The 284,763-nt window shown below is 46.9% G+C and overlaps 4 protein-coding genes and 1 long non-coding RNA gene across 14 annotated transcripts; 3 read left to right on the top strand and 2 right to left on the bottom strand.

The window, feature by feature from the left end:
• The first annotated feature begins 9,589 nt into the window (after positions 1–9,589).
• On the top strand, positions 9,590–35,286 carry ST8SIA2 (ST8 alpha-N-acetyl-neuraminide alpha-2,8-sialyltransferase 2). Its single transcript, XM_072345403.1, has 6 exons — positions 9,590–9,802; positions 20,762–20,824; positions 22,639–22,767; positions 23,426–23,683; positions 25,339–25,632; positions 32,914–35,286. The coding sequence occupies exons 1-6, from the start codon at positions 9,705–9,707 to the stop codon at positions 33,197–33,199; spliced, it is 1,128 nt and encodes a 375-aa protein (XP_072201504.1). The 5' UTR covers positions 9,590–9,704; the 3' UTR covers positions 33,200–35,286.
• Positions 35,287–50,266: 14,980 nt separating this feature from the next.
• Positions 50,267–68,950, bottom strand: FAM174B (family with sequence similarity 174 member B). Its single transcript, XM_072345797.1, has 3 exons — positions 68,598–68,950; positions 60,151–60,282; positions 50,267–54,050 (listed from the first exon to the last, which is right to left on the bottom strand). The coding sequence occupies exons 1-3, from the start codon at positions 68,873–68,875 to the stop codon at positions 54,047–54,049; spliced, it is 414 nt and encodes a 137-aa protein (XP_072201898.1). The 5' UTR covers positions 68,876–68,950; the 3' UTR covers positions 50,267–54,046.
• Positions 68,951–69,017: 67 nt separating this feature from the next.
• On the top strand, positions 69,018–173,759 carry CHD2 (chromodomain helicase DNA binding protein 2). 10 transcript variants are annotated; one of them, XM_072345823.1, is made up of 49 exons: positions 69,018–69,054; positions 69,516–69,644; positions 89,442–89,529; positions 90,908–91,338; positions 92,320–94,491; positions 96,252–96,434; positions 106,156–106,255; positions 111,015–111,086; positions 111,763–111,839; positions 115,675–115,731; positions 121,194–124,365; positions 124,705–124,838; positions 136,832–137,051; positions 139,776–139,862; positions 144,697–144,758; positions 145,814–145,936; positions 146,225–146,374; positions 146,536–146,669; positions 147,339–147,564; positions 148,376–148,476; positions 148,975–149,019; positions 149,167–149,342; positions 150,025–150,149; positions 150,344–150,560; positions 150,995–151,084; positions 151,208–151,398; positions 151,599–151,787; positions 152,224–152,386; positions 152,522–152,674; positions 153,773–153,844; positions 154,790–154,939; positions 155,542–155,690; positions 156,180–156,276; positions 156,996–157,088; positions 157,551–157,724; positions 158,602–158,777; positions 160,218–160,259; positions 162,221–162,360; positions 162,801–162,942; positions 163,084–163,234; positions 164,531–164,653; positions 165,119–165,247; positions 165,985–166,125; positions 167,303–167,437; positions 168,962–169,140; positions 169,547–169,646; positions 169,855–170,080; positions 170,450–170,699; positions 170,906–173,759. In XM_072345823.1, the coding sequence occupies exons 12-49, from the start codon at positions 124,777–124,779 to the stop codon at positions 171,237–171,239; spliced, it is 5,517 nt and encodes a 1,838-aa protein (XP_072201924.1). In that variant the 5' UTR covers positions 69,018–69,054; positions 69,516–69,644; positions 89,442–89,529; positions 90,908–91,338; positions 92,320–94,491; positions 96,252–96,434; positions 106,156–106,255; positions 111,015–111,086; positions 111,763–111,839; positions 115,675–115,731; positions 121,194–124,365; positions 124,705–124,776; the 3' UTR covers positions 171,240–173,759. The 10 variants fall into 10 exon arrangements, with proteins under 10 accessions (XP_072201924.1, XP_072201922.1, XP_072201923.1 ...); XM_072345821.1 differs by having other exon boundaries at positions 92,320–94,701; XM_072345822.1 differs by lacking the exons at positions 69,018–69,054; positions 69,516–69,644; positions 89,442–89,529; positions 90,908–91,338; positions 92,320–94,491 and having other exon boundaries at positions 94,895–96,434.
• A 2,295-nt stretch (positions 173,760–176,054) lies between these two features.
• RGMA (repulsive guidance molecule BMP co-receptor a) lies at positions 176,055–197,142 on the bottom strand. Its single transcript, XM_072345683.1, has 4 exons — positions 196,825–197,142; positions 190,900–191,015; positions 180,167–180,678; positions 176,055–178,362 (listed from the first exon to the last, which is right to left on the bottom strand). Exons 1-4 carry the CDS (start codon positions 196,836–196,838, stop codon positions 177,652–177,654), a joined length of 1,353 nt encoding a protein of 450 aa, XP_072201784.1. The 5' UTR covers positions 196,839–197,142; the 3' UTR covers positions 176,055–177,651.
• Positions 197,143–213,481: 16,339 nt separating this feature from the next.
• On the top strand, positions 213,482–257,120 carry LOC140256853 (uncharacterized). The gene is made up of 6 exons (XR_011904866.1): positions 213,482–214,084; positions 233,428–233,560; positions 234,812–234,889; positions 241,348–241,471; positions 255,398–255,503; positions 255,617–257,120. It is a non-coding gene; the product is annotated as an uncharacterized lncRNA (long non-coding RNA).
• The last annotated feature ends 27,643 nt before the right edge of the window (positions 257,121–284,763 follow it).

Here is a 284,763-nt window from a genome sequence, read left to right as displayed (position 1 = left end):
TTGACTGCGCCTGCCCCCTGCCATCTCTGTGATCAAATCACATTTGCCTAGTTTATGTTTCTCCCCTTTCTCTGCATGAAAGTGTCAAGCAAACAAAGGAGAGACAAGTAATGGAAGGAGGAAAGGGGGGGAAAAAATGCGGAGCCACGTGAGTACAAAGTGCTTCCAGAGACACAAAATAAGCAGTTGGAAAAAACTGGGAACAATATTGCCTTTAATCTCGAAGATAACCAGGTGCAGTCATCCTAGATGTTACTACTAACATCTGTGGCTTAAAAGAAATAGAAAGTCAACCTGTAGCTGAGTCATTAAGTTCAGAGTGTCACTGCGGTGATGGCTTGAAAAACAAACAGAAATACACAACATCTTTGAAAGTAAGGATTCGAGAGGAGCTTCTTAAAGTGAGTGATGCTTATTTTGTCACCATTGCAGCGAGGGACAAAGTCAGTGCGGGGATTGATGATTGATTTCTGTTTTATCTGCTCACTTTAGTGGTTGTGTGAGCTTAAGGAACATGTGAAGAGGCAAGAAGGCATAGTTGGTGCCCAGCTATACTAGGTTTTGATCCAAGCCACTTCCCCACATTGTGAAGCAGGAGAAAAATGAAGTCCAAGTGTGCGGCTACCATTTCCAAGATAACTCAGTGTAACACCATGAAAGCCACCTGGAGTGAGTAAAAACAGCAGAAAGCAGAGTAAGGATGGACCAGTATCGTTGTCTCTGTGTGAATCCCCCAGCCCATGTGCTAGAGCTGGTTCAAGCATTGATTTGTCTGCTGTGAGAGCAAATCATGCTCTGTCAGAGGGAGGTATAAGAAAAAGCCCTAGGAGAAGGAAAATAATACCAGGACAGGAAGGCAGTGCAAGCTGCTTGTGTGTCCTTCATGGTAGACCAGAGTAGTGACTGTGAAGATGGACCCTTCACTTAAATCACAGGGAAGAAGAGTGTTGACAAAGCACCCGTCTCACACTGCTCTTCCAATAAGAGTTTTACTACAACAAAAGAGACTGGAGAGGCTGTTCTCATCCAAATTTGCAAAGGTGAAACTCGTCTGGAGACCTTTTGTGTTCTAAGTTTGTTGAATCCAAACAACTACATGCACCTTCCATAACCACTGTCATTTCAATTGACTGTGCTCCTCAAGTGGAAAGGGTGGGTGTGATGTAGTGTTACAGAGGTTAATAGGACATGCCAGAAGCCTCAAGAACTCTTCAGCATTTCTATCTGGGATGTGCTAAGATGGCAGTTCTTGCATGGTGAATATATTTTTACTGTGCCTTTTTATGATGTTTTCATTATGTGCTTTTATTATGTGGTTATAAGCTGCTAGAATGGAAACAGGAGCGATAAAGCTTGATTGATCATTATATTCCCATCTATAAATGGGATTTTTTTTTTTTCTGCCACCATGAACAACAGACAAGTTTGATCGGGATGCAAGTCCAAGCATTAAGCTCATTAAATCCACCTCCTCGGGTCAGATCGGTGCTAATGTACTCAAGCCTTCTTTAAATCATCAGGCCCTCAGTTTTGAACAGCTGGAAAGGCAGCTGGGAGACTTGGTGCCCTGTGTCACCCACAGGCCATGTGGGTTCTGCCACTTCTGAAATCCCAAAAGCTGGAGCTAAATGTGGAAACGAAACGGGTTGTCCCAGGCTATTGCTTAGCATCTTGTTTCCGATGTGGTCCAACTACGTGGATCTAAAATGAGGGTTCTGTGCTCATTCAGTGCTTAATGATTCGCGATGTGAGCAGCCTGACAAGTACCTCCAAACACCCCGTGTCCCTCTCACTGCCCCCATGGCATAGTGCAGTCTCCTGTGCGCTGTTGGCAGGTCCCACTGCTGACTGCACCATCATGGGCTGGAGGAAATGTGAGCCACCTGGGGGACATTGGCCTGTGGTGGTTTCTGCCATTGCCAAGTGTTGGGCTCTATTAGGAACTGTAGATAGGCAGCACCTCACAAAGTCAGGCTTTTAGGGGAGTTTAGTTCATCTCTGTGCAGTTTCCTTACGTGCAATGCCGTTCTTTATAAATGCTCCCATCTGCCAATGCAGGGATTCATCAGGCTGATAAACACTGCTGCTGTTTCAGCTGACACAGATTCTGCATCTTTCTGAGCTGTACCAGAGGTCTGTTCTCTGCAACATTTCTTTCATTGTTCACCTACTATGGAGACAGCAGCTAGCAGGAAAATTTATCTCTCAGAGATCTCAATGTGAGAAGAGGCTTTTCTCACACAGCCCTCCCAAACTTCCCTGCTAAGCCCTGCAAACAACCCGGTTGGACAGACGGACAGTGTGGGGAGGTGGGTGCTGGCAGAGGGAGACACTCTGGTTTTCAGTGAAGCAAGAAAGGCAAATCTTGGCAGAAGCATTAATTTATTTATTGAAAGAAACAAGGGAAATCCTTCTTGCTCCTCTAAATGAAACTCTCATTCCCTGACTCCAGTCATTCACAAGAAACGGAAGCGTTTTCCCATCCTCTGTGGATTTAGTGCCTTGTGTTGCTTGCTAAATATACGCCAGCGTGCCACTTACTGCAGCGTGCAGGCTTGTGATCTTTGCATGGCTTCCTCCCCTCTAGGAATGCCATAAATAAATCACTAGGTCAGGAAGTCTGCTACATGCCTCTGGTCTCTCTCCCTCATTCTCTCTTTCTACATTTGTACAGAGCGCTTAAACCTGCCAGGAGCATTATGTGCAGTCTCCCTTCTGATGGTGTCTCGCTGCTCTAGGTGGAATCCAGCAGTGGATCAATCCCTCATATTCCTCACCATGGAAGGACACTAATGGTCTAAGATGAAAGCAAAAATCACATTTAGGCACAAGCTGAACTGAAGTTTTCCCTTCTCGAGGAGCGTGTGTTGGGTTTGGAAAGAGGTGGATTTCCATGTGCATGGTGCTGTACAGCCAAGGTCACGGTCTGATATCTTGGATGTCAGAACTGTCACATTGGATTCAGAATGGGAGTGTGACTGCAATGCCTAAAGAGCTTTTTGGATCAAATGTAGGTGATTTTTATCTGGCTGTGGTCAAGTTCTTTCATGAGTCCTGGGTGGGTGGAGAACTTCAGTTTCTGCTGCCACAGGTGGGGCTGACCCACGACTGCGCTCGCTTCATCTTCTAGCTGGAGATCTCTGGAGAAACCCCTCTGTCCAGCTTTACTCTCTGAGCAATGTCTTGATTCTGAAGCCTGGACGATTCACTCAGCAGCTCCACGCATTACAAAGGACATGAAGGATGAGAAATATTAGTATAAAAGAGGAGATAAAGGCATTCATTATTGATGGGGGGAGAGAAATGACAATCTCTATAGACAGAAATCAAGTACCTTTCTGGAGCTGAAATGAGGTTTCACATTAAAGGCCTTTTGCGCAGCAATTTTTACTTGGTAAAGAGAAGCAAAGAGAAGAAAAGGTTACGTTCTTATCATACCCCTAAAGATTTTGTCATTTTGCTAAGTGGAACATATTGCTGAATCTCATGTGTTCCTTGCAGAAAAGTTCTCATTTGCAAAGGGCCATGTGTGCACGCAGGATGATTTTTTTTTCCTTTTTCTGCATGTTTTAATTGCTGTAGAAACCTTTATGTTTCACAATGACTCGGGATCAGAATTTTCCCAAAGGCTGCAAGAAGGTCGGGGGAGAGCAGGAAAGCTGTGTGTAGTTATCATAGAATCACAGGTTTGGAAAGGACCTACAAGATCATCGAGTCCAGCCGTCCTCCTGTCATCACCAGTACTACCACTAAGCTACTAAACCAGTTCTTCCCAGGTATGCTCTTCACTGCAGCGATGCACTTCTGAGAGCTCAGCAGTGCTGCCTTTATTTGGATGGCCCCAAAAGAAGTCAATATATCCACTTCCTTTTTCACCTATTTTTTGAGTCACCTTCTCCAGCCTTTGTCTTCACTTGGGCATCTCGCAGGTGAGAACAGAGCCTGTTATCCCTAATTAATCCTATATGATCACCTTGGAAAGTTGCTCTGTGCCCACGTGCAGTTTATTTCTTCATCTCCCGTGCAGAATTGTTTATCCAAACCAGGTAGGTTTACCTGAGTGTCGCTGTTGTGGAGAGTAATTGGGCTTCTGTCAAGTATGGGACAAAATTAATCAAACTTGCCAAATCAAAGCAGACCACAACAAGATTCAGATTTGACCTGTGCTTTAAGGGCCAGAGAATTCAGAGAGCAGCACGCTGATGAAGGTGTTGTGCAGAAAGAAAAGCCACATTTTAGCAGCTTTGAACTGAGATAAAAGACAAGACTCAAAAACAGATGGGGTCTGAATTTGGCATCTGAAACTTCTATCTGTTTATCAGACACTTTACATCTATCATTGTAAGTGAGAAATACTTACCAATTTGGAATTATCTCGGAGGAACATGTCGTTAAATTCAAGTAATTGCTAGTTGTATGCAAGAAATGAGAATGCTTCACATTGAACTGAGCACATGTCGAGTATCCTGAGTCACTGAAAATATGGCCTTGCAGAGATCATTTTTTCCTCTGTGGGGTGGGAAGAGCATGGGTGAAGTGTGGGCTACGGCACCGAACCTTCCCAGGAGTACATCCTCCTCCCAGACTGGTACACGGGTCATAAGAGAGGAGGAGCGTGCCAGCTCCTTCCATTTGCAGATCTCACTGCCTTTAGCATTGGGTTCAGATAACGGGCAGTTTGCAGTTGTCACACGTTTTCTACCTTTCCCATTCTTTGTGTGTGTGTGCGAGTGGTTAATTGCGAGGGGGAGGACGGCAGACCTTATCTGCAGCGACTAGTGGTGGTAAAACTGAAAAATTGTTTTCATTACCAGGTGGAAGGCTTTTCACATGCAAATTATCAATATCATTGTGAGGTGGCATTTTTATTAATCCAAACCAGCTTATCTGACCAAAAAGAAAGAAAGATCGTTCTTGTTTTATATCAAACATTTTGCTCTGACAATGGGAAGTCATATTCGATGAAATATTGCACGGATCACACCATTTTAGCATTTACTGCAGGAGAGAATGAAATAGAACAGACTAATGGATGGGGTTGGGTTTCTTTGTTGGTGGTGTTCGGTTTGAGAAGGTTGGGGTTTTTTTTTTGCTTTTCCTTTCTTTTTACTTGTGGATACGTCTCGTGTCAGTCAAAAACAACAGCTCACAAAAGCATTTTAACTTCTCTCCTTCTATGCTGAAGACACCTATCTGATTTTATAGATATGCGTATTTTTGCCTCTCTATTGTGTGCGCTTCTCCTTCAGACAGTGGGAAAATAAGGTCATGTTCCCTATTGAGTCCATCCTTTTCTATTGATTTTACTTTCTTAAAATCCTAATAGAGCTTGAAATTAATACAGTTTAATTTTCCTTGCCCTTTCTTGCAAACCACCAAAGCTTTCTTGTTGCTGCTGCACCACTTTGGGCATAAAGACTATGACAGGCTTGGATTCCTTCTTCCAACAGCAAAAATCCCTGGGAAGAGAAAATTGCTGAGGGTTTTGGGTGTCCACCCAAGGACTATCAGGGCTCCAGCTTCCATCATACAGGATGAGAAGTGGGGATGCTTCTTAAGGCGGTTCAGCAGGGAGTAACAATGCAAGTCTTTAATAAGTTGCCCAGATGATGGGTGCCCCATCCCTGGAGACACTCAAGGTCAGGTTAGAGGTGCTCTGAGCACCTGATCAGCTGTAGGTGTCCCCATTCAGTGCAGGGGAGTTGGACCAGATGGCCTTTAAAGGTCCCTTCCAACTCAAATGATTCTATGATTTTGTGGTAAGTCCTGGATCTTTCTGACCATCACCATCAGGCCACCTCTCAGCTACGGCTGTCTCAGTGCTGTGCTTTAAAAAGGAACTATGTTCATACTTCCATGCCTATGAATGTGTCTGGCATTTGGGAGCCCTTTGAGAAGACTGCTTTTCCTTCCAGGAGGGAGGTGAATGTGCTTATTGTTAGAGCTAGCCACTTCAGGATCTGGCTGGAAAAGATGTATCCAAGGGCAAACAGAGCCTGGAAGCTGTGTTTTTTCCATGACAATGAAAAGAGACTGTATGCTCTTTATGCTAGAATGCTAACACCCACTACATCACCAGGGTGCTCTACTAGAAGGGGAAGGTGGACAACGTTGAGCCTACAGCATCAGCTCCTCCCTTCCTGCTAATAGCCCTACTGGGGAGGAGAAGACATGCCGTGCTCCATGGAAGCTGCCTGCCTTTAGGTACAGAGGTTTCACTGGGGAGCACACCCAGAGGCCAGCTTGTTGCCTATAATGAGGCAATGAAATGTTGCGACCCTGCTTAGTACCGGCTCCCATCCATCATGACTGTTTATCACACCCAAGCGCTGTTTAGCTGCATAAAATGGGCTGTAAACTTTGTTCACTTTGTCTGACAGCTATGATGAAGGTTGTGTGTGTTTTACAGCCTCGCGGATCGGAAGGAGAAAGGTCCCTTGAGACACCTCTTCCTGCTCCAGGTCCCACCATTCATCACAGCACGGGACCAACCCAATGGGTCACCTTTGTGTCCCTCCTCTGCTCGCTCCATCTGCCTTTCTCAATGACGCTTCTCGCATGGATTAAAAACATTTTAAATATGTATCATTTTTTGCTCTCTCTGCATATCTGTGCCTTTCATATCCGCATCTTAAATTCATCCCCTCTCTGTCAGTTGTTTGTAAATGTCCCTAGGTGTTTAACTCTTATTCCCTCAATCCTCCCAGCTATTGTTGGCGAATGTTGGCTGTTACATATTCCTGCTATTTCTGAAAGGTCAAAAGAAAATGTAAAAGTGCCTTTTCTTTTCTTTTCTCCCTTCAAAGCAGCAAAATGCAATACCGTGCCTGCACAGTTAACTTTGCTGTTATGCAAAGACTCTTTTTTCAGTACACCTTTTATTGTATTTACTGCAAGTGTTCAGGATGCAAAATTATTTCCTCAAATTATTAGAAACGAGAAGCTGTAATAGCCTTTTACTCTGTTTCAGAACATACTGCTCTACCACAACAGTCTATTTTCTACACTTTGCTCTCATCTTCCTGCAACCCATCTTACAAATGAGACGTAAAATTGTGGCTCCGGATGCTTATGGGACCCAACCCTGCAGCATTTACGCACCTGTTTAAGTTGAATCATGTGAGTTTTCATAGTGGAATGGTGAATACTTGAAGAACTGTGGCAATTACTCCAAAGCAGTTTGCAGTTCTTGAAGAGCAAAGCATTAAACTGGGATGTGCTGTCTGCTCGTTGGACTGTTCTGGACAGAATACTCTAAAGGATGGACTTGGAACAAATGCAGAGTAAAATGTGCTCCTGTGGTCAGTGCCTTTATTCTCATTCCTTGCTATTGCACGAGTCCTGATTGTGCAGTATTTAACCCTCAGCAATGCAACAGAATCCCCAGGTTTTCACTACAGAGCTGCACTTGGGCATGTTACAAAGCCTCATTAATTGATTACAAAACAGTTCAGCATGCTGCACTGTTCCTGCATCACCTACAGAGCTGGCAGCCTCCTTGCTCAAAGCCCAGCTGTGTGCTCAGGGTCCAGTCCCTGCCTTTAAAACCCAACCAGCTGAAGGATGACCTTTCTCTCCGACCTACATCTTTCATAGGAATAAAGCAACAGAAGACTCCAAGCAGCAGCTTCACAGCTCTTTATGCAAGCCCCTAGCAATGGAGCTCCCCAGTGAAAGGCATCGAGCTTAGCTCCCAGCTCTACCTGCAAGGAGTTTTTTCATTGCTGCTGATAGCAGCGCTGCCATTGCCTTATGGGGGAGCAGAGTCAAATGCCGGTGTGTCTTTTAACACAAGTTACTTCTCAGCATCCCTGCAAACCACGCATCCCTTCCCCTAAGAGAGCTTCCATCCCATCACACCGTGAACAATCCCCACTTTTTGCTCAGCATCCTTCAAGCTTTCTGCTCTTGCACATCGCCACCGTGATTGGCAACCGAAACAGAAAGATCAGACAAAAGAGGCTGAGCCACCACCTGGGATGGAGCTGAAAGAGATGCAGGAGCAGATATCTCCTTCCATCTGCATTCTTGAGGATTTGTGAGCAGCAGGAGCCAGCTGCAGTGCTCCCTCAGATGTGGGGATCCTGCATCTCAGGAGGCCCCAATGGCACCTGCAAGGTCACTCCTTCTCAGGATGCTGTGAGGCTCCAAATCTGGTGAGCAAAAGGAGCCCAGAAAGAATAAAGCAGAAGGAAAATGAGTGCTTCGTCAGAAGGTAAATGATGGGGCTACTTGCATTGTCTAAAATCACTTTCTCTCCAGGGGTCTGAATATGTTCTATTACAAAAGCTGTATACTAGACTGTAAATTTGCCATATAAACTACAGTGTAATTGTACCACACTCACCTGGGTTGTATTTTTTAACCTATAACCATAACAGCAATTTGGTCATCTCCTCTTCCTACAACAGGAGTTGCAGAAATCCCCAGGACGGGACATTGGCTCTAACGGGCTCCATCCACCAGTTAATCCAGTAAAGGGAGAAGTGCTCTATGGAGTGGGTGCACAGACCCCCATCAGACACCACTGTGACTGCAGATGCTCAGAACACCTCAGCATCCCTGCTAGGAACCCCAGGATGCAACCAGCAGCCCGTCCTGCCCTCGGCAGCGTACTTTTGTGTTGATGCAAAAAGCCGTGCACAACACGGAGGATGGCAGCTTTCCAAGTGGCCCCAGTTAATAGCTCTGCTTTGCTTAATGGAGCCTCCCATTCAGCCGAAAGATGCTGTTTTAAATATGTAAGCAATTAGTAGCTCTCTCTCTTTCTCTCTCTCGCACCACATCTGTGCTTCTCCTATCTGCTGCATTACAAAACCACCGCGCCCCTCTCCAGCTCGGCGTTGCGTGGACCTCCAGAACTCCTTCCTGGTCCTCAGCAACTTTCTGATCCGAAGCATCGCGCCGGGCTCTGGGGATGCTGTGCCAGGCTGCCCTTACCTGACCCTTTGCTCCCTACGGATGGTGCGGCACTAACAGCCATCAGGGCTGCAGGGGAAGGACCTTGTGGTGCAGTTTTGGCCGTTCTTTGGCCCAGCCCAGACCTGTTCTTCATCCTCCCAATGGCCACTTCCATACGTGTTCTATTCAGAAGGGGAGAGGCACCACTGCCTTTTCTCTCGGTGCCAAGCCGTGTTAGGATGCTCGCGGGGGCTGCCAGGGACGCACCCTGGTGCCTCACAGCGGTTTCTGCTCGGTGATTTCTGTCTGCCCAAAGTCTCCTGAGATTTCTAGAGTAAAGGCAAGGCCGGCGCTCTAAATACTGATGGAGCGCGAGGAGCCGTTGTTACCAAACCGTGCATCAATAGCAACAGAGACAGGTGTGATTAGTTCTTAACCACCTTTATTTACAACGCGGTTCTCATCCCACAAGCCGCCCGTTATCGGCAGAAAAACGCAAAGGCGCCGACCCCGCATTGTTCCCCTCCAACCCCGCAGGGAGGGGCGGCGAAACCCCACCGCGGGGCTGGGGGCGGCCCATCGGCGGGCTCCCCCCGGTGCGGGGCGGCCGCAAACTTTGTCCGTTGGGGGAAAGCGGCTCAGCCCCGTGCCGTCCCCTCCCCTCCCCACGCCGGGCGGGGCGGGACGGGAGCTCGGCGGGCGCCGAGGGGCGGAGCGGCCCCGCCGGGCGGTGGCGGCGGTGGGGCCGAACCGGGACGCGGAGCCGTGCTCCGCACCCCGCGGAGCGGCCCAGCCCGGGAGCCATGCCGCTGCCGTGCCGGGGCTGGACGTTGGCTTTGCTCACGCTGCTCGTCGGCTTCCTCATCTTCGCCGATATCTCGGAGATCGAGGAGGAGAACGGGTAAATTGGCGGAGGGAAGGGGTGCCGGAGGAGGAGGCGGCGGAGGAGGAGCGGTGAAAGGGGGGGGTGCGCCCGGACAGTTTCTTTGTCTCCGGCTCTCCCGGTTTCTCGCTCGTAGAAGTGGAAAGGAGCGAGGAGACAGCGGGCGGGGAGCGGGGATGGCTCGGGCGGCGTGGAGCAACGCGGTCCGGCTGGGGAGCGGGACCCGGCGGTCCCGTTAGGGACAACGGGGTGGCAGCCGGGCTGGAGCCGCGCCGCTCCTCTTAGGGGCGTTGAATAGCGGTCCGGGTAGGGTTGTCGTGCAGGTAGCAGCTTGCTCGGAGATGTTGGAGCGGATAGCGGCTCGGAGAAAGGGCTTTGGGCGCGGGCAGCGCTCAGGTGTGGACGGGCTGATGGAGGGGCCAGCGGCAGCCCGGGGGCTCGGGAGGATGGGCGTGGTGGAGCGGGCACCGGCCCCTGGGCGAACGGTGTGAAGGACCGCCGTGCTGGAGCCGGGACCCTCCCGGGGAGCGGCGATATATGGAGCGGAGACACGATGTGGGATGGGGATGATCGCCCTTCCCGGTGCCCTACGGGTGGGTGCTCTGTATGGCAGAGATTAAATGAACCCCAAAATCTAGGGAGAGGAGCAGTGCCCTGCCCACCCCCGTACCACCTCTGGAGGCTGGTTAGGAAATTAGGTAGTGAGAGGAACAGGAACAGAGAGGAGGATTTGCATTAACCTGAGGAACTCATTGCAGCAGTGTGAGAAAGCAAGTCAAATAATCGTGGCAGCATGGGGGGGCACTTGTAATGGCACAAGGTTCCTCTTTGTGCATAGGGGCGGGTGGCATTTCCACTGTTCTATATCAAAACAAATACCTGGCACTTGGCTGAAATGAGGAAGGAAAGGCAGGGATGTTTGTCATTGTTTCATTGTTGCGTTTTGCTGAGTGCCACAGGCAAGAAGTGCCCAGAAGCATCCATCCTGTAGGTTACCAGGCGGGAGGGATTATTGCTCTGTAATCAGCTGGCACCATCTATATAATAATAAAGGAAATGAAATGCTTATGAAGCATTCTCCCCATCGGACAGGCTGCTCTGATCCCATTGCTTTCCTCCCATCACCTTTCCTGGCTTTGGCTCTTTCTTCAGATAGGCTCTTTCGCCTATCTGCTAGATCTGTCCGCTAGAACTTGCTGTGCCCTTATTGAAAATCCATTCTGTTTTGTTAGTTGCTCATCCTGCTTTTCCCTCTGGTTCATTAGGGATTCCCAGTGAGTGGTTTTATTTATATATTTATTTATTTTCCTCCTCTCTTTTCTGTACATTGTATGGAAATTGGATGTTTGCTGGCTGCTTATCTCCCAGCCCTGGCATCTGAGTTTGTTGCTATACTTCTCTGAGGAAGTGCTGCCAAACAGTTCAGCGGCAGCGACAGCAACAGGGTCAGAAGAGTCGCAGAGGAAGAGGGAGCAGCCCGTTCAGTTACCACCCTTCTGCCAGTGCAGGAGGCAATGTGCAGAGTCCCGTGCCCCTCGCTCAGCCCTGTGCTGCCCCACATGAGCTGCCCTCAGATACGTGGGTGTCAGTCCCACACTGATTTTTGTAGACAAGCTACAGCATGGGCTGGGACACAGCATTGGTGAGACCCAGCTGTAATAAGAAATAATCATAAAGCAAAACAAACCAGCACCTTCTCCTTACTTCTCTTTGCCCACCCATTTCATTATCCCCATTGCACGTCAAAAATCCCAGATGTGCTCCATGTCTGAGCTCCTTCACTCCATTCACAGCAAGGGGCTGCCCACTGATGGTTGTACACCCCAAAGCTCTAAGCAGGGGAGCGTGGTGCAAGCTGCAGCTCGTCCTTGTGTGCAGTGGTGGTCAGCATGGTGCTGGGGAGATCTAAAGGTCTCTCATTCATTCCTGGGGCTTGAGCAGTGCTTTTTTGGAACAGGCTGGGCAGGGAAGTGGTGGAGTCACAGTTTGTAGAGCTGAAGAACCATGGAGATGTGGCACCGAGGGATGTGGGCATGGTGGGGGTGGGCTGGCGATTGATCTGGGTGATCTTAGAGGCCTTTTCCAACTTGCTGTGATTCTAGATGTAGGAAAGCCAGCTTTGGGGCTCATGTGATAGCAGCATTGCATGCAAGCAGGCGTTGTAGGCAAAGGGGAGTGTGTGACAGCAAGTGTGTGTGACAAAATTTGCATGATGGTATAGAGGAGCCTCAAAGTTTTCTAGGAGCTCTCAGTGTGCAGGTTTGGAAGCTACTGGCTTTTTGCTCAGCCCTTCCCCAGGTGGAGTTTTGTTGGGTGATTGCTCATTGTCTTGCTCTGCGCTCCCCATTGCAGGCAGCTGGCCCTGGCACGTGGGGCTGGGGGCTGCAGGCAGGTGTGACTCTTTTCTTCCTTTTCCTTGGCATCGAAGCACTCCCTAATTATTGTGCGGAGCGAACAGCTTGCCCACTTTTACACGTGCCCTGCCCCCTGCCTGCGAGTTGGATTGTCTTTGGAAGGATATGCCTTGCACGGGTAGGAGCAGGGGGGATGTATTTCTCTCACCTACAAATACCGAGAAATCTCAGAAAGAAAGAACAAAATGTTCATTAGGTTCAAAGTAAGAGTGTAGTATTACTGGCAAAAGGACCTATACATATATATATATATATATATGCATGTATATTTCGTGCTGTTTGCCCAGACAAGTTCCCGGCATCGGGAAGGGGGCTTGGAGCCGAGGCTTTGCTTGGCAGAGCTGTTTGAGGAGCGTGGTCAGAGTCCGCTTTGCTCCTCCAGCCATGCACGGCCCCTCCTGCAGGCGGAGATGCTGAAACAACGAGGTGGGGGCAAGTGTGGCCACTCAGCAGCGTGGCGGTGCTGGGGACGTGCTGCTCTCCAGCTCCGCGTGTCCCATCCGGACATCCACATCCCAACTCTCCGGGGATGCTGGCAGGGATGCGGCGAAGCCGGGACGTTGCCTGCAGCGTTGGTGCTTCGGTCCCCAAAAGCCTCCCGGTTCGGCTGCTGAACTTTCCCTGCAGCCCGCTGATGCGTTTCCTTGCGCTTCTCCGCCTCTTTGTTTCTCCCGAAGGAAACAAAAGAGATGCTTTGGGGAACGCGAAGCGATCGCTGCCGGTTCTCCCACCGGCCGGGATGAAGGAGAGGGCCAGACGGAGACAAAGGACTCGGCATCCAGGGGGATAATTATCGCCAAATTCTGCTCCTCGATGGCAGTTTAGAGGCGCTCTTTGTTATGCGTGTGCCGTCGCGGTCCTGCAGGGGTCCGGCTGTGTCCTGATTGTCTGTAGAGGGAGCTGGTGACCCGCTGCCACCAGGTGACTTCTCAAATTAGCGGCGAGCCATCTTAGGGAGCACTTGACACTTGGTAATGGGTTGGACTTAATGAGCCAGCCTTTTCTTTGGCAGCCCAAACCGCGTGCCTTCCCATCCTGATTACAGAAGGAGCTCTGTTCCGTTCTTTGAAGCGAGGAGCCGGAGAATCGCGTATTGCTGCCCTGCCCCAAAGCTTGTCACCAAAGAGCTGCTTTTTCATCATGTGCTCTGTCCCAACGCCTGCCTGTCCGGCAGTGCTATGAGGAGGCTTTGCTCCCTCGGTGGTGCGTTTGCTCCGGGTGTCTGTAGCACGCTGCAGTCATACAGCACTTATTGGCAGTGGAACCATCCTGCTTAGGTCCTAGTAACAAGTCATGGGATCACTGAGGTTGGAAAAGAGCACTAAGATCGTGTGGTCTGACCGTCGCTCTGAGACTTGCTCTACACCAGAAAGTTTTGGTGCCTTTGCCCCATCCTAACAGAGCTTCCAAGTTGTGCTCAGGGATCACAGTAATGAAGAGAGAACACAATCCAACAAGTGCTGCAAGCTTCCCTCTTGCCCAGGTGGACTTTATGTTTCCTTTCACTACACCTGCAAATGCTGCAAGGAAATGGACACTGATAAAAGGCTGGTTTCTTTTTTTTCTTGTATTCTTTGTTCACATGCCTGCAGTAGCTGTGGTTATTCTGCTCGGACATCTGTTCATCTTTGCCTACCTGCATGCCAAATGTGCTTTTGATCTTCCGGAGGAGCATATCACAGAAGCTCCCGCTCCTTTCCCTGGGCTTGCTGGTTACAAGTGTTTTGGTTTCTCATCCCTGAGACCAGAGCTACTTAAACACATCTGCAGGCTATAAAAAAAACAGTTGTTTCAAAGACATGCTTCCTCTAATTGCCTCCATCACTTGCTTTCCGTGGGCCTGGGTCACCCTCAGCAGCAAGAAATAAGCCCAAACCACAGTACCAGGCAGCAATTGTTTTGCTTTCTCACTGGCTTCTTTTTGCAAGGGTGGAGTTCCCTAAGCCAGCAAATTCACCGTGGGAGCAGAATTTAAGGTGTCCTTCAGCAAACACCGTGGCGAAGCAGGCTGGTGTCAACAGCTCTGCTCCTTGTATTTTAATAATGGGGGGGGAAGAAGAGAAAGCAGAACATCCTTATAATGCCTTTTTTCTTTGTGTCCCACTGTAAATCTTAACAACCTTGGTGGCAGTGGCCTTGAGAGAAGCATGCTCAGCAGTGCTGATGGCACTGTGGGCACAGTAACTTTGCTGGTCCTGCTACAGACTGCTCACAGGTTTCCTGTTTGCATGGCATTCTATTCGTTGAGCTGGCTGCTGGTTCAGTGGATCTTTCCAAAATGAAGCACCAAAATCTTTCTTCTCGCTGCTGTTGCAGAGTCCGTGTTCTTGAATATAGAAATCCACTGGGAGGATCACAAACAACACACAAAAAAAAGCTCCAAGCAAATGTCTGACCATCTGCATGCTGAGCGCACCGTCCTGCCCATCCAGCACAGGCTGGGCTGCTTTTAACAGCACAGTATCGTCACTGTCACAATGTGGTTTTGGAGTGCTCTCTCAATGAGCATTGCAGCACATCCCAGTATCCTGAGTTGAGTTGCATTTCTGGTACCCAGCAGCGCACTGAGGATGCTCAAACAGAAGAGAAGCACCAAGAGGATGTTGCTGCCCAGGAAAGGTCCTCAGCACCAATGCTGACAGTGGAAGAAACCACATGTGAGCCTGAATATTCCAACGAGTCTTGGGACCACAGCCCCTCTGACGTGCTCTTTTCATACTGCGCCATTCTCTTTTACTTGGTCCTGAAGGTGCCACAAGAACCACTCTGGGATTTCTGCCTTTTAGGGCATGAATGCTCAGGGTGACAGGATCTGCTGCAAGACTGATGCTCTACTGCTTGTGGCTTCCAGCAGCTCTGCTGGTTTAAAAAATGATCTCAGGAAGAATGCACAGTGTAGACATGGGTATTTAAGCAGTGACACTTTTGTCTTTCTCAGCTCTTTTTAAGGACTCTTGGTATTTTTCTTCTCCTCTCCAGGAGGGGAAAATCGAAATCCACAGACAATGCTCTCATCTCAAGGCCTCTTTGGATCCTTTCTGTCTGTTTCTGCGGCTTTTGCTGTGCTGGATATTTCATTAATGTGGCCAGAGAAACTGTTCAAGAAAAGGGTATATGTGGCACCGAGGGTCATGGTTAACGGGCACGATGGGCTGGGTTGATGGTTGGTCTTGAGGATCTTAGTGGGCTTTTCCAACCTTAATGATTCTGTGACTCTATGAAGGAGTAAGGTCTGCCAGAATGCAGGATGGGGAGAGGTAGAGTATGTGACATGTCACCCTTGTGTGAGCATGTAAGTGGTAACAAAACAAGAGCATTGTGTGATGATGGACATGTGCAGACATGAGAGCTGGTGCTGGCTGGTCTGTGTCTGGCTGGGAATAGAGCTTGTGAGACCAGGGTTTAGTGCTGATGCTCTGGTTACCCCAAAGGGATCCCCTTCCTCTGTCTTGTGTCCTTTCACCTTTGGAGCTGTGCCTTTCCTGCTGCCTCTTTACTGGTTTTGTCACGTAAGCGTTTCAGCCTAATTGGCTTATTCCCTAATAAGCAATAGGTGTCTCTGTTTTGCAAACTCATGCATCTCAATTCCTGTGCCCTCGGCGTATGCTGGCAGTGATTGCACACAGTGATTTGCAGCCAGGCAGAGAGCTGAGAGCCAAACTCTGCTCTGATTTATGCAGGAGTTGGTGTGGAGCCGGCAGGCGGGGCTGATTCTGTGCTCCTCCAACCCCTGGTCCCTTCTGGCCCTGGGATGGGCAGGTGATGTGGGCTGGGTTGGGGTGCGGGAGGGAGCAGCCAGATTAGTGAGGCTGGTTCACATGAGGCTGATATCAACACGGGTGGATAGTGGTAGGAAAAATGGCTTTAAAAGAGGGGAGATTTAGACTAGATGTTAGAAGGAAATTTTCACTGGTAGGATGGTGAGGCCCTGGCACTGCTGCCCAGAGAGCTGTGGGTGCCCCATTCCTGGAGGTGCTCCAAGGCCCTGGGCAGCCTAAGCTGGTGGGGGCAATCAGCCCACAGCAGGGGGTTGGAGCTCAGTGATCTCAGAGGTCCCTTCCAGCCCAAGTCATTCTTTGGTTCTGTGATTTTCCTGAATCCTGTGACATGGGCACGCTCTCTGAAATGCCTTCTTATGAGTCGATTGAAAGAGTGGAACTTGGAGCTGCAAAAATAGCGCCTGATATTTAGGAAGTTTTTTGACACTCTCTCTGCCAAGCTGTGACAATATGAACAAGTGAGATTTTAAACACATCCAAGTGAGATTTTAAATGTCTCATCAAGATGTATTGCGAGATCTTTCATCCTAGCAGACAAATGCTTTAGAAACGTTCTCCAAATTAATCCCTAAGGAGGAACCTTGCTCACCGGGAGAGCACATGTTGGCAGGCCCCAGTCCCCATCACACACTGGCTTGAAAGCTTCAACAGCAACTGCTGAAATGTCACCAGGAATGATCTGCAAATACCAAACATCCTGGTGTTAGGATGTGTGATGCAGGGAGGTGGGTGAGAAGCGAACCTGTGAACCATGTTTCTGGAGTGAGGGGAATGTGGGGGTGGGCAGGTGGTGTTGCCTGCAAGCAGCTGATCTCCGAGGTGAGAGACGTGCAGGTGCCAGCCAGTTCTTGTGCTGCAGGCTCTGTCTTTTGTGCATGCATATGGGGTGACCCATGTGGTTTTGGCCAAGCCACTTCCGCAGCACCGTCCCAGGAGCATAACATGCACCTAACAAGCAAGGGCTGTGAAAACCCAGTGAGTGGGTATTGCTCAGTTGCACTCCTCAGATAAAGCAGACACTCTGAGATCTCTTCCTGAGGAATTTGGATTTAGTTTGGATTGATATTTAGTTTGACAGTCTCGCAGTGGGTCATGTAGCTCCTACTAGCTCTGTTTTCCATGAGGGCGGTGGTAACCTGTCTTGCCCAAGGCTGGGAAGGCGATCCAACATGGTAGAGTAGAACATTTGCTCTACAAGAAGTGCAGATGCAGCTGATGATGTGCTTGGAATTTGCAGCTCATGTCCTTGGTCCATTCATGCATGTTGTGCCCGCTTCCCGTGCGTATTTTGTTCTGGAAAGAAGGGAGGAACCAGAGGTGGACTTTTATAAAATATCCATGGAAAACACATTTTAAAATGTGTATGCCTGCACATGGGGATGTGTGTCTGCTGTTGGAAACCCTCTCACCCAAAGAGGCTGTGTGACCTACTTGTTCAGTCAGAGGAGCTCTAGTTTCATGTACCAAAATGGCTCAAAGCAGGACCAAACTGCGCTGAGCAGCACTTAAGAGAAGTATTTAAGAAGACAGTGATGAGAAGGGAAACAAAAACCCTACACAACCCATTGGTTGACAGGAAATAGAAAAGTCTTTGCAAACCTGGTATATCAAGAATTCTCCATCCAAAAAAATCTGGACCTGAATCATAAGATAATTTTTCTTTCTTATCCTCTGATATACGAATTGGTGTCACTTTGCAACTGAGCACAGAAATTTTTGACCTATATAATACCTAAGATAGTCAAAATTCAGCTTGAAGAATCTCAAGGCAAAAATGAGAATGGATGGCATAAGCCAGTAATATGGCATTAGCACATATAGACGTGACTTATCACTGGAAAACATCCAAGCAGAAATCAAAAGAAGAGTGCTTTGTAAATAATAGGATTAGAGAGCAGGTTGGTATTGTGTGGGACTGGCTATACAGTCAAACTGATAACAACTAGATTAATAAAGTAATTCAATCTAAACACGGTGTAGCCCTAGAAAGCTTTTCAAAATCAATGCCTATCTGTGCAATTTTAATCAAGGTTGGTCTTCGCCTTTTGATGCCAAGAGATTTGAAACTCCAGGTCACTGAGATGTAATAAAATGGGCTTTGTTTGTTTGTTTGTTGGTTTAACATGTGCCTCTTTAATTACTGCCTTCCATTTCTTAATGTTTGCCTCTTCCCACATGGGATGGTGAAGTGCTACAAGTGGTTTGCCTTTGTTGGAGGCTATGGTAGACCTTGGAAAATGTTGTCTCTGGCTGAATCACAGGCATTTTGAGCCACTGGAAGGCTGAGCTGGATGACTGGATGAGTCAATCATGGCTCACTGCAAAGGGAGATCGTAGGGGAGGCATCCCAAAGTTGCAGTGTTGGGCAGGAAGGAACAAAAGGCAGAAAAGCAGCTGGTTTTGGATGGGAGTCTTGATATTGATTGGACAAGTGGAAATTTTCAGCCAAGTACCATATCCCAACCTTAGGCAGTCTCTGTGGCTTAGAAAGATGAGCCAAACCTGGTGCAGGGAGCAGCACTGCTGCCAGCTTTTGGGTTCCTGCCAATAGCAACTCCACTGCTGTTGGGCCAGGCATTGGCTAGCAGAGCTCTACTTACCTTGGCACCAATGAGTCATCCCCTCCATGTTTATATAGGACAGCAGTTTTCTGCCATAATAGAATCCTATAAATACCCAGGGAGTAAGGCAGGATTTCCCTGCCCTTTTGGGTATCAGGACACCCACAGCAGTGCCTCATCCAATGGCTCCCAGCTCATCTGTCTGCATCCAGCAGCCCCAGAGCCTGATGGAATTTGGGGAGGAAACAGACATGGGACAGTCGCTGAGGGCACATGAAGCTTAGATTGGATAAATTAATTTGAATAGTATGTTGTGATGCTTCAGATCTTGATGATGAACAGAGCATGTATGGGATGGGGCTAAGAAGTCTTCCCCACTTCCTGATTTCTGTGATTCCCCCACTCCCCCCTTCACAGAAATGGTGAACCAGAACTTATCAGGGAGCAGCATTTCTTTTTCAAAGCCCTTAATCCAGTCCCTATCTCTCTTGCAGCAAGTGTGAAGGAGTGTGAATCCCATTTGGAAGGCTCCTTCAGAGGAGATGTCTCTGAAAGGCTGCGTGGTTTGCACGCTAATCCTGCCTGCTCCCACACCCTGCGGTGAACCCCATTAAAGCGGAGGCTTGTTAAATGCCAGTAGGCTCTAGGAATAAGCTAGTCCTGCTGTTCCCTTGATACACCAAAAAAAAATGAAACAGCTCACTGGCTCTCAGGTTCGTCAAAGGGAAAAGGAGAGTGTCAGAGGGAGAATCTCAATGGCTTTGGCCACAGATTGTCTCTGCAGGAGGGAGAGAAGGGACAACCTTTGTGGCATTTCCAAAGGTTTCGCATTATGCAGTGCTGAGGGCTGCACTCAGCTTAACTAAAGGGTTTACATCGCATCCCACAAGCCTGAAAATCTTTTTAATGCCACCGAATGGTCGTGCTCACTATTTCATTTGTGTCTAATGCATTTGGGATCTTTTCAGTTCTACTAGAAATAACATACTCCTGAGATACATTTTCATTAAGATATATATTTCCGGGTAATAATATTTCTGCTGGAAAACAATTTGGTTCTCTTTATGAGCATGTTCATGTGGATATCGGTACAATGGAAACAATAAAACAGAACAGTGAGTACGTGGCGGATGAAATGTGTCTGCTGCTGAGCATCACCTGAAAGAAGGCTGAGAGTTCTTTGTGACCTGTTAGAAAATAGTGAGCTGAAGCAGGAAGGGGCTCTGCGGCCAGCTAAATGCAGAATGAGGTTGTATTCATGGAACTCTGAGGGCTGGTGGGTTGGATGAGTGACATGGGTTTCTGAAGAGGCTTGGTGCCACCCATCCTTTATTAAAGCATCAGTCCAATGCCTGGTGTTGGACATTTGGGCTCTCCACTGGCACCGTTTTGCTCAGGGAGGTTTGGTGCCCTCCTCGTGCCATTCTGTGGCAATGGCACTCAAGGTCTCAGGCTCAGCTTGTGAGTGAGCTGGCCTCATAGATCCAGCCTGCTTACATCAAATGTGGAACTGGGGGCTTCAGGACACTGGTGGGATCAGAGGAAGCTGACACAGGGCCCTGGGTCTGCCTGGGGATACTGGAAGCCAGGAGAAGGTACACAGTGAGGACAGGGTCTCTGCAAGTCTCCCAGGAGGCTGGTGGCTCATTTTGGTTACACTGGAGATGTTGGGTGGTCTCCCATGAAGGAGAATGGCTTCCATTCTCCAGGAGGAAGATCTGGAATCCCATCCAGGCTGGTCAGTTGGTCATCACTGGAGGACAGGGACATCCTGACTCGATGATCTCTAAGGTCCCTTCCAACTCGCACGATACTATGATACTATGATATGATCCCTTGACAACCCAGATGTGGAGGAGAATTCTGGGCACTACTCCCACCCGATCTGTAAAAACAAAAACAAGAAGAAACGTATATAATGCAACCTATAGGCTGCATGCTGCTTTGACGGCAGAGAACAGATGCCTTTGAAGTCTGGCTAGAGAGCGCAGGCATTATTCATTGGGTTGGGTAGGAGCTCTTTTGCTGTAACAGTTCTACAGCTGCAGCAGGGCAGTGGTGACAGTGGGTGTTGAAAAGCCCTGTGTAGGCATCAGGACATCTCCGTTCTGACAGGGCCCTGCCTCAGCTCAGAGCCCTTTGGAGCAGGTTCTCTTGACTGTTGAACAATGCTTGGCAAAGAGGAGCCGGGTTTATAAATAATGCATTTCCTTTGTCTTGCAGGAGTTCTGGAGGCAGAGGTACAATCAGATCAGCTGTGAACAGCTTACATAGCAAATCTAATAGGTTTGTAAATTAGATTTTGTGTTCATTTGTTTTTGCTGTAAGGCAGCTATTAATCTGCTTCTCCTCTTTGCTGGATAGTGCTGGTCTTATTTAGCAAATGTATCTGTTTCTTTTCACTTCTGCTTTGCATTTTCTTAATCGTTTCTCCCCCCTCCTCCCCCAGCTCAGTGCAATAATCATTTGCAAATAACCAAGGATCTGCAAGTTGTGGTGATTGAGAGAATGAGAGAGTTACTTATTGTGAAAATAAGTCAGTGATAGAGTTGCCATTTGCATAGTTTTACTATGTGCTATTAGGGGAGAGAGAGCGTGCTTTGACATCAGAACTCCATTTGGTTTATCGTGAGGCAGTTGGGTAACGTTGCTCCATTGCAGAGTCATTCTGTGGCATCACAGCTTCATTCCGTGTCTGTGTTATTGTTATGGTGATGTTGTGTCATCCCAGCGTTCCCTGAGTGATGCGGTTGCAAAGCTCCACAACAGCACTCAAGAAAGACAGGGCAGTGCTGTTCCATGATGACATCACAAGACGTGATCACAACACAGAAAACAGACCCCAAAAATGAACTGTTACTCCCAAGATTTCTGTACTCGTTTCCTTTAAGATTTTTGACACCTTTTGCAAGGCATGAGATGAAGAGGCAAAATGCAAGAGTGGGAAACAACCTCTGGAAAAGGTCTTGTAGTGTTGGTATGTACGAGCACACTCTGACACTCTGGCAGCCAGCCTTTATAAACAGCCTTTATGAACACATTTCCTTTCCTTTCTGCAATGTTATGTACTTGGAGCCGCAGTGTCCCCCAGGAGCACCTTCTGAGGGCTGGAGATATGCTCCCAGGAGCTGTGCATTGCCATGAGCCCAGGCCACCAGCTCTGCCCCATGTCCCCCTCTTTTCTCTCCCTGGGCTTCATCTGACTTTTATCAGTGTATTTATTTAGAGACCATTCCCAAGCTGGAAGAAACCCTTTGCACTACAGAGGGAGATTCCCTTCAGCTGGTAGCAAGCACTTTTGGCTGCGTGTTTTTCAGAGTGCTCTGAAGTGTGAAGGCTTTTTCGGGGCTGCGGACACATGCACAGCTTCTTGATGAGATGCTCGGGAATTCTCTTTGGAGGGCTGGCTGGAATCAAATATGCAGAGGCTCCCTTAATTTATGCCATTTGATGTAAATTGCACTGAAGTGCTGGGGCTCGTTTGCCTCTTAGAGCAGGGATTAAAAGCTGGGGTCTCCCAGTGATCTCCCAGTCTTGAAGCCACAGCATGAGTGTATCTCGCTGTTCCTCATCCCCATGTTCATTTCTGGGCATGGTGCAGGCAGTACGGATGTTGAAATCTTTTTATTCTCCCCCTGTTTGGGATCCACATACCCAATCTCACAAGCAGCACCCAGCAGCTCAGTTAAACTCATTTCTCCCTCGGGTGAGCTGCAGATTGCACTTCTCTCATGAGGTTTTTAACCTGGAGCTGAGCAGGCTGTGCTTTGGGGTGCAACCAATCTCTCGGTGAAGTCTGGGGTTCTGCATCTTAGTCTGCCTGCAGAGCTCCTGCTTCCATGTGCATGCGTTTCTCCAGCCCGACATCTGTGATTTTGTTTTATGTAAACCTGTAGGTCTGTGTTCGTGTGAGCGAGCAGGAATTTAAGGATTGGTGTCTGCTTGAGTGTAGCAGAATACAAACAGGCTTTCAGTTCTTGTTTGGGTAATAACTACAATTTTGCTTTTCTGATGAAGTTTGAATTCCAGCAGCCACAGCCTAAGACAGTGATTAGAAATGCCATTGGGATGCTAACGGATCCTGTCTTTCTTTTCTCTAGAGCTGAAGTAGTAATAAATGACTCTTCGTCTCCAGCTGTTGTTGACAGAAGTAATGAAAGCATTAAGCACAACATTAAACCAGCCTCATCCAAATGGAGACACAACCAGACACTCTCTTTGAAGATCAGGTACTGGTAATTACCTATAGGACAAGAGACAGATCTGGTCCTCTCCAGTGCAAGCTGGCAAATTGCCTCTGTATATCATCTAAAGAAGTCAAGGAAGAAATAAAAAGCTTATCTCCTGCTGAGCTAGACTTCATATCTGTAAGCGATCGCTTGGAAATGAGTTTCTGGCTAAACCAGCTGGCCTTGCAGCCATGAAACATGGAGCTGAAGCCCCAGTTCCCATCCAGCTTCTACTGGGGTGCTACTGGTGTGCCCATGGTGGATGCAGAGACCCCAGCAATGGGGGAACACCCACTGGAGGGGCTGGGTGGGGCAGAAGAGAGCATCCAATTGGAGCTAGCTGTTTGCATGCTGTTCCCAGAGGGCAGGTGGGAAGCCTCCCATCTTTTGTATTACCCAAATGATCAAGTTGGATGTTAGGAAAAACTTCTCAGAAGGAATGGCGATGCAGTGGCACACGCTGCCCAGGGAGGTGGTGGAGTCACTGACTCTGGAGGTGTTCAAGATCAGTTGGTACGTGGTACTGAGGGATGTGGAATGGCCTTGGTGGGGGTGAGTTGATGGTTGGACTGGATGATCCTGGTTGTCTTTTCCCATCTTGGTGATTCCACAATCTCTGTACATCACCTGATGGGGCCATTTTTTTCCCTGTCCTCAGAAAACAGATCTTGAAGTTCCTAGATGCGGAGAAGGACATTTCCGTGCTGAAGGGGACACTGAAGCCTGGGGACATCATCCACTACGTCTTTGATCGGGACAGCACCATGAATGTCTCACAGAACCTGTATGAGCTGCTGCCCCGCACCTCGCCCCTCAAGGGCAAGCAGTTCCCCTCCTGTGCCATTGTGGGCAACTCGGGGGTGCTGCTGGGCAGCGGCTGTGGCCCCGAGATCGACACACACAGCTTTGTCATCAGGTAGGGCACGTCATGCTGCATGTTGAGTGGGGGGGTTGGGGTTTAGGGGAGGTGCGAGCGTAAAGTTTACCACTGCCAACAGCATGTTTCAGTGCCTCTGCTCCTGGTGCTGGTTTCCCTGCAGACACAGCACTCCATGGACCTGTGGTAGTGGGTCCCCACCCAGTCTCATCCAGAAGATGCTCAAAGCAGAGAGGAGGAGCATGCTTGCTCTCCCATTCCCAGCACCCATGCACATCCCTCAGCTGTGGGAGCCCACAGATGATTTATGGGCGTGCAGACTTTTGCTTTCTGGCAAGTCTATTATGAGGACAGCCCAATCCATCAGCAGCTCACAGAGGCAGTCCCCATGTGATGTAAGGGTGAGGATAATGTCCCCTCTGCCCCCGCTCACAGCCAGCTGCTGCCATCTGCCCACAGGGGATGGGGCTGTGTCAGTTGCACCCTTAAATATTACCTAGGCAAGGGAGTAAATCACTTACTGCAGCTCTGGCGAAGCGCAGGGAAGGGGATTCATGTCTTGCAACAGAACTGCATGAGAAGTTGTACTTGGTATTGGGGTAGGATTGGGATGTTGAGTGATGTCTGACCCCCCTCCATATAACCTGGTGGGCAGTGCCCACAGTGGGTTCTGTCCAGCACAGAGCTCTGTTTATTTTCAGACATTTGACTCCTGCAGTGAGTGGGTCGGATGGGCTCTGAGCCCAGCGTGCCACTTGCTTGGTTTTCTTTCTGCTCTTTCCCCAAGTGTAAAGTGGGGAAAAGAGCACTAATGGCTGATTGTGAAGACAGATGGTTAAGATGCATTTCCTGCTTGTTAACTACTGTAACTTCACTGTAAAACACCACTGGGGAGCACAGCATGCTGCCCCAAATCCCCACATAATGGAGGAGGGGTTGCTGGTGGTTTATCCCACCGCTCTTCCATCCTTATTCTTTATGGCTCCCCCAAGCCTGTAGAGCCTCCCAAAGGGGCTCTACATTACAACGACAGAATATGATTGGGTTTTGAAGGTCACAACGTCCATCAGCCCACATCCTGGCACCATCACCCGCCAGTCTCATTGTCACTGCTGGTGCCACCGAGGCTGCTCTGAGCAGAGACTCGCTGGCAGCAGGGAAGAAGGGTCTTGGGATAATGTTACCCTAGCAAGGCTCAGGCTAAGGGCTGTGGGTGTCACATTGCCATTCCTGGAGAGAAGGGAGGCTGCAGGCACTGTCATCTCTCTGTGTTGTTTGTCCCACCTGGCCCCAAGCTGCTGTCACCTGGGAAGAGCCACTTCATCTCAAACTTGCTGTGGCAGCAAACCAGGAAGGTTTGTTGCTGTGATTTATTTTCAGATGGCACCGGGAGAGATACAGAGCCATGTAAACCCACCCACCAGTTATGTGCATTATTAGCGCTGCCTGGAGGCACATGCACACACATGCTGGTGCATTGAGGAATGATAACCTTGTAGGATGGCTTAGTGTTACCATATGAGAGCCTCTCTAATTCATTACAAGACCTCATTCTCTCTCTGCTACCTTTGAAAAGCAAAAGCAAACAGACATATCTGTCGCTGCTCTGGCTTTTAGCATCGACCCATCACAATGCTTGTCAGTGCCTTCTGTCACACCCATCACTAAGGGCTATTGGGTGTTTCCCCTCACAGGTGCAACCTGGCTCCTGTTCAGGAGTACTCACAGGACGTGGGCACAAAGACAGACCTGGTGACCATGAACCCCTCAGTCATCCAGCGAGCCTTCGAGGACCTGGTGAATGAGACGTGGCGGGAGAAGCTGCTGCAGCGCCTGCACAGCCTCAATGGCAGCATCCTCTGGATCCCTGCCTTCATGGCCAAGGGGGGCAAGGAGCGCGTGGAGTGGGTTAATGAGCTCATCCTGAAACACCGCATCAACGTCAGGACTGCCTACCCCTCGCTGCGCCTGCTGCATGCCGTCCGAGGGTGAGAACGTGGTCGATGCGCTCAGAGCTTCCCTAGCAGGAGAGAAGTAGCTGCATTTGTATTCCCTAAGTGGCATCTGGTCCCTCAGTGTGGGCTGGAGGCTGCCTTGCAAGCAGGACCCCTCGCTGTGCTCTATGAGTATAAGGTCTTCTAGCCATGTAACGGAGTGAGCCTAAATATTCAGGTTGGATATTATGAAAAAATTTCTTCTCATAGAGTGGTTGGGCAGTGGCACAGCTGCCCAGGGAGGTGGTGGAGTCACCATCCCTGGAGGTGTTCAAGAACCATGGGGATGTGGCACTGAGGGACGCGGTTAGCTGCCATGGTGGGAGTGGGTTGACAGTTGGACTAGATGAATGTAGAGGTCTTTTCCAACCTCTATCATTCTGTGATTCTAAATCTGCCTGTGCTTTGCTGGCTGTAAGCCTGGGTATCATCACAGTAACTTCCCCAACCCACAGCTAGGGCTCTGCTGGGTGTCTGTGGTGGCCAGCTGAGCTGGTGACAAGGTTTGTCACAGTGTGCTTGAGGCACGTGTGGAAATCTCACTCAGCAACTTGTACTGGGGAGCTCATAGGAAGGCAGAGACCGAGGAATCAAATAGAAGCTTATGAGAAGTTCATGAGTAGCCCATGGGTAACCTGTGATAGTGCTTATTGCCCTGTTCATCTTAAATGAACTTCCAGGGCATCCTGATGTAATAGATGGCAACCCTGGCCACAGCAGAGGCTTTGGAACTAGATTATCTTCAAGGTCTCTTCCAGCCCAAGCTGTTCTATGAACTTGCAAGGCACTGAGGATGCTTTTAGCGTTGTCCCCAGCACAAGCCAGCCAGAGGGCTCTGGTCAATCCCAGACAGCAGCAAAGGGTGAGAAAAGTTGGGTCTGCCCTTGGGTGCTTCTCTTTGAGATTTCTCAGGGCCTCAGAGGCTTTGTACAGAAGATTCTGACTTTGAGGTAAAGAGAGAGAAGGAGAAAAACACTGTACTCACAGAAAATGGGGGGAAACAACCCAAATTCAGTGCTGTTTCTATCTGTAATTGACTTACTTTCATCTGTCAAAACAGAATTAAGCCCTTGTAATAAGCCCTTTAAATCAACAGGCTGCTAATCCTGTGCTGGCAACCCCTCCTGGTGCCAGGAACATCCCACAGGAAACTCTGCAGGGCTGGCAGGTGCTGGGCACTGCTTTCCCATGGAGGCAGAGGAACCCCCAAAGCTGCTCATCCTCTGGCACTGTCCTGGTGTGCTCCTGGCTGGCACCACGTTGTCCCCATGTAGTGCCCACAGGGCAGCTGGACCTCTGCTGGTGGCTGGATGGAGGGTGGTAAGTCCTGGGGTTGTGTAGAAGGAAGGCATCTCTTGGTTGGGGTCCTGAAATCCCCTGATTGCAGTAGGGCAATGGGGATCATTTGGCTCATGGGGATCAATGGCTCATGCTGCACTGGGGGAAGCAGCCAAGGGCAGTGTGTGCAGCTGGTGCTGGACAATGCTAATTCAATCAGAGGCACAGAAGCCAGTGGTAATCCTCATCAGACCCTCCAAGCCAAGGAAGCTGCTGCCTGCCCTGCCTGCCCTGCCCTCCTGCCTCTCAGCCCAGCAGCAGGGAAGCAAGGATGCTACTGGTTAATGATAACTATAATTGTAGCCACCTCACTAGCCAGAACTGCTGGGAGCACTTCAGAGCTTACTCTGTGTGCTGTAGCCTGGCTAAGGGGCCATGCAGAAGATCCCCTCCAGTGCTGGGGTGCAAAGGGCTCTGTCAAGTGTAGTATCAGTACGGCTGCTACCCTTGGTGCAGTGTCCTTAGGTTTGGGCTCTGGGATGGATTTAAGTGATTCAGGCAGTAATGAGTGAGGTGGTCACAGCTGAGCGTGGGTGCTGATACTCATGGGGAGTTCCTCAGGTACTCAGAGGAGGGTTGTCTTGGCTATTTGGCATCATTCCTATGATGTAGTTTGGGCTGAGGAAGGAGTCAGGCCAGCATCACTGGGAGTTCACTTATTGCCTTTTGTGGTACTGCCCAGTTCTTAAACTGCTCCTCCTGCACTGCTGTGCCAGCACTGTCCCTTTTCCTTTGCTGGATAAAGCTGCCCTTGATTTATAATCTGCCCTAAGTTGATTTGGAAATCACAAAGAAATGGGGAAAGTCTTTCGGCTAAGACGCTCTTTTGGATGCTTTATTATTTCTTGTAGAAATAGCACTTTGTACAAAGACTAACGTTATCGCAGCCAACTTCAATTCAGCCACAAAAGCTTTGCCTTTACTCTTCTTCCTTCACTTCCAGTGAAATACATTTGTGAGTTCTTGACTCCTCCTTGACCCTCAGCATTTATTGTCCTGCTCTGCTTTCCCCCAAACCAGAATGTGTTCCAGTGACAGTCAAACACTTCTTCCTATAATTTGCAATGCGTTTGGGGCACTTGTGGAGAGTGCATTGATGAGATAAATAAGAAGCATTTGTTTTCTGTTTTCTTCAACAGCACCATTTGAGACAGCACCTTCCTAGCTGTGCTGGTGCCTTAAATGTTAGCTGATAGCTTTTGTGCTGATGGTTCTGGATAACTGTGCTGTAGGAGCGAGGCTCTTTTCACACTGTTAAACTCAACAAGCTCTGCTCCCTGCCTGCCGGCAATGGGGAAAGCCATCAGCATTTTGGTGGAGGAGCTCGGAAGCAAACCATGAAAGCAATGAAGCGGAGTCACTAGCGAAGGAGCCTGTTTCCAGTGTCATTGCTGTGCATGTTGGGGTGTGTGACTCAATTCTAAGCGGTTCTCTTAAGTGTCTCCTGAGCAACGCACCCAGCAAGTGCAGCGCTCGTCTTTTGGCAGGGATGCAGGTGAGCCCCTTAGGAGTCATCTGCTAGTGTCTCCAAAAAGCCTTGTAATCCCTATTGACAGGCAGCTTTTGTTAGAGAAATAACATGAAGTGCAGGAGACAGAGGGAAGAATTGTATCTGGAGGTCTGACTATTGCATCTTGTGGAGAATTTGAGGACGCGTTTCTGTTTGCTTTGTATTATCTAGTCTAGCATTTCTCACCGTGTCCATCACAGGGGTCTCTTGGCAGTAACCAGTTCTAATCCCATAAGATTTTATTAAGAGCTTCTTGAAAGAAGAAAATCAATGTCTTCCAGCTATCCCATTAGGTTTGCCATCCAAATAGTCCTGACAGCTTGTGTGTGTGCTCCGTGACAGCAACTGCCTTGCTTGGAGTCCACAGCCCCCATGGCACAGCCCTGCCACCTGTCCTCAGAAACCCAGCTTGGTGGGATGTCAGGTGTAGTTATCTTTGCTTCAGATGTCTTCTCGGGTCCCACACCCAAACAACATCTAAGCCTTTTGGTTTTTAGCATGGTGCTGCTCTGAGGTTGCCTTTCCCATCCATTGGCCTTGGTGGAAGCTGTCCCCTGGTCCCTCCTTGCCTGCATCCTAACAGTGCCAATCTGGTAGCCTGGCTGAGGGCAGAGGTGCTCAAGTGAGGGACAGTAACAGCCAAAGGGTGTGTGGGGAGGGGAAATAACAAGTGTGTGAGTGGAACAGGATGGAGGACTACAACCACTTGTGTGAGCAATTCTTGCTTCTGCACAAGGAAATACGGCGTGTTGTATCCAAGCTGTGGTGTGTTTGCTCATAGTCCCCATGACATTTGATTTGTTCCAGTTGATCAAGAAAAAGATTTAGGCTTTTCTTTGTAAAAAGAAGTGGAAAAGCACAGGAGGGAAGGGGGAAAGAAACAGAATGATCCTTTTTCGTCTGCATTCCTCATGTTCAGTCTGCGTGGAAATGGGTTAACATGGATGTTGGGTACCCTGTGCGCTAAAACTGGCATCACAAATACCAGGACCTGGAGATGAAGCCCACCACTGCTCCATGTCCAGCATTTGGACTCCTGGTGAAGACCTGAGGTGGGTCAGCTGCTGTTGTACCCATCCAGCACTGTCCCGTATGCAGCTCTTGGTTATTCTGGTAGAATTAATGGTGGAAACTAGACATGCATTTATCCTGATAGGAGGATATTGGTCTCTCTCCAGGCTCTGCGCATCATTTCCATTCTGTGCTGTTCCCTGCTGGTACCAATGGGTTCTAGCACACAGCAATGGGAGCACAGGGTGCCCTCAGGGTGCTGACTCCAGTTGCCTTCAGACGGCTTTTCATGAGCATTAATGGGAGCAGGATGTGTGTGGCAGACTGATAACGTGCTTCAGACAGGCAAGGGCTAGCACCTCCACAACAGCTTGTGTTTGTATCACACTTCTACGAATAAGCTGTTTTAAAAAGGTCTGAAATTGCATTATTTCAGCTATTCTGATTTGTATCAAGAAATAATGCAGCTGAGGCTGCTGAAACTTGATTTCTTCATTGACCTGGGTTTCTTTTACTCATTTTATCAGTGTGATGGATTTTCAGTTCTTTTATCCTGCTGTTTAACCCTTGCCTGTAGAGAGCACATTACCCAAGGGTTTTCTTGGATGCACTGGGATGCACCCACCCACTAGCACAGTTCTGCTCACTCTGAAGCCTCTGTCCTTAGCTGCCATCAAGTATCAGTTCAGGTGCTCGGGCCCATGTCTGGCCTGTTTCCTTAAAAAAGATGGCCTCGATGATTGTGGTGGCATTTCCCATCTGTCATTATCATGATCCTCCAAACAAGAGCTGTCTGAGGCAATTTCTGCTTGGCAGCACTGCACTTCCTGCTCATGGCTGCATCCCACTCAGGTGCCCAACCACCTCCAGAGCTGCTTGCACCCCTGGGGTTTATTTACACTGGTTCTGAAGGAGGTCAGTACATGGCCAACAGCTCTGAGAAAGGAGGTATTGAGTTTTAGGGCTGCTCTTTGGTCTTCCCTTTTAATTGCAGTCTCTTTCCATAAAATGTAGCAATTAATAGTTATGGTGATTGGTGTAGCCAATTTGAAAAATAATTACTGCCTGCTTCAAGATTATCTTTCCTCCTAATTAAAATCCTGGACCTCACATATTAAAGGTGCGCTGTTGATACAGCATCCCATGTGCGCCAGACAACCTCATTTGGATTTGCAAAATTAATTAGGTTTTATTTCCATCCCCAGCTGTTCTCCCCTATACTGGGAATGTGGCCACTATCTCCATTGGCCGGTGGTGGGGAGATGAGATCTTCTTGCATAACTCCTACATCCCATTGCAATGCTGTGATGTGGTCTGTGGTATCATTTGGCCATTGTGTGTTATGTATGGCATCCATTCTTCTCATTCTAAGCATTTGAGTTGGTCCCTACCCTGATGTTATTGGAAGGTTTGGGGTGTTCAGCTGCCACATTTGCTTTGAGTTCTTGTGTCAAAACTGCTTTTGATGCTAGTTGTGCACACTTGTTAGCAGGACTCTTCTGAGGTTGCCCCCAGTCATTTTTGTCATCATTAATATGCTTCAGGTGGTGTTGGTAAAGCGAGATGTTCCATGAGCATCATACGTAGGTTTGTGTCTTCCCACTAAAGCAGGCCCACTGATGGAACAGCTTTTCCCAGGTGGCTTCCCTGCTGCCTGGTGTACCCTAATTCATTGCTTAGTGGCTGTGATATCCTCCCTTTCTCTGCACACATGAGGGGTCTGGTGTGATCACCCTTAAAGCAATCAAGGAATCTGTCTCACATCCATCTATGGGTTAAGTCGATCTCAGCACCGCTGCAGCCTTGGCTACCCCACAGCTCAATCCTTGGCAATGGGGATTGTGCTTGTTCCCTCCAGTATTTTTCTCCTCTTTCATGCTGGGTGCTGAGGAGAGAGATCAGGTGAGGAGGACCTCCACCTTAAAACACCATACCTATTATTGGCCAGCCCTGGGGTGTTTGTTAGACCCCCATGAACTCTGCTGTCCCCTGCCCTTGCATGCCTCTGGAATTTGATTCACCAGAAAAGTCAATTTTCCTCTTATCTAGCTGAGAACAAGCGAGTACATTTTGTGCCTTGGTTGCTAAATTTTAATGGCTTTTGTGAAAAGCTAATTTGCAGGATTATGGCTCTGCTCTCCCGTGGGTTCCCGCTGTCTGAGCCCCAAACCCTGGGGAGCCCAGCAGGAAGCGCGAATGAGGAGCAAGATGCATTCCATGCTCAATCTCATGCACCCGGTCCCTTTGAAATACCCATCATAAGTAATCTGCTGGAAGACCCCGTGGTGAAGGCTCAGACAGGCAGTGGCGGCATCAAACATATTCTGGGAGGAAGGAACATGCCTGGGGACCTCTTCCACCACCCCAAAGTTTCTCCTTTCTGTTTTTCCTCATCTGACAGTGCTTTCTTGCTGAGCAAACTAGACAAATCATCCATGCAATAAAGCACTGGCACTGGAAACTTTGTAGTATGGGGGTGCTAGCACTGCAACAAAACTTTTTATCAGCATCCCAAAATATAATTACTGATGTTGTTTCTGCTCATGCATCGCTACGGGATGCCTCCTTCCCCCTTTCTTTTGGCTATCACTCATAAAAACTAGCACAGTTTGCAAGTGAGTTCATCTGATCTCTATGGCATGTGGTATATTGTGGTAGGTGTGGTATATTGTGGTAGGTGTGGTATATTGTGGTAGGTGTGGTATATTGTGGTAGGTGTGGTATATTGTGGTAGGTGTGGTATATTGTGGTAGGTATGGTATATCATGGTAGGTGTGGTATATTACAGTAGCCATATTGCGGTATGCCCTATTGCATATTTCATGGTCTGACTTTGTGCAGCATGGTGATGTATTTTGACACCGGATCGCAGAGCAGTGGCTGGGTATAACAGGAGCACGGTGGTGTGCTTGAGCTCTCTCAGCCAGCTGACCCTTTATTCAAAGGCTAACGTTTTTGCAGCCCTGTTGTGTTTACTGTCAGTAAATCTTAATTCATCAATGAAAACTGTCAGCTGTGTGTGTGTGTGTGTCTGCTTCAAGGAAGGGTCTGCTGGAGTCTACTTGATGTGAGGATGGTTTGCTCTGTGGTATTGATCTCCTGGGTTGATTGGAAGATAATTGTAGGCTGAAGTACTGAAGGCCAGTGTTGCAAGCAATTTGTTTTTCATAAAGGATTGCCAAGACGTGAGATGCTTCAGTGCCATAGCAACACGCGTGATGTAACCGCCAGACAGAGAGCAGGAGATGCTTATTCATGAAGCAACCCCTAGAGAGGCTTTCTTGGCATGGAGAACTCTTCTGCTAGTCAGAAACCTCTCACTTTGAATCACCAATATATCTCAGTCACAGAAAAAAAGCGAGAGTCACAAGCTTTGGCTGCAGGGGGATGACAGGCTCTCTGCTCTTCCCTTGCAGGTACTGGCTGACCAACAAGGTGCACATCAAGCGACCCACCACTGGCCTCCTCATGTACACCTTGGCCACTCGCTTCTGCAACCGCATCCATCTCTACGGCTTCTGGCCTTTTCCCCTGGACCAGAACCAGCAGCCGGTCAAGTACCACTACTACGACAGCCTGAAGTATGGCTACACCTCGCAGGCCAGCCCACACACCATGCCCTTGGAGTTCAAAGCCTTAAAGACTCTGCACCAGCAGGGAGCCTTGAAGCTGACTGTAGGGGAATGTGATGGGGACACGTAGGGTGGCCCCTGGCTGCGATCCTGCAGGCTGCACAACCGGGGCAGGACGGGGAGGGGGCAGAAAGGAGCCCAGTGGGGTTGGGTGTCTTTGTTAACGCGCAGAGCAGCGGCACAAATATATATACGTGGTACCTATATATATTGACCTGAGTATTATAACTGTTCGGTGTTTCACCAAGGAACGGGTAGGAGAGATGCATGAGCATCTGGAGGGACCAGCCTGGGTGAAACCTTGGGTTTGCTGGGCTGGGCCAGGCGTTCGATCTACGTCCATGACATGTGATGGTGACCTTGGTTTTTGAGGGTATGTTAGGTGATGGGTAGACGTTCAGCCGTTTGTTGTGACTGGTCCGAGGTTGGTAGTTAGTTTGTTCGGCCAAGAGCGCCACTGCCGGCACGTTCTTGGCTCCGTGCTCGGGGAGGGAAGGGGCAGGGAGCGGGGTGGGCAGGGAAGGTTTGTTGGCGGCTCTCACAGCTCAGAAGCACCGAGCAGGACCCATCTCCTGCCCTGTAGGACCCAGTGCCCAGCAGAGCAGCACGCAGACCTATTCCAAGTGGTGTGGGCATGCGAATGGCCCTGGGGGATGCAGCTTTTGCTTGATGAGCTGGGTGGATAGTTAGGAGGATGCTGAGGGTGAGTTTTGAGGATGGATTTTCCTTTCCTAAAGAACAATATAGAAAGGAGCAGAGATGCTGGAACATGGCAGGAAGGAGGCTTGATGCTGCAAACCAACACCATCAGTATGAAGTGTCTTACTGTGCTCTAGTCTAAGACACTCAACATCTGCCAGGGCTCGTGAAAACCATAAGTACGACGAGCTCTAAATTCCCAAAAGCTACCTGCTAAGCAGCCTGCCTTCTCTCCCCCTCCAAAAATAACTGCTGATATATCAGCGATGGGCCTGAGACCCAGCCAAGCAGAAAGACCGCAGGACTTCAAGGGACTTTGTCAAGTCTAAATAATTTATTTTCACTTCCCTGCAAGGAGCTAGCACACTGTGCCATGTTCCTGAAGTCCTGCTCTTGCCTTTCTTTCAAGCTCCAATTAGTTGTTGCTGCGAACAGTTAAATAGGATGTCAGATGGATCTCAATGGGATGCTTGCACAGTAATGAACGTCAAAGAAGTAATTAATCTTTTCCCGTGCTTTTCTGAGAGTCCCTAAATATGAAAAAGTTCTTACAATCACACATTGGCTTTTCTGTAAATTTAGGGTTCTTTTTTTGTGGGAAGCAACTACATTGATCTGATTAGCCCATTTAATTTTCTGCTTCTATAGCCTCCTTGATTCATCTCCTAATTAGCAACGGGTGCCAGAGTACAGGTGGGCCCAGGGTTCAGTGAGTGCAATTTGGGTATAATTTGTGTGTGAGCAAATAACATTGCACAGCCAAGCCCTGGGCGTGCGTTGCAATGCTTTCCTGGCAAGTTTTCTGCACCTTTGTGCCTCCTAATTCCACTGTGGTTTTGAAGTTTAAGGAGTGTACCTCCTGGGTCTGCTATACTTGATATTGCTTCTTTAAAAGCAAAGTGCTTCAAGTGGTAAAAGGAAGAGCTCTCTTTCATGTTTTGGGATGTAGACAGTAAGATGCCCATAGGAACCTCCAGCCTGCTAATTAGTGTCAGATGAAGATGCCGAAGATTAAGGTGTAAGCAACTTTACAGTGGATAAATGTGGGCTAATCTGCCACTGGGGAACGTTTCTTTCCAACTCCAGAAAATGATTGATTTTATGTATGCTTTTTAAACCTGTTTAGGTTCTTGGGTTGGTTTTGTTGTTGTTTTTTTTTTTAACTTTCTTTTCATTGAGTTTAGTGCCGGGATAAACCTAAATTTGGCTGTGAACCTCTGCTTAAGCTGCTAAGGTTTCCTAAGATAGAAGGAGGCAAAGAGTGAAATTGCAAGGTGGAAGCCATCTGCAGTGTGGAAGAGCATCCCATGATTCAGGAGTGGTTGTAAGTCCCTGGTTTGGTACGGAGGAGGGAGGGATGGAGATGAAGGCCCAGGACTGCTTTTGTATGGAGGGGCCTGGGCCATGGTACTGATCGCTGTTAGCAAACCTTCTTTTTGAATAAAAATACGAGAAATGAAAGAGATGTGCAGTTGTGATGTATTGATGGGGTAAGAGCATAAAATACCGTGCCAGTTAAATAGGGAGAAAAGGAAAGAAAAGGGACCCATGGCAGGTACAAGGCTGTTTGTGTGCTGCACTTGTGGCCAACCCAAATCCCTGCTGGGACTGTGCTTTGCCTTCTGTCTCCAGCAGATAGCTGGGACCCAGCTTTACCGACCTTGGCCTCTGTCACTGGACCACTTTGGAGCCTGTTTTGTGGGAGGAGAGTTTGGGGAACGGACTGCTGCTTGCTGGATAACTTAATGCCCCATTAAGGCTCTTCCAAAGCTCAAGGAATGAGCCTGTCATTACAGACCCCGAAGCAGGGCTTGGCCAGGCTAAATAAGGACTCTCCTGAAGGTTTAGCTTGGTTCATCATGCTGTGATGCAATGGCGCAGTGCTTTATTCCTGCTACAAAGGTATGTATTCATATATAACGATGCGAACGTGGCTCTCTCGGGGGATGTCTTGTTCATTACCTTGCACTGTTATGGGGTATTGCTCTGGTGGTCTTTTGCACCATCTATACAGATCTTAGTAGAGAGATGCTGTCATTTCGAGCATTACTTCTTCTTCTTCAAAAAATAAAATAAAATTAAAGAACCCAATTTCATGCTGGGGAAGCTTGAAAGTATGGAAATTAAAGCTTAAAGCATTGAGAGCCCCATCGGGGATGGCAGGCGTGTGGTTTGCTCCAGAGTGCCCTTCGATATCAAGAGGTAAAACCAAGTGTGTGATCTCTGGTGTGGTGCTTTGTTAACCACACATTGTTCTACACATTCAGTGTTCCTATTCTTTGCCTTGTTGAATTACTCACGTGGCTTGTGAACACAGTATTTTCCCAGCTGCAGGACCAGTGAGAGGAGCAGATACCATGAGCAGGCAAATCTTGTGCATGACATCCTGGGATGGCTCCAATCCCAGCTCCACATCAGGTCATCTCACTGCTGATATAATGGCACTCCCAGCTTCAGCTCCAGACCCACCACAACCAGGTAATGGACTCCATGCATTATTTTTCACTGCCCAGATGATTACTCATCACCTATTTTTGTAAAGAAATGTCTGAGAAAGGCTCTGAACGGAGGTCTGAATGATAACCAAAAAATCATCCTCTCAAGAGGATGAACTTCTCCCCCAGTATTAGCAACATCAAGGCATTGGGAAATAAGCTCCTTTTCCAGCTGGGAATCACTCCTGTTCAGCTCCGTTCGATGCACGAGCAAAGCTGTCACATGCCAATTGCACTCATAATCCAGCTGATGGCAAAGGCATTTAGTTGCTTAACAGCATTTCCAAGCAAATCTAAGAGCAGTTCTGTGGGAATCACAGCCAGCTCCCACTAAACCCTTCCCACTGTGATGTTGTCACAACTCAGTGCATGAGTTGAGCACCATGCATGGAAATATCTCCCACTCAACACAGGCATTCCTAGCACTCAACTCTTTAAACAGCTCTTTAAAATGGAGCACAAAGCAGAAGAGAAGGGTAGTCCTATAAATAAATTTAATAATCCTGTTAATAAAATGAATAATAAATAAATACAAATGTACCTGTTGTATAGCTTGGGATGGGAGCCCAGCTCTCTTCTAAGACTCTGCAGGTGCTGAGTTTGCTGCTCCAAGCAGGACTGAGCTGTATCTGTTGCATCAATGACAGAAAAAAAAAAGTGCAGAGTTTGAGCAAGGATTAAGCACTGGGAAAAACAGAACTGCCAAACACCTAAAGCCATCCAGATCTTCTCCAAAGCTCCTGGCCAGAAGAAGCAATCTAGTGCTGCCGGAGGAGCGCAGCCAGCAGCACAAGCTAAGCCCTGCTGTGCTGAAATGGTGGCAGGCCATCTGACACCAACCCTGTGCCTCTTGTGAGCCAGCCCCTCCAGGCGTTGTGACACAGCCCCGGCTGTCTGCTGCTTTGGTTGCCTGGAGAGATCCCTCCAGCGAGTGCCAATGAAGCACTCCATATTCTTGCACGACCCGTGCAGCAAAGGTTAAAGCACGTTGTAGGACTGCAATGGGCTTTGTAATGAGCGCTTGGGAAAGCCTAACCAACAGCTTTCTAGAAAATGGTGCCATTTAGGTTTCAGCAGGAACCACAGAGCAAAGGAAATATTATGCTTGGACCATCAGTCTTGTGGTGTCTTCTGTACAGGTTCCAGATGAGCTTGCTTAGCTGTGCTCGTGTCTGCAAATGACTTTGGATGGGAGGTTGCTTGAGAAGAGGAGCAGTGGCACTCTCTGCTCCTGGACTGCGCGTCAGTGCTCCATATGGGTGCAGAGCCAAAGCATATGGACCTGCATCTGTTAGGCAGGCCTGGCCTGGCCCCACGAATGGTTTGTAATGCGCGTAGATTCATCCAGATTTGGGCTTCCTCCAAAGCAAGAGGCGAGCCAATGATTCAAATATTGTGTAAAGCCATTGAAACTAATGGCACTAAACAACAGCCATTTGTCTCCAGTTTCGTTTTACTTGCTGTAAAATAACAAGTTAGTTACGGGGGTGGGTGAATGTTGTGTTGTGGATGAAAGCTTTGAAGGAAGCGTGCTTAAAAGAAAACAAAACAAAACAAAAAAATCATCAAATTACTGCAATATCTCATTCCCCAGAAGGGAAGCTGTGTCCTTCAACTTCACAACGTGGTATTTACACTCCATCTGTGATCAGATTTAGAGATTTGCATGCCCAATTTAGGAAACTTTCAACAGCAAACTTAAGGAAGCTGAAGATTTTTGAAGTTCTTCCATAACTAAGACAATTGTTGGCAAAATTACCCTGTCCATACTAACTGCAAGCTCTGGACATGGACTTTTTCTATTGTAAATGGATTGCGTGCCCCCAGAGATGCCAGGTGCTGGCATCCCATGCTGTTCATTGCATTGGAAAGGCAGCGTGTGCTGGGACACAACCTGAAGCCCAGAGCCTGGCAATGCTGCTTGACCCACTGCCTCCAAGGTCACATCCCTTTGCCCAAGGCTGGACCTTGGCAGCTTCACTGCAGGCACTGTGCTGGAGGACTTCTACATGAGCCATGGAATGCTGTGGGATGCACGATGAAAGCCGTGGGCAGGCAGTCTGACCGCCAAGGAGACGTGCTATTGTGTCAGCCCCTGGGAGAGTTCATAGCAGCTAGAAAAACCTCTCTCCACTAAAGGAATTAATTACCATGCATGTTAGCTCTGTGGTTTGGGGAAATTACTGTGGCCTGATTTCCTTCAGCGCTTTTATTCCTGGCTGGAGACCAGGGGAGTTGTTGAGGTTGCTGACTTAAGACACCATCATAAATGCCTTGAAATGAAGGGGTAGGCATTATGATGTGTGACCTGTGGGGCTCACCTGCCTCGAGTACAGGCTTCAGGGCATTTTTTCTGGTGCTTTTATGAGAAGGGCAGGTTTATGGGTTTGCCAGCCGGCTTTCAGAGTGTCCAGGAGAGAGCAGAAGGGCAGCAGTTCCTTGGCTGGAGAAACCAGGAGGCTATGAACATCCCGTGGTTTATTTTTGGAAGAAGTCATTCTGGTAACTATACGTGTGAAATGGAATGCAATTAGGGATGGAGAGGTGTTGTGTGTGTGGTGGAACAGCGGCCACTTCCCAGCCAAAGGGATGGAAACGGAGAGCGATGGGGCAGAGCTGTAGCAGTGCTCTGTTCTTTGTGTTCGGTGTGGAACAGAGGATGGAAACACATCTGTGATGGGGCTTTTATGGTCCTCTCAAGGTTTTAATTAAAACAGCAATAAAAGCACAGCTATAGGAAACCGGGATGTTTTTATAATCATCTGCTATAAATTTTGTGGGTTTTTTTGTAGGAGGGGGGGGGGGAAGAAAAATCAAAGAACAGTGGTTTGTGTGGAGGTGTCAGAGCACTGAGTTCAGGTGGAAAAACAAACCATTTCATGAAGGTTTTCCAGTTGGGAAGCAGCAATAAGTGTAGGGAGCTCTGAGCTGAGAGCTGCTCAGCACTGAGCACGTCTAACACAGGGATGTCAAAGATGGGAGCACAGGGTGTGGGGCGTTGGGTTTGGGCTGGGATGGTCCCAGCACGGCTCATAGGAGTTCAGCAGGAATATCTGTGGTGACGCAGCACGGCGTGTTTGGTGACAGATGGCTCAAAATGCTTTCTGCAGCACCTGTTGCAAAGGCAGTGTGACCGCGGGTGGGAAATGAATGCTGCTGAGTGATGGATGGGAAGTAATGAGGCCCAGAGCGGATGCTGCGGGGCATGCAGGGGCATTATCTCTGATTGCTTTGTATGAATTTGGGGCAGGACGTGTCTGTGGAAAGGTTTGTTACCTATTGCACATCCAACTCCTGGCTCCACAGAGGAGCACCCAGAAATCAGACCATATGATACCAAGGTCCATCTAGAGACAAACATTTGAACAGCCCTTCTTCATGCCATTGTGTATGCACAGAGAAGGGAGGCAGTGGAGCACCCCTCCACTCTGCTGCCTTCTGACCTGACCTGACCTGACACTCAGCCATCCTTTTGCAGTACGTGGACCAATAATACCCCCAAATACTCTTTGTTGTCAGGGCAGACATGTTCTGGGTGGGTGTTCCCTCTGCCCTCCAGGTGCACTCAATGAAAGCCCACTACAAGTAGCCCCCGAGGACCCACGTGTACTGAGCTTAAAATGGAGATTAGCTTCTAAAACTTAACAGGAATCTCTGTGAAAACAGAGGCCCAAGGATAAAACAACAATTGTCTGAAAAAAAGAAAAAGAAAGAAGAAAAAAAAAGAAGCCTGTTGAATACTCATCCAATTAGGGCTTCCAACCGATCCTCATTAAACATCCGCTCCTGACATTTGACAGTGGAGTTTAGATGAGAGCCGTGAAAAATCCCCTTGAAAAAGGCTGATTGACGTTTCGCAGAGAAGTGTTTTCATAGGAACACTAATAGTTTACAAACCCAAAGCTTTCAGCCAACCACAACAAAAACCCTTCTGGGCACGGCAGTGGGGTAAGGTGACCAACTCCTCGTGGTGATGAGTGCAGGCAGCCCCCGGCCGTGGCTCCCCACACATAGGGTCTTTGAAATGGAGCATTTAATAAGATACAGAAGCCGGATTTTTTGGCTGAGCTGAATATGGAATCGCCATGGCAACCTTTCTTCAGAGGTGATCCCAGTCAGGTAGCAACAGCAATGATGAGCGAAAGGTCAGCCCCGCAGAGGGAGATGGGCACTGATGAAGTGCTTTAACAAGTCCCGGAGGAGGTGGCATCTGAGAGCCACCCAAAGGGCTCAGATGCATCCTGAAAGGTGGAGAATTCAAAGCACAGCACTCATGCGGGATGCTCCCAGCCAAGAAGGAGGTAGGGCCCAGCAGTGTCACTCCTGCAAGGGCATAGGGAGCAGTGAGACCATGGGGATCCACTACTGGGCACCCTGCATTGCTGGTTTGGAGCTGGGAAATCCTTCTGTATCCAACAGAAAGCAATAGGAGTGGGAAGAAAACTATTTGAGGTATCATCTAAGGACAATTGCAAACTGATCTGGGATTTGCACTTCCAGATGCCCTGAGGTTCTCCAAGGAATATCCTCATATGAAGGGCTTGGTGTGATTTATGACAGTGCCCCACTGCTGTTGTCCTCACACCACAGACAAAGGAAAGAGGTGGAGATGTTTTGTCATCATTTCCACAGCTAAAGCCAAGCACGTGAAGACACAGCTTGGTGCTTAACAATGTGGTCAACCACTCAAACGCTGCCTTTGGGGCATCGTGGGGGCAGAATGGGTTCATGTAAGTGGCTCTAGGAAGACCAGGGAACAACTTAGTAGCAGGTCCAGAGACAAAACAGGGCTGAAGCTTTCACTGCAATAAGGTTTAGCAGCAGTGGTGAGCACAGAGTAGGTGACGTGGGAAACATCCCCAGCATCAGACTGCTAAGCAAGACTGTAGCATCTTGTCATGGTAATTAATGCAGGCAGATGGACCTGCTGCCTCTCCCAGCTGTGGCACGTTCCTGCCATGGGCTCTGGGCATAACCCAGGGCCCCACAGGGGCAGCTCAGGCCATGAGGACAGGGCTGGTGGGGATGCATCTCTTTGCTGGTAAGGAAGAGCAGGCTATGAGCTGGTAGCCCTGCAGCTCAGCCTTCCCCCCAAATCACAAAGTTTTTTCAGAGCAATACCTGTGGGAATCCTCCTGTACGCCATGTATTTTTAATTCTGTTATTTTTCACTGCTTCTCTGGGTCTTTTTATTTTTCCCAAGCCTTTTGCCTGTAACCACGAGGGCCAGAAGCTTGCAGCCTTTGTTGTATGCATGAAAGCGGAGCATCTTAAATAATCTTGAGTTCAAGAGCTGTGGCTTCAAAACCCCAACATGTCATATGACCGAGGATAAAATATGGTGTGAGCTTCCAGAGCAGCTTTCCCCATCCCTGCAGCTCCCAGCCCACTCCCAGCCAGAACTTACTATCATCTGCACTGTGGCTGCAGCTCTGGGTCAGGAACTTCACGCTCAGGAATGAAGGGGAAAAACCTCATTAGGGTCAGCCTGAATGACAGAAAGCAGAGGGTTGGGAGGTTTGAGGAGTACGGTTTTGCTGTTTTTTTGCTGGGAGGAGAGAGTGGAGCCGATGGTGAGCAGAGGGCCCACAGGTCAGCACGAAATGCCTGCAGAGCCCTTCCTATCCAGCACTGTGTGATCATTTTGTGCCTCTTCTTTCAGAAAAGGGGACAAAATGAGCCGTGCTGGGTCAGCCTGCAGTCACCATTCCATTTGTCACTGTGGCTGGTGTAATCTGAACTAATGCCGCTGCTGCTGATGGCAGGGCACTGCCTGCCTCCTGGCTGCGAGCACGCAATTGGCAACAGAAAAACAGCCCTTCCTCAGCGTGGTGGGATAATATTTCATAGTGTTGCCAAAATGGACTTTGGCCGTTTATTTTGACAGCTGTAGCTTTAATTATTAACGCGTCGATTTTACAGTGTGCTGGTAAATGGACTGCAAGGCGTTTCATAAAAAAGGAATGAAGCCTCGCCGTGGGCTCGCTGTAAGAAAGCAGGAGGGAGGAATGGGGAAAGGCAGTACCAAGGGACCCCTACCAGCAAGGAGATGGTGAGGAGAAGCTCTTCCTTTGGGAAACCTTGAGAGACGTCATAATGCTGATCAAAACTTGGAGGTGGGACACAGATTTGCTCTTTTCCAAGGGAACAGACGGAGAACCAACCATCAACCCAACCAGTCCAACCATCAACCCGTCACCACTGTGCTCACTCACCACGTCCCCCAGTGCCACATCACTGAGTGGTTCACAGCAGCATGGAGAGGAGCTGTGAGCAGGACAAGCAATGCTGTTCCACACCTCCACAGTTCCAATCCCATCCCACTCACCAGACAGGGAAAGAACATCTCTCAGCCCTTCACAGAACGACGATGTCTCAGTCTTTGCTTTCCTTGGGGATGGAGATGAAAGCCACAGTTTTCACAGAGGAGAAACTGCACACACACACACACACACACACACACACACCTCGTTACAGCTCTTGGAGAGAAACTGATGGAGAACTTTAACTAAAACCTCACTGCTACAGCAGGAAGCATTCGGAGTCTCACCATTCCCTGCAAGGCTGGGTTTGCTCTGTAACTGAGGCGTGATTAATCAGTGCCCATCACGGAGGCTGTCCCAGGGATGCTGCAATCATTCCTTCAGTATTAGTCCGAGGGGACCCATCACTTCAGAGGTGGTTTTAAAGAGGAATGTGAAATGAGCTGAGACTTAACACTTGCACGTCGGGTGCGGGTTGGTTTACAAACTGAACTGTTGTTTCGGGCAGCAGGGCAGGCTGATCCCTGCAGGGTCTATTTGCACGGGTGGGTAAAAACACAGAAAGTGGGCAGGGATTGTGCACATGTTAGAAACAAATGTATGACATGCTGAGATATCCCTGTTCTGGGGATCGCATCCTGCCTTTGACATCTCCCTTTGCACGGGATCTCCCATTGCCTCCTCCCAACGTGGCTGAGTGGAGCTAAAGTCCCTCCAGGTGGTCCCCATGTGTGATGGGGACACATGACTGCAGAGGGGACTGGGCCCAGCCCTTTGCAAAGAGGATTAGGAGCAGTGGGGGATTATTGCTATCATTAATGGCAGGAAAAAAGCAAACAGAGAACTCAGCATTCAGTATTTTGACAAAAGCCACGGGGTCTCTATTTGCACTCATGTTCTACAAAACTCTCTGCAGCGAGGCTTGAAACAACAAGGTAAAACATTTGTGGCACTAATAACTTCTTTAGTTAATGTCGAGGCAGGTGAAGAGGGTTTCTCATGCTTGATCCCTTGTTAAAGTTTCGGCAGTGCTAAATGCTGGGAAGGAGCAGGTTGCACAGCAGGAAGGTTGCGCATTTTGTGTTTCTGAATGGAGATGGCTGCTAATTGCACAAAGCTGGCACCAGACTGCTGCTGCTCCGGCTCACAACCTGCACACAGCCCAAATCCAGTGTCAAACTTCTGGATCTCACCACTCATAGAATCGTTAAGGTTGGAAAAGCCCATTAAAACCACCCAGTCCAACTATTGACCCACACCCCCTATGCCCACTGACCATGTGGGCCACATCCCCACGGTTCTTGAGCACATCCATGGATGGTGACTCCAACACCCTGAGCTGCTGTGCCACTGCAGCACCGCTCTCTCTGAGAAGAAATTGTTCCAACTATCCAACCTGAATAATACCTTAATATCCAGTTGTGCAGTTTTAAGCCTAGGAAATGTAGGCCACTGATCTTCAGTCTGATCTAGCCGAAGTCACGTCTCAGTGTGAAGGTATCTATGGACACAGCTCTGTCTATTTTTGCCTTACAGGAAGATAACAAAAGGAATTTTATCATTCCTGCTATCTTTCTAGTATGTAGAACAGGGTCAGCAAAAATAGACCCAAACCCTGTCAGCTTATTTTTGGGAATAAAGGAATATGTGGGGTGTTTCATACGCCTTATCCATCTTTTTTAACCAAAGTGCCAATTCCACTGATCCCTTCAGACTTCATCTTCGCTGCATCCATCAAGTCACTGCAATACTCAGAGTATCTTCAGCAGTGAGAAATATGAACAATAGCAGCTGGATTTTGTCCATAGGGAAAAAGGAAAAGCCCTCACAAGCCTGCAAGATAAGGAGGATGTTTAAAACACCACAAGTCAAATGAGAGGACAGGCATTAGGGGCACAGCATGGCTGTACTGAGCACCCTTCTGGGGTCCCATATATGAATGCAGGACATTGCATAGACCATATGTCACTGCTGTGAAATCTCAGCTGGTGTGCAGTGGGTTTTCTCACCTCTTGTGGCCCCAGGCTGCTGCTGTTGCTTTGAGTTCTTCCCTTGCAATGAGTGCTCCCAGCAGTGCTGGGGAAACTCACAGCGGCAGCAGCTGCAGCCCGCACTGTGGCTGTGGGTGTAGTATGTGCACATTTATACTGGTGGTGATGCAATCCTTGTAGTGCTGCAGGGAGGGCAAAAAGAAAAGAAGCAAAATAAAGTGTCCACATGGTGAGAATATGACAAGAGCTCAACAGTGCTAAGTCTACTTCCCCCTATCTTTTAGCAGCACCTCAGCTAAAGCAGCTGGATTTGGGGCAGAAACCCTTCAGTACTGCTCAGCACACTGAAGCCTAATGCAGGCTGCACTATATCAGGCTGGAACGCCTCTGGGCACTCCACAGTCCCATGCCGCATTTACTAGCACTGACTGATGAGGGCTGGCAGCAGAACATGCCAAAGAGTTGTGTGGATCCATAGGGTGAGATGATGTAAAGCACTGCCCATGGCAAGGGGCTGGGTCCGTGCTGACCTTCATGCTGGCAAAGGCTGCTGAAATCATAGAAAAACTCAAGCTGGAAAGGACCCATAAGGATCGTGGAGTCAAACTCCTGGTTGAATAAATTTGCCCTCTGCGTTTTCCTATCTCCATCCCATCGGGGCTTCCAACAAGATCTGCTTTGCTCTGCTCTGAACAGGAGCAGCCACACATAAGGGCTCTCTGATCACACACACTATGCATTCTTTGGGGGTGGTCAAAGAAGTTGAGTGAAAAACTCAGTGCTGCAAAGGCCCCATGGCTGACACCTTGTTATCTGCATTCTGCGTGCAAGTGTTCTCTGTTTGCACACATTTACATTGAAGTTTAATAAGCTTCATTGAAGTATTTTCAGGTTCTGCAGAAAAACAAAATGCCAAAGGCAACCTCAGACTGTGGGTTCCTAATGTCCTTGCTCAGATTTCAGCTTTTGAGATGGTACATCAAAAAGGAACATAATGAAGCCGCTATTATTACTAATGTCTTCCCCATTATCCGAGTCGCAGGGAACAATTAAATGGCATCAATGAGGCGCTGCTACGCTTGGATACACCACCAGGCTGCAGCGTGATTCACCTCCTCTTCTGCTCCTGCTCTTCCCCACCTGCTCCCCGTCAGCAGGCCGAGCAGTGCAGCTCTGCTTCCAGTGAAACTCAAAGAAAACTTCAAATGGTTGGAACTCCTTTCAGAAATATGAAATAAAACGCGTGCTGAAAGCATCACCTCCCGGGGGAATTTGCCCCCTAGCAGCAGCAGCCCTTTGGTACCTTCAGCGTGGGGCAAATTGCACAACAGTTCCCCACCGTGGTGAGAGCTCGGTGTCAGCCTTGAAGTTAAGATTCAATCGGTGTGCAAAACTCAGAACCTTGCAACCCACGCCTACACAGCTGCAAGCTCTGTTTTCAGTTTGCAACCTTCCTCCTCCACCTGGGTCTGAATGGTGAGGAGTAGGGTGGGAGGAGCTCCTGAGGAAGGAGGGCAGCTGGAAGGTGTTGGGTTGTTGATTTGGGTGCTGCTCAGGACCCAAAAGTTATAAAGGGCACAAGTGGAGGGCTCGGTGCAGGTGGTGTAGGGTGAGTTAGCAGAGAGTGGATGGGACTTGCTCATGGATCTCCAGGGGTTTCCCAGACACAGGTAAGAAAAGACTTTTTTAGGGGTTTTTTTGCTGTTTATCTGGGGGATGAGATGCCTCGAAATTGAGCTTTGATGTGGGCAGTGGTTGAGCTGTTTGTGATTTCCTGTATCAGCAGCGTGGGATGTGAGGGTGGGCAGGAGATCAGTACTTGGTCTAGGGTTTGTGTCTGCTGCTAAAGGCATCTAAATGCCCAGAGGTTGCGAGCCTGGGTGTGGCAATGGCAATTCGGAGTACAGGGTGTGTTAGAGCAGTGCTTTTGTATGGCTATAGGCTCGTTCTATATGCTACTGCAGGCTTTATAGCAGGCAGAATGGGGAATTGATACATCTCAAGAGCTGCATTCTGTATTTGACATCTAACGCGGTGTTGTGAGCCGTCTTGTGTGCATGTGGGTATTCGCTCTCACAAAAGGCTCCTGCCTGTTTGCTTTCTTGCTAATGAGATATCCTCGCTCATTTCTTTGTTACGCCAGCTCTCGTTTTGAGCTCTTTGACACGAGCAACCATTTCTTCTGTGAGAGGCTGAGATCATACGGCAGGATTATAAATTTACTCCTGAAATGTCCCATTAATAAATGATAAAGTGTTTATAAATATGCAAAATAGATTATTAGTCAATTCTACAAAATCTTGGCTACGGGAGCATAAAAGTGTGCCCTGCAGCTTGTATATCTATTATAAAAAAGAGGAAGGAACTATAAAGAAATCCAGGCTCCCTTTCTAACTTCCGAGCAGCAAGTGCTGAATAATTTACTTCTGATAGTGATTATGTTTAAAAGCAAATCATTTGTTTCCTTGAACAGCTGCAAACAATGTGCTGTAAATATGTGATTTTAAAAACTTTGTGCGTAAGCGGAGGGACAAAGGGAGTTGTTCATTTGAACAGCTCGTTAAATAGCAGCTTTTCAGCATGGGGCTCCCCCAGTCCATGGGCACCATGAGAGGTACCATTGCTTTCTTTAAGCTTAGCAGGCTTTGGGAATGTTAATCCTGCTTAAATAGACCTGACTTCAACAACGGGAGCTCAGACTGGAGGCTTGAGTGAAGTCCTGTTTAATTTGGCTGTTGCTAAGGCGAAGGATGAGCTATGTCTGCTGTTCCATGCAGGCCCATCCTTGGCAGCTGGTGGTTGCAGTGTTGGTTTGACCATTGCTCCAGAAGTACCCTCTGTATCTCTCCTTTGCTGTGACTCAGTCTATGAGGGCATTGCTAGACCACAACCACTGGGGGTGGCAGGGAGGAATTCAAGGCTTTTGTGGTCAAGTGTTGGTGGCAAGCAAGGCAGAAGGGCAGGGACCCCTTCATTCTTTTCCTGGCCCAGACAGCATTTGCTCACCATCAACACCTCGAACTGGTCTGACCTCCTTAGAAAACAAGAAAAATTACTTTGAAAGCCTCTTTTTTTCTGTTTACCTGAGAAATATTGTAACAGTGCTGGGCTTTGTGCCTGTAGGAGTCCTTAAGCAAGGAAGTGGGATGGAGCCAGGTGATGGCAGATGCTGCCCAGAAGGCACTGCTGAGACAACACTGCTGACAGCCAGGCAGAAATGAAGTGGGGAAATGTCAAATGTTCTTGACCCGAGCTAAACCGTCATGAATTGAGGGCAGGAGACGAGAGAAATGTCTGTAAAGAAGAGCTGCTTTCCAGCTAAATATATTTGTACCAGGGCAGTGGCAGTCTGGAAACTGATGGCAGCAGGGGGGAACAGCTTGGGGGTGAGGGCTTTACAAGTGATGTCTTGAGGAGCTGAAGATGATTTGAAGCAGTTTATTCATCTTCGCTTATCAGCAGCGCTGTGCTTATTCTGGGCTGGCATCAGGGTTGATGAGGAACAGCCACATCAGCCCAGACGGCTTCGTATCTCCTCTAACAGACACAGGGCAGCACGAACACACGCATTACCTGGCAAGAAATACAGCCATGTTCAGTCTTTTTGTACTGCAGCCATTCGATTTCAGTGCTTCCCCCCCAGGGCTGGAAGGAGGAATCCTAAATCAAAGTCCATGGGCACCTGCGTGCCACCACCTTCCCATCAGGTTATTGGCTTAGGAGAAAGTTCTGAGGCTTTTCCATCTTTTCCCATTGCTAACATGGTGCCTGTTAGGATGTGGAGAGCTGCATCCGAAATGGTAAAGCCATTTGCTTTTTAGCTTTAACAGCAATGGTCACTCGTTCCGTACTGTTGTTTTTTCATCAGATGGAAGTGCTGCTTTGAATTAAACTCAGCTCATTGAACATGCCCTGAGCAAACGGTCATTAGAAAAGCAAACCAAGTGGGAACCTGGTTGGTTGAGCTCAGAGGAGCAAATGTCTGCTGGAAATGAAGGCTAGGAGAGTTTCTGGTCTCTTAGAAATTGGTAATTGCGGGCTGATAGGGAGATGAACTGTCTTCAATGATGTTTCTGTGCAGCCTAGTTACAGACTACTTGGTCTTAAGCAATTAGAGCCATTCCTGCTTCATACTCTAATAGAGCTCGTTGTCAGGCGTAATTCAAATGATCTCAGTGCTAAGCTAATGTCTCTTTGATAGCACTTGCCAAACATCGCTGACAATTTTGTACTTGTAAGTATCAAGGCATCCAAAGATCACTGACAGACACAGGAGGGGCACCCCCTCCCTTCTCCAGCATTATAAATATGTATTTGATGGCTCTGTTGAGTTAACCTCATAACTGAGTACAGACAGTGGCTGCCAGTGAGAGCAGTACCTTGTATGAAGGTGGCAATCCTACATCCAGCAAAGGGCAGGTTGTGCAATACCTTGATCTGTGCAGGACTCTACCAGAAATCAAGATAACCTGTTAAGAGGACCCAGTTAAAATATATACATATATGAGGACATGTCTTGTAGCTTCAAGTTTCTCCCATGTCAAAATTCAGAGAGGCTGAAATGAGCATCCCCTTTCTGCCCAGAACCCCAGCTGCAATCATCTTTATCCAGCTTTTCAGCCCTTAGCTAAGAAATTACACCAGATTTTTGAGTTCTCATCAGAAAAGCAAGCGTGTGCAGATTGCAGCTGCTGCTTTTCATTTGATCTTCCCTTCTGCAGTGTGCACCGAATAAGGAAGCTAGTCCCGTTTGAGCACGGCTGGGTTAGGCTGGTGCTCCTCTTGCTGGGTCAAACTTCCTACGAACACCAGCTTTGCTGCACAACAGCTGGCTCATGGCTGAGGCCTGATTACATTTTGATAAGCACGTTGAATTGGATTTAACTTCACTTTGGCAGGACGTCATTCAAAAAGCACTGGCTGGTTGGCAGCTGCCCTTTGTCTACAGCACTGAATTAGTCTGACTATTAAAAGAAGGCATGAAGACATCAAGACAGGAACAGCTCTGGAATGTGGGAAAGAGGCAGAACTGACTCGTGCAAGGGGCGCTGGATCAGTCTGTCCCATAACTAGCAGCCCCTCCTTGCTTTATTTAAACATGGTGCAAGAGGAGAAGTCTTCAGAGGACTTGTTCATAATCCTAAAATGAGCATTAAATCCCCATGTGCCTCACTGCCCTGATGCTCGTCTCTAGCTCTTCAGCATCTCACGTGCCCCGAAAGCCACAAGGCAAAACTGCTTCAGACTGGGAACTGAGACACATGACCCAGCTGGAAGGCTGGAGCCCACTGCTGATGTGCAGTCTGGCCACCCTGGGGAGGGGACACGGCTCGGTTCACTCCGCTTGGCTCATAGCCTGGGACAGCAGGGCTGCAGACTGCGGGCGTGATGCCACTTAACAAGGTTGGAACCAGCAGTACTGCTATCTTCACTATTGCAGAGGTGTTTGCTTTTTGAATCCAGATGTCAATCTAAGGGTATTGATAGGGACTCTGTGTGACTCAATGTATTTCTCTTCTGTGCTGTCACCACCGGTTTCTCTCCTTGTCACGCTCTGTCTCAGGCTCACTGTACAAAGGGATGTGCAGCTCCCTGTGCTAAGGCAGTGTGCAAGGCTCTCTGAAGATCAGTGCACTTCGCCAAACGACAAACCCTTTCCCATCCCCCCCCAAACACAGCAGCACAAGGAGAGGTTTCAAGAACATGTTTAATGATGGCGGTTTCTACTGAAACGTGAGATGTCCATTCAAACTCGTCTTATCGATTTTTCTTATATAAAAAAAAAAGAAGAAGAAAAACAACCAACTTTTGGTCACAACAACAAATTCTCTTAAAACACCTTTAAACAAAGTTCAAGCAATTGCACAGAACAAAACGCATGGTCCTGGTAACTCCTCACACACAAAGACTGCAGCAGCAGAAACGCATCTAACAAAAGAAACCCCGTAATGAAAACCACGGCGTGCCACCCTGCAGAGATTATGCCACGTACAGAGCTTTAGAGGGAGCAGTAATGAACAAAATGTTCAAATGCATTAGCAATTAAGTGTTCATTAGACCTCTACAAGTCGTTTGGAGCTTAGGATAAGCATTGACCTGTGTACAAGTTAGCGTGCTGAACAAGTGTTTGCAGTCATCTCCGTATCTTCCAGAGAAGGGGAAAAATACTACCTGTGCATTTCTGCCTTGATCCTGCAGGCAAACAAGGCATGCTGACTTCTGCGGTTGGAGTAACGAAGCTGTGATTCTGTGCAGGGTTTTCCTCCGCAGCACAGCATGCACAAAGAGGAAAGCCTCTAATTTGCTTGCCCTGTTTGACTCTGCTCCTAGTCAGTGGATTTTGTAAGCGGTGAGCAAGCTGCAGGCAGACATCTATTATAGTGTTTCTTTTCGTTTTCTGTAACAGAAAAATGCCTTTAAAATGCTCTTGAACAAAGCGAGCTCGACTACGCAACACAAAACAGCAGCAAATACTAAGACACAATCACAATCAGATTAAACCTGCACTGTAAGATGCACAGAATGTTAAGGTAAAACATTCATGTAGTGGTTAATGGTTATTCCTTTCTGATGAACTAGAAATACCTGAACTAAACAGTCCAAATTATTAAAACTATGTTTCAAACTAAGTCCTTCCTACAATTAAAAAAATATTCTTATATATACTATTAGATGAGTCACATCAAGTGCTCTTAAAATCTTAACTAAATATAGCTATAGAATATTTACCTGGACAATTTAAATCACATACAGCAACTTTAATAGAGGTAAACATTGCCTCACATTTCCAACAGCAACTGAGCAACATCAAACAAAGAATTCGGGTTCTTTTCATGACCATGAGCAGTGGGTGAGGCCGGCCTTTTATTTCCACCAAGTAGCTGCTCCCCCCCTCCAAGCACTCCTTAGCTTGTGGCACATGGGGCCTCTCTGAGGAGTCAGCTGAGCACCTCTGTCTTCAACATCTGAAATGCTCGGTCCCCATCCACCACTGAGATTTGTCCATGTTATAAAACAGTGGGGTTTTTTAGCCACAAGCAAGTGGAGCAGATGGCTTCTGCCAACTCTGCGAGTAACCTGAAGTTGGTGGAAATAATTCATTTCAAGAACTGACTCGTCCTTGGAAAGAAGTACCCTTTGTGCTCCTCTCCTCTTTCTCCTTTGTCACTCGGTCTTGCCCCTCTTTTGTGCAAAGAGGCTTTATTCCCTCTATCCCCACCACTTCCAGAATGCCTGATGCTCAGCTTAATGAATTTGGCAAGTGTGGACATGAACATGTTGCCATGGTGTCTGCTCAGACAGCACAGCTACTGCCCTTCATCACCTCCTCCAGCAAATGCAAAAGGAGCTTTTAACCTAGCTTTCCTCTCAGCATCGCCGCTTCTTTGACTTCAGAAGGATTCTACCTATCTAAATTTAGTTCCTGCTTTTCAAAGCACTTTAGTCCTGAAGAGACACGCTACTTCCTTCAGAATCATCCAGCCTGAATCCCAAGTCTGTTTTACCAAAGTGGGGAAAGATTCTCCAGCTTTCATTTCAACCTGCAGCACTGCTCAACCCACCGGTACTTACATGCTATACCATCCAGGAGACAACCTGCTTGGCCCTACCATCGGCTCCTCTACTCTCACTTAGAGCTGACATGAAATATTGCTTAGTAACAGTTCTGTGGAATGACTCAAATTCATTCCATGAATGAAAACAGCAGAGCATTTTTAGATTGCCTTGATGACTAATGGTAACACGACAGTCTCCCATGAGATTTTTTCCATGCCAGATGAGTGGGATGTTTGCGAAGCCTTTGCTAAGTCACAGTTACGGAAAGCAACCTACGTTATGGGAGCTACTCTGATGAAAGCACAAGGCTGCTGGGGAGAAGAAATTCCCCTTCTCCTCTTACAGACTGCAGGGCCCAAGGGAACAGTGAAGAACTAGCATAGGTTATAGTATCATGCCAAAGCAGTTTAGTGTTCTCAGCAATCCTCAATGCCACCAAAACAAAAAGGCAACTCGCTGCAAGGATGGTTCTTGGGCAGATATTCTGCAGTCTCCTTGAAGGGTTGTAACTGTAGGAATAAGCCAAGCAAACACTGGGACAATCCTAAGACAAAGAGAAAATGCGTGGTTCCCAAGAAAAGCGGGGTTCTCCAGGCAGCTTCAAAACCCAAAGTACAAAGGTATTCAAGGGTGCAGCAAATGAGGCGTAAATGCATCGAAGAGAAATCTGAGCTGCATCTGTGGTTACTCTAAAGGAAAACCACAATGTGAAGAAACAAAACCAGTTAGCTTTGCCTTTTCTAATGACTGCCTGGAAAGGGTACACGCTTGTGGTTTCCTTAGCTTGATCCATCCAGACGCAGCTATCTCATTTTATTAGTGTCCTCCCACAGCTCTGACCTCTGCAGCACGAAGCGTAGCAGGGAGTAATGGTTCAAAACGCATCCTTGAGTTTAATGGGATTTGCCAAGCAGGTGGTAAGGGAAAACTTCCAGTTTTTTACAGCTTAAGATCCCTTACATAAAGCTTCCACGAAATCTAAGTGGTGATCTTTCTGCAATCGAATCATTCCATGTGAGGAACTTACTTGGCTTAGAAAAAAGGTAATACAGATGGTTGGTAGACAAGTTACAGTAAGCGCAGGACAGACAACAGTACAAAATACTTTAACTCCCATGGAAGGGCAGAAAATTACAAAAATATATCTTTTTTTTAATCTAAGATTGTTGTAGTTTAGGGCATGTCTGATTCCTCCTATTTCCCTGTGGTCTCATTTATTGTTGGTCTGGTCAGAGCTCCTTGGGACACTGAAAATGTCATTAGGAAAGCTTAGTGCAACTGTTATGTTTAAAAAGAATCAGTAGCAAGTCAAGAAAACTTTCTGCATGAATCAGCCTCTCACCTTTTTCCCCTTGAAGTCCTATACTAAACATAAGTACGGCATTTCAACATGGCTTACAGTTTTACCACCTAAAGTCACAAGTCATTTTTGTAAGGCCAGAAAGAAAATACCCTTCTTAATATTTAAATGCATGAACTGTTCTACAGTGAGCAAAGTTTAACAGTGACTGAATTGGGAAAATAAGTCCTTCAGGCAGCTTGATTGAATCTTCCTCTTCTTCCTTCTTCTGCACAACTTGTTTAGACCATAATGAGCTGCAAGTTAGTACACAGGGCTGAATCTCGTCGTGCTTTAGTGACACAGCAGTCCTCTTAAAGCAAGAGAGAGCTGAGTTGGCAAGGAGGAACTCCAGTCATTCCAACATAGTGGTTTGGAAACCAGGGAACGAATGGTGACGTTTTGGTCGGAAGATTTGTAGCCTGCCATACAAACAGCACCTCGAGGAGATGAGGCTTGGTTTGGTTGTAATGCTGCAGAGATGAAAGCCTCCCCTTTCACAGTTATGGCTTCAGCAGGTCCCTCAACAGCAGAATGCCACCTGGCAGGGCACCAGTGCTCCACAGAACTGCTCTACCTGGAAAGAAGCAGGGGAAATTAGTGCTTTTGTAGGTTTGCAGTTAAATAGCTCACAGACAGAGATGAAAACTGATGTGCAGCCCGTTGCTAACCGGCACGTGCGGATGATCCACCTTGAAATGGATTCACCTGCTGACACCCTATTGCTTTAACTGCTTCAGGAATTAATGAAGAAATACAAAAAAGAGAAACAAGTCTTAATAGAAGCTTGTTATACTGACACGCATGAGGCGAATGCTTTCCCATAGGACTGCCCTGACTGCATATAGTCAGCTGTACTGGCCAGCAGAACGTGGTGTGCTCTGTAACAAGTGTGAGCGAAGTGAAACTGTCCTTCAAAACCCAAACAGAAAGTGCTTTCTAACTATGTATTTCCTCCCGCTGCTGCAGATGCACAGGAAATCATAAACAGCGGCATGGAAGCTTTGGCAACTTGCTGTATTTATGGCAAGCAGCTGACTGAGACGGTGATTTGCACCCCCTTCAGATGAGGGTAAATGATACACCTCCATTTATACACAACCTGTCACTGCTGTGAGGAAAAAAAAATTTAAGCTGCTACAAACCCCAGTGCAATTCACCCAGCATCATCCATAAAGGCCCGAGGCTTTCACTTGCCAAAAATCCATTACAGCTGCTCCCTTGAGAGCAAACACGCTGCTTTAACAAGCAGACAATGCCCTGCTCCGTTCAGGGCTGCACACGCAGTTAGGATCTGGAAAAGATGTATTCAAAGAGAAGACACCAATATTGCAATCGTATATTTTACAGAGAGGCTCCCATAAGACTCGAGCACATCAAAGCTGAGCCCAGCAATGGTGATGAAGATGTACTCACACAGTTCAGTGCTATCAGCACCCGAAAAGGGGTGAATCCAGAATAATGTGCTCCACCAGCCCTTTGATACAGCGCATCTTTCCTCTAAAAGATCCCCAAAGCCCTCCAAAGCCCTTTAGTCCAATGATGAGTGCATAAATGTTACTGACCTCTTCTCTCTGCCACCACTCCTTGCACATAAATCTTTTCGCTTTCAAGAGCACTTTGGAAGATGCATTCCTAAAATGCTTCTGTGCTTTGCTGGTACTGCTGCTGTTAGAGGGAGAGGTGGCAATCCACGAGGAAAACAAACTGAGAGATTTCACTTAGCTGACAGGAGGGAGAGGGGCTTCAATCTGTCCCAAGGAAAAACTTGTGGCTTTCTTTCAGTTCTTATTTAGGAGTCTGACATCTGGGTTGGGCAAATTCCAGCCCTGGTGTTTAAATTCTGAGCTCTTCCTTGATTGCGGGCTCTCACGTGGCACATCTCAGCCTGGACTCCAAAGGCTCTGCAGGAACAGTTGTGAAATTCACCCAGCTGGGCTCAGCGAGCACAGCAGGAGCAGAATGCACTGCCTCAAGCAGCTGCATTTCAGCAGGGAGAGGAGATGCTGATCTCCCAGATTACTGAAGTGCTTTCAAAGCGTTCATGTACAAGGCACGGCAGAATTTATTCAGTGCTTGTTTTCCTTTTTCTATTGAAGCTGACAAGAAATCCCCCAATGAATGACGCTAGAGCTAATAAGCTTAATAACCTAACAATTTTAATTACCTTTTCAGAAACTGGTTCTTTTTGCAACTGTTCTAATCTCTTTTTCTCTTATTACTTAAAGCATTCTGCCCGCATTGTGATGAGGGATGAATGAACTTCATTGGGGGTGTCTGCCTGTCACCTATTCCCTTACTTTACTCTTCTTGAGTATCATGCAGTGCTATCGTGTAGGAGATCAGAAAATCCATATAACTTTCTTTCAGGAAGGTGTAGGAAAGTGTGAATATAGTGAACAGGAGAACGTTTTAAAATCAAGGCCTACTGATGGGATGAGAAAGCACAGCAAAGGATGGGATTTGGCTTCCCATCTAACTCATTTTCCAAGACGCGCTGTAAATGTAATCCCATCATAAAACACGAGAAAAATACCTGACAGGTGGAAAATGATGACCAGTGCTGTTCATAATGTCCCAAATCAATTGGACATGGATAACTTTCAGCCTTCTGCAGCACAGATTGAATCGGTGATCGAGAAATAAGCATTCTCTATGTTCAGTTTGCTTTCTTTGTGTAGCTCTGTAATAATTTCAGAATAATTCTCCTACTTTTTCTCCCAATGTCTCGTTCAAAACCAGAGCAAATACTCCAAAAGCTATCCTCCGTATTAAAGAAACGTTCCCATGAAGCTTTTCAAAGAGGTGCTAATATCCAAGTGATTAGGCATCTTTGCTCTGTGACGATCTCTGATTTACACTTTCAGCCTCTTGTCACACAGAAATTGTGCTCTCAGGATTAGAGAAACCACTGACAGAATCATTTCCTCTGACTGCAATAAGATTGCAAAAGGGGCATCTAATCCAGCACCCCCCGAGTTTCTGAGACAGGCAGTGGGTGGCTTTTGCCTCCATGGCAATGGCTGCATTTAGTTGAAATATGAAGTGTCTCTTAAGCTTGTTTCACAGAAGGAGGCAGCTGTTCCTTGGCCCTGTGGAAGCAGAGATTGGGGGATCTATAGGGAGCCCCAAATCTTAAAGCCTCCTCAAAAAATTGTAACAACCTTCATTCAGCAGCTCAATTTACACTGCCTGCTGTTCTTTGATGCCATAGGTAAGGCTGCAAACAAATACTTGCAAGGACAAAGCATGAAAGGAAAGAGAATTAGCTGCATGAGAACAATTGGAGAGGTATATGTGGCTTCTCTCCTGTTGCTGCTAGATGCTAACTGCCTTTTAATTACGGCTCTTTGTATTGCATGAGGGAGGTGGCTCAGAATCTTAATTGTGTACCTCTCAACAATCTGGTGGGGACCCCAAACAAACCAGCCCAGAGTCTACCCACATCATTCTCAGCAAAGACTTAGGCTACAAACTCAAAATGAGACTCTCTATAAGCTGTTCATCAGCTTGAGAAATATGTCAGTGCTGCATTTTGGAAACCTCATTCCATTTCTGCTATGTTTTAAATATATTTGTGGTGCTTTCCCTGCTGGAAAGCATTGGGCAAAAGCCGTAGCAAGTCACAACTTTCTGGAGAATGGACTCTTCCTCGTACTTTTACAGCCTTTAAATCACCAATGAACAGCTCCAAAGAATACAGCTAATTTTGTATGACTTTCTGGAGCCAGGAAGACTTCAAAAATTCTAGGTTTCAGTGACAGAAAGTTGGTTTCTGTAGCGGATGCGGTAGCACATATGTTACAATATTGAGTGATGTGCTCAGCCAATAGCCTTATCTTTCCCTACCAGCATGTCATGAGGAAATAAAGAATTAAAAAAAATAAATCAGAATGACACCTTTTGGTCAGCTGTAGCACTGCACCAGCAGATCCTCCCAGAGCACTGGGCTGAATGAGGTTCAGCTTCTTTGAAAGCAATCTGTGGGATGGTACAGTCACAGAAGTGCTTTATGTGAAGCAGCACCTTGCCAAAATCCCCATGCCAGGAACTGGTAGCATAGACAGGGGCCAGAAGTCTGTTGTACTACAGGCCAAGTGAGTGCCACTGCTAGGAGATTGATTGAATAAATCCAAACAACCGATAGTGACTGCTGGCAAGGAGGCACCTTCATCTGAATATAAAAACAAACACATAAAAGAGAGAGCATCCTAGCCTCTGGGTACTTGTCAGGAGGCACCTGTTGCTCCTCTGTCCCCTTCACAACTGCTTCCAAGTTGCTGTGGTTTGTTACACTCTGCTGTAGTTTAGCTAATAAGCTGAGACATGTCCTTCCTTATGCACCAGCCCCAGTGACGACTGTGCTGGTTCACCTGATGTGTTTGCGCTTTCTTGATATAAAGGAGAGGGAAAGCAGCTTTCCTGCTGCAATAATTAACAAAGGTTCCTTTAAATCTGCAGGCACTTGCTGAACACCTAAATCAATCCTATCGCTCCAGTTATGTGGGTACCCACATAGCTTTACAACTCCTTTTAACTGCAGACAGGCATTGATACCTCTCTTTACATGATTTTGCTGGAATCTGCCTCCAGTTTCAAAACAAAACAAAAGCCTTAGGTGGCAAAAGTTAACTATTATTCTTTGATGGGGTGGAGAATTCCAGCTTCTGCCAGGTCTTCTGTTAATTCACCAAGCACTGAAGGCACTTCTGAGATGCTTGCTTCTCATCTCGATACAAGTGCTATGAAGGAGTTCTTGATTACTTTAGGGGGGATTCTGGTGGATGGACTTGGCATCACAGGGTAGCAAAGAGCCTGTACTGGTTAACAGGAGACAGGAACTATTTGAGATGTGGTCTCTGGGAGGCACAAAGGTATCAGGAAGCAAATGTATCTTCAAAGGAGCTTTATGATGCTCAGTCCTGCTAAGGAGATGTCTGTAAGATGATATTCCTCTCTAGACTGAGGTAGCACTGTTTGAGCTCAAACTGTATGCCTCAAACAGCAAAGACTTCAGGAAATATGGAATTTAATAGCTGTCGCATTGTGGCAGAAAGGAGGAATTCCCACAGATGAAGAGAGGACAGGCTGGCTAAGAATCAAAACCCCCTATTGTCTCTGATTGAATAAATCAGAGAACAGAGCATCGTACAAGGAGAGAGAGCCATTTTGTACTGCAAAGGAACCCACAAACACTAAATAGCCTTTGGGTAAGCATCAGTACAGCATGCGCTCCACATTACATGACTCTCATGAGTCAGAGACTTTCCAGCATGCTCTCCTCTTTGTTTATCTAACATTTTACTATTAGACATCTTATCCTGAAGCATTGCCACGATGGAGAATCTTCTGCTCTCTGTCTTTGGATAATCCCTCTGATGTTGCTACCATCAGGTTGCAGAGAAAGTACTCAGTTATTTCTACTTAGTGAAGAGGAAGCAGGGCAGAAGAAGGAGGGCTGTTGAAGGAGGCCGTGGTGAGACAGATTTCTTCAAGTTTAACAAAGCCTGGGTCAAACAAATTGCTTGAGGGACAACACAACCCGAAATTATTACTGTAAACACAGAACAGCTACAGGGAATGGCAGCAGGCTGTCAAGGACTTCAAGGAGCCTTCTAATTCAGGCACTAATTACTTATGTTTAGCAGCGCAACTCATACCCTTCATTGTTTTGTAACTTCCAACTATAGCCTGACTTGTACAGAGAAATAATGCAGTTCTTTTGATAATGACCAGCAGAACGTGTGGTTCTGTGTGTTTTAGATGCTGGCACACAAGTGCTTAGAACAAATATGTCGTTCCCCTTTCTAAAGTTAAGAAATGGGCAACTTGAATAAGGTCTGATAATTTTCCAGTTAGGAATTGTCATGATCTGCATTTTTATAATTAGAAAAGCTTATTTCAGCCAAAGAGAGGCAGATTTCAGAGTAGGCCATATTTGGTTAAGAATGCAACTCAAGTGCTGCATGTTGCTTGATGCAAAGGTGAAGCAAGAGGTGCAGATACCCTCATGCCATAAATCAATGTGCAACATCATTGCATGCTGAGAGTCTGCCAATAAATCTCAGGTCCAGAATAGGCACCAAAAGCTTTGGGTTGTCACATTGCTTCTACCTCAGAAGAGACAAACACATTTAGGGAAAGTTTATTGCTCAAGGATAACTGCTGCAACATTAGGGAGTCCTTTCTCCGTCACAGAACAACATGCAGTACATATGAATCCAGAGGTCAGTGCAGATTTGCTACTGTTTTCTTCCCTGCCATACTGTAATGACAGTGCCTGGAAAAGCAGCCCTTGATAGAGAGTCCTCTATCTAGAATGTGTGTAGGCACAGAGTGTGCAGGAATGGCTGCTGTCAACTGCTGGAGAGGGGAAGTTCAGTCTGTTAAACCTTGTTAGCTATGTGGGCTGTGTGTATCCTACTGAGCTGCTCTGCAAAGGAAAGAGGAGGGCAGAGGGAGCCTCGGGGCAGCAAAGTGGTTATTATAAGAGGAGAGTACGGAGCAGATGTGTGCTGAGAAACTAGGCACAGGAGCTGTAAAGGAGAGTTATAAGGCTCAGACAAAGTGAAAGGGAGACAGTGATTGCCTCATCTCTGTCAAGGAGGCCCAGCAGAGAGGAAAGAACAACCTTTCCTAATAAGAGCTCAGTAGCAATTCTGACTGGATGGGCATACCTGTATTTCACATCAAACACTGTTGAGTCTTCGTCCTCATCATCTTCTTCATTCAGAGGAGCCATTTCTACCCGCTCAGCTGGAGTGGTGATTATGTCATACTTCCTGGTCTTCTTAATCCTCTTTCCTGACCTGAAACAACAGAGGTGCGAAGGTTAAGGTTCATGTCTATACAACATTCCTTAGAGGATAAAGCTGTTTCCTGTAGACACAAGCCCACCAACATTGAATCACCAGTCTAAGACCTCCCCAGACACAAAGGCCATGGAGCCAGTCTGCATCCTGTCTTCCTACTGCCTTTCCAGGGCTCCCATTTGTGCCTGTCAGTGTAAAGAACCATTTCTTGTCAACAGCAATCCAGATCAATGTCAGTTTTCTTTCGCTGCTGACAATCCAGAGATCATTTGGCATCCAGGGCTAGCACCGAGCAGCAGTCCACTGCGTCCTCCTGCTGCCATGCTCAGTAAGCCAGGCACAGGCTTAATCAGCAGAAGCAACCAGTGGTTTAGAGAATGTGTTTAAATGGGAAAGCTTGGGTTTACTCTACTGAGATGAGGGAATTCTGGGTAGGATTCTAACTAAGGAGCAAAGAGGTTGGTGATATTTGGGTATAAACAACCTGCTCTCTTCTCTTCTTGCTGATAGCCTGGATCAAGGCTCCTCCAGCAAAACCCCTTAGTCTTGTCTGAGAAGTTCTGTGCTCAGTGCTGTGCAAGTGCTATGAAAAATAATCAGCTGTGATTTGCAGCTAACTGTACCAGTCACCTCCCCTCCCACAACAGCCTCCTGTTCCTTTTGAAATGGAGATACTCAAGTGCCTGCGCATCCCAGGATTCTGTAAGATCTATTTTCAAATACTTACTTTCAATTAACAAACAATTGGCACGTGCCTTTTCAGCTCATTCCCTGCCTCTAGTCTGAATTGGGTGGGTCCTTTTTACTTCACCTGCTTCTCCAGTGTATGTTAGGAAGGTCTTACTGCCTATGCGTGAATCCAGTTTCATGATCATACAATGAAGGTGTTGATGCGTACAGCTTGCCTTCAGGGAGGAAAGACAACATCTTTGCAGAATTTTCCTTTTAATAAAACAGAACTGGAAACTGCAAAGCATGAGCTGGTGCAGGCACAAGCAAGCAACCCTTAATTTCTGGTAATCACAGCTACTGCTCAGAGCAGGTCAGGAGTGTGCTTTCACTGTCGAGAAGCCTTGCCGTGGCATGTTGTGCAAAGTGTGTTGGATTCCACACTGCCATTTTTGCATCCAGGACAAATGTCTTGTAAAGAGTTACACAGCAGGGAGATCCAAGTTGTAGCCATTACCAACAGACTGGGACTTGGAGCTGTGCTTGCATCTGGTCAGGGCTCCATCAGAGCTGACTGCAGTGGTCCCTTCTAGCCTTAAAGTAAAGGAAATATAAAGCTCCAGTCTCAGTGCTTCTGCCTAGTATAGCTTTTGGCTGTTAGTCTGAGGCTGAAGAAAGAGGTCCCATCCCTTGGGATGGTGGTGTTTGCATTTCTTCCCCATCTGGCTGCAACAGAAGCACAAAGAAAGACTTTTTCTGTCACTTAATCCTTACAGCAATCTGTGCTGCTGTATCTCACAGAGCACAGGGTGGGCTGTGCCATTACTGCTGTTGATGAAACAAGCCATTTAATATCCAATACAGTAGGACTCTTAACCTAAACACTTGAAATTCTTTTTCTGAAAGCACTTGTCTGTATTATTCTGCTTCTCAGCCAAGACCCAACAGCTAAGTGATGCAGGGAGGTCTCAACTTACAAGTAATGCATTGCTTTTACAGGAATCATTTACTCATGCTGTGAAGCATAAACACACACAAAAGCTAACCTGTGTCTACCTGTCAGAACCAACGAAGCGCAGTCTTAGCACTTTGCCTTGTGTCTTGCAATAGCTTTCCATGGGTTCCCAATTTAAGAGCCTACCTGCATATCAGGTCCACGTTAACGAGAGGTAGCCTTCCTCATTCCCTTCTTGTTCTGCAGAGTTCATCTTAGAACAGTAACACTGGAGCGTCTGAAGCAATTACTGTAGAATAGCTATCTTTAGAAATGGCAAGCTAGAACCCTTTAGCCTCCAGCAATTAATTAGTCTATTTGGGCTCCATTTTAAAGGGGACCTGGAGCAGAACTCGCTGCACAGTTATCTCTTAATCCTCTGTAACCCTCACTTAACCGTAGCATTCACTTAGAAAAAGGAAGAAGTTGGTTTTGCTGGCTTTTGGTGCAGCCGCTACAATCATTTGCCCAAAAGGCAAATGATTTTCTCCATGAATTTGATACCATTTTACTTAGCTAATTTATCACAACTCTGTGTTTTGCGGCGGTCGCTTTTCTCACACTGGCTCATCTGAACAACTCCCCAAGGTTTCATCAACACCAGAATCATTACCCAGGCTTACTTTGAAGGAAAGCATTAGGACTCTCCCTGTACACGTGCAAAACAGGCCTGTTGGGAAACTGCTGCACATGAGAAGTGCTCAGCCTGGGTAGGATCCCTTTAATCATCAGTGTTGGCAACAAAAGGAAAAGCACTTGATCCAGAGGGTGGGACCAGACAGTATCTTTTGTCTGCAGGCAGACAGCAGTGTCAGCAGAGTAGCGCAGGGAGGAACTACACAATACAAATGTTTCATGAACTTTTGAGCCCTCTCAGGTGGGATGAGGATAGGTCAGGCCTCGTGGGTCTATTTTCTATGCACTTTTTTTTTTTTTTTTGTGGTGTTTTTTGTTGTTGTTGTTGTTTTATACATATTTTAAGCAAACAAGAAAGTGCTGAAAGCTGTGGTCAGAGTATGTCTTTGGCTTAGTGACAAGGTGAAACGCTCCGAGTGATTCTGTTTGGGTAGGAGTGGTAGTGCACGTTTCAATGCTGAAAGCTGTCTTCCAACTCAAAGGCATGTTGTTTCTGCTATCCAGCTCCAGCCACCTCCTGTAACTAGGAGTAAGGGGGCAGAGGCAACAGGGCAGGTTGGTGCTTGGGATCATCAGAACCTGGAATGGAGGGAGGTACTGCGGAATGTCTGCACTGTGCAAGTCCCAGCAGCTGATGCTGATGGCTCCCGATGGCTTTTCCCCCTGCTCTGGAGCCGACATACAAGCAGCATGGGGTAGGAAAAAGAAGCTGGCTTTAGCCAAACATATTAGCCTTCCACTTGAGACCCAGTATTGCTCCCACCCCAACCAGCTACCTTTAACAGAAGGCAGATTTAGTAAGTGCAAAGCTTAAGTGAGACAGAATGAAGACGAACTGATTGGACCTGACATGGAGGCCTGCTTCCAAGCGCTCCTGAGCTATTCAGCCTCAGTCATTCTTGCTTATTTGCATTCCCCTTGGGCTGGAATGCCTCAGGCTCTGCACACCATGCTGGTGTCTGGCCTGTAAGAAATCAGTTGTATTCCCTTCACCACACAGCAAGGGGAGGGAGGACACGCAAAGATGGGCTGGAGCAGAATGCTGACTTTGTGTCTCCGTATTTTGACCCGGGGCTATTTAGATCAAGCACCAGTCACATGCAGAACTTCATCCTTGGTTCTGAGGCATCATGTGGTGGAGCAAACGCCCAGGTCAACTCACTGGTTCATTACATTATTTACGCTTCTCATCTATTTTAGTCGACAACCCTGATATTCAAAGATAATGCTTTTCTTGACCCATAGAGAGAGGTCTCTGTATTTCTAATCTACCATTTACACTTCCTGCCAACAGCTGCAGAGGTAGAAGGCGATGCCCTGGGGAAGAAAGGAAAAAGCCACAGCTATCCCTTCAGAGCAGAATGTTTATTGAAGTCTGAGTAAGCCAGCTACAACCCTCCCCCTACAAATGCAGCAGTGCTGTACTGGGAGCAGAATTGAGGCCAGTTTATTTCCAGTATGTCAATTTCCTTAGCAGTTAAAAAGTATGGTAATACTAAGCTGGGGAAACTCCAGGCTTATTAGTGGCTGATGAATTAGATCAGTGGTATTTCATTACTGTTGATCAGTCTGGGTATCTCTGCTCTCTGGGTGGTGCTGTACATACTGAAGTTAAACCATGAAGTTAAGTCCTTGTGCTCTGAGGATATGTGTTCTCTGTTGCAAACCAAAGATGTTTCTTATAGCAAAGTCCTTGAGATGGAATATATGCGGTCACAAAAGCAAAGTGCCAGCTTGCTTAACAGCATGGCTAATAAGAGGGTCTGATAACTATTGGGAATAACTTTGGGAACATCTAAATGAGACATTGCTGTGGTTCCATCGAACCCACAAGCAATTAAAATACATCAGTTGTGGTGTTACTGTGTACTTTCAAACATTACAGCACAGTCTGACTGGATGTGCTCAGGAACTATCCTTCTTTTATAGGACAAAGCTATAGAAGTGTTTATGATCTATCCAAATGCTTTAAGCCAGTGAATCCCAAAACAAGAAACAATCTACGCTCTATTGTGACTGCTCAGAGAGCTGCCAAGAGCCCAAGAGAGCACTACATGGAACTCATCTCCCTTCCTTCTGCCAATTTACTGTAGCGCTCAGATCAAGTCTTACTAGGTACACGGCCTCTGAGACCCAGGACAAGTGTCCCATTTGTCATTCTTCTTTCTGTGGCCCTCACTAAACTACACACATCTTAAATGAAGCTTTCCATCTCAAGTCCCAAGTCTCTGCTTAGCGTATCCTTTTTTTCTGCCATTTGAAGTCCTTCTAACAGCGAGGATTTCTTTCCTGTTCCTGACAGAGGTCTTTTCTTTGCTGGAGTACCATAACTGGTTATAATATGATTAGTTTTAAAGCAGTGTAACTCTCTGGGGTTAAGGCTCAGAAGGCCCAGAGCCACTGCCAGCTTTTAGAACAATGGGTCTTGTATCCTGTGATCATATGCCTGAACCTTTCTCCTCAACCGAAGTAATTTATACTGGTTTTGCAATTACTGGAAAACCAAGATGGTATTTGAGGAAGGAATCGTAATGAAACATGTAACATAGCAAAGCAACAAAGTAACAAAACGTGCCAGTAGCTTTCCTCTAAAAATATAGGCGAGCAGCTGCTGTTTCTAACCTGGGCTTTGTTCATTCAAGGGCACGTCAAGACACATAGCAAACGCTATTACAGATGGTGCTCTGCACCAACAGCTTTGGGTTGCTTTCAGCTGGCACATTTGAGCAGATGTAACTTCTCCAGTTTTCCCAGAAGGCACATGGCTGTATGTGCTGGTAGACCATATCTGAAACATTCTGTTTCCTGGGATCTGACCCCAAGGATTGTATTACAATGAAATGAACTGAGCTGCACCAGGAACAGAAAGAAATATTAGAATACAAAGGTAGAAAAGCAAAATCCAAAGCATGGATCAAGCAGTCCAGTTGAACTGCAGAGATCATTCATAACCTGTTTCAATAGACTGTGCTTTTAAGGAATACAACTTAATTATTTGATTGGGAATAACATGAAATTTGTTCTGCTAGGGAAAGGACTTTGGTTTTGAGAGCATGCAGTGCCCGGGGATATGTAAGAAGAAAGTTAAGAACTGGACTTGCAAAAAAAGTAGTAATAATAATATGCAATTACTGTAGCCAATTAGGCCTTGCCTCACACAGACATCAGCAATGCTTTAGCCAGCCTTGCTGGTCCCTAACAGCCACAGACAGAGAATTCAGATCACTCTGGGTAATTCACATTCTGAATCACACGACCATCAAATGGATTCAGAGCATAACACTCCTAACAGGAATGAACAGGAATCCCTGAAATGCAGTCTTAACAATAGAGCTGGAAAGCTAGAAATCCATCCATCCGTGCTCTAGTTAAACAACTACCACGGAGTAAATAATATAGAGAGAAATACATTAAAATGAAATCGTAGAACAAAATAAAATCCAATGCTGGTGACAAAAATATCTGGCTGCTTGATAGTTCATTTCATCTCTACAATTCATATCTGAAAGGATAATTTTCTTCCAGCAATCCAGAGCAATTTCACAGTGAAGCTTTAATCAAAGATTGGATTCCAGCAAAATCTCTTTAATAGGAATCCATGACACTTAAAAAAGAAAAAATAATAATAAAAAAAGCAATGTTTTCGACTAAGCAGGAGCAAAGCTCTTATTCTGGTGGAGGAAAGCTTTACGTTTATTGAGGGTAAATCCCTTATCTCTTTTGCAACAGCATCTCCTCCAATCTGTTTTGTCAGCTACAAGTGTGACATGGTACAAACATACCTGTTGGTATTTTTGTCTCATTTCCCAGCTGGGTTAATTGTTTATAAACAAGTGCTCTGCCTGATTAACTGTTTTTGAAGCCATAAAGCTTCACTTCTCATTTTTCTTGCAGGGCCGATTAAAAACACAGGACAGATCTCAGAGGGATTCTTCTTTCTTAACACATCTTTAATGCAACGTTAACTCCGACAAGTTGCATAGCAATGACTTTGGCATGGGATAATTCATCTACCATTCCAACGTGACTTTAATGTGCACCTATTTCTGCTGATTATGGTACAGGGAAAGGTCTTTATAGGCTATCAGTTTGCATACTTTGGCTTGAAATATCCAGACTTATGCCAGATCTCCTTGGTACAAGGTTTTGCTTTATATCCAGAAGAAACTGAGGCAGAGGGCATAAGCCCTCCAAGGGCAGAAAGAATGAGGGCTATAATCTCTTCTGCAGTTACTTACAGACTTGCTAATTCTAATGTTTATCCACTGGAACTGCATGAGGCTGAGAAGCGGTTGACGTTATTAAAATCATTATTTTTGATATTTTACTTGCTTCTCCTGACCCACTTCACTTTATTGAGCAGATTTCCTCGCGTTGGCTTTGCCAGCTACTGCAGTACATACTGGAATTTAGTTAAATGTCAGTTTCTTTAGAGAAACGGCAGTTCTGATCCTCTCAGTCTCTAAGTCCACATTTAATAACACTGCAGTTGTGAACGCTGCTGTTCCTAACACAGAATTAATTCAGAAACAGGAGAAGGGGAGAATTCAGCTGCAGCCACCATGTAAATACAAAGGAGCTGCTTCGAAACAGAACAAGGAAGAACCTGCAAACTCTGCTTGCTCAGTTGCTTCTGTCACCTCCGATGCAGCGCACACCTCCTTCCTGCTCTGCTTCCTGGACAGCGAGCTGCTCCACTTTCCAGGTGCCTTCCTGCAGCCTGCACCTACAGGTCAGATCACTGCTAACTACTGAGAGTTTGTAATCTTCTCTGGCAAAGTTAGGAGTGAACAGGCAATAATTTCATCACCTGCAAAACAGGAACAGCTTTTAGCACTGCATGGGGACTCTCACCACTACTCTGAGATAAACAGTAACGCTAACGGTGCCAAAAGGAGATTAATATTCATTTTTATTTCTGCTTCAGCAACAAGCCAACTGGAGGACTGGCTTTTTAAGGCAATCAAGTTTAATTTGTTCTTGTTCCTTCACGTAGGAGATGTTAGATAAGGTTCAAGGACTGCTGGCCTACCTCAAGCACGTGCCAGCACCAACCTGCTTCAGCAGCGTGACTGAGTGGGCCTCCTCTGGCCGCACCACACTGTGTGGACCAGAGATGATCACCAAGCAGATGCAAACCTCCACCAAGCTTCCTGCTTCCACCGACCCTTCTTGCAGCTCTGCGAGCCATCAGGAGCTTTTTCCCCTTTTGCAGTGAGTGTGGGAACTTGCATCCATCAGCATCTACTCAGCAGAACACCACGGGGCATCATTCCAACCGATGTATTGCCATCGACTTCAGGCTGGACCTCCTGAAACCAAGCCTACCTGCTTAAGCTTAACTTAAAAAAGAAGTGTTCTATACCTGGTAAGACTTCTACACCAGGGACATCTGCATGGCCCCAGCTGCAGGCACAGCACCCAACTCTGAAGCTGGAAGGCACCTCTCCAGGTCACCCTGTCCCATAGAGGTTCACAGCATCCACTCGGGCTGTGAGTGTCTTCATGGCCAGAACCTCGTGGGGTTGCCTCCTTCACCATAACACAGCAAAGTGTTTTCTTACAGTTGAATGGCACTTGCTGAGCACATCTTGCCCAGTCTGCGGGCACCGCTAAGAGCCTGGATCCATCTCCTTCACACCAGGTAACCTGTAATGATGCCCCAGTGTCTCACCCACCACGGTGATGTGAAACAGACCGCGGATCTATCCGCACCACCCCTCCAAAAAGTGCCTTGAACCCTCCCCCCCCCCTTTCTTTTTTCTCCTTCCAAATCAAAGTAGAGCGCACTGCAGGAAAACCGAATTCCGAGGACCGCGGGGCCTCCCAGAAAGAAGTGCCACAAGCCGCTTTAAACCTTTCCCTTTTACCTGAGGTCAGGCTCGAGAAAGCAGACGAACAGCTGAGCGGCGCATCCCACCGCCCCTTCCCACACAGCGCCGTCCCCGGCAGCCCGAGGCCCTTCCCCGGGGAAGCGGGAGCCGAGGGCCGGGCGGCACCTGCCGCTCCCTACCTGAAGACGCGGAGCAGCAGGCAAGCGATGAGCGCGGCCGTGAGGGCGCAGGCCCCGATGACGGCGGCCTTCAGCGCGGAGAGGTCTCGGAGCAGCGCGGGCACGGGGCTCAGCTGGGCCCGGCTGTGGTTGCCGGCCGCTCCGTGCGGCTCGGCGGGCAGGCGGCTGCCGTTCACCGGGCTGACCGCCACCGCCGGCGGCTCCCGGCTACCGCGGGCTCCCGGCAGTGAGAGCAGCAGGCAGGCCGCGATCAGCAGCAGCGAGCCTGGAGAGCGCATCCTGCCCGGCTACGGCCGCCACCGCGCCGAGCCCCGGAAGGCAGCGGCGGCCCTGCCTGGCCTGGCCTGGCCCGCCTCCTGAGCGGCGCCGCCCCCCGAGCGGTAGAGGCCCGGCCCCGCTCGCCTCCCCCCCGCGCTCTGGCGGAGCTGCATGCGGCTGAGGTGCGCGTTGTGTCCCGGTGAGGGCTGGTCCTCCGAGCCGCGGTTGTGCCCGCTGCAGGAGTCCGGAGCGCACCGCGGGTGGGAACCCCGCTGCCGGGGCTTGGGCGCTAGTGATACGGCAGCAACTGAGGGAAATGGGATGGTTCGGTCTGGGATGGAGGAGGCTCAGGGGGAAAGCTCTTACTCAGGTAACAGCGATAGGATGAGAGGGAACGGCCTCAGGTTGTGCCAGGGGAGGTTCAGGTTGGGCATTAGGAAAAACTCTTCTCCAAAAGTGGTGATGCTTTGGCATTGGATGCCCAGGGAGGTGATGGAGTCACCGGCCCTGGAGGTGTTCAAGAACGGTGTAGATGTGTCACCGAGGGATCTGGACAGTGGGCAATATTGGTGGTAGGTGGATGGTTGGACTGGATGATCTCAGTGGTCTTTTCCAACCGGACTGATTCAGTGACTCATATAGGCCGTTCTCTCTTACCAGTGGGAAGCAAGGAGGAAGGACGCTTAGAAGAAAGGCTGACGGCCTGTTCCCACCAGCAATGGAGTAGAGGGTGAAGCAGGACTGGGAAGGATAAAGCTATCACTGCCAGCTGGGAGCCAAGCAGACAGGGTGAGTTTCATGAGCAGCACTGCACTGACTGACAGATGTCATGCCCAGGCTGGCCTGTTTTATGTAAGTCAACCATTCCTGTGTTTAAAGGGTGCCAGAGGCACTTGCCAGCTGTTAAGGGTCTATGCAGTTAAAGGGTGTGTTAATCCATAGTGACTGCTCTATAAATACAGACTTGGATCTTATTACTTGTCTGGTGAGCTCATACTGCACGTGTTTCCTTAGCAATTGCTGCCGTTGTTGGCTTAAGCAAACAGATACGGTATTAAATGTTCACCAACCCTTGGTGCCCACTGAGGTGTTTCAAGAGTCCATGCCTGGCTTCTCCCTGAGACTCAAACCTGTGATGCTGGCTCTGCACAATTCCCTTTCTGCATGGGACTGCGGTCAAGGAAGGCTGTAAGTGGGACTTGTCCCTGTGACTGATTTTACTCTTTCAAATGTGCAGTAATTCACACCACTTGCGAAGCCTTCTCAAAAATGAGGGTAAAATTGAAAAACAGTTTGCTTGAAAATTTGCCTGCTTTCTATACACGCCACTGGACTCTTGGGGAAAGGGTTCAATGATCTTGTTTCACTCTTGTGTTCCTCTAGAGGCATCTATCTAAGAAACAGATTGGGCTAATTTTATTTTTGTATGCCTATTGAGTCAATGAAGTAACACCAGGGATGAATGTGGCCCAATGGGTTCCTTAAGAACTCATCTGCTCCTTATTCCAATAACATTTCCTTGCCAATAACAACTGTTTTTAATTACAACATGCAACATCTGTCCAAATATAAAATGAAGTGATCACAGAGTTCAAGCTGCGATGCATTTGCATGGGCATTCTCATGGAATAAACCTCGCTGTGTTGCTGATTCAGCATCTTGTATCTGTTAAACTGAAAGGATTACTAAAACAGATTTACTTCTTTTGCCTTCAGCAACAATATACGCTGATTGCCTTGACTTTGGGTCTAGTTTAATTTATGTGCTAATACTTGACATCTATCAAATGACAGCAGTCCTTTTCTTAAGATCTGTGGAAATCACACTTGTGGCTGTGAAATGAATCCAGGTGTGCTGAGTATTTGAGCAGTGCCATTAAGCCAGACAGCAAGAATAAAGAAGGAAGCCAATGCTAGGGTACTTCTAGGACATATATAACTTAGTTTTGCTTGCCATGCGTTGTATCAGATTAGCACAAGTTTCACTTCTGCAGAATAGTTGCTTGTGTCTGGGGAAAAGGGCACGTTGCCACAGAAATGAAGTGAAGGAAAGGAGAAGAGAAGAAGGAGCTGATTTCCTTCCTCTTAAACTCCGCCTATACTTGGAGTTTATCATGGCAGGGTATAATCTATGTGTGTGTGTCAGTCAACTTTGAAAATGAGTACAAAGAAGTAGTTCTGCTAGCAATGTGCAGTCGGAAAGACAGCAGTAAAGAATGTATGGTTCATAGGCTTTCCCAGCCAATTGGAATGCTGTATCAAACGCCACCCACTCTATAATAAAGGCATCCTGTGTTTTCTGCAGGAAGTTCTTTGGTATGAGGAAATTTTGACATGTCCAATGTGCAGAAGGGCATCTAAACTGTCTGAATTGCTCATTGTTCCAGCTTTATTTCATTGCTTGTTTTTGTTTAGTTTCCCTGTTTCCGACACGGGGCCCCAATTTATTTCTGTTCAGCAAAAGCAAAGAATCCAGCTGGGGAGGAGGTCAGACTGGTGATGCAGACTCTTTCCCAAACATTGGTGTGAGCACTGCTCACTTGATTTGTTATTTGTAAACACTGACCCTGATGTTGGCCCTGCCTGTTGTGAGATGTTTGCCAGCTGCTGCTTTGCCTCTGTCAGATCTCACTGTGTCGTAAGCTTCCATTCCTCTTGTAGCTCGGTGCTTTGCCGTACAATGAAGCAGAAGGTGTAGGGCCTTCCAAAGTGAGAACTGATTCTAGCTTGTCACAAGGCTTTGGGTCCAAAAATGCTTCTGTCATTTGCTATTGCTCTTATAAGTGCTATTAGAGATTTGCAGTGACATGTACTGGATATGAATCTAGACAAAGACACTCTCTATCCTCAAAAACTAATGTCCACAACTGCTGCCTTCAGTGCCCAACGGTTATGCAAAGATCAGGAGTAAAAAGCAGCTGCTGTCCCATGTTGACCCACAAGTCTTTTTTTGTTCCTTGTGCAAGGACGGATGAGCCACAAAGATGAACCACCTTCTAAGCTTGCTCAGAACTGAGTGCTGCCATCTTTGCAATGGGGTGATGCAGGATGGTGGGCAGCACAAAATCCTTTTTGAGCGTAAAAAACTTAACATTTCTGGATCTGTGATTTTCCTGTGATCATCTTTAATCTTCTCATAGCAGTGCTGCTCTAGTGCAGGACTGGCTAAGGGGCACTGCAAGCTTTGGAACCTTGTCCGTTTGTTTCATATCCATTTCTTAATAGAATCAGACTTATTCCCAAAATATTCTGCAAGTTTGCAACAGAATTTGCTGTATTGTGTGAGTGCATCAATCTAATTCTCTCTAAAATGCTTAGCCTGAAACATGTTACTTGACTAGCATAAAGCAGGCAGTGGTGGATGCTAGGTCTAGCATTTTTGGTAGACTTTTATTGCTACTTCTGCTTTTTTTTTTTTAGTGTTCCTGCAGCAGATATTTCAGTCTACTTAGATTTATGCTGAAAGCCAGCACGGAGAATTAATATTTACTGACAGTACAGAGTTCCTCTATTTGACAAGGTACAATTGGACCAGTATGTGCTGTGTCAAAGATATTCCAAACAGTTTAGAAATGATAAAGCTCAGGATTTTTCTGGCTTGTTTGGATCCCCCAAAGAAGCAGGCTTGTGCTGTTGGATTTTTTTGGGTGCTCAGATAAGAAGCAGCACAGCAGAAGTAAAAAAGAAAGGCATTATCCACATACAGAGTGCAATTACTTCCAGTTGTACCTTTGCTCTGTCCCCTGCCTTCTAAGGTTCTTCTTTATAGCTGTTTCTATCCTCAATAATCTGGTTCTGGACATAATTGGGTTTAACCAGCCACTCAGTGACGGTGATTAATGATTCGGGTATTTTTTATTGCACTCCTTGCATCCAGGTAATTTCTGCTCAGCAATGTCTAGACATATGTGGGGATAGAGGCATGACTGCGTTTAGAAATGGAACCTCCTGAGTGGGAGTCCCATGGTAAGTTACCTCTGCGTACATCCTGCATGAATTTTGCCTGTCTTTTCCTCTGGAAGAGGTTGAGGAGTGTCAGAGAGATTCAGCTGTGACCAAAGGCAGGACATTTCATAAGCTGGTGCTGAGATTATACTTCAGCAGTGTTTGAGCCTCATCTGAAGTTCTCTGAATGAGACCTATTGACTTAGATGAGCCCTGGATTTATTCCCTGGAATCTTCATTCTGCAAAGCAATAGAACATTATATTCCAGCACGTTGTGTGTGATGCTGAGGTTCTGTTCAATTACAATTTAATTTCATTTTGTTCTTTAATTAGGACAGATTGGGATTTGTTCCCATCTGTTCAATGGAAATCCCAAGTGGCTGACTCTTAGGCAAGTAATATCTCAGCTCTGATCTATTTTTTTTATGAACTGTACAAGGTATTTAGTGTAGTCACTTCTTTTTCAGATGTTAAAAGGCTGAACCAATGGAAAATGGCTTGACTCCCTTGAGAACAAAGCATAAAGCCCCAGGAAGAAGTACATCTTCTGAGGGCTTCCCTTAGACAACATAAACTGATCCAGCTGTCATTGTTGTCTTAACATCTCAGGTGATTTATTTCTCTTTGGATCCAGAAGAGGGAAAGATTACCTTAAAACTGGTAATACTAAACCAGTGTTTTGGAAAGGAATGACCAAACTGTAATGCAGAGGGTAAAGGACCCTCATGTTAACAGAGGTAATGTAGTGGGACCTTCGAGTTTTTTAACTTTGCAATATATTGCAGCCATAAAAAAGACTCAACCTTTATAACAGCAGTATACTTGTTCTTCAGATTATCCTTGGAACAAATAGGGTGTTAGAGCAGAGGGAGCTTGGAATCTTCTTTATAGTCTCATCCCTAAAGATGCCAGTAAAATGAGAAGCTAGACCTCCAAAATCTCCTCCAAACAGCAATGTCCAAAGGAAATATTTGCAGGTTGTTACTACATAAATAATCTGTAAATATCCCTCCTGAATTTTAATTTAATTTTGCAATCCTAGCTCCATATTCTGAAGATATGGAGAACTTCTTTGGTAAATGTATTTGAAGTAAAGCATCATTAATGTGTCAGCTTTGTGAAACATGATTTGTTTCACATGGCTTCAGGGTCTGTTGTTTTCTGTTTCAGCCTTTTTTCTTTCTTTTTTTTCCCCCTCATGGATGCTTTACTGATATTTTTTTATGTCATTTGCCTAAACTGGGAATCATTCCTGGTTCCTAGGCTGGAATGTGACATTGCACAACTCTGTTCGTGAATGACATCATGCGGCTTGTTCTGAACAGAGCAGTAATAAATACAAGCAAGGGGAGTTTGCCAGCCCTTCTGCAATAAGCATTCTATTGGAACTGTCATCTGTCTGAGACTTGAGCTAATTCATGGGGTTTAGATGTTGTGTAGTATACTACGTTTCCCATGTAATTAGGACAGAGGGTCCCACCTGGATAACAAGGAACCTCTATCTTTCTTTCATCTCCCCCCTTAGCAGTGGTTGTATGGGAGATTGGTAATCACAGCCTGAACCTCTGATTAATCAGCTGAGGCAAGTATGGGGTCAGCTGTGGGAGCACAGGTGAGAGTGATGGAGCTGTGCTCCCGGAAGGGGTGGAGCTCAACTCCATCCCCTCTGAGACCTCATTTAAGGGCTGACTCCCACTGAGGCACCATCTCTTGGAGATTGCTCACCAGTGAGGACTGCCCCAGCTTCTTCAGCCGAGGCACCACCACTGGTGAGTTTCCCTTTACTTATTCCTTCTGTATGTTTGCTACCATCTGTATATTAACAACCAATACAGTGGTTAATGCAAAGGCATGCGCTCCCAAGAGCTTTGGTAGAAGAACAAGATTTTGAGGGGAAGAAATTCAGTCAGTGGAAAATGCAGGAGGTGTTTGGTTTCCTTTCTGGTGAGAGCTTGCTTTTCTATCCTGTTAAAACATGAACCTCGAGGAGAAGACTTTACAGCAGGGGAGGGAGTTGTTTTAGCTTTTCCCCCTGCTGAGCTGTTCTTCCAGTTTACACCTGCTCAGTGTCATTATAGACTTGAACTCTCACTAGCAATAACACTTTTGGCAGAAGAGCCTGGTTCTGGCTAGATAGAACTAGGAAGTGTTTCTCTCTGCAACTGCTTCTTGGAATGGCAGATCTCTGTATTTATGGATGCCTGCTACAAGAACAACCTCATTTGTGTGAATGCTCCTTATGCGTTGCTTAGAAATGCATGTGAAACTCAGGTTGCCCATTGCTTTGGGCTTTCTGATGACTTCCACGCAGCACCCAGATGTATTTACTATAAGGCACTCAGAATAAGGGAGAAACTGCAAGAAATGGTTCAGAGAACAAATAAGCAAAGGAGCTGAATCTGGCTAAATCGCTGGATTTAGGCGAGTTGGGATTTGTGGGAATGAATACACTTTCTGTGTGAGAAATGAAATGTAGACACATTGTAGCAAACTACCTTCCCAAGGAGTTTCTGCAGACATAACGCGTCTTCTGAACAAAGAGCAGGTGGGAAATGAAGTGTGATGTATAAAGGAGTAGTGCTGTATGAGCACACCCCTTCCCATGCCTCAAAACTAAAAACTCAGGTCACTAGCAGAGATATAAACACAAGGAGTGACCAGGTCAGGTATCATCAGAGGAGCCTTAGAGCTTGGATGTCAGAAAAGGGGGCACGTGCCACCAGAGTTTATGTAACTTTAAAGGTTAAATCCTTTTTCTGGTGACTGTCGACAGATAAACTGCACCAGCAGTGCAGTAAAACCACAGTGCCTCATCTATCATGAGTGATCTGAGTGCTGCTGCGAGGTCCTACTGCTAATTAAAGACCAGTGATCTAGAGCAAGCAGTATCTTTACATATGCTCGGACAAGTCTGACTCCTTTGGATCCTCCTAGTTAGCACATTATATTAGGCTGTTATTTCTGTAACCTTGTAAAGCTTTTATGGCTTTTTACAGACACTTAAAAGCCGGTGTTACTGCTGTAAAAGGCTTGCAATTTAAGTCTAGGATAAGCAACAGATTTCTTTTAAATAAAGGCTGGTGCGATCATTAAACTGGTGTGCAGAGATTATCGCTTAAACAGGTTTCTACAATAACCGTAATATACACAATGTCAGAGTGTAGCAGTTAATCTGGGGGGGTGGGGGGGGAAGGAAAGGAAGAACACCAGCAAACCACAAATCTTTGTTTAGTTTGAATAACGGTAATCAAAGAACACAAAAGCCGATGATGGCTTTGCCTCCCACTGCTTGGCTGGCTATTCATGCAGCGAGTCCCGGATGGCTTGCTGAAGTGCAACCTGAAGGAAACCCACACATAATTCAAGTCGGGTGTTTGGGTTTGTTTTTTTTTAAAGATAATTTGCAAAGTGCATTCTTAGAGTGTTCTGCTTTATCTCAGCTGCATTAAATAAACTCATCGCGGTGGTAGCTAATAATCTTGTAGCCTCAGATAGCTTTGGAGGTTTATTGATGGTGTTACAGGGACTGCCAAGTAGCAGGACTCCATACAGAGCTACAAGTGACCAGGATGTGAAACAAACAGGACAAAACACCCCTGCTCTTCCTATCTCTGGGTCCGTCTGAACTGCTGCCACCATCACACATGGCGCTTGTTTTGTCATTGCAGGAGATAAGTCAGATGAGGTCAAAATGGCATTTCTATGAGTGGATATATGTATGCTGTAATAGAATTTCTCATGCCTCAGGACCTACTTGTATGTGTCTTAAAAGACCGGCACAGGTATAAAAGCAGAGGGTCCATCCGACAGAGGGGAAATGACTAAGCTCTTGCTTCTGCCCTAAAAAGGCCTCCGTGCTGTGGCTTGTTGGTGCTGTTTTTGTTTGGTACTGCTGTGGTTTACAGGAACGGTTTACTCTGTTTTTACTTTAGAAGTTGAAAGCCTTATCTTTGTTTGGCTGGAGGGTCTCTAAGGATGAGTGGAGATAGTAGGATGGTGACCTTGCTAGATCAAAAGATAAAAGATAAGCCATCAGGAAAGGAAAGATTATTTCATAAACTGCTGGAAACTCACTGCTGCTTCTTATCATCTGTTTAATTAAAATACTGGAAGGATAGGTGGGGTCAGAATCTAGATGTTTGAAAGATTCATGTATCTCTCCACTTGAAAGAAAACAACCCTAATACCTACTTTTCCCTCTGTTTAAAATGCGAAGTGCAAAGAAGAAAGGGAGGAGGCCTGGATAATCCTCAAATAACAAACACATTTTTTCAGCTAATTTTTAAGCCTTCTTTATACCTGAAGAGTAGGTGTAAAATGTTTCCTTTACAAAGCAGCTTTAGATCAACTAAATAAATGCAGCTTTTCACCACAGAAATTGTCACTTAAGCCCAGCTTTTGTGAGCAGTAATTTCTACCCATCTCTTGTTTTTGCTGTCTGAAACACCATTTAAAATATTTTCCGCATCAGCCCAAATACAGCTGACAGTTTTTGGGAGTAAGCACTTCAATTAAGGTTGTTCCTAAGGAATTTGCCTGGTGCTGAACATCTGCTGTCAGTGCTGTTATCAGCTCAGTGCCACAAACCTTTCCTCACCTGTGCGATGCTAATAGGTTTATTGCGGTCGAGATGAAAGATGTCTGGTCCATAAGCCTTCCCTGCTTCTCCCAGTTTTCTTCCACCAGTTCAAACACCTGAGAAAGGGACTTGGTGTTTATGAAGTAGAAGTCTGAGCACTGTTTGGAGCCAAGCATAACCTACAGTCCTTCCCAGGGGAGCTAATTCACCCTGGTCCTAGCTACGAGGACTGGCTAATCTAACCTATGCTCTGCCTCCTGCCCCATGCTAAATCTTCTGTGCCTCTAAACACTGAGCACCAAGATTCCTATGTGCACACAACCTGAGCCAGATGTTGGATCTGTCCATGAACGCTGGATTTCATCTCACATCAGCCCCTTGAAATTTCAGTCTCTTCAACTTTGCACGTTGCTCTACCCTGTGAATCTGTAGTGGTAGGGTGAATATCATTAGAGCATTAAGCCCTCATACAGTCCTGGGAGTGGTATGCCCATTCTCTAGAAGATCTGATAAAAAATCAGCTCATCTAAATTCAGCTTGGAAAATTTTCCACTTTATGTGTAGTGCTTCCTGCCAGCAGAATGCAAAGCCTTTTACTGGAGTAAACCTCCAAACCCCTGGGCAGTGGGTAATAATGTCTGCTTCTATAGCATACTTGAAAGCGTTTCTTCAAAGCTTCTACTACCTGAATAACAGCATAATGGCCTTTATTTTATAGGGAGATAAAGCCATGCTAGGGAGCAGCAGAGGCCGACAGAGTAAGGCACAGCAGCACAGTGTGCTCTGCATGCAGGTCCGTATGGATTGCTTTGGTTGAGCGACGTGAGTGGTAAATTGGAAAGCATTTCTGGGTCACAGAGAAGTCAAGTCATGCAGACAGTTGCTCCCTGCTTCTGGGACAAACAGACTAGAGGGCATCAGCTAATGCCAGACAGGGTGGGGGCAGACCTACAGGAAAAGATCATTCCTCCCACATTTGCAAATTCTGTTCCAGGGCCACATAGAGCTATATGGCACCGTGTTGACTTGTCTCTGCTCTGTGGCTGCAATCCTATGTCCTACTGTTCCTTCAGAATACCCTTCCCTTGTTACTGGCATAGACCCTCAAAGGAAGGGGAGCCACAGCCTGGCAGGGAAGCCAGGAGAGTTGCTCTAGGCTGGCTAAATATTCCCTGTATCCCTGATACATGATCCATTTGCTGTTGACAATGCCCCTAGGAGTCTCCTGCTCTTAGTCCACTACTTTTCCAGCTCAGAGGTACTGGGTGCTGGGTCTGGTGCAAACTGCCTCTAGGCCACAGCACATTCTGAGTGCTGAAGCCTATCATGATGAGAAGGTGATGTCTAGAATCCATCTTTCAGTAGAGGTTGTACGTTTAAATCCAGCCCCAAATACTTAAAGGGAAGACAGCAGACATTTTCATTTGTGAATTGTCATCCGCCTGCAGAGGAGCGAGTGTAGATTTCAGAGAAATAAGAGACATTTAGTTATGCTTCTGTGAATAATCTACTCATGTCAACAGAGGTTGCTAATAGAGGCTCTGCCTGGGCATTTGGATGGAAATTAATGCACTGAGGAGACAAAGCCTTGTGCAGTTTGCAGACATGACACCAGCTCAGTGAACGGAAATGATACATCGAGTTTTATTATAGAAGATTCTTGGTAGACATGTTTATTAAATGCCTTACCTGCCAAAGGCACTAAAGGACTTCTCTGTTATTTTCTTCCTGGCTTGCTGTAACACGTATCTCTAGGGCTTCAGCTGGAGCGTGTCCCCACACACTGCATCTTTTCATACTTTTTCATCATGGCACAGTCTTAATGAACATCACCTTTAAAGCCTTTTGGCATCAAGAGATCCAGGACTTCCAACCTGTCTGGCTCTGAAATTCACTGCACTGAGATGTTTTTACTCCGAGTTTCCAGTCTATCCAGATTCCTTTGCATTATCTTTCTGGTTTCCCCAGCATTTGTGATCCCTTTCAACTTCATGTCACTTCTGTGAATGCCTGTCATCCTTTTGTTCAGTCCTTTTTTAGAGTCATCAATAAAAATGTCAAAAAAGACTGAGGACCTGATCTCTCTGATGCCCTAATAAACATAATTCTACAACACAATAACTCCCTGTTTAGCATCCTTCTTTGTCTGCAGCCACTCAGCTGTGATTCAATCTATGGACTATTGCATTCAGATCATCCAAAGAGCTCAATTTTATGATGTGGGATCAGATGCTTTACCAAATCCAAACGTGCTCATAGATAAATTCTAGGATAGGAAGAACAAACAGGAGAGCATCAAATCTGCTCTTTTCAACCCTTGATTGAGCATGCTAATGTGTATCACTAAAGCTTCTCTTCTTGAGTGACTTGAGTGGAAGACCTCATGAGACAGGAAATCAAATACTTTGCTTCATTAATCACGCATATTGCTTTTTTGTTTTAAAAACTTACTGTTCAATTTAATCAGGCTTTACCTCCCAGCCATTGTTTTGTGTCTTTTTTTTCTCCAGATTAAAGATTGTGTAGTATCCAACCGTTCCAAGCTACGTTTATCAATGTTTCATGCAGTGATCTTTTAGCTTTGTCTTTTCTTTTCCTCGCTAACATTGCTCTTGATTCTGCAAACTCTTCTTTTCATGCGCACCTGGAGAAATCAATCAGTCTCTGTGAAGAGGAGGATCTGCTTTCATAAGGCAATTTGCAGGGTTTGAACTAGAGTTTATAATTCTACCCATAAACAGATACATCAGCTCTGGCAATACTCCTTTTCCTACAAATCTTACTATTGCTTGTGGGTTCCCTGCTGTTTTTTAATATTCTTCTCTACGTACATAACCCATTTTTGATCATTTAAAAGCTTAGGTAAGGTTCAGTACAATGATACGTGTAAACAACGGTCCTGGATTTTCTACTCACTCAAATATGGACAGATGCAGAATAATGACTTTGAAGTCAGTGATGGAAAACAGGTATAAACGTCAGGGGAAACAGACACAATCTCTTTCAATATCTCTGGAGCAGGCCATGCAGAAATAGCATCCCAAACAACATCTATAATCAGCTGTTCAGTCCTTCCCTCCAGTCATTCTCCACATACCTCAGATCCCATCTCCCAGCTGACAAGAAACCCAAGTAATCCAAAAAATGGAATTACCTGATTTTCTTCCCTATTATCTGAGGCTCGTAATAGAAATATGGAACGACTTGGGCTATTTCCACAGTGAAACCAAAGCAGCTAGTTGACTCTCAGGGCTCAATTCTCACTACATCATATTTCCATTTGCAAAGGTCAGGGTCAAACCTGGTGGGTTTTCTGCTCCCTAGATATTAAATGAAATTCTTTCAGAGTTAAAGAGGGAGGGGGGAAAGAAAGAGCTGCAAGATTTATTTAATGGAAAAGCCTGCTTTGCAGGTGGTATAATTCAGCATTGGTCAGGGTAGCTGAGCACCGTGCAGGACAGACAGGCAGCTCTCTCTTTACTCTTGTGCCTGTGATGGATGGTAATCTCATAGGTAGGAATCGAGAGGAGGTGGAGATGGAACAGCACTTTCTTTCCTCGCTCAACATACCTCTAAGCCCAAATGTATGGGTTTCCTGGTCTGGGCTTAAGTCTGAGAGCTATAAATAAGGTCTGTAAGCTATCTTAAGCTTGTAAATCTCCTGATGTGGTAGCTCAGTCCTATGAGGACACACTTCGTTATGCTGATTACTCAGGGTCAAAACTGAACTTCACATCCCACAGTGCTGGGCCCTCTGCAGGCAGACACAGAGCAGGGAAGATGCTGCACCCACAGGGCCCACAGCGCTGTGCTGCTGCTGTGTCAGTGGAGCTGAGATAGCTCCTCTCCTGGACTGTAGCAGCCACACGTGCCCCGCAGCTGCCTGCAATGCCATGTGTTCAGTTTCCCAGCATCCAGGTTGCTAAGGAAGCCAAGTGAAGAGGCTCTCCTCCACCACCATCTCTGTTGTTTTGCAGTGCATGGAGCACACCAGGGAGGTTTTTCCCCTGGGCTTTGATCTCGACACTCGATGGCGTATTTGACTTGTGTGGTAGTGAAATGCCAGAAAGTTAAACAAATTACTCCAAAAGCAGAAAAGGTTAAAAGCTCTTTGCTGTGAGCTCAGTGCCTAGAAATGATTTTGTGCTTGGTTTTGTGCTTGACAGTGTCAGAAAGGCTCATGGTTTATTTCTGAGCACCCAAGCTAGGCCCTGTATCCTTGTCCACATGCCTATGTGAGGGTCAGGCTATGGGTTCAGGCCACGGTGTGTTTGCCAGGGCTCATGTAGCTCTGCAATAGCTTTTCATAAGACTTCCCTGATTGCATGACTTCCCATGCATGATGCTGCTTTATTGGCATTTGGGTGCTGGAGGGCACCAGGCCTGCCTGAAGGGTAGCGAGAAGAGCATTAAAGATGTCCTTTCTTCCCCAGACACCCTTTCCCTCTGGAGGCTGCAGTGGGACTGTGGAAGTGCAGGCTTCTCCGGGGGAAACGAAGCCAGACTGATGAAAGGAAGCAGCTTCTGTGAAGTGAAGAAGGTCAGTGAGTCAGGCAGGAGCACTGATCCATGTGGCGCATCGTGAAGATGCTATATAGCACATCAAGGGTGTTTTGGAAAGAGAGACCGAGCCCTGGCTGGCAAAGGTACATTCCTATAGCTGCAGTGATGAATGGGAAATGATTCCTCCAGCAAATGTGCTACTGTGAATGGAAATCACTTTGCCAGAGAGCTGATGATGCTCGGCATGGGTCAGTTGATTTCTTTTGCCTCCCTGCACTTCATCCCCAGGTCCTGCAGGGCACAGATATCACAGCTCATCCTTCACCTGCCCCTGGCATAGTCCAGGCTGTGGGAGTGACTGCAGGCTGTGGCTGTGCTGGAAGGACAAGCAGTGGTGCAGATCCCTTTGCAGGCAGCTGGGAGTTGTCACAGCCTGGCTAAAAATGTGGTTGGAGTCCCACTGGAAAGCTGCTCTGGCTGGAGGGAGATTGCAGTGACTTCATGCAATCTGAGCTAGGTAAGCTAAGTCCTAGGGAGCAAAGGGATGTATAGATGGGGGTGTTTCCTGGTTCAAGCTGTGAATAATCCCTCCAGTTGCAAAGGGATGAGTCCTTGGTAGGTAATAGCGGGAAGAATGAAAGCTGAGAGGATTTTCAGTGCTGTCATTTAAAAGGTATTTGGGATTCCAGGGCAAGGTAGTCCTTTAACATTCCTTTTCTCCTCTCCTTTTCACCACTGCTGAGTAAAAAATACAGGAACAGTGATAGGACCTGGGGACGGCACTCCAGTTCTCAGTAAAAAAGAAACTAAATCCTGCTGATTTGATACCTTTCTTTTCCTATACATAGAAAGAGGGACTCCACGTTTAGGAACATTTTGCAGAACCTTTGGGGGTAACAAAATGAAGTTTTCTCGCTGGTTGAAAGCATTGTTGCAGTGCAGTGCAGGTGGGCTGAAAAGAACTGTAAAGCTGCAAGAACAATGCCAGTCTGCCGCGGAGATCCGTGCTGCTGCAACTTTCCTTCCTGCTATATTTCAAGAGGTTTTTACTAACTCTCGGGTCCTCTTAAAACAGATTGTCTGATTCTTGGCAGTATATTTTGAGCGCCCAATTTGTTTCATGGCACAGAAGCATTTGTGGACCATGATGTTTCTATGTCAACACGTGCTTGAGAAGGCAGTTTATTCAGCTGAAGTGGCAGGTGTTAGAATCCAGATCAGAGCTCTCTCCGCATCATTATTTTTAGTAAAGGACTTCTTTTTTAATAAGGCGTGTTGATATGTTTTTCTCTATGTGGGATTAAAAGCACTTTAGGCTCATGCATGGAATTTCACTTTATAAATCTCTGTGAGTGCAGATTTCTTCCACTCTTGTCCACTCTGGTTATATTGCCTTTGTGAAATGGGAATAATAAACCTTGTCTGCTTCCTGAAGGGGCAGGGAATTAACTCTCTGAAGTTTGTAAGACCATATAAATGCCTCGCTATTATTAAAGTTACTACTACTCGGGGCTATTACATAGCTGCCACATTTCACTTCAGAGGAGGTTGCCTTGAACTGGTAGGTGAAGTGAACACAGTATATCAGGGTGTTACACTGGAAAAAAAAGCTTTGGAATCCGTAGGCTGAAAGGTGCTATTATAAACATGAGTTATTTGCAAAAATGGATTTTATAACCCTATCACTCTCCTCTGGTGTACCTCTTAATCTAAGGGCTTCAGTATTCTTTATGAACATTTAACAAGATCTATATTAAGCTTCAAACCTCTTCAGTGCACATATTTTACATTTACATCACTTTACAGCCTGAGTCGGTGCAATGGGAACAGATTTGGTTTCCTGCCCAGCTCACACAGTAGGTCAGCAATGGACATGACTTGCCTGCTTTGATAATTAGTAATTCATAGTGACCTGCTGTCTGAAAATGGTGAGAGACCTGCTGTAGCGTCAGGAAGAGGGGCCCTTTCAGAGCTGTAATACTCTTGGAACACACATGCTTCTTCCTGTCCTTGCAGCTTTTCTAGGAATAACTGATGGTCTCGTTGAGAAAATTTAGGCTCTGGGTAAGTGGGTTTGGATTACAAGCACAAGGGCCTGCCTCTCAGGCTGGTTTATCTGCGTTTGATCCACATTCACTGTTCCCATTCCTTTCATAAATATTGGGACAAGAATAAAAGATGAAAGCCTGTGAGTATCTCCATTAAAGCAGTTATGGTGACGTGATGAGTAAGCTATACAGACTGGGCACTGGAGGCAATCAGCTGGCATTTCTCACAGTTCTGTATTCAGGCTGCCAAACTCTTCATTGCTAGAAGATGGAGGCTTTAAGCCCAGGTAAGCATTTCTTGAAGGAAGACGATAAGAATTTCATTGCTCTTGGTCCTTACATTTCTAACCCGGTGACCTTTTGAATCTGCTTTGGGTCTTTATTAGCGGAGCAAAAAAACATTGTTCCTAACCTTTGCTTTGTTATTTCTGCTTGGGAAGATGTGAGACAGGAACCAAATTTTGATCTGTGATACTTCACCAGCGTGGAACGGCATTCCTGAAAAGCAGCTGCTTCAGACTGACTCTGGTACCTTGTTTAGAGCTTCCAGAGCTGCAGAGCAACAGCAGGGCACTGCTGCTCTCTTGCTTCTGCTCAGGCAAAGGCTCCCCAAGACAGTGCTGTGTACTGCGATAGGTAGTGTGGGTATCCAGGTCTCTCTTTGCTCCCACGTCCCTTCATTAGTATCTTTGCCAAGTATCTATTGATTTCAGGAACACTAAACACAGTCCCTAAAACACATTTGTTGCTTGATGTCTTCGGAGTACTCAACAAGCATTAGCAAATTAATCTTTCTAATGTGGCCTGTAAAATAGATAAATATTATTCTTGCTCTGTAGCCAGAGAAATGAAAACAAGGAGATAGAGCAGCTCCATCAAGAGAACCTGGGAAGCTGTGTTAAGGCCAGAAGTAGTGAAGAATTCTGACTTTTGAAGGCAGTCTGTGCTGCCACAGGCAGATGTACGTGTGGCATCCTTTTCTAGAGGAATTAACAGCAGAGACCTCATTTGTCATCGTGCTGCTATGCCGAGATGGAGCATGAATTCTAATTTCTAGCTTTGCAATCCACATGGACTTCACCAAGTCTGGAGCTGCCAGAAGGGACTAAGCAGAGTGTGATCCCTATTCTCGGCATCACTTTATTGTAGATGCTCAGCTGCATTTACAGGTGCCACAAGATTTAGAAAATGAAATACTGTGAGACAGCCTCTTCTTTTACAGCCACTTCATTTACAGCTGCCAAGTAAATTGGATTTTGAAGAGGCATCTGAATTTAGGATGCTTCTTTCCATCAAACCCCCAAACCTCCCAGAACCGGTGAGCCTAATAAGCAGCCTTCCTAGTGATACTCTGGGCAGTTTTGCTTGTTCTCATCTGAAATCTGGTTGGAGGGAAGATGAACTATGGGGGCAGGAGAGTACCCTGGATTTGAAAACCAAAGAAGCTTCCTATTAGTGTTCTCAGTTTGAGCTAAAATTTCTCTATAGAGTTTGTAGCTGCCAGCACTGTGGGTGGAAATTATTTGCCTTACTTCTGCATGCTTGTGTTTTGAATAACATAAGTTTTAATAAGAAAAAATAAAAATACAGCCCAAGAGCTTGACATCGTTTTGCCCAGTTCGATGCTCAAAAGTTCTTTTGTTCTTTGTGCTGCTCCTGTTGTTTCACACGGAGAAGTGGGGCTGCACAGGCAGCTGCAGAGAAGAGGATTAAACTCAGGAGCAAGCACCAGTGATACCTGGAGGTGATGTGTTCTGTACTGACGTTCCATTAGCTCCCACAACGCTGTCTAGCTGACACCTGTTCATCCCAAACCAATTGCCCACGTAGCTTTATCCCAGCGGTGCCATATACAGAGCAGGAATATTGTGGAATTCAAGCTAGCCCCTCAGTAGGAGATATGATTAGGGAAGTTGGTCCATGTATGGGAGATTGGTAATCACAGCCTGAACCTCTGATTAATCAGCTGAGGCAAGTATGGGGTCAGCTGTGGGAGCACAGGTGAGAGTGATGTAGCTGTGCTCCCGGAAGGGGTAGAGCTCAACTCCATCCCCTCTGAGACCTCATTTAAGGGCTGACTCCCACTGAGGCACCATCTCTTGGAGATCGCTCACCAGTGAGGACTGCCCCAGCTTCTTCAGCCAAGACACCACCACTGGTGAGTTTCCTTTTACTTATTCCTTCTGTACATTTGCTGCCATCTGTATATTAACAACCAATACAGTCCATCAGTATTTCACTGCATCTCTGCCCCGCGACAGAAGTGGCTGTGGGATGTTTCTCTCTAGCTCTTGTGCTTCTCCAACTTATCTCCTTGACAACTTTAAGCAAAGGTTATTTTGGAACAGGAGCTGTCAAGAAATGACTCCAAGGAAGTTTTCTTGTTAAAACATGTTGGCTCGGCAGCACCATCTTCTGTTCTGCCCTTTGAACAGCCTTGGACGTCACACACAAAGTGAGTGCTGTCTTGGGTAGCTCAGGGCAAAAGGAGAGTTTGAAAAGGATGGAGTTAATGCTTTCTATGCTGGGAGCCTGAACCATAGTGCTGACACGGGAGGTGTGGGTGCAGGTCTGCAGAGGAGGAGGATGGCGGGGCTGTGGCACACAGTGGAGCACCTCCAAGCTGCTGTGGGCACAGTGCTGGCAGCACAGCAGAGAAAGAAAGTGAAAGAGACCACATGCAGACCCAGACTCTGAGTCTGAGGCCTGCAGGGAAGTTGGTAGGTCTCATCTATGTGTTCCCAGCACTTACAAGCTCTGTTGCCTTTATCTTTGCAGTATCAAGTTTGATATCTCACCATATTAATATATATGTACACAAGTGCCTACATGTGTTACTATAGCATATAAATTTATATATACATATCAGAGAGAATATCCATATTTTACTTCTGCTTTAGAGTGCTGCAGCAGGCCATAAGTAATTAATACGTGAGCGACTCAGATTCTTGCGTGGCAATCCCCACACAAGAGAAAAGTGTTCCTATAAAAAATACAACAAAAGCCTTAAATCTAAACCACAGCAGCTTCCTTGTCAGAGACACTCAGTGGCAGGAGCCTGCAACACAGCCATCAAGCCCCTTTTTACTATCCAGAACAGAACAACGTGGGAAATACTTGGACAGCAGCCACAGCTCTCATAAGCAGCTGCTGCTACATTTTTTTGTCAGGATTAAGTTCGTTTCAATTATAGAAAGCCTTGTGATCACCTGCTAGGAGGTTTTCAGCAGTTCGGGTGGCCGAGGGAGTGTATACAGCTATATTTAACTCTAACCCTGTTGTGTTGCCAGCACCATCCCATTTGCAGAGAGCTCTGCAGACATTCCCTAAGTAAGTGCTTAAATAGAGGTTCCTTCTTCCTTTACGGCTTGATACGAGTGGAATTTTTAAAGATCCCTATAAATCCTCATTTACTTTGGAGAGAATTTAAAGGAACTGAGGAGACAGAATAAAACAGACGTCGCGTCATGCATCCCTTTGTTGCTGCTGCATTGCTCAGGCTGTGCCAGAAGGGGGCTGAGCACTGCAGCTTTTGGTGTTGTCCCACCCTTCGCTTCCCACAACGAAGCAGGCATCAAAAAGCCACGGCATAGAAGGCAGCGTGGAAACCCAGAGCCCTCCATGCAACTTGTGTGGAAAACTCTGGGGGAGAAAAAGAGGAAGAAGGAGATGCCCCATCCCTGGAGGTGCTCAAGGCCAGGATGGATGGCACTCTGGGCAGCCTGAGCTGGCATCCAGCCCATGGCGGTGGGTTGGAGCACAATGATCCTTAAGGTCTCTTCCAACCCAAGCCTTTTTCTGATTCTGATATGACAAGATCCTGTTTTGAGAAGTGGTTAAGGCCAGAGGATGCACAGTTTCACGTGGCTCCCAGTGATCTTATGTAAATGAACCCAAGCAGCCTGAACACACAGGTGGTCATTAATGCTCACCATTCCTTGCTGGTTGTCACCAGAGTCCTCCGTCATCAGGAAGGTGACAAGTTGGCAGTGAGATGTGGCCTCCAGAGTGTCTGCACTCACAATTCCCCGTGCCTGGCAGCTTTCACTTGTGTGTCTCCTTCCTTTCCATCCATGTTTGAATGAGACACAGAGGGATTGCTGACATTTGGATGCCACAGACCAACTGATGCTGTTCTGCACATTTGCTTGTCACGTCCCATCAGCGCCATGGCACCATCACACAGGATGTGCTGCAGCAAAAGAGGGACAGAGAGCGAAGGGGCCAGAAGACAACATCAGCAAAAGGGAAGCCTTTGGTGATAGCAGCGAGTGAAGGGAAGTGGCTTCTAAGGAGGAGGTCTGGCACATCATCCTTCTGGTAGTGTGTCTGGCAGGAGAGACACAGCGATCGTTTGGATGGGGGGGGTGCTGTGATTTGGTTGTCTTTTTAAAAATAGATTGGAAAGTGGTTAATGCCAATTTTTAAGCATCTGAATAACTGAAGTTTCGTAGCACTTTCCAAAGGGCTGCCAGAAGGCTGTTCTCAAAGGAATTCATTTTGCCTAATTAAATATCTCTGTAGAGCTCTCCAAGTATCAAACCAAAACATCAACATGCAGCACTTTGCAGATTGATAGGAGTCACAATGGAGCCTGGCATTGTGAGCTGACGGGCAGACAGATGGAGCTGATGGTTGCGGTGGAGAAGTGAGAGGACAAACCTCCCTTTCTACCTCTGCCCCAGATAACCCATTTCTTCCCCCATCTCAGTTTACCCAACTGTAAAAATGTCTAGGAAATACTTGTTATGGCATGGATTTACCCAAAGGGAAGCTGGTTGTGGTCACAGAACGTGAGGCAAAGGCTCTGTGTGAGCTGAGAGCTTTGTGCTTTTTGGATGGGGTTCTGATGAGCAGGGGCAGTAGCCCCTGAAGATTGCATCTCTCTCTGCACTGCAGCAAGGCAACACTCAGTGCTTGCAAACCTCAACCATCCAGGCCTGTCAGTGTGCGCCCAAGGCTGGCTCTCAATCTCTGGGTTTTGTTGCATGTTGCACAGCAGAGCTCTGAGCTCCAGCCTGGAGCCAGAGGGCATCCACAGAGTCCTGCCCTGGCGCATCCTCCTCACTCAAAACACCAGGAATTTCTGCTTTCAGCCTTCTGCAGCTACCATGTCCTTTTGAATTCAAGTGCCTACAGAGTGCATACCTCGCCTTACAGCCCCCATTTGCTGCTGTCAGCTCCTTTGTATTGAAGCACAGTGTTCACATACATTGCTCCATTTTTGCAAGCCTGAGAGATTTTTCATGCTCAGATAGCAGAGGTTTTAAAACTATTTCTTACCATAACCTTCCATTTTATAAAGCCCCTACCAGTCCTTACAGATGAGGTTAAACAAAAAGAAGTGGGAAATAGCAAAGGCCTCAGAAGGTATAAATAGCAGTTAAAATGTCGGGTGCAGCCAATTGCTGCTCGGTGTGTGTTATGTCTGTTAAGTACCATCTCAATTACTTCTCAGACCATCCTGAATTTGCTGGCTTTACCTATAATAAGCATTTTCTCTATTTATAGGAGACTCTTCTACATTGTGCAAATGCTGGGTGAGATTCCACAAGGTGAAAGCTGTCAGAGCGCTGCTTACCTTGCAGCAGACAATAAGGTAATCTGGGGCTTCTGGGCGGGGGGCACTTATCAAAGCAACAGATGCTGATGAACGTTTTCATGTTGGATGCTTTCCATTGACGGGAATAAGATTTTTGTTTGGTTAAGCAACTGAAAATGATAAGGGATGTGTAAAAATCACTCTGTTCTCTGTTTCTATATCCACTGACGATTTAAGATGTCTGGTAGCTGACGTTACCACCGGCCCCATTCCTGTCAGTGCTGGAAGTCTCCCAGGGGCGGATTGGGGCTCAGGGTGATTTTTGACAGGAGGGGGAGCTCTCTCTGCACCAACTGCTGGGGAAACACCGCTTGCTTCAGGCGGAAGGGCAGGGGAAAAGCCACGCTCACCATTTTGCTCCTTTGTGTGTTTTCTCATCTGTCTGCAGGCCGTTCTAACTGCAGTGATTTAGGTTGGTACGTTCATAGCGATGCTATATATAAACCTAGCAGTAATACAAGCTTCTGTGCATGGTGTAGTTCAAGAAGAAACACACCTGCTTCAATCCAACGGCTTGGTTCTTTCAGAGAACACCTTTGTTTCTCACTTGCAGCAGTACTGCTGCTTACTTTTCAGTTTGAATCACTCCCTTTGGTCCGACGACAAAACACCATACATCCAAACACACACACACACACACTCACCCCAAAGCCCCAGCGATCCAGAAGCTAAAGGCATCGTTTACTCCTCAGCGAGTTTTTATTGCATTCCTATCTTCTGTTTGTTCATTTAATGGTTTATTTCCCCGGCTATTCCTTGTTTTGCAGCAGATCAAAGGGCCCGGGGTTGGTTGTGCAGCCGGCAGGTGGCAGCCGCTCGTTTCCAGCGGGGCCGGAGCGGTTCCCGGTGCGGAGCGCACGCACTGGGATGGGTGGGTGAAGCTGGAGGAGCTGAGTTCTGTTTGCTCGCCGATTTTGTGCTTCATTTCATTCTGTCCATTTGAATATCAGATGTAGTTTAATTCTCCTGGCTGTTAACACGCTGAGCGAGTAGGGTGGATTAGCAGCTCTTGCACTTGAATTCCCAATTACCTTTTTTTTTGTCTTAACTCATAAGGCGGAATTACTTTCCAGTTTACTGCAGCGGACAAAATGCGTGGCAAAGACATGTTTCCTTTTTGCACACTGTCTTGGCTTTGGCTGGATTACAGCTGCGACCTCAATCTCTGTATACATAGGTATGTAATAGAGGATTTGCACAAGTTGTGATAGGTGACAGGAGAAAAGCACAGCCAAAAACAGACAGACAAGCAGAAGTTCCTCTCTTCTCTTCTGCTCTTTGTCTCAGAACAGGAAGGATTTAAGTCTGCTGGTATCCATCTGGTGAAGCATCCAGAACGTTCTTCATTTTCATGATTTGTTTCTTCTCTGTTGAGATATTTGCAGGCATTAAGAAATTTGTGTGATCCCAATGACTGTTTTAACACATCATGGAAACAATTCATTCTTGCAACAGCCTACAGAGTCACGGTACGACTGCCAGCTGAAATAGTTTTACTCATTGACGATTGAACGTTTCTGTGTTTAAACAAGACATCCTGTCACTAAAAAGCCAAGATGGAGCTTTGACTACAAGTTCCTAGCAGATAAATGGCATTTCAGGGCCAGTTTCATCTCTGTGTATGTCACACTTACTTCCATGAGGACGCGGAGGACCTCATGCTGACAGCAGGATGGAGATGAGGACCCACCTGTGTGCACCTCCCAGGGCTGGCATGGAGCAGAGCAGCCCCACGCTCACCATGGAGAAGGAAATGGGACCAGTGATGCACATTGGGCAGTTTTTGGCAGCCCCATCTCAGGAGAGGTCAGTACCAACCCTGCAGTCCCAGTTTGCAGATGTGGGTGTGAAAAATCTGTTTTCACATAGAGTGGTGGGATGGCAAAGTGTTGCAGGGAGGCTCTGGCAGATGGTGCAGCATGGCGTTTCCATGGGGAAGTAAGACAGCAGGACGGAGCCAAGCTGAGCTGGTTACTCTCATGTGATTTTGCTAAATGTCCACTTTCTGCATCTCCTAAGCATCCTCCCCAGGTCTGCAGCTGCAATTACCAGCACAACAAACAGGCTCCTATTGGCTGCAGGCTGTAGCTGTTTCTGCATTTGGCTGTTTTCAGGCTAACACAGAAACACAGAAAATGTATAAATACAGAAACCAGAAATGCAGTTGGGTGCGTGAAAGAGCTGGCAGTGTCTCTCCTGAAGTTCCTCTTCATGTATTTCCTCTATGTCTTCCTGCCCCCCTAGGCTGTCAAACCTTATCCCAGCATGAAGGAAATGCAGAGCACGCTGTGGTGGCCATGCTTTCTTCCCCCACTGCTGCTTTTGCAGGCTCAGCAGAGTGGCACCAGGGGGCCCCTTGTTATGAAGGGCCTGAATCTGCAGCTTGACAAACATCTGACACACTGGGGGCTGGCACCTGGCCTGGCCGAACACCCTGTTTCACTGTCACCCAGAGCTGCTCCCCAGCCCAGCAACCTGCAAGGCCACGCAAGCACTGCTGCCAGCTCTCTCTCATGGGTCTGTACCCAATTAAAATGACTATTAACTATGGCTCTCATTAGTAAGATTGACAACAACAACTTTTAATCATGCTCTTGGCTTGCGGAAGAGGTGGGAGGAGGGAACGGCTCACTTTTCCATTTACCACAGATATGCTCTTAAAAAAGCAACTACAAAAATTCCCTGCAAGTAATTTGAGTGCAGTGCAGCTGGGTTTTAAAATTCAAGATTTAGGCCCGAGAAGGACAAAACGTGTTTTAAATCCCCCTTTTTTCTCTCCCTTGCCAGATGAATTTGAGCGAGGATCAGGTTCAGTCAAGATGATTTTCCACAATGACTTTTGTATTTCTGCCAGGACTGAATTGTTGCATCCCTTTTATAGTGGTGGGGGTAGAGGTGCTAACGTGGCTTTACCCCCCCAGCGCCGCTGCTAAAGACACACGTGGAGCTGGCCTTGGCTGCTTACCCAGGGCTGTTGGGAAATAACTGGCAGCTCTAAAAATAAGCCAGAGGAGAGCAAGCTGCTTGCACAGAGTAGGTGCAGCATTGCTGCTTGCTACACTACAGTCCCAGGCCACTGCCCAGGGCTTCTCCAACATCAGTGACACAGGATGGGGTTAATAGCTCAAGGCGTACTGGGAATTGCTGGCCTGACTTATGAATGCCTTTATCTGATATACCAGGTGCATGACAGGGAGAGGAAAAACCAGCTGAGCTAGAATGGCCCTGTGTAGCCAAGGGTGGGGTTGATCAGAGTGCAAAGACCAAACACAGCCACTCTGGGCCGTGTCCCTCTATCCCTGTATCAGTCCCTGGGAGCTGTGCTCCTCGAGGACACTGTCCTTCTCCTGCCTCCTGCTGAGATGCTTGTTGCTCCACAAACCACACAGTGAGCCCTCCCCGCAGGAAGCCCAGTGCAGGCTGTGACAGTTCTGCTCTGTGCCTGGATGCAGCAGGGCTGGCACTGCAGGAAGCAGCCTCGCACTGAACAACTCCTAGTGCCTTCAGCTGGGGGCAACAACGTTATCTTGATTTTGAAAGAAACCCAGGCTAAACCTTTGAGCAAAGCTGAACCTGGCTGTTTGCAGTGGAGGGATCTGCAGAAATCAGGAAGCACTGAGGCTTGCTCAAGCAAAAATGCTTTCTCAAACCGCAACAACTGAAGGGGAATTTAAGAGAGCCAGGGGCTTTTTATAAGAATTTGCTCTTTTCACACAATGTGAGTTTCTCCAAGCAAGCAGGACAGCATGAGAGGAAACGTGAGGGCTGCTCAGGGGTCTCTGTGGGCAAGACGGAGCCAAAAAGCAGAGCACTGTGGGCTTCACAGGAGCTGGAAAATGAACTCAAAATGAATATTCCAGTGGATTCCTACACTGTGTGGAAGAGTGAGCATGAGATTCTTTGAACTCAGAACGTGTTAAGGTGGAAGTCCACAGGTAGCCATGCCAGCTCATCCAGCCCCTTTGGCACATCCACCACGGCAGTGCCCACCCTGGCTGCAGGAAACGTGGTTACTCAGTTATTGGCTGCATTTGGTCTTCCCCTTGTGACAACATCTGCTATGTGGAAACCCAGATTGCATTAGCTAAGTTAGAAAAAAAGCCATGACACATCTGTGTCCAGCTCCCTCGTGCACGGTTACTGAACTTGAACCCTTTTGCTGTCTGGCAGAGCATGGCCTCAGCAGTGCAGCAGAAAACACCAGCAGCTCCACAGGGACAGAAGCACAGGACTACAGCTTACTCCAGCTTCAGATGCCGACACGTAGATCTCTTCCGAGCCCGAGATGAGCTTTCACCCACAAAACACATTTGTGGTTCTTTCAGAGGTCCTTGTAGCAACATTATGCAGTGCTGGAAGGTTTCGTTTCATTTCTCTGTACAGCTGTAAAAGGCTTCTCGGAAACCAGAGATCGTTGCATTTGACTTGAGTTTGCTTATCTGCCAGAGGCTGTTTCAAGTTACTCTTTGCAGCCATATTAAATGAATCCCGAGGTGAGAAGGAGGCAGCAACAACAAGCGCTCTTTATCCTTGTTTAGAAGTCACTGCTTCTAATTATGTTCCCTCCTTATAATCATTAATATCAAGAACTACAAAATGAGGTCAACCTCTATTAAATGTAATGACTTTGCCTGTGGAGTTGACAGTGAAAGCAGCTTCACAGTAAAGGTTTCCATTTAGGGGGAAGCTTCTGTTTCAACCTAGTACAGTGGCTTCATTTTTCACATGCTGGTTATAACAAAACACAGAGTCTAGGGTTGAGATTTTAATCAGCAAAAACCCAAGAAAAACAAAAGAGGAAAATCTGAACGTGCAAATTGAGAACACAAGAAGACAGATTGCTGCAGGTCTGGCAAGAGAAACCTTAATCTGCAGAGATGATTGAGCTGCATCCTTGAACCAACCCAGGGTCATCATGAGCGACAGCTGCATGCAGCAAGAGGATAGCAAGAGCAGCAGGTTTGCCTCATTTACCTGTAGATAACTGGGAATTCCCTGCACCTGGTTCCCTATAGGTGCCCCCAACAAGCAGATAGCATGTGCTGTTTTTTGTGGTGGTGAAATGAAACTTGGCATGGATACAGGAGCTCATTTTGAGACGTGAAAGACCACTGGCTGCATCACAGCACTGCTGCCTTCCTGGTAGGGGAGTGCAGTCCTGTCCCAGTGGTAAGTTTGCAATCTCTAATGTATGATTTTCACCCAGCAGTAGTATGCAGTTTAAGTGGGGTGCATAGTGTTATCGCAGCTATTTGCATGGCTCTTTAGTTTGGCTTTAAGGTAGGCAGGCACGGGGCTGCCTTAAGAAATTGGCCTCTTTTTCACTTGAAACTGGAAGTAAAGATGGCTGTGATTTTTCAGAGCAGAGAGCCTTATGATTGGGGAAGCAAGCTTGTTCTTTCCTTAAGGGCTCCCTACAGCTGCTGAGGCAGGGTATCATTGTGGCATCAGCTCCTGGATGCTGCTAACTGCACCACGCGTGGGTTCCTATCTCTTAGGCTGTGCTGAAACAGCTCTATCACGTCTCGTCTCCTTGTTGCTGCTCGGCTCTCTGCTTTCCATTTCTACCACTGCAGTCTGCTGAAATACCATGCAAACGCTCCCTGCCTTATTAATGCCCCAGCGTGCTGCTGACGCACTGCAGACCAACCTTCCCTGTGAAAGGGGATTCTCGCCCTTTAAGAAAAAGCCCGCAGTAATTTTCCATTGCCCTGCTCGCTCTTGCCTACGTGGCAAGAATTGTTTGCGGAGGCCGGAGAGCAGCGAGAGCTGATCCTGCTGCGTTGCCTGGGCGCCCGCCTCCCTGCTTGGGATTGGGATTCTGTCCTCGTGCTGCGGGTGGGTGACGAATACTGCCCTTCCAAAGCAGCCTCTGGGGTTGGAAACACCAAGAGCCTACCCAAGTTGTGATAACAATAGATTGGGATTATCGCCTGTGATGATTTCTCTGCCTTTGCGCAAAGAATTGCCTTGTTAAAATGAGGTTCTGTGGTCTGTTTGCCATTGCAATAGTTGCTTCTGCAAAGCAGCGTGTCACATCACAGAAATCATACCGGCAAAATCTCTGAAATCCCCCTGCTTCTGTTGTTCTCATTTAATACATGAGATGGATGTTAGCCGCTCTGCAGCCTGCTAAACAGATTTGCTGGGCAGCCCCTGGGGTTCCACTGGGCGAGTCCCTGCCGCAGTCTGTAGGTGGCTGTGAGAAATGCCTGAAATATTTGCAACGCTACTGGCAGGCTGTGTAGCAGTGGGGAGGTCTGCCTCTATGTGCTTTATCTGCCTGCTGATGCCAGGAGAGCGCAACAGTCATCACCGTGGTGGCTCAGGGATCATTTATTTGTGTGAGGCTGGGTCTTTCCATGGGCAGCACAGCTCTGTGTGCTTCTGTTAGCTGCCCACACTGTCAAGGATTCTCCCCACATCGGTGAGGTTTGCCTCCTGTGTTGGGAATGACCGAACACCCAGATGCTCTGGACTGAGCTTCCACATCCTGAGGTCACATTTGCCCTTATGAGTAACTTTGCTGTTAGAAACAGTAGCTCACCCACCTGTGCTGCCCGGCTCCCTCTGCTCAGTTAGCTTTCTGACTTGTCTCATGTGTCCTCGGGTTGTGAAAAACTTCAGCTGCTTCCTCTGAGCAGCCTTAGCCAGCCTTGGTATGAGTTTGGCCTTTGAAAAGTAATCATTAGTAGTGGCTGTTTTCCTTTTTGCTGTAGGTCTGGGCTCAGGAATTTTCCAGCTAACCCAGCAGCCTGCAAAGGGGGCCCCTCGCTAACACTGGTTTGGCCCCGTTCTGCATCAGCTCCGACATGCTGCCGCTGCTGGACTTTGCTTGGCACAGTGCAACGCAGAGGATCAGGTCTGCCAGGAGCCTCTTGTTGGAGCAGTCAGGAATGTGGGTGAGTCACTGCCTTGACTGAGGAATGAAACCTTAGATGCTGGTTTCTTAAAACTTTGTTTGCTTTCAGAACTGTAGTGACTTTGAAGGCAGCACACATTCCTGGGGCTCCTCTGCCTCTCAGTCGTAACATCAGCTTTCATACTTTTCATTTCTCTATCTTTTAGAAACACGCAGGAGGGAATGCTCATTTTTGCATACTCTCACAAGTCTGTAGGATCCCATAGACTATCTAGGTCAGAGCATGCAAAACCACCTGGTATTGCCCATCCTTCTCTGAAGCACAGCCTTGATACCATAGTCCTGCCAACTTCTATCCCCAGCAGTCAGGGCTCGTGTTCTGTACAAGCACTGCAGCAGGAACTGCTCAGGGTTCTTCCACAGCGGTGTGACTAATTAAAGCTGTATCATTTTCCACGTGACAATGGAATGGCCTTTGAGGGCGATTTGTTTAAGGAAGATGAGAAAAGCAGAGGAGAGAATGCGCAGGAGAAACAACAGAACACAGCAGGGTCTTCCAACTTTTGTAGCTTTCAACTGTTTAATTAAGCTTAGGGACCTGTGGCCATTTTGTGAATAGTTTATCTGATTTCAAAGGGTTTGGATACCTCAGGAGACACTGCTACCTTTGAAAATAAGGCTTTTCATGTGGATGCTGCAGTCTGAGCTTAGGTTCTTCCTGTTATGTTTGCAAAATGGAACAAGATGACATTAAAATATTCCTCAAACGTAACTGGTACCATATTCCTTCACGAGTTTTTGATATCTAAACCTGACCATATTTTATTTATCTAATAGATACTTTCATTATCTATTTATTGCTGTTTTGCTTTTTACAATTTATGATCCAATTCTACCAGTTATTCCCAAGGACTCTCTATTTATGTATTCAGTAGCAAGCATGGACTGCTGTGACCACATAATTATATCAAAATGAATTTGGGTTTCTTTTGTTGCAAAACATTCTAGGGCTGCAGATAGAGACTGAATGTATGATAAGCTCCGAGCATTGAGATTACAAGAAAAACTATCTATGAAATCCTACAGATTAAGGTCATGCATGAGTTACTAATTCTCCCTCCTGTGAGGTTTGATTGCAAGATATAGTCAGCTCCCACTGACTTCTTAAAATGAGATGGCTTGAAAAATTGACCAGATTCTGTCCAATTTTCTTTGCTGCTGGAAGAGCTGGAGGTGTCGAAGAAATAAGAAGCTGTGAGGAAAGAAAGAAGCGTAGACCAAGAGAGGGTCAGAATCCCTGCTGGCTAGCAGCTTGAGAGCAAAGGAAATCACTAAGACTCCTCCTTTTTTTTTCTGTTTCCCCCTATCAGAACTTGACCTGCTGCAGAATCACAGCGCTCACAGCAGTGTTTTTGGGGCTGGGACTCAGAATCCATTGTGCTGGAATCTGCATTCTTCCAAGGGGTGTGAGAGCAGAGCAGATATGGAGGACAGAATAGGGGTGATAAGGGAAAAGCCTTGATACTACAGATAATTCAGTCACAGTCTTCTCCCATGGAGGCAGAGATGTATCAGTGCACAACTTCATGGGGAACAGCAACAGCAGAATGTGCTTTCCTACCTCAATTTGCTGTTATCTACGTTTGGTCAACATGTTTCCCTGTGATCCATGTAGCACAGGGTAGCACTGGGCTCGTTGACTTAGAGAAAGTGTTTTTATTTGTTACATCTAAGTATCTTTGAAAGGTGCCAAACTGGATATCCTTCTAGCTTGTAGGTTTTTTTTTGCTTGGTGTTCATTTGTAGTGCACCATGTGGCTTTGTGCTTGCTTACCTCCTGTTACACCTTGAAGCAACATGCCACAAAGCCCTGGTTTGCTAGAAGTTAAAATGGGGTTATTCTCCACAGACCAGCCCTATGGGAACGACTTAGATGAACTCATTTTGCCAAATGAGTGAGGTGTATCTTTACAGGGAGCAAAGCCCTGTGTCTTTAATGGTTAAACATCAGTCAGCTGCACACATATCCCTCTTGAAATAACCTGTGGCCGTAACAGTCTCATTCTGCTGGAGCCATTATTAGTCTCTCCCTTTCTTCGTTATGCCTGTAACTAGGGCACGCTGCTGCCTGGCTGCACATCCCGAGGGAGCCTGGTGGTGTTTGTGCAAATGTGATTGGGCTACAGAAGGGGTGGAGAAATGCAGTTCTCTGTGCAAGATATATTTAGTGAATGCAGCTGTGGGAGGCAACAGGAACAAGAGAGCTCTTGTACTGCCAGGGCTCAGAGCTTGCAAGCCTAAATCTGCTATTTGCTTTGCAATACGTTTCTTCCCATATACAGTGTTTATTTGAATGTAGATTTGCACTGCAGTGTAGCCCAAGCTCTTCCTGGAGCTTAGAAATGAGATGTCACAGTGCCAACCCTGTTAGTTGCTTCTGCAGGCTCTGTACTTTTTACTGGGCAGGAAGGGAGAGTTGACCTCATTTTCTGTTGGAGAGGCTAGTGTTGTAGAAATAGGTGTGTCGTATATGCTGTGGCTCTTGCTTGGAGCGGGAGCAGCTCTGCAGCACAAGGACGGCCTCTCCCCAGCAGCAGGTGGGGAGCTTAGGGCATTTCAAGGCACCATATAAACACTCCTGGTCTTCCTGGCTTCTCTGACAGTCTGATCCGATATTCTCTTGTACGTCATGGAATACTTAGCACAAAAATAGGTCTGCTGACCTGCCAGGTCAAGAAGGAGCCTGCTGCCCTTAGGTGCCCAGGCATGTTGCTGGAGGGAAGGGCTGGGAATTGAACTGTTGTTCTTTGCTTTGTTCTAATGCAGTGGGGGTTAAAAAAAAAAGGTAATCAGGATGAGTGCATGGAGGACTGTGTCTGTGCACGGGGGATTATGAAGACATATGTTTAGAGGGAGACAGGTTGCATCATTGCTGTCCCATTTACTGCATACACACAGGAGGGGTTGTGTAGGAAATGCAGTGCATCCCCCATAGGATGGCACGGATCTGGAAATGCATCCAGCCTTATAAGAACTGGTGTGTTTTAGTGCAATGGTCGGTTACACCTCGGAAGCATTCAGCCAAGCACTGTCGATGGCGGCTACGAACGAAGTGGGGCAGCGCTTTCAGCCCCTCATCTCCACGAGCCCCTGTCTGAAGCTCGAGTTTCCCCGCAGCGAAGCGGTTAACTCCTTGACTAATTGGCTCCGAGAGCTCCAGCCCTTCGCAGCAGATGACTGCGGGCGGGGGAGCTGCTCCCTTCCCCCATCACAGCAACAACCGCTGCGCCGAGAAACCCAACACCGCCCGGCCCCGGCCCGCAGTGCCTCGCGGCGGGGCGCCGTCCCGCAGCACTCGGGGGTGGAGCTGCTGCGTGGGTCAGGCTGGGGCCGTGCAGAAGGTTCTGTCCGCACCACCCCTCTACAGCTGAGTGCACGGAGAGGAAAATAATAGCGAACACAAAAGAAAGTGATGTTCGCGGCCTCCTGCGGGACGCCGTGCGCCTTTCCAGGCGAAGGTGGGCTGAGCCGCCGCCATTTTGTGGAGAGGCGGCGGGAGGAGCCATGTTGTGCTGCCGGAGCTGCTCGGCGGCTTCGTGTGGTACCAGACGACCGCCCTTCTGTCGCCCTCCTTTAGTGCAAAGGGTTCTAGATTCAGATTCAGACTTAATATTAAAATAAATAAATAAAAGAAAAAAGGGGAAAGTAAGGACAATAGTTGTTTGTTTTTCTCAGGGAATAAGTGAGCAGAATGAAACAAAAGTCTTCTCAGGAGGCTGCAAAGATGGTGGAGGTGTAACGTGGCTCTCGCCGTGTGCCCAGTGGCAGCCGGAGATGCGGTGTCTGTGTGCAGTGCGGGGCCAGGCTGAGGTGTGCAGGGAGATGAGGTGTTTCAGCCAGAGGAGAGGAGTGTTTTTATGCAGGTTTTGGCTCTGGTAGGAGGAGGTGGCTGTACACAAAACAGCGGTGCTTTTTGATGTGGCTCCCAGGTGTTGAGATAGATAGTTTTGATCTGAAAATCTCAGGCTGGCTGCAGCTGTCAGAACTGTGTGTTTGATCAGGAGAATGTGGAGTTTTTGTCAGGAACGTGGCCAGACTGACTCCCCTCCAGCAGACAATCCTTAGAGCTAAAAACAGTGTTTCTATCATGGGCCTTCAGCGTCTTGACTTTACTTTCTCTACTCCCAGATCTTTCCCTTTCAAAGTGCATTATACAGCTGGTTTGTTTAACGAGGCTCTGGTAGAGGGAGCGTTAATGCTGGCATTTGGGAATACAAGAGAGATTGCTGCATCTGATTTTTAGTCTTGTGTCATTGTTTTCTGGTTTCAGACTCAGGAAAAGCTGCTCATTTATTTTTCATGCCGCTGTATTTTTATCCTGGCTTCCTAACGAGGCAGAACTTGTGAAACCGTGCTGTTGGAGGCCTTCAGCTTTTGAACCGATGTTCTGTTTCCAGCAAATTCAAGTGAAGTTTGTGGGTAGCTGTGGGTTACAGAGAAATCAGTGCTTCCACTGAAGAACTACAGAACATGTGCAAGGGCTCATTTATCTGCTGTCCTTGCTTCCCAGGCCATCAGCATCTGGTCAGTGATGTGTGGCACAGAAATACTCCAGCCCATGCCCAGGACAGGGAGTGATGAGCTGAGATTGTTGGGGAGAGGAAAAGATGTGTATGTAGTGCTGGGATTTCAGAGAGCTTTAGTCATAAAGAAAGCCAAGGGTCAGATTCTTCCGAATTAACTGCAGTTCAGTTTTGCAAGGTGCCTGACTCTCCGTGCCACTAACGGAGTGTTTCCTTTCATATCTGTCTCCAACTATGAACTGCCTGAGGCAGTGATTCCTTCATCACAGAAAAAGAATGGAAAGGAGCCTTTTTGCAGCCTCAAGATCATTCTTTTCTTGATTGCCCATCTGTATTCTGCTTGGGTTACCTAAAATCCACAGGTCAAACTGTAGCCTGAGAGCAGTGTGCATCGCTGGCCGGCAGCCTGTGCGGCATGGAGCTCTGGTACAAAGCTGATGTATGTTTCTGGTTTGTTTTTTTTTAAGGCTGCATTATTAGGATAAAGAATATAGTAATTTTGATTTATTAAAAATTGCTTTTCCAGCATATTCTAATACACTTTCCTGAACCTCTCAGTTAGGTTCTGTTTTCTCCTAAGCGTAATTCCATTTTAGCATCACTTGAGTAGACTTTCTGCATTTAAATAATTGATCTTCAACTTCATTTTTTTTGTTCCAGTTTTCATCGCTTTCGAGTGCGTGTATGTATATAAAGACAGTCCTTTATTAATATTTTAAACGTGAGTTTTTGTTCAAGCAGTAAAAGTTCTGTCTCCAAATATTCATTATCAGGACTTGATTTCCTAGCCAGCAGCACAGTATTTTAATAATTGGAGTTAAAAAAAAGCACACACACAGAAGTCAGTTATTAAAATCCTAGTGTTTCAATTTTGCTCGTTATGATTCTGAATTATTCAAGCATTTCACTTAATTTCCTGCACATACGCACTTGTATTCCCCATACGTTTCCCTCCTCAAAGTGCTCTGGAATCTTGTTTGTCTCCTTGTTTGCTCTTACTCAAAATTCTCCCAGTTCATTCCAGATCCTTAGGACAACGTTCTGTTTACACACCCAAGAAAAAGCTGAGCGATTCCACTGACCTGAATGTAGTTACTCGGAGCTGAATTAAAGGCACAGATGTGCAAGTTAAGGCCTGTACATCTGGAGTAGCAAGAAGAGATCAAAAGCATTGCAGCTTTTGTTAACACGTTTATGTGTTTCTGAACTTTAAAAGGAGACAGTTTGTAGAGTAAGTTAATAACCTTTAGTTGTACCCAGTATTCAGCCTTGAAGAAAATAAGGGATCTTTTTGGGCACACAGAATTTGAAGTTCAACTGGGCAGAACTGCAGTGAAGTCTGCAGTCCGACAGTGATCAGATTCTGACCTGAGCTGTCTTGGCTTCTGCCCTAATTCTGCACTAAGCTGCTGGCCTTCTGTTGTGGCAGTGCTGTTCTGACAGGCTGAGCGTGTTCTTTTACCTGTTCCCTTTTAATATTAATCTTTGACTAAATATAAAAAAATTCATTGTGAACAAGAGACAAGATTGTCACCATTGATGGCTTGGTTGGAGAGAGAGCGCATTTGTTTCAGCATGCAGATTTCTTGCTTTCAGGTATTAAACCTGTATAGTCTCAATAGTGCTTGAGTTCCGGGCTGGGTAAGGCCCTGCCAGCAGCCAGTGTGTAGCAAATGGACTGTAGGAAGAAAATACAAAACCTCGTGGGTAACATCAGTCTGACACAGAAGCTATTTCTGGAAAGGTGACATTCCAATCCAAGCATGTCCCTGATACAGAATTGCTACATCAAAAATGGATTTTACTCCTCACCCAAATAGTGTTGACAAATACAGGGGAGTTTGTTTTGAGCTACGAATGCAAGAAGTTTTCCCTTCTGTATATACAATGCGCTGTCATGCTGCTTGTCTATGAAATTTAAAGGGTATGCTTGTCCAACTTCAGAGAAAAGCACAATTCCTTTTACTGCATGTGGCAATTTGCTGAACGATGCATCATTTTGTCAACTATTATATTGTAATCAATAAAATGCCCTGTGGTGCTACCTGTGCGGAAGAGAAAGGAATGGAGATTGTGATGGAAACAGGCTGTTACTAAGTTGTTCGACTTGCTTGAGACAAGAATCTTGGTTCTGTATTATATTTTTAGAGGCTTGGGCTGTTTTTTATTCTAGAGTAGCTGTAACTTATCTTGTTCTGAGTGAAATTCATTGCGTTTGTAAGGGTAGCATGGAGCCATTGTGGCTATGAAACCCCAATGAGACTGATCAAGAAAAAACACCTTTTGTTATGTTTGTCATCTAAACCTTCATAAGTTTCCCTTAAATAGAATAAAACTTGAGATTTAGTAAAAAATAAGGATTAAATCTTACAGGGTTTTTTTCCCCCCTTTTAATTTATAAACACAAATCTGTACTGCTTTCCCTGTTCTTGTACTGTTTAAGCGCTGAAACAATCAAGGGTTACTGATAGGCGTTAGAAGAAAACAAATTGGAGGGGTGAATAGATAAACGATTTGCAGGCTATATTTCCAACCAGAATGGTAAGGTAAAGAAAACTGATTGCAGTTCTGCATTTTAAACCCTACCAATCTGTCTAACCTTTGCATAACTCCCCCTTCTCAAGTCTTTTAAGTTTCCAAAGCAGTGAACAGCGTCAGCACAGAGAAGTTAAAGCGTGTAATTCGAGTGATACAACCTGACTGCGCATCCTGTAGCTATTGGTGTTAAAGTTCCTGGGAATGGCCACACTAGTTCCTGGTTTGCTTTCAAAGGTGATGTCAGTAATAAGCAAAGTTGCATCATTCTCTTTCACGTCTGGATACCTGTCAGCACCTGTACAAATTCAGGTACAGGGGTATGGAAGGAGTTGATTAGTAGGTTTTTTTCTACCATGTCCCACTCCTTTTATAAAAGTTTGCCAAGCCAAGAGGAATAGTTTGCTACCTAAGAACCAAAACTTGACAGACCAGACCATTCCATACGAGTAGCTGCTGTAGTGAGTTCCAGCAGCTCCATGTATAAAAACATCAAACCTCAAATTTCAAAGCTCCTTGAAGAAAGGAGCTCTAGATTTCTCCAGGAGAATAGGTGTGTATATAGGTGTGTATATAGGTGTGTATTCCTTAGTCGACTCAATGCAAAGCGTGGTGACCACCTGGCAGTAGTTACCTTTTTTCTGTTTGCCTTACTGCGTATGGAATTCATGTGAGATGAAATGAGCTGGGCGGGTTCTTCTGGTGGTCTTAGATCTAAAATCTGGGCTCAGGCCACAAGATCGTGTGTACAGAAACAATATCAACTCTTTGCATTGTGACCAGGAAATACCACAAACGGTACTGGTTCCATTTCTCACCATATTCTTTTTGTATCGATAACTTATTTCTCTTTGCAAACACGTGAAGAGCTGAATTGTGGTTAAAACAGCTTCATTTTGAATAAGCTGCAGAAAGTACTGGGGTGAGGCACAGCAGAATGAAAGATTTATTTCCTTTACCATATGCTTGCGACAGTGAGGATAATTGGTTTCAAATTATTCTTGGTAATAAACCTTTCTCTTGCTGCTCAAAAGGTCCATCATTTTAAATAAGAGCACCATAAAAATGCTAACAAAACTGCCATATTAACAGAATCATGGTTTTCAGTGTTAAGTCACAGCAACAAAAAGGGTGTGTGCAAGAGTGCTCTGTGTAGATGTGTTTGCAGTTACTTGTTACGTGGTGGAACGAAAGTCTGAGCTTCAATTTCAGTTCCAGACCCAGAGCAGAATGAATAGCGTGAGCTGACTGCTAGAGCTGTGGGTGCTGTCACTGCTCGCTGTGTGAAAGTAGCAAAAAGCTTTCGCTAGGATCAATATGCCGTAATAATCTTTACAGTCACAGAGGGAAGTTGGTTCCGTGCTTAGAAGGACTTTGTCTCTATTTACCTTTCTGTTTATTGACATTATTCTATGTCAAAGTTTAGTCAGATCGATATCAGTCACTGTGAAAAGTCCTCAGATGAGAGCAGTGCAGATGCAGCTGTGTTCACTCAGCCAGTGCACGCTGCTCCACTGCTGTGGTTTTAATGGTGACTTACTAAGAAGGAAACGCAAGAGAAAACATTGTTTTAGTAACGTGTTATATACAAATATGGAATGTAGGAATAGATTTAATTTGGGACAGAGTGACAGTTTCTTGTACACACTAGGAGAATTTAAATGCTTACTGCAGAATAACTTGCGTATCTGAAGGACCTTTGTTATCCTGTTTGCTAACGACCTTCATGGAAGCTGGGGGGAAGGTTAAAAGCTCATACAATAAAATTGGGTGAGTATGGGAAGGTGAAGTTGAGTGCCTAAATTGGGAGCTGTAGCCACAGATGCAGTCTCGGAAAACATTTCCCAAATTAGTAATGGAAACACTAAGTTGCCTCCTTAATATCTGACAAGCGGTTCATAAAACATGGCTGAAGTATTTGGTTTAATGATACACAAAGCCAGGAAAAGAAATTGCTGTCTAAAATAGAATACAGCATATAGAGGGAATTGCAGTTGCACAGAAGTGACAAATTTAGAAGGGATAAGTGGTGTAACCACAGAGGTGGTAGGAACAGGAATTTAGCGTTTATACAGAGCTGACCATGGGAGATGGAAGTGTGAGAAGGGAAAGCAGTGCTGTCCTGTTTCTGTAGGAAAACAATGCAAATGGTCTGCGCTTTGAACGTGAAGTTTGTCCGATGGGTGCAGTGACTGCTGAGAGTGGCTGTACTTACATTCCTCTACATACAGCTCACTACAAGCCAAGAAACAGGAGAATAAATGCATCCTTGTGCAAGTCTTTTTGGAGCTGCTTTTGGCCTTGGTGGCCAGGAAGCAAAAGAGCAGCACTGACTATAATTAATGAGGATATTAGATTTCCAGTAACTTTTTTGTTTATGCTTAAAAGCAGTACAGTAATTGACTGTTAAAAACACATCTATCTGTAAAAGGTACAGGAATAAATTTATCTTTATGATATTAGATAGGCTGGGATGTGGGAGAAAATCAGATAAGCAGGTCAGGTCTTGTTCAGTTCTGACTTAAAACCACTCTGGCTAGAACCACACTATTCTTACAAAGAGCAGTTATGTCTTGAATGCTTGATCTCTTTTTCCATTTCACGTGGCTGTCACAAGTGATGGTGTTTTATATGCTTTTCTAGAAATGTCTTCTGGGAAGAAACAACAGAAAGGCTGGGAGCTGAATATTGAACTTCGTGTCTTTGTGAAGACAGACCTTCCACTGTGAGTGAAAATGCCTGTGTAAGTAGCAGTGCTGTTGCTTGACTGAGTTTGTACCTCATCGTGGTTGCCTTTCCCTTCTCCCCACTGCTGGTATTTTTCCAAGGAGCACAGGCAGCACCTGGGTTCTGTGCATGCCAGCACCTTTGCATGCAGTTACGCATGCACAGTTCCACTGGGAGCAAGAAGATTAGCTTTTGCTTTGCTAGAATCTGAATGGAAATGAAGTTGCAGAACAGGCTCCCTGCACCCCTTATTTTCAGCAAACCAAAACTCCAATTCTTCTTGTGGAGAAACATCAAAAGGCCTTTTGTGCTCTTCCAGTGAGGATCCAATATCTGCATGTTTGCCCCACCAACACATCCTTGGCTGGAGGCTCACTTTGTGGGGGGCCACCAGCACTGCTTTATATGGGCCACCAGCACTGCTTTTTGGAGGCTGCCAATGCCGTATCACCACAGTCTGTAAGGCAGGAGATTTGTGCAGTCCTGCCATACAAACTGTCTCCACCGATCCTATCCATAGAGGTCTGTTTCTTTGCATTTTGCAAAGAAATACATCCCTCAGCTCTAAATCCTTGGGGATATTCGTGGATGATTCTTTCCAGTTGACCAGATACTGGTTTTTCCAGAGCTGCAATTCAGGAGGCTGCTGCTGCAGTCCAATTGCATGATTTCCAGTGCCAGACTAGCTCCTTACAGGCCTTCCCCATGTTTCAGGTATTGCTGACTTAGTTGCTGCCATACCTGCTCACATTACTGTGTCTAAAAAAAAATATAAGGGAAGAATGGTCTGTCTTTCTGCTTTTAACAGAGTAGGCTGTCAAACAGAAGGAGAAAGGCATGCTAATCACTCACAGTGATTGCTGAAGCGTGTCAGTATTAATTATGTCATTGTCACGTTAGCTGGGTGTGCATCGTGCAGAGCAATATCCTCACTGCCCAGCTGCAGGCTGACATCTCAGGCACTGGCCGATGCACGGGGATGCTCCCATGCTCTTGGTATCTGGTTTCCATGGCAGTAGTCAAAATAGGAGACAGCGTCCTGGTGAGGTTGGCATAGAAGCCAGTTTCTATGGTGTTGGCTAAAAAAAGCAGGGTGCTGTGTTCTGTTTGGGTGCTTGCGGTGTTTTATAGAGGAGCTAATGCAGACACAGCGATGCTGCAGGCAGGTGAGATGGTTCCTGCAGCTGTCTGCATGATGGGTGTCTGGAGCAGGCGGAGGGCCTGAGAGCAGGCATTCGGGTTAAGGGAGAAACGTCTTCGTGGCATGTGGTGAGGTCGGTCCCTGTGCGGAGATGGCTACTGGAAGGGCCCGAGCAGGCCGTCCTGCGTCAAGGACGAATGGAGCTGCGCTTTGAGAGCGCCTGAGAGGATCGTTGAAGCCCGGTCTGGGAGGGAGGCGGCGCTCAGCTCGAGCGGGGCCGAGGCTGGGTGGAGCCGGGGATGCCCCGGCCAGGTGGGGCTGGGGCTGCCGCCGGGGTGTGCGCTCCCGGCCGGCTCTCGCCGCCTCCCTTCCTTGTCAGGGGAGGCCGGGGCGGGCAGGGCGCGAGCCCGAGGAGGGCGGGAGCCAATGGGCGGCGGCCGGCGGCCTCTGAGGCGGGGAGCGCCGGTGCGCGCGGCCAATGGGAGGCGGCGGCTGGGGCGCGCGCGGGCCCGGAGTGGGGAGGTCGGAGGAGGGCGCGGCGCGGCCAATGGAGAGTGGCGCTCGGCGCACGCGCAGTCGTCGTCGGCCGGGGTGGGAGGGGGGGCCGCCGCGCGCCGTAGGTAGGGGGGCAGGGGCGGCCCCGCCCCTTCCTCGCCGCAGTGAGTAGCGAGCGGGCGGCCATGTTGTGCGGGGGGGAGGGGAGGAAGGAGTTGAGAGGAGACGGGAGAGACTCCCTCACACACACGGCACAAGATGGCCGGGGAAGCAGCCGCCGCCGCCGCCCGGCTCCCGAGCGCTCTCCCAGCCCCTCGGAACGGGGGGGTCCGACGGGCGCTCCGGGCGCCGGGCTCGGCGGCTACGTCGGGCCCGGCGCTACGGGGGCTCTGGGGGCGACGGAGCGCGGTCGGGAGAGCCGCCGAAGGGCTGCGACGGGCGAAGGGCAATGGCGCCGGGCTGCCGAGCCCTGCCCGAGCCTCGCCCTCGGCGGGCGGGCGCGGAGCCGTCCTCCGGGCGCCGGCGGGGCGAGGAGGGCAGCGGCGCCCCGTCCTCGGGGCCCTCGTCGGCTGGCAGCGGGCTGCGATCGCCGGTAAGTGGCCGAGCCGCCCCTCTCCTCATTGTCCTTTGTCCTTGGGAGGAAAAACAAAATGTCCTTGGAGCCGGGAGGGGGAGGGGGCCGCCGGCGCTCCCGCCGTCGTTCCCCCTTCCCCCCCGCCCCTCTCCCCGAGGGCAGCCCGGGGGACCCCGGCTCTTCTCCCCGAGCCCCTCCGGGCCGAGAGGAGACCGCGGGGCCGGGGTACCGCAGAAGGGAGTCCCGCTCCGCGCCCTCCCCGCCATCTCTCGGGCTGCAGAGCGCTCCCCGCCCCCCGCGTGCGGGGCGGCCCCGGGGCCGGGGAGCCGTGGATGGGGACGACGGCGGGCGGCAGCCCCGGTGCGGCAGCGAACGGGGGGCTGCGGGGCCGTACCGCTCCGTGCGGCGCCGAGCCGCCCTCCGACTCTGCTGCAGCAACGAGAACCCGGGGGGTGCAGACCGTGGCACGGCAGCAGTTACGTGTTTAGCCCCGAAGCTCCCGTCTGTTTAAAGAGCGTTTGTTGCCCGTCGCTGCTCGGGTGGGGGATGTTTTCGTAGTTGATAAGAACAAAGACGCCATGTCCTTTTCTCTTAAAAATAAAACTTAGTGGGGTTTTTTTGTGGGGTGTTGGCTTTTAACTCTTTCTAAACCAGCAAGCAAAAGACAGGCTGCGGATGAGACAGCTCGGTACTTTATTGAGACAATGGATGGGAATATACCGCACTTGGAAAGCAGTTGTTCAGGTGTTGAACTTTAAAGAAAACTCCAACAATTACGGATGAGCCGATTTTGCGATTTAAATGGCATTATGAAAACTTCCAAACACGAGGAAAACAAAGCTCGGCAGTGCCAAGTCTGTAGTTTAAAGTTGGCAAAACACTGCTGTTGTGATTTAGGCGATGGTAGGAGAAGGAAAGGTCTTTATTGAAATAGGAATTATGCGATATGGAGCCGAATGGGTTCCTGTGTGACAGTAGAAGCTTTTAAAAAGCATTTATTGGGTGACAGTTTTGTTCCTAGTGTTCAGTCCGTGCATTTTACAGGCAGCAGCTTGCAGGCATTTCTGTTGATGTAGCATTTCTATCGTTGTTTTGCTTGTTAATAATTTAGAAGTTGCCCGACACCTATTGCAGGACTTTTGAAAAATGCAAGTTTAAATGGAACGCCCGGGGTTTGTTTTGCGCTGACTTGTGTTCAGCAATGACCAATTTAGGGATAAAACTGTGATTCCAAATGTATAAGAAGTCACTGCAGCAAAAAAAGAAGGTAAATGTCGGTTTTAATTGAATATCGTGAATAGCCATATTTACTGCATTCATCTGTTGTACGGGATTATACAAACTCCGTGCAGGGTTTCAATGCTGCAGTTAGAGGTAAACCCACCTTCTCATTTTTTCCTCTGCAAACGTGAATCCGTCGTTGCAACAATGAAAGCTGCCTTTCTATAGAGATGGAGATAGAAGTTTGAGCAGCCATTGGACTTGTATCACCTTTACGCAGGGTGCTTCGTATCTTTATTTTAGCTTTGGATTATGGCTTTGTAATTCCAGCAAGTTCTGCAGTGTGGAATAGGTTCTGCCATGCAGACTTTGCTGTAAAGAAAGTTCCAGCTTTAGGCGGGGGGGCTGCATTTATTTTTGTGCTCTTTTTTGTTATATGAGGGGACGTATTTTTCAGATAGCTTTGGTTTGTTTCTTTCAGCTGCTGAAGCCAAAATAGCAACTCGCTCTCACAAGAAATAGCAATTTTTAACCTATTTTGTTTAATAATTGTGCATTTTTACGTACATAGGATGTTGGTATTTTAATGAAGGTCCTTAACGTAACTTGAAAACGATTTTTATATTACCCACATACGAATGGAATTATTTCCAACTTCTTCCAGAGTGGAAAGTAGTGCTGGTAAATGTAACCGCTGCAGAGTTAAATGTTGGGGCTTTACACAAAAAGCGAGGGAAGTTGGCTGGAGGTGATGCAGACGTGGTGTTGGTTGTGTTGAGGAGCATAATTTGGGATCTGATTAAAGGTCAGAGAGCTGAAGGCTTTAAAAGTGTATTTGAAAGGGCGGAAAAGGAACCTTATTTGGGGAAATCAGGTACCTCAGCATTCAGGGAGGCGAATGACAGAAACCATTTCAGAACTTGCAGCCGATATCAAGTAATTTTAAAGAACGTTGCATAGCCTACTTGGGGAGACTTTAATGTGGGGAGAGTGCAGGGACTGAGAGTCGTTCTCCAATACAGAAGTTACTCGTAAGGAAAAACTCAACTGCTTAAGCATTTGATCTTGTAGTCAAAGGAATGGGAGACGGGAGCAGATTACAGCTCTTGGTGCAGCAATATAGATGGTGCGTGTTGTGTGTCAGTCACTTTTCATCTGGGTTTTTCTTCAGCCAAGTACATGCAGTCACCCGTACTTTTATTTTTAGAGTTGAGTTAGAAAGATACGGTTACTGCTATTGTAAGTTTTTCCTAACTTAATAATTATCTAAAGGCCAATAAATTTCAAGCATCTTGTCCTAATTTTCTAAAGCAAAATGCTGAATGTTTGCTTATTTTTTTTCAGGTAGAATTCCATGAACAATACCTTATTTCCTGAATGGCTTCCAGAAGAATCGTTGGTACCTTATTTTCTTAGGTAAGAGTGGTTATAACTTGTGTTCGTACATTCTGCTTTTTTACTGCTGTGGGGAAAGAAGGGGAAAAAATCCATTGAAGTTGGGAGGGACGCGTTTTATAAATGGTCTGGACTTGCTGGGTGCGTTCTTTCTGCAGACATGGGTAGACTTGGAGAAATACATGACATACATGCCACCTCTCCTGTGTCACTTCAGCTTTTTTTATGGTTATTTATGAAAGTGGTTTGTGTATGTGTAAATAGACTCTTGTGTTGCATTTGAGGGAAATGGCAGTATATTGGTATAAAGCCAGGTGCTGCGTGTGTCCCATTTCACCTGTGAAAACATGCATTCAGCTTCGAAAATTGTGTATTTTTTGTACTCGCAGTGTTTGTAGCATTAATGCTGGGGCACATGGTAACATCTGTATGTGACAGCAGCAACTTGAGGCTTCAGCTATTTCTGCAGAAAACCGTTCTACAGGGTCTTTTTCATTTTTGGAGACCTGAGTGTTAATGCTTGGCAAATACAGATATTACCTTTTTGTATCCTAGGTACGAGTTGTACGAATTGTGAGACACCTGACGTGTTTTCAAGAAGTTAATATTGGTCAAGAGCATTAAGACCATAAATAAAACCTGCGTGTGCCTTTCTTCTCTGACAGACTTGTTTCTTTTGCTGTGTTTTTCTTTAAAGGCTCTTAATGGATACGGAGGATTCAGATGGCTGGTCAAGTAAAAACCTTGATCAGAATTCAGTGCTGTGTGTGCCAGGTATGTTTTACCATTGGCTTTTTGTTTTTAATTCTAGATGTGTGGGGTTTTTTTAATGTGAAAAAGACACGGCGTGTTTGAACTCAGACCTTGTTGAATTTTCTTTTGAATCTCAGCGCATTTGAGAACTGCTGTTACGTGCTAAAGAATTTTCATGTCTCTTCACTAATTTTCTAAGGTTTTGATGTCATTCATAAGACTTTTTAAGAGTCCGTAATGAGCATAACTGAAATAAGGCTGTGCTTATGGGAGTTGCCACTCTTGTTAATGGCAACTAGTTAAATCAAACTTTAGAAATACTTAAATTGAAGGTATTCATTTGTTACCAGGTGATGTTTGTGAGTTTTTATGTACTATTTTTACAGAACACAGAAATTCTCTTTTCAACATAATTTTACTCTTAAAAGCCTGAATAAAAAAATCTGTCCTTGCAATATTAGTTAATCAGTGTTTTAATGTCTAATAATTACTATTACATTTTGAGGTTCTATGTTTAGAGACAGAGTAACGTGTTACTTTTGTGCCACGCTTTCACCACTGTGTAATTAAAAGTTGGGAATCTTGTTTGTCTGTCTTAACTGGTTCCTTTTCACAGCTTACGATGCTGATGTCCTCCAATGTAAAATCGGGACCTCAGAGCTTAAAGGCATCTACTTGGAGATATGTAGCACAATTCTCAAAAATACTCCAGACAATTTGCTTTTAAATCAATACATAATATACCTTGATCAGTTAAGAAGACCAGCCTTACAGAATTATTTGTGCATCTGTTCTCCTTGGCTTGGGTGAAGCTTCAACCTACTTGTATAGGACGAGTTATATACCTATTTTCATTAAGCATTTTAAAACTGTTTGTATTGTGATAAACTTTTAGCAGTAACTTGCTGCAGATGATAGGCAAGGTGGAAATGAGTTCATGTTTTCAGGTGATAGACATACACTGTGCGCCGTGGCTGTGCTGCAACAAAACACAGCTAATTGGAAACAAAAGGGCTTGTGCAGTGTATTGTGGACCTTCGTTGTGCATCTGCCTGAGGAGCAGTTTGAGAAGTAGGAAGATGCAGTAGGAATGATCTGATGCCTTGAGAAGAACAGCAGAACATACTTGAAATCCCGTGTGAATCTTCACTTATGAGGGGCCAGAATTACCAGGCGTATTGCAGTCTCTTATGTAGACTAAGCTGTGATTCACATAAAAGCATATTCAGACCCTGGTGGTAATAATGGAACTAGTTAAACTCGAGATTTGTGTCCTGATATTATATATCCTTAAGCTACTGAAATCACTTTTAATTGACTTGCTTTTAAAAAGTGCTTGTGAGCTGAGTCATCTTGACTGACCTGAGCATTTGAGAATGCATACAAAATTGAGCTCTTCAGTCTTAATTGTTTTATATACTTTGTATGCCATCACAACGCTGTTTGTGCTAAATAGGTACTTACAATACAAACAGTTTTAAATGTCCCTTGTTGATTTTGTGACCTCTTTGGAGCCTATTTTATTTTATTTTACTGGTTGGAACAGTGTGTTTTCATCTACTAAGTGGCAGCTTGCTCTTTAGTTAGGTAGACCTTATTAGGCTAGGTATGTGTTACTGGGGACTCAAGGAAAGGTTTAAGTTAATGACCACACTGCAGCATATTAGGGAGGCGTAACATTTGTAGGATTGACAGCTTATGTGGCAGACCAGTAGTATGGCTGTAGGTTGTGTCGTCTTCACAAAAATACTTTCTTAGTTGCTCCTGATAAAGAATGTAATGTTAAGTCAGTGGTTTAAGAGCAGCTGTTCTATCCTCACCTTATGAAAGGAGATGTGCTTTCCTGCTTCATGGACACAATAGTGCTCATCTCTTGGTGAAGGAGTAGGATCTGTGATGCAAAGTGTGTTCTCTGTGGGGGACTTAGGTCATCTCTTTGTAATATGGGAACGTAAGACACAACTGTAAGACTACCAAAGGAGTCCACATTTGTTTTAAAGTCTGATCACATGACATCTACAGCAATTAGTGTGATTAGCTTGATTAAAAGGTGTTCAATTTGCCATGTATGAAAGAACGCTAAATGGGAAAGAGACGGGTTAATCATCTTAAGCTTGTCTTGGCATAAGCCTTCAGCTTTTGTGGTGCATTTAATAGTTAGGGAGTGAATACCTCATGGGTATTACCAATTGTAAACTGAATTGCTACGATGTGTTTGAAAATAGTGAAAAAATGATCACTTGTTTATGTACATTAACATACATCTTAGTGCTGTTTGAGAAAACTCACTGCTTGATTCATCTGTTGACTGTAGAGAAGTTAGACTACTTGTGAGCAATGCCACCATGACAAATGCTGGATCTGTTTTCCAACATTTCTCTGAGCTGGGAAGAGTGCTTACTGGTCAGCTCTGAACTTCAGTGTTCGGGTAGAAGCAGCTTTTACTCTATGCTGTTACAGAGCTGTATCTTAGATTCTCATTAAAGTTTTAGAGAAATTGCCTTAAACGAATGCTAACTCTGGACTTAAATAAAACAAAATAGCTTGAAGGTAGATGATGTATTTCTTTCCGTTGTTAGAAATGACGGATTGCTCTAAGTTGAAAACCTGTCAGTGGTTAGCTTTACCTGGTTTTCACATATTGAATCATACGTTCCAAGTGCTTTATTGAGTGTAGTGTTAGATATAGGAGAGGAGTTTTGAAGGCCTCTTTATCTAGTTCACATCTTAAGCTTTTTATGTGTGTTCCGAGTAAATGACTGATAGGTGCCTCTAGAGTGATCAAAAGCCGGCAACCATGTTGTGTTCTGCAGAGCACTCATCCACCATTTTAGAAGTGCCTTCGTTTTATGCTCTCATTTAGTAACAGCTGTTGGATGACATTTTTAAATACATGTTTTAAACATGTAAATTCCATGTTCATCTTGATTTTCTTCATATTGATGCCTCTTGAGGACTCAAGGTCGTCATTATTTCTCCTTCCTAAGGGGATTTTTTCCCTTATTAATTGTTTCAAGTAAATTGTAACAGCAAATTAACTCTGTTCATCTGTTTTTCTTTCTACTCCTCTGAGTAGCCATCAGTTTGAAGATGACGATTTGTAATACTGTAGGAGATTAACCATGCTCTGCTATTACCATACAGATTCGTTTTTACTTTGTTGGAGGCTGTGTTCTAGTATCAATAGATCTGAGAGATCATGAGAGAAGCACTTCTACATGTTAGAAGGCAGCTTGTGTGTCTCATGATTGTAGATTGATTGGTATGGATGAAATTGAGTCAAAAACAAAGGAGAGGGATTGGTGAGTTCTCTACATTTCAGGTTTTATTTTAATCTTTCTGCCTCTGCATAACATGATTCTTAATAGATGCTTATTGATGGGGATTGCCAATAAGCATTCTCCAAATGGAGTTTTCATATATAGGTCTTTACCATAATGGGCAACTTTGTAAGATACAGATCAGATAACTTGTTCCATGCAAGTCTGTTAAACTATCCTACTGCATCTAACTGATACCACCTATTTGTGAAATGAGTATTTTAATTACTTTCATGTGGAAGGCAGATGAGTTTCAGCGTGTTTCCACTTAGTGCCTGTTTATTTTCTCTTTAGGGGATTTATGGATAGTTTTTTTGTGGAGGAGTTGGACATATTCTTTGGTAACGTGTTGCCCAGTCATCACTCAGGTTCTTCATAGAAATGCCTTCCATGCTTCATGCTTGGGTTTGGTTTTATTAAAGGGGAGAACTTCTGCCATAAGCTTAGGCTCCTGTTCTGGTCTTACGCATCTTTGTCTTTTCTGTTTTTATTTTTTGTTATTAATTTAAGCATTTAACATGCTGTTTTCCCTACAGATGTGATGAGGAAATGATTTACTGTAAGCAAAGTAACTGCTCTTGGTTGAAGCACTGGTAAGTTATTATTCCTAATAATGTTTACATTTTAGCTGTAAAAACAACTGAAAAAGAAAAGAACCAACATGTGGATGTAATGTTGAACTTGCTGAAGTTGTTGGCTGAATCCATTCTGAAGTTCTTGGGAATGTGTTGCTGTGCATGTGTGTGTTTCTACAAGGCTCACATGGGGCCACAGCAGCATTCTTGCTGAGCTGTAAGAAATGAAAGCTGTCTTTCTGGAGAAGAGCTTTCACATGTAATTGTTGTATTCTGGTCCGCTGCTTCTGTCACTGAACTCCATATTTATGAGCACTATTGAATTATAAATTTGCTAGTTTAGGAAGATTTGATACACAAATGCCTGTCACAACAAGGGAATACTCTGCACTTAAAATTTAGGTAACAAATGGTGTGGAAAGTGTCGCAGCAGGATAAATTTGCCTTTCCAGCATTTCATGTTGTATTTTCATTCTTTTGTCAGCCTCAAGTGAAGGGCTTTGAGCAGATAGTAATTGTCTCTTTAGACTTTTTTATTCCATGATTATTCTGTCTCTGTTCACCTTTCAGAGTGTTTCTGCTTTGCAGGAAGTTGTCTGTAATGTTGTTACAGCTTGCTGCATTAAACTAACAGCTGATAAATTTTCATTTAAGAATCATTCCCTATATAATCAAAATGTAAAAATGACAAGCTTGAGTAGAAGAGTTTATTCAGTTCTGCACTGAATGAACGTGAGGATGGGATAGTCTCCATCTTCCTTTACTGGAAGTGGTTTGGTCTCAATGGCCGTTTGCTGTCTCTGGCACGTTTTGTGACTCTTAGGAGCTGTCTCTGGAAACACTCAAGTCCTTTTGTTTTCCCATCTGCTCAAAGTTCCAGCTCCCTGGTTCTACATTTTCAGTTAGAACATCCATTGGATTTGTGTAACTCAAGTGACTTTTTAGTAGGAGGCTCTGTATTCCTGTGGAACTGTGCTTCAGAATGTATGTTTCTTTAAAAGAGACAATTTCTTGGAGACAGTTCTTGCAGTTTGATGTATCTGATTGAGCAGTGCCTGCCTTAGGCTGCAGGTAGCTTGAAAAGAAATGCAGATTTTCTCTTATTTCACTGATACGTGATAGCTGTTAACTTTTAACTGGCTGTGTGAGCAGCGACCTCCAGCAACCATACTTAAATAGAATGAAATGCCATCAAAGCTGCCTCACGTGCTAGAAAAGCAACTGCTCCCAAGTCACTTGCTTCATTCTGTTCTACTCCTGTGATGTGGGGACTAAGGTAGAGCTCTTTTGAAAGGAGAAAGGAGTCTGGGGGAGGAGTCCTTATTCACTCCATGGTGTGAACAAAACCTGTTGTGGCCTTCTGCTACTTTTTTGTTACGCTTCATTATGGAGCATTTTATCACTGAGTGTGTGGGGTCATTAAGCAAAAGAGTAGAAAAGACTAACCTTAAGGAATTCAGTTTAGTGTGCAGGCTGGTTTTAGTCATCTTTGCTTAGTGTTTCACCACTTCTACTGTTCTCTGCATTTGATTATGTTCTTTTACAAGTATTAAGCTATCTTTCATTGTGCAAGCATATGTAAATCAGCTTATTTCTTCAGATGCTATAAGCAGATATTGTTCTTTTAGCTGTTCCTTGAAACTCTTTGCTGAGCTGCTGTCCACTGTTACCTTTCTTCCCTGATCATCTGCTATAATCTATAAGCATGATTTATTAATATGGTGTGCTTCAACATGAAATATTTACCTCTTTCTTTCATTTTTCTGTACATTTTCCCATTTTCTGTCGTTGAACTGTAAATAGGTTGTGTCACATTTGGTTTGTTGAGGAGGAATTAGGCTTAAAGTTACACACTGGGTAACTTTTCCATCCTCGTTTTGTAATCTTTACCTCAAGGAGGGGATAAATGTGGGACTCACAGTTGGAGATATTTGTCTTCAAGGCGTGTTAATACAGATTGAATTTGTGAAAGAACATAGCCATGTTTGAGCCTTGAAAGGATATTTTAGTGCCGTATCTGGTTACCAACATAGATCATGCTTTTAAAATGTTTCAAAATACTTAAATAGTTCTAATTTGAGATTCCTTTTTTAATTAGAAGGGAGAGGAAAACAGTAGGAGCTTTAATGAAGTTAACGTACTTTGCTATGTGCACTAAAATCTGTGTGGTTTATGTTCATTTATGTTCATTCAGGTACTTGTTATTTAAATGTGACTTATGGTTGATTTTGAAAATAATACTCCTGAAAAGTGCACCAATGTGTGGAAGCCCTTGGTCACAAATTAATCTTTAAAGCTGAGAAACCTGCAGTACTGCTTTTCGCAGCTAAAAATCCCTGATCCCACATGAGTTGTGCTTTCACTGCTGTGCTTACCGAACATGCAGTGATGTGAAAGGGGACTTAGGACTGCCCAAAAAACGTAGTTAGTTACTCAGTGGCTCTTGATGTCAACAGAGGGCACATCCGCTTTTCCTTCTAGTGTAGAAGTTACCAGAAGTATCTTCAAAATCTTTAATGAGTCTTGAAAGACACATTTTTAATCACCTTTGAAGAACGGAACTTGAGGTTTTGTCTGCCAGAACCTCGTTCTGCCCATTCAGTTCCCTCTGTTGGAGTCCATTTCTTCACCTGGCAATCTCTGATCTTGTATACAAGCCTTTGGAGTATGAAAGACTTCAGTCTGAGGAATTTGTAACCGTGTTGGTGTCTTACACACTTGGACCGATAATGGTTACTTTATATCTTGTCATTTGTCTTCAATCTCAAGACTTGAGAAATAAAGGCTTTCAGTTGACAAAAAAAAACGAGACCGCAGTTTTGGCAGTAAGGAATGTCTGTGCTGCTTTGGTCTTTGAATAGACACAGTATCACACAAGTAATTATCTGAAACAAAAGCTGTGTAAACACAAAGGTTACAAACATGTTACAAGTTTGCCAGGCTTGTCAATATGTTACCAATTGTTACCAGTTAGGGGAAACAGTGTTACATTGACTGCCCAGGTCCTTTATCTTGGCTGTAACACTGACTATGGAAACAAATATATCAAATAGTAGGTAATAGAAATTGGAAAAACAGGGTTATTGCCTGACTGATGTTACGGAAGGAATGAAGTTTTCCTGTGATCTGGCAGAAATTGGCTATTCCATGGTTACAGTAAATGCAAGATCACTGCATATGGCTTAGTGGAGAAGTACATTTTAGCAGTGCTACTGAAATTTCTTAGCAGTCTTTTTCATAAAGATAACTTGTAAGTAAATTAGTACTGTGGAATCATTTAATGAAGAAGTATCACATGAAGTTTATTGATGGCTCTTAAGACTTTAGCCATTCCTGTGGCATCTCCTTGATGTATGAACAACTTCCAGACCAGTAACTGTTGAAGCATTTTCTTAATTATGCTAACAGTTCTGTTTACTGCTAATTACTTTGTAAGGTCAAAAGAAGAGTGTGAAGTGAACGTGGCAGGGTTACTTGAAACGTTTTTTGTACAACCAAATGTAGCGAACCTAGTGAAGAAATTTGCCCTTAAATTTTTCTTGGCAGATCTCATTAGTGTCTAAGACAGAAGCTAACTCAACTGAAAAGGGCCTTTCAAGGTTGAGTGATATATAACTAAATCACATTTTTGAGAGGTGGGGGAAGCTATTATCAGTAATTAAATCCACTTATTTCTTGAAATAAATAAAGTAAAGATATTATTTGTAGGTTTCCCAATGCGTTCCTGTTAGTACTCCTGAATATTAGATTGTAGCAGTAGCATACAACTTTGTGTTGGTGATGGTCCTCACATTTTGGATCATGTTTGAACATTATTGTTAAACATACCCAAAGTATTACTTCATTTTCAAATGGCTGAATGAGTTTGAAATTAGGCTAATGTATAAAATAAGAGTTCAGACCAATCAACCAACCCACAAACTGTTTCTTTAGTTTAGCAATGGATAGAAATCCATCCAGATATTTAATTTGTCCCAACTGAGGATGAATCGAATGCTTGAAACAAAGAACTTAGGCAAATATGTACAATCAAAGATCTCATGACTAAATACTGTTAGTAGCACAAGTGATGCACAGTGTTTATTAAGCAGAGTGAATGACCAGATGCTGCATTCCACTCTTATGTGTTGTACTGCTTTTCCATTATGTTTAAAACAAGGAATAAACTTGTCAATGGAAGAGTGGAACGTAAGGCCCAAAGGTGATTGTGGGAGTCAGATGGAGGCTTGCTGCAATGGTTCCATCTCTATTTATTTTGCTTTTACTGGTAATTTTGAGAGGAGAATGGAGAAATGTGGGTAATGGGGGGCCACTAGATGGCTCCACCAATTCTTGCTGTACTGTGGGTAATTTCTGTATCCCTCATGGAATATGCCCAGGACTCCCAGGAGCAGCATAGGGGTGGAGTTGGCTTTCAGACTAAAATGAGGTTAAAGCTGTACACATTCAAATGAAGAAAAAAACCAGAGCACACACATAGTTAGAGTGCAGGTACTCAAAATCATGAAGCCATTATAAAATCTTTATTGTGTTTCAATCTCATCCCCTGTGGTCAATGTTAGTTTTGAAATGATAGTTTTACCGTAGAGTAACTTCTTGTACTTGATTTTTGAGTGCTTGGAGCATGAGCAGCTTCCTTGAAGTACCCAGCCTTATTTTTCTTGGAAGAAAACATAAAGATGAAAACATTTTGTTTATCCACATAGATTTCATTTCAGAAGTTTGTTTTTTTCTTCATTCACCTGTGGGCTGGATTGTTGTTGTATGAAAACTGAAGCTGGAATATGGCTCAGGAGTATTATGGTGGCTCTGCTAAAGCAACTAATGTAACTTGTGACCATATTCATCTGCTTTCTGACATGTTTCTTCTCGGTAGTAGCCAGATCAGCCATCTTGTTTGTTCATAAGTGTTTTTTGTTGGACTGTATGTCTTCCATAAGCTAGAAAACTGGATGATGATGGTGTAGTTTTAAGAATGTCTTGTTTCCAGTCACTGTCTTTATATAGGAATCCAGTTTTCATACTTGTGTGTTGGTTTTGATGGTGTTTGAAGAAAGGAGAGTGGACAGCGGTTAAAAATTTTGGGGTTAATTATAATTAAACTGGCTTTTCTAAGCTTTGTCAACTTTAACTGCTGGGTCAGACCATCAAAGATGGTTCCCAGGGCAAATATCTCATGTTTCCCACTATTGATTTATTTAGTGTTTTAACACTATGGGGGAAAAAAAAGTTAAATGGAGCTTATGGAGCCTGAAAAGGCTCTTGAAGTTGAAATCATTCCTGCTCTGCTTCTTTACAGCTTGGATTAAAGTTCATCTTTCTGATTTTTGAACTGATGACCTTTTTAGTTTGTGATACAAGTATTTTTGGGTGCATGATATGGAATGAAGCGTATTCTGAGTTACGGTTGTTGAATGTCGTAGTTTAAAGATAAGATGATCTGTATTCCAACAGCGTTTTTCTTTTAATTTTCCATAAAGAATCCAGTAAGATGAAGAATGTCAAAAGGAGTCTACGAATGAGACCAAGATGGCAGTTCCACTCTTGATTGAGAGTTTGAGGAAGTGGACTAATGCATGAGTGCTGTGATAAATCTGTCCAAGAAAAGGACTTTAAAACATGGACTCCTGTCTTTTTTAAACCAGAGAAGATCTGGGTTGTGATCATCCAATCAAAATGGACTTTGCACTTGAATTAATCAGGGGACTGTCAGTGGTTGTCCAGAGCTGGATCTGTTTGAGGATTGGGTGGTAAAATTTTATTCTCAGATTATATGTGCTTAAGAGGGAAATGGATTCGGTAAGAAATCTGTTACTATCCCATTGGACTAAATGTATTTATTATTATTTTTTTTTAAGTGACTTAATAAAAGGTTTTGGTTTCCTTCATGCTTTGTGTTTGTCCTTTCTGGCTGAATCTTTTCTTGGTCGTGTTGATATTTAAGTGTGTTATATTCTTGGTTGCTATGAAAGTGAGAAATACTTTAGCTGCCAAGCACTAAAGGCAAGGTAAATTTTTTTATGTTCTTGATGTTTAAAATGTGGTTTTCATTTACAAATTATCTTCACTTTGCTATGACTCCTAATGAATATTTATTCTGGTTTGTTCATTCAGGTGCTTAACGTTGGGCATTTCCCCAACCTTGCTGTGTTGTCAGGGTGCTTCTGCTAAACTTTCTCGAGTTATTTTAAGGTGGATTCGGTATCATCTTGAAGGCTGGGCACATGTGTTATAATAAAGGAGTACTTCAATGTTTTCTGTTGGGTTTGTTAGATGTGCTTATTCACGGGTGTGTGTGTACAGAAACTGTTACCAGACTTCCTGGACAACATACTTCCTAAACAGTCTATTTTCCTAAAATTGTTCTGTCCGTGTACCTGATCTGTTTCATTGCTATTTAATGTGGGCATGGCTTCCTGATTCTGTACCACGTATTTGATGAGGAAAACTGTGTTAATTTTCTGACTGCTGCAGATGATGGTTGCTTTTTCTAATGAATTTGAAGGTGGTTCTTACGTTAAAAAAAACAACTTCTTTCAAGATTTTTTGTGAATGAAATAATGGAACTGTATTTTGACTGTGTTTCACTTGAAATTCATGGTTGTCCGTGTCAGATTGGTCTTCATGTGTAGGACAGATCTCATTATGAGGACTTAAGCAATGGAATTTTGTTTTAGAAAACAAAATAAACGGGGTGTTCAGTGATTTTGCTTCTTTAGGCCTCTTTGGAAATATCCACTCTTACCATAATGAGTTGTTGATGCTTGTTTGATCCAGCTATTTCGATGATGCGCGCCTGCCTGTTGAAGTTTGCTTTTGCTGTGCATTATGTGGTGGTGTTGGATGTTGGGACCAACTTAGAGATCCACATTCAGATGAGTGGATTTAACCCAAGGCATTTGCAGTTGTGTTGTCGTACTCCTTGGTTCTAGTTTAGGTGTTAGTGGTTCTTCCCTAAGTCGTTGGTAAACTGATGTTCAGTGAAGTGGATGCTGACAGCAAAGCGAACCGTATTGTACCTCTTGGTATGGAGATCTGATGGGTTGTTGGCAGAAATGGACAGCAAGTGTGTAGAGTTCAAAGGAAGTATCTTGGTTATCTTGGTTCGGCTGGTGGAAGCCAGTGTTTCTGAGCTGTTGGGATGCTGTGCTGTGGACAGTCCTTGTAGACACTGGAACTTGCCCATTGCCTTCTTCCCCTCCATCAGTTACCCAATGGCTGATTTCCATCTCTGGTTGTGATGGCTACAAATATGGAAGAAGTCCTTGTGATTTCCGTTGTCTGTTGCTTGTGGGGAAACAAATGGTGGTCGGGATGCAAGAGGCTGGGAATGGTTGGTTCTCCTCCATCTCTGTGATATGTCTTCTCAGCACCCCAGGATGTTGGACTGTAGATGCGGCTTGATTTCTGATTGTGCATCTTGGCTATTTCGCGGCTTTGAATTCTTTTGTTTAAAATCTCTTGGCAAATATTAATGAGTTAAGAGTGGAAATGGAAAATAATTCATCTCATGGTGTGAGACTTGTTCTACAGCAGTGCCTTCACATCACTGATGAAAATGCCGTAGCTGTTGGATTAGTGTTGCTGGTGCAGACCACTAGGGAGGCGCTGTTGAGCTGGAAGGGGTCGGTAGCACTGTGGGGCTTTTCCAGCAGCTCGTGGCACTTCTGTCCCAAGCACCACGTGCAAATACTGGATGACAAAAGGAAGAGCTTTTGTCTGGGGGTACTATGACTTAGCTTAAAAATAAGCCCCCCTCGGGTGGGGTGACCCCCAAGGTGGGCTGTTGCTGGCAACATGGCTGTGAGCTCCACTGCCATTCTTTCAAAATGGCTTGTAGCAGCACCACTTCCTGTCCAGGGAGGAAGTAATTTTAGCCCATGCACTGAAATATTTAGCAAATCTTTAAAACAAAAGGAACAAATTACGTTTCTTTCTGGTTTTAAAAGAGTGGCTGAGCCACAGGGGGTTAAGGTGCCCCTTCTGCTGGGGTAGTTGGAAGGAGCCAGGGCTGTGGGGGGTAGCAGGCACCCTTTAGGTGGAGGCTATCTCTTTTTTTGGTAGAAATGAAGGGGTGGGTCTATGGTACATCACCTGAGTTGTGGGGTAAATGTAGAGAGTGTCAATCAAAGGCAGAGCTCAGAGCTGGGAAGGAGCTCTAGATGGCGGCTGTGCCTTAGAGAGAGCGCGCTCAGCTCCGTGCCTTCCCCAACACTTTACGCAACTTTCCCTAACTTTCGGGCAGCCTCAGGGGGCCCCCACAGCCCCTTGCCTCTCCTAGGCACTAATAGGGGGCCGAGCGGACCTTTTTCGGGCAGAAAAGCAGCTTTTGAGGGCTCCTTTTTCGTGCCTTGCTGGAAAGAAGAAGCCGTGGAGAGAGCCCAGGTCGTTGTTTTTCCAGCTTAGAAGCCATGGCGTACCTCCATTTTTGTGCGCTCTCCTAATGAGCTTTTTCCCCCGGACATTTTTGTACTAATTATCGTTTCTTTTGCTTTACCGACAGCATATTTTTGAGGATTAGAATATATATATATTTTTTTCTTTTTCTGAATTTGGTATTTTATCATTCGAACTCTAAATATTTTGGATCTAATGTTTTTCCACGAACCGAAACTAACATCGACTTGGTCCTGGCGGCGGTGCATGGATCAGGTAGGTGAGCAATTAATAATCATAATTTTTAGATTTCTGCCGTTTGGAATACTTTGATTTTCGACCGATTTGGGCTGTATTCGGATGACGCAATAAGATAGAGATTATTTGCATCCAGTGTTACTTTGGGAAAGTTTGCAGGATGCTCCCCTCCGATGTTTATTCCCATGTATTTTTTTTCCCCTTAAAAATGATTATTTGTTTTAAATCTCCGTTCTGCTGTGTCGATGGGTTTTGTGTATTGTTATAACAATATCATTGCAGCGTCAGGACTTTGTTCCTGATAATGAAAGCTAGTGAAACGAGCTGGGACCTTACCTTTCTTTCAACTTTTGACAGTAAATACCTGGGCACAGGACTTCAAAGCAAGCAGACATCCCTGACCCCCTCTTATTATTTAAGAATAAAAAGATGATGAGAAATAAGGACAAAAGCCAAGGAGAGGAGGGTTCAGTCCACAGCAATGCATCGAGGTACGATCTATCAACTTTCTTTTCTCTCTTTTTTTTTTTTTTTTCCTCTCTAAAACCTGTGAATGCCCTGTTTGCTTTGACAGCCCCGGGTTACTGTCAGTGCTCCCTATAGAACATTTTCCTGATTTTTGTTGCCTTTTTAAGGAATGACCTTGAGATTGTTAGCATGCCACACCCTAATTTATTTTTTATTTTTTTATTTTTTTGGTAGCAATTTCTGAAAGTTGTGTTGTGACTTAAGGGCCCATGGCACAGTCAAAAGGTACCGTACCTTTATTCAGGGGAGCCCTTTTCTCTCTAGGGTGTTTTTCCAGCTTTTCGGTTTTTAGGTTTTTTTGTGCTGTGAAAAATGACCTTGTCGGTTTAGCCATTGCTGCATTGCACCATTTTACATACAAGGCGGATTTTTTTTTTTTCTTCGAAGAATCTCAGAAGTCTAAACTTTAACTGAGGGCCATACAGCAGCCTGGTGTAGTAGTAAATTATAGTAAATAGACCCAAGAAAAAGTTACATGAATGAAAAATAGCTCATTTTAAAATATAAACTGGGAAGTGCCTTTCTGTCCGACAGCCCTTACTTCATTTTTTATTTGAGCTTGTGGAACTTTGATGCTGTTTTGATATTTTTAGGGTATTTTCATACAATTTAGACTGAACTTTTCTCCGGTGGTCGTGGCATTTTTGTATTATAAAATAGAACCTGGGGCTGCTAACACGAGGCTGCAAATGCATTGTCTGTTTATTTAATGTATTATTGCTCGGAGTATTTTTGTTTATTTTGTGCAGTAATGAGATTCTTTACAGATTTTAATCAATTGATCCTTGATGTAGGGAAAGTATGGAATACTGAAAATGCTGGTTTGTTAAGAATGCACGATTGTAATCACCATTTGCTCCTTTTTTATGTTAAATGGGTCGACTTAAAGAGAGGAAAGCCAAAAAAAAAGAGGAAATGAATTTTACATGCATTTATTTTGTCTTCTGGTTTGTAAACACGCCGAGTTTTGCATTTTGTTAATTTGGATGGAATTCTGGCCTGTTTCTTCTTTTCCCTTTGGTGTGAAGTAATTTTGAAGGCACGCTAATAAAGCAAATTCTGAACAGTTTGTTGTATCACATGTACTCTTATGTGACGTTTGCAGGTGTTTGACTGGTATTTTTGATGCCCATTATTTAACCTTACTTAAACGCGCACTTGAAATACTGTGGGAATGTGTCTGTTATCAAAGTACTGTGACACATGAAAATATATATATATACATGTGTGTGTATTTATGGTATTGGGGATGTGTTGAGACTACAGTCGAATTTTAAATCCTAAAATGGATATGGGTAAGTTTAAAATGATTATTAATAACACAAGCTTCGGGGATGTTGAAGCACGACATATAGCACCTATACAGCTGTGTTAGAATAATGCGATCTGAAGGCGGATTTTCAAACAGTAATGTTGGTGTTGTTAGAAATACTGCTTTATAAGCCTTATTTTTTCACAAAAAGAGGAGCATTCACTTTGTTTTTCTGGTCGCTTTGAGTGCGGATTGCCAGCTAAAGCAATAGTAGGTGTGATTTACTCAGGATATCTAAATTAAGGTAGTGCATCTGCTAGAAATGCTGTGCTGAATATGAGGTGCAAACGGAGACATCTAGCAGTAGCTGCACAGAAAGAAGAGCTTTGTGTTTTTTGTCCTCGGGGTGATTATATTTGCATAGTCTCACATGTGTGATTTTGCTGATTTCTTTGAAAGGCTGTTTATCTCGATGGCTTTAAACCAACACCTGTTGTGAGGTTACGCTGCCTCTTCCACTCTTCTTCCCCAAATAAACTTGCTGTGGGTTAACATCCCCTCACCTGAGGTGTGGGAACAATCCAACACGGGGCTGTTTGTGAGTGAGCCCTGTCGAGCTGTGAGTCAGCTGAATGTCGTAAAATGGGCTTTACTTCCTGAGGTTGACTTGAAGTTGCAGGGGAAATGATTTCTAGGAAGTAAAGCCACCACTTTGCTTTACTGCAGCCCAGAGCTGCACTCATGTCTGTACCTCAAATGCTGGCCTGTTGGGTTTGGTTTTGGTTTGTTTTTTTCTGAGTTGTGAGAATATGTGCATCTGTAGTCCTGGATCGGAGGTGTGGATGGTGGCAGTGGGTGGACAAGGTGGATACAACCAGTACCACTTGAACTGGAGATGCCAAAATGCAGGACTAGAAAAATCTGATGCCTCTGTGCTCCTTTAGTGCGCAGCCTGGGGAGTATTTGGAATTGACACGTGCATTGCCAGTCCTAAGGAAGTGAAAAGCTGTGTGAACAAACCAGAATCCCTCTGAGGATTGTCCTGGAGCAGGTGATCATTGCTGGGGGCAAAATGATGCCGACCCCCACTCTGCCAGCTGACTGCTGCTCTGGTGGTGCCTCTGGGGGAGCAGCCACACCTGCCCTGGTGTCCCCTCGGTGCTGGGCCTGCCCTGCTGCCCAGTGACTGATGCTGGGCCACCTCCACATGGGTATAGTGGGATGCTGGAGCTTCTAATAACCACCACCTTTGTGTTTGGGGCATGAATTGCCTGCAGCCAAACACAGTCCTGATGCTTCCCAGCATTCTTTATGTTGCCTTTATTTGAAAGATGGGTGCTCAAGTTCAGTGCAACCCTGATGGGAAATGCAGGTGGGGGTCCTGTGGCCCCCGGAGTGGTGCAGGGATGGCACACAGCACGCAGCCACCATGTTGGTTTCCCTTGACTCTCTCCCTGCCTTTGTTGCAGCCTCTCTTAACTTCCCTGCATGCAAGGAATTAGTTACAAAAGGCTGCAGGGCTGAACAGCCCATTGCGTTTATGTCTGTGCTTCTCACCGTTTGGGAAGAAAAAAGAGGAAAAAAAAAAGAGCAGGGTGGGCCTGAGGGCTGCGTCGGTCGGAGCTGCGGCTGTGCCTCGGCTGTGGGGCAGGGCGCTGCAGGCTGCACTGCGGGCTCGGCCCAGCACGGCTCGCTGCTCCGTGGCAGCCATTTTATGAAGATGTAGTTGCAGACAGAGAGAGGACTCGGTGCGGGGGGGGAGGGCTGGGGGACGAGGCTGCCGAGCATTAATGGCTGCGCTCCTGTGCCGAGGGGAGCGCGGGGCAGCTCTTCGTCCTCGGCAGCGTGAGGAAGGCCGCCATACCCCGCCAAGGGCGAGGGGAAAGGCGCACCGCCTGGCATTTCGGTGCGGGTCCGGTCGAGTCACAAAATGGCTGTTCCTTTGTGCCGCATAGCTGACAGACATACTGCATTGCACTGTGTGTACTCTAAAAACAGCAGGAAGTTGCTGGTGGGGAGTTCAAAGGCCATCTTGTGCTCGGCGGGGCCGGGGATTGGCTGCGCGCTCGCCTGGTAACAGCTGGCTGGACGGCGGCGCTGCGGGGAGGCCGGGCCTTGCCTGGGGCTGCGTGCGCAGCCTGGCGGCGCAATGCCTGCTGGGAGCGGCTGCGTGCGCCGCGCTGGGCGCTGTGGGAGCGCTGGGTGCGCTCGGTGGGCGCCCGCCGCTTTGCCTCCCCTCCTCACGTCCGATGGGCGGCTGGGTTTCCTTTGTGCTTGTACAGGACGGACCGCAGGGTGTTTTCGGAAGGGTGACATGGAAACGAGCGAGGCTATTTTTGGTGTGGCTCTTTTTGTGTGCTTTGGAAGCAATTGCAGAATATAGTATCCCTGAAGCATCTGGATATCTTTAGCATTTCAGCTTTCAGCATCCCTAAGTCACTGAATATTAAAGCTCCTTTTACTCCCTGCACATACTGTACAACCGGCTTTATCCAAGCTGAGTGCAGGCGGTAACCACGTTAACTAAACCCGAGTTGCAGCTCTCCATCCACGCTGGCAAGTTACCGTGGAGCTGCTCAGCCATCCTGCATGCACAGGCTCTTTCGCTTTCACTTGCACTGCTGCATTCTTAAATGGGATTTCTCTTCTTCCTATTTGATCTCGAACCTTTTATGAAGCTGTGGGGAGGCTTTTTTTTCTTTGGGAAAGGGAAAAATACTTTCTCAGAGCAGGAATCCAAAGGAGTAATGTGTGAGGAATTTGTACAGATAGTGATGTAAGCTGCGAGGGGCACAAAGGAGGTGGTTGTTCTTTCGTGACTTCTGTTTCACATTATCCTCTCAAAGGAAATGTCTCATCAAATTACAAACACGCAATTCCGAGACCTAAAACTTCTCTGTTTCCTGTTTTATGACTGCTGCCAGGAATGGAAACTGCACACAAAGGCTCACCGACTGCAAGGAGCTGCATTTAGCTGGATTCCATCTCTTCCGGACTGTGTCCTCTGGTTAAACTTCCTAAGCTAGCTAATGACATTTTATAGTTTCTTTAAATGCATGACTTCTGCTGAATGAAAACAGAAAACCAGAGCTCACCTGGGTAGCTCGGTAACCCTTTGCAAACACTCCTGTAGCACATGGCACGTGTTTCTGCCAGAGCTCTGCTGAGCTGGGGCACACGTGCACCGCCACAAACATCTCCTGCCTGCATTTCTCAGTGCTGCTGCCACGAGAAGCTGCTGTGCTGAGATCTGCTTCCTTGGGTTGATGTTTTACCCGCAGCACTGCGAGGGCAACAGTTATCCCTACTGTGAACCTTCCCCCACTTCCAAGGAGAGCTGACATAGATCGCTCCCACGGCTGGGGGAGAAACAGTCTGAGGAGTGCAGCTGTTTCTTTTAGAGTTGAAGTGAGCTTCAAGTTGGGTTGAACTGGCTTCTCCTGATGAAGTGTGGAGGTTTATATGAGCACTTGTGCTGCAGACACCAGTCCCAGTAGGAATTGTACTTTAAATTTAGCTTGAGTTCTGAGGATGAGAAACGCTTCTGCATCTGCTGTTGTCTGCCCCTCTCCTTCAAGGAACACGAATAGGAACAGAACAACACTGAGGGAGGGGAAAGCCTGGATTATCGTCATTAGTTAAGCGGCCTTCTAGCAAAGGATGTACTGCCCTACTGGCATAGTGTCTTACATAAACTTTGCTGGTGAAAAGCCACCAAACGAGCTCCTTCCAAGAGGTACTGGTAAAAACTGCCTGTGTCCTGCAAAGGATCCTTGGTATGAAAGCAACACCATTGAGAAGGAACAAATAGTGTCTGGTGCCTTGTGATGAAGCTTTACTCAGTCTGTCTAAGGCCGCTCATGCCTCCTTTTTTTTGGATCTGGGAGTGTCTTTTGGTTATAATAAGCAAAACGTTGATGAGTCTTTCCAAGCATGCAGTAGCATTTATGACACCACTGCTTGTGCAGCACTGCTACAAAGCTATCGCTTTTCAATATGTGGTTTAATTAACGTTAGCATTTTGAGATCATCTCTCTAGAAGTAGCCTAGCTGGGACCCCTAGCTGGGATCCTTTCCTGGTACGGTGCTGGTAACTGCTCACACAGCCTCACATTTTGGCTGGACTCCTGGGAAGCCTTTGCCAAGCACCGAGCCTCACAGCTTGCTCTGCTGCTCAACGGTTCGCTGCTCACAAACCCCAGCTCCAAACAATTGTGTTGCAATGTGAAGAATTCCCTGTCTCCAGAACACTCAGAACCTTAGGGGGGAAAAAATAAGTTGTAACTGTTTGTTTCTTGCCAGTTTTCTTGCTGGGTGCAGAAGACGTGGTGTAATTGTTCACATATTAACTCGAGGAGTCATTTACGTCTCTTTCATGGGGAGGAGCCTCTGCTCTGAACACAGCCTGGCTGTCGATTGGAGAGCTCTGCGTGCCATGTGCTGCCTGTACAATGGAGGCTTAATGCGGGCCTTAAATCTGTTGGTTAAAAAGAGCTTTTAACAGACGCTTGGAATGAAATTCTCAGGCTGGGTCAAGTTACGTTCTTCTGCACTGCGGGTCATCTGGCACCAGGAAGGAATCTGTGCCTCTGACTTTCTGTTGCTGATTCTGAGTCATAAATTCTCATACTATTCTGTTTCTTTACTGTATTACTTCTCAAAGGAAGCTTGCAAATGTTAAATGGAGAAAAAGCCAGAAGCTTTTTTTGCTGCAGTAATTTAGGCCTGACTTGTGTTGTGTGTCACGCAGCTTAGTGTTCTTTACATCTGGCAATGTGTGCTATTCCCATTGTGCTACCCGAAACAGGAGCTGGAGTGGCAGTGGGCTACAGTGAGTTCCCCCACCCCTTGTTTCAGCCGCCTGGAGAAGTATAGGCACCCGTTGGCTGTATTGCATGGAGGTGCTCAGTGCAGCCCGTGGTTTGGAGCCGCTCAGCAATGGATGTTGAGCGTTGCGATGCTTTGCATCTCGCAGGGGTGGAGAGAGCTGTCCTTTTCAAATCCCCGAGGGCTGCAATTGTGCTTTCCTTTTGGCGCAGGGAAGGATGCTATGCTGCCTTTGGACGTTCTCAATGGCACTCCTTAATCAAGCGGACAGGTTGTAACTCCTTTTATCACTGTTCTTTCTTCTTTTTTTCTCCCCGCTAAACATCCCAGGCATTTTCAGCCTCTGGCTCAAAGATCAGAGAGCAGAAGAGCCCCCTCTCCCACTCATGAATGAGCTGCTAGTTTTGCTTCATTATGCAAACATAATGGGGTGCCTTTGTAGTGGGGGGGGGGAAAGATCTTCTGGAAAATACTTGTCATTCAAGATAGCCCCACGTGCTTTGAGCTGCAGCAGAGCAGTGAGGGATATATTTAGCTTGCTCTGTGCTCAGGGTTGCTTTGCCTTTGGCATTTGGGAGTCCTGTGCTGGAGCAAGTAAATGGTGTCTGTGAAGATTTCCCTTTGCCTCCTCCCCTTCCTGTCCTTTCAGCCAGGCTGGCAAGTGGCACAAGCCAATTCAGATGGTTATTCAGATAGGATGCCTGCTGGGTGCATAATCCCCTGGTTTATGCAGTAGCACGGTGGCCCTGTTGTGCCTGCTGCTGTGAAAATGTAATTAACACCCACTTTCTGCAAGCCGGGTTTGCAGTCACGTGGGGAAAAAAGAGTCACTATGGAGAATATACAAGTGCTTATTTAGGAAGAAAAGTTGCCTGTCAATAAGTGAGATTGGGGAAGTATCTTTCTGACTTGAAATCCCTCAATTTCATCTGGTTGTCTGGCAGGGATATAATCCATGGGCTATTGTGCTCTATGACAACCTACCCAGATTTGCCCAGCATATACTGTGAGTATTTTAAGGTGCTTGAGGCTTGCTTCTGAACTGCTTGAAGAGCCTCTCTGCCTTCAGTGTACTGTAGTTTGGAACTGAAGACACACGCAGTGCATGAGTACTGATAGCAGAGTAATGGCACTATTTTTCTTCCTCTCCGTTCCCTCCCCCATTTGCATTTTTGCCTGCAGGAGATAAGTTCACTGACTAACCCAAGCTGGGAAACTTTGTTGACTAAACTGTCTCAACTGTTATCACTAGAAAAAGCCATTGCCTCAGGAGACGGGTGGGTGCCTGTCACTTTTCGTGATAGATTTTGAGAATCAAGCCCCAAAAGTTAGGAATTGATTTATTTTCAGTGTCACAGGTTGGGTGTTGTTCACTCAGCTCTCCTACAAGCTCTGTGTACTGTCTTACAGCTATTGTGTGCCTTGGGCCGTGCATCAATATTAACTGATAATGCTTGTTGTTATTCTCAGTGTATGTTGGTATATAATAATAGAGAACATCCCGTTTATATTCAGGGAAATGTTAAAAAGAAAACAGCAATGTGGGATCTGGCTGGATCAGTGCATGTGATGTGGTTTGCCACGTTCCCTTTGTGCGTAGAACCACCTGTGCATAGGTCACGTTAGGAAAGCACGTCTGTTTAAATAGTTGTGAGTTGGTGGCTTGCACTCTTTACCTCTGTGTGCTTTGGAATAAATCCAGGGTTACCTCCATGCCTGGTGCTGCTGATGGGCAGGTGATGCTGGCAGCCCTCACCGAAGAACTACACGGAGTGAGAATCCCCTTCTGGTGGTAAAGCTGGACCTGAAAAATGCACCTGGGCTGGGGGTGATGCGCAGCTGCTCAGCCTCGTGTGCCCACTGGGTGTATGGGATGGAATGTGTCCCACCCCCTCTGCTGTGTTCCCAGCTGGGTTGCCATGGGGCTGGAATGCAATTGACCCTTGTGGCAGAATCAGTTGGTTCTGCCAGAGGAGGAGGATGTGGATTCAGATGTAGGCAAACCGAGTGCTGGCTTCATCCTACCCCAGAACTGGAGTCATGGTGCTGGCCCCTTTCTCCACTGTACAGCTAAGCATGGCGGCCTTGCGCTGTTCTGGTGACCTAGTTTGTGCTGGCTCAAGTGAAAGGTGAGTGTTAGGGACATGGGCTGCCAAGTAAAGGTGGGTGGGAGCAGGTGCCCTGTGTCCCCAGTTCACAGGCAATGAGCTGAGATGAAGGTGGAGACCTCGGCCTCCATCATCTACACATCACGTGAAGCTTTGCTCAGCCTCACACAGGGGTTAAGCATATGTTTGCCTGTGGGGAGCACTGAGCTTGGTTTCTGATATTATCCAGCTCCTGGAGTCTGTGCCGTAGACTGTTTTGAGCCTGCACTAGACTTAATTGTCTAGCACCAGGGTTACTTGGCCAGCACTAAGTGCCAGTTAAGCATGCAAAGCCTAGCAGAACGTTGCTGTTGGGATTCAAACTTGTTTAGATTCAAAACAGTGATGTGTCAAGTGCTTACAAATCTTATTTTGGGAAGGGACTTGGCTTATGGGAGGATCTTGGGCCATTCATCCTCACTTCTCCCACTTCTCCCAACTGTCTATTGAAAACTGAATTTTGAAGTGTGGGCAGAATGGTGCTGGTAAGGGCCCTTTCCATGGCAGCTCTTGACTCCAGCAACATGTTGGATCAGTGCTGAGAGTTGTCAGCTCGCCTTGCATCTTCTGAGAGCATCCACTGCTTGTTGGGAGCATTGGAAACGTTTTGTTGCTGTTAGCAAAGATGACCTATAAAAAGAAGCCATGTTGCTCAGATGTGAAATACTAAATGCTCACTCAGGAGGCTTCAGGCATGCTGTAATTGCTGTAAACTCAGATGCCTGATTGTGAAAGGTCTTATCGTTGCCGTTCAGCCACTCATTTCTTGGAAGGAACGTGGCCTTCTTGGTAAGGGATGATTTAGTTGTGGTTTTTTTTGTATTTTTTCCTTCCATCCAGCAGATTCTTAATTAAACCAGCATTATCGCCTTAAGGAGTTCTTAGAAAACAAAGGAACGTGATCTGCTGAGCATTAGCAGATTGCAATTTCTATTAAAATCTCTCACTTCAGCACAGCTACCAAAGATCCGGCGGTGGTTTTGATGTTCATGGGTGATTATCTCTACTGATTTGGAGGTGTGTGGGGCTGGTTGGATGGTTAGAGCTTACCCTCAATTATACTTGAATAGAAAGGAGGCCTTTTTGGATGTTAACTTGTGTATCTTAAAGTGGAATGTATTCCCAAACCAGCCTCAGGAAAGAGCCCTTCAATGTTTGGTTATGTACAATGGTGGGACCTGATTTGATGCGTCTCATTGCTGATCCCTTGTATTCAGTTTGCAGGTGGAAGCACTCCCTGATTGTCCCAGTGGTATTTAGGGGAGATCATTTTATGGAATTGCCTTTTAATTATTCTGATTTAGCATTTCAATATGGAAGCAACAACAAGCACATATCCTTTGGTCTTAACTGGATTTCTATGTTGTTTGCAGCAGCCTAGAGAAGGCCGTAACCATTTCTCATCTGCAGGACCTGAGGGAGTTTAAATAGAAGAGATATCAGAGTAATACAGCTCTGGAACTTGTTGTGTTTAGTTGTTTAAATTATTACCAGGGGCATTTCCTTAGTGGGTCAGGCTTATGCAGTGCTGTACATACAGGTGTGTGCAGCATTTGTGCCTGTCACCAGAGAAATGCCCTTTGAGAAAACACTGTTCACTTCAAGATAGAAAACAATAGAGTCTGCATAATGTAGGTAATGTAGGTGAGTGATGGCTGTTTGTGTCCCTCTGTCCTTGTAATAAAGCTTAGGGCCTTGAGAAACAATGAGCTTTGGCGTGGGAGGAGGCCAGCAATTGCTGTTCAGTCTTTGCACAATACTGCAATGCCGTCTGGCCCCAGCATTGCTCTAATTTCTCCCAGCTCTTGCTAATAAATCCAATTGAGGAAAAGTAGGGTTTTTTTGGTGCCCCCATGGGATACTGCCAACTTAATGCAGTGCCAGCCTGATGTTGCCACTGGTGCGGTGACAGCAGGGGTTTGGATGCCTCCAAATGCCTTCTGAGGTCGGGGCCCCAAGGGTGGCTCCACAGGACGTGTCCTGCTGTGCCAGGAGCAGCTGGTGAATCGTTTTCTTGGATGTTTTGGCAATGGTTGAGCAATGGTCAGTGGATTTGTGGCTGAATTCAGTAAGGACCTCAGGGAGGATGGGGGTGCCTGATGGGCCAGCAGGGCAGGGCCAGGTGTGGGAGCTGGGAGTGCTGCCGCTGGTGAGCAGTGGGCAGGAGCTGTGCTGGTGTACATGAGCAGGACACGGCAGTGGCTCAGCTGGATTTTCCTGTCCTGGGTGGGGAGCACTGCAATACCCTCATCGCAGTCCAAACCAACTGGGATGATGAAACCGGCAGTCATCGGTGACGATGCATCCTCTCCCCTTTGCTGGAAAAGCCTGCATGTCTCTTACCTCTGACGTTTCAGCTCACAGCTGTTTTTTATTCCTATTCCCCCACCACCACCCACAAATGCTAAGCTCTTCCATTCCAGGCCTTGCAAACAAACCCAGAGCGCCAACCACCCCAGCAATGAACTCCTAAGATGGTGGAGGAGGGGGTGACTGTGAAATGGCGGCCGGGAGCTTGGCTGCACGCCCTGCGCTGGAGGGATTTGGGATGAGGCTCCCGCTGCGCTCAGCTGCTGCCCTCTGTCCGCTCCATGGGAGAAGGCAGCTGCAGCTTGGCTGCAGGGAAGCCCCGCAGGACTTAGAGCAGTTCTGAGCATCGGGGGCTGAGAGTGGAGATCTGACTTCCCTGCTGTGACTGGTCCCATCTGCACGAGGATGTACATGCCAGCAGTAGCCGCCTGCAGCAAGTGGATGCCTCTGAAGCGTGCACTGATTTCTGCATGTCTTTATGTAATTACGTACGTGCTTTGATTTTTCTTTGGTGTGTATTTTTAACCATGAAGTCTGAGGAGAGCTTTCAATGGATCTTGTGTAAAAGGAAGAAAAATTAAACCTGCTTTCCCTCTGCAAAGTTTTTTCTGTCTCTTTATTCAAGATGCTGTATTTGCAATGTACTCTTAAATGTAATGGAAGCATTTAGCTGCAGATAAGAGCTGGCTTGGAAGGAGATGCTCCCTGTTCAAAGAATTTGTAGTCTCACTGTTCCAGCACTGCTTTTTGGCTTGTGACACTGGGGTTTCTAATGCTGCCTTACTGGCAAATGCGTTATAACGAGTATTCCATTTTCTTTAATTGGATTTGAAAAGAGAAAGTGCTCGTGTGTTGTGGGAGAGATTGGACAGAAAGGTATTTTGAGTATTCTGGCCTCTCACTGCTTTGTTTTGTTGAGGAGCCTGTGTTTAATTGAATGTTTGGTGTATTAACATGTTGATGTAAAGCAGAAGGGAACAAGCACCTCTGTGATCTTCTGCTCTCCTCTTACTGGGCCAAGCTCCTTTCTGCTGCTGAGTTTATCCTCTTGAATGGAATGTGATGTTTACCATGACGTGATATAATGTTGCACAGTGCTTGGCGCTTTCGGAAATTGGGTTGCACTGGGATGTAGTGGAGAGCAGAGCAGGAGGACCGGTGCTGGTGGTATTGCTCATGCTGCTCCTCATTGCTCTGGTCAGGAGCTTGTGCTGTCCTCCCTGCATTCAGCAGAGGTGAATGCAGAGTCCCCTGGGAGGGAACTGTGTCCACTTCAGTGCAACAAAGCAGAGCATTATGTCAAGAGCCATGTGCCTCACACTTGCATTTAGGCTATTCCAAGCTTTGCAGCTTGGATGTGGCTCAGTTTTACTTGTTGACAGTACAGTTAAAATGTAATCTCTTCTCTCTCTACCATTAGTCACTCGGCATCCGAAGAAGCCTCTGGCTCTGACTCTGCAAGCCAGTCTGAGAGTGAGCAGGGCAGCGAGCAGGGCAGCGAGTCTAACAGCAGCTCCGAGTCCTCTGAAAGTCAGTCTGAATCCGAAAGTGAATCAACGGGTTCGAAATCCCAGCAGACCCCTCCTGAAACCAAAGAAAAACCAGCCTCTAAGAAGGAAAGGATAGCAGATGTTAAAAAGGTATTGCCCCCTGCTGCTCTGCAGAGCCGTGTTACCTTGTACCCACCATGAACGGGCAGAACTCAGGACATGAACCAAGCTGTCTTTCACTTCCCGGCTACTTGGCCAGCCTGAACTGCATATCAACCAAACAAGCTCCCTCCTCTGGTGTCCCCAAGCCCCTTGCTGGCCGTTTGGTTTGTATACGTGTGGCCCTGTGTCCTTGGTGTGAGCAGGACTTGTGCATTCAATGTGACAGCTCTTTGGGCACTAGACAGGTAGTGAAGGAGGAGCTGGAGTCTGTCATCAGTCATTGACACTGTCTTCTTGTCCTCTCCCTCCATTCTTCCACTCCTCTCTCATGTCTCACCTCTCCATCTAGAGACAGTAAAGCATCCCCATGGGTCACAACTGGGGAAAGTGCTTATGTTCATTTTGGGCCCCTTAGGTTTGTTTCCATCACTACCTGCCTCTTTGGAAAAAAAAAGAGAAAAAAAAAAGGATGAAAAAATTGATTTAAGCTTTTTGTTATCTTCAGAACAGTTGTGTGGTGTTTTGGTCTGTTTTGGTTTGTTTTCCACAGCTCCCTTAGCAATCCCTGTCCTACCTACACAGGCAGGCTTGCCCTCTCCTTATTGCTGTGCAGGTAGAGGAGGGCTTGCAGGAGGTGCACCTCTGGTTTGGTGCTGCACCTCCAAAGTGCAGCAGTCGTGCCTTAGCTCCCTGCTTGACCCAAGCAGTGGAGAGGCACCTGAGTAACACATGGGGTGTGAGAAGAGGGGATAAAAGCCCGAGTACCCATTTGGAGGTAAGAACTTAGTGCAGTGAGTATTTTAGAGGGAGGAAGGTCAGGTTAGGTCAGTGATTTTCTGCCTTGTGGTGTGTGACTCGCCTCTTCTCTGTAACTGTGGCTTGTACTTTGCACAGCTCGTTCACGAGGTGGAGTTTTGTGGAGCAATTGCTATGTATGTGACACAGGAGAAGAGCAGTGCTTGCAGCCAGTATTCCCCAAGTACCTGCAGGGGAGAAGTGCAGCATTAGGTACAGCATCCATATTTCTTCCTCTCACCAGTCTCTGGGCAGTGAATCTCCCATATTTAGGCTGCCAGGGAAGGATGCATTTGTGAGGCAGTTGTGGTAACAGCCTTCAGATTTCTGTTTTATTGTTGATAAGTGGAGACTGAAGGAAGTTGTCTCTTCTGTGGCCTTCTAGAAGCATGTTAGCCCGGCAATAAACATTAATATTACGCCATGAGGGAATGCATCCATATCCACGCTAATTATCCTCTTGTATAAAACTTCTAAAGGTCAAGACACCCTCTAATAAGGAAGCTTCTCCCTCCCTTAATTCTGCTGTTAATGGGCGTTTTCCTTAGCTAGGTCTAACCTAGACGTGCCGATACCTGTTCCCCTTGAATAACCAAGTCAATTAATTGCATTATTGTTTATGTTTTATCTGTCTAGACACACCCATGAAGGTGAGGTTCATTTGTGTGTGGTTCTATTCTGATGTGTAATGGGAGGCAATCCTTCCTCCAAAAGCTCTGCCACTTAAAAGATGAAAAGACAGATTCTTCAAATAGTTGGGAGAGCATGTTGAATTGTTCTTACATATGGGATAATAAACAACCACTGAATCTCTCTCTGCCTTTATTCCTGACAGATGGACACTTCAGCAGTTAGGCCGCTGTCATGTTAGCCTATTGCTCTTCCAACAGCAGCAAAAAATACCTGCCAGGCTGCAGCCTTGTATTCATCATGCCTGCAGTCTCAGGTCACCGCAGTGACTGGCAGTGCGTTTTGGTTTCTTTTTCCTTCCAGCTGCTTGCTGAGGTACTTGAGAACTGGAGGGAGGAGAGGCAGATAAATTCTGAGTAGGTTTAGAAAGCTGTACAGTGATAAACTGCTGAGGGCCAAGGCAGAGGGATTGTTTTAGGTATTGGAGAGGCAAGTCAGGGGTTTGCATCTGCCCTATAACGCTTCTGCTGTTCTGTGTCACCAACACAGGTGCGTTCCTGTTCATCAGGGCATCAGTTCTTGAATCCCTCTTCTCCTCCTGTCCATCCAGAGAGAACAAATGCTTGCTTTTGTACGCAGTATGAAGTTGCTGTGAGGCCTGGTTACAGCACATAGAGCACAAGCATTTCCAGTAGGCAGCTCTGCACTTCCACAAGTCCTGCACTGCCAAACCACATTCTGTCAATGCATTCAGGAGAAGAATAAGGTGGTCTGGCACACTTGCCATCCAGAATGGGTTGCAGGCTTTGCATGTGAAATTGCTGCTAGTGACCTCTTGCCACTGGGTTGGACAGGCAGTTAATAGGGTTTTCTCTATGGAAAACAGTAGTGAGGGCTGTATGCAAGACTGAATCATCCCTTTGTGTTGGTAGGTTCATTCATTCCACCTGCACAGTGCTGCCTCTTGTTGCTGCTGAGGCTGGCTGCCTCGGTGCTCTGTCCTTCAATTTAAATAATGTGGAAAGTGCTTTATGCCATATGGGAGAGATGACCAGTATAAATATAATGCTAAGTTAAGTTGTGTGCTTGGAAGCATTACCAAATAGCCCCACATAATCCTGAACTGTTTCGGTTTTTTAAGCATCTGCCTACTAGTTGTTGCTATCAAAATCTCCCTGATGGTAATATGGTGGTTCTTTTATTTCTTTAACATTCACTGTCAAACCTCTCTAGAAATCAGAAACAATGGAGCGAAGCAGGCCTGCTGATGGTCTGTTTATTTTGCAGATGTGGGAAGAATATCCTGATGTTTATGGGGTTAGGAGGTCAAACCGAAGCAGACAAGAACCGTCGCGATTTAATATAAAAGATGAGGTAAGGAAAAAAAAAAGGATGAGGGATTACTGAACATATAAAAACAACTAAAAACAAAGAACAAAGGCAGGTCTCATCTGCATCGCCTTGTAAACACCGAGTCCTAACCTGGTTTGTGGATGGTGGAGTTCAGAACTGAGGTCCTGGTGCTGCACTTGAGTCCACGTGGCCCAAAAGCTCTGATCTCAGTGGGATGCTGCATGGGCTGAGGTCTTTGCACGCTCATCTGGATCGGGGCGTAGCACGGGCCGTGCCCTGCTGTAAAAACCTGCTGGAAGAAAACACAAAACCACAATGCAAATCCAACCAGGAATTAAAGAAAGTGCCCAGAAACACCTCACAATGATCAAACAGCCGCTGTTGCCCATCCTGGAATGGATCGTGCTCATAAATGTGTTTGTGTGCGTGTGTTCAGCTTTATGAGCCATCACTTTGGTTGAATGTCTGAGGTATTTTATGCCACAATTGAAGGTGGTAGGCAAAGCTTGCTGTTGTTCCTATCTCAGGACTTGCTTTTTCCTTGAAGATGCAGGAATTAGCTGCTGCCTCCATTTCTATCTATCAGACGTCTGCAGATCTTCAGCAAGGCCGAGTAGCTAGAGAGGAGAAAAGAACAGGCTTAGACTGAAATTGCAGGGGGGGTACTTGGATACAAAAGCAATTGGGAATCTGCAGAGAAGTAGCCAGGTTTGGGGCAGGGCAGGAGCCAGGTGATGCTCTCAGCAGGTCAGGCTGTTTGTGCTTTGGTGCCAAAATACACCCGTGGATACCTGAGCGGTGCAAGCATAACGCAGGTCTCTGCCGCCTCCTGCGCTGGATGTCCCCGCAGCAGCAGTTAGGAAGGCCTTGTGGCACATCATTGACTCAGGTTTTGTTTTCCTTTTCAAGTTCGGCAAAGCCCAGGCTCGCCAGCTGCCTCTCTGTGATGCCCCAGCGTGCACTTTGTGCTGTGCTGGCACTGTCACACCCACCACAGACCTCGCCTGCGGCCCCAATGCCCTGTAGGGTTTCAGGTAAGTCCCATTACTTTTTGTTTTACAATATTACGTGGTTTTGCAAATGTTGTTTTCTTTTTCAATATCTTTATTTCTTACTACTTAAGGTACGATAAAGTTTAAAAAAAAAAAACAAAACAAAACAAACCAATCTGAGATGCACAAACTTTGCTATACCACAAAATATTGTAAAAAACAAAAAATAAAAGCAATCCCCTGAATGAGCCCTTCATGAAACAGAAAACCAAAGTGAATGAAATCGGGCCAATCCTTTCTCCCCTCTCCTCCCGTAGCAGCACTGGCTGCTTCCTGTAGAGCAACTCCAGTGGCGGGTGTGACGTGTCAGGCACAGAGCTGGGGCTTCACAGAGAGTGGGACACGGCGGAACAGGTCTTGCTGTTGGAAGACCCAAAGCAGCAAGGGAGGGCACAGCAGAGCTGATCCTGATCTTGTTATTTGCTGCTTGGGACTTCCAGCACCATTCCAGCTTTGAACTGCTTTCTTCCCTAACGCCTCTGTGCAGTATTAGCAAGCAAGGTCAGACTCGGTGCCAGGCTGCAGCAGATCCAGCCTCCTATCTGCCTCTGATCAGGGTAATGGAGTTGGTTCAGGTTTGGGGCTCTGCAGTTTCTGCCAACACCACCAGTTTGGGCAGAGCTCCTTCCTTATAAATGACTGAAAGGCTTCTGGGAAGTGCCCTGAGGGCTTTGGGCACCTCATGGACATCTCTGAAATGGAAGCAGAGAGGCTGGCAACTTCTGATTGAGACAGAGGTGTGGGCTGTGAAGGGGGCAGGAAGCAGAAGTGCTGTTTTGCATTGGGTGAAGGAGCTGCCCGGAGCACTGAAGCTGACTCCGGGAATGAGAGCACATGTGAGCTTTCAGTACGAACAGTCCTTGCCTGTGTGGTTTGAGTGCAGCTAATAAATCAGCTTCAGGTTTCAGCAAGGGGAACTGAAACATGCAGAGCAGGGCAGTCCGGAAACAATGTGCCCAAAACGGGCACAATCCATTGGCTATAAAGAGGATGGTTTGTAATTAGCAATAAAGGTCATGGTGCATCTGTTCTGTGAAAGAGGCCACAGGTTGTGCACCACAGCTGTTCCCAAAGTACGCTTGGTTTTACCATTGTGAAAAATACATAATTCTGCTCATTTGCATTTTGGTTAATGCTCTTTCTCATATCTTTGCTGAAAGTTCAGATTTTTGACATCAGAGACACAAGATGAAGCTGGCAAGCTGACAGTCTCCAGCTTCTCTTGGCCTCTCCTAAGCCTGAAATGAGCAAATCCCTGAGCTTGGTCTGAGATTTTGGGCCTTCCCATCTCTTAACAGGCAGCACGGGCTCCAGGGCACGGCCTGGGCCATGCTAAGGGGCTGAAGCTTCCTCTGTGGGCTGGTGATTGGGGACACCCTCGGGCAGTCCCTAGTCCAGCTGGGAGAGTGGCATGGGAGTTGGTTGGGCATGTTTGCAGCATTCAGTAGAAGGGGATTAAGGAAGGCAATTTGGGTAGCACTGGTCAGAGAGAGAAGCACACGCCTGGCATCCCTTGCTGGACTGATAAAGTCCTGGTGGGGACTGAAGGCAGAATTTAGCACCTTTGCCCACACCACTTGGGGAGATGACGTATCAAAACAGGTTTAATGCAGTTTTCCCTTCCTGCTGAAGGTGGCTGGTGGGCATCCTTGGGCCAATTGGAGTAAATCAGTGCTAAGTTCTGCAGCTGGGTCCTGAAATTTAAGAGATCACTATAGTATGGCCTTTGAAAAATTGTTTTAATTATTTTGTAATTGTTACATGTAGAACAGGATTAAGCAGCTTTCAGCCATGGCAGGAGCTGGGCAGCTCAGGGCCGGAAAGCCAGGCAGAGTGGGCAAGAAGTGATGCTGGGGTGGACGAGGGCACTGGGGAGCAGAGGCTGAGTCACCAGGTGCGTGGGGTGGCTGTAGCAGCAACAGGCAATGGTGACTCAGGCTGGGACTGGCTGTGTCAGAGCAGAAAGAGCTGGGCTTGCTGCCCGAAAGAGACAAGGGCGCTTTGAGCAATGCAGCTGAGCTGGAGTCACAAGTTAGATTTTTTTCAAGGCGGAAAGAAAAGAGGAAAAGATGAGTTGTTGAGAAGTGCAACAGCGATGTAGAAACAGCAGCAGAGCAGGAGAAGAGCAGAGGCACTGGGGAGCAGACAGACGGATCTTGAAAAGTAGGATTTTGGCAAGTAAGTGGAATTAGGTTCAAAAAACAACCAAGGGTGTGTTTGGTGTTCTGCAAACTTCACCAAGCTGGGCTTGGCAGCTCTAGGTTAATGGCTGGACTTTTGGAGATCTTTTCCAAACTAAATGATTCTGTGATTCAAATGTTGTCTTCTCTGATGCAGAGCAGAAGACTCACCCCTCCCTGCTCATGGTTTGCCTAAAGACAGCGAAAAAGTAAACGCTCATTGAGAGATGGCTATTGAAAAATATCCCACCCACACAGCTGGAGTCAGCTGTGCTGCAGGCTGTGCTGTCAGCCAGTCCCTTGTTTCCCGGATGCTTGGTGTGTGAGACAGGGATGTCAGGCAGTGGAACAGGCAGTGAGAGCATTCACACTGAGCTGCAGTGCAGGGGGTGTCACTGTGCCACGCGTCAATCTGGCACGAAACACCCGAGAGATTCATCAGCGCCCTCAGTCTGACATGGCATCCAATGCTCCGCCTTGAGCAAAAAGGAAGTTTCTGCTGGGGAAAAGGGAGGTGGAGATAAAGGCAGCAGAAAGGCAGCAGGAGTGTGGGGCATGACTTTGTACCTCGCCTCGACTTCTGACGTTGCAGCTTCTGCCATTTCATGCCATGCTGTGAACAGCTCTTGGCGTGAGCCTTGCTGAATGTGGTTGGTGTACAGGAGGCACAGACAAAGACAGGCTTCATCTGCAGGGCCTCTCTGACACAGCTTGGATATTGCAGCAAAAAAGCAGCATTGAAAAGAGGGTTTCAGATGAGCAAGATGCATACAGCAAGCAGTCCCGAGGCTTTTCGGAGCATTTAAATACTCTTAAAAAAATCTTCTGCTGTCTTCTGCAGTTTTCTCCCTGCTGATTTGTGTTTTCTGTAGCAAGTGTCTGAGGCAAAGCCATCTGTTTGTTTGGGGGTGCTGTATGTGCAGGGATCTGTTTCTGTGGTTGACTGGCTTTTACAGAAATAGCGTTGTGCACAACAAAGGTTTTCTAGCTTGGTGGGAGCCAGTGGGAGTTGATGACACCCACGTTTAAAATAGTTCAGCAAGGACATAGCATCTCTCTCAGTATATTTAGCTAGAGAGTCTGCTGGTGGAGGCTGGTACGGTCGCAGGAAGGAAGGCAGCAGGGCAGGGTCTGACCCAGCTGCTTCCTCAGCTGCTTTGGCTGTGGGAGAAAAATCCAGGAAAGCAAGGAACACCCTTGTGATAAGAACGTTGTCCTTGTAGAAGAATTTCCTTCTGTACAGGAAGCTTCTGTAATGAAAGCAGAGCTTGTCATGCATTTGTGTGATTGTGAAAGGTAGGTCTGCAATCACAGAAACACAGCCTGATCCATCCCCAAACGTTACTGGGTTCATACTGACGTGGCAAGTATGGATGCTCTGCATTCTGCCACTGCACTTTCAGTTAGAGCCTCGTCAAAGAGCTGAGCTGCTGCAGAAGGAGCAGTGAGGGGCAGCAGGCAGCTCTCCTGCAACCCCAATGGCTCCAGAGCATCCTTCTGGCTGCAGGGAGAGCGGTGCAGCTGTGTCTGAGCTCAGCCCACCTGCATGTGTGCAGCTGTGTCCTTGGGGAGACGATCCGGGGTGAAGCCTACAACCTCATTTTTCTTTCTTTTCAATTAAAGGCAAGTAGCGAATCTGAAAATGAGAGCCCAAAAAGAAGAGGCCAGAAGCAAGCGAAAAGAAAGTAAGTTTCTAGGAGAAGAGTTCTGGATAGTGGAATTCTTATTTCTTCTTCATGATGTTATTTATTCTTCAGTGACCCTGAAAATAGTTTAATCCTCACTCCCTTCCCGTTCTTAGGAAATGGGCCGAATCATTGGTATTTTTTATCTTCTATAACTCTCTGATAAGTTAAAGCAGAACTTTCCACTAAGGATATTTTGGGGATCTCAGCACAGTGGCCAAATTTGCTGAGGTTTTTACCTCTGCGCACACTGAAGTGCTGTGATGTGGCCCTACTGAGCTGCCTGCTGGAGAAAACTTGAGCGCAGCAGGATGCCACGTGGTTCAGCTCCCTCTCTCCTCTTTCTTGTTTATTTAATTCTCATTCTGTTGTATACAGCAGTGCTGTACAACAGGGCCTCCCCTATTAATAGAAGTCAGGGAGGGCTGCGGTAACATGGACTTCTTTTTGGGCAAGGGCTCCTGGTGTACCCCTTGGAGAGAGGGGGCTGAAGTCTCGCTGTGAACTACCCATGGAGAACCTGCTTCCTTCCACTAACACACAGTGGGGTTTGGCTTCAACCCTGGAAACCTTAATTGCCTACAGTTAGATGGCATGCTACTCAGTGCTCTGGGTCGTGAGCAGCGAGGAGAAAGTGTATCAGTGAGTGTCGTAAACCATAAGCCAAAGTGAGCACTTCTCAGAAAGGTCTGTTTATTCAAAATCACCCCGAAGATTTTTTTCCACCTCATTTCAGAAATGCGTAAGTGGAAAGGAAAGCTGAATAACTTAGAGCATGTCTGGCTGTGCGGGGTGCAGCCCTGCCACCGGCACTGCTGCAGCACCCGGTAGGAGCCACCCGTGCCACTCTGCTAACTAAAATCCAGGCAACTGAGAGCTGTTCCTAGGAGCAGAATGGCAGCATAAAATAGCCAACACATCACAGCCAGCAACTCAGCGTTGATTTGTCATGAGCATGGCCTGCTAGGATCAACCCACTTGGGTTGTATGGCTACTTAGTCAGGTATCTGTGTTGAAATATGATGCCTCTTGATCAGCTACATTTCTGACCATAGAAAAAAGTGGAAAAGAGAGATTTCTGGTGAAGAAGAGGATGAAGATGGAGGGGATCAAGGGACCAGTGCTGAGAGTGAGCCCGAACCGAAGAGAATTAAAGCAAAAAGACCCGTCCAAAGGAGGTATGGAGTGGTTGGTTCCGTCTGTACTCTTCATCTTTCCTACCTTTATAAGAGTGGAGAGGCAATCTCCATTTGCTCTTAAAGCGTGTTTGTTTTCTTCAGTATTACCTTTGATTACAAGTCTGTGGACCTGGTTGCTCTGTCCAGTGAGTGGAGCAGTGGTTTCTGTGGTAGTTACAGCAGACTGAATCTTTGGGAATTTAATATCTGAGATGTGTATGTTCTTAAAGACTTAAGATAAAAAAAAGGATGTTAAAGTGAAACACTTTCTCCTAATACTTATTTTAGAGCAATGGCCAAAACCAGTGTTAAAAAGCCTCCCAAACTCCAGCGTGGGAAGAAGAGAAAGAGACAGGTGTCATCTGAAGATGACGATGATGATGAAGATGGTGAAACTCCCAAGAGACAAACTCGACGAAGAGCAGCCAAAAATGTCAGGTATCAATGAGTGTGGGGTGGTTTCCTTAAGCAGTGTGTGTGCTGAACAGGCACTGAGCCCTGGGATAAATACTGGTCTTAATCCATTCTACATAATATGCCACTCTTGTGTTTCTGGGCAGTCAGGGGCTTTTTATCAGTTTGGTTTTGTTCTTGTTCAGTTACAAGGAAGACGACGATTTTGAGACGGATTCAGATGACCTGATAGAGATGACTGGGGAAGGGGCTGACGAACACGAAGACAACAGTGAAACTATTGAAAAAGTCTTGGACATCAGGCTTGGAAAAAAAGGAGGTGTGTAGGCTATTTTTGATTTCAGTCATGCACTCTCTCTGTTTCTCCTCAACTGCTCCAACATGTTTGCAATTTTGAAGCCTTCCAGTGGGGCCCAGGGTTATTTCAGTGCTCTTCACCCTTTCCTGCCTGCCTCTTATTTCTTTCTTCTAGAAGGTTCTTTTTTAATTTGTTTTTGTTTTTAAACAATCTGTTATTGAAAAACCCACCATGTCAGGTTTATGTGCTGTCTTTTAGTGCGTGCACATTTTAAAGATGCGATCATTGTTCTGCAAGTTCTTGCTTTTCTCCCCTTTAAAAGATAAAACAGCTCTTCCAGTGGAGTCAGTTTTTGTAGCTCCATTGACAGAGCCATAATGGGAAATGAAGCTGATGCTTTGTTCTCGTAGCCATACAAAAGTGTTTTTGTAGAACTGAATGGTCTTGAATATTTTCAAGAGACCTTTGAATTATATTAAAGAAAAAAAGAAAAGCAGTTGTGATAGAGATTTAAAAAGATCCCACTGTGTGAAGAACTTTTGTGTGCCTGTCTCAAGGGTTCAAGAATCTGTATGATATTCTTTGTGCTGTCACTGAGGATGTGTTAGAAAAACAACTTCCTGCTTTAATGCAGTTCGTGGCCAGTGGGTTTTAACAAAGGAACCAACTGCAGCCTGATTTCTTTTGCAGCCACTGGTGCTTCCACCACAGTGTATGCAACTGAAGCCAATGGCAACCCCAGTGCTGACTTTGACCCTGAAAAGGATGAGGGAGAGGTTCATTACCTGATCAAATGGAAAGGCTGGTCGTACATCCACAGCACGTGGGAGAGTGAGGAGTCCCTGCAACAGCAGAAAGTCAAGGGCCTGAAAAAACTAGAAAACTTCAAGAAAAAGGAGGAGGAGATCAAGCAATGGTATGCTCTGTTTCAACCGGTGATATATGGCCTTGGGTGATTCTTCTTTAGCCGTAGGTATGCAGTCAGGACTGAAGACATTCAATTTTTTTTCTTGCAGAGCATATTTCATCCAAAGCAAAGGTTTTCAGTTCAAAACACTCTTCTCCCTCTCTGCCTGCTGATGAACCATCCCTCTTATAGAAATGATATCTGCAGTACTAAAAGGGAGAGAAGAGGCAGAGCTTCCCAACGCTGCCAGTTCTCAGGCTCAGGAGCTGGGAGAACAAATAAATGGTGCAAATAAAGGCTCCTAGTTAGCAGTGAAACCTGGCATGCTAAACTAAGCAGCTGCGCTGGGAAATAGGGCTCATCTCAGGACACGCTGCTGATTTTTGCTTTGCAGGCTTTGTCAAGGCAGCCTTGTTAACCCTTGTTAATGATGAGCCTGTCTGTACGTGAGTTTTTGTCTGACCTCCCCAAGGGCTGTAAAGAGAGCTACTGTGTGTTTCTAAAGTGATAAAGCTGGAGCAGCAGCTTCCATCCCTGACTGTTTGATTTTCATTTTTGTGACTAATTCTTGCAGCAGAATAAGGAGTCGTTCATCAGGGAAACAACGAGTATCTATGACATTTGCTTCCCAGTAAAGCTTTGTAATAGGAGATGCTTTATTGTCAAAAGCATTAAGAAACCTGTCATATAAGCAGTAGTTTGCTACAGTGACTTAACTACATAACCATAAAATAAAGTAGAATTTCTATACGTGGCCTTGGTGAGCACTGACACTTCAGAAGCATTATAATGCCTGATTCATCTTTCTTTTTGTATCAAGGCTGGCCAAGGTATCGCCTGAAGACGTGGAATATTTCAACTGCCAACAGGAGCTGGCTTCAGAGCTGAACAAACAGTATCAAATTGTGGAGAGAGTAATTGGTAAGTGAGTCCAATGCTTTTGTAAAGGGATGAAGTAGGACAGAATGAGCTTCCTCTTCCTCCTTGCCCTCCGATATCTCTATAGAATGGCACTGAATGTATTTCACTCTGCAGGGGTTGGTGAAGTTGCTGCTGCTGGTAAAGTTCTTTGACCTCAGTTCTTTGCAGTCAAGGTGCTTGCAGATGCATGGGCCTGACTGCTTCCAGGACTGCTTTCTGTGACACTGTGGTGAAGGATGTGGTTAGGCTTCAGGGTGGCTCCTGGGTTGGATTTTCATGACTTGTTAAAAATAAAGAGTGGGACTTTGCACCTCACTAATATTACAGCAACATCACTCAGAGAGGCTGGCATCCAGTTGCTCTGGAAATTGGCCTGGAGAGCTGTACAGCCTATTTCCATGCAATGCTTATCAAAGCACGTGATGTTCTGTTTGTGCTGCTCCCCCTGCTGGCTCTCAGCACACAAAACCCTTGTTTCCTTTGTGTCTCCTATTACAGCTGTGAAGACCAGCAAGTCTGCGGCGGGGCATGCTGACTTCCCAGGTAAAGGAGCATTTTGGGCCTCTCTAAACTTTTCCTGCTAGCCAAGACTTGTACTGTGGTTGTAGAGATGGGTCAGACTTCCCTTGTGAACCATACTTGTGGTTCAGCCGCAGAACTGAGGTTTGGGCTTCTTTGCATATTTTGCAGCAAACAGTCGCAAAACATCCTCGAATGACCCTGAATACCTGTGCAAGTGGATGGGACTGCCCTATGCAGAGTGCAGCTGGGAAGATGAAGCTCTGATAAGCAAGAAATTTCAGCACTGCATTGACAGCTTCAACAACCGTAACAACTCCAAGACGATTCCTACCCGGGACTGCAAGGTTTGCTTGCTTCTCTTCTCTCCTGTTGCTTTGTTTCTCCAGGCAGGGTAATGAAGCAAACTGTGTGAATATGGAGTTTTGTCAGAATAAACGTCAGAGAGTGTTTTCCCATCTTTCCACCAGCATTTGAATGGCTGTTTGCTGTTCTTGTACTTTAGTCAGAGATGTGAACGCCTTTTGGTTTCATTTACTTGAGGCATGGTGAGCAAGAGGGGTTGGGAAGTTTAATTAATCTTTGCAAAGTGCTTCTTCCTGAAGAGGTGCTGCTACAGCAATGCAGATTTGTAGTATCACTTGAATGGATAAACAGCACACCAGGGAGACGAGGAAGTCTGCAAGATGCTGATGCAGTGTGGGAGAGATGGAGAGTTAATGGGAGAAAAAACAGAAGGGGCCAAAACAGAAAATGGCGTTTGTTCCATCTAATAGGCATCATATACAGCTTATTGCGCTCTTGGGGGGACTCAGCCCTGATCATCAGGACTGGAGATCAGCAGGCAAAACATAATGATGCTGAGTGGCATCAGAGCTGCATTTACCAGAAACAGATAAGAGAATGTGGATGGACAATAACTGACAAACCAATCGACACTCGTTGCTGAATCTGCAGATTTCATTGCTGAGTTTTCCACCTTACTTTGTCTTTTTCTTCAGAGGGCTTATGGCATATTTTTTTCCTCAGGTATTGAAGCAGAGACCAAGATTTGTTGCCTTGAAGAAGCAGCCTTCTTATATTGGCAGTGAGAACCTGGAGCTGCGAGATTACCAGCTGGAGGGCCTCAACTGGCTGGCTCACTCGTGGTGCAAGTAAGTACATACACTAAGTGATGCTCTGGTCAGCATTGCAAATGAGCTATATTCATTTTGCATCTCCTAAGCTTTGTCCCAGTGGGATCTGACCCTCTTGTTCTCAAGTGAGATTTTTGTCCAGCTTGTTTTTGCAGCTTGAAAGGATACAAACGCATTAAATCAGGACTTAGGTTTGTTCTTTTCCTTCTCAGGAACAACAGTGTGATCCTGGCTGATGAAATGGGCCTGGGGAAGACGATTCAGACAATCTCATTCCTGTCGTACCTCTTCCACCAGCACCAGCTGTACGGTCCTTTCCTGGTGGTGGTTCCTCTGTCGACTCTCACCTCGTGGCAGAGAGAGTTTGAAGTGTGGGCACCTGAGATCAACGTGGTGGTTTACATCGGTGACCTCATGAGCAGGAACATGGTGTGTCATCTGACAGCAAAGCCTGTGGGGTTGGATGGAAGCACTGGGCGCGATGCAGCACTTCTGTGCAGCATGTAATGTGTGTGACATGCTATCAGCTGGAGCAGCTGATGGAGACTGCTGAAAGTCCTCTGAGTTATTTAGACAAGGCAACGAAAACGTGTTGTGAGCGTAGTGGTGTCAGTAGTGAGATGATGGGGTAATGTCACAGCAGCAAGTTGTCCAACTTCATTTTGCTACTTGTCTAAACTTGTGTAAAAACCATGTGTGCACTAAAACAAGCTGCTCCTTGGATGCCCTTTGCTCATTGAATGGCACACTGAACTCTAGAGCTCGGACTTGATTGGAGATCCTAGCTGTAGCTACAGTAAAATAATGATTGTTAACTCAGTTCAGTAATGTTGCTTGATGGTAACATCTGTTGTTTCTCGCAGATACGTGAGTATGAGTGGATCCACTCTCAGTCTAAAAGGTTGAAATTCAATGCGCTTATCACCACATATGAGATCCTCCTCAAAGACAAGGTGGGTGAAGGTCCAAGGGTGTTTTATTTAGATCCTCTCTTGCAAATGGGGAAGCCAGCCTCTGACTAGTGGGTTTCACCTCTCTTTCTTCTGTGGTGATGGAGAACACTTCTTTTCCTCCAGGCTGTTTTGGGAAGTATTAGCTGGGCCTTTCTAGGCGTGGATGAAGCCCATCGTTTGAAAAATGATGACTCTTTGCTGTACAAAACACTGATTGACTTCAAGTCCAACCACAGGCTGCTGATCACTGGCACTCCGCTTCAAAATTCACTCAAAGAGCTCTGGTCCCTGCTGCATTTCATCATGCCTGAGAAGTAAGTCTCCTTTTGGTGCTTCATAAAACACCTCTGTATGTATAAAACACCTTACGCTTGAGGATGAGCAGAATGGCAGAAATCCCTGAATTAAGCAAAGTGGAGTTAGACCATCAACTTGATGGTCTCCTGTCTCATTGTGATGCTGTTCATGGGACAAGGTATTCCAACTCCTTTCTATTACTCATCTCTGTTGCTAGGTTTGAGTTCTGGGAAGATTTTGAAGAAGATCATGGGAAAGGTAGAGAGAATGGCTACCAGAGCCTTCACAAAGTCCTGGAGCCGTTTCTCCTACGCAGAGTGAAGAAGGATGTGGAGAAATCTTTGCCAGCCAAAGTGGAGCAGATCCTCCGTGTGGAAATGTCTGCTTTGCAGAAGCAGTATTACAAGTGAGTCCTTTATTAAGTTATTGGGAGTACCAGCAGAAATGGGCGCATCTTTCTTTGTGACTTGGGAACGTGCACAGTATATGTAGGGCAGAGTATGCTGTGTTCTTCAGAAGGTATCAGTGTGGCAGCCAACACCTGTAGCAGGAAGAGCTTCCCAGTAGGAATGCAAGGTAGGGTTGGGTGGTATCTCTCCCTCATGTTTACCCAGCTCTAAACCACTGGATATGCTTTTCTAGCATCATAGTAATTCAGCTGGCCAGCTTTGTAGGACAGGGACTGTATCTTGGTGGAGTAAAGCTCAGCACAGAATTGTAGTGCTAGGGAAGAGTGTAAAAACTGACTCCTGAATTAAGGTGTTCCTGAAGGTTTTGCATCTCAGACTCCAGCAGGCCTGCTTTGCACTGTGAAATGATCTGGTCTATTTTCCTGTCTGCAGGTGGATTTTGACAAGAAACTACAAGGCTCTTTCAAAGGGAACAAGAGGAAGCACGTCTGGTTTCCTAAACATTGTGATGGAGTTGAAAAAGTGCTGCAACCACTGCTACCTTATCAAGCCTCCCGAGGAAAATGAGAGAGAGAATGGCATTGAGACCCTGCAGGTGAGCAGAGACATTGCTTGTCTTTATTTTTCCTTAGTTTTCTACTTCCTGCCATTCTCCCTCCGAGAACAGTTCTCTAGTGTACACAGGGGTATGGTTGGAAAGCAGCAGCTGGAATGACGGTTACTTTTTCAGTCTCTGATCAGGAGCAGTGGGAAGCTAATTCTCTTGGACAAGCTGCTGACCAGGCTGCGGGACAGAGGCAACAGAGTCCTGATCTTCTCCCAGATGGTGAGGATGCTGGACATCTTGGCAGAGTACCTGACTATCAAACACTATCCTTTCCAGGTGAGAAAACAAGGAGGGAGCCTGGGCAGTGAGGGGCACTCTGGTTCTCAGGGCACAGTGGCTGGGTTACAGGTTGTTCTTCTGAAATGCATTGGATGGAACTGGAAAGTCCCTTCGTTTCAGCTTGACACTCAAGGAAGGGAACATATGGAGAAGCAGAAGCCAGCTGAGAGCATGAGATGCCTCGCTCTGTGTCTGGTGCTGCCTCTTGGGCATGGCACATCTCTCTTTGTAGATCTCTTGCTGTTTGTAATTGAGGATAGTGGCATGTCCTTTGAGAGCTGTAGATGAAGACTGCTCTTACAGCAGCTCAGTAATGATGTATAAAGTGAGAGTCAAAATGATGGGCATAAACCTGCACAGTGGATTCAAACATTTATTGGTGGGTGTTAATCACTAAACCATCTTGTGGTTTGGACCTTGCCTAACAAAAACACTCATACTCCATGATCCAGCTGAGGTTAACTGATGTGCTTATGCTAAAAGCCCTCGAATGCAGATCTCCTTGCATCTACCAGCACGCTGTTTTGTGCAGAGGGCTCAACACTGAAGCTTGCTTCCCTTGCTGGCTCTCTGAAGCTACTTAGAGATGCTGATATCTGCATTTCTTGTACCTGAGGTGGCTATTCCATCCTGTGCACCTTGTTTCCATCCAGTTGATGCTGGCTTGCCATCTTTCTTGCTGTTTTTCTGAACTTATGTCACCGCTTTAAGGTTGCTGCATGAATCGTATTTCCAGCATACAAGATCTCAGTAATTAAAGCCCCATCTCTGCAAAACACCTCCTCTGCTGGGCTCCTGCTCTGGCCTTCATCCTGTGATAAACCCTGAGGAGAGGATAGCCAATGCAGAGCTCCTGGCTGGGAGCCTGTAAGAGGAGCTGGAGCGTCAGTGCTGTGTGACTGCTGCCTGAGCATACCACCTCATGCCCTTGCAACACAGTGTAGCTATTTTTAATTGGTGGCTATTTTTAATGATTAAACACTACAGGCAGGGGAGGGGGCTATCAGGCTCCCAGAACTTGGTTGCAACAGTTCTACGGGGCTCTTTTCCTTCTTTATTTTAAATTGTTATTGCTGATTTTCCTTTTTCCCCCAGCGCTTGGACGGCTCAATCAAAGGGGAGATCCGAAAGCAGGCACTGGATCACTTCAACGCCGACGGCTCTGAGGTATGGCAAATGGGTCTTCAGTGCCTCCAGTGGGATCTGGTGGGTGGCAGGAGGGAATTAGCTCAGTTCATTCCTTCTTACAGGACACCTGGCCCCTTTTAATACAGACACAACACGTTTTGCAGTCATCCATATCGCTTGTTTCAAATCTCCCACATCTAAAGGATGGGGCTGTGAGGCATGTTTCCAGATAGTGCCAAAGAGGCTGGGAAGAGCCAGAATTTACCAATTCTCTCCAAGCTTGTGGATATGAAATGGCAGAGGCAAAAGGGAGATTTTAAGCATAGGTAGGTAGTGAAGGAAGTCTGGTATCGGAGGTGAAAGTCTCCAGTGTAATAGGAGAGGACACACAGCTTCTTATCTGGACTTGCTGACTCACAAGCCATCCCCCAGCTATGGGAAATGTCAGTCCTCACTCCAGGAGCCTGCACTGGTGGCAGCTCTCAATTGGCACAGGAGGTGAAGAAGGTGCTTCGTGATGGTGGGGAATGTAATAAATAAATGTGAGAAGGCAGAAGTGTGGGTGGGGGAGAAGGGAGGAGGACTGTCCATGGAAGCTGCTCTTTCCCCTCTCCTGGGGGATCTCAGATAATTCGGATCCTGTCCTGGCACGTTGCACCTTTGGGCAGCGACTCAAACATTCCGTGTTTGGAACTGATCTCACTCCCAGCAGACTGCAGACAACAAAAGCACGTGTCTGTCTGCTGCCTTCATGGGGATCTGATGAGCAGCGTGATCTGACCTTCAGAAGTGACTCCAAGGTGCCCTTCCCTGACCTTCCTCCTTTGTGCCTTGGTTTTCAGGCTTTTCCTCCTCTTCGAATGAAGTATGAATGCACCAGAGTCTCCCTTGGTTTCCTCGTGTGACTCTGTAGTCACCATTACTATTTTATATCCATGGTGATAGGCTGACTAATTTTGTTGTTGTTGTTGTTTTTCTCCCCAGGACTTCTGTTTCTTACTGTCAACACGAGCTGGAGGGCTGGGAATTAATTTGGCTTCTGCTGATACTGTTGTTATCTTTGATTCGGACTGGAACCCCCAGAATGATCTTCAGGCTCAGGCTCGGGCTCATCGCATCGGACAAAAGAAGCAGGTCAGAAGAGTTACCTGGAGTCATTTCCTCTATGGCTTCAGTGTTTGCTTTTGAGTGAGCACCCACATCACCAGAACTTGTGAAAACTCTTTGCCCCCAGTCCTGACTGTAAAGAGTAATGGGGAAACTCATTTAAAGGTCAGGAAACAAAAAGACAGCCCAACTTTGCTAGATGTTGCTGTTGATGTTTAGTCCTGGCATGGCTCAGAATGAAGAACCCCATCAGTGGTGTCACATTTCTTAGCCTCGCGTACTCCTGCTTTTCTTGCCCTATAAAAAATGCTAGATAGGATATCCATCTTTTCCTACAGTTTTATTACAGATGTGGAAAATTTGATGCTCGTTTGGATTTAGAGCTATTTTTTTCAGTAGATTTGGACTCTGCCTTTTGAACACTACAAGATCTGTGTTAAATGTCCTGATTTTCAGAGGTCCCCCTGAGATAAACAAATGTGCTTGTCTTTATTCTAGAAAGGCAGATCTGTGCATGAAAATCTCATGTCAGCAGATGAGTCTCCTCTGAAACAACTCGGGGATGCACTGCTGTGTCAGCACAGTGTTCAGGTCCTGGAAAATAACTGTGTTCTTCTCTTGGCTTTCAGGTGAATATTTACCGCCTGGTCACAAAGGGTACAGTTGAGGAGGAGATCATTGAGAGGGCCAAGAAGAAAATGGTGCTGGATCATTTGGTGATCCAGCGTATGGACACCACTGGACGGACTGTTCTGGACAACAACTCCGGGCGATCCAAGTAGGTGGTTGTGTCAGGAGGCAGATACATCTGATAGAGCATGTGGCATAACCAGCTTCACCTTCTGATATCTACTGATTTGATCGGGTATGGGGCAGAAAAGAGCTTTCACTAATAAATAATGGGAGCTTCCATTAATTCACACAATCGTTAATTTGGACACAGTGGATAAAGATGGTCAGAATTGGAAATGCATTGCCTGTTTTACTTTACCTCTTCCCATCAGAGATTGTCTTGATCTGAGGGAAGCTGGTGGAGGCAACATGGAACAGCATTTTGTCAGTGATCTCTGACTCTCCCCTTTTCCTCTCAGTAGATGGGGGTTGTACCCCTTAAAGTAGCTGTGCAAGCCAGAGCAGGAAAGAGATGATTGCTGAGGAGAAGGCTTGCTCCTCATTTTAAATGGGAAAAACTTCAGAATGGTTTTGTGCTGTGACAAAACTGACTTAACAGCTCTAAACCCTTCCTCGTTCTCCTTTCTGTTTGCAGTTCAAATCCTTTCAACAAAGAAGAGCTGACAGCTATTCTGAAGTTTGGAGCTGAAGATCTCTTTAAGGAGCTCGAAGGGGAAGAGTCAGAGCCTCAGGTAGTTTGACACTGATATAACATCACTGTTGGTAGTCCCCTGCAGGTCTGCATTGGGGATGTATTTATGTCTGCTCACTCTTTGTATTTGCTGTGTGCACAAGAGTGAGTTGTCTCTCACGGGAGTCTCAGGAAGATGAAGGAAGAGAGCTCTGGTGCTGGGATCAGGGGCTGCTGTTGGGGTTTAAGTAACAATGGTCACCAGAAGAGTCCCCAGGCTCCCTAGAATTCATGAGTTTGTTGTAGCACAGCTTGAGGAAAGCTCTGCTCCCTGCCTCCTCTGAGCATCTCCAACTTCCTTCTTTTTGGGTTGTTCTTGTGGAGACACTGGAGCCAGCACAGTGAACTCAAATAGGTCACTCCCTCCTTTCTCATCACAGCAGTGCTAGGCAGTTTATTATTGAGTGCTGTGACCAGTTCTCTTAATGGCTCAAGTAGCAGAGCTACCCCTGGGGGAAAGAGTTGATACATCTCACTGTTGGAAAAATTTCCCTGCTGCTCAGCCTTGATGTTCTTTTTCTTCTGTCACTGCATTTATACTCTTTTGTACCACTAGAGATAGTTCATCCCTGTCCCTCACCGGTGACACCCTGCAGATGTTAGAACTTTATTTAGGACGTATCAGCACAATCAGTATTTAGCTATTGTACCCCACAAGTCTGTTCTCAAAACCTTCTGTTCCTTCCTTCTCTTTGACACACTTTCCTTTCTAACTGTTAGGAGATGGACATTGATGAGATTCTGCGTTTGGCTGAAACACGAGAGAACGAAGTGTCCACCAGTGCCACTGATGAGCTGCTTTCACAGTTCAAGGTACAGACCCTTGTAGTGGGGTGCAGGAACGTGGTTCCCCATGTCTTGTCATAACAGTGAGGTCGGGAACAGACAGGACAAATCAGGCCCAGGGAGAGGTGCTCTGTACAAAGCAGCTTTCTGAGGGGCTGCCTGGACTTAATAGCAGGGCAGATGTGTAGGTATTCATTTCCTTTTAAGTGGTCTCGAAGGCTGTGAATAAAATGCTGAATTTACCAAATTTGGAAGCAAAAACGATAACTTGGGCTCAGCAGTACTTTTTAAACTGCACGTACTTTCTCAAGAGTTGTTAGCCCAAAGACGTGGCAAAGGACCAGGAATGTAGTGACATAAGGATCAGTTATACAATAATTATGGAAACGCTGGCAGAACTCCTATGGAGAAGTTGAAGCTTAGCAGACAGCTCTGGGATATTCCTGCCAGGGGAGGGAATTTCTGAAAGTGTTTCTTTGCTTATAAAAGGTGGCTAACTTTGCAACCATGGAGGAAGAAGAGACAGAGTTGGACGAGCGGCCCCAGAAGGACTGGGACGATATCATTCCAGAGGAGCAGAGGAAAAAAGTGGAGGAGGAAGAAAGGCAGAAAGAACTGGAGGAAATCTACATGCTGCCTCGCATCCGGAGCTCAACGAAAAAGGTACAGCACATCTCCAAGAGCTGAGGGGCTGGAGGCCAGAGCTGGCAAAGGAGGTGCTTATAAGGAAGCTTTCCTGTGCTTCTGCCCCTTCTCCAAAGCTGGTTAGGGGTAACCCTCAGAGGGTGGCACATCGGCCTCTTGTTGACACCAAGGATTAGACCCATGGTTTGTCATGCAGTGTAGGAGCTCACACTGGATTTGGTGCAACTCATGTTAATTAGACAAAGAAAACCTGTAGTGAGCACAGGGCAAAACAACTGCAGATGTTATTGAAGTTTGGCATTTTCAGGCTCCTTCTTTCCCTTGGGCTCTACAGCTATTCTTGCCTAAATGTTCTCTTGAGGGCAAAAGAGATACCATCTTCCTAAGGTTGTTTTCAAGTGATGTGATCTACTCAAATCCAACAGGAAGCAGTCTGTGAAACTGCTGAGATATGGGACTTTTTGAGGGATTGTGAACTGTTCTACGGGATAAGTGGAATCTAGAGAAGAATCATTTGTATTGGATGATGGCAGTTGTTGCAATTGCACCTCACTTCTCAGGTGTCCTGGTTTTCAAAATACTCCAGATACCAAAGAGCCTTGGATACTATGGCACAAAACCATGGAAAATTGGCGTGTTTTAAGGTCTTATACCTTAATAAATCAACATGTGGTTGGGAAGCTAAAGGCTGTAAAGGGAGGATGGCCATGGGAGTCTTAGCTAGCCAGAAATGGCAAGTATGTGCAACCATAGTGGTTTGATTACATGATCTTCTGCATCTTCAGGAAATGGTGCTGAGTTGATTCAACATAAAATAGTGCCAATGCATGGGAGGGATGGAAAAGACTGGCAGATTATCAGTTAAACAGCCCTGCTATCCTTCTGCTGCATACAGGCTCAAACGAATGACAGTGAATCAGATGCAGAGACAAAGAGAAGGCTTCAAAGATCATCAGGGTCAGAAAGTGAGACTGATGATACCGATGATGAGAAGAGACCAAAGCGCCGTGGACGCCCTCGGAGCGTTAGAAAAGATACTGTGGAAGGATTTACTGATGCTGAAATCCGGAGGTCAGTGCTCAGCAATAGGGATGGTTCAGTAAACAAGTATAGAAACCCCACACAGGTGTTGGAAATACCTAGATAATCCAAGAGATGTTCAGCTGTAAGCATATCAGTGGTTTATATGAAGCTTGTTCTTTGGAACAGCTTCTGCACCGTTGTACAGTTCTGTTTGCTACCGACTGATGACCTTAATATTCAAATCTAAGCAAAATGGGCTGGATTGTCTTCAGTTAGACTGCAGTCCAACTGATACCTTCATAGAACCAGTCCTTGAGGCAACCATCCAACCTGAGCCGTGTGGATTCTGTATTACATATGAGACTTAAAGTGCCATGAGATAGTGCTGGAGAAGCCAAGGTCTCTGGCTTTCCTTACATTTTTCTGTCAGCAGTCCTGATGAGTTAAGCCTAAGTTAAAGGCAGGCTCTGTCTGGCAAAATAAACCCCACGGGAAGCAGTGGTCCAGTCAATCAGAGCAATAGTGTATCCTCTCCTGCACCGTGGAGTCAGCTGGGGGCTGAATTCCAAAGTATTATTTTCTTCTCATGTTTTCTTCTCCTTCTCAAGCCTTTCCCTCGGGCCTTTGTCCTATGGCTCTGCCCAGAGGTTCAGCCAAAAACAGAACAGGGTTTGAGAGTCTTCGTTGCTTCTGTCTCTAATAAATGTATTTTAAAATGGGAGATGTTAAACCTTTTTGCGTTGTGGTAGATGCCCTATATACAGCCCTGAAACCAGCAAGGAAAGAGGTGTTGCAATGTGACCTATAACAGCTGTTTTGGTTAAAGCGCTGTGTCTGAAAGAGGAAAAGATGGGGGAAAAAAAAGAAAAGAAAAAGTAGCTCATTTAAAAATAATCTGTTAGTTTGAGCACAAAGCCCTGTTCAGTCACAGCAACAGTGTCTGACTCTTGCCTTGAAGGTGCCATTAGCAATGGCAGTGATTCTCACAACAAAAAGTAAGAAGTAAACATAAATAGCAATTCTTGTCTGCGAGGCTGTGTGATGGATTGCACCGCATCTGGCTGTTCTGCAAGAGGTTGTTACACTTACAGCCCGAGCTTTAAAATTACTAATGACATTGATTTAATGCCTCTTTAATCCTTGGGAATTGAAGTTATTAATTACCCATAGGGTGAGAGCTGATGCTTTCTTCTATTTATTTATTTTTCACACTACAGTTGTGTCTCCTCTTTTTTGTCATCTGTCAAACATCTGACATTCATACTGACGTTCTGTTCTTCTCCAGCTGAGGTTGCAGAACTCTTTGGGGGGGGGTTAATGGATCAAGCTCCCCAGTCCTGAGCGATGCTTAGCTAACAAGTGTGGAACGTGAGGTTGATAATATGACAGGCTGTAATTAATATATCCAAACGTATTTGTGAGATTGGACACGTGTTTTATGGCAGTTGCTTTAGTTCCTTGATTTATTTTGTTTTGTTGTTTCTTTAGGTTTATCAAGGCTTACAAGAAGTTTGGACTGCCTCTTGAGCGGTAAGTCTCAACCTGGCCTTTCTCCAGAGGGTTCTTGTGGGGAAATGTTGTGTTTCTGAGCACTGCCATACACACATTGCTGTAGCTGTTTGTCAGCCTCACCTGACAGCACAGAGCCCAACAAGTTTGCTGTCATGTGCTCCAGTAACTCAATACTACCATATGGTCTCTCATGTCTCAGTTGGTGGGCACTGATGAATGCTGCCCAAAGAGCAGCTGGATCACTAGTGCTGCTGGCACAATCTGGCCCTCAGGGCATTTTCATCCTGCCTTTAAAGAAGCAGGAGCAGCTGCCTGAACAGCAAACGTGAACCAAAACACTGGTCAAGTTTCTCCATACATGCTACAAGGGCTGCTGCAAAAGCAATGCTCCTGTTTTATGATGTTGGCCACTGCTGTCAGAGGCAGGTCTTGGCAGCAGGGCAGTAGAGGTCGAGCCTTCCCATGAATTGGGAGACTATGATGAGGGAACTCTGTACAGAGCTGATCACTGGCTTCATTACATTGGAAATGATGGTGGCAATGTTGGAATATCACAGAGTTTGTGCAAGGTGGGTACTGTGAATGCTCACACAGAACCGACACTGTGTGCAAGTTTGCCAGGACCTACAGAATCAATGTGAGGCTGAAGGTGACAGTTTACTGGATCACATTGTAACTAGTGACAAGATGTGGTGTCACTGCTATGATCTGGGGTTAAAACAGCAGGCCATGGTGTGTTGACATGCAAATTCTCTGTAGAAGAAAAATTTCAAGACAAGGCCTCAGTGGATAAAGGGATGTATAGTAAAGGGGTGATCCTTCTGGGTTTCCTGGAACCCAGACAAGCCATCAACTCTGACCACTACTTTGCAGTGCTGACTAAGCTGAAGGCTCAAAATTCCTGAGTCAGGTCAGAGAAGACAGTGATGCCAGTTTGATGATATTAGAGTACATTGCCGGTCTTGGCTAGACTGTCCTACAACACCCACTGTATAGTTTGGATTTGGCACCTTCTGACTTCCATCTGTTTGTGCTGATGAAAGATGGAGTGCATGGGCAGCATTCTCCTAGCAATTACAGCTGTGAAACTGTTGGGTCCCTTCCACTGGTGCAGATTTTTACAAGCATGTCATGCAAGCTCTTGCTCATTGCTGGCAGAAATGCACAGCTAATGGTAGTGACAATGCTGAAGGGCAGTGTTTTGTAGCTGAGAATTTGCGATATCAAATGGTGTTGCTGTGCTCTTCGTATCTGTTGTTGTATCAAGTGGAAATAAATAGGAGGCATTACTTTCAGAGCAACCTATGCAACCTCAAGACTGAATGCGCAGCATCTTTCTCTTATCTTTCTCCCTCTCGAAGGGATGTGGGGAAAAACATTGCCCTCAACTCTGGGGTCTACACAGCCCCAGTGCTGTGTCCCAGCATGGATAAGGAGACGGTGCATGTGGTGGGTCTGCTAAGCTGGCACCCTTAGTGAGGTCTTGGAGCCAGGGCAGGAATCCCTGCATGTGTTGTCTGAGAAACGTCTGTTTTTTCAGCTGGTTGTACTCTTTGGTTGTGAAATGCAAGGTTTGTACAGGCCTTGATGTTATGAAATTCAGCCAGACAAGAGAGACAGCAGATGGCAGCTTTGGACCACCACATGGAGCTAAGGCAGCGCTGAGAAGGAGGGCATAAAGCAGGCTGGGCAGTCAGTGTGCTGGTTGTGCCAGCGATAGACAGCTCTCACCTTTGCCTTAAAGCTAAAAAAGCCGAAGGACCGGGTCTGTTACGCTACATCTGCGCTGTGCTGCAGTTGTCAGAACTGGAAAAAGGACTAAAACCTGTGCCAGCTTCACTCATGAAGGTTTCATGCCTTCACAGGCACGCAGCGTTCATTGGCAATCAAAAGCTGTGACACGGTTGCTCAGGGAGCAACTGGGATAAGAAATGCTACATCAAATATAAAACTTGCCATTTGTTTTTCCCCTTTCCCAGGCTGGAGTGCATTGCCAGGGATGCTGAGCTGGTGGACAAGTCTGTGGCTGATCTGAAGCGTTTAGGAGAACTCATCCACAACAGCTGTGTGTCAGCGATGCAGGAATATGAGGAGCAGCTGAAAGAGAACCCAGGTGAAAGTAAGTGAGAGAGCTGCTGCAGTTAGAGTGTTTTTGGTGAGCGATAAACTGATGAGAAGCCGGTCCTTGCTGCTGGAACAGGGTGGCCATTCCACACTGCAGCTTCTTAAACCATCCCATCTCCACCAGGCAGCTGCTGCCAACAGAGACACAGGGATCTGGAGATGCAGGGCTGCATTTCCCACAAGGTTTCTGCTGCTTCTGATGTATAAAACTTCTGAAGCAACACTCTAGCATGCTTACATGTATTTTTAAGGTGTGGGGATGCTTTAGATGCAGATCTAAGTGGATTGGTAACGATAACTTATACAGGGAACCTACGTTAGCAGTTTTTCTTTAAGGAAATTGTGAGTAAGGTGTTGATCTCTGTGTGTCTGTCCAGGCATTGGTTTTTTCCACACTCAAACACCCGTTCCTAGTTGCTGTGTTTTGTTACTAAGCAGGAAAAGGACCTAGGAAAAGAAGAGGGCCTACCATCAAGATCTCTGGTGTCCAAGTGAATGTGAAATCCATCATCCAGCACGAAGAGGAGTTTGAAATGCTGCATAAATCCATCCCTGCGGACCCAGAAGAAAGGAAGAAGTGAGTTTGAATGGCTAAATGGGCAGCACAGAAAGAGACTCGGGGCATTTGGGTTTTGTAGTGGAAAGAGACTAGCCTAGATATGTGGGTTTGCTTTAGCCCTGCAGCATTAAAAGCAGCTCATGTTTGCAATGCCTTCAGGTACCGCCTGACGTGCCGTGTCAAAGCTGCCCATTTTGATGTAGACTGGGGAGTGGAGGAGGATTCTCGCTTGTTAGTGGGAATTTACGAGCATGGTTATGGAAACTGGGAACTAATTAAAACAGATCCGGAATTGAAGTTATCTGATAAGGTAGGTGGCTTTGCATGTTGCTTATATTGGGTCCATTACAGTCTTCATAGAGAACACATGTGATTTAGTCCAGAAACAGATGTTTGTTTGTAGCCGCTCCAAAAATAATAATAAATAATAACAAGGAAAACAGCAACCTCTGTGGAATGCTGCATGCTTGATGGAAAGCAGAGTTGTCTGATTTGATTGGCAGTAAATCTTCTCTGAACTGCACCATATGCACCACCCCGAAATGATGCGGGAAGAAAAGAGTATTGCTGACACATGCGGTTCTGTGCACAGTATTGAGGGTGCATTGCAGTTGTGACTTGATATTTCCGTGAGCATCTCACAAGGAGCTGCGTTCAAATCTCTGTGTGGAAGTTATTTTTCACAGATTTTAGGCTGCTTATGTCAGGAGTGGTCTGTGTTAGCTTTCAGGGTATGGTTCCATGACTCGCTGTGACAGCAAAGCCAGCTGGAAAGACTCTGTCTCGTTCCTCTGTTCCTCAGTCATTCCCATATGAGCTCTTTATAAGGGCCACGTTGAAATGATCCTGGTTACAAATAAGCTGCCATCCTTTGTGTCAGCACCGTGGAAGGAGCATGCACTGCAGTGCTGGGCTGAGGAACATCGGGACGCTGCATCAACTTGGCTGCCAATATGCTTCATTGCCATGACATCCCCTCTAGTGCTTTTAGCAAAGATCAGGCTGTGATCGAGATCCTTCCTACGTGAAGTTTCAGAAAAGGAATTTTACAATTGTCTGAGACACACCATCCAATTTCCAGCGAAACAAGAAAGTAACCTTAGCTGGTAAGCTGAAATACGTCCTCCACAGAGTGGCACCTTGCAGCCTTGTTCTCCAATAAAAGTGCTGCATTTCTACATTGCTGTACCAGTGTCTGAGGTCACCAGAGAAGACGAGGCTGCTCTGACAAGGCTGTCACAAGCGAATCTGTTGAATCAAAGCGGGTGGACTCAGCACTGCAATGCAAGGTCCCAGATATACTTTGCAGGGCTTTTCATTTTTTTCCTTTGTACTTCCAAGCCTGTAGAGAATCTAGAGAGCTGCCTTCAGGATCCTTTTACCTGCTGAATGCCCCAGGGAGAGATTCCTGCTTGGTGCTTTGGATAGGCAGGGAGTCTGTGTGAAGTTCTTCTGAAACACATGAGCCTTGTCATTCCCCCTGGAAGGTGCAGCATCTCCAGCCATTTGCTGCACCTGAGAGGAGGGCTGCCAGCATGTAATTCTTTTGCCAAGGTTTGATGTGTACATGTGAATGTATCTTTTTTCTTTTTCTTCTTTATCGAAGATCCTGCCTGTTGAGACAGATAAGAAACCTCAGGGAAAACAGCTCCAGACCCGAGTTGATTATCTACTGAAACTGCTGAAGAAGGATCTGGAGAAGAAAGAAAACATGAAAGATGGGGAAGAGGTGAGATGCAGCTGCTTGGCTCAGGGTTTCTCAAGGTGAGGGGTTGGTTGGTAGTAGGGGGCAAGGCAGCTTGTGTGGGTAGGTCACTGAGTTTGTCCTGCATGAAAGAATATTGACTTGTCTGCTGTCTGATTGCCCTGTGATGCTAAAGTGATAACGGGTGGGGGTCATATAATTGGTTTATTGCACTTACCAAAGGACTGCAGTGTGACACTTTAATTCCATAACACCAGTCAATAGATGTTTGAGATATTCCCTTGACCTCTTACATTTCACAAGCTTTCTGGCTGATATTTGTTTGTCAGATTTTGTATGTGCCCCGCCAAGCTTTCCCGCGGTTCCCCAGGCATCCTGGCACCCTGCAGGAGCTGCAGCTGTTAGCGAGACGTTCAGGAGATGGGCTATTGCCTCTAGGAAGCAGCTGTAGGTATTTCCTTGCTCTGACTTGTTCTGTCTTCTCTCCAGGGCAAGCTAAAGAAGAGGAAACCACGAGTAAAGAAAGAGAACAAGGCTCCCAAAGTCAAAGATGAGCATGGGAACGAACTCTCCCCTCCTCGGCACTCAGACAACCAGTCAGAAGAAGGTGAAGTCAAGGTGAGTCAGCTTGAATAGCAGCCTTTCCAGGTTTTCTCGGGCTGTGCTGTTACTACAGAAACTCACGTTGAGAAGCACCCCTGGCAAATGCCCTGTGGGGTCAAGGGGAGCGATAGAGAGCATTCCCACAAGAGACTAGCGAGCTTACAGAAAAAATACATACAACTGTTGAGGTGGAGGAAGGACCTTTCCCACCTGCTCTTTCAGGTCAGTCCTTCAGGTGTTTTGGGGAGGATGTTAGAAGGGCCACAAACATCCACGTGCTGACCTGGAAGAAAGGTGGTCTCAGGACAAAATCTGTTGCCCTTATAAAGGAGAGAAAGAAGAATTGTTTCCTTTTCAGTCTATCAGCCAGTCAAGAAGCGGGAGTTTACCAAGGTCATACTGTTGCTTAGAAAACCTTCTGTCATTGAGTGGTTTGGCTTGTAGTCTAAGGCTTTTTGTTCGTGTTCTGATCAGTATCTGCCTTATGGACTGAGCGTTCTCCAGCACGACTGGCATAGGAAAGTGGTGCTTATCTGAAGTCTGCCAGGGGCTCGTATAATTTTTATGCCCTGTTGTTCAAGGTTGTTTGGGTGGATTGCAGCACCGCTCCTGCTGTCGGGTTAAAGAGGTGTGAGGGCAAATTTGGATGGATCTCAGCAAATGCTTGCTTTTCAAAGATGCACGTTTTATGGAAGAATGTGTATGTGAGGTGAAGGACTCCAGCTTTGACTGTGCCGTGACTGATTTTCTAGGATGATGGCTTGGATAAGAGCCCAGTGAAAAAGAAACAGAAGAAGAAAGAGAACAAAGAGAATAAGGAGAAACAGACAAGCACTAAGAAGGAAAAGGAAAGTGATAAAGAGAAAAAGAAGACAAAAGAGAAGAAAGAGAAGGTATGCAATACTCTCGAGCAGTTTAAGGGCCAGAAACTCTGAGCAGAGGGGTAAGGCTGTGAGTCCTATTAAAGGCCTCGTGCGTAAAGTCATTAACAAAACACCAGGGTGAGTCCTTATCCATTTCACAGCCTTCCTGAACTTCTTAGTGTGCTGAACTGCACTAAGGAGTGGAAAAGGCAACATATCCTAAGCCTCATGAAAAAGGAGCAAAAAGGACGAAGATTCTGTTGGACTGCCTGCAAAGTACAGCTGTCCCTGTGACAGCAGCATGGCTCAATAGCTGGTGTTAAGGAAGAAATGGTGTAGAGCATGGAGCACTCAGTTCAAAGTTATGTTCAGCTGTGATTTATCACAGGATTGGCAGCTACTTGTCTGCATTCCCCTCTAATTTACATTCACCCCAAATAACCTAGCAGACAATTCTGCCAAGACTGGATTAACCTTGTGACTGTTCAGGACTCGTCAGAATGAATGTTTCAACACCAAGGGTATGTCGTAGGCTAAAATGTCCCTTGAATTTTGGGTACGACTGCCTTTAGACTGGATTCAGATTGGAAGAGAAGTAAAAGGTTCTGGGAAAGATTACCTGACGTACCTGTCCAGTGAGCAGGTACATACTGTGTGCTCACCGTGTTTTGACACTGAGGTTACGAGTACAGACCAGGGAGCTTTATTACATATGTAGGGGAAGGTTTTGCTTTCCAGTGATTTTTCATGTGGTTTTGACTGCAGGTAAACCAAATAAGTCAAAATTTACACTTAATTTAAATCCGAGGTTGCTTTCCAGAACAGCTAGTTTTGAGGACTAGTGATGCTGTATGAAGTTGAAGGTCTTCATAGACATGAGGCTACTCCAGGCTCCTTGCAAGGGGCATCTATTCTTTAGTTTAACCTCTCTTCCAAGTCTTCCAATGCTGTTTTTTTCTCTCCATGAATATAATGATAATATTCAGGTCCAAAACGTTGGCTCTTAGTTTCCTCTGCTCCCTCAGGGATGACATAAAGCTAAACAGAGGCATTACAGCAAAACAGTTTGAAAGCTTGGGAGGAAGGTTGTAGGAGCTGTGCCCAGGGTTTAACGACTGCCAGTAACAATAGTGTGCAGGCTGTTACTTGGATCACTTGGGGGTTCTGCAGACTGGTTCATCATGTGATGTAATTTGTCCTTGTAAAGTCTAAAGGTGGTGAAGCCAAATCTGGAAGTAAAGGGAAGAGATCACAAGGTCCTGTCCACATTACAGCAGGGAGTGAACCAGTCCCCATTGGAGAAGATGAGGATGATGATCTGGACCAAGAAACATTCAGCATAGTGAGTATTTTCCTCAGGGGATGGGATGGTAATGGCAGAGCCTCCCAGTAAGCCCGTGTTTGCTTGTACTTTATCTGAGGGTGTGTTTTAGGTAAATCCACGTAAGCAAGGAAAGACCCTCCTCATAGAGCCCCACAGCAGTTTCTTCTAGCTGCTCTGACAGCATGGCAGAACAACCCTGCCCAGCAAGAGTTGTCCTCTGTGCCTACCAGCAGCTGCTGTACGTGGCACCTCAACAGGAGGAAATTTCAAAGCTCAGAAGAGCTCCTTTTTTTTCCAGCTGATCAAACTGTAGAATGACCTGGGTTGAAAAGGACCACAGTGGTCATCTCGTTTCATGCTGTGTGCAGGGTCTCCAACCACCAGAACAGGTTGCCCACAGCCATATCCAGCCTGGCCTTGAATACCTCCAGGGATGGGGCATCCACAGCCTCCTTGGGCAACCTGTTCCAGTCCATCACCACCCTTTGTGTGGAAAACCTTCTTCCTTATATCCAACCTAAACCTCCCCTGTCTTAGTTTAAAACCATTCCCTCTTGTCCTATCACTATCAAGCAGTTGTTCCCTCTCATTTTTATATATTCCTTCAAGTACTGGAAGGATAAACTCCCACTGCTCACTTGGCAGCCTGGGTCACAGATGATACTGCAGCCTGACGAGGCAGTCTTGTCTGCTGTAGGAGCCACTGAGCCATTGGGGCTGTTCTAGGTGGCCAAATACAGGGGACTTGAAGAGTGACCTTGTATGGCTGTAGTTGGTATGGAGTTGTTGGAGCTGTGTAAATGCCCTGGCAGCAAACGTGCCTGCAAGGCTTGTAAAAATAGCCTTTGTATTAAAAGTTGTTGTGACAGATGCTCCTCTGCCTGACTTACAAAGTGAAACGCTCAAGTATCTGTTTTTGAAAACAGTTCCATACTTTGAGATCTCCGTATTTTCAGGTCTGTGTGTTCCCTGTAGGCCCCGTGTTATCTTTGTGCCTTTTCTTTTTCCCCTTTTATTTTCCCTCTGTGATGCATGAAAGGTCCAGTCAGGCAGTGGAAACCTGTTTGATGTACTGTCTGTGCAAAGTGCTGATGCCTCCAGTGGAAAAAGGTGATGCTTTCATCTCACGTCTCCTGGTCTTAATAAAAGCAATAGATTAAAGCAAACACAGGCTGGGATGGACAGGGAGGCTATTGAGAGCACTAATTCAGCTGGGGCTGCTTGATCAGCGTGTTGATGCTTAGTTCCACTTCCCTGCCTGTGCTGGGATCAGCCCGTGTGCATTTACTGTATGCGAAGCAAATTGTTCACCTCTGAAAGGCTGTGGGGACAGCGGAGATGGAGAGACTCATCTTTTCCTGATTATTTTCTGCAGCATGTCTAACAAATTGCTGCTTTCAGAGCTGATTTCTCCTTGCCTAACGGTTAGATAAAGCTAATATCTCATGCTAATGAACTTCTTTCAGCTCTCTCTGATTAACATGAGAACAGCGCAGAGCCCTTTGCCAAGTGAATCACTTCCTACTCTGTTTCTTTCTCAAGTGCAAGGAAAGGATGAGACCAGTAAAAAAAGCACTGAAACAACTTGATAAGCCCGATAAGGGACTGACGGTTCAAGAACAGCTGGAGCACACACGCAACTGCCTCCTAAAAATCGGGGACCGCATCTCTGAGTGCCTTAAAGCCTACACTGACCAGGATCTTATCAAGCTATGGAGAAGGTGAGGGATCATTTTGTCTCCTGTTGCTCATCTGTGATATTTCTAAATGGCACCTGTAGGCTGCTGGGGTTTATGTGGATCAGTGTGCTATTTGCCTCCTACTGAACGTAAGAGAAAGCTCATGTTCTGTAGCCCATTCAGTCCTTGACCAGCCTCTGGTGAGGGTTTTGTCTCCAAGCTGTGCTGGTTTCATTTAAATTGATTTCAGAGCTAGTTTAGAGAAACCAGTGCAAAACAGTTATTGTACTTGGAAGGGCTTTGTTCCAACTCTCCTGAAACATCCTGTCCTGAGCTGGAATGTGCCTGTTTTCCTTAGAGGGCAGCACTGATCTGGTGTTGGTTTGGAAGCAGATGGCAGTTGAACAGCTCACGTAGCAATTAACAGAAAAAGTTCATGTCCTTCCAGGAACCTATGGATATTTGTGTCAAAGTTCACAGAATTCGATGCCAGAAAACTGCACAAACTCTACAAGATGGCTCATAAGAAAAGATCGCAGGAAGAGGAGGTGAGATGGGAAGTGCCTTTCCTCTGGGTGCTTGCTTTAACACTTGTTGCTTTTGCCCGCACTTGGGCACAGCTGCTTCTCAAGGAGGTGGGTGGCCCACAAAATGGGGGATCTCCAGCCCGGGGCCTGACAAACTGGGCCACTGCTCACGTAATCTGAGTTGTGGTTGAAGAGCAGCTGAGCTGTAACTCTCTCTTACCCCTTTCAGGAGCAGAAAAAGAAGGAGGACATGGCCAGCATGCCCAGCATGAAGAAGCCGTTCCGCCCAGAGCCTTCGGGCTCCAGCCGTGATCCCACCATGTCCCAGTCTCACGTGCCTCACAATCCTCATTCCCAGAAGCTCCACATGCCCCCTTCCCATGCCCAGCAGCAGATGCACGGGCACCCACGTGAAAGCTACGGCCATCCCCCAAAGAGACACTTCAGCAACACGGGTGAGTGCTGGGAAACCAGAAGCAGCCATTCACTCCTAACCTTGTGGCTGTTTGTTTGCTCTTGGACATGGATTGTGGCTGCTCGGGTTTAAAGGTGATGGGATGGAATGTACGTGATCACTGTTCTTATTGCTGGACTAGAAACCGTGATAACAGTGTGAGGAAAGTGTAAAAAAACAGGAGAGAATAAGATTTGCTAGAATAATGGTGAGGGAATACAAGGAATAAAATGTGATCCGTGCAATTTAGGGAAGAAAAAGTCAAAGGAGCAACAGTAAAAGGTTATCGGTTCTTTGAGGATTGAGCAAAGAAGAAACAGGCTTAAAATTAAAGCACAGAACACGCTTCTCACTGCTTTCCTCATTGCAGACCGAGGAGAGTGGCAGCGAGATCGAAAGTTCAGCTATAGCGGCAACAGCAACCAGATGTGGGGTGGGGAACGGCATCACCAATACGAGCAGCACTGGTACAAGGACCACCACTATGGGGACCGGCGATCTCGTGGAGACCCCCACCGGAGCTCTGGGAACTACAGACCAAATAACCTCTCCCGCAAGAGGCCGTACGAGCAGTACAGCAGCGACCGAGACCACAGAGGCCACCGGGATTATTACGACAGGTAATTCTAGTTCCTCTTGGGAAGGCTGGCAGGGGTTTGCAGCAGCGCACCCAGCCACCGTGGACAAGCTTTCATAGAGTCATTAAGGTTGGAAGAGGCCTCTAAAGACCATCTAGCCCAACCGTCACCCCATCCCACTAAATCACATCCCTCAGTGCCGCTTTCCTTGCACAGCTAACCTCCACCCACCCATTTTCTCTCTGCAGGCACCACCACGACTCCAAGCGCCGGCGATCCGATGAGTTCAGGCCTCAGAATTACCACCAGCAGGATTTCCGACGGATGTCTGATCACAGGCCTCCCATGGGATACCATGGCCAAGGACCTTCGGACCACTACAGGTCCTTCCACACAGACAAACCGGGAGACTACAAACAGCCCCTTCCTCCACCTCACCCTTCCGTGTCGGACCCTCGCTCGCCCCCCTCTCAGAAATCTCCTCATGATTCCAAGTCGCCTCTCGATCACAGGTCGCCTCTGGATAGGTCGCTAGAACAGAAAAACAATCCAGACTATAACTGGAACATGAGGAAAACGTAAAGCGACCGAGTAGGGGGGAAACACGTCTTGAAAGACTTGGATGCAACAACCAGAAACTCTGAACGTGCTGCTATCATCTTGCTGGGTCAAGGAGGATTTTGGAGGAGCGGGTGGAGGAAGACTCAGTTCTAATTTGGGTTCCCATTTTGTTTCCCCCCTTTTCTCTCATTGAACGTTGGAACCAGACTTGCCTCATTCTTTTTCTTTGGTTTGTTTTCCCCAATCCAACAGACACATGGAGAATTCTCCTCAGCCACAGTGTTTCCCCAGAACCGAGAAGGCGGATCAATGCTGCTTAGGATTGTGCCAGAAGGCTGTGTGCCTGCTCGGTCTTCGTGTTATGTGACAGATGCTGCTCTGGGATCGGGGATAAGCTGGTTGGGCTGGGCTTTGTGTGTAACCAGCATAGGTCAATGGATGGTATATTCCAGGAGGGATAGGAGAGTCCCTCAAGCATCCAAGCTGTTGTTGCCACAAGGGCTTGGTTGAAAGAGGGACTCTGTGTCCCCACAGTGACTCCAAAGGAGTTGGATCCATGCTGGTGACAATCCATCACTTTTCTGGACTCATGATCATTTCTTGTGTCTTTATCCATTTCAAGAAGCTGGCTCTGCTCTCACTGCTATTGTGCCCCCTGCCGCAGAAGAGCAGAGCGGGGATCCAGGGCTGGAACCAGCAAATCTTGACTCTGTGAGACTCTGGGATATGTGAAAACAGGCAGACTTCTGTAGCAAAGGCTTGCTTCACTTCTAACAAGTAGGAAAGGAATTAGGGTGAGAGCAGTATTTCCTTGTGGGCAGGGCGCAGGAATTCAGAACAAGACCCCTCTTCTCTCCTGACATGGGCAGCTTGGATATCCAGGAATTAACACAGGTGCTGGCTGGGAGCTGTGAGTTACCAGGACGAGAGATGGCTCTTGGCATCTGGGGACCTTGAAGCTCCTAATTCTGGGCAAGTCATTTCTCTCTGTGCTTCACAAAATGGTGATCACAAGCCTTTACTAGAACCAAAAGATAAGGGGTGGTAGCACAGAGTTGAATGGTAGAGCTGTGGGCTGATCTCTGTCTGGGAATGGTCACACCGGTCACCTTTCAGCAGTCCATCTGTGTTGGAGATGTGCCTGCAGGCTCAGCACTTAAGTGAGGAGGAAGAAAAATGAGGAATTCAGGACTTGGTACTTAAAAATTCCTGGTGCAGTTGTCTTAGAGGCCCAGCATGTCAGAGGGAGAAGAGGGGTTTGCAGCCCAGCTCAGCAGGCTTCAGAGCAAACATTCCTCCAAGCGTTGGAGTCGTTGCAAGTGATACAGAACAGTGTCCAGCCAGTGGCGTGGGGACAGGTTGCTGGTTCCATACAGGTTGCTGGTCAGAAGTCAGTGTGTGTCAGCAGAACTGCATCCCCGTCCCAACAGCCAGGCTGCTCAGATTATGGTGTCTGGGGATGCTTTGTCTCTTAGAGTTCAGTATTAAAGATCAGGCTGTTCCAGGCTGCTCTTCTTGGTGGGGGGACAGAAGTTGAGGCTTTGAGATGCCAGTATATGACCTTAATAAGCTGTGATGTCCTTTCCCTGATAGTCCGAGGGGTGATGAGGGCTGGCCTTCCTGCTCCAGGCGCTTTGGAAAGCGCACACAAATCAACACTAACCCCCAGGTCTCCCCTCCATGCCGTGCCGGAGGCGTTGAGGCAACGCGTTACCGCTGCCTTTCTCACTAAGCTGTGATTGCACTTGCTGTGGTATTCAACAAAGAGGTCCTTTCTTTTCAGAGGTATTAGCTTTTAAAGTAAGGATTGGAAGAAACCTCACAGGGGCAAAGAGAAATTGCTCTTTTCATTCACATTCACACAGTGGTGCTATCGTGATGGAAAGTTTGTGCCATACAAGTCGTAGCAGGAGGCAATACTGGCCAGACCAGTGTTAGGGTTGGTGCGGGATAACTTCAGACTCCAACAAGAGGCACTTCTGTGCGTGAGGGGTTCTGTTCATCCTGGGTTCCGAGCATGAGGTGGTTTGGGGTTTCTTTCTTGAAACCAGTGCAACAGCAAAAGCTTTGCCTATAGTTGGTGGAGCGGTGCCTGCTGTCACACTGGTTTGCGACTGAACAGTCACCTGGTCTTGCTCACTCTCAATGGATGGCTCTCACACGGCTGGAAATCTGCAGGGAGTCTTCCCCAGGTGTGTGTGCACACACCTGATCCCCTCCAAACAGGGACCAGACGGAGTCACTTGGTGTGGGTGGCACTGGAGGGGACAGATCCACAGCCATAAACATCACTGCGGTGTCTGTGTCGGCATCCGGTATGGCTCTTCCTTCCGAGCCAGCTGTGGGGTTTCCTCTTTCCTCTTTCCTCTTTGTAGCAACGTGTTGGCTTTGTTTGTTCCTTTGTGTCTTTGTTGGTTCATTCCTTCATTCATTCGTGTCACTTTAAGAACCTTTTTCAGCCCCGACCCCTTGGAAATGCTGTGAGCTCGGCCCATCGGGTCCTGATGGCTCTGAGGTCCCTCATATGAACAGTATAAATGACCCCCCCCCACAGAAACACTTCTCTGCTTCCACTCATTTCCTCCCCACCTCCACCTCCCTCCAGGGAGAGAAGGACTCTTACTGTAAAAGTCTTTTAAACCTGTTGACTAAAAGAACAGTTAATTAATATTAATTTATATTTGTGAAAAGAGAAAAACAAACAAACAAACAAACAAAAAAAAAGCCACTGTCCTAGTGATTTCTGATGTAAATATGTTGTTTATATAGTATGTATTAAATTTTCCTACATTGTAAAACTGCTGTACTTTTGATTCTTGTATATTAAAAAGTGTTCCTGAGGTTTTCAGAGCTGTGCCAGCCTGGGTGCGATGCGGAACGTGCTGCAAACTGGGGCTGTTTGGGGGCTGCCAGGATGATGGGGGTTTTCCCTGTGCGGGATTAAGTGTGTCCAGGTTGTTCTTCTCGCCTCTTTGACGTTGTTTCTCAGCCTGTGGTGATAGAGCTTGATCCAGACTTGGAAACCCCTTTGCATGGGAATTTCCACCTGATCAGTAGAAGCTGTGCCATTTCCTCGCTGGTTTCCAGCCAGGTGCTGGTGATGTTTATCCAACCTTCAGCTCTTCGGGATCTCCGTGAGTGTATAATCCTCTTTTTGGCCCTTTTTTGGGCGAATTCCCCTTTCTCTGTTCCCGGTGCATTGGTGGTGTTCTCAGTCCCCCCCTCCCTCTCCCCAGGTGCGATGTGATGGGCTGCTTCACTCGGCTTTTTTTTCCCCTCCACCCATTCACACCGAGTCCCCGGCGCAGTGCAGGGTCTGAGGCCATTTCTCTCCCAGCTTATAAGAGCTCATTGTTAAAAGAAAAGCCTTTTTGCTTTTCCCACCTGCAGTCGCGGCGTCCGCCCCTTTCCAGCCTCTCTCCTGCTGAACCGAGCCAAGTTTCGGCCGGGAGTGAAATTTCGTGGCTGAGTTACGTGCCCCTGAAAAATGGGTGGAAAGAATGATGGGCTGCCAGGCACGGCGAGGGGCTGCGGGATGGAGGCCCTGCAGGGGGGGCTGCGGGAGGTGGTGGGCTGCCGTCCTGCCCCGAGCACAGCGCCGAGGCTGCGGGTCCGCGGGGTGGGGGTAGCGCTGCAGGTAAGGATCTGGGGGCACGGTGGTGTAACGTCAGGCAGGTCCGCTCACAGACCATCCCCAGCCCGACGGGACTCGGCCGTGGTTGTCGGTGCAGCACGGGGCTGCACACAGCGCAGCTCGGCCCGCTGGGCGTCATGGCACAGCCGGCCCTGCAGAGGGCGGCCGCTTCCCAGCAAAAAGCCGCCCATGGGGGGATCTCGGAGCGAGTCCTGCTGCTGGGAGCCGGAATGGGGCGAAATCTGCAGCGTTGGGCCGATTCCAGCACAGGTGAGGTACGGAAGGATCCTCGGGTTACGGGTTAAAGCGATTTGCTTCGGGGGAGGGGGCAGAAACGAGGGACAACGAGTGGTAAACGGCAGCATAGAACACACCGGGAACAAAACGAGACCCACTAATTTATTGTCCAAAAAACAAAAACCCTCCAACTTTACTCGCGTTTCTGTCAATAAATAATTTACAGTATGTACAGGCGGTGACACTCAGTGGGTCAGAGCGCAGGGAGGTGGGATCCATCCCGTTATACCCCTCCCTTCCCTACGCCTTTTTGTTTCCATCCATCAGGTCTTTCTCGGCCACACTTCACCTCTTAAGCAGAACTGGGTCGAACGCAACCAAAATAAAGTGCTTCACTGTTTGCTTTTAAAACAGGGATACCCCAACCGCCTCCTAACAGCCGACCACCAGCTGGGCTGCTCACCCCGAGTGCGGGACTGAGCCGTGCGGTAATTAAACAGGCTTTCCTTGGCTGGAAATTGCCCTTTATGGGTAATTAGGGGGAGGTCTTATGGGAAGGATGTACTCGTTGGCATGGCATGCTGTGGCTTGGTCAGTAAAGACCCCGCTGCACCACGGCTGTTACCTATAGGGTGGCAGCAAGATGCTTCCTCTTAGTGTGAAACTGCCTTTCAGAACGTAGGCTTTGAGTTTCCAGCAGACCAAAGGTTTGTCCCCCTGTTTAAGTACAGCAAAAACATCCCCAGCAGCCTCACAGTGCAGTCAGCACCTGGGGAAGCCCAGCAGCCCAGCAGTTGGTCTCCTCAGTGCCATCAACCTGCGATATCCTTATTTTAACACCTGCCTGAACAGAACTCCTGGGGCACCAGCAAACAAAGCAAGGAGCAAAGTAGTAAACACATCTTTTTTCTCTTTTTTTTTCTTTTTTTTTTTCCTTTTTTTCTTCTTTTTTTTTTTCCTTTTTTAGTTTCTTTTCTCTCCTTAAAACATTTAGAAACCAATGACATCTCTTCATCTGTACAGTCACACGAGATCAAGGCCGGGGCTCTATATATTAAAAGAGACAATATAAATTACATCCATGGACACAAGTTTGCATTTCTCTGCTGCTTTACAAATGGAGCTCTAGAGCTGTTAGGACACAATGAAAAGTCACGCTGAGTATTTACAGCAGGCGCCTCTTGGCAGCGCTTCCCACTGCCCGAGGTTGCCTGTTCCCACCTCTTTTGGTGCTAGCTTGTCTCCTCGTGCCCAGAGACCTCCCTTGAGCAGGACGTTCCCCCACCAGTGATGCGTGTTTTGGGGGGGATGATTAATGGGAACCGCCCCCAACCTCGAGGAATGGAGGGCAGATCCACACAGAGGTCTCCGAGGTGCAGGCCAAAGGTGGTCTCGTTTTGTTCAGTGAGCAATGAGGTGAACCACAGAGGAATATGGGGAGGAGAAGGGAAGCAATGTGTGGTGGGGGAAGGAGATTACCAGCGGTTTTGAGGGAGGATAACAGACATCTGGGGGCGGTTGGGGAGGGGGGCCCTCTGCTGCATCCTGTCTCCTGGCTGAATCTCTAACATTGCCCCATTCCAGAGACAAGCCCAGATGGGCTTAAGGTGCAACGGGTCTGCAATGGGGTTGCAAGTCATGACCCTGGGAGAAGGAGTGGAGCAGAGACCTAGCAGCAAACAGAGAGGGATGCTCCTGCTTCGGGACCTGGCTGATCCATGGGCAGGTAAGGGGGTGTTGGGGCCCAAGGGGGTGGCGCGGATGGGATCTCCTACTGAGCAGCCTCCCCACTGCCAGCTTTAGGGGAGCAAACAGCACAAGGAGCTCATCCGACACTGGGCAGGAGTTAAAGAAAATGCTTGAATACTGGCCAGGTTTCTCCTGCCGCAATCAGGAGTCTTCTTCAGTGGGTCCGGGTAGAGACAAGGGAGCCAGGAATGAAACTATGGAGTGAATCAGCCAGGTGAAGTGGCTAAAATAGCAGATGCCCTTTGAACCACAGAAAACACAAGCCGAAGCTTGAGGATCGTGGCCTCCTTCCACCACGATGCCTTGTTCCTCTCTGTGGTCAGCCCCACCATTTTGGCCCCTGCCTGTTGCTTTGCATTGCTGCCTGCAGCGATGGGGCTGCAGAAAGCACACCCCAAAAAGTGGAGCCCAGCCACATCGCGCTTGTGGCTCCCCAACACAAAGCCACGTTCACACGCTCCAACATCACAGTCACCGTGAGTGTTTAGGGGACCGTGGAGCAGTGGCACAAGGAGGTGGTGGCTCCCCAGCACTCACACTACAGAAAGGGAGGATGAGGGCGAGGGGAAGTGAGGAAGGACCACCTGAGGTGTAGTCCAGCAAAATATCCCAACCGTCCTCGGGGCATATAGTGCTCCTCCTGGGCAAGAGCTGGGGTGATGAAGGACTGGGTGCTGGAAAGGGGCTGAGATCTGAGGACGATCCATGTGCTCCCCATTGGATCCTTTATCCAATCTCTCCTTGTCCAGTGCTGTCATCTTGTCCCTTGTCCCCTCCTGCTCCCCTCTCCCCACAGTGTGAAGGAGCAAAACTCTATAACAAACCCAACCAACACTGACTCAAACTCAGCAGTGCTACCCAGAGGGCAGGGAGGGCCCAGGGATGCTCTGAGGGAGCCGCATTGCCCGGGGCAAGGGCCCGTGTCCTTTCATAGAGGTGCAGTTTGTCTTTGTTGGAGTGAAGCATCTTCACGTCCTCAAAGGCGTAATAAGCAGCCAGCATGAAGTTGACATCCCCCGTAGTCAGGAGGTCAAAGACGCAGGACTGGAAGTAGAGGTCCTCTACGGGCAGCTTTTCCCTGCACTTGGCCGTGGCTGACTCATAAGTGAAGGCCTCAGGGGGGGCCGGCAAGCTGGGCCCCTTCCTGCGAGCACGGCCCTCAGTGGCCTGAGCCAAGCGGAAGGTCTGGAAGTCAATCTGTTGGTTGAGTGGACAACCACGGAGGCACAGGTAGAGGCCCTGACTGTCCCGGTCCTCCACGGCGTTGACCACCTCCTCTGGCATACGCACGGCGAAGGTGAGGTAGCGGCCCACCTGCCTGACCACGATGGTGGTGCCGATGTACTTGGCCTGGATCTCGATGTGCTGGCCCGACACCTTCTCGGTGATCTTCAGGCTGTTGGCTCCGTGCTTGTCGCCGCCGTTCTTGGAGCCGTCGGCAAAGGCAGCGGGGAGCTCGTCCATCTCTGCCTGGTACACTTTCTGCTCCACGCATTCCTGGAAGCTCTTGAAGATGATGGTGAGCTGCAGGAAGGATAAAAAGCAACGGAGTTACAAGATGACCGGCTAAGAGCACACAGCCACCACCAGGATCAAGGTGGGAGGTGGAAGAGCTGCCTGTTTGACCCAGCCAGGACTATGGCCTCCACTTCAGTGTCACCCAGACACTTCCTCCTAAGAAGCTGCCCCAACTTTTAGACAGCCAGGACAAGACAGGTGCCTCAATTTTAGACGCTCAAATGGGGTCATCCTGCTTCAGCATGGGGGTGAAGACACCATGTACCAATGCCAAGACCCAGAGCCTGCACTGAAGGTTCCACCTGGAGCTGTGCTGTTATCTCCAGGCCCCACGCAGAGCTCCCATGCAGCTGGAGCTGGTTGCAGGATCCCCAGGCACAGGCCTGTGGTGGCATGCCCATGCATGTAGCGCTGTCTCGCCCCCAAGGGCCTGGCTGCAATAAGTGGCGGAGCTTCTCTGGCTCCCATGGTATTCGCGTCCCACAGTCCCAGCCTCCTCCCTTCCCCTGCTTTGTAAACCAACAAGGGCTTTTCCTCTGAGCCCCAGAATGTGTTGTGTTCCATCTCAACCGTGTGCATTCAGTATCTTCAAATGGGCGTGATACAAAGGGGAAAATGGAGGCTCCCAGCTGACCTGCCCTTCTCTCCCACCACTCTTCCACTGAGCACAAGATGCTCCCAACCCAGTGGCAGCTCTGCTGTCCTCTCCTCCGCCATGTCCTCAGGCACCACCTTGCAGTACTACCGCTCCCATAGATATCCTGCCACCTTCTCTGGGTCCTACCCTGTCTCTGGCTGGAAGGCATAAGGGTAAGTCAGAAACTGCCAAGCAGAAATACAAAGAGCCCCTTGGAGGAAGAGGTTTTCCTTTCCCAACAGCACATGGTCCACTATCAGTGGCCCGGGAATGCTTCCCATAGCTCATGCTGCAGATCTCATGACTAATCTCTCGCCACCACAAGCCCGTGAGGCAGATAACGGGTGAAAAGGCTCAATTAAAACAGCGATGCTGGGATCCAGCCTAGAATCGAAGGTCCCTGTGTCCTCAGGGACCACGTCCCTCCAGCCAGACTTAACTGCACCGCTTCGGCAAGTTTTTAACACCCTTTGGTAAATAAGGAGTTGCAAGCATCAGTAATTATCTCTAAGGATGTTTGTTAGGGACGTGTCAAAACCAAAGCGTCAGCTTCAGCTCAGGCTGAAACAGTCACATCCAGAAGAGGTGGCCCTTGGGGCCAGCCCCGGGTTTGCTTGGACCTCAGGTGTCCCTGAAGAAGTGTTGCCATCTTTCCCAGTCTGCCTGTGCACAGACATCTAGAGTCCCTCAGGTGGAGACTTGAATTTGTCACCCCATTCTTTCATAGGTGAGCTACAGCAGCAGTGGTCCTAAATTGCACCAGGGGAGGTTCAGGTTGGCTATTAGGAAAAATTAGATCTCAGAAAGAGTGTTGGGCACTGGCACAAGCTATCCAGGTGGAGTTACCATCCCTAGAGGTATTAAAGAACCGTGAGGATGTGGCACTGAGTGATGCTGGCATGGTGGAGATGGGTCAGTGGTTGACCAGATGATCTCAGTGGCCTTTCTCAGCCTTAATGATTCTATGATTCTATCCCAGCCTGCTCACTGTGGAGGCAGAAGAGGAAAGTCTGGATGGGCAGCTGATATTTGTGTCCAAACACCCGCTTTCAGAGGAACTCCCACTCTCACCCTCCCCAAGGAGATGGGCAACATATTGTAAAGATGGCAGTTGGGAACAAACAGCACTTGGAAGCACCCGCACCCTGCTCACATGCTGTGCCCGAGGCTCACCTTGCTGGTGGCGGTGGCTGAGGAGCCAGGCAGCACCGGCGTGTTGGTGACCTGGACGTTCAGGTAGTTATTGTCTATGAGCGGCCAAGCCCCTTGCACCTTGCAGGTCTGGAAGGTGTCTGTGAAAGTCCTGAGGTGGGGGTCCCCGAAGAGCCCGCAGTGGGTATAGTTGGGAGCTGCCGAATGTTTGTGAAAGCTCTTCTCGTAGTGGCAGATTTCGGGGCTGTCAGAACGTTCCTGGCTGTCCCCAGGAGGCAATGTCCGGAGACGGGGCTGGGACGTGGGGCCATCCTTGGAGCAATTGTGTTGCACCATGAGATCGTCTATGCCATGCACGGCCGAGTGGTAGGCCAGGTCCCCCCTGCAGGTGCGGGCGGTGCGGCGGGTGCAATGCGCGTAGGCACGTAACGCCGTGCAGAATTCCGGGGTTTCCTCTGCTCCCAGGTGGTGCGAACCCGACGTGGCCGCCCAGAACTCAGAGTTGCACTTGAGGATCTTGCATGGAGACGTCACTGTGAGGCAGGGAGAAAACACAACGGGGTCAGTGCTTGCGTGGTCCCCCACCTTGAGTGCTGTGGGGTCCAACTCGACCCCCAGCCGGGTTCCCACAGCCCAACCCCATCACACTGGTTGCACTGCGTGACGCGACCTCGCTCACCAGACGTGACCCTCTCACATGACCCAGCTCTCATGCATCAAAGCCAAGGAAGCCAACAGAATGTGCCCTGATTTAAGCCAGGAAGGGAAAGAGCACCCGGCCTTCAGATGAAAGTTCCTGGGGGAAAGCGGGGTGTTAAAGAATGGGACTCATTCATTAGCAGGATAAGGCAGGATCACTAATGTGGTGGGAGAAGCAGTGGGGTTTTTAATGTGGTGGGGGAGATGCAGTGGGTTTTTTATGCCCTTTTAGTGCTTGACATTGAAAATGGTGAGGCGCAAATCACTGTGTGTTCTGCCTAATCTTCACCGTGGCACAAATCCTTCCTATTCCTCTTCCTCGGGCATGGGAAAACCCATCCCCAGCACAGCCGCTGTGCCCCAGCTCTGCAGCCACGCAGCGATACCAGCACAGGGCAGAGCAGGATCCCAGCTCAGGCACCACGCTCCCTGGTTTGGTGCTGCAGCCGAGAAGCCGTGCACCTCTCCTGCAGCACCGCATGCTGCAGTGCACCCCAGGAGCTTGAGGAGCTCGGGGCGGGAGGCAGGAGGCCCGTTCCCCACCACGACCCAGAGAGAGCAGGAGGCTGACACAGAGGAGAAAAACCGGCACAGCAGGGTGCAGGCTGCCAGCCACCCCGCTTGCTGTTGCCCACGCAGAGAAGCCGAAGGCAGCAGAGCCTCTGCAGGGCTTGACAAGCTGGAAGAAGGCAAAGGAAATTTGGATCCTGCTCTTTTTGTTGGGTTTTGTTGTTTTTTTTTTAATTCCCCTTCCCAGTGCCTATTCCCCAGGGCTGTGTGGCTTCCCTGGAGCAGAGCTAAATGCAGCTGTGCAAAAGCACATGGCCTTCGCCGAACAGCATGCATAGATTGCTTGTGCCAATCCAGAGCCCTGATGGGTGAACCCAGGCTCCCACCACTTCACATTGGTGGTGCTTTCCTTCCTCTCCTCTTCATCAAACCCCTTCAGAGGGCTTGGAGATGGGATCGGGCACAAAAGGCAGCAGAGCAACGAGAGAAAAAGCCCCACTATTTCCAGATGCTTTTGCATGTGCACGTATTCCTGTCTCGGCGCTTGTTCAGAAGGAGGCTGGCAGCGCATCTGTGCCAAAATCATTTCACGTTTGTTTAAAAAGAAAGTTACAAAACCCAGCATTGTTGCAGGGAAAACAGTGTGTTTTAGTTTTAAACACTGCAGTGTTGGAAACCTAAACACAGTCGGTGCTGGAAAATCAGAAAGAGAAAGCAAAGCTATAAAACACTCAGCAGTCCGGCTCTTGGGCTGCGTGCTCCTTCCAAGAAGAGTGAAGTGCAAATAGGAAACGGTGACAGGTTCCTCACAGCTTTAAAATTCATGTTTAATAAGCACAGATGCTAGCAACAGCTCCGAGAATCTAGGAGCTGTTTCAGCTTGGCAGCGTCCAATTTAAACCTGCAAGAAGCACTGTGGAAACCCTTGTGTCTCGCTGTAACTTGCCATCAGCTGGAGGTGACCTGCAAACAAGCTTTGGACACGGGCTGACACTTCTGCTGTGGTTATTGCTGCTCGTACTATAGCTGCACAGTGCCTGAATGCAGAGGGAGAAGGGAAGTTCGGTGCTGGAGGTGGCATTCCCAGTGGAAGGTATGAGTTTAAATGCACACAGAAATGTGAGTGGTGCCACTGCTGCTGGCTGTCCCAGGCGCCTGTGGCACCAGGCAATAGGATCCTTGCTCTCCCAGCACTAATGCTTTGCTCAAGGGTGCCCTGAGGCTGCGCACTGAAAGACGTTACTGCCCCTGGGGGCAACAGGACACATCCCTGAGCATTCCAGACCCCCAGCCCTGGTTCCAGCCACCGGGATGCGCTGTGTGTATGGACTTTTCAGCAGGAGTGAAGTCATAACCCATCGCTCAAGGACTATCGAGTCCAGCTCCTGGGCAGCTACTGCTGTAAAACTGCCCCCAACGATCTGTGCCCAACGCATCCCATGCTGCCACATCACTGAGGATCACTCATGACTTTATAAGGTTCCGGGTTAAAAAAAATAATAGTAATAATACCCACAATGGCAAGGAAGCCCATCTCTTCCCTTCCTGGGCCTGAAGGGGGAGCGTTCTTCTTTAAGATGTTATCGCTTGGGTTTGGCACCCGTCCCCTTCTCACTGTTTCGCACACGGCCCCATATAAGGCCACATTTCCAAGCCAGGTGCCCTGGCAGCAGCACATGGGGCGGTGCAGAGCAGGGCTGCACACAACCGAGCTGCTCCATGGATGTGCCTCTCAGCAGGCTGGTGGCTTGGCAAAGCCCTGGGGGTGTTGCCTCCTCTTTTTGCTATGGTGTGGACTGGCCACGGGGGCTGGCTGGCCATGGGTTTGCAGGCAGGGCTCAGCGGGCATAGCCCTGCTGCTCAATGCAGTGATTGTGCAGGCACCTGCGTGACTCAGCCCTGGGCAAGACACATGGCTGCCACCACCACCACCATGCTGGGGACACAGCACAGAGCCACCACAGAGGACAGCAAACATGTTCTGTTCCATGCCGTGCCCCTTCCCCTGGCAGCAGCTTTGGCACAGTCATGCAGGCTGTGCATTTGTACCTGCGCCAGGGTGCGATGTTTATTCAATCTCACATAATCTATTTTCCATCTCCTCACAATGGGTCTGTTTTTGAACCACAGCTGACTGACTTAGCACAGAACAAACCCCTCCTGAGCAGGAAACCAAGGAGGCTCTCCAGGCCCTGAGTGACACCTTTACCTCTGGGTGACACTGTCACTGTGATCCGTAGCAAAGGGACCTTCAACCTGAGGACTAGGTGGCACCAATGACACCTGGCCTCAGTCCCAGGCAGCCTGACCTCCTCACTTCTCCTTTCACGGGCTTGGTGCCATTCAAACAAGGGACAACATTTCCTTCGATGTGAAGGCTGGGAAAGTTTAAAGTCAGACAAAACATGTAGTGACAGCCACCCTGCCGGCCCAGTGCCTGCAGTTGTTCAAGTGTACTTCCCAGGAGGACTTGTGCAGCCCAAGGTGACCACAAGCTGAAAAGCAATGCCCCTGCTCCGGGAGTTTATCTCCTTTACAAATGTGGGTCCTGCTTCTAAGTGGATTTTATCTGCCTTCATTGTAAGGACATAAAAAGAACCAGCGAGTTTCTCTAAAGCAGTAAAAAAAAAAAGTCCGTTAGTAACCAGCATGTGTTTCCCACAAAGATATTTACACACGGCAATCAAGTCACTTGTCAATCCCACAGATAAGCTAAACGGTTTGCACTTTTAAGTTCCCACTGGAAGGTGTTTGCCCAGCCCTGCAATCAGCCTGCTGCCTCCCTTCCCCACGGCAGGAGGCTTTCTGCAAGGCTCACCTCGCCTGGGCACACTGGGATCAGTTTATCCACTGGCCATGGCCGCCCATGAGACACGGCCATCCACCAGCCACGGCCATTCACCAGCCGTGGCCATCAACCAACCATGGCCATCCATCAGCCACGGCCATCCACCAGCCACGGCCATCAACCAGCCATGGCCATCAACCAGCCGCCATGGCCATCAACCAACCATGGCCATCAACCAACCATGGCCATCAACCAGCCATGGCCATCAACCAACCATGGCCATCAACCAACCATGGTCATCAACCAGCCATGGCCATCAACCAGCCATGGCCATCCACCAGCCCCAGCTGGTGGTGAATTCACCATATTCCACCAAGAGCACTTCCCTGCTTCTCAGAATCAGCCTGGAGTTGCCAGCGGAGAATCACAGATTGGAAAAGACCACTGAGATCATCCAGTCCAACCGTGGACCCATCAGCCCCGTACCTACAGTGGATCATGAAGGAGGAAACCACTAAGGCAGAGCCACACTGTGCTCCCCTCCAGCACAGCCCCACTACACTGCACACACACTTCCAACTTTAACCATCTTCTAATATCAGTGCCCCTATTTTCCCCTTTGCCAGGTGTTACCCAAAATTCATTCACCTGAATCGCTCTCCTGCACAAACCCAACAATTCATCCTTTCTCCTGTAATTTCTCCAGCAATGAGAATTACTGGAAATTCATTTCAGTAAGCAAAAGCCAGTTCTTTTAAGACTCTTGGGTGCATGTTAACCAGACCTGTTAATTTTAAAGCGTTCACTGCTAAGAGATGTTGTTTAATATCCTCTTGGTTACTAACGGGCTGGAAAGTATTTCATCACCCACATGTGATGCAAATACATCACCCCGCTTCTTTCCAAACACATGGATTGAAGTGGAGATGTGCAAGCCTCACACACGCAGTAAAAGGCCTTTTCGGTGAACACAGTAAAACGTAATTACCTTTGGCCTCACATCTGAGCACGTAGACTCGGGTTCCTAAACACATATTTATTTAAGTAATCTAAATAAACATATTTATGCCGACACCTCCATAGGAAAGGCCCGGCTCTCGGCTCAGTTTGGGGAGCGTGCAGCTCCTGCGTGGACATCGCTCGCAGGAGAACGATGGGAAATGGGCTGCAATAACCGCAGTGCTCCTCGAACGAGTCATAGAGCAGATCTCCTCCTGCAGAGCTCCTCCTGGGGAGGTTTTGGGGTCCGGAGTGCGACCCATAGGGATGTGCAGCATCACCCTCGGCCCCGCTCCGACCCGGAGCTCAGCCAGCGACCTCCTTTGAACTGCTAATAAGAGCCAATCTTGCCGAATAATAGCCTGCTTATTATTGCCTCGTTTGCATAACAAAGAGGCCCAATAAAACTGATTCGACTGTGCTCAGAGGGGGTGTGAAAGATCAGCCCTGAGAAAAGAGCTGCAGGAATGCAGCAAACTGCTCCAAAGCCTCAACCCAGGAAGAAAGACAATGCAATTTGCCATCAAGAAAAGCCCAATAGACCAATAAATTACCCATGTGCAAAGGGATTAGATCAGGTTTCAGTTGCGCTGAAGTGGGGGGAGGAGGACCGGGAGGAGGGAACTGCAGGAGAAAAATAAACCTGGCTCTTAAAACGCTGCAGCTCATATTTTGCAAGGGCGTGCATGGGGAGGTTGGCTCAGCTGAGGCACCTTGGGCGCTGCGGCCTGTATTTCGTGCTCTCTTCCAGTGGCCAAGGCAGCAGTAAATGCATTAGAAGCATTAAATGCATTAAATCCAGGTGAAGGATGTGCTGAGAGCTGGGTTGAGTCCGCAGCGTTTTTCAGCACAGCCATTGCGCTGCTTAAAGGGATGCTGGGGAAGGGCTCCATCCGGTTTGTTTGTGCTCAAAGGAACACAGAAGGAGTTTTCCCCTCTCAAGCATTAAAGCATCTGGAGGACCTGCCACAGCCAACTCCTCGTTGTCCTCAGCGCCGAGTTCATGGCCTCCATCCCTCCTCTCCCAGCATCACAGACACGGGGCAAGCACAGGCAGGAAAACAGCAGAGTCAGTGCCTTCCCCGGCCACGAACTGCCAGATGCTGTGGAAGGAGCCCACGAGGACCATTCCAGTCAGCCCTTCTGGCTCCGGGTCACCTCACTGCGGCACACTTAGTGGGGGTGAATGCATCTCCTCCCAGCACCCAAATGGGAGAGCTGGCATCAGTGCAGAAGCAGCAGCCCCATGCTTTGGAGCTTGTTGTGAAGATGCTGCTGTGGCAGGAACCAGCAAATCTTGAGACTTTCAAGATAGACTGGAAGGAGGAACGAGCCGGAGCAGCAAGTTGCAGGTTGGCCCGTTTTGCACTGCAGCTTCACTGTGGGACTCAAACTTCAGCAGTGCCTTTCTGCTTTGGTTAAAGCAGCAGCCTGGAGCTGTGCTGCTGCTGGAGGGTTGCTGAGTTTTGCTCCACAGATGCAGATGGAGAGCTGGTGGACAGAGGAAGACAAGTGAGGGAAGCGACCTCCTTTGATTCTTCATCCGCAGAAGGGCACTAACGAAGCAGCTCCTCAACACGTCACACCACAGGTTTTCCTGGCTGCTCTCCCAGCACCAACAACATCCGTGTGAACCACCTCGGAGGAGTGCTCCATTTTACAGATAAGAATACGGGGCCAGGCAGGGATTCATCCAAGTGAAGCCTGGTAGAAAACAAGGTGGTTTTCCTCCCTCAACCCCCTACACGAAACATCGCCCTCAGCTTTTCCAACAGCACCTGCCCTCAAAGCAGCGTCACGGCTGCCCTCGGCCACCTCCTCCAGCCACCAGCCCCGGCCACCCCAGGCCTGGCAGCCCCGCAAACATCTGCTTTGGATTTCCATTGCGTTCTGTGCACCCGAGCTGTTTTCCCAGGGTGCCTTTGAAGGCACAGCTGCCACCCACCAGCGCCTGCGGGCCCCCCAGGTGTGGCAGCGGGTCCTTCGCCCTCCTCCTCCTTGCCCAGGCCACAGCAGGGCTGGCAGGGAAGCACTCAATGCTTACAGGTGTGGATTCCCTCTAGGAATAATCATCCCCGCTGTGCTCTTGTGAAATTTCAACCCTTCAAACGCAGAGGTAAATGAGACACAAAATGAGGAGATGGAGAAAAGCCCGGAGCACATAAATCTGGATGAGGCAAATTTATACAATTAAAAACCTGCCAAAAAAAATTGCGGCATCTCCATCGGAGGCGTTGATTTGTGCACAGGGTGGTGGGGGGGGGGGAGGTGGCACAGCACCCAACCCAAAACCTACGTGGGCACCCAAGCAATGCTGGGGTCACAGCTGGGAAAGCACAGGGACCGAAGTGCCCATGCGGTAAAAAGGAACAAAAAACCACCCAGCTTCGCCCACCCAGCCTTGTGCACAGCCGTGGCTGCAAAGCCAGAATCCCTCAGTGTGCAAACTCCTCCGGATGCTCACGCAGTGCACAGCAGGACTCAGCACCCTGCAGTTCTTACTGTCCTTGTATCCGCAGGGACTGCAGCCCCTCACACCACGGCCGGGACGTTGCACAGAGCTGCTCAGTTGTAGGAGCCAGCTTGTTCTCCGCAGTCAGAGCCCTATGACTTCATCAAGGGGATGGCATCTGGTTTTGCAGTTGGACATAATTCAATTCTCCCCCTCGCTGCAGGAATTTCAGCTGGTGAAGCAGTGATTTACTCAGCCAGGCTGCACTTGAGTGCAAAGCAATCTCGAGGCTACAATCGAACGCTCTGTTATTTTGAGAGCTGACGGACGAGGGAATAAATATCCCAGTGATGGGAGCTCTTCGTTTAATCCCGGCTGTTGCCAAGTGCAGGTTGCAAAGCTTTTTAAAGGCACTCAGGGGCTCTCCTGTTAGAAATGTGCTCCGTGCTCCAGGATAAGACTCTCCATCACAGCTGTATCTCTGAGCATCCCCCATCCCACCCCAGAACCCTACGTCTCCATTTCACTCCGAGCTTGCAGCAGCCCTAAGCTTTTTCTAACCCCATTTAAACCATCCAGGACACCGACTGCTGTTTAGGTCCCCTTATTCTACATTTACTGGAGCACCCGTTTAGCTGTACCAAACCCCCATTGCCACTGCTTTTTTTTCTTGCCATTGCACCAACGCTCACCCAGGGGTAAGTTGGAGGGAGAGTGCAGAGCTCACAGTCACTGTGCTTTGCCCCAAAGCCCCAGGTCAGGAAGTTCTTTGGGCTGCTCTGAGTGCTTTCACACACACACCCGCATAGGCCACAAAAAAGGAAACCTTTCCTGCTGCCGATATAAACCCAAAGTCACCCCGATATCCCCCCCATTTCCAGTCGGCAAGGGCCTAGAATCTTGGGAAGGCAATTTGTGGGGGAAAAACAAGCCAAATGCCCACCTCACATCCCGGTACAAGGCCAGCTCAGCACATAGTACAACAAGGAAGCCCATGTACTTCCAAGGCTGACGTTCAAATCTCTCTCCACTTCCCAGCCCTGACAGTGTCCTCCCATTCCTGGGCACTATTCAAGGTGCTCTGGTGACATTGGTTCAGCTCCTCAGTTTTGTCTTAATGCTGTTATCACATCCCTCCCTGCTGCTGTGACAAAAGCTGCTGGGCTGGATCCTTCCTAGGAATCCACCCCCTTGCCCAGGTGGACCAGGGGCAGAAAACGTTTTGGAGGCAGAAGCATATTTCAGGCAGAGCGGCCGAAGCAAACCACCATGTGGATAAGTCGAAGTGAACCAGAGGATGTGGGTGAGCAAAAACCGGACTCATTGTCAAAAGGATTTGCAAGAAAACTCAGTGCAGCCCCAGCTGGGAGGCTGAGGCACCTCAGACACAAGGATCCTACGTGTGATGGGACAGTACCCACAAACATCCAGCAATGAGGGCTTGGTGTGAGCATCATCCTGCTCCCCACGAAGGACTTTGGCCAGCGGTAGCTTTCTGCACACCAGTACCCCCCACCACGACCTCCATGGGGGGGTTAAGCAAGTAGATAAGTACAACAGGACCCAGCGAGGCAGCCCACCAAGCCCCACAACCCCCCATGTTTTGGGGTGCTACGTGGCTTCCTGGGGCCGCAACACCTCTCTGTGGGCTCTGCCAACATCCTTCACTGGGAAAACAAGAGGGGGAAGAAAAGGAGGAAGAAATCCTCCCCCACGTACCCCATCCCCATCTTCCCACCCGCAGAGGCGGCATCGGGCCCCCCCAGCACCACACACGGGCAGCACCATCCGTCTGCTCCCTGCTCCCGCCGGCTCCGGATCGCCCCGTTTTGCCAGTTCTTTGCACCTTATTTGACTGCTGAAGGGAGAATCAAACAAAGCAGGCGGGCAGATCGCGTATCAAGTTCTTTCTTGTACCGTAAATCTCACAGCAGCCCCAACCCGCTCGGAACAGGGCATTGTGGGTGCTGCAATGGCTTAACCCCCCCCAAAATAGATGTTTGTGCAGGGCTGGGGGGGGGCAGCTCGGTGTGAGCACGGCACAGACAGTTGATAGGAGGGAGGGAGGAAGGGCACAGAGCAGCGTTGTATGTATTTGCTGCATGTGTGTGCAAGACGGCTGCACCTACGGTTATGCAAAAGAAAGGCAGAGCATTTGAAAAAGGGGAAACTTGTGCTCAAATGCAAGATAAACAAACCTGGCAGAGCGGAGCGCCAAGGCTGCTCGCTCTCCCTCCTGCTTTCTCTCCTCTCCCCCCCCCCCCCCAAGCTTTTTTTTTTTTTGCAAGCAAGGGAAAAAAAAAAAAAAAGGAGGTAAAGAAACTGGAGAGTTTTGGAAGGAACAAATCCGCCTCTGTGGACTCGGTTTCCCCTCCCCCAACAAAAACAAGCACTCAGGGCTTGAAGGAATTTGCAGGCAGAGATCTGCCAAAAACATTGTGAAAAACTATGGGGGATTCATTGGAAACAGATGGCGTTTTCAGCTGTAATTCTGAAATTCTCTCCTTTTCTGACACAATACAAACAAACCGGGGGTAGGGGCCGGGGGGGCCGCGGCGTTACGGGGCAGCGCCGGTGCGAGGCCGGGCCATTTGGTCGCCGTGCAGCCATTTGCTGAGCGCCCCCCCCCCCCCCCATCCCACCACCCCGGACTATCTGCGACCGAAACAACGATGCAAAGGCTGCAGCACCCGCGGAGGGCAGGAAGGTGGCGGTGGGGGGGGGGGGGCGGACAGCTGGACCGCGCATTCCGCCCTAGGTGAGCACCTTAGGGCTGTGCCCCCCCCCCCCCCGCGTTCCCCATTCCCAACCGTACCCCCCCCCCCCGTATTATTAATATGCCAGCACAGCAGCGGCGATCGGAGCGGACCCCCCCCGTCACTCGCACCCATCTGCATCATCCGGCATCAGGCGCGCTCAGGTGCCCCCACCGCTATTTCAGCGCGCCCCCAGGGACGGGGAACACAGCGTGGTCTGACGGCTGCTGTCAGAGCGAGCCCCTCCTGCATCGCCCTATTGTTTGGGGCTGCTTGAATCATTATTTTTCGTCCATCCACCCCCCCACCCCCCACCCCAATCGTCTGTTTTCCCTTGAGGTGAAGCAGCGGGGAGACAAAGAGGTGAGCGCACGGAGAAACCCCCGCAGCGCTCGGGAGAGGGGAGGGGGAAAGGGGCAACAAATCTCAGCCCCCCACTCCCCCCGCTCCTCTTAAACATGTGGCCAAGTGCTGCGGAGAGCACAGGGGAGGCCCACGGGTAGGGGAGATACGAAGGGGATGGTCTTCAAAACAAGAGGTTGGTCCTTACCTGGAAGGAAGATGCAGAGAAAGACAGGGAGGATTTGGAAAAGTCCCAGGGCTGTGGATCCTGCCCCTCTCCCCATACCCATCCATCCAGCTCGAGCTTTAACCACTATCCTCTCCCTGGAAGAAGAGTTTAAAAAAAAAAAAAAAAAAAAAAAGTATAAAGAAAAACAAAAAAAAAAAAAAGGAAGAAAAAAAAAATAAGGAAGGAAAAGAGGAAAAAAAAAAAAAAAGGAAAAATAAATCAATCGAAAGAAAGAATAAGGAAAAAATAAAAAATCTAAAAGCCCCACATGGCTCCGAGGAGCGATGCAGGGACGGGCGGCCCCAGCTCCTCTGGTGCCCTCTGCACTGGAGGATTACACACTTCTCCTCCTCCTCCTCCTCTCCCCCCGCCCAGCCCCGGCCGTCCGTCACCCGCCGCCCGCCAATGGCCGCCGCCCGCCCCGCACCTCCTCCACTGCGCGGCGGCGGGGAAGGGGCAGGGCCGGCGGCCATGGGAGGCGGAGGGAGCGGCGGGGGGAGGTGACAAGGATTGGGGGTGCGGCCCGGGGGAAGCGGTGTGGTACCACCTCCCCCCCCCTTTCCCATGTCAGCATTCGGGGCTAAAAGGCGCCAAGGGGAGGGAAACTGAGGCAGGGGTTGTGAGAGCTCGTTCACCTGTGCGGGAGGTGCGAGCCTTTCGCAACCCGTCCGGGTCGTGATGTAAACCCGGCTGAGTCAGAAGCGCGGCTCTGAGGTCCCCAGCCCTGCACCGGCGGTACCCGGGGAGGTCTGCTTTTAGGGAGGGGGTCCCTTCGGGGTCCCCAAATGCAGCCTGCAATGCAGCCTGCAATGCAGCACACTGTGTAACTTGTGCTTTCTCAAGACCTCCTCTGAATTAGCTCTGGATGTGCAACATATCCTTTCTATTCTAGGTTAAAAATCCCACCGTGTGTGCCGTACGGTGGCCCCGAGGTCTCACTGTGAGTCCTGGAGCCTCCATCCTGCTCCCCAGCAGCAGCTCCGAGCACAGCAGACGTTGGTTTGCCCGCCGGGCTCTAAAACCCTTTTTCCTCCCACCCCTGTGTGCACAGCGGGACGAGGAGAGCAGGTCGGACCTGCAGGTCCCAGGGCTGTGCTCCACCCAGGGAAAGGCAAAGCCAGGAGGGAAGCATCCCCTTGACAGCCCACTCGGGTCTGTTGAAAGATTTCCCTCAAATGGGTATTTTAGCCACGGTGAACTGAAGACAAGTCCTGAATGAGAGTGGCCGTGGGTGTACTGTGCTCTAACAGTACCTGCCTGGTTCTCCTCGGGGGCTTGAGCCCCTTGGCCTCCAGATGAAGGAGGGCTTTGTCCAGGCTGCAGCCAGAATTAAAATGCCGGAGCTTTTCCAGATGGGACCCAGATGGGATCCAAAGATCCTGGGGCTTTGCCTGCTTGACAGAGATGTGTCTGGGTCCCGCAGCTGCGCACAGATCATAGAACAGCAGAACAGTTGTTGGGTTGGAAGGGACCTCAGTGATCATCCAGCTCCAACCCCTGGGTGATGCCTGCTGAGGGCAGGAGCTGGTAGGCCGCATCCAGGCCTGAGGCGGTGCAGGAGGAAGACCTACAGCAGGCACCTCTCTGCGGGGGATGTCAGATGGGGGCAAGTACGGCCCTTCCAGCTGCTGCTGCCACCCAAGGAGAAGTGCTGATGGGACACAGAGGGGACAGGAGCAGGAGGAGCCACGGCCTGGAGAGACTGGGCTGGGGGCACAGGCTGCATATACCCTCCTCTTCTTTTCACCCCCTCCTCCTCTCAGCCCCAGTTCCTTTCATCCCACCCTTTGCTTTTCCTGCAGTATGAAAAATGTCCCTCCTGCTATCACCGATGACAGACAGCGTGATCTATTTGTTTCTAACTCGCAAGACAGCCGAATGACCACCATTTAAAATCCAGCTGCTAACTAGCTGCTGCGAGGCTGGTTGGATTGTTTGACCTAAAGCCTCCCCCCCACTTTGGTGTCGCTGTTTTGTGGCAAGCTGACACATGGAAATGATACACTAAAAATCCTGTTTGAGGCGATATTTTCAGAATGAGATCCTCTTTGGAGCTTCTGCCTTTGGTACAGGGAAAGCTGGAAAGCAACGAGCTGTTGCCCCTGGCACTGGTTTGTGAAAAAGAAATTTCTCCTTGATTTTGCACAGTTGCATCACGCGTTGCAAATGGGATTGCTGTTTTTGGCACCCACCAAAGCAGCGGATTTTGCTGGAGAAAACAACAGATGGGTCCAAACTGAAACGGCAGAGCACGAAAAAAAAAAGCCCCAAATAAGGTGTGTCTGAGCTCCTCGCTCTGTGCTTTGCAGGTCACCTTCACCTTTCTGATAAGCTGAATCAAAGGCCTGGACGTAAAATCACCCACTAAGACTGAAGCGATGTGAAGCTGGGATTTCTGCCTTGCCCGATGGGGCTCCGCAGTGTGTGTTGGAGTGCACTGACTGTGCTTTCCCCTGCTCCTTCCCTTCATGAAGCCGGGGCCAGGCTTTCTGTTCAGGCAGCTTTTTGCAAACAGTATGTGGGAAACCACCCACCGCTATGTGCAAACACCTCCAAGGCACCGTGGAGCTCCTAGGTGACACGCAAGGAGAAATCCCAGCCCCTGTCAACCGGCAGCATCAGCCCAGCCAGCACTGCTTGTCTGAATTCAGTTTCAGAGCATTTCCCAGCGCGTTCTGCCCTATGCCACACTATGGATATCTGTGGGCTTCAGCGGGGCTGAAGGAATGTGCCTAATTTGAACCCTAAGGTTTAAAGGTGATGCTTCCCCTTACAGCCTTCCTAATGGAATTATTCAGCGCCTGTAATTACATCGCTAAAATAGTAAATATGGGTATTTCTGAGGGCTGTAACTGGTAGTTAGAGGACTCCTGGTCTGCTCCTGACTCTCCTGTGAACTTCCTTTCATGCAGCGATCCCTGCACAACTGCAACATGCCTTTGCCTTCTCTGCCTCAGGACAAGGCGTCCTGTTCGTGTCCTGGCTGGGGTGAGCTGTGATCAGGAAGTTCATCTTGCACTGTTCAGCAACAAGACGTGCTTGGGTTAAGCAGAAAAAAAAGCTAATCATTCCCTAAAGGAGGAAGGGAAGTTTGTAGTGGAAACCCCCAAATTATTATCTGGGGAGGTTTGCAAACCAATTCCAAAATGCTTGTGGAAGTAAAAGCAAACACCTGTGCTCTGAAAGATTCCCTTAGTAGAGAGAAAAAAAGCTCTGAACAAGAAGAGAAATCATGAGAGAAAAAAAAACACCCAACATTTTTCATCTTTCTGCAGTAAGTCACACCTCTTGTGTATGCGGTACACTGGGAAATACTGCAGTTCATTTCCTTTCCTTCGCTATTTTTTCCCCCCCAGTTATTATTATTAAATACTTCTGCAGTTTCCCCAGCTGACAGCACAAGCAAACTCTGCTCTCCCTGAACTGTGAGCCTCAAGGCTGCCCAGCAAGTGCTTGAAGCCTCTTCCCTCCAACCTGTCACCTTGCACCGCTGATAGCAAAGTGTCCCTCCAAGGTCTCAGCCATGCACTGAGCGTCTGCTGTGACCTAATGGGGCAGGAGTGCTGGGACTGAAGGCTGCTGTGTGGCGAAGTGCAGGAAAGTGTTGTTTGCTTGGGATCATCCACCTGCCTCTGTGAACGTTAGACTCACCGACCCGGCTATGCAAAGAGAGGCCAGTGGGGTGAAGGTGGAATATGCATAACTTCATAGCACTAACTTCGTAGCACCAGTGAGTAGAGTAGGAATGGTGCATTGTCGACCTGCAACTTTGCATCTGCCGAGAGTGGCTAATTAATGGCAACCCTAATTGAAGTTGCTGTGGGTTACCCTGCTTCAGGCTCTCTGTTCCAAACGCTTGCTCCAGATTCACAGCCACAGGTCACCTCCAAGTGCTCCAAACCAACACGAGGCAAGTGAAAGGTGGGTTGGTAGAAAACTTTGTCTCACTCAGAAAGTGCAACGTGGGGATAGTTCCAATCGAATTCAGTTCATCACATCCCTGCCTATAGCAGAGGGATTGGAACTAGATGATCTTAAAGGTCCCTTCCAACCTAAACCATTCTATGATTCTGCAATTCTATGGTTATTTATTTATTTATGACTGGTTGTATTCATTCCTTTCTCTTCCTTCCCCTCGACTGCAAAGCCCTGTGGTGTCAGCATTGTGCACAGGGCAGGCTGTAGCTCTCCCTTGTTCTGTAGGGTTTGGAGGGCTGCCTGGCATTCGCTCTCTGTGTATTTAGTTCTCTGCAGGGTGCTGTACTTTCTGGTCTCCTCTTTGGGGTAAGAATCAAGCCCTAACTCTGTAGTGTATCTTCTGCACATCTGGGCTTCTCTAAAAATAAAGAGGTGGGCTGGGGGGTGCACATGATGAAGTTCAAATGGCCACGTGTCAGCTCAGCAGAAAAGATGGGCAAACCTGAACTGCCGAAAAATAACCAGCGCAGAAGAATTGGCACCCAGAGCTGGGTGCTTATCAGCAGAGACAGAAACCAGGCTGTGCAACGGGACAGGGGGGCAACCTGGGCTTTCCCCGCTGCCTTTAATAACTACTGCTGTCTTAAGAAGGTGCAAACACAGCTCCTTAATCCCACACCAACCTGGCAGGTCAGCTGAGGACATCTCCTGGGTCCCCACGTTTAAAGGTGGGGCATGACATCGCGTGTGTTTGTGAATCCGCATCTTCAGCAGGTAGAGAAAGGTGTCATTGAGGGGTCTTAGGGAAAATGCTCTGTCAGACCCAGCCTGCATCCCCCCATGTCAATTCCTGACAGCGCTGGCCAGAAACCCAGCAATCCCATAGCACAGCTTCTGTGTCATTACTGAGGCTGCGAGATGCTGATTCAAAACTTTTTCCTTTTTTATGGGGTGGGGGAGCAAAAACTGTAAATCCAGCACTTCTTTATGTATTTCAGGAGGTGAAACTGAGCCGGGTGGCAGCTTTCATGGGGGGAGCAGCTGGGGGTGGCCGGGGCCCCACTGGGTGGTGCTGTTAGCCCTGCACCGCCTGCACAAGGATCCAGTTTATAAAATAAATGCAATCCAACGCCGCCTTAAACCACATGACATAACAGCAGCTCGCGAGCTCCCATTAAAATCTCAATTTGGGGAAATTGATTCTACCTCTGAGCAATTGCGATGCAATTACTCCAACAGGCTGCAATCAAGAATCACATCAAAACAACACCAAACTTTCATCTCCTGCCTCACAACCACCACCACAACAAAAAGCACCTGTCTTGCAAACACAGCCCAGTTTCCTTCAATGGATATAATATTTAAGAAGAACAACGTGCAGGTCCCAGGTTGGAAGCAAGCCTGGACAGGGGCTGTAGGGCTGGTGCCTCCGTACTGCCCTGACTCAGGGTGATCTGCCGCTTTACACCTCTCCCACCTCTGCATCCTGCCTGGGATCGGGGGCTGTTTGCAGAGCCAGTTCCCCAGCCACGCTCCAGCTGTGTGTACTCTCCCTGCACACAGAAGCAGCCGCCCATGCCCACCTCCCACATCTGGCCAGCTGTTAGGCATCGCCCACCCTGCCCACGTCCCACATCTGGCCAGCTGTCACCCTCCGACTTGCAACCCCCGCCCAACGCTCTGAGACCCCAGCAGCGCATCTGCAGACCAGTTGAGAAAAGGGAATATTTTCCGTTCTCATCGGTGGTCTCCAAAGAATTATTCGGCTGGCTTAACCCAGGAAGGTGCAGCTTTAGTGGCGACCATCGGGAGGAGGATAAATGAATAACCGCATGCTAGCAGCAAGCCGGCCGGAGGGGAAGGGGAAGAGCCGGGGTTCCGTATGGAAGCGGCCGGGGAGGGAGCAGGCAGCCGGGGCCATGCGGGGGGCCGGGGGCAGCATGCGGCCGGGGGGGGCCCGCGCAGCCCCGCTCAGCTCCCGCTTACCTTAGCGGCCGCATCAGCCTCTCCAGCCCTCCGCGGGGGGGTGGGTGCAGGGAGCTTTTTTTTTTTTTCCCTTTCTTTTTTTGCCTATTTTTTCCTTTTTTTCAGTAAGAAAATAATAATAATAATAATAATAATAAAGAAATGGGGGAAAAAAAAAATAAAAGAAAGAAAAGAAAAAGAAAGAAGTAGCGGTGGCGGGGAGGGGGGGGTGGAAAAGAAAGGCGGCCCCCCCTGCCCTGAGCAGGGCAGCCCCGGCGGGGAGCAGCGCGGCCTCGCTCAGCGGGACGCGGGGAGCCGCATCGCCCGCCCGGAGCATGTGAGAGGCAGAGGAGGAGATGGAGCCAGATAGGGAGGTCTCCTCCCTCCTTCCCTCCTCCCTCCTTCGCTCCGCGCACGCTGAGCGGAGCCGTTAGCATGCAGCGGAGGGAGGGGGGAGCAGGAGCAGCCACTGCTATGGGAGCTGGGGGGTCCGCGCTGCGCCTCTCCTCGGGCAGCAGGACGAGAGTGGGGGCTGCGGGGTTACCCCGACGCGAGAGGGGTGGGGATGCTCCACCTGCAACAAGAGCTGTGGAGGGGATCGGGGCTTGGGGTTCATCATTGTGTTGGTGGGGTATTGCGGGAGAACTGGTTTCAGGGAGGGAAAGGGATGCTCTGCATGGATCTTTCAGGCTATAGGGGAGGGATGGGATGCGCCCAGGGTTGGCACCGAGCTCCCACGGAGGCTTGGGGACACTGTGGCACACGTGGGCACCGGGTGCCCGCATTTCTGCTGGGAAAGCTGTGAGCTCCAGGCTGTGCCAGCCCGAGTGTCACACGCACAATTAATTACTGCAGCCCCAGAGCCACAGATGTGCTAAATATGCTGTCGGTGTAGCGCGTGGGTAATAACAACCCTTTGCAAAGCGTTTCTTTCTCTCCTTTCTCTCTCTCTCTTTCTCTCTTTTTCCTTACCCAGCGCAAGAGACAACAATTGCAGAGCACACAACAGCTCTCTTGATTAAGTCAGCAGAGGAGACAAAATGTGCCTGCACAGCTTAAGGAGGGATCTGAATGTGTGTTAGGTACAAATTAGAAAATGGATGTGATTTAATCACAACAAATCTAAACAACCCTGCTGCAAAAACCCTGCCATCCAGGAGGTCTTTTTTCTTAAACGTGGGTATGATGGGTGTACGGTCCTGACAAAGGAACAATGTGTTTGAGGATGAATTGTTAAAGCAAGAACAGAGAAAAGGCTGGGGGAAAAGGCTGATGTATACCAGATATGTTATCAGCTAGAGAAAGAACCATTTCCTTCTGTCATACTTATTTGCAAATTACTTTGCAGTTCTGAATGCTGTGGGGTCTGGATGCTGTAGCACAGGCAGAGCTGCTGCTGCCAGGGCTGGGAACGGGCACAAAACCTCGAAGATCTCTCAGAAATCCCCACGGCCACTTCCCCCAGCTCTTATCAGCACGCTGTTAATCTTTGGCATCACAGCAGCAGTTGGCACCTCCAGTTCCAAGTGCAAGGTGCGTGTCTCTGACCTTGTTTTCTGTGCCCCGTGCAGCAGCTTGGTGCAGGGTACAGGCAGAGGTTTAAAGGCACTGGTTCCGGGGGTGCAGCTCTACCTTAAGTGTGGTGGGGAGGTGCTGTGGGAGAAGAGAAGGACTCCGTGGAGAACGGACTGTTGGTCTTATTGATAGGCTTCAACAGCACTGGTATGAATTAGCTCCCAGTGTGTAAATTCCAGCCAGCTGAGAATTAAAGGCAGGATGTTCAGGCTTCTCTGCCTGTCCCAGGAATGCCCAGTTCAGTGCTGTACTGCTCATGAATTTATCCTTCTCCCTGCACAAGGACCTGCTTGGCTGCAAACCAAACCAAGCGAATAGTGCCGGTAAACTTTGTCCTTCCACAAACCATTAAAGCAACGTGACCGAGCTGGCAGTTAAAGGAGGAGCTTGGCCCTGGGAGAACCAGAGTGGCAGTGCAAGACCAGCAGGCAGGTGGTGTCCTGGGAGCCACAAGGTGCAGGTGACATTGAGAACGGTGGCATGTTGGAGCGTGAGACTCATAGAAGTCATCTTCATGGGGTTGTAGGTATCACTGTGTTGGGCTGTGGGGCAATTGAGAGTGTGGGACACACGGCGTTTCCATTTTCTTTTCCATTTCCACAAAAGCCTCCTGAACGTGTTATTTCCGTGCTGCAGCTCTCCTCCCTGACCTCTCCAGGATCTGGCTGATCCTGATCTCGAGATGAAAGATTGCCACCTGACGGGCTGTGAACACCGGCCCGTGAGATTAGGCTCTGAATTATTAATCCAATCAATGACTGCCTCCTTTCATCATAGAGGAGGCACAAAGGAAAGCTATGGGGGCCCTGGAAAGGAGGGAGGGAGAGAGGAAAAAGGGAGAGAAGTAACCAGTGCAGACTGGTGTCCCTTGGGTGGAAGCACCTCCATGCCTGTTTGGTTCTGGAGGCAGGGACAGCGGCACCATAGGATTGCCTGTTTGAGGCATTCTGGGGAAATTGATGTCTCTCAGCTCCTTTCCCTGTTGCATTCGGGAGGGAGGTACCATGGCCCCATCTTAGTGAAGGACCAGAGGGAAGGGAAAAGTCCCCAGTTCTGAGCCCTGTGTAGGAAATGAAGCCAACTGGAAATAAGGAAATAAAACAGCGTCTTTACTCCAATTTTCAAGAGGTTAAAAAAAGCTATTGTGCTAATAGAGCTATTCTTTCTGGGTAGATAATACAAAGCATTGCTTTGGTGCTGGCCAAAATGTCTGAGAAACCTTTTTTTTTCTCCCCCCATTTTCATTAAAATTCAGATCAACATTACAAATGAGATAAGAAAAGAAGTGTACAGTTACAATTCCGTAGCTCTTTGTGATCACAACCAGATTCTGCAGTCCCTACTCAGGGGGGTTTAAGAGTTCAGTTTAGCTTGTTTCAGAGCACAGCATTGAGCTCAGCCAATGCTGCTCTCCCATACAACCCTCATCTGCTCCCTGGTCACACAAGAGACCCATGGCAGGACGGGCTGCACAGCCAAGCAAAACCTCCCTGGTGTATCAGCTGCCCTGGCTGGGGACCAAGCCCCTTTTTTTCCCCCCTCGTGGCCATGTATTCAGACTCTTCTCTTACTCTGAATCTGACATTTGCTTTAAACATCCGAAAAAAAAATGATAGCGGTTCAACTGTAGCCCGAGCAGTGAATGCACAGCATGGTGACTGAGAAACACCGCGAGTCATTGCTGTTGCCAGGTATTCCTAGAGAAAATATTCAGGACATGGTCCAGCACAGGATTTGTAATTCTGCCCTGCCGCTGCTGCTGAAAGCCGCATGTGGGCACAGGGCTTGTCTACCAGTGTCCCTGCCAGCAACCTGTGGGCTCTGGTCTCAATGGGGCTTTGACCCAAGGACAGGACCCTGAGCAGAAGCATTCCTCCTCCCTCTCCTGTGCTTCAAACCAGCTGACCTCAAGCTACTTGCAGCAGGCATAGGAGTTGTCCCTCAGGTTCAGAGTGGCCATCGCACACTCAAATTCAGGCAGATGGTGAAATATCTGACAGAGAGTGACACTGGAAGTTGAGCAACCCCCGTTAGTTATATGGATTCAATGAAGGAACTGTTAATTTCAGTGCCAGGCTGTGCACGAATAAATCACTAAGAATTGGAAAGGATCATCAAATCCAACCATGAACTCATCACCACCATGCCCAGTGAACTGAAGTTACAGAGATATGGAGATAGACAGGAGTCAAGTGGGCTTCTGGGAGCAGCCCCAGCTGCTGACAGCTGCAGGTTGCACTTTGCTGAAGTGTTTCATTCTATCCATGCTGATTAGGCTTCCCACACAGACCATTGCGTTGGAGGCAGGTCTGGCCAGAAGGTCCCTCAAGCATCATCTGCCCAGCAGTTTGGAGAACCCACCCCTCTCTGGGTAATTCAGTCCCACTGGGTGCTATGTGCAAGACTCCAGTGTGTAAAAGGCTACAGCTGCAAAGAGATTGCAGGAATAACGTTTAATTAGAATAACACGATGGCCAAGCCATAGACCAACCCTTGGAAAAGAGAAAGTAGCTCTGAGAAGCTGGGGTGCTCCAATGGGTGCCCCTTCCTGGGACCTTCAGTGCCACTCACTGCTCCGCTCTGGTGCCTTGGTGTGGGGGGAATACAAATTGGGCAGCACTGAGCATATGGAGGGGGAAGAATGCTCAGCTGTGAATTTCGGGATGGGTATTATACAAACCCAGCCACCAGCACATCACCTTTTCAAAGGTTTCAAATCCGCTACAAATTGCTTCTGAATGACAATGAGAATTTCTCGCCCTTCACAAAGCCTCCCATATTAGCATCTTTATTGGAATAAACTAGCTAATTTCTCCAGTTGGAGGGCTGGTCTGGAGAATCCCTAATTCCAATTAGATGGATATTCATCAAGCCGCCTGATGCAGGCGGGGAGGCAAGGAGGGGCTCACCACCTGCCAAACCCACATCAGAGACAAAGAGAAGGGGACGGCTCCGTCCCCAGGGCCAGCAGCAAAGCAGGACATTGCGGGGTCCTTTTAATCCTCAATTTGTTCTTTGTGGCACTTGGTAATTCCCAGGCGCAGGGTGGGGTGGCTGAACCCAGCCTGGCAGGAATAATGATAAATCTGTGTGCCTCACTATTGCTAAGGTGCCTTTGATGACAAATATACCTTCTACTAAGGCAGGCTGAGTGCAGCTGGGCTGAAGCACAAGTGGACCAGAGGGAGGTACAGCCTGTCTGTCCGTCCATCCATCCCGAACAACCATGCAGCAACTTGTAATGAGGTTCACTGTCAGCATTTGTCTTGTGAAACGGGCAGTGGGATTTCTCCAAGCCAAGGCCTGCTGCCTTGCACTTGGCTGCCCTGCAAAGGTGAAATTTCTTTTGTTGCCATTGATCAATTTCACTCAGAAATGGAAAAAAAGAAAAAAGAAAGAAAGAAAGATAGAACTTGAAGGAGCTGGGTGGGCTTTAAGGTCCCTTCCAACCTAAGTCATTCTACGGTTCTATGACATTATGATTATATGATTTATTTGGACATTCCTAGTGCAGCACTGGCTTGGCCCGTGGCTGGGCAGTCAAGCTGTGTTTGGCCAGGAATAGCACAGATCACATGTAGAGACTGACAGCAGGAGGGTATTTTCCCTTTGTTTTTAAGTTCTTGGATTTAAGCTCTGGGACGTGGTTGTCTGCAGGCAGCGAAGCCTTCAGTGGTGGCAGGTCCTTTGACCATCCATTGGGTGGCTTTCCCAGTTCTTCCCAAGTGATAAACACTGTCCCCACTCTCCCCATGCTGTTTGTCACACATCCCATGCAAAAAGTCCCAGCACCGATCTCTCCTCACCCCCTCTGAGGGTTAATGGAAACAGGAGATGCCAGTGAACAGGGCTGGGCTGCGGAGGGGAGCGGGTCAAAGGACAAAAATGAGGACAAGTCTGCACATAGTCCTGTGGCTGCCACCTGCCCCAGCCCCAGGATGGAAATTGCTGCCTGACTCTCTTCCTCCCATTAAAGTATCACCTTCATCTAGACTGTGCCTATCTGGGCTAAAAGAATGATTAATTCCATTTATTGTTTTTTTAGAGGGTTTATTCTCCTGCAAACAAGAGGCTGATGAAGCTCCCATGGAAGCAAAACATCTGTATTTTTGCAGGCTATTTTCTGAGGCACAAGGGATTCTGCTGAGGAGGGGATCTGACCCAACATGTGAAGAGCAGCGTGCACTTACTGACCATCACCCAGAGCGCCAGGCTGCTGCCCTGCCTGATGTGACCTACAGGATGCAGACATGCAATGGTGCAGAATGACAGTGCTGCTTGCTTTGTCGCCACGACTGATCCTTGCTATGGACTTATTTATGGTGGAAAAACTATAATTGAGAATTGCTTCACCAACCTCTGACAAGCAGCTGCTGCTGGGGTGGGAACCGTGAGGGGTCTGTAGGTTTCCCTATCCCTCGCAGGTGCTGTGATCCCAAATATCTTTCATCAGTGCCCTGGTGATGGGATTAGCGTGCATTAAGACTTTCTCTTCTCATCTCTCCCAGGGAGGATCAAATGCAGTGAAATATCTCATTTTGCTGGTTGCTTTTTGAAAAATGTGTGGTATGTGTCTGTGTTAGGAACGCAAGGTCAAAGGAACAGGAGCACAGGCCATGGGGATGCAACAACTCTTTTAGGACGTTGGGTTTGGTCCATGCATTGTAGTCCTGTATGGGAGATTGGTAATCACAGCCTGAACCTCTGATTAATCAGCTGAGGCAAGTATGGGGTCAGCTGTGGGAGCACAGGTGAGAGTGATGTAGCTGTGCTCCCGGAAGGGGTGGAGCTCGACTCCATCCCCTCTGAGACCTCATTTAAGGGCTGACTCCCACTGAGGCAGCATCTCTTGGAGATTGCTCCCCAGTGAGGACTGCCCCAGCTTCTTCAGCCAAGGCACCACCACTGGTGAGTTTCCCTTTGCTTATTCCTTCTGTACATTTGCTACCACCTGTATATTAACAACCAATACATGTCCTGTATGCAAAACTGTTTTAAAAGTAGTGCGTTTGTTTACCTTCAGAGCATGTGCTACAGAAGCTCCTCCTGAATCACCAGTGTTTGCTGGGAAGAAATGTGGAAGGAAAGCTGTGGGTCTTGTGATCCCTTGTCCCTTAGCAAAAGACCAGCCCCTATACCAACACCCTGAGAGCACCATGTCCTGTGCCTGTTAGTGTCCTACTCTCTGGGGAAGTTTCCACTCTCCCTGAGGAACACGGAAGTGTTGGTGAGGTTTATCCCATTGATTCACATTGGCTGGTTTGGGCTGGAGAATGTGGCCTTGAGTTTGAACGTGGCTTTGGCAGAAATCAGTGCTGAGCAGAGACCAGCATTGTAGGAGATTGCATTAAGGGATGGGTAAGGGAGGATGCTGAGGAAATTGCATCCAGCTGAAATAAGGTATTGGGGCAGGTGAGTTTAAACACCAAATGCCACTTAGGCTGCATGGATATATGAAGCACACGGACACTGGAGCAGATGAGACACTTCAGCAGTGACCACCAAGTCACCCAGGTCACTCATATGCTGTGTGGCTTGAAGCAGGTCCCACACTGAATGGTGCAAATGGCAGGGCCACAAACCCTCCTGGGAAACAGACTGACAGAGATGGGTTGTTTAACAAGCAGTGGAGAAAAATCAGTGGTAGCACTGCTTGTTTGCAGCAGCAGACTGTTAAAAGACAAGTTACTTGTTCTTTTTCAAAGGCCTTGGGGAAAAAAGGGCCATCATTTCCAGGCAGGAATTCTTCTAAGGAGAATATTTTTGTGCCTGGCTAAGAAGAGATGAAAAGGTCAAAGAAAATTAAATTCACATGCTCAGAACATTTTGGGGCAGGTGTTTTTCCTAAGCCAGATTTCAGGCTTGGGAGGGCATACCCAGGATTTATGCCCCTCCTAACATTTCACCTGCTGTGCTAGCACTGGAGGGCAAAGGATTTCACAGTCCTGGCAGCCTGGCTCCTCTGGACCCAACTCAATAACTTTGTTTCGAGCTCATTGCAATTTGTACAGCTCAAACGAAGGCTCAGACGAGCGCTCCGGTCTGGCTGCTCATCACTTGCATTTCACTTGGCATGTAGGCAACGGATGAGGAATGCACAGAATTTCCTTTTCCACCCCGTCAGATCCTCTGTCTTGAGCCTGGCCCAGCCCCAAGAGCACAACGGATGCAGCTGGAGTAGGGCAGGTCCAATCTTGCTGCTCAGCTCCAGTGACACTTAACCTCCTCTGCTGCTGAGCTGCTTGCAGCTGGAGGTGGATGCTAATAAGCATCAGCCTACTGAAATGGCTCATCAGGGAAGGAAGGAAGGGGAATTGATTTCTTTGACTGGCAAGAGAAGCTGGAGCTTTTGTGGGACAAGATGACCCTCATCAGTGAAGTTGGTCAGATTGAGATTTGGTTTTGCAGCTCAGCTTTTCTATTGCTGTTGATCTGCTTGAGAAGGTAACAGCACGATGGGTCTTGCCTCTGGCTGCTGAATTTGCTGTCAGCAGTTTTGCCTCACTGTAAAACTGATTGCAACTAACTGTGATTTCTTACTATGTGGGAATCAATAGGGAGCTCTGAGCTATCAAATGAAGAGGTCAGTTAATCCCCTGTGTTGCTCTAGGGAAGGTGTTGGGGAGGAACATCAGCCCTTTGGGGCAGGCTGTCTTCTTGGTGACACCTGCGCTCTGTGGGACAGCAAGGCTTTCCCACAGGTCTGTTAGCTTGGCCTTGGTTGCGAAGGGAGCTGTAAACATAGGATCAAATTTTGTCTTATCTCATCCCTGAAAATGATTTTTCTTGGCCTGGAATGGAGCACTAACTGGCTTATTTCCTAAAGCAGCTGCACAGCAATGATGGGATTGAATGAGATCTTTCCCTTGAGCTTAGGCACAACTCATGGATGGGTAGGAAACTGTTGTTGCATCTCTGATACAATAGTAACAATAATTCACTCTGTGTCTAAAGGTACCTGAATTTAATTGCTATCAGTGATGGCTTTACTGGTTGAAGCATCTTTATCACATTAGGAAAACAAGTTTTGCCCCAGGGACGCTGCTAAGAAATGAAGAAGAGGATTTTGTTTATGTATTAATTTTGGCAGCATAATCCCAGCAAGCAGTGCATGAGTTGCTGCAAGTCAGATTACAAAAGGCATTAGAAAATATTTCTCTTCATCCCCAGACCATAGCTTTCCTTTAAGGGAAGGTGAGTGTCTTAAAAATAGCCCGTAATTGAATTAGTTAATTAGGCTTTATTTTACTTATCTATTTAATTTCACCGACACAGTTAAAGGCCGCGTAGGCTGAGAGAATTAGCATCATTTTTCTCTTGTTTATTTCTTTGCCTGAGAATTTCAAGGAGTCGAACTTTTTCTTCTGATTTTTGCAAGGTCTTCCTTTGCAGGGTAGAGGCAGGTTTGCCTGATAATGTTTATTAACGTAATCAAAATATTAACAAAGGCCTGCTTTAAACAAAGTGCTGGCTTGGCACTGGAGTGAAATATCTGCTAGCAAAACCTATAAGTCTAAACTAGAGAGGAACTTTGCTCAATCATTCAGCTTTGTGTTCCTAATGGTATTGTGCTTTTACAAGTCAGTAACCACACAGATCTCAATTGTCACTTGATTTTTGCAGCATCAAAGAGAAATCAAAAGTCATTTTCTGAGAGCTTTTGAGCCTCTCCCTCCAGCAGCAAAGCACCTTGCCTTAGTTCTTGTGCGTATTGCTCTCTTTGGCCTCCTTGCCAATTATTTTGGGTTGGATTTAGTTGAACCAAAAGCGACCATCAGGTCACCGTGACTCTGGAAACAGTTTCTATTTTTTTTTTTTTTTAATCACTATTTTATTCTTGTCTCATTTGTTCTTCCCTTCTTGCTGTAAAGCAAAAGGCTTCAGTTGTCTTTTCTCCAGAGAGAACGACAGCAGCGCTGTGCTAATGAAATCCTGTCCTGGCTTAATCTAAACAGGGACTTTGGCTAAATTCTGTTTGCTCAGTGACTCCTCCAGCACAGAACGTTCTGAGGATGGCTCAGCCTATGGAGAGACTGAGCCTAAGGGTTTCACCCCATGTGCTGGGATCCCAGTGCTGATCGCATCCACAGCTCCTGCTGCTTTGGGGACAAGGCAGGAGGGGAAAAAAGCAATGATGGAGGGGGGAAGGGTTCTGCTGCATGGCAGAGCATCCCGCTCTGCATGCCTTCTCCTCTCTGCAGGTAAGAGCAGAGCCCACCTTGCCAGTGCACAGCATGGAAAACTCCCTCCCAGCCTCCGAAGCGTAGTGCAGTGATGCAGGATGTACAAAATGGACAGCATTTGAAGTGTTTCCTTATAGGATAATCAGAGGAAGTCATTGTATTAAATATCCATTTGTGTCATTAGCCTTTTATTTGGTGCTTTGTCCAGACATCCTGTTTGCTTCCCCTATGAAGTAATGAATATGTTTCCTGTGCGCCGGGTCCCGTCCAAAGCTCCCATGCAAAGGTACTGAGCCGAGGTCAGTTGTGTCCTCAGTGCATCGCTGGGTTCACCTTGTGTGAGGAGCTCTGGGGTAAATGTAGAGCCCTCCTTGTCCCGCGAGGACAAAGAGTCAGAGTTGTCACTTCCTGGCATTTGAGATCTCACGCTATTCTGGTTGGGCTTTACAGCAGCATCAGCATGTCACGCTGAGTGCTTCTAAGGTCTGGTCTGGCACTCAGGGCATGCAGAGCAAATGCTGAACTGGAATTCCATATGTTAGGAGGCAGCAGGTGGGAAGAGCTGTGGCTTCTCCATCTTTAAACCTAGGAGGTGACAAGCTGCTCTGCATCCCTCTCCCTTCTTCCTCTTCGTTCCAATGCAGCAGGGATTGGTGTCCTACTTCACTGCAGCAGCTGCCTTGTATCTGCTACCTTATGGATCCCTTCCAACTCGGGATATCCTATGATTCTTCCTTCAATGTCCTCTTACCGAACCTGGGACCTCCACCGTGAGCAGCTAAAAGTATTCTGTATCTACGCCAGGGAGAACAGAGAAGCTCTCTGTGAGGCCTGGAAGTATGACACATGCTTATGAGCAGACTCTAGGCACATACAGTGCACTCATTAAATGCTACAAGGAATGCTGTGCCAGCAGGAGGGATTCTAGCCTCAAAAACCATTGCAGGAGTGCATGACCCCTCACCCTAAGGCAGAAGTGGGGAGGACACCTCCATCTTGTAATCTGCATCTGTCAAAGAAGTGCTCTCCTCGTTTTCTGCCAGTTTGGGAAGGGTTAATGAGGGAAGCACAGCCCCCAGGGGCCAGCACTGTTGTTCCATGCAGATTGGCTTGTTCTTGTTTCTTCCATCGATCGCAATCACTCAGAGCTGTGCCTGTAACAAACTGCCTTAAATCATTGCAATCATAATAAGCACACCTTGGTAAATAATGCATGAGGAGTCCGTAAGCCTATATTCATTAGGAGGAAGGCACATATAGAGCATGGTAATCATCTGGACTCAAGGAGGAGCTTGGCTGGTGGGGCTGAGCTGGGTTTGAGGCAGGTTCCCCATCCCCTCCAGATGTTGGAAACGTAGGCAGGTTCCTTGTCACCTTCATGAATTTTGTACGAGATGTTTAAAAATGCCTCTAAGGTTCACAGCACAATATGGGTTGGGTGGAAGCGGGCTTGTGGCGAGTCTCCAAATGGTATAATAGCAAGGCATCACAATTAATTGTGTTTAATATGTTTTAATGACTCAAAGCACATAGCGCGTAACAAGTTTTGCTATGAGAGCCTCAGTAGCCAAGTTAATGGTCTGGATATTAGAAGCCATTGTTTTAAAACACAAATTAAAAATGCTTTGTTTTCCCTTTGTCTTGAGGAACAAAATGGTGTCGCAGCATGGAGCTCCTTTAGGGCAGCTCTATTGGGTGTTAGTGCCATCCTGGTGCTGTTGCCTTCACTGCAAGGTTTTCAGGGCAGAACGCGAGGGAAATTAGGCAGAAATTTCCACCTTATTTTTGTGCGTGTGTGTGAGAGAAATGACAGCAATAAGGACAGTTTTCTTTTGTACGGTTAGAAGGGATGGAGCCGTGGCAGAAGCATTCCTGCTTCTATCAGACAGCTGTGGATGGCAATGGGTCATTTCACTCCATTATGGTTTCTGGCAAGTGAGTATTAAAGGGTGTGTGAGGGCATCGTTTCTCAGCGATGACTTCATTTGGCTGTCTAAACAAACAGCCGTTCCTCACCAGGTGCAAAGGGCCTTCTATTTGTTTTTTAACTTCTATTTGTTTTTTAACTCCGTGAAGGGGAAAAAGGGAAAAAAAAAATATCTAAAGGGAAAATAGCAGATCTTGCCTGTTTGACAGCCATGGTGGTCTCTGCCTTCTCGGAAAACAGCAGTGATGAGCACTGTGGGGACAGCCTGCTCCTTGTTCAGCCCCACTGGATGTCTTTATAGCCAGGATAAGTCTGTTCAAGAGCCTCCCAGTCACAGACCTCCTGGTGATGCTGGTTGGCTCAGGGTTATCTATATCCAACAACCCCTAGAAGTGCTCAAAACCACTGGGGCCCTGGGCAGCCTGATCTGGCATGGGATAGTTATCCCATGGCAGCTGGTTGGAGCTGGGTGGGCTTTTAAGGTCCCTTCCAAGCCATTCTATGGAAATTTGGAAGTCCTGGTGGGTCTGCTGTTCCATTATCTCCCGGGGGATCCCATCTCCACTCGTAACCAAACCAGAACATTTCTGCTTTATACACACAAACCATTTACATGTACTTCAGATCCCCAAGGAGACCATGTTTTAGATAAATTTAAGAACTCCATTCTCCTGTTGGCAGACACTTCCTAAACTTTCAGAAACTGCTATGCCTTCATCTTTGAAGCTGTGTTTTTGTCCGTGACGCTCTTCCTGGAAGACTGTTGCAGAAAATCACAGCTGGTGGTTACGGTTAAACATAAGGAAGAACAGTCAAAACTTCTCCCCTCTACAAGCATATATCCTAGTGCCAAGCTCTGCCTTATCTCTACGAACAGTCTGAAGAGCTTGAGATGATTTTTGGGTCCTGGGTTTTCTCCAGAATCAATTCTTTGTGCTTCCTTACAGTGTAATTAAAGAAATAAATCCCCCAGCAGCTCAGCTCCATGCAGAGCAGAGTCCCTGCTGAACGAAAGTGATGATCCTGTCTGTTCTGCAGTGTTGTTAAACTATCTTTTTTTTTTCCTCTTTCCCCTGCAGTTCTGACTGTATCATCTGTCACAGAGAGAAGCAAAATGACGAAGAGAGGAAAAGATCAGTGAATTTTAAGCTGGAGAAGAAAGACCATTCAACCCAAGCAGAAGGAGATAAATGGGGAATCATTATCTTCACTGCCGTCATCTTCACACCAGGCTGCCTCAAGTGCCACTTGCCTGGGCAATGTCACAGAGATGTGGCAATATGAACCATGGAGTCCTATCCCCATCCCCTGGAAGTGGAACCCCTGTGCAGGTACCTTGTGGGGTTTGCTGGGTCTGGATGTGATGGGGAAGCAGCCTCTGAGTGTGCTGCTCAGAGCTCATTGGATTCACTCCCAGCCAGGAGCTGAGCCAAAGCCTTCAAAGGTGAAAGGCTGATCCATTTGCCACCCCCTGTGCCACGGAGCCCCTCTGCTTTGCGAAGGAGATGTTGAATTTTGGGGAAATCACTCCTGCAACCCATAAACAAATGCAATGTGAAAGCCCTGCTCAGAAACACGTTGCAAAGAAAGCCCAGCAAGGTTGCAGACAAAAGGCAAGGAAAATCAACTGAAAGACTGGCTTCAGTTATGGTCTGGAATTTAATTCCAGTGAGTTTGGTGGGGTTTCCCTAACCCCCCCCCAGCCAATCAGCCCCAGGGAAAGGCCAGTTTCCAGGTAGGGTTCTCGAAGGGCTCAGTCTGCAGATTTAAGGCTCCTAAGTGGTTTCCTGTGCACAGAAAGTCCTGTAGATACCAGAAGCTTCTGCAAATTACTTCTGGGTGAAGCCGTAAAGCTGGAAATGAAAGGAGCTGGGATGTTCTTGAGGCTTGGAAATCCAGGCTGCAAAGAAGAAAAGAGCGAGGGTTAAAGCCCATAAATAGTTCTCAGCTAATGAAATGGGTGGGTGTGGGGAAAAGGGGAGAATAGCTCCTTTTTTGAAAGCAGATGAGGCAAGCATGCCTCCCAACATACTTTGTGCTCATAAAACCCAGTCTGGGTTTCTAGGTAACTAATGGAGGTACCCTGGGGAGAAGTTTCTAAGGTTTTCCCACAGTTTCTAGATTTGAACAGCAATGCTGAATATTGGCTGTGGTTATTATGATCCAGGCTGACCTCCTGGCTATCCCTGTTACATCCCCATTTTGGTCTTTGCATCCGAGTGTCATCCTAGAGCTGTTCATCCTCCTGTAGAACTCTTCTCCATTATGTGTCTTCTTTATCCGCTAAGCTTTGATATGAACAGGCATTGCATTGAAATCAGTCTGGATGAACACTGGCTCTGTTTGGGGTTTTTTCCATGCTGGCTCCCTTTGTCTTTCCTGAGCTTCAGACCAGTTAATCCAGTGTGCAAATGGAAATCGAGTGCATTCCTGCCACCCAGAACAGCACAAGGCTCTTACCAGATAAAGCTGAATCTTAAATTCAGGAAATCCTGACATGGCAAAATGGGGAATCCAGGTGGGTTTTGTGCACGAAGCCTACTGAAACCCCAGTAACAAATTTTGCATTGGTCACTGCTGTTAAAAAAAGCATCTATAGGGCCAATAAAGAGCCAGCTGATCATTCCTGCAATGGAACAAATGGATGTCAGGATGCAGAAGAGATCCTTCTCCTGTTTGCAGCCAGTGGTCTGGTGGGGATGCTGAAAGGACAATGGCACGGAGATAATTTACTGCTATGATTGAATTTAATATTGCTCGTGTATCCGTGCAAAGTGGTGGCCACACACAGAAGGATGCAGGGCCCTTTCCCCATGCAGAGGGGGGGTGAAGGGTAAGTGCAGAGGAAGGAAGCAGCACATGATGCTTCCAGAGGTCAGTCCTGCACAGATGCATGCAGGCTGCCACTGTGCTTACAGAATAGAAGGAGCTATAGATAAGGGAAAGGACTATATGTTCTGTACGTCCCTACAGCCATTGCTTTATCTTCAGATCTATTTGATTCCCCTATTACACACTCTCTGGGAGGGCATACAAATTGAAAGCTAATTATGCAACTTGATACTATCAGTTGACAGCTGTCTATCTCTGCCCACATACCCTGAGCAAAGTAAACCACCTCTGTACCTGATTTGCAGCCTATGGAAAAGCCAAGGTGATCTGGCTGGGAGGGTCAGAACACTCATACCATCATCACAGCCATCATGTGTAGTTTGCTTTCTTGCATTCACATTGTGTGGTGGGAGCAGGAGGGTATTTCTTCAGCTCAATTGGGAAGAGCATCCAAATTACCATCTCCTTCATGTGGCTGAAGAGTTCTGATAGGTGAGAAATGCCCAGGTTTTATTTCAGTTCACAAATACCGTGCACTTAGTGATATCCTGTTATCTGTGCCAACCTCTGCAGCTTTCAGATACACCCTGCCCCGAGCTCGAACCAACCTGCTGCATTTCAGATTACCCGAAGAACCTCTCAGTCTGGCAAACTCAGCCCATAAATAAGGTTTGAAGGATATTCCTGTGTTTCCCAAGAGCGTGCAGCTTTTGAATCGCTATTTCCCCTGGTATTAGGAGTTCTGGAAACTGAAGCCAGCCAGATGATCGGTATCTCTAACCACATCATGAGGGCTCCTTTTGGGAAAAGGCATCTGTATAATGAATTGTCCTAGGTGCGGGAATGAAGTGTTGAAAATCAGCTGAGGGGCAGAACATATGGGGAAGGTGTGTCTCTGGGTGTGCTGAAATGTCACCTCCAAATTGCTTGTTAAAGCTTCATTTCGGTGTCCTGATTCAGATCCTGTTTATTCACGTGCAGTCAGGAGTGATTTTTCCCCTGAAAAAAGAAAGCAATATGCTGCATCTTGAAGCCCTCTTTGGTTTGGAGCACAAACCAATTTCCACTTCACCTCATTAGAAGCCCTATTTGAGGCGATTTCACTGTCAGTATTGAGTATAATCGCCTTTGGCCCATGCATCCTTTTCTCTACCTGGCTTTGACCATCAGCCCCACGTCTGTTATTTTTGGGATCTGGTAGTGCTGCTTTGGCAGGTTGTTGAGGCAGTTCTCAAGTAGTCATTCAAACGCTGTTCAAAACCCTCATCTAATAAGCTAGAAGCACAGCAGCTTCCAGAGCTGCACTCCATTCCAGCAACTCCCTTTGCCAGCTAAAAATTACGCTATTTTCCAATTTCATTATTACCTCTGTTTTTTATTACAGCATCATTAGAGTGAGAAAACTGGAAAGGAAGTGGGGATTGTATAATGCAGGAAATAGTGAATTAATACCTCTACCATATGATGGAATGGTGCAGAGCTGTGACAGTGTCAGGGAAATATAGAGCAAATACAGGCTGCGCTGGCTGGATGAGGGCAAGACTTCTCCACTTGCTCTGAGGAGTATTTGCTCACAGAAATGGCTACTTTTCAGAAACATGAGATTTGCACTTTCTTTCTGCACGTGCACGTTGCAAATAAAGCCATCGCGAGGATGTGGAATATGGAAGAAAATAGCTTTTATTGCACATAGATGGACTGTAGCGTGTTGGCAAATGAAGGTTGATTTATTGCCCGAGAAACAGCATCAGAGCATTTTAAGGAAGGGGCCATGTATGATGATAACAAAGAATTGTCTATTCCTTACCGTGTGGCTCTACAGTGCTAAGCCCTGGGAAGTGTTTATTAGCTCTTGAGCATTTATAACTACCAGCTTCAGCGGGTTGCAGCGAGTGGGAAAGCGCAGCTCCCACAGCCAGCAATGTGGAGGGGTGTGTCTTTGATTCTGAATGGGGAGGCAGCACTAAAGAGAGAGAAAAGCACCCTTTCTGCTCCTTTTCTTTTCCTTTCTGCTCCTTTTCTCTTCCTTTCTGCTCCTTTTCTCTTCCTTTCTGCTCCTTTTCTCTTCCTTTCTGCTCCTTTTCTCTTCCTTTCTGCTCCTTTTCTCTTCCTTTCTGCTCCTTTTCTCTTCCTTTCTGCTCCTTTTCTCTTCCTTTCTGCTCCTTTTCTCTTCCTTTCTGCTCCTTTTCTCTTCCTTTCTGCTCCTTTTCTCTTCCTTTCTGCTCCTTTTCTCTTCCTTTCTGCTCCTTTTCTCTTCCTTTCTGCTCCTTTTCTCTTCCTTTCTGCTCCTTTTCTCTTCCTTTCTGCTCCTTTTCTCTTCCTTTCTGCTCCTTTTCTCTTCCTTTCTGCTCCTTTTCTCTTCCTTTCTGCTCCTTTTCTCTTCCTTTCTGCTCCTTTTCTCTTCCTTTCTGCTCCTTTTCTCTTCCTTTCTGCTCCTTTTCTCTTCCTTTCTGCTCCTTTTCTCTTCCTTTCTGCTCCTTTTCTCTTCCTTTCTGCTCCTTTTCTCTTCCTTTCTGCTCCGTTTCTTCTTTTCCAATGACATCTATATTTTCAGGCCGGCTGGCCTTACAGTGACATGCAAATCAGACCCATTCGTTACTGTGCACCCTGGAATTTGGGATGAAGGACAGAAGTGATGTGTTCCTAGCACATGGGCATGGCACTGCTCACGGTTTCTGTGGCTGCTCGGATAAAAGCCTCTGTGAAATGCATCTCCTCCGAACTCATTTTGTTTGTCGTAACACCAGAAAGTAATTAAACTCTGGTATGTATCATTTTTATTTTGACGCTGCCTTCTGAGATGCTGAGCGATTCGTTAGCTTAAACAACTCAGAGCACAATCTGCGTCTGTCTGTTGTGCAGTTGTCAGATGGCAACAAATGTGCTTTTAATCACAGCTTGTTACTCAGATCGCCGGGTTACGAAGGGATGCAGCTTTTGGAAGCAACTTCTTTATATGCTTTCCGATCATCTTGCTGCCTGACGGTGCTGCCATAAAGATGCTTCAGAGGAGCTGGAGGGTCATAAGAGTGGGAAACAAAAATACATCTGGGTGAACCGAAAGCACCGGTGGGCACAGGGCGCTGAATTTTCAAGGATCAAATCCAGATTATCCATTTCTAGAACCTCTCAAAGCTTTAAACTCTTTACAGCCTGTTGAGAACAGAATGATCTCTGACTTCCTGAGAGGAGGCCAGCGCTGGGGTGGAAGGATGCAGCTGCTCTGCCGGCACTGAGCGCTTCAATGGGATGTGAGGAATCCTCCTGCATCCCTAAAACCAAACCAGTCCCTCCTGCATCCCTAAAACCACACAGGAGAGGGGAAGGGAAAAGCATTTATCTGTCACAAGCCACCAGCAGTTGTTCTGTGCCATCCCACTGCTGTGGCGGCTTGTGGTTGGGCTGACCTCCAGCACGGCTTTGGAGGTCTGAGATTTGCAAAGGCAAATCATGGGATGTGAAATAAAATGCCAGGCGATGGATGAGAAACATGCATTTATAGAGGTGTAACAGTCAATTGCGCGGCTGTTAAAGAGGTGTAACTGTGTATTAAATAATCAGTGCAGCCGGAATTTGTTTAATATAATCGCGGCCTATTAAACCTGAATTAAGTACAGAATTAAGTGTCTCTGGGACACAGCTGAATACACTGCCAGGAACGTTTCATGTTGCCTGAAATCCTTGGAGGAAAACTCCCACAAATGTGGTCTCTGCAAAACTGCCCTTCATTTGATGCAGGAAACACAATATGGGGTTTTTGATTCTTTTTGTCTGACCTGCAGTTATCTACCAAGTTTTGCCTATTCTGAGACTTAGGGTAGATGCAAAAAAAACACGACTGATTCTTCGTAGATTTTGTATGGCCTTTTGTGCTTCACTTGCACATCTTTGCTCCCCTGCTCCTTGTGCAGCCATTCACAGCAGCACAAAGTGAGTCCAAAGTAAATGTGAAACGCTGCAAAGTCAGCACAGATTTGCTCTGAGCTGGCCGGCCTCACAAGCAGGAGATGTGAACAAGGAGAAACTCTTTGGCTCTGGAAATGTGAGGCTGAAGGACCTCAAGGGCTGCCCAATACCCAGCTCCCATCAGCTGTTGTTTCCAGCAACACGCGGTGGTTTGTGCCGCGGTCCCTTGACTATGGGTTTGCAACCTGAGCCTCTGTGTAAGGAATGCAGCAGCCACAACCCACGTTTCCCTCCTTCCTGCTAATTAGCCCATGTTTAACACCCAGACAAAACCCCGCTGCACCTGCACTGCCCTGGGAAGCACAATGCTGGGGCAGCAACAAAGCGGTGTGTCGAGGACCCTGAAAGCCCTGAGCTCCATTGCACGCAGCACTTTGAAAAAGGATGATAAAAAAAAAAAAGGAGGAGGGGATTCTCTTGCTCCTGCTTTTCACTATTGGAGAGAATGGGTGAAAGCCCACAAAAGCAGCTTAATAAAGAGGAGAGGGAGAACAAGGCGAGGGGAAGTGAGGGCAGGCTGAAAGGAAGGAGGACTTTCCAGGTTGCATTGTCCTCTTTGCCTTCCAGATCCTGAGTCAATGTCTCAAAAGCCGTGGATGACACCAAGTTGATTGGTTTTGCTGCAGCCCTTGAAAGTAGTGGTGGGGAATCGATGCAGCCATCCTCCTCCGCCCAGGATCTGCTTTTAGGAGGACAAAACGAGCCTTATTCAAGGGTAGGACAAAGGAGTCTGGTCCTGCTTTGATGTGGTGACCCACTGATGGCCCCTTCACCTGTTTCTTCCCTTTGGAGGAAGGGTGCATTGCATTTTAATCTGTCTCTTTGGCCAGATTCTTCCTAGAAATTGCCGCTATTGAGCAATAGGTGAAGGTTTCCTTTTTGAAATCTTTAATGAAAAGAGTATAAATAATGTTCTACCTTCCACCCAAGAAGGGCAGAATTATTCCTTCACCCAACTACACAGATGGAAGGAATGCTGATGTATGGGTCACGTTTTCCTACAGCCAGGTTGGATGACAATCTGATTGACTTCTAGGACAGAGCTGCAGTGCCCACGTTGGTGGGATGTCTGGCACGTGGGACTACAGAGTAAATGCTTAATTAGGGGATTGCTCACAAAGGCAGCTGTATAAGGTCTCATTAGAAGCTTCGGGCTTAACGTGGTTGATCTCAAACCACAGATGGAATACTTTCAGGCTTAAATAGCAGAGCGATCACATCAGGCCCTGCTAGAATCCCTAGGTGTCTGAGGCACTGGACATAAATTAGTATCATCAGTTCAAACACCTTGAAAATTGGAAATAAATTATGCCAGACACTGGAGACAGATGGCATCCATACACCAGGCAGAGCCAGAAAGCCCAGCACTTCGGACATCTATAGATGAATTCCCTGAAGCACCTGGAGCAGCAGAGAAGAGAGTGATTAGAAAGTGATTTGTGCCTGAGAATGGATGGGTTGTTTTGGAAGTATCACTTCAGCTTCATCCAGAGCACAAGCAGCAAAGAGAGAAACTCATTCACTAACCCGGTATTCTGCTGGGTTCTCCTATAGGGATATAAATATGGCTGAAAAACGTCTGCATTGTTTATAGCTTTGAAGTCAAACGTGCACCAGCTATTTTCAGAAACATGGGAGAAGTAATGCCTTCTGGCTGGCTTTGAGACCTGGCTAGGTCGTCTGAATAATTCCCCTTTCCCTGTCCCTCTGCTTTTATATACACATTCAAAGGCGGACGTGGATATTTTAATGTATGTATTAAAACTAGACCAAAAGTTAGCATGCTGTTTGGAGATGTGTGGCACAGAAATAAATCGCAGAGGAGAGCGAGGAAGGAATGTGTGCTGCTCCTTGGCAGCCTTGGCTCTCTTGGGGGCTGCGCAGCAGAGCAAGGCACAGCTCCTGCCCCATCAGCCTCAGCACGAATGTATCAAGCTCTTTTGTTTCCCACGTGTAGGGTCGCTGTTATCTGCCTTCTGACCTACGTGACAGCATCGAACAAACAAAAAATGCCCTTGAAAAGCTGATCCGGGTCTAACCGGTCTCTGAGATACAGGGCTCGACAGGTAGCAGAAGGCTGCAGGACCGATCCCCAGCCTGATGCCACCAAGAGCAAAGGAGATCTGCACGACAGCACCCAGCGCTTCCCAGAGCTCAGGAAACAGGAAGGGATATGAGACAAAGCTGATGGCAATAGCCGAAACACCATCAGATCAGCCGAGTAGAGTTCCCTGTGAATACAGCCTGCTTGTAACACTAGTTATTGTTATCCATGGCTTTCCAGCCATACAATGGATAGACAACGACAACTCTATGCTGTCTCCAGAGGGTTCTGTGTGCACCAATAGAGAGACAGAGCGCTAACAAGGAGGATGGCAGTGCTTGAGGTTGTCTTAATTGAGTGCTAATGGGTCCCAACCGGGAGACAGGCTCAGCCGGGTGCCATTTGCCTTAATTGATAAGAAGCCCTGATTGGGTCCTTGGAGGGTGCTGGTTCCTCACTGAATTTGCTAAAGGGAAGCTGGAAAAGGGTACCGCTGTTGCCTAAAAGGGAGAAGATTTAGTTATGGATTTTCTGCTGCAAAGCAAGTGGGAAGACTGAAAACAAGCAAAAAGCCTCCATGCTACGGAGCTGAGAATGGGAACGTGGTGGATCAGATGAAGTTGCTTCGAAGAAATGATTTCGACGTGGAAGGAAGTCGTCCAGTTGCAGGTAGGAGAAGGGTCCTTGGTAGGGCTTGCTGGTAGCTATTGGTAAACGAGAACTACAGTTCTGCTCCTGTTGTGCTGCTTGGGCAACGAGTGAGCTGGGAGATGGGGAGGCTGCAGGAGGATGGTACTGCTGTGGCCCTGCCCCCTCCTTGCTTGCAGCTGCTGAGCTGCGTGCACGGCTTGCAGGATTGCTGTGCGCTGGAAGGAAGACTCTGTGGAGCCTCCCAGTAAGGTGTGGCTCATCGTTATCTTAAGGTGAGGATTCTTACTTGAGCTTGGTAGCTCTAGCTGCTACCTGAACAGTTGTATAGAGCTCCGTGTCAGTGCTGCATGGAGGAATGGGGTTGGCAGGAGAGCAGCTTCCTTCAGCGTGGCTCTGAGCACGTTGGCAGTGAGTCTTAAGCTTATAGATGAGATGGCTTCCATCCTCCTGGAGCTTGCTTGTTGCAGCCCTTGTTCACGGCAAGGATAGATGGGCCCGAGGGAATTGAGATCATCTGCTTTTTCCTTAGTCTGCCAGAGTTAACACTGTGCAAGTAAAAAGGAAGCTGAGTTGCAGAGAGGTCATGCCTCAGATGAGGTCCAGCAAACTTAAATTTGTCCTGTCCTCTGACAGAAATTAAACTGGAATGATGCAAATACATTTGCTGGTGGAGGCTGCTGTTTATTTTGCTTCTGTGTTGCTGGAAATCCTGGATGTTTTCCTTATTGGGCCAAACTGACTCATGGTGTCTGACTATTGTACCTTCAGTGTCCCACCTGGAGACTTAAAGTCAATCCCACCTGTAGTTTCCTTCCCTACAGCAGGAGGGAGCACAGCAGGCATTGTGCAGCCTTGTTGCAATGCCAGGCGGTGGCAAGAGCCTCGTTACTGAGGATCCCTCTTCCTTTCCCTTTTTCCTACTATAACCATGAAGCACTTGCAGCTATGAAGGCACTTCTGAGCAAGGCACACCTGCTTGATGCAGCTCCAAGGAGCTCCTTAGTAAAAGCCCCTGTAAAAGTATCCAAGGGTGGGTATTTTATTAGGGTGGGTGTTTTGCCTCTGGTGCATTTTTTACTCGTGTCCTTGAGCTATAACTGGTAACAAGTGTTATTTTTCCTTTTTTAATAGCAACCTTAGATGGTCAACAGCAGATGCTCTGGGGGGAAGGGGTGAGGGAGCAAGCAAGGGACAATCCTTGTGCTGCTCTCTCAGATGCAGCTAACCAAGACTGTTAATACCAAATGAATTTTGTGTGTCTGTGCCAGTGAAGAAAGAAAACTAAAGCAGGCACATCAAGGAGGCCAGCAGAGTCTCATCACCGAGTACGCACTGCTGACTTATCAGCTTTTAAATCGCTGACAAATGACAAGTTCCTGTAATGATCCAGTTCAGGGGGTCCCTACTTGGAGAAACACGGGGATCCTTCTGGCAGGGTCATTACTGGAGGTCATTAATCACTGATTTGATATTCAAAGCTGATGGCGAAGTCAAAGCGGGTCAGTGTGCTAATGGTCATCAGCAGTGGCAACGACCAATTTCCCCGGGATTATTGTCAGTGCAAGCAGCAATAAGCAGCTCAGGAAAGGCCATCTTTTATTTTTAAATAGAAACCAATATGAGGTGGGTTGAATGAGCGGGGTGAACCACTGCCTGACAGGAGGCAGATCTGCTTCTAATTGGGAGAAGAGAAATGCAATTGTAATTCCGCAGGCAAGAAATGTTTCTCAGATGAGAGCATCTGCTGTCATCTTCAACCGAGGAGTTAAGTAAGGTAATGCTTCTGGTTAGCTTGAGGGTGCTGCTGTCCCTCACAGGTGAGTGGTGAGGATGAATCCATCCTCATGGCAGGAGAACAGTCCCTGGTGTGGGGCAGAGTCCTTTGTTTGGAGGTGGAATATAACTGTTGTGAGTTCAAGTCATTGCTTGGCTCTTTAGTGGGAGCACGCTGCCTGGAAAGGCTCTAAGTTCACCTCCTGCTTTCTGGCAGCCCCCAAAACATCCCACGAACAAAATACAGGTTCCTGGTGCTTTCCATGGTCCCACATATGGGATGGAGGCACCCAAGGAGTGCAGGCCGCTCATCTGGCATGTGGGCAATTTGCTGTGGACTCTCTCTTTTATGTCCAGTAGTTCCCTGCTCTGTTACTCTTCCACGAATACAAAATACTTTATTTAGCTGTTTTTTAACACCTTAATGAGTAGTTTTCTCTCATGTGTTTTAATTCACTTCAAAACTGAAATGAGAGCACAAGTTTCACCCCAACGGCCTGAAGCAGTGCTGCCCTGTTATGCCTTAAAGCAGTGAGTGGGGTCCTCCATCTGTGCTTCTGCCTGCACTGATGGACTCAGAGCTGCTGTGCTGATGTCTGTGCAGAATCAGAACAAAAAGATGACCTCTGCCCTATGCATCTCCCAGGTTAACTCCATCCTGTTATCTCATTTTTCTTTGGATTCCAGCTTTGCTTCAGGGGTTACTTGCTGCTCTGAGTTATTGTCTCGGGGTATGTGAATCTGCGATACATCTTGAAATTATTTCTACGGAAGCATGTGTGGTGTGAGAGCAATACCTCTGGAAACTGGGAGAATGGGACAAGGGCTGTTTGATCACGTTGACCTTTGCCAAAGGCAGGTTTCCATCTGGGGATGAGGCAGAAGCTTCATCTCTCATTGCTGCTCCAGAGTCTGAGTGGTTTTTGGCTGGTGCAAGTTTGTCCAAAATGGACACATATGTACTAGGAATTGGACTTGAGACTAGCAATTAATTTCACATAATACCTTTGTTGTCCCTGCCTTGGACCAGATTTGAACTGGTGACCTGGAGATGAAAGTCACCATAGTCCCGTAATAGTCCCCTGAGGCAGGCAAGGCAGCCTCCTTGCTGGCTGTGCTGAAAAGCCCTGGCCAGGCTATTTCCCTGCCTTCCCCCCAGTTTAACCCTCGCCCACCCCCTTCCTTCCCACCTCCTCCAGCTCTTCTCTGCCTGCTGGGCATGACCGGGATAAAAGGAAGAGCAATGAGAGCCATATGTGGAGCCTTTTAACCCCTCTGTACGGCCTGTGGTGAGTCTGGCAGTGGCAGAGTTGTGTGATCCCTGAGGGTCCTCTGGATTACTTGAGTCTCTGGTCATGACACTGAGAGGGAGTCATGTCCTGTGGAAAGCCCCTCCGAACTTACAGCTTCTAGAGAAGAAATGAGGTTGTCAGTCTTCTTGCCTTCTTGTTTGTGAGCCATGCACCTGGAGTCCCCATCACCTGGCCATGCCAGTACCTTGATGAGGTAGCATAGCTGTTATCAGTGTCCAGACCTCCTCTGGGATCGGTTGCAACCTCTCAGCACTGGTGTGTGGGCTTTCTTCTATTGGAAATGAAGGTTCCCTGTTTTGGGCTGCATCCTTGGCTATGAGAGCTGGAAAGTTCCAGGCTTTCTCGCTGTGGTTGTATTCTGTCTGGTCTTCCTGTTCCCTCAGGTGTTTATGAAGCTTAAAATCATGTGAGGAGAAGGAGAAATGAACTAAATCCTAGGGGAAATTGACTTGGTAGTACCAAAATGTGCTGTCTGTTGCTGTGGTCTGGCAAAGATGGAGAAGTGACGGCAGGAGGTGGCAGTGAGGTTTGCCTCCCACCATTACATGCCAAGGATTTTGTGGTCCCTAATACATGAAACCTCATGCTCTGGCTCTAACTTGCAGTAGTAATGAGGTTAACAAAGATAACCTGCGTTCAAGTGCAAAGTAACCTGTTCACTCCTCAGAGGTCACAGGCAAAACCAGCCAAGAACGTGGATGGAATGAGACTTGGGTGCCTGGCTGCTCCATGTGGTGGCCTTCCTTTGGGCTTTTGCACCTTACTGCAGGATACCCAAACACCATCTCCCAACTCTGCTGCAAACAGGTCTGGAAATCAGAGAAATGTTGAAAACCCCACGTGTCCCACTCTGCCTGTGTTGGGCAGGCTGCCAGGTGGGTGACACAAGCATGTTAACAGGGGGGTTTCTTGCAGCAGGCTCCATGCCGGGGGGTGCTACAGCCTTCCATGTCTCCCCAGCAGCTGATGCTGAGCAGGAGAGGCAGCCCTTTCCCAGTCAGCCAGTTCTCCCCCTTCTCTCTCACAGATATCTTAAGGACCTTACAAAGCCTTTTGCATGTGGGCTCATGGCCCTGGCAAGGCAGAAGCTGCCTGCGGGGCGGGATAACCCCCACTTGGACAGCTTGATGAAGACATCACTCATCAGGCATCAGCCCTCTCCAGGTAACAAATCTCCAGGCCCTGCTTTGTAGGAATGTCTGCAGTCAGCACTCACACCTGAGGCTGTCCGCCTTCAAAGCCCTTCCTCCCTGCATGTGCTGCTTTTGGGACCCGGCCCTCAGCAGAGCCCCAGCCAAGCACCTCCGGGCTGTTGGAATGGTGAGGAAATGTCAGCACAGGGTGGGAGGGGTGGGGAAGGAGATTGGGTCCTGCTAGAAGGAACCCAGCTTCCCCTCCAGGTTGTCAAGATCCAGCTGGGAGGATGAGCTGGGCCGCTCCATTAGCACCCAACAACTTGGTCTTCCTGCTGTCATGCAGGTATAATACAGTGAAGGTGTTCAGCTGCAGGAGTGAGGGCTGGCAGCCCTATGAGGGGCTGTGTCTTTTCTACACTGTATGACAGGTGAAGGTTGGCCTCTTTTCCCAGGTGACAACAGTAGGATGAGAGGTAATGGCCTTAAGTTGTGTCATGGGAGGTTCAGGTTGGGCATTAGGAAAAAACAGTTCTCAGAGGGGTAAGGCATTAGAATGGGCTGCCAGGGAGGTGGTGGAATCAGCATCCCCGGAGGTGATAAAGTGGGGAATGTCTATGAAAGCTGTGTCTGAGTCATCTGTTTGGAAATGGGGTTGGGGTGGGTAGGTTCGTGCCCATTGAGTTTTGGGTAATCTGTTCCACCCAGGGATGGTGGAAGAGGATGACTGTCTGCCCACTGCACTGTGCATTCCCACATCTCCTGTTGGGTTTCTGTGCTGCACTTTATTTTCTACACAAACTTTACTCCAGTAGGATAATAATGGGATTCAAGCAGGGAGAATTTGATATTAGCTGATAAGGTGTCAGAGAAGGGAATCATTTCTTTTTCCATGCAAGAGGACATCCATTCATCTATCCATCCAGTGTGGGCCTCTGGAGCACTGTGATGTTTTTTTTGTTGTTAGGGAGAGAAATGTCTCCTTGGAATAACAGGAAATATTTCCGCAGTCTTTGCCATGTGTCCCAAAGTATGAATTGCCTCTAGCAAATGGAGGGTGCTGAAAATAGCAGCATACAGACCTTCCTTTGGGGGGGGGGGGGGGAAATAAAATAAGTGGACACATGGTAGGCACCGGGAGAGAGGCAGTGATGGAGCCCTTCCAGGGAAAACAACCCTCTGTTATGGGTCACGGAGTAAACACAGATGTCTTGAATTGCAAGTAGCCAGAGGAAGCAGGACAGAGCCATCATGTGGGATGCAGGAGAGGGTTTGCCTTGTGGGCAGCCCTGCTGGGATGCTGGCTGTGGTGTGGGACAGCAGTCTGGTTTAGACATAAGCTCTGGGGATGGAGAGACAAAACCCCGATGATTTAATAATAATTAATGATTTAATAGTTTTTAAGCATGGATTTGGTGTTTCATTTTGAAGCACGGTTTGACCGTGTTCTTTCTGGAAAGGGAACAAGAACAATCAGGGCTGCAAAGAGAATTGCTGTGCAATGAGATGTGGAACAGCTCAGCTCTCTGCAGTGAAGAGGGACCTGGATGCTGACCTCACTCAGGCTGCAGGCAGTTGCAGGAGGAATAAATAGTAAATCTGGGCTTATTGCCATGAATAATATGATGTCTTTACATCCTGACCTAATTGTATTAATTCTTCATGGCAAATATCATATGGAAGTGGCTGATTAGTACCTAGCAATGAGACTGGTATTGGCCATCTGGTGCTCCTGGCTTGGAAGGAAAAAAAAAATTGAGATGAAATAAAACTGAAAACCATTATAAGAGTCTTTCAAATAATGAATTAGCTGGATTCATTAAATTCCAGTTCAAATTTGTCTCTACTGCTACTCGTTACTAGCCAGGGCATGAGACGGTTGCATGGCTGTATCTAGAAGGACAGTGAGGATGCTCCTTTTGCCTCCTCTTGCATTTCTTTTTTGCAGCTCCTCTTTTTGCTTTCCCGTTTGTCATTACCCTCGTGTCCCTTTGCCCCTGCAGCTGCTGCCCTTGCTTTGCACCTGAGCAGCAGTGCCATGTTCTCCCTGGCTCTAGTGCTGCTGCGCAGTGGATGTTCAATACATGCAAGGAGCAGAAAGGGGTGGTTGCCCATTGAGAACAGTGCCATAAATGAGACCAAGTCCCTTGCTCTCAGATATGAGATGGAGCAGTCTGTCTCTGTCTGGTTTTCTACATCCCTAATAAACTCTGGGTTTGCTTTTAATTTAAACCTCATTTTCTTTTCCCTCTAATAATTAATGATTCAGCCCAGTTGCTCGATGGAGCAAGAGTGCACCATAACCAGGGCCTTTTGAACAGGCTCCTTATTAAACATGCTTGCTAGGTAAACAGGTAGGGGGGGAACTGAGCCAGCAGTGGAACAGTGTATTCCCACTCTGGAGTTGCCAAAGCATGTATCTTCAAAAAGCCATTTCTGCCTGACTTTATTGAGTTGATTTTCCATACCTTTGTCTGAAGGAGCAGTGATGACTAAACTGGGGCACCAGGAAGGGTTTTCCTTTCTTAGGGTATCAGAATGAGCTGTAGAGACTGATGGTTATCGCAAGCAGCTTCAGATTTGTGATGATGGAGGGGTGGCCAGGTTCCCTGGATGTAGCCAGCACCTCGTGCCTCCTGTTTGAATGGCTCATGAAGGAATCAACCGCATCCTGTTGAAGGGTGAAGGCTTGGGGTTGGTTCTTTCCTTGGTTCCAGGATGGAATCTTTCCCTGGGTTTTTCTTCACTTAGGATTATAACATTTCCCTTTGGTCTTCTTCTGTAGGTATTAAGCTGCTTTGAGGAGATTATTTTGTGTCTGTGGTTGCAATATGATGGGTTTGGTGACCCTGAATCTCTGACTGCAGTTTCTGCTCCCCTTTATGGCACAGGACTCTGACAGTCTTGCTACTGTGTGCTGACAGGCAGCTGTCAGGTTAGGGGCTGCAGTGGGGGCTTTCCTGGGTATTTCACTTAAGCAAACAACCCTCAGGTGGGATCTCCTTCCCAGCGTTCACAAAATCTGTCTGAGTTTTGAACCAGTGACCTGCAGGTCAAAGGCTTTCTGCCCTGCTCCATCCCCAGAGAACAAAGCCTATTGTTAGCCACAGAGCTCAGGTACAGCTGTTCTGATGCCTGGCTTTCAGTGACTGTTTGCTTTTGGAGCCAAATATGCAGCTGCTCAGTGTCACCTCACTGTCACATTTTGGCTTTTTACACCTTCTTTTCATTCCTTACAGTTAAGCAAGTGGGAGCTGAGGAGCCACACACCTTGCAGTGGGCCAGCTCCTTCATCCTTCAACTTGTTACCAAATTGCTTGTTGCAGGCCTGTTGCATGCGCTCTGCCCAAGAGTGGATCTGCTCAGCTCACCATCTCCTGCAGCCCCTCTTGGACAGCATCTTACTAAGTATGCAATGCCTGTCTTTCCCACCCATTGCCAACCCTTGTGATGCTCAGCTCCTTTGTCAGCTTGGGATTTCATGCTCTGAGGAAGCACATCTGTGATAATGTGCCCATGAGGCCAAACTTATATGATGTGCCATATTTTTAGATGGGAGTTGTGCTGGTAGTGAGCACTGCTTTGTACAGTGACTGATCCCATTAAGGACAGGCATCCTGCCCTAGGATTACTCCACTTTGTAGGGTTAAGTGGCTCTTTACTTGTTCTGTTATGGAGTCCTGATGATCATTACTAATCTAAAATAAAAGGCATCTTGCTTGAAAGTAGACCTTTGCCAGCTGAATATGGGGAAGCTAAAATTCACTGAGCGCTGATTGATGAGGACATGATACATGATGATCCTTTTTTGGCTGTGGTATGTGGATGACTGATTGCCTCCTAAAGACCGTGTGATTAATATGAAAGGTAAGCCATAATTAATAAGTGTTCCATGGGGTGGGAAGCGTGGGTTCAGCTGGATACCTTTCCTTCCCCATCTGAAACAGCACATCTGTGGTAATAAAGCAGGTACTAGAAGTACACCTGGCACAGTGTGTAGGTGCTACAAAGAGAGCCACAAGTAAATAAAACGAGCTTTTATTGGCTGAAAAATTAGGAGAAAGATAACCAGCAAGTGACATCAGCTGCAACTGACGGCACCGTGCAAGTATGTGTAATTATGCAAGCCATTTGCTTAGCATTGATGGTATCAGTTGTGAGTTAAAAAACATCTTGGTGCGATGTGAGAAGGTCCGTGTGCATCGCATCAGGGCTCACAACCCACCCCAAAGCCCTATGCTGACCCTATTATGTTTGCTCGCTTGTTCCTCTCTTAGTAGGACCCAAACGTATTGTTTTCAACATATTCTTGCTTCTCTCCAGTAGTTTTACTGCTACCGAATCTGTTCTGTGCCCCAGCACAGCAGTAGGTGGTTATTTAAAACAATACGTTTCTCTTCTGTGTGGTTCCTTCTCAGAGGTCTCCACTTGTTCAGGCTTTAACTAGACTTCTGCATGCAAATGTAATGTGTCATTATGGCATGCTTAGGAGTAATTAATATGGAAGGGTTACTTGTAAATTAGAACGTGGGGCAGCAGTGCTGTACCTTTAAATGCTGGAGCTGATGACAGGTTTGATGTGAGAGTGTCAAGTGACATTTACTAGCCAGGAGTATTTATATTTTGGATGTGTGTGGTGGGAGAGTGGTTTCTTTCCTCCCCCCCCCCCCCATGTTTTTCTGTTCCCAAATTTTGCAGCTGTGCTTTGATTTACACCAAGCAGACAAAGTTGTGAGTTTACAGCATTCCAGTTCCTTCCCTCATTAGGAACCTGGAATGGTGATTCCAGCAGTCCCATGGGGAAGGGGCTGCAATACCCTGAGCACTACACGAAGGCAGCTGAATTTATCTCATGAAGTCTTGGCTAAAATATGGCCTATGGAGAAGTGTCTGGTATGGCAAGGAGCTCTTTTTTTCTTTGTTTTGACTCACTGTGGAAGGTTGTAATTACATGGGGTGCTCTTTCAATGGCTGACTCCTTCACTGCCCTACCTTTCTGAAAGCACAGTTCAAGGGTGGAACTTGGGAAGCTGCAGATTCTTTTGGAAGAGCTTGGAGGGGATGGAAGCCTTGTTGTATCAGGGTGAAAATGGCTTGTTACAGAGGTGGGGAGGGGGAACTCCCTTGGAGCAGCTGGAGTCAATCCTCATTGCAGTCAGGATGTAGAGCCAGATGGTCAGGTCTGGTTTGACAATTACATATATATATATTTTAATTTAAATGAGAACACGCTTTTTTGGGGGGGAAAGAAAATAATTGTTACTAATTCTGCTGTGAGCAAATGCAATGAAAACGTCATCTGTATTCTGAGAAGTTTTCTGCCTATGAGTGACTCTGGTATCATTAGGAATATTGAGCGAGGGGTGAGCAAATCAAGGATGGGAGGAATCCACTCTTTTTTTTTCTTTGGCTTTTGGAGCCCAGCAGAAATACAGGGGAAAAATTGCTGCTAGTTGATGTATCGACCTGTTTTCATTATAACTTCAGCGGTTCTTTCAACTGAAAGAGAAGATATGATATGTCTTGATTAAATGAAATGTCATCCGAGTGTTGAATTAATTACGTAGAACATGGGCAAGGAGTTGGTATTGTATTAATTTGGCTGCTCTGGAGAACACATCAATAGGCTGTTTGCAAGTGATAACTTCATACTGTCATCCTCCTTGAAGGGATCTCACAGCTTTCTGCAAACGTTGATATACTGAGCTTGGTAAAGGTAGCAGAGTATTAAAATCTCCCTTTCATACAAGACAGGATAACACTAAGAGGGCTTTAAGGCTTTTCTTCTACAGTTCAAAGGTGAAGGGTGTTTGCGCAAACTCCCATGTGTAGGGCTGGTCCCTAAATCATGGAATCATTAAGGTTGAAAAAGACCAGTAAGATCATTTTGTCCAGCCATCAGCCCACCTCGCCATGCCCACTAACCGCGTTCCTCAGAACAAACATTAAAAGCCTTTTGGGTGCCTCATCCTACTGAGTTGCACCATTCCAGATGAAGGGATGGTGAGAGAAGATCCAGTTTCTGTGGTTTTTGAGTAATGGAGTTTTTAAATGAGTGTCACGTTGTGTCCCTGCTGGTGGCTCATTAAGAACTGGCCACAGCTGGGGGTTGGCAAAGCTAAAGATTGCTTTTGCAAACCTGGGCTGATTCACAAGTGAGTTGTCACATAATGCGTTCTGGAGAAAGTCAATTATAAATCAATAGGTTTGGATTTGAAAATGGCTTTACGTTCTTTATAATATACCTGTGTGTGCTAAAGCAATATTGAAGGTGAGGGGTCAGGAAAGGTTTATCCAAGATAGTGTCTGAGTAGGGTCATGTTTTATTTGAGATGTCTTCAGGCTTGCTTTAAGCATGTTCCGTGGACTTGCCACCACATTTAATAGGTCACCTTGGGCTTGGGAAGGGCTTCAGTCTAAGACCTGTGACTTTGCATGTGCTCAAAGCCTGCCTTTTTGAAAGACCCCATGGGAAGAGGTACAATGATTGATCAGCCCCAATTTAACTCAGGGCAAGGCAGGATAACAGCGCAGACTCACTGCTTGCTCAACCCTTCACCTTCCCATAAAGATGGCTAGGGCAGATTCTGCTGTGTCTAAGCATGGAGCCCTCCCAGCCAGGTAGTGCATATAAATAGCAGGAATCATTACTGGCAATCATTGCGTGAGATTTTATAGTGCAGACGTAGTTTTATGGTTATTATTATTTATTTTTATGGTTCATTGGATCAAGGCCCCTATTTACTTCATAGCTCTCCAATGTCAACAATTATCAAGCAGCTGCTAATTGGGGCTGGATCAGAATCAGCGGCCTATCACTGTGTATCTCTGTGGGTGACATTTCTGACACCTCTAAAACTGATGGCAACAAGCCCAATGATGCTGAGGAAGCCAGAAAGTTATCCCATTTCCCCTGGCTCATCTTGAATGGCAGGTCTGCAGGACTTAGAACGAATCTTGATTTCCATCCTGATAAAAGCTAATGAAGCACGGAGGAACACCGTTAACTCATAAGCAGTTTTTCCTCACGCTAGCATCCGGATGCAAGTTGGGATGAAGGGTGGTTTTTGTGTTAGTGGCTGTATGACTGAATAGGATGGTATTCTGGAGAATGAGACCCATGGATAATGAGAATACAGACAAGGAAAGACAAGATAAGGCAAAAAGAATGACGTTTCTTCTATGCATTTCCACCAGGCCAAAACAAAAACGGTGCTCCCCACCTGCTCTGCAAGTGACACAGCCAGGCATGTGCCGTGCCATCCTTGTTGTCCCTGTTGCCACCCGGTTGCTCTGGTGGCAGAGCTGCGAGCCCTGTGACAGCTGCAGCGTGGGAGGTTGGCTCCATCTAACCCGGCATCTTCTGCAGCTCAGGCGGCAGATCCGGGCAATGCTTCTGAGCTGTGCAAACAACTGACATATGTGTGGTGAGAACGGTTTGAAAATGTGCATTTGAAAGGGCTTTATTCTTGTGTTTTTTAGGATAAGCCACTCTGCTTGCGTGCCACGCCGGGAGGCTACAAACTCCTCAGAACTGCTTCTCCCAGCCCTATATTTCGCCTTCCTTTTGATTGTGCTGTCATTTTGAGACTTGAGATAATAGGCCATTATTCTCAGAATTGCTATTATATTTTATTAATAGGATGGGAGGTGGGATTTATTGTCACAAACTGGGTATGATTTGCAATCCGTGCGCTCGCAACTCTTGAAAAGGGCAAATCATTTAGCTGCCTCCTTTGATGGATGCAGGCTTTGGTCTGTGCCTCCCTACTTACCCAGGTCTTATCAGCATTTGCAGCCCATGGGATAGGCCCTGCTGAAGTCGTTGGCATGACCAGCTTGTCCCCGCACAGGGATGGGATGGAGGCTGGGGTTAGGGCAGGTGGCTGGAGCCCAGCAGATCCGAGTTACCCTCTCACATCTGCACATGTGGGTGCATACATGCTTGTACAGCCCAAACAAGTCTGTTCGTGTTTGTGAGATCAGTGTCAAAAGGGTGTTTTGTAAGAGCTGGCCGGGCTCCTGTTTCCACATTACGAACCCAAAGCAGTTAGCTGCCTTTTTTGGGGGCCTGTGCTTTTCCAAATCAGCGTGCAGCTTCGTCTCGTCCTTTATAAAGGCTGCAGGAGTTGGGAGGGTGCAATTCAGATCTATTTTCACAAGGAACCTCTTGGTGGAGGTGAGTTTATCCCAGTGGGCCAGGCATGGTGTGACAGCTTAGACAACGTGACCATAGTGGTAAGGAAGAATAACCTGCATTGGGGGATGGGACCACAGCAAGCAGGGACGTGTTGGATCTAGCTCTGTCTCTCCCTTTGTCTCTGTACAAATCTCAGTTTCCCCAGCTCTCCTGATGCTTGCAGCAAGGAGTTTGTTTTCTTTTCCCCTGAAGTGTCTGAACACCTGAGGCTGAAAATCCTGTTCTTGCCTCTGCCTCCCCCTGTTCCTATAGTGCTGTGCTTGCAAACATCTCCGGATGCCCTGGGAGCAGCAAGGGCCTGGATGTACTGATGGGTCCCTGTGCTGTGTCCTGCCATCACCCGGGGAGTGACCTGCTGGTCTGCCCCAGGTTCTGCCCCAGGATGGAAATGGGGCCAGGGTGGTGACCTGCCTCCATCAGCGTGAGGAGGTGGAAGGGGGATGGAGAGCATGATTTTCTTCGTCAGTGTGTTAACCATTTCTCTGCTTTTGGGCTGTAACATCTGAGCTGCAGGGGGCAAACAGCAAGAGTGGCCCTCGGGGGAAATGAGACACCTGTGGTGTTCAGTTGCTAGCCATTGCCTGGCTGTTTTCCTCTTTCACACGTTTCTGCCTGTCAAGCCCAGAAAAAATGGTATTTAATTTGCAGATAGGCTGCACAGATGGAATAAATCTATGCATACCTGTGCCTTTGGTTAGGGTTAGGTATTTGTTGAGAGGGGCCAAAAATGCTCAACTGTTCTTGGATGAGGGTCTTGCATTCTATGTAAAAGAGGAATTGAGCTTCATTGCTGCCTATTAGAGTTGTAGCAGTTAGAGTCTTGTTAAACCTGCTCGTATCCTGGATGATCTGTTGCAATCCAAGTGTTTTTCAGCCTGAGAGAGGACACTGAGATCTGGCCCATAGGAACTGGAGCATGAGAGCTGTGTGTTACCTGTAGGTGGAGGAGGTGGAAGGTGCTTGCCCTGGCATCTCTGCCATCGGCCAGCAATGACAAACTGATATCCTGTGTGGAAGGACTAAGATCTTACCGGAAAGAAATGCTCCCAGATATTATTATTGACAGAGGTGGAAATAGAAATAGGGATTATTGACTCCCTGTTCAATCTGTAACCAGCAGGTTCAACAGCTGAAAGAAATCAATTGGGAAGTCAGTGGGTGCTTCGTGATATTTTAGCACCGCGTTTCCAATATTTCTAACCATGCCCTATTAGGACTCACGCTCTGGAAAATCCCACACCAACTTTGCAGTCTGGCGTTCCAAATTGCAGAGCTGTTAATAACTTGCTGAAGATTAGGATGAGGAATTCAAATGTGCAGAGCCGCACTCAGGATCTGGGTTTGCATGCTTGGCCTTTCCTACCTACTCCAGCAAGAAGGCAGCTATTGCATTGAGCGCTGCTATTCATTAATCCAAGCTCTTTGGAGCAGTTTATTTTGTTATAATTCAGTCATTAAGTTAATCCTGTGTAGTTCACTGTTATAAAATATCAGGATATATAATTTTACTATACATTAATAGAGTGAAACTTTCTTTGGCGCAGCTATTTCTGAACACCCCACACATTCGTATAATTTTTTCCCCTGCTTTGTAGGGTTTTTATTTAAGTCCATTTCTTGCACAGCTTCTTTTCTCTGGCTATTGAGTTGGGAAGGTCCTATCACTTCTGGAGACAGGGTTCAAAAAGTCCTTGGGGAGAACAGGCTTGTATCCTGAACTTGGGAGCAAATGCAACAGGCCCCAGTTTGCAAACAAGGAACCACAGCGCTTGTTATTTTTGTTGCTTATTTAACTCTTGATGGGTGCCGTGAGCCGATTAAAATCACCCCCGTTACTTAGAGGTGGCATGAGACCTAAATGAGGAAGCAGGGTAAGTAAGTGACAGTGCCTTGTGTAGGAGGTTCTGCTGTTGTGATGGGCAAGAAAGTCCACTTGGAAGCTCACTTCTGTTAAAGAAAAGAAGCAGAGATGATCACAGGCTTCCAGCAGTGGAGATTTAAGATGTTAATACTGTAAAACCATGTTATAAGTCTTACAGCTCATTTGTAACGATATTGGATGCGTGAAGCAAGCCGTGAAGAGGAAAAGCGTCCGTGTATGTGGGACGAAACGCACTCAAAAAATTACAGTTTGGGGTTTAAAAAAAAACCCAACATCTTTCAAATGGGTCTTGAGAAAATGTTCTTTAACTGTGGGGAATTGGCATAATGATGTAAAGTCAGCCTGGAAAGCTGCACAGTGCTTGTGGGTCCGAACAGTGAAATTAGAAGTAACGTATATGCTGAGCTATGAGACAGATATTGCCTTAATGAAAGGCATAGCGGTGACACTGCGTGAACTTAATGTTTAGCCAGTGACGTCTGCACTTCACAAGAGCCCATGGGAGGCAATTAGGAGGGCTGCAGAAGGAGGGAATAATTTTACCTGTCAGCTTTGTAAGTGGGCAGCTTTTTGTGTGTGTGCGCATATGTGCGTGTATTTGTATGCGTATGGAATAGCCAGAAAGTAATGAGATGGAGAGGCTCAGTGGGGACTGTCAAGGCTGTGGTTGGAGGTGGGGAAGCAGCTATTTCCAAACCCACAAGATTTATTTGTGGAACTGGTGGAGAGGTGTGGGGGGGTGAAGGTAGCAGGTTTTAGCCTTCAGGGCTTTCATCTGCTTTAAATTCAGGTTGCTGTTTTCTTTGTGTTTTTTCTTTTTAAATGGTTATTTGTGAGAGTGAGCAGGTAGGTTACCGCACATGTCTTATGGATGACTTTGTTACGTTTGTGTTTAAGGTTTGTTCTCTGGTTATTATTTCTTTTCAGTTTGATCAGAAGGTGACTGAGGAGTGGTAGGTGGAGGATGCTCTAAACTCGCTGCATGCAGCTCATGGGTCTCAGGTTAATTTAGGTCAGCTGAGATGCAATGCTGGATGAAGAATGCTGTCGCTCTGTCCAGAGTTAACCCAAGTGGGAGCTTTGTTTTCACAGAATCATTCAGAATTGCTATGATATAAATATATGGATATATTGTATCTCTCCAGGGCAGATGAAGGCAGTGAGGGAGAGCAAGAGAACACTGAAATGCCAACTTCTAAACAGGCATCTCTGGACCTTGGCTCTGGTGCTCTGAAGCAGAGATGGATCCAGGTGTGGCTGCTTCTGTTACCCATCAAGGTACCTGCTCTGCTAGAGGTCATTGGCCCATAACTGTGGGCAAAGTGAATACACAGCGCAACAGCTGGGAACCCATCTTCAAGTAGTGCTTGTGTGACACGGAGGTGGTTATTGTTGATGGAATATGAATGAACCAGAGCTCAAAATCTTGGCTTGAACCAGGGGCAGAGGTAGAAGAAGGTGCCTCATTTAGCCCGAGGAATGCTTTTGACAGACACGTTGCTGCCACGTGTCTTGGCTGGGAAAAGAAGTTGTACCTCTGTAGTGAATGGAAAGGTTTCACCAAAATCCTGCTGTAGGAACACCAGGTTGTCTCTTGATTGCTTGTAGTCCAGCAATGAGGAAGAACCTCATAGCTCATTCAAGCTTGCTAATGGAAAAAATCACACTTAAATCTATCTCGTGGTCTTGTGTGAGTCACAGCAGTGTCTGGTGCTTATCCTTGAGTGGAAAGGTTCTGGTGGGGAGGTGTTATTTTTCCAAAGGGCTGATTATTTAGCTCTGCTCAGACTGGGGAGTGGGGCTATCACCGTCTCGCTGTTATCACCCTTTCAGCAAGGCAGATAGCAGCCGGTGCATTACTCACCATTACCCCATAGCTATCTGTTTCCTGATTATGTGTTATAAGAAGTGGCAGCCGAAGCTGTGAAGCCTCTTCAGCACTGGCTGAACCCACCTCCTATGGGCTGTGATGCTCTTGTCCTTGTCACCTGCCCTGGAGGCTGCGAGCCTTGGTGACTCTGCTCTGTTGGCACTCAGTTAGCCTCTTTTCCTGCGGATTAATGGGTGGGGAGGCTATAAGCTGTGCTGCAGATAAGTTCTGCAACTTGCCAGATCGGCAGTAATGAGGGAACTCCTTTATAGTTAGAAAAAAAGCAGCTCTCAACCTGTTGCTTCCTTCTTCCTGACAGCTGGCTCTGAGGCACCACGAAGGTATTTTAACCTCTTACTGCCACTCTGCAGCTCTGTGTAGGGTTTCAGTGGCTGCACAGGGAATTCTTTACGTTGTTTTGCAGGTGTAGAATGGAGCCATTCAGTACAGAGATGCCACCAACTTCTTGCTGCAAATCCATGATGCAGTGTGGAGTGCAGACCAGCTTGCCTTGCACTCATCTGGGTTTGCTCCACTGTGCGTTCAGGTGTGTTGGAGTTGTGGGTCTGCATAAGCAGCTAACATTGCTGTGTTTGGAAGCATTTGCACTTTTGGTGCTGGATGGAACCTAAGATCTTGCTCTTAACTTGTTCTTTCAGGGTTAAGTGAAAGTTTCTGGAAGATAGGCTTGGAGCTTTCTCTACAGTTCTGCAGAATACACTGAAGTCCTAGCAGAGGTAAGCTTCACTGGGGTGATGGGAGAAGATGGGGTGAGAATGCACCTGTCATTTCCTCTAGGCATGATAGAGAGGTTTTAGGTTTGCACAGGAGTTTCCTATGCCATGTTGCTGAGCTCGCTGGGGATGTGATGAATGCAAGAAACACATCCTGCACAGAATCTCTTAGGGTTTTTTTTTGTTAAAGTAGGGTTCATGCTTTAACCTTTAAAGACATGGAGGTGAGAAAGCTTGAAGAGCTATTAGAGCCACTGGGTTGGTTTGAAAGGAGCGGGGGCAGAAGGTTGCACTTGTGCAACATGGTGCTTGGCGCAGTGCTTCCTATGGTCGCCCTTAAGTCTGTCCTGGTGCGGAACGTTCCTTTACTGGGTCAGTTTGTGTGTACACGTGTAGAGGGGAATGGGGACAGAAAGGAAACAGTGTTTGTTCATAGCTGTCAAGAAGGATTGAAGTTTGACAGTTTCTTGTGTCACAAAAGGATAAGTGATGCTGAGCTCTCCTTAGACCGATTCCAGTTGAACACAAAGAATTTTAACCTCTTAATCCTCACTTCTGAATTATAGCTCAGATATTCAGGGCTTTGTGGCTTTTTGGAGCTTCTCCCCTGTGTGTGACCCTGGTCCCTGGCAAATAGCAGGACAGCTCATTGCCCCTTGCTTGGTGCACACTGAGTGCTGAGCAGAAGTGCTCATCTTGTGATCTCTTGGCTTGTTTGCTTCCCTGTCTTGACCCCAAGGGGAGTTCATGGGAATCTTCATTGGGAAAGAAGCAAACCTGAAGTGACTGTAGATATAAAATCCCATTTCCCGCTCTGATTTGAGGATTCTGAACCTGATTTTCATCTCGCCCTTCTAAGGAGACCTCCTCATCAAATGCTGAAAAGCTCCTCCATGCTTCCCCGTGTGCAGGTCTCAATGATGGTGTATCAATAGTGGCGACACACACGAATGCACTATTTCCCTTTTGGCCTTGTTTGTATTATTTTTGGTTTTTATGTTTGGGCTTTGGCGTAAAACCCAGCAGAGAGACTCTCATTTAGTCAAGGCCATTTCAGATTCATTGCAGATGAGCACGGTGCTCCAGGGAGCCAGTTGTATTCTGGGCTTTGCCAGTGATTCATTTCTGGACTCTGCCTGAGTGATTCCCTCTGGGCCTCAGTTTCCTGTTCTGTAGAATGGAGATAATACCCGTTTATGGCCCAGGGCTGCTTTGAAGCCTTTACAAACTATTCTGTTTGGATGGAAGTTGGTTTTTTTTTTGGTTTTTCTTTTCTTTCTTTTGTAAAGCAGATTTAAAACAAAAAGTGCAACTTCGATTCAGGAGCTTGTATGAAGTGATTGGGACTACAGAATTCCTGCCCGGGATGAATGTGTCTGTGCTGAGCACGAAACAATATTCTTGTAACTCTTCTAAAAGCACCCACTGTTGGTGCCCATGGCAGGGTTGGCTGCTATTCATTCTTCTTTTTGTTTATTTTATGTAAATCCTTTTTTTCCTTCTCATTGAAAACACACACACACAAAAAGGGAGGGGGGGGAAGTGAAAAAAAAATAGAGAATACTGTTCTATAAGCCCCATAAAATCGATTCATCCCGATGAAGGTTTTAACGGTGCCAGCCCTCTGAGTCTAAAGGAAATTCTCCTCTTTCTCCCGAATGTCACATGATGGGGGAAGATGTGAAAGCAGAAATGTAAGAGGTGCAGACTTGTCCCCTTGCTTTTCTCGCCCGGCTCCCTTTATGTGCACTCTCCCACCCCCTCCACCTCCCTCCCTCCCTCCTGCTCTGCTTCAGCTCCCATTGAAATGTCAAATGCAGCAGTTGTCTGCGAGTGAAAGAGGGGTTCCCTGGTGGGAACGGGCTGCCCTTCTAACCTGGAGGCCTTGGCTCTTCTCTTCTCCCTTTTTGGTGTTTCCCATCCCACTTTCTCAGCAGATGTTGTGTGGCCGTAAAGGAATGAGTTTCTTTTCACCTGGCCATGTGAATGGGCTGGCACAGAAACACACGCTCATTCTCTCAGGCTCTGGCAACAGCTTACACAGAAAGAGATTGTTTCTAAGAGCTGTCTTTCTTTTTTTATTCTTTCTTCCCTTTCTTCTTCCCCCCCCCCCCTTTTTTTCCCTTGTTTTTAAGAAGGAGATAGGGAGGGGGAAAAAAAGGCGGAGAGAGAAACTGGCTGTATTTTAAGCTTCCTCCTTGGGTGCCAAAGAAGCCCTTAGAGTTTTGTTTCTACCACTTTTGTTCCTTTTATAGCCGGGATTCAAGCCGTGGGCTTTCAGCTCCCCTTTGTCTTAGCCCTGCTTTTCCCAAGCAGTTGACATGAGAATTGTACGGCAGGATGGAGGTTCAGCCAGGAGCGCTGCCTCTGCTTCAGTCCGGAGCTGAGGCGTCCGACTCTCTTAGCGGCTGACTTGTGGAAGTTAGCGACTGTGTGACATTGTGTGCTTTCTACAGGAAAGAGGTTGACTTCCAAAAGAGTCCTGCCTGAAAATATGTGTCAGTGTGGTGCAAAAATGCTCCAACCATCTTCATGGTGGTGTTTTCTTTCTTTGTCACTCTGCTAGCTGAGATAGCAGAAGCAAATTTCAAGTAAGAGACATATAGGTTGGGGGAGTTCTCATGCTTTCCCCCATTTTTGCCATGCTGGTATTGCTGGATGCCCTCTGCTCTTTCTCTTTTCGTTGTGAATGTAGGCTTGGTCAGCTGAAGAGCAGCAGAGAGGTACCATGGAAGGATGCTCCCTTCCCAGTGCCGATGGCTTCATGAAGTTTGTGTTTGGCCCGGTCTCTGCTCAGAACTCATTCATTATGTTAAGGCTTGGTGGGTATTCAGAGATCAGGAATTATTTGATCTCATCCTGCCCTGATGAGACAAACGCACGTGCCGAGCCTGGAAGATGGACTTGTCTTTGACTGATTTAATGAGTAAATAATGAGCCATTCTGAAAATACTGCAGGGATGTTATGCCAGTGCTTCTCTCTGGGTATTTACATACACTCCAGTTGTTTTTTTGTTGTGTGTGAGTGTGGTTTTTAATAAATCTGAAGTTTATTTTTACAGTGGTGTTTGGAAGGCAGTAAATAATCCACAAGGAATTAACAGACAAAAGTCCCTGGCTTTGCTCCACCCTATTGAAGGCAATGGCAGAACTCCCATATTATTTCAGTGGTAGTAACGAGTAGGGCCTGTGAGTGTGAAAAGATTAATCATTTTTATGATCAGGATATCTTTGGAAGTGTTGGTCTTTGTCCTTTATCTGACTGTGCTCATAAATGAATCACGAGCATCTTCTGAGGTGAAATACAGTCCTGTGAAAAAAAAAACTTCTACATCTGAAAGCTTTTGGTAGGTTTAGTTGTTTGGCAATATTTTGGAAAGCTGAGCTTAATGTGTTTGAGGTGTTGAACTGAATCTTCATCCATCCATCCATCACAAAGCCAGCAAGTGCTCGAGAACATTTCACTTCTCCTGTTTGTACGAAGCACCATTTTTGGAGACCACAGTCTTGAGGTGTCAGATAGGAATCTGAGCTTCCACTGCATGGCTACATACACAAGCACAGGGTTCATCCTTTTCCTAAGTCCTATCCAGCATCTTATCCTCTGCCTTTTAAAAGCTTTATCCCTAAAATGTGTCTTGAGCAAAGGACTCTGTATTGTAGTTTTCCTATTGATTCCTTTCCTGGAGTTTATGCCTTTTGGAGGAGATGGGGCACTGCAAATTGCTTCAGCTGTTCTTGACTGTTACAGGGCACTTGAGCAGAACTGTGCAGCCTGAGCATTTGTACTTTGTAAAATAACCCTCCGGCCCCGCAGAATGGAAGGATTAACGAGTTTAGCCTCCTTGATTTGTTTTGAATTATTCTCTACACCATCTTCGTCTGTGGCGCAGCATAGCTGAAAGTAAGGCAGGGCTGCCACTAGATTAGCTAAAGATGAGTGCCACTGAAATAAAGTGCTATTGTCGCTCTTCAAGCAGTGACACTGACCGAAATAAAGGACATCTGGGTAGGAAATAGCTGCCTGCTATCCATGGTGTACCCCAGCTTGCCATGAATGCTGGCTGTGCTAGGCAACCAGCGAAGGGAGCTGTAGGCAGCTGTAAGCCAGGCCAAAAAGAGAGAAAGAAAAGACCAACCCTGAGAAAGAGGGGTGCGTTCTTCCTCACTGTGCTCTGGGCTGGAAGTCTTTTTATTCTCATCTTTTGTTGCGTTTTCCCCTTTTCCTTTTCATGCCCCATCAGAGGGTCTGGGTGCAGGGAAGCATTGGGTGGTCACATCCCACCCCTCCTGTGAGTCACAGGGGCTGTGGTTTGGGGATTCCATACAGCTGTGTGAGTGGGGTCAGGCTGCAATGCTGTTTGTGACCCATGGAAGGGAGGGTGACACTCATGATGGCTCCCTGGAGTACGTGGGTCTGACTGTGTGTTGCTAGAGCTATAGCTTCACCTGTGGGTAAGCAGCCAGACACAGTGTACAAGCCTTTTTGAGGCAGCTGGTGGCTGATGTGGGCTATTCAGTGTTTAGTCTCCAACCAGTTTTTCCAATCCCATGCCTTGAAGAAGGCAGCGGCGGGCAGAAAGATGCTCAGCAGCAGCTTGCCCAAGGTTGGAGGAGAAGACTGTGGCAGAAGGGAGTGGATGAGCATCAGTGGCCTGGAGGCTGTGACAGAATGGGGCTGGGAAGAGAGAACAGGGCAGAAGCTCCCTTTGGTGATGATCTCACCTCTCAAATGTATTTTTTTTTCCCTCTGTATATTTTGTCTTTGTTTCCCTGTGCTCCCCGAAGAGCTGCTGCCCTGTTAGAAAGGCTTTGCCTTACTGTTTCCGTTATCATAAGGTGTGGATTTGCAAGCAATCAGTTCTCAAATAACGTATCGAAACTCTGAATAATCATGGTTTCTCTCAGATGCCTCCCATCTTTAAGCACTGGATCAGTGCTACCCCACAGAGATTGGGGTGCTGGTGGCACCCCAGGGCCCCCCTGCCCTTTAGCACGGGTTGGGGATGAATGTGGAGTGGGCTGCCAGCAGGGCCAGCTGTAGCTAAAGAAGCAGCCTCCAGAGGGAGAGAAGGTTTTCTCTCTCAATCAGGTTTTTACAACCAATGCTCAGAGTGAAATGCATTTAGAGAAGAAAAGGCTGGGCTTTCTGGCTGTACAAGAGCCAGCCCTGCAAATCTGCTCAGTAGCTTCTCTGCCTTTGATGCTTCTCTTTGGTTTGATCTTTGCCTTTGCTCCTGCTGATGGCTGGGGACTATAGAGCTGAGCCTGGGCTGAGGAATCTCACCTAAATGAATGCAGGTCTGAGTATCTTTTTTTGATCAGAGATGCATCATCCCCACGTGTGATAGGGCAAACGTGCATCGGAAAACAAATGGAGAACTCTTTACTTCCTACAAGGAAGCTGCCTGGTTAAAGGCACTGAGAGGTTTGCAGCACCAGCCCTAGCAACAGCTCTGTAAGTTATCCCAAACATGTAAATGAAGCCGAGCTCCAGCAATGGGAGGCCAAACCACCATGAACCCGCTGCATCACGCTATTAATACAAAGAAGGGTCTCAATTAATTAAACTCTTACAGGGTGACGCAAAAGCATCAGAAGAAATTTGCGGTGCACGTAAAGACAAAGCGTGTTGCACCATACCTAATTGCCAGAATAATTATTTTCTGCTATGCAAATTATCGTGAGCAAATTCACTGCAGCTCATTTGTGTGTATTTAATTATCATCAAGGGCTGGGGTTGAGGGACTAGATTTAATATGTTTGTAATGAAATAGAAAGAATTGGTTTGTGTGTGTGTTTGCAGAGAACTCGTTATTTTACCACAGCTGGATTTGTTTATTTTAAAGAAATCGTTATGGCAGATACAGTTTTGCATGTTTGCTCATTTGCTGATTTATCATGAAAACTGTGGTTTCGGTTATATGGGTGGTTTCTATCAAACACATATGATCCCTCTTGCTTGCAAGCGCCATGTTTCTGTTGTAAGGAGGAGCTCAGCTGAAAGAGAAGATGAGTTTGCATGCAAATTGTGAGCGGAGAAGCGGGTGGAATTGGGACAGCCGTCGTGTTGAGAAGAAAGCCTGGATGGGTGTAGGCTTTGTGCTGGATTTTGGGTCTTTGTGCTTCCAGGATGACAGTTTCAACTCCAGCTTCACCCCTTTTACACTAAAATGGCTCTTGGTTTGTGTTGTGTTGGCAGGTGTAAGGCAAGTCGGTGCTTCTGGTGTCTGCTTAAATATTCTCATCGTAACAAAAAGCAACAAAAGTGGATGTGGGATGCAAGGTACCACTTCTGACATTTATGTGGGGTTTTCCCTCTTAAGATGAAAGTTTCCTAGACTAGTGCTGATCTGAAGATACTGAGTTATCTATTAAACCTTCAAGTTAAAAGAAAACATTAAATCTGGGAAGAAAATACCACTTAAAAATCATAGTTTTTTTTGCTCCCTTTGGTTTAGAAGCAGTAACCTGGATGCAGTTGGTTTCCACCTGATGCACAATCATTTCATGTGGTCACCGTTCCAAAAAGAAGCAGAGAGGCTCCCAGACTGCCCGGATCACAGCATGCTCCAGAGGTGCCAGGTAAAAATACAGACACAATGCAACTAGCAACACCAGCCCTGACCACAAAACAGCAAATGTAAGCACTTGGTTTCCTCTTGTGGATTTGAACAGGAGATGTAAGCATAACAAAGAGAGGGGTAAGGAAGGGACACAAAGGTATCAGTGTGGGACAGGCCAGCTTCTGGTGACATCACCTGAGCCCCAAGGGTGCCCACAGAACCATTATCTGCTGTGTCTCTCTGCTGGTTTGCATATAATTGATGGTTCCTAGGAGGTTCTGCCTCCCCCTCCTCCGCGGGACGCCCTCCTCTATGTTAGTTTATTTTTTAAATAATTAACAGACTTTGTGACTGCCTGTCTGTGCGTCCCCTTGGAATTCCTCTCCAGCTGCTCTCATCCATCCCCACAGCTCCTCCCTCTCCTTTGCAGTTCTCTTTTCCTCTCACTGCATCTTATAGCGTTGCCTTTTGTTTTGACTTTGCCATGCAACACAATATCTGGGCACTTCTTTTTTTGAACAGGGTTCCCTATTGCTGTTTGCTGGTGGCTGGAATCCTCTTCTTCCTAGCAGCTGCCACTCCTAGCAAACATTTGTGGTCTGAATAATTCTTAGGGCTGGGTGTATCATGTTAGAGACTTCAGCTGTTATTGATGGCGAGGACAAGAGTCTGCTCCCACTCTCCCTATGACTCTACCTTGCTATGGTATGAGCAATAGAGAAGCCTTAGCACTTCTTTATGCCATTGGGAAAATCAGCTACGGGAGGTGCTGGCTTTCTTTCTGCTGCCATGTTGGCTTCTTCCCAGAGCCAAGTCCTACTAGCAGTAGATCTGCTGGGGGCAGTTGCTCCATGTTTTGTGCTCTATAAATGCTCGGTTGGAAATAGTAATTTGTGCAAAATCTTCGGATCCTGCAGAAATGCTGGTTCCTTGGCATAGGTTTGGGAGTGAGAAATACTAGGACTGTGCTTGGTTGGTTGAATGGGGCCCTGGGCAACCTCATCTCACGTCCATCTTAGTGGTTGACAACTCTGCTCCTGTGGTAGTGGTGCTGGAACAGGATGATCTCTGAGATTCAATCCAACCCAAGCCATACTATGATTGTTTCATCCGGGCCTCCTCTCATTGTCAGCGAAAGACAATCTGTTTCTCTTCCACCTCATTTGAGGAACATCTGCCCATTTAAAAAACTTCATATATGACCTGGCTTCCCATCTTTACTTGCCTTGGCTTGCTGCTCTCCAGACTCAAGTCTTAATTGACACACAGCTTGTGGCATAGCTCGAGGCAATGCCAATAATGCACATATTCATGGCATGGCAGGCCCCCTCCCTCAGCCACCATCACTCAAAGCATGCATCAGACAAGCTGCTGGCTTTGATGTGGCTCCTGGGTTTGCTCAAAAGAGGAATATTTGGAATCCCATTGGCACTGCTCCTTGTGCCAGACATTTCAGCAATATCATAAAGTCACAGAATGGCTTGGGTTGGAGAGGGACCTTAGAGATCATCCAGGTTCAACCTGTGATGGGCAGGGTTGCCAACCACTAGATCAGCGTGGAAATGGCCCAGCACCTATTGGGAGGAATATTTTGCAGTTCCTCAGCAGACAAGGCTCTGTTGGAATAATCAAGAGCATTGTGGGCTCTGCAGTGATGGGTGCTATGGAAATGATAATGATTAGGGCTGGGGATAGTGATGGGGGCCATCTGAGGCACCTGTCAGAGGATGTTAGCCCTGCAATTAGGAGGAGGAAAGGAAGGAGCAGCAAGAGTGATGCTGTGGCAGGGAGGGCTTTTGTGTCAGCACGCAAAGCTTTTATTCTCTGCAGGGCTGCTGGGATTTGCTCTGGTCTCTTCCCAGACAAATTAACTGAGAACAACACCTGCTCCTTTCATATTGACCAGGCTAATGATAGGCTAACTGCTGCAGACCTGTACTTTCCTTCTCTCTTTTTAATGATGCATATGTGGGCTGTGAGCTCCCTTCTCTGTCCCTCCTGCCCCCCAGCCCACCCTTTCCCATGGTGGGTGAGATTCTCACCCCAAAACCACCACTGGAAATCAGAACAACCCTCCTCCTTTCCCCCCCAAAAAACCAAACAAACAAACCCAAAACACACACAAAAAAAAACCCACCAACAAAACAAAAAGCCCATAAAAAACCCCAAGCTGGCAAGAGGTGAAGGGTGTGTAATTGCTATTCCTTCTGCAGCCTGCTAAAGCTGCATGTTTTAACTATCTGAGGACAGCAGGGAATTTTCCCTTCCAAGAGAGTCAAATGTGGGGTTTTCATTTTATTTCTTTTCAGGAGGGGTGTGGGGAGAAAGAAGTGGACTTGGTTTTCATTGGGATTAGCTAAAGCTCCTTCCACTTTTATGTTGGCAACATGAGGTTTCATCAGACCTCTGATCCTGCACTGAATAAAAATATAGCATTACCGTCAGACTGTAAAACGGAGGGCTTGAACTTAACTGGATTAAAGTGCTTTCGAGACAGCATTCTTTGTTTAATGGAGCGATGGTGTGGGGCTGCCATGCCTGAGCATCCCGCATCCCTGCTGGAGCATCCAGGGGGTTCTGTTCTCTGCTGGCTGGCTGGTCAGCCTCCTGCTGAATTTTCTTATGGAATATTTGTCTTGATGCTCCAGTGCTCCCTCACTGCAATTCTGTGGATTTCTTCCTGACAAGGCACTGCTGACAACAGGCTCACTAATCAGTAGGGTGCACCTCATCTTCATGGAGATGTATGCACGTGCTTTAATTGCAAATAAATGCACTGAGCCATATTTGCGTATCGTTTCGAGTTTGCCTTTCCCATATGAATAAACACATCCTTGGCTGCTTGTCCTCATCCTCCATGCACGCTGCTAATGCTTTCACAGCCTGTTTGCCACCGTTGGCTCTTTGCTTGCTGCTTAGATGCTTCTCTTGTCAGTTCTTGCAAGGTTCCCCCTTCCCTGGGAGGAGGTGTGTTCTACCTGACGTCTGCTGATGGCCCAATGTAGCGAGTGTTTGCTGCTATGTTTTACAGTGGAGACCTGGGAGAACCCGTTTGTGCCACGTTGTGTGCTGTGCCTCCCGTCTACATGAGCGCTTGGATGTATCCCCATACGTCCAGTAATGAGCATGGGCTAATTGCCTAGGCAGATAGAAAAATAGATAGGTAATTTGTAGCTATTTAATTTTACATTAGGCAGAGGGATGTTAGGGGCAGAGGCTAATGTTGTTGGCATTTCTTTTCAGGGTTGTTAACCAGATATGCTGCCTCTGGGGCATAACAATACCTCCCTCGGTAGTGTTCTCTAATACTTTTATTGCGTTCTTATTAATTTAGCAATGGCCTGAAGTCTGTGAGGCACCTTCCAAGGCATGATCCCTGCCCTGAGGACCTTACGGACTAATTCCAAGGCATGATACAACTGGGGATTACTCAGTGAGGGCAAGGGCCTAATGGAGTATGAAATGGCTTCTATTAGATAAATGGATAAGAGTGAATTGGTGGAAGAGTTAAGCACAGGGCTCTGTGTAGGCACATGGGGTAAGTGTCACCTTGGGGCAGCAGTGTGGCTGAGGTCACTCCAAGCAGGGAACATGGATGGAGGTTGTCCCTCACCTCCCACCTTGTTGGAGCAAAAGCAGAGTGAGGGGCGAGCATTTCAGGACGAAATCCCAAAATGGTGCCTTTTTGCCTTGGGTCTCAGCTCTCTGCAAGCCACAAAGTGAGGGTCCCAAACAGAGGAGAGGCCTGGAAGGGAGCAGGGGCTGCATCAGGGTGTTGCTCAGGGGTGGCCTCAGCACCTGTCCTCCTCGTTTGAAGCCTGGAAGCTGCCCAGCGCGGGACAGATGGGGCTGCTGGGCAGCGACAGCTGGAGGGGCAGAGGGCAGGAGGGATGAAAGCGAGCTGGGCAGCCCTCCCCTCGCTGCTGGGGAACATTTGGTGTCCATGTGGCATCTGGCAGCAGTGCTCGCTTCTCTGGCATTTCCTCTGGTGAAAGGAAGAGCAGAGCGATTTGCTCCCAGGAGGCTGCTTTGCTCAGCTGCACGGCAGCAGCCGCCTCCTGCCCCAGCTCTTTGGCCTGGTGCTGCAGCACAGACCCCAAACCAGGAACCCCCCGCTCAGGTACATGTCCCCTGCCCTAATTTATTCCCTTTATTATTTGTGTTTCGTTTTTTTTTTCTTTTTCTTTTTTAATTTTCCAAACTGCCAACAAACAAACAAACAGTTGCATCGCTTACATTAACACCGAGTTGCTCCAGCAACTGGACATTGGGTTTAGCGTGGCTGGCTGCATCTTCTTGACATCATTGTTTGATTTTTCAGTTGCTGGAGCAACAGATTGCTTGGAAGGACCAGCGAGGTCGAGGTTTCTCTTTCTTTCTTTCTTCCTCCACATTGCTTTTCTTTAGGCCCAGAGCACCAGAGTCGGTTTGCCTTTCACTGCAGACGCACACTGTTAACATATGATGGGAAGATGTCAGGCAGTATTAGAAGAAATGGAGGTTAGGTCAAAGGCTCGTTACAATGGGAGAATTCCTGCAAAACTGGGAGGGGGGGGAAAAAAAGAAGAGAATGAATGAGCCATTATACTTCCCCAGATCAGAGGGTGGAGGACAACGTGGCTGCAGCTCAGTGTCAGCCATTTGCTATGTGGCAATTTTCTATTGGTGGTTCTGAACTCAAAGTTATCCCAAACCAGAGACGCAGCTGGGATGTAAGATGCCATCAGGTATTACTATTTAAGCTGATGCTACAATGCAACTCCTCGATTTCTTCTTAATATGACTTTACACAGATGTTGTCCTTCTGAAATTTTATCTTCCTTAACTCCTTTTTCCCAGGAGGGGAAATACAAGAAGAAATTAAAAGTTAACTTTGACAACAAAATGAGAGAAATAATTAAGAAAGAACAAAAGACAGGAGGGAAAAAAAAACCCTTGATGTCAAGATAATGGAAACTGTCATTAAAAGTTACTTAAAAATGTGAGCTTTTCTTGTTCTGAGAATTCCTCCTAATGGATCTGACTGCCCAGCTCACTCCAGGCTTTTTACAATATATATATTGTAAGTGCAACCTTCTTCACAATGAAGTTATGGTTTCAGTGTTACACCCTCACTGCCCACAAAATACACAGACTTCAAATTAACAAATACACATGCCTCAGAGTCTACACAATGTCAGCCACAAGTATGCATGCAGGAATGCTGGTTGCTAGAGTTCGGAGTCAGCTATTAGTGAACATTTGTATGGCGTTGCAGATAATTTGTTCTTAAATGCCACACGCGTACCACATGGTTCTGATGTGGTTTGGGGAGCCGTAAAATGGGATTTCAAACTGGTTCTGTCCCTACTCTTAAACCCAGAGCTCAATTAGGGCTCAGATGCGTCTCAGCCGTAGGGCTGGTGTCCCTTGTATGGGATATTGCAGCTCACTGGGTTTTGTGGAGGCTGAAAGGCACGGATGCAGCTGCTTATTAGCAAATATGTGCACGTGCCAGTCTGCAGTGAAATGTACTTGAAATAACCTATCCTATATGCTTCTGTGAAGATGATGGCCCCGATGATTTAGCTATTTCAGTTCCAACTTGAATTATTCATGTATTTGAAAACACTCATGAATTATTTGTGTTTTCACTAAATATATAATTTAAAACCCCAAATCCTTCCGATGGAATATACAAATGAGATTTAGTTAATTCTGTTGCTCTGAGCAGCTGCCCCTTACTGTAGGCCTTATGGGTGTACCATGGCACAAGGAGGTCTATACCTACATCTGTGCCAGCGCCTGATTCAGCAAGAAAGAGGCTCTAACTCAGCTTGTTTGCTTCTCAGGACTGATGTTTTGAGAACGGTGACTCTGTTGTGCAGAAATGGATTTAGGATTTGGAGCCTTCTTTGTGGCCCCTGTTCCATGAGGTGTTGCATCTGGATATAAGGTGCCTGGCCACAGATGGTTCCTGCAGTGCAGGCACAAACTCACAGCCTGGTTCCAATGCATTCAGTCATTTTGGAGACCTAACTTTATCCTGGCAGTCCCTGTGCTGAGTCCGGTCCTGCCCGTCATCCTCAGGCTGACATAATGTGGGCAACCAGCTCAACAACTGGAGCACATCTCATCACATGCTGATATTAATTCAACAAAAATGTGTTTGTGCTCGATCCAGATCAAATCCGTCCTGCCATGAAATCTGGGAGTACAGATGCGATATTAATAGACGTAGGAGCACAGCCTCAGCCTCCCCCCCTCCCCAAACATCTGCAGCTGAGGGGGCTGCTGCTGGGAGGAGGCATCCTGTAGGGACAGCCCTTCTGCTCTCGTTTAACTGCGTGAGCTCCGCAGCACTTGCATTAATTTTGAAGAAAGCACTTTGGCATAACTGACAGAAAATCTGGTCCCTGCACCTCAAGGGATTAGTTCCTTCCAGGGGAAGTTTGAGTAGTTGCACTCTAACAAAGCAACATCTTAACATAGGATGTCGTTTGTCTCTTTTTTCTTCTTTTTTTTCTCTTATTTTTTTTCCCCTTGTATCTGTCTCACTGCAGCAGAGCTCTTTTGTATCGTATGCTTGATTATTATTTGTATGTCATTCACTGTGATTGATATATATTGATATATAGAGGTATATCTATCTATCTATAGGTATTTATGTAAAATTTACTCGTAGTTTTCCGTCATGTTCCCTGTTCTTTTTCATAGAATCACAGACTCATTAAGATTGGAGAAGACCACTAAGATCACCCAGTCCAACCCCAGCCCAGCCCCTCCGTGCCCACTGACCACATCCCTCAGTGCCACATCCCCACGCTTCTTGAACAGCCCCATGGATGGTGACTCCATCGCCTCCCTGGGCTGCCTGTCTCAACGTCACACCTCTTGTACTGGCTGGAAATCTTTCCCTTACATGCCTTTTGACCCTAGAGCTGAGATCCCCCTCTTTCTACCAGCTGATTAATGCGCTTTCATGTCATCTAAGGCACTGACTGCTTACGCTCGTTGCTTGGTGTGTTGCGTGTGTGTGTGTGCGCTGCACGCTCAACAAAAGCCTTTTCTCTCTTCATCTCTGTACACTGGGACCGAGGCCAAGTTGTGATTGTAATAATGTAATCTCTTCTGAATACTTGAAGTGATGTGAGGAAAAAAAAAAGAGAGATTTTGAAAATGAAATAGATTAATCTATAGAGCTAGAGGGGGGAAATAATGCATTTTAATTAGCTCCTGAAAGCAATTTTCCTTAAAGTAGTACATCCAGGTGTGCAAAAGTATTCTCCTGCCTTGAGAGTCTCGCTCGTCTTTCTGGGGTCCTTGGAAAAGAAGGTGACAAGCGACAGGTTTGCTTGAGATGCTTACATTGAAGGGATCGAATGTAGGGCAGCTCAATGGGACCTGAACTTTCTCAGGCTGCAGTGGGCCTGGAGAAGTGTTTGATTCCTTGATAGATGTTGATGGACTGGTTGTATGTGTCTGAGCTGTCACAACACAGATCATCCATTTGGGAATGCTGGAGGCTCTTCGGCTTCTTCCAGCCCTGTTCTGCAGAGGACACGGGATTTTGTTCACCTCTCTCTGGATTTTATGCCCCAGTTAGGCAGGCTGAAATGTCTTAAACTTCTTTTTCAATCAGTCACTTGGGCACCATTATGGCTTGGGCCGTTCTTTTCTGAAGTCTGTTTTAATTCTTTACCTTTGTGTTTTAGCAGCAAGTTGCCTTGAATTTACAGTTCCTGTTGAATTCCTCTAAGAATAGCACCTAGGTTTCCTACACTGCAGCTGCAAACAAGGTTTAAAAGCTTTTGGGATTTCTTGGCAGCTAATAACTCCCAGACTTCAGCATAGTTCATTTTCGAAATGTTTCTCATGCTTCAATCTGGACAGCATTATGCAGGTCAGGGAATCCTGTCAGACTGGGGGCCAGGGGAGGATGTTCCATCAAAAGCTTTTTTGGCAATCTTATATTTTATTTTATTTAAAGAAAAAAAAAGGTCCAACAGGACCTTTAGGAATACTGCCTCATATCCTTTCCATCCAAAATAGGAAAAGCACCTGTAACCGATGCCAAGCACAGGACAAAATAAATAAAAAAATCCCCAAGTAAAGACCTCCAACTGGAAATATTTCCTGAATGATCTCACTGAGAATCCCGTAAGTGGCTGGATCAGCTTTAGGGCGAGGGGAATACAGGCTTGAACTCCTTACTGAAAGACAAGAAAAAGCTTCAGGAAAAAAAAAAAGCCCCGAAGAGCCAAACCCAGATGCAAGCTGTTAGAGCTGCTGGGATTTTTTTTTCATTCCCGGTTGAGTCCCTTTTGATATTTGCATGGAAAATGTCATAGGGATACAGCAAGACTTGAGATGAACCAACAGGTCCAAAAAGCTTTCATCCCGTGCCCACCCTGGTGCAGAGGTAGAGCTGAGCAGGAGCAGAACCTATAGGGTAAATCTGGTTCTTATGGGCTGGGAATTAGTAGCAGGGGTGGGGTGGCGGGGGCTTGTTTCAAGTCATTCTGGCCACAGGAGTTCATCCAACTGTGCTGTGCAGTAAGTGTGCATGTGTTTAGTGTGCTGTCCCACAGGGACAGGAGCCTTGTAGACATCTGCCATCAGAGATTTCAGGCTCCCCTTTGTTACTGACTTGCACTGTTCATAAGAACAACCTTCAAGGTTTTAGCCCCATCAAACTCATCACCAAATCAAGGCTTATCTTAATTGTCTTTGCCTCCACCTGACCTACAGTCAGGTACTGTCTCTGCTTTTTAATGGTGCATCAGCAATTGGTATTTATTTTAGATTTAATCAGACAGCGCATGCCACTAATATCTCAGTAACTGTGATCTTGCTGTATAAAGGAAGGGGATGGAACTTCAGAAGGTCACATCAAAACTCTGACTGATCTCAATATAACATGATTCCCAGGCAGGACTGGTTGTAATAACACGGGATAGGTATACAGGGGTTCAAGGCCACGATCCAGAGAAAAATGTAAAGGTTTTTTGGTAGACTTGGGCCAAACTGAACCACTAGGAGACACATTTGAGTGATATTTTTGCTTAGAAAAAGCACCTGTTGAGAGCTTGATCTGCATTGCACAGAATTTCAATGACCTGTGCTCTACTTCTCTTCCAGTCTTCTGAATTTTACCCATTTATAGAGGTTAAGTTGGAAGTATCTTAAGGAGTGGAATCCATCAGCCCTGGCTTCCTGCTGCACTGGAAATATTGCAAGGTATTTTTCCTGGTGCATTTCTTGCTGAGGCTCGGAAATGTAAAACAACTGAACCACTCAGGTCAGATGTTTCCAACCTGTGAATTGCAGATGAGTTTTAGTGGCCTCCCTCTGTTTTAACAGCCAGAAAAGAGAGTCCAGAAGTCTTTCTTTTCCATTGCAGCATGGGATCATGAGATATAAAAGACAGAGACCTGCCAAAATAAATCCTCACTAAAAGCATGCTTGGAGTTCTAGAAAAAAAAAACAAAAACCAGAACTTAGATCTGAGTTGAATTTGTTTGGTTAAGCATAGCATTAATTTGGCTGAAGGTGATCTCTCATAGAATCATTAAAGCTGGAATGGACCTCTAAGATCATCAGGTCCAGCCGTCAACCCAACACCACCATGCCTGCTCACAGGATCATTAAGGTTGGAAAGACCTCTAAGATCAAGTCTAACTGCCAAGCCACCACCAGCATACCCAGTCATAGAACCATAGATGCACTATGGGCTGCATGTTGTAACACTGGGACTGAACAGGGACAGTGAGGCTCAGGGAACCTCCACACCGCCATCTGAACACCTTCAACTTGCCAAGCTGATGTGTTTCATCAGAGTGGGCTGTTCTCTCACAGTGTAATAACAGAACGCAAAGTATGAATCTGTGGCTGAAAGCGTATTCACAAAAGAAAGTAATGCATATGCCATATGGTAGAGATTGATGTCTGGTAATAGATGCTTCATATATTCCAAGAACATCATTTTCTCCAAATGAAAATTCGCATTCTTTAACTCTTTCTTAGCTTACAGCTTTCTAAGCCAAGGTCTTGGTTAATTCTGCTTTGCACGTAGTGGTTCTGCCTTCCTGGGGGCTTCATCTCATCAGTACTTAGTACTGTGCCCTTACTCCCCAGTACTCTCCACAGTCCTAGCTTCACTTTGCCCTCATCCCAATGCCCTGGCAGGGAGGGCTGCACGGTGCTGACAGGTTTTAATGGGATGCAGAAGGGGTTGCTTTCAACAGGGGGTCAGCTTATCTCTTTATTTACTGTCTGGGAAATACTGTCAGGTTCTGAGAGATGAAGGGCCTGCGCAAGGAAAAATACTAAATAGTTTACAAGGCAGAATCTCATTTTCAGGAGAGAAGTGATCCTTCAGCACTTGTTAAGAGTGGTGTTGATAAGTTTCCATTGGATAACTGAAACCCGGCTCAGTTCTTCAGAAGCAGTGCCTCACTCTCTTTGAGTGTCCTCAGTAATAATAACCTCTAAATGCTCTTTATTTGTCAGCCTTCGTCAACAAAAATGGCATATCTGGGGTGGAGGATGAGCAGTGTTACAGACAGTGCTGAGCACAAAACTTTATTGAGCCGTAAATGAAGAAAAATGTCATTTTTCCCTGAAGGCCTTAAGGGGGAATGCAAGGTAGCAGTGTATACTCACAGTAGTTTAGGAAGAACCACGCATGGGGAAGCACTGGAGAACAGGCTGGGGGATGTCCTCAGAGCTCCACGTGGTGCCTTATCTGTCACTGAGAATGTATGTATATATGTACATAGCCCAGTTATGCTTTCCTCCCTGAGATGTCTCTTTTTCATCCTCACTGTGTGCCACTCTGACCAACCTGGGAGATTTAAGTAGGTGTGTGTGGAAGCTTTGAAAAGATGCACGGCCAAATTCAGGAGCATTTTAAAGCACGGGAGCTTAACACTTCAACATGGCCCCTTCTGGTTCCAAAAGAACTCACAGGTTCTAGCGTGAGCTGCAGGGATGTGTGGTGGGGTTATGTGTTTGCTTTGGAGTGGAGCCTGCAGCCAACCCATAGGGATCACAGCCCATTGTGTGAGTGCTTTACGCAGACATACTGGAAAGGTGTATCTACACCCCGAAATGCAAAATGCATTTGGAGTGAGTCACTTTTGAGAGGTAACAGCCAGTCATGCAGAGAGAGGAACAGCTTAGTGAAAGAGGTGGGAATTGGTCTTGAGACTTGTTTGCAAGGCAAATCTCACTGATGTTGCCCATGCAGGTCTGCTTTCAGCTCATTGCCAGCTGCAGGTGAGAGTCTGGTGAGGAAACAAAGAACTGAAAACAAAGAAACAAGAACACTTTTAATCCATTGCTTCCTGCCAGCATGACAGCGGTGGGGATATCAGGATCATGGTGCATGTGCTTTCTTCACCTACTTGCACAACAGAAGGTTGGGAAGGAGAAAAGCTTTCTCCTTGCTTCTGTGCATACTGAAACCTCGGGATCAGGAGATGTATTTTTGGATGTGTTCCTTCTGTCATTTGTGGCATGCAATGAGGAAACTCAATTAAATGTCATGAGGGTGAACAAGCTGGACATATAGCAGGAGCCTAACAAATAGGAAAGAAAATGCAGTCCCTGTTTGTATCAGTCATGGGACAGCGGGTGGAATTGATCCAAGTTAAAGTCTTTTAACTCCAGTAAGGGAAAGCATCATGTTGTTCAGACCACCATCAGATAGGGTGACAAGTTATATCTGATGAAGACTGGGGGGCACATCATCGTTCAAAACAAGGGACTGAAAACAGAGCAGAGAATTGCAGCCAACGTGCTGGGAAGCGCTCCAAGAGAACAGCAAAGCTGCATCTCTGTATGGATGTGATGTTAACTGGACAGTGGAGTGAAGAAACATCATAGACAGAAAGACCTTCGTTTGCAGAGGGGGACCTTATGCAGTGTTGTCTTCTTCCTCCTGGACAAGTGCATGCTCCTGCTGGCTGATGCCAACAGAAGGTGCAGAAGATGTCTTGGAACTTTGTGATGGCCCTGAAGACTGTCGATCTCTTCATGATACACAAATCGTGCATAGCAAGAGGACAATGTCTTCCTTTCCACCAGTTAACTCGACTCTACCTACAGGAGAGAGAATAGTCCAGAGCCAATTGCCAGCGGTGTTCTGCTGGAACAATGCTGGGGATGCACAGTCACAGCTTTTTTTCCCAGACAAGAGGGAAAGAGGAATTTAAGGAGACTGCCAGTAGGAAGGAGAAAGCCTGCCCCTCTTTTTTACTTGATTTGCACCCAAGCAGCCCACTGTAATCCTTGCTATTGGTACTGGCTTGTCAATTTAAATGCGGTGAAAAATGGCCTAGAAATAAGCATGGGCTCTTGTTAATGGAAAAATGGTTTGTATAGCTGGTAGTAATAAATAGGTAGATAAATCTCCAGCAAACATAAGGGCCATTTTTAAGCTGCCTGAGGAAGATGCAGGTAATTCAAACAATTTTCTTGCCTGCATGAATGGAGGCAGGTGCTGGAAAACACCCACTCCTCAACACACTCGTTGGCTTCTGGCCCACTTGGCGTGACTGCTGCTGTCACTCTTCAGATTTCTACATTGGCTTAACCTGTCGGTCCTGTTGGTGCAGGCAGGTTGCATTTTCATCTCGTTCTTCTCAGCCCATTGGCCCGGGTAGAGATAGATGAGTATGTGTCTCACAGTGGCACAAAGAGGAGGAGCTTCCAGATGGACAGAGAGGAGCGGACATCGGGTCCCAGCTGTGCAGACTGTCATTAGCCAGTTGTGTGGTACCAGGCGATTCTAAAGTGGCTTGAAATGGAGAGGATGGAGGGGTTCCTGAGGTCTTTATGGCCCGGTTTTACAAAAGCAGAAGGGTCCTGGGGAGAAAGCTGGGTGAGAGAACCTGCCAGATGTGAGGAGATGCTGAGCCAGAGGAAAGCATCCAAAGAATGAATCAGATTTTCTAAGAGAAGCTGCACAAAGCTATTTTTCAATGCTATGTCTCAATGCAGTACAGTGTTTTCATGTGCTCCTCCAGGCTGCTTTCTTCTCGGTGGTGATGCTTCTCCACCCTCAGCTCCCAGGAAATGCACATAGCAAGCAAGAAGATATGGGCTTTTTTCAGGTTTTCATTATTTTAAAGAAAGAATCGTTTCAATTCAGGACAATCTACGATCCAGCTATAAAGGTTCCTCAAGGTTTTGCTGTGTGATAAGCACAAATAGAGACTATCTCAAATTCAAACAGATATCCCCCCCCCCGAAGCCCCTCACTGAGTAAACACCTTTCCCACGTGCAGAATCACTCAGGGCCAAGTTGTCTCCTGATGTAAACTGGCAGAAATCCATTGAGTGATCCCATAACTCGATTTAATTAAAAGCATCTTCTGATGTCTTTGTTCAGTAATAATGTTCACTTTAGAAGGTGTTATGGTCGGGAGATGAACTCCTTTGCATGGCTTGCACCTCTCCAGTCCCTTGGCTTACTTTTAATGTTTTAAAAACATAGGTAGCTTTTAACACAGCAACGACCAATGTGCTGTTTGTGAAGAACCTTTTGTTATAACAACGTGTTCAAGGCGTTTGCTCAAAGGAACTTTATGTGGGCTTGAGTGCTGGGGAAAAAGAGCTGATGCAATTGGCTGGTATAAATTGTCTGTATAAGTAATGAAGATGTGCTCGCTTGATAAAATAAGACCACCCTCCCTGAAAAACTGTACCTGAAGCATTAAGAAAAAGAAAAGGATCCCAACTTCTGAAATTATGTGATTTATTTAAGAACTATTTTCTTAAGCTCTCCTACAAATCTGACTACTCCTCTGGGACAAACCCATTAGGCCTAATTCAGCCAAACACTCCAGAGCTTAAATTCACCACCAAATCACTTAACCACAAGCTTAATTTAAGCACGAGCTTAAGCCCCAGGCATTCAAACCATTCCAATGTGATTTATTCCTGACCCTTCTGAAAGCAGGAGGAATGCAACTGGGCCAATCCACAACCGATAAGGATGGAAGACTGAAGTGACAGACAGAGGCGTCCGGAAATCTTTGCTTGACCCTGAACTTGTGTATTGACTGGTAAGGGAGCTCTGGAAGGGACTCAGACCCTTGTCTCAAAGTTTGTGGGGTATTATCCTGATTTTTCATGTATCCTTTTCTTACAGCAGACTGTTCTCTTGCTTTTCACATAGGCTGGAGCCAACCCATGAGCTCTGAAGCCCATGGTGATCTTCCCCAGCTCCCGAAGATGACAATGTGTAACACAGAGGCTTCAGAACTGCTTTGGGAAGAAAATGGGATAGATCACTTGGCCAACCTTCCTCATCAGAACACCCCCCCCCCTGCAACTGAGGAAGAAACTTGGTGAAAAGCACACACATTTCACATGCACTCTGACTAGGAGGCTACAGATACGAACAGTGTGAGGATGTTCTTGAGAGCACAGGGGGCTTTTGCCCTCCTCTTGCAGCTCTGGTGAACGGCCTCCAGCTCTGCCGCACATAACACATTCCCAAGTGCTGCATCTTCCCCATCTTCGCTTTTGCACTGAATACAAATGAGGGTTGTGTCATTGCTGCTACTGTGAGACCATCCACCATCCACTCAAACCACATTTTCTTTATGAAACCCATTTTTCTCCGAAGTTTCCCCATTGTATGCTGGCTGTGTTGAGACCTCCTCACCTCCTGAGATATTCATAGGCTTTAGTAGAGAATTGGATGGCCCTTCGAGAGCCGGGATTTAAATTGTAACCTACATTGAGCATAAATACACTGGGGATGAACCAATATTTCTTACTTAAAAGCCTGATTTAATTTGATCCAAAGCACCTTATTTTTCAGAGTTAGACATTACTGTTGGAAGTAATTCTGAATTTGCACAAGAGTGAACCCTAAGAATAGTTCTGAATTGGCTTTACAAATGCATGTGTTCTTTCTGAGATTGAAAGAGGAGGAAGAAGAAAGGGAGGAAGAAAGAAAGACCGCAGGAACTGAAATCAAAAAAAGACAATCCCTTCGTCACCTACATAAAACCCTCTAAGTGTTGAAATGGGGTCGAAAGATATTTGTTAAGACTGTGAAGTATAAAGGCAGCAATTATTTCTTTGGAAAGTGTCCCTTTAAGGACTTAAGTGAAAGCCTGGAGGAGGCTGCCTCCAGCCAGCAGGAATTGCCCCTGGCTTTACCAGGAGTGAGAGAAAGAAAGGAAGCAATTACCCAGTGAACAATGGTGCATTAAGGAGCTGCATTGTGTTTGCAAAACCAGGATCTCTCCAGCTGGGTGAGCGGAGGGGATGGCCTCCTGGGGAGGCAGGCAGTGGGGCCAGGACAGCCGGGCAGGTGGAGGAGATGGAAGGAGGGAAGTGCCGTGGGACCTCTGAGGATTGCCTCTTCCCTTCAGGACCACGCGACTTAAAGAAGTCCTCCCGTGGATCCAGTTTTGGCAAGCCCTTTGTCATCCCTCTTCCTCTTTGCTGCCCCGCCACCCCTGCCAGCTGCCCCAACTGCTCTCCATAGCCACAAACCATCCCATCCACCCTACGATCAACAGGGACACCCACAGCTGATCAGGTGTTCATAGCCCCGTCCAGCCTGACCTGCAGTGTCTGCAGGGATGTGGCACCCACCATCTCTCCGTGCAACCTGTGCCAGTGCCTCACTGCCCTTATTGCAAAAAAACCTCTTCTTTAAATCCAATCTAAGTCTCCCCTCTTTTAGTTTGAGACCACTTCCCCATGTCCTGTCACAGCAGTATGACAGTCTGACCTCTTAAACTGAGTGAATGCTTCTGGACAACACACTGATGTTGATGTTGGGTATCTGTATGTTTTCTCTTATGGTGCCTACATAGGCCGTGAAACTATGGGCCAGAGCTGAGGAGCCAGAAGCAGACTGCCCCCAGACACACCACAAAGCGTGAAGCTCACACTCAACACAACCTGAGTCCAGCTTTGGGACTTGTTGGAGGAGAGGACCCGAAGGTAGTGAGGGTACACGTGGGTCTGGAGCAGAGCTGAGATAAGCCCATTCACAGGTATCCTCAATTAAGCTCCCCTCTCTCAGAGCAGCAAGTAGATGATAATCAGCAGGGTGGGTATAATTAAAGACATGGGCTTCAGCTGTTGTGCTGACAGCCTCACCCAGAAATCACATCTACCCACCTAGGCTCTCTTGGAAGCCTGTTGCTAAGTCTGGTGGGTGCTGGAAGGGCTGCTTTGTCTTCAACAAGGTAGGACTAATGCTATGATTTTCTTAAGAGGCTTTTTTATGTAGCTTGTGCACAAGTCTGTTGTTTTGATCTTGGCTTGCTGTTGTGTTGCTTGTAGCTGGGAATCAACTGTATGTCCTGCACACAGTCCTGTGTGGCTCCTTTGAGTGTTCCTCTGCCTGGCAATCCGCAATAAGGCAACGTGTGGGCTGGGAGTGTGTGAATATCCACCATGGCAGCACCTCGCCTTCCTAGTTTATGCTTATTAATAACAAGCTGTAAAAATAACAGTCAGACAAGATGAGATCATAAGGCTGATTGTGGGATGCCATATGCTGTCTGTTTTACCGAGCAAGCCTCACGCAGAGGAGACCTGTGCAAGAGCAGAGTGGGGTTAGGGATCTACAGGCTGTGGTTTCTTTGGATGAGCTTCATGGAGCAGAGAGGCAGTGCTGCTAACTGCTGAAAAAAATGCTAAATCTGGGGAGCAGAAGAGTTTTCCTTTGTTTACCGTGAAATTAAGAGTTAAAAAGCCTTGGTGAGAGAATGCTGGACCCATTTACATTTGCACATGCTTCAAAAAGATGATGTAGCTCTTGGCTAGCAGCAGAATAGCAACATCTGCACTTACAGAAATTGTATTTCCAGCACCTAGCAGTGTCCTGTTTAATCGTCCATAATCCTCTGGCTGAGAAACGTTATTCTACGTTAGGGCTCTTTAAACTTTGATGGCTTATGGACAACTGTGCTGCCTCACTGCAGTGTAAGGGTTGAGGGTATGCTCTCTGATAACCTCAGCCAAGGTGCTGGTGACCTCTCCTGCTCAGGAGATGTGCCCGTGTTGCACCTGGATGACTCATGGCAACAGCAGAAACAAACTTTCTGATCCCATTCCCTTGCTGCTGTTTAAGGAATTCCTTTTCTAACATATTTTGTGGTTCCCTTGGTGGTAACAGAGGCTGCAGGGCTGTGAATTCAGATTCCCTTGTGGTCCCTTGTCTGATCCCTTGTTGTAGCGTTGCTGCCTTGCCAGAAGGGGCTGTTTTCAGGGGGTGAATGTAATATCCAAGCCAGCCCTTTGCTGGTCTGGTCTGAAAGAGGCTCAGGTGCAAATTAAAGCTTGCACAATGAAGGGAAAGTGGGACTCTTGGTCATATCCCTTCTCAATACCACAGGTTCTGCTGTCCCAGGATGTGTGCATGAGTCATTGTCTGGAAATCCAAGTGGCCAGATGTCCGCCAGATACCGCCGCACTGGAGTTGCTAACTCCAGCAAATAGGGTGAGGGGAAGGGGCTGCTCCTCCCCGCAGAGCTGGCGGGCAGGTGAGCAGCTCGCACATCCCAGTGGGTACCAGGGCAGAGAGCCAGCGCTTGTGGGGCCTGCCCTGGGGGAGGCATCTGCAGGCAGCTGGGTCCATCTCCCCATGCCCCCCGCTATAGGGGAGAAGGGGGGGCTTGTTGTAACAGCTGCCCTCTGGCTCTTGGGATCCAGCTGTTCTTGGCTGCGGTGGAGCAGTATGAGGGACCCCTGCAGGCCCCCGCTCCGAACAGCTGGGGAAATGCTCCTTGGGGTTTTGCTGGTGCCAAAGACTTTCATTTCTGAACACAGCCGTAATCTTGAGGCCCTCTCTGCTCCCCTCCAGTTTCTGGACTGCAATCTCCATGCAGAGCACAAGCAGACAACATCTGCTTTTCTTGCTGCGGCGGGAGTTTCTGCAGGCAGAGCCCTGCCTTGGGCTATGAGTTGTGCAGCGGTTTTGCTACCAAGGTGGTAAACTTTTTAAAGTTCTATGTCCAGTTTTTCTCCATGTTGTTCAAAAGCCTGGTTGCAACACGTGATGGGATTTTCTAATCTTGTCCAGCTCAGACAATGGCATGTGAGATCTTTATGCAAATCAATAAAGCTACTTATGCTGGACTTGTTAATCTCTTTAAGCAACTGGAAGCAATCACAAGTTTTGGGAAATGCCATTGTCTCTGCAGGAAGGAAGCAGTTCTCTGAGGATAAGTGTGTGACCAGATCTAGTTGGTATCTTGCTGACCAAGGTTAGTGGTGTCTCCTTGCTTGAGATCCACCTCCTTAGGATCATCTGTGACATCAACAGCAAAAGGGGTACAACTGAGTGCCATCAGCCTTCATAAGTCAGGCTTTTCTCCCTCAGCTTGGAATGGGGAAACCAGTCAAACCCCCCAGGCTCTATTGTGATGAATCATGAGGAGCAGCTCAGATTTGAGGCATCTCTCTCATCTCTATGGTTATTCTGCAGGCACATTGCTCATGTACAACCCCCGAGGTGAGGATGGGGCTCCATAATGCATTAGTGGTGCAGTAGAAAAAGCCCTTTTTGTATCTGGCTCTGGAGGAGCCTTGCTGGAAGGTGAGTCAGGGCAATGGCACTGCAGAAGCTTGTTGTGATTGCCAGAGTTAAGATGTTGGGATCTAAATAAACCTTTGCTTTTACTTTGCTAGGATAACTCAGGCTTGAAAACTGAAGTGACAGCCAATATTCAGGCTTTTCTGTTTGGCTTGTCTAAGATTGTGCATGTGGCTAAAAGCAAGTAAACACATGGCAGTCCCAACTGCTATCTACTGCAACTTACTATCTGCACAGGCTGGTGGTGTGAGTGACTGAAGACCCCATAAATTACCTTTTCTCTGCTCTGAGTGAAAGTGATACAAGTGCTGCAGTCCTTGACAGTAAGAGATGGCTCCATTTCTGGTCGGACGAGTTTGATTGGTCGCTAATTTACTCTCCCTCCTCTCATAATTCAGCACAGCTCCCTTGATGCGCTCTGCCAGCTCTCACCAATTTGCTGCTAGGAGGGTTTTCATGCAAGTGAATTGTGGATTCTAGTTAAAACATGTACCGAGCACGCTCCTGCTTGATGGCTCTGCTCTTAGATGTCACAGGAAGAGACAGTGTTTTGTATAACTGCAAGAAAAATACCATGTTCTAATTAGTTTAATTTATAGTCCCTTGCAGGCTAAAACAACAGCTGATGAGTCATGAAAGTTCCTCCATCTGACATTTGCTGAAAGAAATGTTATTTTAGCTCCCATGACTTTTTTTGGGGGGAGGGAGGAGCAGGGTGGGGAGGGAGCAGTTGGTCTGAAATCTCTCACTCGCTCTTTCTGCTGTGCCTCCCCCCTGTTTGAAGGTGTGGTGTTCTTCTATGGGGAAGTGCTGCTTGTGACTGTGCCTAATTATTGGTCATGGTGGGCTCTACTTGGATTGGAGCTCTTGAGCCAGCTGTGGCTGCTGAGATTGAAGGTTCTCATAGCTATGGTGATGTAAATGAGCAGAGGACTTGACAGGAGGGTCTCCCCACATGCTATAACTGGGTGCTGGTGTATTGTGAATCTATTTTCTATGGTTGGGTGATATATGAGCACAGAACAGGACCCTCAACTCTGTTTTCATGGGTGGTGTCACCCAATTACTTGCCACCTCTTCGTGATCCTGTGATCCAAGGTTCTGCTCAAACTGGTCTCTGTGAACAGCCGGGCTAAGGCAGAGCGATTTCCAAACTGAACTCCTCACCGATGACCAGGCAAACCTAAATAACCATCTCAAGAGCTGCTCCTTCTGAAGCGGGGGACAGATAGAGGTGGAGGATCCTTCCAGTTTGTCCTGGAGACTGTCTTTGGCCATGTAGGTCTATCTCTGGCCATCAGAGGTCAGCAATGAACCTGCCCAGCAGTTAGGTTGTCTCTCGGAACATGTCTGCAGAGCCTCCTCCACTTGGTTATAAGAGAGGCCACATGGACTGCTGTGTTCAACATGTGTTGTCCATGCGTGTGTTTGGAGTGGTTAGTGACATAAAGTGAGATCTGTGGAATAGTCATGTCTACAGCAAACTGTATGAAAGGCTTCGCCCACAGCAAAGCTAAAGATTTCTTTAATGATCTTTTTCATCCTGATGGCTTTTTTGTTTGGCCACCATGATGTACAGGAATTCTTCAGTTTCTTTTGTGAGGAGACATTGTTGTTCTCTGAGGAATAAGTACAAATGGTTGGGGAGAAAAGACCTGGTGGCAACTTGATCTTGTTTGCTTGTTGCACGTTAAGGACTGCCTCAGTGAAAAGCCTGCTGTTGTTGTCTCCGAAGATCTCCTTGTATGACAATGAAATGCTGTTGTAGCTTTGCTATTGCGGCTTTGCTAGGATGGTCCCTGGGTGTCATAGGGCAGGGAGGGGACTGCAAACCATTGGATTTATTTGTTTATTTTTTGTGACTCCTTTCCCAGACCAAGCACTATGCTGGAGAGATGCCTTCTGCTTCTCTCTTCCCACTTGTCCGTCAGATGACTTATCTGCTCTCTGCAGAGACTCTCTTCTGGCAGCAACAGCAATCATGCTAAGCTACAAAAAGCATTTCCACATGGAAATCCGCAGCTCTGAAAGCTGTGTGTGACACGAGGCAGGGATGGATGCAAGATATGGGAGGGTAGCTGCAGCTGAACAGTTGCTAGGTCGTATTTTCAAGCAAGAGAAACAACCTCTAAGTCTCTCTTCTCCGACCCAGTGTGTGTTGCTGTCAGTCACAAAGATGGCTGGGATGGGCAGGCTCCAGGAAGAACGTGGCCTGGAGTGATAAACCTCCAGGGAAAGAAGTCGACTGAGGCTCTGGTGCCTCCTGAAATCTCTCTCTTGATATATTGTCTCCAGGGGTATGTCTGCTGTGGTGTCTCTTCTCCTTGAAAGGTTCCTAGTTTAGATTTAGTCATCTGAGCATCTGTCTGGACGTGTCAGTCGCTCCATTTATCCCTTCTGTCACAAATGCTGTAAAGGGAGAGGTCGGTGGCATGGAGAGAGGATGGAAATATGGATGGTATTTTTGCCTCTGAGGCAATTCCTTTGTGATCCCATAGGCCACTCTTGACAGATGACAACGCCTTGATAGGATTTAAGTTCTTTATTTGAGAGAGCAAAATCCAAGGCTGGTCTTCTGCTTCCCGTGCCTCTTTCTTATGGAATTCATACACAGCCACGTATCAGAGGTGCTGTAAGGCAACGTCCATGAAACCAAACCTTGAGTCTTTATCTTTGGTAGACCTTACTATCCAATTGGAAAGATGAAATTGCTCAGGGAGCCCTAAGATTCAGCATTCTTGAAATTGTTACAAAATGATATTAAGAAAATACCTAAGGTGGGGTTGAGGTGTGGCAAGCAAAGATGCCCCGAAGTGGCTGAGACTTGTTAGGTGCCTTGTCGGTGTATTCTGAAACACCCAGGAAAGGCGTTGTGTTTTTGACATAAGTGACCAGATGAGGCATGTGAAATGCCTGGCTAACTGGCAATTTGCTGCTTGAATTGGAGCCTGGCAAATCAATTGCCAGTGGGCAGACGGTGCAGCTTTCCTCAAATGAGGACCTGAGCACAAACATACTTGATGCTCTTAGAAATTGCTTTTTACCACCTGCTATATATCATAATCAGTGTGGTTTGAGGGTGGGGTAGGAGGGGAAAGGGGTGATGTCTCCTTTCCTTTGCTCCTTTGTGTTAGAGGAAAATCTTATCTGAAAAGCTTTAAATCTTTTTCAGAAGGGTAGTCTTTCCTTTGAAAGGCTGGCAGCAGGCTGGGCATTGGAACTATAGTGTATGAAAAACACTTTAAGATCCCCCATTAATAAATGGTGATGTTCATACGTGGCCTTATTCCACAAAGTGTATAACTGATGCCCATGCTCCAGTGGGCTCTGCACAGAACAGGGCACTGGGAGCAAGCAGTTCAGTAACAGTTTGGGTTCCACTCTCAGGATGACAGAAGGTATAACGAGTGAATTCCTTGCCTGGACTGTAAGCAGGTGTGAGTCAGGACTGGGGAAGAAAGCTGCTAGGTTGTCTAAGGAAAAAAAAACAACCCATGGATCAGTGCAACAGTCAAAGATGGGCTGCTTTTAATCATCTGTTCAGAGCTATTTCTGAAAGAGCAATGAATCTCTGTGCCCCAGCCACTCTCCATCTGCATTCAGATCTCATCTGAAAACTCATCTTTCCTTCCTTTCTTCTCCCCTTCCTTCTGCACTGCCTCCTTTAAGTCTGCCTCTGCTCTCCAAAGCTGTTGCAAGGCTGGAGTTCCTGTGAGGCAATAGGTAAGGTTATACGCATCAACCAGTGGAGCAAGAGCTGACTTATTAAACCCATTTATTTTCTTCACACCTCAAACATCTTCCTGAAGGAAATGATTTAACTTTTTTTGAGCATGAGGCTTAAGCCAAGTAGTTTTAGATTTGTGTTGTGAAGTACTGCAAATGTCAATTAAAGGTATGGTGCAGCCTTTCTGAGCAGTGTGAGATGCTGCAGGTGGTATCTGCTGTGCTAGGGATTGCTTCCTTCACTCCCTGGGTAAAACTTAGAGTAGTTTTTGGCTTGCTACATAGATGTAAAAAAGGTAATGGAGGACACATTGATGCTCCTCATCCTTCTTTACTGTTCCTGATAGAATTTAGACTCTTGGGTTAAATGTTATAGTGAAATTCTTTACTCAGATGGTGGTGAGGCCCTGGCACAGACTGCCCAGAGAAGCTGTGGGTGCCCCATCTGTGGAGGTCCTCAAGGTCAGGTTGGATGAGGCCCTGGGCAGCCTGAACTGGTGGGGGCTCCCAGCCCATGGTAGGGGGTTGGAGCTGGGTGATCCTTAAGGTCCCTTCCAGTCTAAGCCTTTGTGTGATTCCTTGAGAGTGAGCGAGTGAAGTGTAGGTATGAGATGCTGGTATGTTTAAAAATCTCTTAATGCATTAAACATCACCTTAGATGTTCTCTTTGCCGTTCAGTCACCCACCAAACTGCTAAGAAGGATCAGCTTCCCTGCTGGGTATCAATCTCTGCTCCTCAGTCAGTTTGCTTCTGTTTGAGTATTTCCAATTTTTCACTGGGATATTGTTGTCATGTAGATTTCTTTGTCCTGCCAAAATACCCAGCCGCACGCTATTATTTTCTTCAGGTAAACTGTCACTGCTTTCCTTTCCTGGGCCGGTGCATGTCAGGCAACAGCTTGACAGCCTCCTCTCTTGATAAATGATGCAAGCCCAAAGGGCAGCGGCTCAGCGGTTCTGTGCACGTGTGCTGGCCGAGAGAGCTCAGGCATTCTTCTTGCTGTGGGAAGTTTACCCTAAAGGTCACCAGAAGATTCATCATGCGTAATTTTTTCCCAAAGACAGTGCTGAGAAGTGCTACGTGCCAAGAATGGATGGTGGTGGAAATAAGGAGTAGCAGTTTACAGCTTAGGTAAAGAGGGATTACCTGCAGTGATCCCAAGTCCTTTCTGGGGAAGTGAGCAGAGCCTTGGAAGACTGTCAGTTGCAAATGGAAGTACAGTGCCTTACTAGATAAGCAGAGAAGTGTTTTCTGGGCTGCAGCGTGTATCCGTTAGTTTGCTTTTGTGCTAGCACTGCATGCCTGAAGGCTTCACATATTCAGGTCTTTGGTGCTGGGAGGTTCCTCTGTGAGCTTCAGTGGCAAAGAATAGATCCTTATTCCCCTTCTGTCCTGTTCCCCTGTACCACCTCCCTCCACTTCCCCCTTGAACCAAAGGAAGGCTTTTTTCTGTAACACAGATCAGCCCTGACCTGAATAACTGTGATCAGCTGGAATAACTGACTCAACTCTGCATTTAAACACAACTGCCTGAGAACACAAAAATCCCTTAATAATAATAATAATAAAAGCAGGCTGTCCTGTTTTCATTGTTTCTACATAGAATCAGCAGCATTGCTATAGGTCATGCCATTTCCCCGCTGCTGTTAGCTTGCAGTAACATTTTCTCCTTTTACCACAGTCCTCCTGACTGCATTGTAAATAAGATCTTTCATTTTTCCCCTTCAGCATCTACTTTATCCTCTGGTTACATCCACAGACTTCAGGATGCGCTGCATGAAGAGGGCGGGGGGGGGGAAAAAAAGCAGCAGAGTTAATTTCCTGGTATCTGTTCTGTGCAGGATGGCTGTTAATTGCCAAGCCTGTCTTCTCTGGGCTGCAAGAAAACACTGCAGGAAAATAACACACAGGGTGTTTCTGTATTTTTGCTGACAATTTGCAAACTACCACTAGGTTCAGATTTTGGCCTCTCTGTGCAGTCTTATGAGTTGTTGTGAAGCTGTTATGAACAGCTTCAAGTTGTCAGATATCAGGAAAAGCTTCTCAGGTTGAGCAATGTTGCAGTGGCACAGGCTGCCCTGGGATGTAGTGGAGTTACCATCCCTGGAGGTGTTCAAGAGCTGTGGGGATGTGACACTGAGGGATGTGATCAGTGGGCATCATTGGTTGTAGGTGGGTGGTAGGTAGGGCTAGAAGATCGTAGAGGTCTATTCCACCTTTAATGGTTCTATGAAAACAAAGCTTGTGTTCGTTGCCTGAGTGGAATGATGCAGTGTGAGGTTTCTGCCCGTCTTGTACAACCAGTGAAACAGTTGTGTCTGGTTATTATGGGATGTGATACTGAAAAGCCGTCTGGTGTCTGATGCAGATCCTCAGGCTTGGTAAGGTCGGATTGTTTCAAAGATGGGATAAACCTCAGTGAATTGGGTTTAGTTGGGATAAGGGCAGATGTGCCTGCTGTATAACTCGAAATTAGCAATAAATATTCCCTTTTCATTATGTTGCTTCAGTGAGCACAATGCTGCTAACGATGCTTTGCTTTAATACCACTGCTAGTGCTCTGACCTGCCTCAGGCTTTAGAAATGATTGACTGGTTATTGTCCAGGAAGTAAGTAGCCTTGTCTTGTCCCTCTTTGGGAAGGGATGGACAAATACTGAGGCTGTGCACTTAATAACTTGCACTTGTGTCATTTTCCCTGGAGATGTATGAGCAATATATTTCTTGACTCTAAGGTAGCAGTTCAAATGAAACTTTGATGCCCTGAAGAATACCTGCAAAAGACAGAGCAAGAATCCACTCATCTTAATGCAGAGCCCTTGTTTGAGCTGAGATATAAAATGTGGACTGGAATCTGATGTTTTCTTGAACCCATATGCAGCTGAAATTAAAGGAATAGGTCAAAAGAGCTGAGAACAGCTTGGCTGCCAATTTGAACATGATGCTTTCATGCCTGCTGGAACACCAAACAAGTGAGGGTAATGTGCAGGGGTGGCTTTTGGTTTTTGTTAGATAAACTGGAGCCTTTAGAGTTTTCTTGTACTCAGGATGAGCGAGAAGAATATAAAATTATCTTTCTGAGGTATTTCATGGGTGTTTGATTTAATGTTCACTGCAATGGGAACTCCACTGCTTCAAAGACAAATAGGCATCCCCATCCTGACCTCTGTAGGTCCACCACACAGTAGATTGGTTTGATCCTTGACAAACAATGCAGGAGCTTTTGCAATTGAATAGATCGTTTGGGAGTGGAAGGATTTGGGCAGCATCTTCTGTGATGTTTTTGTACCATGAGGGGACCTTTGGCTGCATATCTCTGTTGTTAGAGCCATACCTGAATCTCTGGGTGAGGACAGATGTCCAGAGAGCAAAATGATGGTAGGGTGGGATTAAAAGAGGAGGGTTTTATGCTGGTTATTTTTATGGTGGTGGTTTGTCATACAGAACATTGTCTTCTGGGGTCTAATACTTTTCAGTAGTGCGAGTAGTTTTCCTTTCTTCTTTTTCCATGTGAATGCTTACACTTGATGGAGTTTGTCACTGAAAGGAGGTTCTAAACAAGATTATTGCTTGGTGGGGAAATGGTGACTTGGTGGGTTAATCTCTGCTTTCCCTGCATCAAGGCTGCTTTTCTAATTAAAAACGCTGGCTGGCAGTTTGTATTATCAGGAGAACACTAGAAGCCTGGGCGGTGCTGAGGGGTTGCAGACAGGATTTCTCCCCAAGCTCTGGGAGCCACTGTGCTGCATGATGGGGAAATGTGCTGGAAACCCTATCGTGGCCTGGCAGGCGGATGGAGATGTTCAGCCATTTACCAGCCCATGTGAGCAAACTGATACCATTTCCCAGGAGTTAGATCCTAATTACACTTCTCTGCTCGGGGATCATGTGAACTTTTATTAAGAGGTTGGTAAGGAGAGAAGTGGCTTAATACTGAGGTTGAGGAAAGGGAAGACTTTGCAGCCAGGGAACACGGCCTCCTTCCTGGTGCCACGCAAAGGCAGATGGCACCACAGAAAAGCAGTTGTTTCCTTTTCATAGAGGGAACGAACAGTTCTGGCTCTGTTAATTACTTGTTTTGTTTTCTCCTATCTGTTGTTTTTTGGAAGCAGTGCTTTTCTTTACAAGGGTGAGTTTGGCGAACTGTTCTTAGTTCTGGTGTTTGGTGGCACTGCTCTCACTACGTTTCTTTCCCTGATGAGGTTAGGAACAGAATGCGGATCTATATGACTAGCATTTACAGCATGGTAATGTCAGATCTTCCAAGGAGAGGGTTCTGGAACGCCCCTGACAAAGCAAATAACACATTTCAATGCGATTGCAAGACTGCAAGACTTACCATTTAAGTTGGAAGCCTTTCCATTCTCCCTGTATTTTCACATTACTATTAAAACCTGATTAAGCCTATTGCTGCTATCAGCATATTGGGGCTTTGACCATCAATGGTCTGTCAATATTTTTCTTGCTGTTGTGCACTAATTTGGTGCAGATTAGCTCTTGGTAATCATGAGTTTTGCAGATAGGTATTATAAATTCAGTGAGCAAATGCTGATGGCTGCATATGAGCAAAAATGAGCTCAGCTGTTGAACAAAAATAATTTTGTGGTTTCTTCTATATCGCATTTTATGAGATGCAGAAGAGGTGGCTGAGGGTTGAATGATGTGATAAACTTATGTCTATGAATAGTATGTATCCCTTCTAAAAGGGAGGCATAATGTTACTGCAGTACCATAAAATGCTCTACCAAGGACATCGCTGCATTTTTTACAATGGGATAATATGGAAGCTGCTGCCTCTGCTTCCTCTTTGGGATGTTTTTAGTCTAAATGTTTTAGCAGCGTGGTGCCTCCGTAGGAATGAGGACACTAAATCCTCAGCAGGCCCCTGGGAACGCTCTGTACAGCTCATCTTTACCCTCCTTCATATGCTTTCCTCAGGCAGAGAACATCTGGAGGAGCTTTTTGGATAACACCACTAGGCTTGGAAAGGAGAATTTCACAAAGAACTAGTCTCTGGATGGATGCTGAAGGGAGTAGGGAGGGGAGTTCTCTCCAACATCCTTTGTCCAATAACCATGGATGCCAGGGGAATATGTTGAGGAAGCAATCACAAAGGCTTGCATGCTCCGTAAATAGCATCTCCTTCAGCCACTGTTGGAGAAAGGATATTGGGCTAAATGAACTACTGATCTAATCACTGAATCTTGTGTTCTTCAAGCAGTCCTCTGTCCTTCCTGGAGTATAAATCAGAGTCCTGGAAAGTAATTATTACTCTAAAAAGGTTGGATGTGCCCTCCGTATCTATCTGGTATCCCAATACAGCTGCATCTCCAGCTGAGACCCTGGCAGAGCTTGCAGCCAGATGCAATACTGGCTGAGCTAGAAGAAAGCATCTCAAGTCAATCCAGCTTGCGTTCTGCTGTGCGTCTCACCTTTTTGGTGTAATCTTTTCATTTATTCATCTTCCTTATTGTGACAGAGCTCTTGCTGTTGCCTATAGGTCTTATAACTATCATAATTCACACTGACGCCTGGTACCCAAATGGTTAAATGCATTTGGCTTTGCTGTCCTCCTCAGTCCCTGTAGATTGTGTTGCAAGAATTGAATGAAATTGATAGAGCTAGCATTACAGCGAGCAAAACCCCCTGAAGAAAGAGTAGATGGGTGGATAGAGAGAATGACCCCAAAGAAAACAGCTGTCAAGGGCAGCTATTGGTTTATCTTTCATGGAAAGAGAGACGTAATGAATTCTAAATTAAGAGAAACTAGAGGCAAGGCTGTTTATCAGCTCTCTGCTGCAGCATAAACAGGCACTTTAGAAGTATTGACTGCAGTCTCACTTAATGTACCAGGTACATTTCCTCAGTGCCTGGGAACACTATGTGGCCATCAAGTTGGACGAAAGCTGTGATATCTAAAATACCAGGGGGAAGAGCTGTTCTGCACCTTGGTCTCTTTTCAAAGGGTCTTTGACCAGGGCCACTTCTGATTCTAAACTAAAAGAGCAGCACGTGCACTGGGAGTCCAAATAGCCTTTTGCTTAAGAGAGCCGTAAGGTGCAAAAGTAGAAAGGTCCACAGGAAAAACACTGTGTAAGGGTCTTTTTGCAACTGGTGGAGATGTTGAGAACAAAACAGGCCCCGAGTTCAATATACTAGAAGAAATGTCAAAGAAAATGTTATCCCATCATCTTATCTGTATACATCATGAGAATAATTGCCTCTTTGTGACCCCGCTGTTCAGACTTGAGCAGTGTATTTATCAACTGACCATGTGGGGTGGTAAGCTATCTGACAGCTGACTTCAAGTAAGATAATAAGACTGACTGATGGGTTGTTCTTGCTATTCCTGACTTCATGTTCCACTCCCTCAACTCCATAGCCCGGCTCTCAGATGCAGTCTGAGACGTTATGTCAACCCAAAGAGGATTTTGTGCTGCTTAAATTCACCTCTAACTTAGAGGAATCTACAAAACATCATAACCAAATAGCCTGTTGATTTTCTGGCTTCTCTGTACCACCATTATTTAGCTGCAGCATTGTGCAGGAAGGTGAGTGCTAAATACTGAGCTGCGAAGTCAAAGACAGCACAGTTGGGTCCTTCACTCCTTCATCAGCACCATTTTCCCTTAGCTGAAGTGTTTGAAGATGGATTTGTCTCAGTTTGTCAGCTTAATGTGGTCAAAACCCAGATGCCAAGGATGAATATAACTCACCACGCTATCTCTTCATGAAAGCAGTCCTCACCATCCTCCGAGGTGCACTGACTCTTATCCTTTCTTAGCCACATGCTCTTTTGTCACTTTTGCTCATTTTCATGTCTTTAATTAAAAGAAAAGGCCTTCCCAATGGAAGATTAATTAGGACAAATGTGCTGCCATTAATATCTGCCATGCTTGGAAGGAGATGATTCACCCTGTGATTAAAGCCAAACGGAATCTGGAATCTGAGGAGTAATTAGCCCTCAGCGGCTCGTAAGTCTGAAGAAAGCACTATTTATCAGTGGTGGTGCTAATGCAATTACTTCTCTGCTGCAGCCTCCTGGACTGATAAATCATAGCCCGAGCATTTGGAGGAGCTATCAATTCGGGATTATGCTTCTCTGAGTCTACAAAGAGAAAAAGAGGGGAAACAAAGGGGCGATCAGCTTCTCAGTGTCTTTAATTGTATCAAAACTATGGCGGCTGATGAAATCTGAGCCCTTCTTCTGAATCCATTTTCTCACTTGTGCAGAAGACAGAGTGGTCACTGCAGCTGGTTAAAACCGTGGCTTCATTTTTGGGAGGGCAGTCAGTGGAACTGAATCTAACAGGTTTTTGCTTAGGAAAAAAAATGGGCTGAACAGCTTAAGTTCTAAAGCTGAATCTCTAGCTTAGAGCATCTTTTGCTTGCTTTTCTTCTGGGTTTCTTTAGGGGCAGTTGGTAAGAAGTGTGTTTTTAGGTAATGGGTTTTTCACATGCAGCTCCTGTTTGCTGTGTGGTTGGGTCTTCAGGAGCTGTTTGGCAAATGTGGAACACTTTTCTCATGGCACCTGGAAGGGCTATCTGAACATTAATCTACAGGTATTTTCCTGTCTCTCACATGCATGTGTATATCCAGTGCTTCAATTTTGGAGTTAAGTGGAAGAAGTGAAATAATGTCTGCTTCATTTTGAAAAGCCAGGTGCATCCTTGATGTTATTCTTCTCTTGAATAGGAGTGTGCCTGTCTGCATAAGGGATTTGTCCTCGAGACTTCAAATTTCCCACCTCGCTAATAAAACAAAACAAGGACAACAAAAGCTGATGATAGAAAAGAACCTGCAGAGCAAGCAGCCCCTGTCTCTTCATCCTGGTTCTTTAGAGGTGCTCCTTTCCAAGTCTGAATTGCCCAGCACTGTGCATTGTGGTAATCTCAGCCTCATCAGAGAACCAAGAGTGTTTCTAGTTGATGCTGCGACATTTGGGGCCATGTACCTTTCATTAACACTGTATTCCTCAATCCCTTCCATTTCCTGTAATACATAATGTGGAATAGACTAGCCAGTAAAATGTCTGGAGGATATGGATGGGAATATGATATTCTAGGAACTGATCACTGGCCTGAACCATAGGGAAACATCTTGGCCTTCTGCACTAGTTATATGCAGTGAGTATGTATTTAAACTTGTCTGCTTATTCCTGAATGGAGCCCAAATAAACAAGCATAGCTGAGGGAAGTACAGTAAAGGTTGAACTAGATGAAGTCTTCCTTCTCACAGCTGTGACTGCCTGAAGAGTTGTTATGGGATTATTCTGTTTATCCTGTTGAATGCAGAAACTTGTGTCTAGACCCAACCTGTCTCCTGCACCAGCTGGAGGAGGTTCTGTTGTAGAAATCCTCTTGAGATGAAATAGGATGGAAGGCCGCCTCAGTGTTCGCTGTTGTCCACCTTCAAAGATACTTTGTGTAGTATTGCCCATCCTCTGTGCTTGGGCCAGGGGTGGTGGTAGGGTTAAATGTGGAGCAGCAGTATAGAAATAAATCTTCTTCAGATTCCAGGCAGGTGTTAATCTAGGAAGGCAGCAAATGAGCAGCATTTGGGATGTTCTTGTGGCAGGTGTTAATTAAGGTTTTAAAGCAGATGGGTAAACAAGCTGAGATTTCTTGAAGGAAGAGATAACACACAATGATATTCGCAGCTGCTGCGTTGCACTTGTTGACGTGTTGGCTGACTGCAGTAATGTGTCATGGTGGAATGGCTCCAGCACCAGTGGAAGAATATTGGTGTGTTTCCTTCAGGAAGTGTCTCTGACCCAGCCAGTGAACTGTAGGTGTCATTTGCTGTACTTTGGCTTTCAAACGTTTTGATTCTTCTTATTTTTACAGTGTAAATACAGAGCAGTTCTAATTACTGGTGTATGGTTTACCTTTCTAGGTATAGATCTCAGACGAATATTGTTTCATAAGCAATGTGTTAAGTAGAAAATTCTTCAGCAGGTGCCTATGAAGGGATGAAGTGGGATGAAGTGCCAAACTCAGGAGGAAAAAGTATTTGGAAAAATGCCTGTGTCTTAAGTGTCGTGGTAACAAACAGTTATGGTGGTAATAAGGAAGTTCCAGTATCTGTTGGTATTATATAGTGGAAAATAAGCTTCAGGGGGAAGAAAAAGAATGAGAGGTGGGATGAACTGACCTGTTGCCTCTTCTGTGTAATATACTTCCTTGGGTAAGCGTAAGTACATCAATTCCCTTTCTAGAAGGTCAGTAGTGGGAGCTATTGGGTTACCAGGGATGTGGATTTCCAGAGATGTTTCAAATGTAATCGCTTGACTAGTTCTGGTTGGCCACAAGGTTCAGTTTGTAGAAAGGCTGTAATGAGAGGGGGGAAAAAATGGTTGAAACAAGTGAGGATTGACTCAAAAGGGGGGATTTTTTTCCCCTGTTTGTGTTGGGAGCTTCTGATTCCTGGTGCTTTTCTTTGAGGATCAGCAGGACAAAGGGAAAGACTAGTAGGGTTGCTCCCTGCTATGGATGCAGCTTGCATAAATTCAGCCTGCAGCCCATCCTGAGTGCTCTATGGGAAGAGACACTGTGGGTGAAGAGGACTCCAGCCAGTCCTTACGATGATCTGCTGGTTGCTCATCTATATTCTGTGGTCTGAGCCAGTGTTAAAGCCCTTGCTGACTTTGCAGTGGTAAATAATACTAACGAGCTGAAATGTCGATACCTCATAAAGCTCGGGCATGTTTCAGTAATGCACGATGGGAAGTGCAAGTGAGACTGGCTTTAGATGTAATCTGGACACTAAAACATCTTTCATAAAGGCTGGATTTTCTTTTTTTTCCCTGGGTCCTTTCTGTCAACTGGAGTGGCTGAAAGGATTCAGACAAAAGGACAACAAAGTCCCTCTCCCCTTCTTCATCCCTAGATGCAACATATGCAAGTATCAGGGGGCACAGACTTAAACCAGAGCCACTTAATTCTCACATGTTTGGCAAAACATCTGAAGACTTCAGTTTTGAGGAGGTGCTAATAAAGAAGCGTAGACCTGAATATGACTGAGGTACATGGCTGCAGAAATGCCAATGGCTTCCAATGACATGTTGTAGCTTTCTGAGTACCAAGCTGACTGCTGGCCTTGGTCAACGAATCTACTTGATGTTTCCATACACAGGGCAATAATCCCAGAATGCTCCGTATCATAGAATTGTTCCAATTGGAAGGGACCTCTAGAGGCCATGTAGTCCAACCTCCCCTGCAGTGAACAGGGACACCTACAGCTCTCAGGTGTTCAGAGCCCCATCCAGCCTGTCCTTGGGTGTCTCCAGGGGTGGGAGTATTATCTTTGGCTGGAGTAAGTGTGTCAGGGAGACTGCAGGACGCTAGAATATGTGTTTAAATCCTTACTACTACTGATTGAAGTATAGTTCTCCTAAAAGTAACTTCTAGGTAGTAGGAATCGGGCTGTTCTGTTCACTTCCAGTGGTGTTCTTCTGTTCTTTGAAAACCTCAGGCAACACTCTGCTTTGCTGATTCCTCAAACAGCACCTGTGTTGTTAGATTCTGTCTGAGTCTGTGTGTGGAAGCATTAAAACAGCATTTAACAGAACTACCTGAGCAGTCTGAGAAAAGTGGGGAAGCATTTCCTCTTTGGAGATTTGAAGCCCTTTTCTGGAGCTGCAGGACAGTTTTCATCGCTGTAGTTAGCTTCCTTTTGCTTCCCTCTCTATCAGCCTGGAGTTGATTCATCGCTAAGGGGTTTCTTCTGTGTTTTCCTCACACCTGTAAAAACAATCATATTCACCACTTTGGGTTTTTTTTAATTTCTCCTTCTTTTCACTAACCTTGCTTATTTTCCCAGTTCTGTGAAGGGAGTTTGAAATGTTGCAGTCTGCTTTCTTACAGGCCATCTCTGTGCCAAGAGCATGAGTTGTGCAAATGTGGGTTTGTAGGGGTGGTGGTTGGCTGCAGAACTGGCTTGCATGCATGCAGCTCCCCTGCTTTGGTGCAATAACTGCATGAGCTCTGTGTGCTTGCACTACTGAGTTATACAAGCCCAGCTTTTGTGAAATGGGAGCCTTTAAGGGGGAAAACATCCACAGAAGCAAATGTTTATACAACTGGCTAACCTTGTTCTATTGTCCTCAAAGGAAGTGGGAGGGAATTGTTTGTTACTCCTCTCCCTGCAGCACAACATATAGTAGTTTCTGTTTGGAGATGGTTTTGAACAGATAGATGTGCATGTGTTGTGTTGGTTGGTGTCAGTGACATCAGTCCCGTGCCAGTAACACTTGGGATTGGTTGCCTTGGGTAGAAATGACTTTTCATGTTCCCATCTGTGTAAATCCCTTTGGACTTTCAAGGTGCCTGCCGTTGTTTAGCTGCTCTGTGGGCAACCAGAGGTACTCCTTAGTGTATTCTCCTCATCTGCTAAAATACCATGGTGCAGGAGTAAATGCACTGTATGTGGTCATGCTGTGCAGGAGCTTCAAGACAGTTGCAACCAAAAGTGCTTTGTGTGAAGCTTGCAGGTTGTGGTGGCTTCCTTGCAACACTCTGAAACTTGCAGAACCATCCTGACTTTACAAACAGGAGTAGGGCCCTTCCTGAAGAGTCAGCACACAGGGTGTGAAGCCTCATGCTCTCCTCCTTCCCCCCCTTTGTGGACACTCTCAGCTCTGTAGGGCCTTTCAGCCTTGAGCAACAACTCTGAAGCTGCAGTGAGAATAACTGCATGTACTGTTCAGCCTGACAAGAGCCCCATTAGGATCCTCTGCTCACTCATTAATAGCAGATGCCCATGATGCTTGGCTTGCTTTCAGGAGGAAGCCAGCCATCAACACTCAGCAGCTCTGTAAATACTGCCAGTGCTGCAGATGCCTTCCTACAGCATCCAACTTGCCATATTGGGGGCTTTGAGCTCAGAAGCCTGTTGCTGTTTTCTCTCTGAGCGCGATCTGGTTGCCTTCATTGTCAGCCCTGCATAAATAGATTAGCAACTGCCCTTTTAGCAGGAGGGAACAAGGCAGATGGTTTGGGAAGGCTGTGATATGAGTGGGCTAAAAAGCTCAGATCTGAAGGATCGGCACAAATATAGGCATTCTCCCCTGTTCGGATGAATAGCTTGGACTTTGTTTCACTGGTTGACCTATTTAATCTTTTTCCTGCGTTGTTGTAAAATAGAGAAATGTGAATTTCCTGCTCGGTGTTTTACTCTTTGTGCAGATGGGAATCAGAAAAATGTTCTTTTAGGGTCTATTATCATTAGTTTTAAGTTTGGCATATTTGCAAATGGAGGGAAGAGGATATTATTTCCATCCAAGTGTCGCTCCAATGTTTCCACAGCCAGTGGAATATTTGTTATTACACTTAAAGATGAATGCTGCGCATTAATGGAGAACACAGGAGGAATTAACATTACTATCTTGTCCATCGCAGAACAAATTGAATGCACCTGCTCCCGCCCTTATGTCTTTGTAGGGTGATCTCTGCTCCTTTTGTGCACAGATCTCTGTCTTCCCATGAAGTGGAGTAATTGCCCCAGCAATTTGTGCATCATCACAGCATTTTCCAGGTCCACACTAAGAGGCGGAGGTGGGAAAATCAGGAGAGGAGGATGAGAAAGCCAGGGATGGGCACGTTGTTCCTTTCCTGGCCTTCTCATCCTTTCCTTGGTGGCTGTGCAGGAGTTGGGCCACCTCTAAGTGCATTGGTTTTGGTAGATCAACATGGAGGCAGCCCCATGGTGTGCCTTGGTGGTCGCTTGGGAAATGTGCCTGCTAGGAGCCCAGTGCAGCAGGAGAAATAAATTCTGCCCTTAGACGGAGTGAATCAAAGTGAACATTGAGGGCTCTGGTCTTTTTGCTCCATCTCGTCTCCTGGCCCAGGGATTTTAATTCCAGCTTGGTCTGGTGGCTTTGCCCGAGGCCTGGGATATGAAAGCTTTCTATCTCTGTATGGTTCCAGCAGAAACAGGAGTTTATTATTTTCTACACCTCACTGGAAAATAACACAAGTGAGGCATCTCGAGGAGTTTACATTTCAATGTTTGGCTGATCTTATTCTGGCTGGGAAAGAGAAAAGTAAAAATCACAAGCAGGAATCATACAGGTTGGGAGAATTTTAAAGCTCAAATCTGCCCATGTTGACTGTTTGCCAGAACTCACACCTGGGTACATTGTGAAAAACACCTACAGAGCCCATCTCCTTAAGGATCTATAGATAATAGTCCTGCACTGAAGAGATGTGTTCATTTACACTGCCATAAAATATGTTCTTTTACTATGCTGTAACACTGTAGTCACCCATCTAAATATTTAGCACAGCACCGGGAGCTGTATATAAGCCTATCTTTCTTTATCCACTTAGCTGGTGATTTTTTTCCTTGTGTGGATGGCCTTGCTTTACTCTGATTTGTTTGGATCACAAATGTGCAGCAGGAAAAGTCCATTTGTTTTGCATCCACGCTGTAATGCGTAAAGCCCTGGGGTGAGCAGGACTTCTTGGTTTTCTCATGATGCAGGGAAAAAGGCAGTGAGAGACCCCTTAACTTCTGTTCCTGGGAAGTTAAGGACGGTTCACTTACAGGTCAAAGCCAATTCCGTGAAAAGTTCTGATGTTACAAGGAGGAAACTCACATTAACTCATTTCTCTTGTAGGTATGACTATTTTTTTCCCCCTTCATCTTTTTTTCAGCAAGTAGTTTGGGGAAATCTGTCGGTATAATTAATGATACTTGATTTATGTTATTCAATTATGTCTGTCTTGCTATGAAAGATGACTGTATTGTGCATGCCATAAACTTACCTTTCATACAAGGCTTCCAAACCATGCTGGCTAGAGTCAGACAAAAGAGTGCTACACTTTAATTGCCTGTGCTTGACAAACAGCAGAACTACTCAGGAAGGAGCTGGGGTGAACTGCATGGGAAGAATAGGAGATGAAAGGGAAGACAAAGAGTGGTTACAAAGGAGATGAAAAAGGCAATTCTCCTGTCCTTGCCCTCTTTAATGGACACTTCTAACGTGTCCAGTAGTCTGCGGGATGTCCAAGGACTGAGTGTCAAGTGGATCTTCTTTTCGATAATGGGACCCATTAGGGCAGGCTTAAAGAGTGGCAGAAAGGAGGTAGGAAGTTGGCAGAGCTTCTGTTGCCCCCCTGAAGGCTGCTAACCAAGAGTATTTCAGTGTAGCTTAACATACCTCAATTACTATTATGTTAATAGGAAAAGGATGTCACAACTCATTTTGGCATCTACAGCTATTCAGAGAAGTGCGTAAGATAGGCTTGTGATGTGAGATGTGTGGTCTTTGCAAATTTTAGCATGAATCTAATTTCAAGTGACATTTGGCAGACCAAATAAGCATTCACTTGGGAATCTTTCATCTTGCATGCCCATAGAAGAGCTTGTGCTCCAGTCACAAGGCAGAGCTGATGCTGAGACGCAGACTGGAATGATGGGATGGGTTCTCTGATTAGCAGGTAGGTGTGGGGAGCCTCAGCCACCCTCCGTACTGACTATGTCTATGTATTCATGGGGAAGCATCACTCAGATGTGTCTGCAGATGCTGTGATGGGTCAGGGAGGTGTTGGAAATGAGACTCCTTGGAGTAAAGAGAAAAGGAGAAAGCCATATGCAGTTTCAGAGCCATAGCGAATGCTGTGTGATTCTGGGTACTGTAAAAACGGGAGAAGAAATCTTACCCCAACAGGGAGAATGACTTTATAATGTGCTGTCAGAAGGGAAATTGTATGCTCCTGAAGCTTTGTTACTACATGCTGTGTTTTAGTGACTGCTCTTTCCTGCACTAAAGGTCATTTGTGCAAGTCTTGGTCTCCAGACAGTCCTATTCCTCCAGGCAGCCTCAAGAGTTTGGCCTTCCCAGTGGGGTGTCCAGGCTCACTGTGTGAGAAGGGAGAGGTCAGTGCTCCACTGTTCTCAGTGGGACACGCTGTGCTCTTCTTGTTCAGTAGCACTGCTGGATTCTTCTTGATCAGAGTTGATGCTAAGCATGCTTTGCTAGGGAGCTGGCCTACATACCTTGAAATTGCTGTCCTAGAGATGGGTAACTGCTTATTAAGAAGAATCTCAGCTACTGTACAGCATTTGATTTCCAGTGAGATTTCAATTTCTCTACCATTTTGACAGCTGGCTTGACATAACAACACGGAGGAGTCAACTGACTTGAAGGCCACAAGGGAGAGGTTGAGCAGTGAGGAAAATCCTGACTTGCGTTTTATTCCAGTAAGCATTGTTGATAGCAAAATCTAATTGTGCCAATATTGCCTTAAGTGGTCAGCAGTACCAAGTGTCAGCAGCTCCTTAAGGTTAATCAAGGAAGCGGGATTGGAGAAATGACCTCTTAAATACCAAGGAAGATCTATTTGTGTCTTTACTTTTCCCTGCTGTGATCGTGAAGAGATGTGGCTGGGAGGTGCCAGCAGCAGAGCAGGTTCTCTCTCTTTTCCATTTTCCAGCCCAGCTCTGTAGTCAGGTCTGTGCCTCTGGAAGCCCTTTCCAAGCCTCTGGGCAAGTTTTTCACTGGCTGTTGTATTTTTGAAGGCTGTATGTGCTGGCGGAGCTCTTGGCCAGTAGAAGCTGAAGCCTACCCAATATATCTTGAACTTTCAGCTATAATCCTGCACCTCCCTTTTGGCAGCACTTTTTATAAGACTTTTTCTTTCGCCGAGCCTTATTCCTCCTGAAACCTCTTTCTCCCACTAACACCTTGTGCTGGCCAGGATCCCGAAGTTTCTCTCTTCCAAAGGAAGGATCTGGCAGGAGGAGAGCTTGTCCCTGGGAGCCAACTTGGTGGCGGTTTCAGCCATTAGGAGAGCCCTAAATTAAGAAATTTTTCTTGGCGTTTAGGCCAGGATTTCATAATTTTCTGCTTTTATTAGTTTGTTTGTACTTCCTTAGCCCCTGGATGATAGATTTTAAACCACAAACCTTGTTGCAATCCGTCTCTGTTCTTTTTTTTTGTTGCTTTTTTTTTTTTTCTTTTTACTGTGCTGTTTGGCTCAGTCCGATCCCATTAGAGTCTCTAAAAAGCTGTGAAGACGAGGGGAAAAAAAGAGGAAAAAGGGGGAAGAGGAGGTTCTTCCCACTTTCACCTTCCAGAAATTTTGGTTTAAGCACGCATGACCCAGAAATGAGAACGTTCCAAGACAAACAGGCTGCATTATCACACCAGACTCCTCTGGCAGGGAATGAACTTTAACAGCCTAAGAACATATTTTTACATGGACGGGGGACAAATAGTTGCAAAGCAAACACTGAGCGTGTTCGCAGGTGCTGTGCTCCATTGTGCTGCCAACCAGATGTTCTGGGCTGGGACGCTGCCCTGGCCATTGCTGGGATGAAATGTCACTCTTTGGGTGAAGCGGAGAGAAACTGTGTATAGTTTCCTAGAACGAGCTGGGTGTTTAATTTCGAAGCTATTAATATAGCTGTGTCTTTGTATTGGGCAGGGCACCAGTGGAAATAAACATGTAAAATTTGACCTTTAGAAAATTAACTACCATTGGACCATAGAAATCCAGAAATTTTGTGCTTCTTGAGGTGCTGGGAAAGGTCCCAAAATGCGAACCAGCATAGAGGGTTTAATATTTTGCTTAATATTTGGATGTTATGTGTGTCTGTGAGCATCTCAGATGTTTCCTCTGTTGTTATTTCAGCAGGCAGGATTTGGGTGTAAATATCTCCAAACACAAGAAGAGATGTATGTTGTGACCATTGATCTGAGGGGGAGGCTTGATTGAAAAGTGCTCAGATCTGAGCAGCCAGGAGTGCAGGTTTTGCTATTACAGATACTTTTTGTTGTGTAGTTGGGTCCTCTCTGCACAAGAGATTGAATACAAATATCAACTGCTACTTTGGGATAGGGAATACTGTCCTTTCCATGACAGCTTGTTTAATGTACAATGTATATTTCTTTCCCTTTCTGCTTTGGTTTCCATTGGAGAACCAATGTCTTCCAGTGAAAGTGGATTAAATTCAGCCCCTCCTGTCTGAAAGGAAGGGATGAGGATAACAGCTGTCAACCTGTTTGTTCCATGTTGAGGCTCAGCACCACACTCACCCTGGGGGTGGTGGGAGCACTTTTATGCTGGCAGTTCCTCTTGAAGATACAGGCCAGATTGTCACGTGAACAAAAGCCTCTAGTAATGAAAGCCATCCTAGAGCAGATGTCAATGCAAAATGGCCCTCTGTTCCCTTTGTGATCTCAGAGTAATATAAAACAGTAAAGCCTGTAGGTGCTCAGGTCATTAATGAAGCACTGTGGTTGTGCCTACCCTTGACACTGTCAACTGCTTTCTAGTTAATAAGCCATTTATGTGGCCTGCTTTTAAAACAGAACAAAATACTTATTTCTCTCAAGCTGTGATGTGTAATTATATAGCTGACATCAAGCATGAGCAGATACCAAGTCAAAGGAATGAGTTTGGTTCTGTTTCTGAAATTGTGTTAACAGTTTTTCCCCCCCTCTCTAAATCGTGCTTTTATTGAAGGTTTCAAAGGTCATCTTAGACATCCAGAGGAAATTTGTAACTTACGTTGCTCAGTATTCTCTCATACAGCACAGTCCTACATTACTCCGTGTCAGCAAATTAAGAGAATGAAAGTTGTGGCCAAGGATTACAATAGCACTGGCGTTAACCTTTTACAGCATATGGCATCCTATCAATTCTAGGCACAGGAGAAACTTGCTGTTCGCATAGAGCAAGTGCTTGTTGAAGTTTTTAATCTCAGAAAGAAATCTTGCCTCTAGGAGATGGATGTAAAGGCTGTAGATCATCTTTGCTCTTTGAGAAACCCCTCGAGTAGCGGAGACCTTTTCAACCACACATTTTTCATTCGCGCTCTTTTTCTTTCCTTCCTCGCACAAACAGGGACATCTGTTCTACTTGACTAGAAAGGCATAGAGATGTGGGTTCCTGTCTATTTGTGAGAGGGAGAGCTTGGAAAGATGGATAGATAACCAGCAAGCTTTTTCTTACCTGCAAAGCCCTTTCTTTGCAACAAGGTCTAGCAGCACGGCTCACCAAAAGACAGTCTTCATGCTCTTGGGGAGGCTAATGGGATTGCTCAGATGTTTGAGTAGCCTGCTGAGTGGAGGCCAGAATTAAGCAGGTTTCTAATTGTTCAGAAGAGCCAAATTTTAATAGTAGGTCTGCTTTACGCAGTAGTTCCTGTATGTTTGTTCAAGGCATGCTTGATTCAGCTTGGCCAACAAAAGCTGATAGGGCAGTTTCACATCATTACTATTTGCTGTTGTTTTCGATTCCCTTGCAGATGCTTTCCTTAACATTTCTCATGTAGGTTTTGATTCACTTTTCTCCATGAAGCTTGACAATTTCACCTCAAATCACAACTGCACATATCATGCAAGCTTGGAAGGGCTTCATTTTGCTTTCTCAACTTAGAGGCTAAAAGCAGTACATAATTGTGAAGAGTTTTCAGATTTCCCTGAAGGAGCTGTGTAATGGGGTCAGAGCTTATTGGGTCATGCTGTAAGCAGACGGTCCAAAGATTAGGAATTAATTTAACTGGCACATGAGTAAATTGAGTTGAAACTAGACTCAGTGGTTCTTCTTACTAGCTCCTTCCACTGTAGGAGATGATATTGTGTGAAGGAAAAGGTGCTATTTGTGTTTTCTGTTGCCCCAGCTACTTGCACGGAGCACTTTGCGGGGTTGCTCTTGTGCTCATTCCTTAACTTGTTTTAATTGGGATGATCCAGTTTGCTTGAACTCTTAGAATATGAGCTCACTTTGATAGGAAGGACTCAGCTAACAAAGGTGCTAATAATGTCCTACAGAAAGAGAGTTGGAATGCACTGAGGGTAATAACTGTCAGTTCACAAAGCAAGAAGATGGGGATGCATAAGAAAGTGATTGAGTTAACCTTGGAAAGCAGGTTTGTTTTGTTTTTCTACAATAAATAGATCTTAAAAAAATACCTAGTCTAGAATAGTCAACATTTCTTTAGATAAATGTGTAACAAATCCAGTTTTTCAGTACCTGTTAGTCTGGCCTGCAGTCTCTTCAGGTATGTATAAGAGGACCTAATTGCAGTACTTGAGAGGCATTAAAGTTCTTTACATCCAGTGAGCCATCTCCTAAACTGTTTCATCCAACAGAAAAGGGGTAGACTTTCAGTCAGGCTTACAAACTGAGCAGGCATTAAATTGTGACTCTGTGCTAACATTAGACTCAGACTGGAAATGACTCTGGGAAATGCCCAGGCAACCTGAAAGGGAACAGCGGACAGCTGAGGCTGAAGCCCACTTTAGGAGTGGATTTACGGGACATCCAGAGTCTCCCTGATGTCTGGATACTCCACCTGTCCAATCAAGTTCAACAGGCAGATAATGTTAGTGGCGTCAGGGGTCACATCAGATAACGTCTGTCTTGCATGTGGGAGCCAGCACCCTGGGTCAAAATCAAACATGACCTATAGCTGCCAAGATCGGGGGGATGGAAATGATGGATCATTTGGGACCTGATCGTTTTCTCTTAAACGCAGTCTGCAGCTTTGGCCTGTGAAATGTAGAGTTACTTCTTTTAAATGTTGTTTCTTTTAACTGGGGGAAATAAGTGTTGATTGCATCAGAAATACGATGACTTTATGCTCGGCAGCACTCGCAGAAGTGGAGCTGACAGGAGGTGGACGGGCTGCAAATTAAAAATGAAGCAGAGCAGCCTTTTCTCATTCCACCAGCTCAGAAAAATATTGAAAGTAAACCGCTGGCAAGTAGTAGACAGTGAAAAGCAAATTAGATTTGGGACCAGATGGTGTAGATCAGTATAATACAAGTTGATGTCAATAAAGCAGTGTGATTAACGCTGCCAAGAATATCACTCATGATCTTTCTCAATTTTAGGTGTTATTTGTAGCACAGGTGAGGCAGTTACACAGATGCGTGCACAGATCATTTTGGAAAGGGAGATTTAATCAAATGTCTGCTCCAAAATAGAGGGCTAGGCCTGCATCCAAGCTTATTTGGATATGTTCTTGGGGCTGCCCTGGAGAGGGGCAAAATGGGGCTGAGAGGGGCAAGAGTGATACATCTATAGCAGATTGAAAAGCTCAGTGGAGGTTTCAATCCTGAGTACTGGAGGCTTCCTCCCCAAGTAGGAACCTGTGGTGGCTTTGACTTAGTGCTGAGCAAACATGAGATCTTCCCTTGACCACATGGAGTTTGCATGTTTGCATCCTCCAGCTGAAGGATCTCTCCCTGCTTGCTGGGGACAATTCTTTGAACACCACCAGCAGTCTCCCTTTCAAGGGCAAAATGTTTACCCGACGTGCAGTTCTTCTTGCCTTCAGTCAGAATGCAGATGATTGCTTATGTAAATATTCTTGTGTAAATAGGATATGCTTATTCGTAGAGTTTTCCTGTTGTCTGAAACAGGAAGAATTAGTGAGTCTCACAGGAGAGACTTTTTTCTCTGTCAAAAACTTAAAGTACATCAGAACGGCTGAGTTAGATCCCATGGCTTTTCCAGATATGCCCCTTGCTGGTTAATTTAGCGTGTGCTTTGCAGTCATAGTTCAAGTTAATAGAAGTTTCAACTTAAGGAGTGTCTTTGTGGTGTTTCCTATAAGTTAATCCATTAGTATCAATCAATGATAAGAAGAATCATTATCCATTCTGCGTGCTACTTAAAACACTGTTTTTATTGTATTAAATACAAGCAATAATAAATTATAGCTGATGCTGAAGTTTGCCCCTCCTGTGTTTGGACTGACATCCTGTGTGCAGAAACATTTAAGGAATGAGCAGAACGTGTCCTCTGCTTGTCAGTTTATTGGCCAATTAGTGCGTGATAAGTGAGCAGTGTGTATTACAATGATGGATGTGATTTCAGGATGCTTTGTATCATTTTGGTAATTATATATTTGCTTGCTGCTCTGTGAATGGCTGCATCTGTGGTGTGTTACCTCATCAATATCGGGGCTTAAACTTTTAGAAGGAAAACAACCCAAAACACACACATAAAAAATGCTTCCCTGCTCACCTTCAGTGTTGGAAGATACTGCCTGGCCATGATATATCTCTGAG

This window comes from Excalfactoria chinensis, chromosome 10 (assembly GCF_039878825.1).
Source record: "Excalfactoria chinensis isolate bCotChi1 chromosome 10, bCotChi1.hap2, whole genome shotgun sequence".
In the NCBI taxonomy this organism is placed as follows: Eukaryota; Metazoa; Chordata; class Aves; order Galliformes; family Phasianidae; genus Excalfactoria; species Excalfactoria chinensis.
Note: the sequence above shows the minus strand (reverse complement) of the source record. Positions and strands in the feature narration are given on the sequence as shown.

Coding starts and splice junctions, on each gene's coding strand:
- ST8SIA2 (XM_072345403.1), top strand. CDS start 9,705: ATGCCGCTGCCGTGCCGGGGCTGGACGTTGGCTTTGCTCACGCTGCTC. Junction 20,825..22,638: donor TTACATAGCAAATCTAATAG/GTTTGTAAATTA, acceptor TCTTTTCTCTAG/AGCTGAAGTAGTAATAAATG. Junction 25,633..32,913: donor CTGCTGCATGCCGTCCGAGG/GTGAGAACGTGG, acceptor CTTCCCTTGCAG/GTACTGGCTGACCAACAAGG.
- FAM174B (XM_072345797.1), bottom strand. CDS start 68,875: ATGCGCTCTCCAGGCTCGCTGCTGCTGATCGCGGCCTGCCTGCTGCTC. Junction 60,283..68,597: donor CTGCTGCTCCGCGTCTTCAG/GTAGGGAGCGGC, acceptor CTGTTGTTTCAG/GTCAGGAAAGAGGATTAAGA.
- CHD2 (XM_072345823.1), top strand. CDS start 124,777: ATGATGAGAAATAAGGACAAAAGCCAAGGAGAGGAGGGTTCAGTCCAC. Junction 145,937..146,224: donor AAAAGACCCGTCCAAAGGAG/GTATGGAGTGGT, acceptor TACTTATTTTAG/AGCAATGGCCAAAACCAGTG. Junction 162,943..163,083: donor GACCCAGAAGAAAGGAAGAA/GTGAGTTTGAAT, acceptor CAATGCCTTCAG/GTACCGCCTGACGTGCCGTG.
- RGMA (XM_072345683.1), bottom strand. Junction 180,679..190,899: donor TCTCTGCATCTTCCTTCCAG/GTAAGGACCAAC, acceptor CCTGCCTCACAG/TGACGTCTCCATGCAAGATC. Junction 178,363..180,166: donor CAGCCACCGCCACCAGCAAG/GTGAGCCTCGGG, acceptor TCCTTCCTGCAG/CTCACCATCATCTTCAAGAG.